Below are 288,358 nucleotides of genomic sequence, written 5' to 3' on the forward strand. Positions count from 1 at the left end.
AGCCCCTAATAACTGCTATTCTGTTTGTTTCCATGAATATTCTACTCTAGATACCTCATATAAATGCAACCATACAATATTTGTCTTCCTGTGTTTATTTCATTTTTCCCTTTCATTGTAAATGACTGCTCTTAGACTTTTATCTCATTGAAGTTTTATCCATGTTATTTGCATCTTCAATTGAATTAAGTACTGGTTTTATGAAAATGCTTTTTGCTTTGTCATGCCAGCAGGTCGATGTGGAAGGCTGACCTTCTCCTGCCCTCCAGTTCTCTCTGAAGTCATCTCCTAAATGCCCTTCGATAGACTTATCCTCTTCAAACTGGGCTTTCCAAAGAAGTGTCCTGTACGACTGGACACAGATTTGAAATCCTTCTCCCTTTCACAGGCAGTATTTTTCTAACCCACACAGCAATGGAAAGGTTTCATCCTGCTGTTACCCCTGCATGTGTCCTGTTGTTTCTGGCTACCAATTAAAGACTGCCCTCTAATACCTGTGGGCTGGGGTTGCCAGATATAATACAGGATGCCCCAATATATTTGAATTTCACATAAACAATGGGTATTACTACATAGTATGTCTCAAACATAGCACAGGACAGACTACACTAAAAATTTGTTCATCTAAAATTCAAACTTACTTGGGAGTCCTGTGTCTTATTTGCTATATTTGGGAGCCCTACTGTGGATACTACCCAGAATACCAAACTCAAATCCAGTCCATAGACTACCATCTTTCACCTTAAAAGTCTAGGAGGAGTATAAACCACACTCTTTCCCCTTTGTCTTTTCTCAGGCCCTCCCTTCAGAAAAATGCACCAGACCATATTAATCTATGATAATTTTACTTACTGTAGGACTAGGGCCAGTGCAGAAAAGAGTTACAATGCAGGCGCATGATTTCCAGACCTTGGCAGCCCTTCACCACATGGGCAGTTCAATATGCATTCCCTGCAGCTGGAGAAGCTCAGTGGACTCACACCAGAGAAATCTATAGGGCAAGAGTGGGGCCTTGCTCAGCTATGGCCTTGAGGTTGGCCTGCATTCCCGGAGTTTGCTGGGAGAGGATGCACAAATGTTTTCTGAGGACCAGATTTAGAACATGCATGTACATGCAAGAAGCTGGCATGGAGCCATTTTCAGTGAAATGATAAATGGTCTGAGGCTTCAATCCTGCAAAGACAGTGGGTGGAGGAAAATTTGCCAGACTAGTGGCCTTTGTTGGCCTTTCTTCCTGGCCTACAAAGTCAGTCCTGGGGCATTTGGGATAAAACTAAGGGGAAGCTCTAGACCTGAGATGCCTGTGTCTGCTTGGAGTCTCTGGGTATACCCAGTGGGTACCCTAACCAGTCTCCCTCTCCACAAAGCCCATGATTGGGCTCTTGTCAAGTTGAGCTGTTTCTAAAGAAATGCCATATTTTGCCCTTGCTGGGTAACTCAGTGGATAAAGCCTCGTCCTGGTGCATGGAGGTCACAGGTTCAATCCCTGGTCAGGGCAACTAAGTGGAACAAGGAGTTGATGCTTCTTTCTCTCTCTCCCTCCCTCCGCTCGTGCCTCTCTCTTCCTCATTTTCTCTCTCAAATCAATAGAAATTTTTTTTAAAAAGAATTAAAAAAGGAAAAAGGGCTATGATTCATCCTCACAGCCATTTCCCTTGATTGATCCTTTTAGACTGAGGCTCCCTGTGCACTTCAGGGGAGACGCTACAAATCCCCTTGTACATCTCCAGACAGGAAAGAAATGGCCCTCTGTGGCTTGCTGAATGATCAGTCAATAAGAAGTTCTTTATTTTCAGAAAGTATAAAAATACATACAAGGGACTAACTCTTGGCTAGAATTAAGAGATAATATAGGTCCTGGCTCGTTGGCTCAGTGGTAAAGCATTGGCCCTGTGTGTGGAAGTCCTGGGTTCGATTTCCAGCCAGGGAACACAGGAGAGGCACCCATCTGCTTCTCCACCCCTCCCCCTCTCCTTCCTATCTCTCTCTTCCCCTCCCGCAGTCAAGGCTCCACTGGAGCAAAGTTGGCCCAGGCACTGAGGATGGCTCCATGGCCTCCGCCTCAGGTGCTAGAATGGCTCCGGTTACAACGGAGCAATGCCCCAGATGGACATCGTCCCCTGGTGGGCATGCTGGGTGGATCCTAGTTGGGTGCGTGTGGCAGTCTGTCTTTCTGCTTCCCCGCTTCTCACTTCAGAAAAATTAAAATTAAAAAAGAAAAAGAGAGATAATATCGTTTAACAAACATCCCTGTGGGCAAGCCCACAGTAGAACAAGTATTGCTCCCAAACCATTAATCTTACTCATCACTCTGCCCCAGACTCTTTTGAATTCGTTTTATTAAATCAGACTCTAAAAATAAGGATTGTACTTCTTCACATTGATAAAATAAAATTCCAAGGCTCTGAAGAAAATATTCTTACGTTAGTCCCAGGGAACTTTTCTCCCCAAGAGTTGATTGGTCACTTTCTGTGGAAGAAAAGACAGGCAGAAGAGAAGTTAGCAACTCTTGCCATAAGAGGCACACAGGCACACCTTACTTCAGACACATCACTGAAGAGACCAATGTTGTCCCATCCAAATCTCGTTTATCTTCCCAGCTATAGAATCTATGGTAACTGGACAAAAAATACTTACTAAAGTGTTTAGGAAAGTTGCTCTATAATAAATATCTAACATTTCTATATACATGCAGATACTTTAAAATCCTGACAGACTAATCCATCCATCAGTTCACAAACACACAACTCAAGGAGAGGCCTGAGGCAGGGCATGGGGCCTCCCTGCTTGAGGGGGCCCAGCCTGAGCTCTGGGGCGTGTTCCAGAAGCACTTTTCTAATCCCACATTGGTCTGGTATGAACTTTGGTTTCTGACTGTCAGAGTCTTCTTTGGGTGAAGTGAGGGGTTGGGAAGGAAATCAGGACAGTAAAGGACATGGACATTCTGGGACCTGAAGCACCACCGGTTCCACTAGGGCTGCGGGCAGGAAATGGTGCTGGCACTGAGGTTCGGGCTCCCTAAGCTGCCAACTCTTATGCTAAACTCAGACATAGTCACTTTTATTTTAAAAGTTCTAGAGGTATAGCCTGGCCTGCGGTGGTGCAGTGGACAGAGCACCGGCCTGGAATGCTGAGGTCAGCGTTTTGAAACCCTGGGCTTGCCTGGTCAAGGCACATACAAGAAGCCACTTACAAGCTGATGTTTCCTGCTCCTCCCCCCGCTTTCTCTTGCTCTCTCCTCTCTCTAAAAAATCAACAAATCTTAAAAAAAAAATTTTGGTTTCATTCCAATGTATAACTAGAAGGTACCTCTTTTAGATTTGCTTTTTTATTTTTAGATTTGAAATCTAGCCATAGGTGCCTTTATCGTCCAAATTTCAGCAGTGGTACAATGCATATGAGTTAAAGCTCACTCCCCAAATGTCTTAAATTCAGTCAGTTCAGATGTGTTTCTGACCAGTTCTGCTCTAGGACTGACTGACCTTTTTATACAGCTGGGCTCGCAACCGGTATGACTTATACTCCAGTCTCCTCTTTTCCTCTTCTCTCTTCTTCTGTACCTCTGGAAGCTGCTCGTAAATCCTTAGAAATGGCACCAGTGGAAAGACAGGAAGCAGTAAGGTCACCAGAACCCAGAGGCACACACTGTCTCCCTACCCACCACCCTAAGCTCTACTCCTTTCAAGGCCTCCTGTCTGGCACACGGACACAGAAAACCCTGGTCTGGGGTGCTTATGATCTGGGAGACAAGTAAATAAAAACACAATAAAATCCTACAAATAGTAGTTACTTCTGGGAAAGGAGTGGGATAATGGGGAAGAGATAAACTGCTTTTTATTCTACATGCAAAACTGTATTTTTCAATATGAGAATAAACATGTATTACTATTTTATATTTTTAAACATAAAGGAGATATATGTATGATAAAAGTACTATAGTCATATCTCCAAAAGGCTATTCAATCTAACAGGAAAAGAAAAAAGGTATTCTGAGTGAAGTATGTCAGGGAAGACCAGAGAGGAGATGAAGCTTGAGGTGGGTCTTGAAAACTAGGAGCATAAAGGGGACGGGAGAAGAGGGGGTTCCGGCGAGCTGGGCTATGGAGGTCTCACAGCAGTGTGAAAGCTTGGGCTCTGTCCCATCAGGGATTGAGTGGCACTGATTTTAAGGAGGAAAGAGAAAGATCAAACATGCATTTGATAAATATGCTCTTGTTGCAAATAATTCTAAATTTCTAATAATAGTTAAATAGTGGAATTTTTTTTACAAACAGTTAATGGAATTATCACAAAGCATAAAAAATGATGTTTTCAAAATTTTTTAGTGTACAGGAAAATGTTCACAATATAAGGTTGAGCATAATAAAGCTGGCTACAAACCTGTATATATTTGTTTGAACAATGATTTGTGGAAAAGTATGTGTTAATACAGGTCCCTGCCAAAGCCCCACTCCTGCCAGAAACAGGAATACAGTGAATTATATTTAGATGCAAGGGTGATGAGTGATAGGTATTTTCTTATTTCTTCTTTTCTCTATATTTTCCAACATTTTCTATAATCTGAAAAAAAAAACCCCAATGAAAATAATGGAGAGGTTCTGTGGAATGGATTAGAGAAGTCAGAGAGTAGAAGTGGGGAAAACAACAGCCCTCTGGGAGCGAGAAGTGGTCCAGAGCATCAAGAAGCCCAGGCTCTAGGATGTGCTGGCGGGCTGCATGTGCAGTGAAGGGTAAGGGACCGACTGCCCAGCTTTCCAGCGACTGGGTGTCTCAATCAAGCACGGGAGTAAAGAATGGGGAGTTCCATTTTGGATTTAGTGAAGAAGATCACTATCTGAGAAAGCAAAAGAGGAAGTCAGGAAAGAGACCAAAGTGGAACAAGCACATACTTTTAAAAGTCATTGTGTAGAGCAGTGGTAGTTAACCTGGTCCCTACTGCCCACTAGTGGGCGTTCCAGCTTTCATGGTGGGTGGTAGTGGAGCAACCAAAGTATAAATAAAAAGATAGATTTAACTATAGTAAGTTGTTTTATAAAGATTTATTCTGCCAAACTTAGCGAAAATACAACATAAAGTACTTGGTAAGTATAATTACTTATTGGTAAGTATAATTATTATATGCTTTAACTTGCTGTAACTCTGCTTTATAAATTTTATAAAGTAAAGTTACTTCCCTACTTTATAAATCACCATTACTGTGGAACCAGTGGGTGGTTAGAAAATTTTACTACTAACAAAGATACAAAAGTGGGTGGTAGGTATAAAAAGGTTGACTACCCCTGGTGTAGATGGTATTATATTGAGTTGTACTCTTAAACCTGTATGGTTTGGCAAACCATGTCATCCCAATAAATTAAATTAAAAATTAAAAAAAAATTTTTTCAAAAAAAAAAAAAAGTCACTGTTCATGAAAAACACAATGAACTATATATCACCTCACACCTGTTAAAATGGCTATTATAAAAAAACAAGCAAACAAGGGATAGTAAATGCTGATGAGGATGTAGAGAAAAGGAAACCCTTGTGCACGGTCAATGGGAGTGGAAATTGGTATAGCACTATGGAACACAGTATGCAGGCCCCTCAAAAAACTAAATATAGAGCTACTATATGATCTAGCAATCCCACTTTCAGGTATTTATCCAAAGGAGATGAAATCACAACCTCAGAGAGATATCTGCACCTCCATATTCATTGCAGCACTATTCACAGTAGTGAAGAAATGGGAAGACCCTAAGTGTCCATCAATGGATGAATGAATAAATAAATATACATATATTTATAAAACTAGATAATGGAATATTATTCAGCCACAAAATAAAAAAAGAAAAATAGAAGAAGGAAAAGAAGAAGGAAGAAGAGGAAGAAAATCCTTCCATTTGCAACAACATAGTCGGACGTTGAGAGCAATATGCCTTTATTCTGGGGGCGAGCCAGAGCTCTTAACCACTTGCTGGCCTGATCTGTACTTCTCTAATTACTCTTATTCTTTTGGCCTTACCGTTTAGACCTCTGAATCATTTCCTTCTTTCCAATAGGCCTGTCTTTCTGGAAAGCCAGGAAACCTAAGCAAGAGAAGAAGGGTTTGCAGTGAACAGTGATTTAGCAACACAGAGCTGTGTGATAGAGCTGCTAGGACTTTGTGGCCCTACCATGGGCTGATGGTGCTAGATGGCCACCAATGGCCACGGCCACAGCCAGGGTTAGACTATGACTGTCACAGCAGCCTGTGTCCTGAAGACACAACACTCTGGCATAGACTATGAATTGCAACACTGCCCAGTTTATAGGGAATGCGATGAAGGCATGAGGTAGTACTTTATAGTTTTCATAGCTCTCATCTCTTATTTTATTGATCTCATACCTATCATAACTGTGAAGAGCACAGACTCTGGAACCAGCCCTCCTGGTTTAGATCCCAGCTTATTAGGTGTGTGATCATGGGCACAATCCTTCATCTCTCTTTGCCTTAGTTTTCTCATCTCTAAAATAGGGATATCAAGACTATCTATCTAAGAGGTGTTGTAAGCATTAAACAAGAATAACATCTAGGTAAAGCCTAGATCTAGGGCTACATAACTATTATTATAATTATTATTACCACTACTATGACTACTACTACTATTATTATTATAATTATTATTACCACTACTATGACTACTACTACTACTATTATTATTATTAATAATAATATCTCTGTGAAGCAGATAAGCCTGGAATCAGCCCTTTCTTTAATGAAAAACAAACCCATTATATTATGTTTGGGACTAACTTGCTCACAGACAAAGAGCTCTTTCATAAAAACATCATTCTCACTGCAGTTTCATTTCTAAGATGCAGCAACAGGATAAGAACAATTGGGCTTATCTGGACCATGCAAGTACTGGCAGCGACTGGGCAGGTTCTGTTACCTAAGGAAGTACAAGTTTCAACAAGTAAAAAGTCACTTTCCATTCACATAACTGGCCTGGCACTGAGCAGTCCTCCCTAGCAAGAGCACCCCTTGACCCCTCCCCCCAGGAACAGGAAAGCAAACAGAGCACCTCGCTTAGGGAGCGGGCGTGCGGGGCCCTGGCGGCCCTGCCACTCTCTCCCGGTGTTGAACAGTGCCTCCCGTTCACTCTGTAACATGTTCTGCAGCTTCCTCTCCTGGACTATTAACTTCAAGCGCTTTATTCGCTCCCCAGAGCGGGAGATGAAGTCAGGTCTGTGAAGCTGAAGTGATTCCTAAGGAAGAGAAAAGCCCATCCTCACATTAATGATGCAGTCTGCTGTCCAAGGGTCTAGAAAAACAGTACTTGACCAACAGACTTAAGGAGCCCATGTGTAAAGGTATGTCTACTCTCTAGAAAATATCTCCAGTTGAAGAATAGCCTAACAACTCTCTGTGTGGGACAGCTCCAGTAGGAAAATCAGAGGGTCAAAGACATGCCTTTGGACTAGGCCAAGAGCTAAGACTCTCCAAATGGGAGAGCTTGGCCCATTGTGCTGTCTTACATTTCCCTTCAAACAAATATTACATCACTAAACAACATTTCCTTTAGGTCTCAAAAACATAAAGAAAAAACTTGGCCCCCTTTGAAACCTGTGTTAAACAGAACAGAAGTGATGGAGGAACAAATATAAGTTCGATGCAAACGTGAGGCCCCCAGAGGACATGCAGGTGTCTACCCACCCAAGGACCACTGTCACAACATCTTCTGATGCATGGTTTAAAATGGTTAACGGAGTAAGGCAGCCTTTAATTAACAAGGAGAGTGAGAATAGATGAACTACAAAGGTGTGAGAAACCAGGGTCACATGACTGAACTTCTGAAAGTCAAGTCACAGATTTAACATCATTGTTGTGCACCCTTCCTTCCCCCTTAAATGTAGGGCTAAAATGAACTCAGTGCCAGCACCTGCAAGGTTGCTCTCACAAAGGGCTTCGGTGGAACTCGGCCCAGGCCTGCTGGTATCCCACGGCTGTCTGTGTGCTGACCCTGCCGGTTCTGCTCCCGGAGTGGTTCCCTCCAGGGCTTGGTATTGGTGACTGGTGCAAACCAGGAGATGCCAGGGCCATGAGGCTTGAGCAGCTTTTCCTTCTTAGGGCCAGACTTCACATTTTCCACAGGAACAAACCATGAGACTCCTGTAGGAAATATTTTTTAAGTGAGAAAAAAAGATGTTTCCTTTTTCTCATCAGAGACATGTGTATAATAGAGGCTCTCAGCAGACTCAGCTGATGCCCAGGAGTCTGCGTACTGTAGGCATAACTCTGCAACTGTAGTGCTGGATACTTCTAAAATTTGGTTTTTTTGTCATGGTGGTGCTGGGGTGGAAATGGGGTCAACATAGACATTTAGAAAAACAATCTGAGCATTTCAAGAAACTTAAGATTCATTAGTTTTTTGCTACAGAACTGGGAATTAGAAACTAACCTTCACAGGAGCTCTGCTTGTTCTTCCTTAACTTTTTGTCCCCAAGATAATTGGTAAGGAGCTTTTTTTCTTCTATTTTTCCTGCTATTTTTTCTTCTGACCAAGAAGTCACATCACTGTCTTCTTCCACTCTAGTCTTGCTAGAACTTGGAGTTGGGAAAGTCACCCCAACATCTCGAGTGTGTTTTTTGACACCATTCACAATCTCCAAGTTACCTGAAGGGAAAGATCACCGATGGCTCTGGTAGCAGTTTTGAGACTTATTTGGCAGGTATATTCAAATCAGTAAATGAAACATTTTAAGGCTTCAAAAATGCAGGCTACTGCCTTTGTGGGTGGGCTGGGGATATATGAGGGAAGGAAAGTAAGGGGGGAGGTGATAGGAAGAGAAGGAGGAGGAGGGGAAAGAGATTTTCTATATCTAAGCCAGTTTAAATGTTAGAGGAAAAGAACTACTAATATAGATTCCATAGGAGGAGAATTTCAGCTCTAATCCCAAGTGAGACAGAGTAAATGACTATAGTCCTACTGGCAGTCACACAAGTAAGGACAAGATTGACAAATGTCAAGACAAGATTTGAGGGGGAAAAAAAATCAAGGTGGGAGTTTTTGTTTTATAAAATCAAAAGACAGAGCCTGACCAGGCGATGGAGCAGTGGATAGAGCATTGGACTAAGATGCAGAAGACCCAGGTTCGAAACCTCGAGGTCACCAGCTTGACACAGGCTCATCTGGCCTGAGCATGGGCTCATATAGCTTGAGTTGGAGGTCGCTACTTGAGCGTGGGATCATAGATATGACCCCATGGTCACTGGATTGAGCTTGAAGTCGCTGGCTTGAGCAAGAGGTCACTCGCTCTGCTGTAGCCCCACGGTCAAGGCACATATGAGAAAGCAATCAATGAACTAAGGTGCCATAATGAACTGATGCTTCACATCTCTCTCCCTTTCTGTCTGTCCCTCTCTCTGTCTCTGTTAAAAAAAAAAAAAAATCAAAAGACAGAGAAAGGCACAATATGAAAGCCTCCTTCCTATTCCTGTTCTCCATTTGCTCAGTACAGAACCCCACTGATTCCAGAAAACCTTTTCGTGCATATTCAAGCAATCTCTTTCTTCCTTTATTTTCTAGACACATGTAGCAGCATGCTAGTCACTGCTCTGTATCTTGCTTTTTCTTTTTAGTTAAATATCTTTGAAATCTTGCCATATTTGTAGAGAGAGACATTTGCCATTCTAAGTAGAATTTCATTAATTAGATGTACAACAATTTCTTTAACCATTTGGCTAACTGTGGATACCTAAATTGAATTTAATGTTCTGCTATGATAATACTTTCATTAACTTTGTGGTATTTCTACACACTTGTCATTTTGCACATATGCGAAGTGCATCTACGGGCTAAAGTCCAAATGTAAAAGTACTGAATGAAAGTAATTTTGATAGAAACTGCCAAACTGCCTGTCATAGGGATTATACTTTCGACTTATACTCCCTCTAGAATGCACGAGAGCACCTATGTCCTTACACTCGCCCATACACTTGACAGCAACCTTAGATTTTTGCTAATCTGATAGGTAAATGATGGCATTTGAGTAGTGTTAATCTTCATTTAGTATGAAGTTCAGTACCTTATGTTTAACAAATACTTGTATTATGGTGAGAAGAAATGTTTAAATTCAAGGAATTTACCTGCTTGCACGCCCTTGTTTAACATATGTGCATTTTGCTTGTCGCAAACGGTAGAGCTTGAGCTCCAGAAATTACTGGTAGAAGATGAAATAGAGTCAGAAGAAATCATGTGGTTTTCCACCTAGAAAAAATAAGAGACCCTGTTACCATTACCTGCAATCAACGGCACAATTACCCACAGGATAAGAAAATGTACATCACCACCAAGAAACCTTTCTTTTTTCGAATTTTATTTAGTGAGAAGAGGCGAGGCAGAGACAGACTCCTGCATGTGCCCCGACCGGGATCCACCCAGCAAGCCCACTAGAAGATGATACTCTGCCCATCTGGGGCCCTTGCTCCTTTGCAACATGAGCCATACTTTTAGCACTTGAGGCGGAGACCATGGAGCCATCCTCAGCGCCCAAGGCCCATTCACTCCAATAGAGCCAGGGCTGCAAGAGGGGAGAGAGAGCCTGACCTGTGGTGGTGCAGTAGATAAAGCATCAACCTGGAACACTGAGGTTGCCAGTTCAAAGCCCTGGGCTTCCCTGGTCAAGGCACATATGGGAGTTGATGCTTCCTGCTCTTCCCCCTTCTCTCTCTAAAAATGAATAAATAAAATCTAAAAAAAAAAAAATTAAAGAGGGAAGAGAGAGAGAGAGAGAGAGAGAAGCAAGAGAGGGAGGAACATATGGGTGCTTCTCCTGTGTACCCTGACTGGGAATTAAACCCGGGACATCCACATGCCTAGCCAATGCTCTACCACTCAGCCAACCGTCCAGGGGCAAGAAGAGCCCTTTCTTATCCAATCCAAATTGTGGAGATGAAGTTTCCAAATTGTGGAGATGAAGTGACAATATGAACATGTTGAACATGCTACTACATAATTTATGATAGGGAGGAGAATGCTGTTGTAGTTGAATAAGGGCCTTAGCTGTTTCCTGAAGGTAAGACAAAACAAATAAACAAACAAAATCAAACTAGGTATATTCCTAGGACTTGAAAACACTGGCCTGGGCCAGATAGATCGGTTGGTTAGAGCATCATCTTGAAGCACAGAGGTTGTCAGTTTTATCCTCAGTCAGGGCACGTACAGCAACAGTTCTATGTTCCTGTCTCTGTCTCTCTCTCCCTTCCTTTCTCTGTACAATCAATAAAATAAACATTAAAAAAAAGAATAAAAAAAAACCTTAAAGAGGATGCTAACCAAAAATTAGCCTGGTTGGTCTTCAGAAAGCAATTCTGACTAGATACCTGCATAAATTTTGATGAGAAAAAGAGGGCTGGGGATAATTAAACAGTGTGATAAGCTGTACAGTGCTTTCTATCAAATCAGGCTCATATACTCACACAAGAATAAACGCCGATGAGCTGAAAGGCCCCCTGAGGAGTCCTGAATGAGTACTGGAAAAAGCATTAAAGAGCCCAAAAGGCCTTTTCCGTTACATCAGAGAAAGGATAGAAATGAAAGGAAAGTTCATGGGTTTAAGTTGATGGTGGAATATTAGTGGGTGACAAATTATCAAACTATAGTTAAACAAATATACATAGTATAAGATAGTATTTCTTAAACTTTATCATAACAATGCCCTGGAGGAAAGGCCCTTACCCAGAACACTGGCTTGGAATCTCATGGAGATATGAGTCTCTGTATTTTGAATAAATTCCAGGTGCTTATCTCCTTAAGCAAGTTTGGCAGAGGTAAACAGAAGCCCAAGTCAGAAAGGAAACTGAAGATATCTGCTCCCCTAAACTAGATAAATTATATTTCAGGGACTTTGGAAAACTTAGCAACAGAATCCTGGAGGAGAGGAGCTATGTTAGATGTCTTGAACAGGAAATGTTTTAATTTTCAAAAAGATAAGCATTGCAAACTGGTGGGTTTGACACTAATGAACTGAGAGATTTAAAAATGAATCACCAACCTGATCATTTGAAGCATCTGCAGTTCAAAAAAAACATGAGCAAATTTCAGACAAGGCGCAGTAAGGCAGGCAGAACAAGCCTTGCCTGCTTAGCCTTATTTTTCTTACGAGACATAGTCACTAATTGGCAGAGCAAAAGAATGTGCAGTAGAGACCTTGAAGACAACAACAAAACTTCTCATGACATCTTGCCTGCATGAGTTCTATGGCTTAAATGATAATATATAGAACCATAACTGCTTGAAACATTCTTCCTCAAATATTATCAGCACAGGTGAGAGGCCTTTGCTGAGTGATGTATCTTGCATTCAACAACTATTTCCTAAGCACTTACTGTGTGCCAGTCACTTGGTGTATTCTGCCTATTCCTTTTTAACATTGTATGTATCAATGTCTCAGAGATAAGGAAAGCAGATTTCCCCTAAAATGCACCTCTGGGAGGGCCTAAATGGCCATCACAATCCCAAATAACAACAGGAATGATGGGCTAAATCAAATAAGGGATAATTGTAAAGTAGGCAGGAGGAACGGAAAAAACTTGGATGCAGTAGACAAAGCTCTGGGTCTGGAGACCTAAGCCAGTCACAGATCCTCCCTTCATGAGCCGTGTCTTCATGAAACAGCCACAACCTCTCTGTGCCACTTTCCCAGTCTAGAAAGTAAACACCTACATTTCTGAAATTATGGAATTGTTAGAAAAACAAGTCAGTTTGATAATAACCAGTAAAAAAATAATATAAATCTGTGAAATTATTACGTTAAAAAAAGTATGAGTACAGAAAGGGTGATGAGAAAGATGTGAATGACCAGAAATACACTACACCTTCTCTAAGGCTATAAAAGAAACAAGCAAACAACAACAACAACAAAAACAATACAAAAAAAGAAAGGAGGAAAAAGCACTTGAGGTACTAAAATAAACTGATTTTCAAGATATATTTTAAGTACAGCCTGACCAAGTAGTGGATGGAGCGTTGGACTGGGACACAGAAGACCCATGTTTGAAACCCCAAGGTCGCTAGCTTGAGCACGGGCTCATCTGGTTTGAGCAAAGCTCACCAGCTTGAGCTCAAGGTCACTGGCTCGAGCAAGGGGTCGCTCGCTCTGCTGTAGCCCCAACCCCTGCTCTTGTCAAGGCACATATGAGAAAGCAATCAATAAACAACTAAGGTGCTGCAATAAAGAATTGATACCTCTCATCTCCCTTCCTGTCTGTCCCTATCTGTCTCTCTCTGTCACACACACACGATATATTGTAAGTACGAAAAGCAAAGTATGCTGCCATTTTTGTGAAATGAGTATTAAATATATTTTTTTTATTAGTATAAAATACCCATGGAAGAAAAGAACCCAATCGGAAAGGAGAGGTAAAACTATTTTTATTTGCTAATGAGATGATTCTCTCTGTAGAAAATATGAAATACATAAAAATGTACTAGAACTAAAAGAAGTTAAGCCAGATTGCAGAATATAAGATCAATTAGATTTAAAAAATCAACTGTTTCCATATCTAATAATAAATCTGTAATAAACTTCCAAGAAACAATTCCATTCATAATATAATCAAGAAGAAAATATTTAGGAATAAACAGAAGTGCAAGCTTTGCATTCTGAAAACTACAAATCATTGATGAGAGAAATTAAAAATCAAAATAAATAGTGAGCCCTGGCCGGATAGCTTGGCTGGTTGGAGCATGGTCCCAAAGCACAGAGGTTGTTGGTTCGATCCCCAGTCAGGGTACATACAGGAGCAAATCTATGTTACTAGATCTGTCTCTGCCTCTCTCTTTCTTCCTCTCTCTCTAATATCAAAAAAATATTTTTAATAAGTACTGAGATATTCCACATATGTAATTTAAAAGTGGGTAAAAGATTGAATAGACATTTCACCAGAGATATGAGGGCTAATTAGCATATAAAAACACATTCAACATTATCAGTCATTAGGAAAATGCAAATTAAAATCACAATGAGGTATCACTTCATACCTACTAGGATAGCTATAACAAAAAAGATGGACACTACTAAGTGTTGACAAAACAGAAACAGAAATCTTCAAATATCATGGATGAATATGTAAAAATGGTAGAGCCACTTTGGAATTTTATTAAAAACTAAAGATAAACTTAACATATTACCCAGCAATTCCATTCAGATAAATGAAAACATATGTCCACACAAATGTTTTCACAAAAATTCACAGCATATTATTTATATTATATAAAAAAAAAAACAAATTAAACAATTCAAATGTCTAACAACCAGTATTTGGATAAATGAGGCATACCCATATAATGGAATACTAATCACCAATAAAAAGGAACTACTGATACATACTACCACATAGATGAACACTGAAAACATGTTAAGTAAAAGAAGCCAGATGAAAAGCACTACATATTAAATGATTGTATTTATATGGAATGGTCAGAAAAGGCAGAGGCAGGTTAGAAATTGAGGTTATAATGAGGATTGATTGCAAACAGGCAAAAGGGACCTTTTCATCAGGTGACAGAAATGTTCAAAAACTGAACTGTGGCAATGACTGCACAACTATGTAAATTTACTAAAAATAACTTAATTGTACACTTGAAACAGATGAACTTTATGTAAATTATACATCACCAAAGCTGTTTTACAATCTCTAATGATATGCAAGAACAAGTAACATTGAGTGACTCTAGAAAGAGCAGGGTGTCTGGGAAACACGAGTGGGGAAGGACACTATCCAATTTTTTTTACACATTTTTAATTTTGTACCATGTGATTGTCCTACCAGTTTAACAAGTGAGACTAAACAAACAAAAGAACTTAGAAGAGTCTGGCAATCAAGATCTACCAGCTCTGGTGAGTTCAACAAGAGAAAAATCGATGTTAGGCTAGAGAAGTGTTCTAGCCACAGAAAGGAACACGGTTAAGTCTGCTCTGTCAACATGCTTTCACCATCTGAAGTACAGCACGCTTAGGTGTTTAAAAGTAGGACACTGACAAACTGAATAGACCCAGGAAAGTTGCCAACTTAGGAAAAAGGAGTAAGACACATGACCTGAGAGAAATGGTTCAAAGAGCAAAGATCAATAAGAAAACAACTCTTAAGGGGAGGAAGTGGGGAGCCAAAAGGTAGATTAGATCCATTTTCTGTGCCTGAAGAGTGCAAAGCTGAGAACAGAGCCGGAAAATCCATATGAGCAGGTTTTGGATCTTTGTAAGTTATACCCTTTGATAAATGGAGTCTTAGACAAATGGAATGAGTTGCCCATGAACAGTGAACAGAAGAGCTGTTGAAGCAGAGGCTGGAGCACATTGTGGTAGATGTAGCAGAGTGCAAATGATGGTCTCCTCCAAGCCTGAGCCTGTGAACCCCCTGCAATTCCAGAATACACACTCAGTGGTGTGCATTACTGGTGTGAAAGAACACATTTACATTTGATTCAATGAGAAGCCTGATGGGTGTGTTTCCATTTCTAGGTTGTCTCTCTGATTAAGTAATTCCTGCCCTAAGAAAGGAATTTAAAAACAGAAAATAGCCCTGGCCGGTTGGCTCAGTGGTAGAGCGTCGGCCTAGCGTGCAGAGGACCCGGGTTCGATTCCCGGCCAGGGCGCACAGGAGAAGCGCCCATTTGCTTCTCCACCCCTCCGCCGTGCTTTCCTCTCTGTCTCTCTCTTCCCCTCCCACAGCCAAGGCTTCATTGGAGCAAAAATGGCCTGGGCGCTGGGGATGGCTCTGTGGCCTCTGCCTCAGGCGCTAGAGTGGCTCTGGTCGCAACATGGCGATGCCCAGGATGGGCAGAGCATCGCCCCCTGGTGGGCGTGCCAGGTGGATCCCGGTCGGGCGCATGTGGGAGTCTGTCTGACTGTCTCTCCCTGTTTCCAGCTTCAGAAAAATGAAAAAAAAAAAAGAAAAAAAAAGAAAAAGAAAAAAATAAAAAACAGAAAATAGTCTAAAAATTAAATTTTCTTTCAACAAAATACACTTAGTTAGCCCTCTAGACTGGTGAAAATAAAAATGACATTCAAAAACAAATGTTTTCATTTATATGGAACCAAAAGAGAACACAAATAGCCTCAGCAATCTTAAAAAAGAAGAATAAAGTGGGAGGTATCACACTTCCTGATATCAAGTTATACTACAAGGCCACTGTACTCAAAACAGCCTGGTACTGGCATAAGAACAGGCATATAGATCAATGGAACAGAACAGAAAACCCAGAACTAAACCCACAGTTCTATGGACAACTGATATTTGACAAAGGAGGTAAGGAAATATAATGGAGTAAAGACAGCCTCTTTAACAAATGGTGTTGGGAAAATTGGACAGCTACCTGCAAAAAAATGAAACTAGATCACCAGCTTACACCACTCACAAAAATAAACTCAAAATGGATAAAAGACTTAAATGTAAGCCGCGAAACCATAAGCATCTTAGAAGAAAACATAGGCAGTAAGCTCTCGGACATCTCTCGGAGCAATATATTTGCTGATTTATCTCCATGGGGAAGTGAAATAAAAGACAGGATAAACATATGGGACTATATCAAACTAAATAGCTTTTGCACAGCTAAAGACAACAAGAACAGAATAAAAAAGACAAACTACACAATGGGAGAACATATTCGACAATACGTCTGATAAGGGGTTAATAACCAAAATTTATAAAGAACTTGTAAAGCTCAACACCAGGAAGACAAACAATCCAATCCAAAAATGGGCAAAAGAGATGAATAGACACTTCTCCAAAGAGGACATACAGATGGCCAATAGGCATATGAAAAAATGCTCAATATCACTAATCATTAGAGAAATGCAAATTAAAACCACAATGAGATATCATCTCACACCAGTCAGAATGGCGCTCATCAACAAAACAACACAGAATAAGTGCTGGCGAGGATGTGGAGAAAAGGGAACCCTCCTGCACTGCTGGTGGGAATGCAGACTGGTGCAGCCACTGTGGAAAACAGTATGGAGATTCCTGAAAAAACTGAAAATCGAACTGCCTTTTCACCCAGCTATCCCACTTTTAGGAATATACTCCAAGGACACCATAGAACAGCTCCAAATGGAGAAATGCACCCCCATGTTAGTGGCAGCATTGTTCACAATAGAGATCTGGAAACAGCCCAAGTGTCCGTCAGAGGACGTGTGGATTAAAAAGCTTTGGTACATATATATTATGGAATACTACTCAGCCATAAGAAATGATGACATCGGATCACTTACAATAACATGGATAGACCTTGATAACATTATACGGAGTGAAATAAGTAAATCAGAAAAAAAACTAAGAACTATATGAAGCCATACATAGAAGGGACATAAAAATGAGACTCAGATACATGAACAAGAATGTGATGGCAACAGGGGTGGAGGGTGGGGGGAGGGGGATGGGGTGAAGAAGGAGAGAGGGGTTGGGGGAGGGGAGGGGCACAAAGAAAACCAGATAGAAGGTGACAGAAGACAATTTAACTTTGGGGGAGGGGTATACAGCACAATCAAATGTCAAAATAATCTAGAGATGTTTTCTCTCAACATATGTACCCTGATTTATCAATGTCACTGCATTAAATTAAAAACAAACAAACAAAAACAAATGTTTTCAAGGATATGGAAAAATTGGAACCCACATACAATGCTGTGAGAATGAAAAATGGTGAGAATACTTCAGTCAGGGGTCCCCAAACTTTTTACACAGAGGGCCAGTTCACTGTCCCTCAGACCGTTGGAGGGCTGCCACATACAGTGTTCCTCACTGACCACCAATGAAAGAGGTGCCCCTTCCGGAAGTGTGGTGGGGGACGGGATAAATGGCCTCAGGGGGCCTCATGCGGCCCGCGGGCCGTAGTTTGGGGATGCCTGCTTCAGATAATAGTCCAGTAGACCCTCAATGGTTAAAATATAGTTACATATGACCCAGCATATATCCAACTCCTAGGCACAAGCACAAAAAACATCCACATAAAAACATGTACATGAATGTTCACAGCAGCTATGTTAATAGTAGCCAAAAAGTGGAAGAAATTCAAATGTCCATTAACTGATGTCTGGATAAATAAAATATGGTATATTCATACAATAGAATAGGATTATTTGGGAATAAAAAGGAATGATTACAAGCTACAGTATAGCCGAACCTTGAAAACGTTAAACAAAAAAAACCTGTCACAAAAGAACCATATTGTATGATTCCACTTAAATGAAATGTCCAGATTAAGAAAATCTATGGAGAAAGTACATAATTAGTGACTGCAGTCGGGGCTGGGGCAAGGGTGGGAGTTTGGACGAAATAAGGAATGATTGCTAACAGTGTTTTGGGGAGTGTTGAAAATGTTTTAAAATTAGATTGGGGTGATGGTGCACAACACCATGCACACACTAAAACTCACTCAACATTTTTCTTTTTGATAGAGACAGAGAGAGGGACAGATAGGGACGGACAGGAAGGGAGAGAGATGAGAAACATCATCAATCCTTCGTTGCAACACTTTAGCTGTTCATCGATTGCTTTCTCATATGTGCCTTGACTGGGGTGGGGAAGGCTACAGCAGAGCAAGTGACTCCTTGCTCAAGTCAGTGACCTTAGGCTCAAGCCAGCAACACCGTGCTCAAGCTAGTGAGCTGTGCTCAAACCTGATGAGTTCGCGCTCCAGCTGGCGACCTTGGAGTTTCGAACCTGGGTCCTCGGCATCCCAGTTCGACGCTCTATCCACTGCGCCACTGCCTGGTCAGGTAAAATTTATTCAACTTTACATGTGAATTTTATAATATGTGAAAAATCTCAAGAAAGCTGTAAAAATGAATTTATTCATGTATCCCAACTGAAATACATGTAGATTATGAAGCCTTATTTAGACAGAAAAACTCCTCATGTTCTACGGCTCTGCATCTTCTCTGTTACTGAATACAAGAACAATAGAAGGTGACCAAGTGTCATTTTAACATAATAAAGAACAGACAGTCCTAACAAAAATGTGGTGCTGGATGTATGTTATGATGAAACACTACACACACACTATGGTTAGAGCCATGTGCAAACAATGAGAATCACACAATCATGCCATGTTGACTTCCAGAGAGTCATAACAATCACAATGCACAGGTCTGCATTGTTTGACAATTTGTGCTGAGAACCCACCATGGGATAGATCATTTTTGCTGAATTCATTTACAGATGGTGTCTGTAAACCACAACAGGTCACTTTCCTTGGTCCATGGGACAGGTTCAAGTATTTCCTCTAATGATAGCATCATTCCTCAGGACCTGGTATTAGCCAGGTGTGGGTCAGCCCACTTAGTTCTCTGCAATGAGGCTTACACATAAAGATTTTTAAGTGGGTAGAGCGTCGGCCTAGCGTGCGGAGGACCCGGGTTCGATTCCCGGCCAGGGCACACAGGAGAAGCGCCCATTTGCTTCTCCACCCCTCCGCCGCGCTTTCCTCTCTGTCTCTCTCTTCCCCTCCCGCAGCCAAGGCTCCATTGGAGCAAAGATGGCCCGGGCGCTGGGCATGGCTCTGTGGCCTCTGCCTCAGGCGCTAGAGTGGCTCTGGTCGCAATATGGCGACGCCCAGGATGGGCAGAGCATCGCCCCCTGGGGGGCAGAGCACCGCCCCTGGTGGGCGTGCCGGGTGGATCCCGGTCGGGCGCATGCGGGAGTCTGTCTGACTGTCTCTCCCTGTTTCCAGCTTCAGAAAAATGAAGAAAAAAAAAAAAAAAAAAAAAAAAAAAACAAAAAAAAAAAAAGATTTTTAAGTGCCTGATCGAGCGGTGGCACAGTGGATAGAGCATCGGACTGGAATGCGGAAGACCCAGGTTCGAGACCCCGAGGTTGCCAGCTTGAGTGCAAGCTCATCTGGTTTGAGCAAAGCTCACCAGCTTGAGCCCAAGGTCAATGGCTCGAGCAAGGGGTGACTCGGTCTGCTGAAGGCCTGTGGTCAAGGCACGTATGAGAAAGCAATCAATGAACAACTAAGGTGTCGCAATGCGCAACGAAAAACTAATGATTAATGCTTCTCATCTCTTCATTCCTGTCAGTCTGTCCCTGTCTATCCTACTCTCTGACTCTCTGCCTCTGTCTCTGTAGAAAAAAAAAAAAAGATTTTTAAGTGACTACAAGTTAACTAACATTATCAGCTACCATGGTTTAAGGCTTAGCTTTGTTGTTGAGTCTTGGAAGGTGCTACATGCTGGCTGGCTGATTCCGTTTTAATTTCTATTATTATGAAAGCACTCACCTGCTGATGCCTTATTCCACACTGGGAAAAGCAAGTTAACTGCCATCATCTCAGAGATGTTTCAGGCTTTTTATAGTACTTTTTATTTTAACTAAAATGTGAGACTCATTCCCACATTTGTTGATCAAACACCATCAGATAGATCCAGGGGGAAAAAAGCTTTTCAATTAAAAATTTACTCTTTTAGGTGGAAATAGAAAAACATATCTAATATAGGGGAAAAGGCCATGTTTTCTTACATGACGATGTGGCTATTCTTCGTGGAGAAAGGACTATTGCTGATCTTCTGGCAGTCAGGGGACCACAGGGAGATATTTTGTTTTCCCCCCAGAGGAAGGGGTTTATGTCCATTCATTTATAACTGCTCAAGGTTAGGACCAGAGATTTATAAAGACTGAGTCAAAATTAGAAATACAGTAGATGGTATCAAAAGACTTTTTTTTTTTCTTGTGAAAAGTTTTTTGTTATGTGCAGATCAAATTGGCAACTGTGGTTTCAATAATAAAATTTACTAACCAGTAAAGGGAGACACAACCACAAAGTTTCATTCAAAATAGCATTTTCACACAGTTTTAATTCCTAGAGACAAAATTAAAGCTTAAAAAAGCAGGAACTCAGTTAACTAATATTCACCAATAGAAAATCAGAACTGGTCGTTTATTTCAGCATGTATAATAGATAGCAATTATGAAAAATCTTCCCCAGAAAATTAAAACTGTGTCTGCATAATAGATTCTTAGAAAATTTATTCTGTTATACGAATGGAATGATTCTGCATGATGCCAAAATTTAACATATGATCATAAGACTGGATAGTTAAAATGTGAACTGAGTTCAAGAAAAGTGGACAGGATAAAAAAGTTTCCTAGATAATGGCAGGGTTGGGGGTAGGGAAAATAATGAAGCAAGTCATTAATTAATAGATATGGGCAAACCAAGTTAATAAGTGACATGAAAAGTTTGTAGGGGGTGGCAGAGCTGGATGACATGGGTCTCAGGGGATTTTCTATCAGGTTGGAAAATTATGGTCTGGAAGTACCTCCTGCTCCCTTTTTCTTCCTCTGCATTCTCTTCAATCTTTCCTCTTGGCTTTAATATTTATGAAGATATGACCATCTCTACATGATGATTCTAAAATCTTTATTTCACTCTGACATATCTATGTATGTTAGATATTTTCAGTTGGATGTTCTGATCTAGCTTCAAGTTTAATAAATAGAATGGCTTCACATTTTGGTCAATTAGTTTTGTCTTTAGAACTCTTTATTTTGATAATTTAGCATACTATTTCAGTTGTTTTGAACTGTTTTGAGTAGAAATTTCAAAAGAACTATGGCTAATAATAAAGTCCAACTGATTACAGTCCAGCTTAAAAGAATATTAGACTTTCCTAGTAAGTTTAGGAATATCATTTTATTTAAAAACTTCTAGTGACAATTAGCTGAACATAAAATAAAATCATACCTCACACACAAAAATAAAGTCCATGTGGAGCAATAATTTAAGTGTGTTGCTCTCTACCCTAAAGAAAGTACTAAAAGAAAAACCGAAGAATATTTTTTATTTATTTTTATTTTTATTTATTTATTTTTTTTGCATTTTTCTGAAGCTGGAAACGGAGAGACAGTCAGACAGACTCCCGCATGCGCCCGACCGGGATCCACCCGGCACGCCCACCAGGGGGCAACGCTCTGCCCACCAGGGGGCGATGCTCTGCCCATCCTGGGCGTCGCCATGTTGCGACCAGAACCACTCTAGCGCCTGAGGCAGAGGCCACAGAGCCATCCCCAGCGCCTGGGCCATCCTTGCTCCAATGGAGCCCTGGCTGCGGGAGGGGAAGAGAGAGACAAAGAGGAAGGCGCGGCAGAGGGGTGGAGAAGCAAATGGGCGCCTCTCCTGTGTGCCCTGGCCGGGAATCGAACCGGGGTCCTCCGCACGCTAGGCCGACGCTCTACCGCTGAGCCAACCGGCCAGGGCCGAAGAATATTTTTTAAATGACCTTGAGTTTGAGAAGATCTTTTTCAGTGTGGAACAAAGAAATAAAAATTTGAGTATATAACAAGACTAAAGGCAAATCTCATTTTATTGTCCTTTGCTTGATTAAAATATGCAAACACTGTTTATTGCAAACTTCGGGTCTGTGGAAATCCTGCATCAAGCAAGCCTATCAGTGCCATTTTTCCAATAGCATTTCCTCAGTTCATCTCTCTGTCATATTTTGGTTATTCTTGCAATATTTCAAACTTTTTCATAGTTACTAAATTTTGTTATGGTGATCTGTGATCAGTAATCTGATGTTACTTTTGTCATTGTTTTTGGACACAATGAACATCACCCATATAAGACAGCACACTTAATAAATGTATTTTGATTGCTCCAATGACCAGTGGTTCACCCATCTCTTTCCCTATCCTTGGGCCTCCTTAGTACCTGATACACAACAATACTGAAATCAGGTTAATTAGCAACCCTACAATGGCCTCTAGAGTTTAAGTGAAAGAGCTGCAGGTCTCTCACTTTAAATCAAAAGCTAGAAATTATTAAGCTCAGTGAGGAAGGCATGCTGAAAGCTGAGATAGGCTGAAAGCTATGTCTCTTGCACTGTAGCACTCCAGCCCGCTGGGAACTACCAGTGTCATTTGGAAGAAACCTACTCAAGACACAAACTTATGTCAAGAGGAAGAGGGGGAGGCCTGCCAAGGGAGGCAAAGAAGACCTCCTGAATCTCCTTCCCCTCAGCTTTTATTGATCAGAAACAGAACAGAGGTAACAGGATTACAAGGGAGGGAGGCCAGGTGATAAGGGGAAAGAATGACTAATGGCCATTTGCTGACAAGGAGAAAGTGATAATTTGGGTCTTCACATTCTTTTTCTCTTGCTAATTAACAAGCACAAAGGAAGGGGCAATCTAGAACCTCTAGGCTAATTTTCTAAAGCCAATTCTCATGCATTCCTTTGTGTCTGCACAAAGGTCACTCACTCACAATTTCTTGGTGTTTGCATCCAAGAGACATTCAATCATGGCTTTTAACTAAAGTTCCCCAATCCAAGTCATAGAGCAGGGGTCCCCAAACTGCAGCCCCCTGAGGCCATTTATCCGGCCCCCAGCGCACTTCCAGAAGGGCACCTCTTTCACTGGTGGTCAGTGAAAGACGCAAAGCGCAGTGTCGCTCACTTACAATACTACTTCTGGTGAAGCTTAATGCATGCGTCAGGGCTCTGGAAGCGCGTCATATCACTTGTTACGGCTAGCAGTGACAAATATGGAACCATCTCATTAGCCAAAAGCAGGCCCATAGTTCCCATTGAAATACTGGTCAGTTTGTTGATTTAAATTTACTTGTTCTTTTTTTTTAATATTGTATTTGTTCCTGTTTTGTTTTTTTACTTTAAAATAAGATATGTGCAGTGCGCATAGGGATTTGTTCATAGTTTTTTTATAGTCTGGCCCTCCAATGGTCTGAGTGAACTGGCCCCCTCTGTAAAAAGTTTGGGGACCCCTGTCATAGAGGGTTCAAGGTTAGATGGGTGATTGCCTACATTGCACCAGTCACATTGTGAATGTAAAAAAAAAAAAAGCTCTCAAAGGAAATGAAAAGTGCTACTCCAATGAACACAGGAATGCTAAGAAAACAAAATAGCCTTACTGCTGAAATGGAGAAAACTTTTCTGGTGAGACCACACCAGCTACAGCATTCCCTTAAGCCAAAACATAATCCAGAGCAATGCTCTAACTCTCTTCAATTCTATAAAGGCTAAGAGAGGTGAGAAAGTTGCAGAAAAAAAAGCTTAAAGCTAGCAGAGTTTGGTTCATGAGAACTAAGGATAAAAGCCATCTCCATGACATAAAACTGCAAAGTGAAACAGCAAGTGCTGATGTACAAGTGGAGGCATCTAGCAGAGATAATTAATGAAGATGGCTATAATAAACAACAGATTTGCAATATTGACAAAAGAACATTATACTGGAAGATACAACCTAAGCCTGACCAGGCAGTGGCGCAGTGGATAGAGCATTGGACTGGGATGCGGAGGACCAAGGTTTGAGACCCCAAGGTCACCACCTTGAGTGCTGGCTCATCTGGTTTGAGCAAAGCTCACTGCTTGGACCCAAGGTCGCTGGCTTGAGCAAGGGGTTACTCGGTCTGCTGTAGCCCCACAGTCAAGGCACATATGAGAAAGCAATCAATGAACAACTAAAGTGCCACAATGAAAAACTGATGATGGATGCTTCTCATCTCTCTCCGTTCCTGTCTATCTGTGACTATCTATCCCTCTCTCTGACTCTCTGTCTCTGTTAAAAAAAAAAAAAAGAAGATACAACCTAAGACTTCCACACCTACGGAGAAGTCAATTGCTGGCTGTAAGGCCAGTAGCCATGGCCACCATCACAGCCACCTGGCCCCTGCAGGTTTGCATTTGATTCGAACAGATTGTAATAAAACAATGGCACCCGGTGGGCAAAAACACACACTGGGCTCCCAAATCCACTCATTTAGTGCTCACAAAGCTCCTGTCTTATCTGAGTTTCCTAGAATCAAAGGTTTCTAGCTCACTAGCCTTATTCACCTCTGTTCCCCATCTCCTCTCTGCACAAACTGTACCAACTGGCTTCTCCTTCAGCATTCTGCCATCTTGGCTGCCTCTCCTCTCCTCTCCTCCACCTGGCTTTTCTCTGCTCTCTCCTCTAATGCTAATCTCAGGAACCAAGAGAGAGCAAGCTCCTGGTCTGCCCCCATTTCATAGTGTAGAAATCAAAACCTTTAATCCAATATACAAATAAGAAAGTCTCTGATACAAAGTCACTTATCTGAGGCATAATGGGATTCTTCATGAGAGTGCACCACCCCACATCATGCAATCAGTCAAGGGTGTGGAGAAAATAAAATCTTAGTCTTAAAACTAAGCCTTAGGCTATAATGACCTGGCCTGCTTACAGCCTGTCCCCGACACCCAATACAAACTATAAGCAAGCAAACATATATATCATATTACAAACTTATTTGACCAACACTGGCTTCAAAGGGCAGGTTGACTCTCTTGTTAGGGGCTAATGCAGCTGCTAGGTTGAAGATAATGCTTATTTACCACCAGAAACCCTAAGGCCTTTAGAAATCATGCTAAATCTACTCTGTCTGTGCTCTATAAACGAAACAAAGCCTGGATGACAGCACCTCTATTTGCAACATGGTTTACTCAATATTTTTTAAGCCCACTGTTGAGAGCTAAGCTCAGAAAAAGAAGATTACTTTTAAAATAATACAGCTCACTGACAAAGAATCTGGTCACTTAAGAGCTCTGATGGAGATGTATAATGACCTTAATGTTGTTTTCATGCCCACTGACACACCATTCTGCAGCCCAGAGAACAAAGAGTAATTTCAACTTTAGTAATAAGTCTTATTACTTAAGAAATATATTTCATAAAGCTATAGGTTCCATAGACAGGGATTCTCTCTGATGGATAAGGGCAAAGTAAATTGAAAACCTTCTGGAAAGGATTCATTATTCTAGATGTCATTGAGAACATCTGTGGTTCATGGAAAGGTCAAACATCAACATTAATAGTAGTTTGGGAGAGGTTGATTCCAAAATTCATGAATGATTTAGGGATTCAAGAAGTCAGTGAAGGAATTAACTACAGGTATGGTGTAAAAAACAAAAGAGAATTAGAATTAGAAGTGGAGCCTGAAGATGTGACTGGTTGCTGCAATCTCATGATCAAACTTGAACCAATGAGGAGCTGCTTCTTGCTGATGAGCAAAGAAAGGTTTCTCAAGATAGAATCTACTCCTGGTGAAGATACTGTGAGGATGAAGATTGTTGGAGTGACAACAAAGAATTTAAAATATTACATCAAATTCATTGATAAAAGCAGCAGCAGGGTTTGAGGATTCACTCCAATTCTGAAAGAAGTTCTACTGTGGGTAAAATGCTACCAAACAGCATTACATGCTACAGAGAAATGTTCAGAAAAGAATCAATGAATGCAGTGAATTTCACTGTTGTCTTATTTTAAGAAATTGCCAGTCATGCCAACCCTCAGCAGCCACTATATCGATCAGTCAGAAGCCATCAACACTGAGGCAAAACCCTCCCCAGTAAAAAGATTGGGACTCACTGAAGGCTCAGCCGATGGTTAGCATTTTTTAGCAATAAAGTATTTTTAAATTAAGTTACGTACATTGTCTTTTCAGATATACTGACTTAGTAGACTACACTTAGAAGTCCCACTTATTAGGTTACAGTATAAAGATACCTTTACATGCACTGGGAAACCAAAGTCATTCTTACGACTTACTTCACTATGATATTTGCTTTATTGCCATGGTCTGGAACTGAACATGCAATATCTCTAAGGTGTGCCTGTATTATAATATTAATACAATATAGTTAATAAGAAAAAGGTCTTCAGAGAAAAATGAATCAAAAGTTAAAAGAAAGTAATTCTCAAAATAAGAAATGTAAATGACAATCCTTAGAACTGAATATTTAAAAAAAAGCTATTTAGCCTGACCAGGCAGTGGAGCAGTGGATAGAGCATCAGACTGGTATGAGGAGGACCCAGGTTTGAAACCCTGAGGTCTCCAGCTTGAGCCTAAGGTCACTGGCTTGAGCAAGGGGTCACTTGCTCTGCTGGAGCCCCCAGTCAAGGCAATATGAGAAAGCAATCGATGAACAACTAAGGTGCCGCAACGAAGAATTGATGCTTCTCATCTCTCTTCCTTCCTGTCTGTCTGTCCCTATCTATCCCTCTGTCTGTCACACAAAAAAAATATGATTTAAAGTAATGAGTTTTCTCACACATCAGATTAGCAAATATTAAAAAGACTGATATTACCCATAGTTGGGAAGGAGTGAAGAAACATGTACCCTCACACTTTCTGGTGTGAACATGTATTTGTAAAAATCCTAGGAGGGCACAATCAGGGATGAGTGGCTACAGATAATTTCTAATTTTAGAGCTCTATGTGGTTTTAAAATTTCTTGTTCAATTTTCTTAATTTATGTTTCCTGGAAAATCATCTAATTTAGATTTTAAAATTATCAGCCTACAGTCATGCACAGTAACCTTTTTCAAAAAAATCACCTCTTTGTCTGTGGTTATACCCTTCCATATCACTAAGGTTGATGTCCTTTTTTCCATGGTCACAATAACCAGAGATTTAATCTATTTTTTTTTAAAGAATCATATCTTGATTATATCGATCAATTTCTGGGACTTATTAATTTATATATTTTCCATTTTATTATTTCTTGCTTTATTTGCTTATTTTGTCTTTTTCCAGACTACAATGCTTATTTAAAATATTTCCTAATGCAACTTGTTCAACTAAAATGTCATTTAGTTATACATTTTCCTCTAAATATAGATTTAGTCACATATCATAAATTTTGGACATGTGCTTTAACTGTCCTTAATGAAATTAAGTCTATGAATTCAATTTTTAGTTCTTCTACAGCCAGAGAATTTAGAATTATGCTTTTAAACTTTTATCTCTTTAGTGAAAAATAGTTGTTAACATCCAATGTTACTGTACTGTGGATGGAGAATAAGAGTTTAGTTGTGCCCTGGCCAGGTATCTCAGTTGGTTACAGCATCGTCCCCAAGAGGAGAGGTTGCTGATTCAATCCCCAGTGAGGGCACACACAGGAACAGATCAATGTTCCTGTCTCTTTCTCTCTCTTCCTCTCCCACTAAAATCAACAAATAATTTTTTTTTTAAAGTTTAGTTATAAGTCACTTTTGAGATTTACCAATATTTTGCCTAAATGTACAATTTTGTAAATACGCCATGGGTATTTGGAACAACTATGGATGTTGTGTTTCAGAAATGAAGTTTTATACAGATATTTTAAATCAAGCTTGTTAATATTGCTATTAAAATCTTCCTTATCTTTTATCTGTATGTCAAAATCTGAGAAAAGCAATTAAAGGGTACCACTATGGTACTGTTATCACATTCTATATTATAATTAGGTCTGGATAAATGAACAAATGAATGTATCCTGGTTGAAACCACAGCAGTAATTTTGGAAGTCTCTAAAAGACTTTCTTTCTAACTTTGGACATTACAAAGTATGGGTATGGTAGATTCTCAAGACAAGTTAATGTTAAAAACAAAACACCCTACCTTCCCATGGTATAAAAACTTGTATTTCTAATCCTTCAACAAAATCAGAAATTATTGGTAGAGAAATGGAAATATAGAAACTTTTATGCATTGTAAGTAGGACCATAGACTAGAAAATTAAGTACACATTCAGCTTATTATCCAAGATTTCCACTTTCTAATATACAGTATATGCCAAAGATAGTCTCACACAGGTCCATTAGGATGGGATGGGAAAAGTGGTGTTTTGTGGTGCTGAGAGTTGACAGTATCCTTGGTGTTCACAATAGGGAAAGTGCACAAACTGGTAGATACAATCAATAGAGTACTACCCAATGATTAGAAATCTGAATTAGATAGACTCATAGCAATATAGATGGATCTTACTTAATACAATGCTTAGTGGAAATAATAGCAATGTACCTTTTATATAAGTTGAAAATACACAATCATATATAAAACACACATTTCTTATGAACCCTTGAAAGCCAAGATATTTACAAAACAAGACTAGCTGCCAATGGGAGGATAGGAATGAGTCTGGGCATGGGGATAAAAGTTTTAAAAGACACCAGAAACACATTTAACTCAATCCTTAGAACCTCGAGTTAAAAAAGAAAATTTTACTTTATCTTGCCATACAAACTGCGTATAATACTTTTCTAATTCTATTATTTCATTCTGTGACTAGAAGAATTTATTGTGAATTCAAATAGGTATTTTAGGCAGAAACTAGAATGTAATGAAAAACTTGAGAATTCTCCCTTTCTAGCTCATAACTAATATTTTGTGTTTGATCAATCTGGTTTACCTCACTTTTTAATTAATGTTAAACAAAAACAATTTTTATGGTTGTTATTAGAAAATACATGCTTTTGGCCTGACCTGTGGTGGCGCAGTGGATAAAGCGTCAACCTGGAAATGCTGAGGTTGCCGGTTCAAAACCCTGGGCTTGCATGGCCAAGGCACATATGGGAGTTGATGCTTCCTGCTCCTTTCCCCCCACCCCTATAATGAATAAAATCTTAAAAACAAAACAAAACAAAACATGCTTTTGATAAAATAATAAAATACATAGAAGATAATAAAAAATTAGAATCCCATAATTTTAAGATGTTATTATTTTGTCATGTATATATATATTTATTATATTTAGAATAATAGAAATATAGCTTTAAATCTTGCTTTTTATCTCTTAACATACATGAAATGTAACCTTTAGTTTCCAAAATATTGCTTTTGACTGTTGCTTCTCTCCACATATATTCATAATGGTAAATACTGATATGAAATCAGCCTGTTTTATAAAAATTATAAGAAACACTGGTAAACATTTGACTTGACATTACCAAAACTCTCATTTTATTTTTTATTCTCTCATGGAGGTCTCCTTGTTTGGTAGTAGGTTCTTGTTGTTCATTTGCCTGGCTGCTAATAACATGGATAATTGAAAGTAATGAGGTAAAAAAATAAAGAATTCATCTCCAGCTTTTTTCCATAAACAAAAACTCCAAAACCTTTTATTTTGTACTGACAGTAGCCAACTCTCCCCCTTCTTCAACCCAGAAACAGAAAAAGAGATGAAGAATACAAGAGAAAACAAAGGAAGGGAGAGCACAGGAGCAAACACAGCAAAAGCATGATAAAGGGAGGAAAGGAGGAGCAACCAGAAAAACAAAAGACACAGTGGAGACAGTAGACACGGGGGTGGCAAGGGGGAGAGCGCAGTGCACAGTGAGCATACAGAGGCAGACTCAGGGAAAAGATAAGGCAGTGAGTGAAAAGCATGGACTGTAGAGACAGGGGAGGGACTGCATACATAGAGCTGAGAGACACACAGAAAAAATCAAAGAAACAGTAGGTGTCATCATAGGAAGGAGGGAGAGATAAGCAGGCAGCTGTAGCTATTTCCTAATACTGACTCTTAAATCCTCATATGTACAAAGGGGTAAAAATGTGTTGGGCACACATGTTCAGGACAAAAAAAGGCATTAACACATCTAAGGAAATCTGGTTAAAGACAAGAATAGGAGTTCAAAAAAGAAACAAAAATGATCAATAAACACACAAAAGAAAATTTAAAAATCCACTGGGTATGATTTTAAAAATGCAAATCAGAATACATACCATACATATTTCTGCCCTATCTGACTGTCAAATTCTAACAAGAATGCTATTGCCAGTTATTGCTCAAGGTATTATTATATATAACTGGGGGAAAAAATATTTGATTCAGCATTTCAGTACAAATTAGCAGTGTGTGTTAAACATTTTTAATGTGTATACTTAGTAACCCAGAAATTCCATGTTTAGAAATGTATCTCAAGGAAACAAGAATATTCATAAAGATGTAACATGACTATTCATCTGAGTGCAGATTATGATAAAAAAATTTCAAAACAATTTAAATATTAGGAATAATAGATAACTGCTTAAATACTATATTTATACAATGAAATCCATAAAGCTATTAAAAAGACTACATAAAACTGTATTTGACATAGAAAGACATCTATGATATATTAAGTGTTGAGGTTCAAAACAATACACATAATATGATTTCATTCTTTTGACTGTTGTCTCCATATATGAGCATGATTGTAAAGACTGATATGAAATCAGCCCACTTTATAAAAATGTAAGGAACACTGGTAAATATTTAATTGAACATTAATAAAGCTCTCATATTCTACTCTTATTGAGGTCTCTTCATAGGGTATTTAGCTACATTAGAACATGGACATAATAAAAATAGATCCAACATAAGCAGTAGGTGCATGAATCACAAAATAAAAACCTGCAAGCTTAATTAAGAAAAAGTTAATCATGACTGTTTCAGGATGGTAAGAATTATGGGTGATTTCTTTATACTTTCTATATTATCTGAATTATTTATATTTAGTTATCTTTTTACCTTATACTCAATGGAAATAAAGAATTATCTTTTTTGACAAAATATTTTGTAATAAAAAGATAGCAAAAAGTAGTAGAAGCACCAACAGAAGCTGTCCTGACAGTTAAGTCATCCACAGACCATGATGAGGAAAGACATAAGCATATTCTAGTTGAGATGAAGCCTACAGAAAAGGAAGAAACCCAATATAAAAGATAGAGAAACAGATAAAATAGATGAATTTTAGAAAATATGATGGCATAAAGATAGGCTTAATGAACCTCTTCTTCAGTAACTGGAAGACACAAACAAAAAGCAAAAAAAGTTGAAAAGAATATTCAGAATCTAGGGAAGAGACTCAACCCATACCACACAATTCGAGAAATACTGTTAGGAGAAACAACTGGGACCAAACTTAAGGGGCCATCACAAAACTCTTCCTACACAGGATCATACAAAAGGGTAAAAGGCAAGTCAATTAAATTTCTGGTATCTCAGAAAAGGCACTGACGTACTAAGTGGCCCAGGAGAAAGATAAATATTCTAATTGAAGACATGTTCCTTGTGGAAAAATAGCACCTTCTGCCCTAGTCAGAATGATATACATTCCCCTTCTGGCCAGGAAGAAGTCAGAAAAAGGTCTGGGAAATAATCCCTTAAATCTAAATATATTAGTTGCATTACTAAGACTTGCTAGAAAAAAAACCCCAAAACCTCAGTCATATCATTGCTCACACAACAATGCTATGAAAGCTGCCACCAGCTGACCCTAAACTAGTACAGTAACAAAATTCCAAGGCCGTTAAAGAACTAGGTATTTTACTTACCTCCACAATTGGTAAAGTGTCCATCAGTTTATGAATTTCAGAAACAATGGCAGATAAAACTGTCACCTAATGTATCTGTCCAGAGTACTAGAATCACCTACTATCTTCCTGCCTTTCCCAATTCTAAGGGGAAAAGAATACAAGCCATATAAAATTAGTCTTCCAGTTCATGTCCAGGAAAGAATATCCAAGCAGTATCTTGAAAACAGGTAATAAGAATATTATAGAGAATTCCTCTCCATTACTTGTGGGCACATAGATGGTTTCCACAACACTGTTCAGAGACAAAAACAGTAATCTGAGAACAAAAAAGGGAATTATGTTAAATGTTGTAAAGCATTAAAGTGAAAGAAAGGAAAAAAATAAAGAAGAGAATTTATCTTCTAAGGCTTACTCATTTTAGTCAATATTTATATTCTTACTTTAAAGAAAATTTAAGAGCCTGGCCAGGCGGTGACACAGTGGATAGAGCATCGGCCTGGGAAACTGAGGACCCAGGTACAAAACCCTGAGGTCACCGGCTTGGGCGCAGGCTCATCCCGCTTGAGTGCGGGCTCACCAGCTTGAGCGTGGGTTCATAGACATGATCCCATGGTTGCTGGCTTGAGGCCAAAGGTCATTAGTTTGAAGTCCCAGGTCGCTGGCTTAAGCCCAAGGTCGCTGGTTTGAGAAAAGGGTCACCGACTTGGTTGTAGCCCCCTGCACAAGGCACATATGAGAAAGCAATCAATGAACAACTAAGGTGGCACAACAAAGAAATGATGCTTCTCATCTGTCTCCCTTCCTGTCTGTCTGTCTATATCTGTCCCTCTCTCTGTCTCTCTGGCTTAACAAAAACCAAACAAATAAATAAATAAATGCTATTCCTATTTCAAAAGGCTTTTAAAAAATGTTTTGAAGTAGTAAAGTAGTATTATAAAATCATCACCATATAGTACAGATCTGCAGAACCCTTCATGGGGAAATTTTTTTAAAAAAGAGTTATGTATCTAACGGAATAGATCCAAGATAAACTAAGATAATAGAGGGAGATTAAAAGGCAGTTAATAAAATGAACACAACTCAAAAAAAATAATGAATATTATATTAAAGCCCAGGGACAACAAAATAAGATTTCAAATCTATAACCTCGTCTTTTACCTCACAAAACCAGAAGCTGAAGAGCAAACATAACCTAAAGCAAGTAGAAAGAAATTATTAGAATGAAAATGAATGAAATCGAGAAGAAAAAAAGAAAGAAATCAAAGAAGCCAAAAGTTGGTTCTTTGAAAAGATTAACAAACATTTGGGGCCTGCCTAGGTTTTACCTTCTCTGAATATATGAAAACCCACTGAATTATACACTTAAGAGACTGAACTATATGGCACGTGAATTTTATCTCAAGAATAAAAAAATTATAGAGATTGACCAACACTGAGGTATACCAATCACTAAACTTAAGGGGAGCAAAATTTGAATTAAGGATTATTATCCAAAAGTTTTATACCCAATCAAGTTGTTCTTTTTTTTTTTTAAAGGTTTTATTTATTTTAGAAGGCAGGGGAGAGAGAGAGAGAAAGGTGGGAGGAGCAGGAAGCATCAACTCCCATTTATGCCTTGACCAGGCAAGCTGAGGGTTTCATTTGAACCGGTGACCTCAGTGTTCCAGGTCGATGCTTTATCCACTGCGCCACCACAGGTCAGGCCTGAACAACTGTTTAAAAATCTAGCCAAACAAAAAAATTATTTAAATTAACAAATTCATAGTTATATGAAAAGACTCATGGTAAATACTGACCCTATATTTAAAAACATAAACTAATATAAAGTAGGGATTTTGCTTGTAATATGGAAGTAAAATGTTATAATTCTTGGAAATAAAGCTAGTCAATGCAGTAGTAATACTACCACAACAAACTGATGTGTATGTGGGTAGGGTGAGGAGAAGTGGGAGAACAGGATAAGTGTAACCAGTTTCTTAATTTTTCATGTGATGGAGTTAATAGATACTGTTTTATACCTGAGGGTAATAGAGAAGAGTGGTTTAAGCTCAGTAATTAATTAGATGACAAGGATACTAAATTATCAGAAAAACAAATCAACTCAAAGAAAATCATATAAAGTCTGACCCATGTCAGCAGATCATGGAGTGCACTCAATTCTTTTTGTACCAATGACAGGACAATGCTGACTCTCTTCAAAATGGACTCACCTACTTTTTAAAAGAGCAGTAGTACTTCATTGGAACCATTGCAACCCTTTTCCTAAAATTCAGTGTGATGGTCCTGGTAATGGCCACACTAGTTCTGCAGAATTACTTTCTGAAGTCTCTGGAGTAGTTTGTATCCACTCAGAGTTATAATGGCAAACAAACAAAAAGCATTAAAATGAACTACTGTCAACCCCTTTAAATATGAACCTTAAATTTTGTGAATATTCTTCCACCTCTTGGGTTGTCCCTTGTGTTTATGAGACTCATAATGGCAATTCATCCTCTTGCTAAGGCTACCATATTTTAATATCAAGGTATTAAAGAGAGATAAGTCCCAGTTAATTGTATTTTTTAGTATTAGCTTGGTTATTATTGAGTCTTCTATTTAAATCTGCTTCTATAAATTATGCTGAAAAGTTTGGCCTTGAAATCTCTATTTTTTAATTAGAGTTATATTTAAAGCTTTTCATGGAAAAAGTAAATGTGAATAGTAAAGAATTTTGGCTCCTTAGTGACCTATGTTAATTCATTAGTACTTTCTAAGTTCATAGATAAAGTTAGGAAAATGAATTATTTACTGCATTATAGGTAGTTACTACAATATATGCCAGTACCAAACTTCTCTAAATGTACTGTAATGTAACACAACCAGTAAAGTTAACCATACACCTGCAAAAGTTAACCATCACATCATAACATATATAAATCAGGAATCAAGTTCATATACCAAATTTCAAGTTGATGTTGACTAATATTTTTATGATAATATATAAAGTGGGTAATTTAGGTACCATTAACATTATTTAATGTGTTTATCATAGGATCTTTTGTATGCTTTAATTGGGTTAATATATCTAAATTTGCTTTTTTCTCTATCTGAAGGCTCTGTTTATAGTACTTTATGACATGGTTTTAAAGTTTAACTATATTAATAAAAGCAAGTTTGGACACTAAAAATAATCATAAGAGCAATAAACAAAAAAGACTGGAGAGAGTAAAAAATCATTAAAAATGGTAAGAAAGCCTGAAGAACCAAAACAATTTTGAAAGGAAGAACAAAATTGGAGGATTCCCACTTCCTGACTTCAAAACGTATTACAGTGGTAAAGTAATATAACAGTGTGGTTCTGGCATAAAGAAAGAAAATAGAGGCCCTGGCCGGTTGGCTCAGTGGTAGAGTGTCAGCCTGGAGTGCAGGAGTCCTGGGTTCGATTCCCAACCAGGGCAAACAGGAGAAGTGCCCATCTGCTTCTCCACCCTTCCCCTTCTCCTTCCTCTCTGTCTCTCTCTTCCTTTCCCACAGCCGAGGCTCCACTGGAGCAGGGTTGGCCCAGGCGCTGAGGATGGCTCTGTGGCCTCTGCCTCAGGCGCTGCGGTGGCTCCAATTGCAACAGAGCAACACCCCAGATGGGCAGAGCATCGCCCCCTGGTGGGCATGCCGGGTGGATCCCGGTTGGGTGCATGCGGTAGTCTGTCTGCTGCCTCCCCGTTTCCAACTTAAGAAAAATGCAAAGATACAAAAAAAAAAAAAAAAAAAAAAGAAAGAAAGAAAGAAAGAAAGAAAGAAAATAGATTAAAGGACTAGAATGGAGACACCAGAAATAAACCCTTGTGCAAATGATCAGATGATAAGTGGTCAAGGGATTTTTGGTCCTTGACAAGGTGCACGACCATGCAATAAGAAAAGCGCAATCTCCTCAACAAATGATGCTGGTAATGCTGGATATCCACAGCAAAAGAATTAAGTTGGAGCCTTACCTTAACCCATATAGAAAAATTAACTTGAAATGGATTAGAAACTTAACCATTAAACCTAAAACCATAAAACTCTTAGAAGAACACATAGGAGAAAGCTTCAAGTATGGTACTTGGTAATAATTTCTTGGATATGACATTAAAGTACAGTCAACATAAACAAAAATAGTCCATTAGGACCCCATCAATACAAATTTAAACAATTAAAAATTAAGAATATATTAAAAATATCTGTGTATCGAAGGACACAATCAACACAACAGAGTAAAAGAGCAACCCACTGAGTAGAAAAGATTTCCAAATCATACATCTGATATGGGGTTAATATTCAGATATATAAAGAACTCTTATGCCTGACCAGGAGGTGGCTAAATGTAGAGCATTGGACAGGGATGTGGAGGCCCCAGGTTCAAAACCCTGAGGTCGCCAGCTTGAGAGCGGGCTGATCCGGCTTGAGCGTGGGATCATAGACATGACCACATGGTCGCTGGCTTGAGCCCAAAGGTCTCTGGCTTGAGCCCATGGTTGCTGGCTTGAGCCCAAGGTCGCTGGCTTGAGAAAGGGGTCACTTGCTCTGCTGTAGCCTCCCCCCCAAGTCAAGGCACATATGAGAAAGAATCAATGAACAACTAAAGTATCGCAACTATGAGTTGATGCTTCTCAACTCTCTCCCTTCCTGTCTGTCCCTATCTGTCCCTCCAACCTATATTGTTTAAAAAAAAAGTTAAGACAATAAACTTTATATATTGTATTTTTTAACACAATAAAAAGGTCATTCCCCTCAGTATGAAACGGGATTTTGTATAATAAACATATCAGAAGAGGAAAAAAGAAAGTTGATCAAATTTAACCAAACATATTTGTTATAACTTTGAAGTTAAGTGAATTGAATTCCCCTCAAAAGAAAACCCTCACACTGAGTGGGGGAAAAAAGTCAAATTCATCTAGATGCTATTTACACTTGAGAAAAGTGACTTAAGAAAAGCTAAAAATAAAAAGATGGGCAAAGACCAACTGTGCAAATATACATTTAAAAATTGCATTGTATGAAACAAAATCAAAGACAAAACATGTTAAAAATGAAAAATGTATCTTACTTTGTATGACTTATGGTGTAATTTACAGTGAATAAAAACTATCATCTATGTTTCTGTGCCCGACATAAATATATACATAAACCTTCAATTATCAAAAAGATTATCAACTTTCAAATACAGATCAAGGAAACCAATATTTGGGAAGAACATAATAAATATAATTAACAAATTATTCCCTACATATCTTTATTATATGCGGCTTAAGTGTCTGTTTGTCGCCGATAGCTTATTGGTTGCTTGCGTAACGTACTAGCCAATGGGGTGAAGTTGCCACGGCATTCAAATAGTCCCACCTTCTGGCATGCCACCTCACAAATTGAGGTTAAAGATTGGAGCAATTATTATGCTGTTAAGAAATCTTAACACCAGAAGGGGTCTTTGCAATGGTACAAGACTAGAGGTTTTCCAATTGAAAAATAATGTCATAATAGCTAAGTCTTTGGCTCCTCTAAAGGTGAAATACATGTCATTCCAAGAATTGATTTCGCTACATCTCAAACAGGGTTGCCGTTTCAATTGAGACGTAGACAATTTCCTGTAAAACTTGCCTTTGCTATGACCATCAATAAGTCTCAGAGCCAAACGCTTAAGCGTGTTGGCATTTTTTTGCCTGAGCCTGCATTTGGACACGGTCAACTTTATGTTGCCTGTTCAAGAGTTCGTGAAAGAACGTAAAAATAATTGATGGTCCTCTGCAAGGCGAGCTTAAAAATGATGGAAAGATCTACACAAGAAATGTTGTGTACAAAGAGATCTTTGAACATGTGAATTAACATTTTATTATTTAAATCATCTTTATTTATTGAGCTAGCAGTGGCTCTTAAGAAATGTACCGCCAGTGGTTTCCTTCATTGCACTCTACTTTAAGCAAGTAGAAGGGGGAAACCCCGTGGGGCAGTAAGCAAAGGGGCGTCCTCGCCGCCTGCCCTGGGTAATTCAGTTTGAATTCGCAGACACCTTTGCACAAATCATTTTAATTACAATTTATAATATCTAGAATAGCAGTCATTTCGTATGACCGCCGGGCTTTCTAGTAATCACATAATTAGAATATCAAACTCTGTATGGAGACTCTACATCCTTTATAACACAACTGGAGTACTTATGCATACATTAAGCCACAAAGGAACTCTGTACATATCCTTAAAACAGAATATAGAACTGAGCATAACTTCTAATCATGACACAGTAAAATTTAAAGCAGCACTCCCATCTTTATAACCACCACCACCAACAATAACAACAAAAATATATCAACTTGCCCTGGCCAGGTGACTAAATGGTTTCACACTAGTCGGCAAACTCATTAGTCAACAGAGCCAAATACCAACAGTACAACGGTTGAAATTTCTTTTTTTTTTTTAATTTTTTTTAAAATTTTTTTTTTTATTCATTTTAGAGAGGAGAGAGAAAGGGAGAGAGAGAGACAGAGAGGGAGACAGAGAGGAGAGAGATAGAGAGAGAGAAGGTGGAGAGGAGCTGGAAGCATCAACTCCCATATGTGCTTTGACCAGGCAAGCCCAGGGTTTCGAACCGGCGACCTCAGCATTTCTAGGTTGATGCTTTATCCACTGTGCCACCACAGGTCAGGCGAAATTTCTTTTGAGAGCCAAATTTTTTAAACTTAAACTATTTAGGTAGGTACATTCCTTATCGAGGTAGTGTCTACATGTGGTATTTTGTGGAAGAGCCACACTCAAGGGGCCAAAGAGCCCCATGTGGCTCGCAAGCTGCAGTTTGCTGACCAGGGGTTTAAAGCGTCCACCTGGTGTGCCAAAGCCGTGGGTTCGTACGTCAGGGCACGTACAAGAAGCAATCAATGAGTGTACAACTAAATAGAAGAATTAAGTGTAATGGCAAATTGATGCTTCTCTCTCCCTCTCTCCCTCCCTCCCCACCTCCGTCTCTTTTCCTCTCCCATCCTCTCAAACCAATGAAAAAATAAAAAAATATATACACCAACTTTAATTTCATTACTTTTCTTGAAGCTATCTAAAATTCAAGATTAGAGGTCAACCCTGATCCCAAATCTAAGAGATTGGATTTCCTGCAGAGATTTGAGGCACCAACACCAGATTACCTAGAGGAGACACAACTATATACCATTAAGAAGGTTGGAGACTGGATTAATTGCTGGAGAATAAGTACGCATTGACAAGACTGTAAAGCTCTTGGGGGCTACAGAAATTGAGGGAGTCTGTAGCCCTTTGGTGGCTATTTCTCCACAAACTCCACCAGGAAAAACTAATGGGTTTTATGAAACTTTCCTTATAGTGCAGACCCAGGAAAGTGGAACAGTAGCCATTGCAGGAAAGACACAAAACTACCTGGGAGGGATGTTACCAATATTGGCAGAATAGTGACAACTTTTGGTTCCTTTCTTAGGAACAAAAATCTTGACAAAAACTGTCAAAACAAAACCTGTTGGCCCTGGCCAGCCTGGCATGTGAATGTTCTGGATCAGTTCCTGGTTAGGGCACACAAGAGAAGCGACCATCTGCTTCTCCACCCTTTCCCCTTCTCTCTCTCTCTCCTCTCCACCAACAGCCATGGCTCGATTGATTTGAGTGCATTGGCCCCAAGTGCTAAGGATGACTCCATGGAGCCTGCGCCTCAGGCACTAAAAATAGCTTGCATGTGAGCATTATCTGAGATGGACAGAGCATTGGCCCCAGAGGGGGTTGCAGGATGAATTCCAGTAGGGGCACATAAGGGAGTCTATCTCCCCTCTTCTAACTTGGAAAAAAGAGGGGGGAGAAATGTACTCATACATTCTAGGACATGGTTGAACTTCTAAAACATTAAGCTAAAGCGAAAGAAGCTTGACACAAAGGTCACATATTGTATAATTCCCTTTATGTAAAATAACCAGAAAGGCAATCTCAAAGAAACAGAAAGTTAGGTAAATTGTTGTCAAGGCTGTTGGGAAGAGGGAATTGAGATTGCTTAATGGGTTTGAGGTTTCCACTGAGGTGATAAAAACGTTGTTGAACTACGTAGTGGTGATGGTTATAAACCATTGTGAATGTACTTAGTGCCACTAAACTGTACACTTTAAAATGGTAAAAATGATAAACTTTATGTCATGTGTATTTTATTATATATACAAAATCCTTCTACCTGGATCCTTTTCTTCCACCTCCTCTAAGGAACAAAAAGCCTTAATCTGCGCCATTCCCAATTCTTTTTCACTTAAAAAAAAAAGTCTTACTGCACTATTTATATATGTTATCACTGTCATTTGATAACTATGAAACCTCAATTATGAGAAATAATATTTATGTTAAACTGTCTGAACGTCTTGTGCCTTCTTTCCTCTAGGATAGCGTTCTCTAAGTTATTTGATCATGTGGTCCTACTGATAAAATATTTTTGAGCATAAATTACCAAAGTAGATATTTATAGGGTGGGGCAAACGTAGGTTTACAGTTGTTCATATAGAAAATAATACATTAATAAATAATAAAAGAATCAACTGTTTTGTGTAAACCTACATTTGCCCCATCCTGTATTTATAAATTATATTACCACTGTAGTCATATTATAAACATATATAAAATATAAATTTTATATTTATATAATATTTTTCTGTCTATACTCCAAAGAGCCATTTGCAAGCATCACTCTTTGTAAAGCACTTCTCTATATACCCTAAATTTTATTCTTGGGTCAAAGTAATTGTCTTCATTTCTTGTCTGCCTTTACAGTACTCCCTAGTAAGGTTGTATTAGCCTTATAGGTGTTGTTATTGAACCTACTGGAAGGACGCTGCTGAGGACTCTGTTACACTGTGGTGCCTTCTTTATGAGGACAGATGAGTAAATTTCTCTTAGGTCTTAGTACCAGAAATATGTAATGCTTTTGAAAATTTAGGTTTTATATTATAGACTCATGATTAATCACAAAATTCTAGCAATACTACAAGGTATATTTTATCTCCCTTTGGCATCAACTTATCTTCCCATCACTCCCAATTCTTTCATTTATTTATTTTCAAAAATCATGTTGTAGCTTACCCCTCTGGCTTCCATAATTCTCTCTCATTCTAATTGTTCATTTACTTTAAAAACATCATATTGTATTTTGTGTATTTAAAAGAAACTCAGATTTTCTTGAATGACAGGGAATAACAAACAAACAAAAAAAACCCAGGCAATACTGTTCAGAATGGAGGTCATTCTAAACTCGAAGCGCCCCTGTGCCAGGGATATATATTGCAGATCCTGCTGCAGTTAGCAGCAAAGCCCTTCAACCAAAGGGTAATCTGTAAATGAGTGTTTATGAAAAGAACGACAACTCACAATAGCACTGTACTACACTTTCTCACTCTTTTCCAGTTGTTAAGTATTATAGTGAGGAAAGGGCAAATGGCTTTTCTTCACATGTGTGCAAAGCTTAACTAAAAGGTCCATGAAAAAGGCAGTCACATTCCATGATGTAATTTGTAGCCATGTACCTGGATGCGTTTCCTTCTGGTGTGTTCAGAAGTTATTAGGGGATAACCAGTACTCAATGCTTTTCTCTTGTTCTTGTTCCGCTTCTCAATATATCTCCTCTGATGGTCGGCGATGCTGCTATATAATTTAATTCGCCTGGGTGACAAACCCACTCTTTCATGGCCAAAAGCCTTGATCAATCGGGCAGTGTCAATGGTGGAAACAGAGCTGCTCCTCTCATGCAACGTTACTTCTTTATCTGTTGGGGTGAGAATATCTGATTCCACTGGAGAAGTGGTGGTAGAAAGGATATTGGTGGCAGTGTCTGTGAGCAGGTCACTATCTTCTGAGAGTCTGGAATCTGAAGAAGTGTTTATATAACAAAAACCTGGCTGTTTTCTCAGAATATACTTATCAAATTTAACCTGTTCAATTTTAATCTGATTGGATCTTCCAGCTTGATGAGTAATATGCTCCTTGCTTTTTTTAAGACCTGCTATGTTTTTATGGCACTTCTCCAAGCTTTTACACTGCTTCTTTTTCTGAAACTTGTTTTTCTGTTGTTGCTGTCTACCACTCCACTCCTTAGCATCTCGTTGCCCGCTCCTGTCATCCTGTGTACTTTCTGAGGGCCCAAGGAAATGTGTGATGGGATTCTGAAGAAGCTTAGCCAAACGATCAAGTCGCTCCACCAAGGACAGTTCTCTCCTGTCACCAAACCCTGGGGTTTTCTGTTGCTTCTGTCGCTCCTGATACTTGTTCCAGAGTTCATTCAAACTTGTACTGTGCTGAGCTGTGGGCTCTGGGGTGACCTTAAAATCTCTTTTTTGACCACTAATTTGTTTGTCACATTTTGCATAATCTCTAGCCTGACTTTTAGTAGGATGTATCACTTCTTTGTTTTCCAAGTTTACATTGATGCTGAGGCTCTCTATTCTGGTATAATCTGTCTTCATTTTTTCCTCATTTTGAGAAGGGTAAGGAAGAGAAGTATATCGTTTGTCTGGATGTTGCTGAAAGAAATCCTTCCAGGAATGTCTCATGAAAACACTTCTGCCTAAGGACTCATGACAAAAATCTTGATCACTTGGTAGGTGGACTGGATGATGAAAGTAAAACTTGGCTGACCTGAACACAGAATGGGTAGTGTTTTCAAATTCTGAATGACATCTGGACTCTGAAAGGGAGAAAAAAATGAAAGGCTTTCAAAACATTTCCATTCCTTTTAGAAATAGTATTCACACTTAATTCTTTACATGCAGAACAAAAAATAACAGTTTATATAAAATTTCAGGAAATTCACTGCCTGAACAAAGGATTTATGTCTTGTGGCTAGTGACCACACTGGCATGGTAAAAACATTTAAGAGACTCATGGTCAGAAAACCTGGATTCTGGGCAGTATTCTGCCACAGACTGGCTATGTGACCTCAAGAAAGGTACATTGGTCCTCTGGATTGTAATAGCAGTTGCTTTGTATTAACTGCTTGCTACGTGTAGGGTATTATGATATGTGCTCTCTATCCCCCCGCCTTTTTATTCAACTCTTTTGATAAAACTGAGAGAAACCCCTCTTTAAGCTAAGAAACCTGAGAATTCATTTCATCATCAGTAATTAAATGTGAGGGATAAAAAAGAAAAACCTTTATGTTTTAGAGCCTCTTAAAATTCCTTTCCATGAACCATCTTTACATTTTTTCCCTCCAATCTTGTTTACCATGGAAAAAGACACCTAACACAAAATTTAACATCCTCCAAATTTGCTTTTTGGCAGCCTCTACTTTATGTCAAAATGGGCATTTTTAGATGTGATAACATCTTACTATCATAAAACTAACTGTAAACAGTAATACAGGATCAATATACATTTGTGGAGTTCCAAGTCATGGGTAGAAACAAAGACATGCAACAAAGTAACATTTATATATGCAACAAAGTAACATTTATAATTATGGAATCCTTTTCACTACTACAGATAATTGGCAAATAGGGCTTTATTAAATACTCTGGGAATCCTGAAAGCAATTTTCCCAGAATATAGTAGACACATGAAATCTGTTTTTATGTCTAAAATATAAAAGACAATCAAACCTCTCAAAGAACAAAAGGCCAAAACCAGATGGCTTTACTGGTGAATTCTAACAAACATTTAAAGAATATAAAACCTTCTCAAACTCTTTCAAAAAGAGAGAAGAGCATGGAATACTTCCAAACTCATTTTACAAGGCCAGCATTACCCTGATATCCAGAGAAAGAATTACAATTAAATTATTAGTCAGTATCCCTGATGAACATAGACGCAAACACATTTCAACAGTATAACAAAAGGATCATATACATGATTGAGTGGAATTTATTCCAGGAATGCAAGGATGGTTCAACATTTGCAGATCAATCAATGTGATACACCATATTAACAAAATGAAGGATAAAAATCATATGATCATCTCAATAGATGCAAAATAAAAAACACATTTGATAAAATTCAACATCCTTTCATTATAAAAACTGTCAACAAAATAGGTACAGAGAAATTGTACCTGAACATAATATAAGCCATATGTCATAGTCAAAGGTAAAACATTTTATACTTTTTTTCTAAGATCAGGAATAAGGCCACTTCTACTCAACATAGTACTGAAAGTCCTATTAGACAAAAAAAAAAAAAAAAAAAAGGCCTCCAAATCAAAACAGAAAAAGCAAAATTGTTATTTGCAATGACATTGTATTATATATTATAGAAGATCTTAAAGACTACCAAAAAAACCTGTTAGAACTAATGGATGAATTCAATAAAGCTGAAGAATATAAAGTCAATATACATAAATCAGTTATGTTTCTATACATTAACAACAAATTAAATTGTCAGAGAAATTAAAAAAATAATTCCATTTACAATCGTATCAAAAAGAATAAAATACGTAGGAATAAATTTAACCAAAGAGTAAAAGATCTGTACACTAAAACTTTAAGACACTGATGAAAGAAGTTGAAGAAGACACAAAGAAATGAAAAGATAGCCTGTGCTCATGGATTGGAAGAATTAATATTGTTAAAATGTCCATACTGCCCTGGCCAGTTGGCTCAGTGGTAGAGTGTCGGCCTGGCATGTGGGAGTCCTGGGTTCAATTCCCCGCCAGGGCACACAGGAGAAGCGCCCATCTGCTTCTCCACCCCTCCCCCTCTCCTTCCTCTCTGTCTCTCTCTTCCCTTCCCGCAGCCAAGGCTCCACTGGAGCAAAGTTTGCCCGGGCGCTGAGGATGGCTCTGTGGCCTCTGCCTCAGGTGCTAGAATGGCTCTGGTTGCAACAGAGCAACACCCCAGATGGGCAGAGCATCGCCCCCTGGTGGGCATGCTGGGTGGATCCTGGTCGGGCGCATGCGGGAGTCTGTCTGCCTCCCCGTTTCCAACTTAAAATACAAAAATAAAATAAAAATGTCCATACTATTAAAAGCAACATCCAAATTCAATGCAATCCCTATCAAAATTCCAATGATATCATTTACAGAATTAGAACACATTCCTAAAATTTGTGTGGAACCACAAAAGACTAAACAATCAAAGCAATCTTGAGAAAGAAGAACAAAGTTTGTCTGAGGCATCATGCTTCCTGATTTCAAACTATATTAGAAAGCTATAGTAATCAAAACTATGGTATTTAGTTAAAAAAAGACAGATCAATGGAACAGAATTGAGAGCCCAGAAATAAACCCATGCATACAGGGTCAATTAATTTATAACAAAGGAGTTCAGAATACACAATGGGGAAAGAATACTTTCTTCAACAAGTGGTTCTGGGAAAACTGAACAGCCATATGCAAAAGAATGAAACTAGACCACTATCTTTCATCATACACAGAAATCAATGCAAAATTGATTAAAGCCTTAAATATATGACCTAATACCAAAAAATCTCCTAGAAGAAAACTGAAAGAGGACAGCAGGTGAAGAACATTCTGGTTAGAGAGACCATGTAGGCAACGCTAATGCCACCTTCTGCCAAACCACCTGCACCAACAACCTTATCAGATTCAACAGTAGAACCACCTCTGCTTTTCAAGGCAAGCTCCTTCTCTGGTGCTGTGGAGCCCAACTTATCTTCCTCTCAAGATTTTGGTTCCTACCCCTATTATATCGCTCTCATATCTTCAGGCTCTTTCTCTTACTGCTTCATTCCATTTATCTTGAAAGCATCATTTAGTACAGGGGTCCCCAAACTATGGCCCGTGGGCCACATGCGGCCCCCTGAAGCCATTTATCCGCCCCCCCCCCGCACTTCTGGAAGGGTACCTCTTTCATTGGTGGTCAGTGAGAGGAGAATAGTTCCCATTGAAATATTGGTTAGTTTGTTGATTTAAATTTACTTGTTCTTTATTTTAAATATTGTATTTGTTCCTGTTTTGTTTTTTTACTTTAAAATAAGATATGTGCAGTGTGCATAGGAATTTGTTCATAGTTTTTTTTATAGTCTGGCCCTCCAATGGTCTGAGGGACAGTGAACTGGCCCCCTGTGTAAAAAGTTTGGGGACCCCTGATTTAGTATATTATATATTTAGAAAACACTCCCATCTTCCCTCAGGGACAGGCCCATTTCTTTGCTCTTCTTTTTTTTTTTTTTTTTTTTACAGAGGCAGAGATAGACAGGGACAGACAGGAACAGAGAGAGATGAGAAGCATCAATCATCAGTTTCTCCTTGCGCGTTGTGACTTCTTAGTTGTTCATTGATTGCTTTCTCACATATGCCTTGACCGCGGGCCTTCAGCAGACCGAGTAACCCCCTGCTGGAGCCAGCGACCTTGGGTCTAAGCTGGTGAGCTCTTTGCTCAAGCCAGATGAGCCCGTGCTCAAGCTGGCGACCTTGGGGTCTCGAACCTGGGTCCTTCCGCATCCCAGTCCGACGCTCTATCCACTGCGCCACCACCTGGTCAGGCTCTTTGCTCTTCTTTAGAGCCAAACTTGTAATATGGGAAATACAATTTTTCCTTTTCTTTACTTCTTTTCCTACTCATATTCACTCTGCCATCAGAGTATAACAATACTACTGAACTAAAACTGCTCTTGCTAAGATGATCAATGGCCTCCATGTGTAGCCAATTCCAGAGGATGTTCCCACTTTGTATTCTCTTTCTAGGTAACTTCATCTTTCCCTGTGGCTTTTAGTACAATCTATAATGTTAACTACTCTAAACTCACATTTCAAACTATGACTTAGCTATGACTTCTTTCTAGGATCTCAGCCATCTTAAATGTTAAATGTCCCTAACTGAACTCTATTCTAGCTTCCTCTAAAACAGTACCTCTCTCAATGTACATCTCCATAAATGGCACATTACTCAAACCCAAACTGACTTCTGGGAGTCATCCTTGAAACTTCATCTTCCACACCCTTTCTGTTCTTGTCATTAATCTTGATCAATCATAAGTCCAATCCATTTCCTCCCACAATTCTATATGTCTCCAAGAGGTCTCCTATCCATTCCTGTCCTCTTCCAATGTATTCTTCTGGAGTGGACAGAGTAATCTTTTTAAAATGCAAATTGAACTTGTCATTTTCTATTAAACAACTTGTAACAGTTTTCTCTTACATTTAGAACAAAATCCGAACTCCTTAGCAAGGCACACAAGTATTATATAACTTTTGGACCTCATCATGTATCACTCTGCTTCCTGATAATCATATTGGCCTCTCCTGCCCACCCCATTGAGTACCATGGGCAAGTGGGAATAACTATTCAGTTTGTGTAGCTTATACAATTTATACAGTAGAGGAAAGAGGAAAACAAGATAGAAAAGATTATTTGGGACCAATGGAACAACAGAACAGAAAGTCCAGAAATATATCCATGCTTATAGAATCAATGGACCTTCAATAAGGGTGCCTTGAATACACAATGAGAAAAGAATAATCTTTTCAAAAAAAATGGTGTTGGAAAATTGGACACACATGTGCAAAAGAATGAAGTGGACTCCTTTATACTATACACAAAAATCAACTCAAGATGGACTATACACCTGAAACTGTAAACCTGTTAGAAGAAAACAAACAAAGGGGAAAGCTTAATGACACTGGTTTTGGTAATGATTTCATAAATATGACACTACAGCATAAGTGACAAAAGCAAAACAACAACAAAAAAGTGGAACTGTATCAAAATAAAAAGCTTCTATAGAGTAAAGGAAACAATCAACAAAGTGAAAGGGCACCCTATAGAAAGAGTGAAAATACTGCAAACCATATATCTGATAATGGGTTAATCTCCAAAATATGCAAGGTATTCCTACAACAATAGTAAAATAATTACTACAACAACAGTAAAATAATTAATACCCAATTTAAAAATGGGCAAAGGGGCCCTGGCCAGTGAGCACAGTTGGTTAGAGTGTCATCCCGAAATGCCAAGGTTTCAGGTTCGATCCCTGGCCAGGGCACGTACAGGAAGCAACCAATAAGTGTACAACTAAGTGAAACAATAAATAATGCTCTCTCTCTGCTTCCTCTCTGCCTCTCTCTCCCCTCCTCTCTCTCTGCTAAAATTGATCAATATATAATTTTTTTAAATGGGCAAAGAACTTGAATAAACTTTTCTAAGAAAGACATGTAAGTGGCCAATAGGTAGATTTAAAAATGATTAACATCACTAATCTTTAGAGAAATACAAATCAAAATCCCAATGAGGCAGCATCTCACATCTGTCAGAATGGCTATTAAAAAAATATGTACACAACAAGTGTTGGGGAGAATAGAACTAATACATATAATTCCAGTAATCCCAGTTATGGGTATTTATCCAAAAGAATTGAAATTAGGATCTCAAAGAGACATTAGCAAGCCTTTGTTCACTGCTGTACTATTCATAACAGCCAAGATGTGAAAACAACCTAAACATCCATTGACAGATGAATGAATAAATAAAATGTGGTATATACATAAGAAGAAGAAAATCCTGTAATTTATGACATAATGAATGAATCTTGAGGAAATTATATTAAATGAAGATGAACAGTCACAAACCCAATATTGCATGGTTACACTTATGTAAGATAACTACTCATATACTCCACCAGCCAACCCTAATGAAGGCATGTGCCTCAGATCCTGCTGCTCTCTTTACCTGTACCCTGCCTTGACTTCTAGTGCACCTCCTCCAAGATCCCTTCTGTTATTTTGTTGAACCACTGGACACCCCAGGACTCTACTTAACGAACATTAAAATTCTTGTTCCTGATCTTTGTTTTTCTATCAGAGTGTCCTTGGTTTATAAAAAGCTCTTTGCATACTAAGAAAATTAGCTTCCTTTTCTCAAGTTTATCAACTTAAAATTGTTTTTTTGCTATTTCCTATTTTAAATTACCTTTGTATATGGTATTTTCTACCAGGCAGAAACTTAAAATTTAATATTAGTCAAATTTATCAAATCTTTGCCTCTGTGACTTCTAGATTTTGTCACCTTACTGTAGAAGAAAACATAGGCAGTAAAATCTCTGATATGTCTTGTAGCAACATTTTTTCTGATATATCACCCTGGGCAAAGAAAACAAAAGAAAAAATAAACAAATGAAACTACATCAAACTAAAAAATTTATGCACAGCAAAGGAAACCATCAACAAAACAAAAAGACAATCCACTGAATGGGAGAACATATTCACCAATACATCTGATAAGGGCTTTATATATTCCAAAATTTACAAGAAACTTATAAAACTCACCACCAAAAAATCATCAATACAAAATGAAGAAATGGGCAAAACACCTGAATAGACACTTATCTAAAGAGGACATACAGATGGCAAATAGACATATGAAAAGATGCTCAACTTCAGAGAGATACAAATCAAAATTACAATGAACTATCATCTCATATCTATCAGAATGGCTATTATAAAAAAAATCAACAAACAAGTGTTGGCAAGGATGTGGAGAAAAGGGAACCCTTGGCACTGTTGGTAGGAATGCAGATTGATGTGGCCACTATGGAAAGCAGTATAGTTTCCTCAAAAAATTACAAATGGATCTGCTTTATGATCCAGCAATTCCACTATGGAAATATATCTAAAGAAAACCAAAAGAATAATTGGAAAGAATATATGCTCCCCTATTGTCATTGCAGAGTTAAAGCCGTGGTACATTTACACAATGGAATACTACTTGGCTGTAAAAAAGAAGACATCTTACTTTTTGTGACAGCATGGATGGAACTGGAGATTATTATGCAAAGTGAAATAAGCCAGTCAGAGAAAGACAAGTATCATATGATTTCACTTCTATGTGGAATCTAATGGACAAAATAAACTAATAAAATAAAAACAGACTCATAGACATGGAGAACAGACTGACAGCTGAGGGGATGGGGGTTGGGAGGTTAGGTGAAAAAGGTGAAGGGATTGAGCAAAAAAAAATTAATAAACAGACAAAAGTGTGGGGATTGAAAGAGGAAAATGGGGTAGGTGGAAGTGAAAGAGGGAAGAGGTAGAACAGATGGTGATGAAGAGACTTGACTTGGAGTGGTGAACACAATGCAGTATACAGATGATGGCACTATAGAACTGTGCACCAGAAAGCTGTATAATTTTATTAACCAATGTCACCCCAATAAAGTCAATAAAATTTTTTTTAAATTAAAAATATAGAAGTAATAAATAATCCCTGCCGTCATCCAGAACTTTCATGATCTCTATTTTTTACTTAGATCTCTGAACAATACCAATTTGGCAACAGCAGTAAGGTAGGGCTATCACTTAAATCTGTACCCTCAACTCCTAGCTAAGTTTGTTCAATAATCCAACTTTTCCAAACAGTTCTAAAATTGCACCTTTACCATAAATTCTCATTATATTCAGGTTTATTTTCATCGATGTATATCACTTAAGTCAGTTGCCCCAGTAACAACCTTTGAACTATTATCAGTATGTAATTCATTTTAACACTCTGTACAGCCAGACCCTTCCCCATCCCTATCATCTTTTTCAGACACTTTCCGGTAAATCTTGTATACTCTTCAAACATTTTATTTTGTAAAAGAATATTCCAATCCAATGAAAAAGTTACAAAAAAACAGTATAATACACTTTCATATATTTCTCTTAGATTTACCAATTGTTAACATTTTGCTACCCTGGCTTTATCTCTGACTTTCACAACCTATAATTATATATATATTGTTAATATTTTATCTGAAACATTAGGAATTAATTTATGGACATCATATCCTTTCATTTCCAGGAACTATAGTGTATGTACCCTAACAAGGAAGATATTCCCCTATATACCCTGTGTAATTATCAAATATATTTAACATTGATAAGATATTAGTGTGTAATCTATGTTTAAATTTCAGCAATTTTTCAAAAACTTTATAGCAATTTTTCTCCCTGGACTAGTAGAGTTTAGGATCATGACTACATTTAGCTGCCATGTCTCTTTGGTCTCCTTTAATCTAGAATAGTTCCACAGCTTTTTGTACTTCATGACACTAACAGTTTTGAAGAGGACACACCAATTATTTGCAGAATGTCCTTCAATTTGAGTCTATCTTTCACTGTGATTAGATTCAAGTTATACATTTTGACAAAAAGTCTGTATGAGTAATGTGTCCCACTAAGTGAATCAAACTGGAAAGTACATAATTTCAACTTGTCCCATTATTGGTAATGTTAACTTTGATAACTTGGTTAAAATGATGTCCAGAGTTCGCCGCTGCAAAGGTTAACTTTCCATTACTTTGTAATTAACAAGAATTGTGGGAAGATATTTTGGGGCTGTATAAATATCCCACTCCCCAATAAATTTTCACTCAATGGCTTTATCACCCACTGATGATTCTTCCTTAACTCTATTGTAATTATGATGATTATAATATGGAGATTTTCTAATTCTACTTCATTACATGTAGTTGGTGCTATACTGTAAAGAAGAGCTTTACCTTTTCTTATTTATGTAATCAATCAATCTTAGCTATTTTATCAATCTGTTTTAAGACACATATGAATACATAAATTTTTAAGAATAAAACTTTTTAGAATAATTTAAATTTACAGAAAAACTGTGAAGACAGTATAGCTTCCCTATACTCCATATCCAGTTTCGCCTATTAACACCTTGTATTAATACAGTATATTTATTACATTTAATAAATCAATAGAATGTGAGGATCAAGTGAACAGATGAATGTAAAAAAGCTTTCACACATGGAAGGCACTATACTGTGACAGTAGTGGGAAAGAAGACCCTGTAGTACATCAGCGCTGGTGTGTGCGAGGTCTATGGGCCTGATGACTGTGCAAGAGACATTTTAAAAAAGGAGAAGGACGCCCTGGCCGGTTGGCTCAGTGGTAGAGCGTAGGCCTGGCGTGCAGAAGTCCCGGGTTCAATTCCCGGGCGGGGCACACAGGAGAAGCGCTCATCTGCTTCTCCACCCCTCCCCCCCTCCTTCCTCTCTGTCTCTCTCTTCCCCTCCCGCAGCTGAGGCTCCATTGGAGCAAAGATGGCTAGGGCGCTGGGGATGGCTCCTTGGCCTCTGCCCCAGGCGCTAGAGCGGCTCTGGTCGCAACAGAGCGACGCCCCGGAGGGGCAGAACATCGCCCCCTGGTGGGCAGAGCGTCGCCCCCTGGTGGGCGTGCCGGGTGGATCCCGGTTGGGCGCATGCGGGAGTCTGTCTGACTGTCTCTCCCCGTTTCCAGCTTCGGAAAAATACAAAAAAAAAAAGAGAAGGAAGAGAAATGGCATTGCTGTTACAGGTTGTGATACAATGGTAGGACTAATGCTCTGCCTCCTAAAGACCTTGATGTAAATGAGGCACCATGTATACCAAATTCCCACCCTTTTGTTTTTCTGTTAAGTAATTAATCCTGGTGAGGACAAATAAAGGTCTTGGGAGAAAATAAATAAAGATACGTTGTTATTATTAACCAAAGTCCATACCTTATCAGATTTCCTTAGTTTATACCTAATGTCCTTTTTCTGTTCCAGGATCCCATCTAGGATACCACGGTATATTAAGACATCATGTTTCCTTCTATGACAGTTCCTCAGACTTCCCTTGCTTTCCATAGCCCTGGCAGTTTTGAGAAGTAATGGTCAGGTATGTTTGTGGAATGTCTGTTTATTAGGGTATGTCTGATGTTTTTTTCTTTTTTTAGCAAAGGGGAGAAAGAAACAGACAGGAAGGGAAAAAGATGAACAGCATCAACAGTAGGCGCAGCACCTTAGTTGCTCATTGATTGCTTCCTCATATGTGCCTTGACGGGATGGGGGGGCTCCAGCTGAGCCAGTAACCCCTTGCTCAAGCCAGCAACCTTGGGTTCAAGCCAACAACCATGAGGTCATGTCTATGATCCTGTGCTCAAGCTGAGAACCCCGCGGCTCAAGCTAGTGAGCCCACACTCAAGTTGGTGATCTTGGAGTTTCAAACCTGGGTCCTCAGCATCCCATGTGGACACTATCCACTGTGCTACTGCCTGGTCAGGCTGATGTTTTTATGATTAGACTGAGGTTACGATTTTTTTTTTTCATTTTTCCGAAGCTGGAAACCGGGAGGCAGTCAGACAGACTCCCGCATGCGCCTGACCGGGATCCACCCGGCATGCCCATCTGGGGCGTCGCTCTGTTGCATCCAGAGCCATCCTAGCGCCTGAGGCAGAGGCCACAGAGCCATCCTCAGCGCCCAGGCCATCTTTGCTCCAATGGAGCCTCGGCTGCGGGAGGGGAAGAGAGAGACAGAGAGGAAGGAGAGGGGGAGGGGTGGAGAAGCAGATGGATGCCTCTCCTGTGTGCCCCAGCCAGGAATCGAACTCGGGACTCCTGCGCACCAGGCCGATGTTCTACCACTGAGCCAACCGGCCAGGGCCTGAGGTTACGATTTTGAGGAAGAAAACTGAAGTGCATTCTCATCACATATTAAGGATACATAACATCAGCATGACTTATCACTGTTGATGTTGACCATGACTACTTCTTTGAGGTCCTGTTTGTCAGGCTTCTCCACTATAAAGTTACTTTTTTCTTTTCCTATACTAAACTTGTTGGAAGGAAGTTATTATGTACAACATATTTTTTCTGAGAGAGGGAGGGAAAGAATAGAGGGAGAGGGAAAGGAGAAAGGGAGAGAGAGAGAGAAAAAGGGAGAGAGAGGGAGGCAGAGGTAGGGAGAAAAGCATCAATCATTGTTCTACTTAGTTGTGCACCCCACTGATTGCTTCTCATATGTGCCCTAACCAAGGTTGAACTGCTGACCTCAGGGTCAAGTTGGAGCCCTCAGGACTGAGCTGGTGACCCTGGGATAGAACTAGCAACCTTGGCCCTCTGGAACAACTCTCAATCCACTGAGCCACCAGCCAGGGTACAAAACCCATTCCTTTTTTTTTTTTTTTTTTTGTATTTTTCTGAAGTTGGAAACAGGGAGGCAGTCAGACAGACTCCCGCATGCGCCTGACCGGGATCCACCTGGCACGCCCACCAGGGGGCAATGCTCTGCCCATCTGGGGCGTTGCTCTGCGGCAATCAGAGCCATTCTAGCATCTGAGGCAGAGGCCACAGAGCCATCCTCAGCACCCGGCAAACTTTGCTCCAATGGAGCCTTGGCTGTGGGAGGGGATGAGAGAGACAGAGAGGAAGGAGAGGGTAAGGGGTGGATAAGCAGATGGGCGCTTCTCCTGTGTGCCCTGGCTGGGAATCAAACCTGGGACTCCTGCACACCAGGCCGACGCTCTACCACTGAGCCAACCGGCCAGGGCAAAACCCATTCTTAAAGAATGGTTAGCTATGCTCCACCTCCTTAAGGACAGAGCATCTACAGTGTGTCTTTAAAATCATGGTGCACTTTTGACCGGTCACAGGAAAGCAACAAAAGACGATAGAAATGTGAAATCTGCACCAAATAAAAGGAAAACCCTCCCAGTTTCTGTAGGATGTGGCAGCATGTGCACATGCGCAGATGATGACATAACACCATGTATACAGCGGAGCAGCCCACAGCCATGCCAGTCGAGATGTGGACGGTACAGAGGAAAGTTCAGTGTGTTCTGTGGCTCGCTAAATTAGAATCCGTGACCAAAGTGCAACGTGAATATCGGCACGTTCATAATGAAGCGCCACCACATAGGAATAACATTACTCGGTGGAATAATCAGTTGAAGGAATCCGGCAGTTTGGTGGAGAAACCCCGTTCTGGTAGGCCATCAGTCAGTGATGAGTCTGTAGAGGCTATGTGGGATAGCTACCTAAGGAGCCCTAAAAAATCTGTACGTGAGCCCACATCGAACTGCACTGAATAGGTGTGAAACTGGGAGAGTTTTCCTTTTATTTGGTGCAGATTTCACATTTCTATCGTCTTTTGTTGCTTTCCCATGACCGGTCAAAAGTGCACCACGACTTTACAGACACACTGTATATATATTTTTTAAAAATTCTGCACAAGCCTGACCTGTGGTGGCACAGTGCATAAAGCGTCAACCTGGAAACACTGAGATTGCCAGTTCAAAACCCTGGGCTTGCCTGGTCAAGGCACATATGGGAGTTGATGCTTCCTGCTCCTCCCCCCTTCTCTCTCTCTCTTTCTCCTCTCTATAATGAATAAATAAAGTTTAAAAAAAAAAAAAAGAATGCTCTAAATAATAAAGGAGTATTTAAAAAAAAATTCTGCACAAAAGAGTTGTCTGTTTGCTCTACTTTATTTATTTAATCATTTATTTATATCAGTATGAATTCATGAATACTTATACTTTGGTTATAATTCAATACTATTATATAGCTCAATTGGTGCAATTTTGGCCACTGGGAGCTCTCTTATCGGTGGCTCTTGTGTCCCTTTGACCTAGTCCCCACCATGTCAGCTTTCCCCCCTTTACTTTTCTAATATTACAAGATGTTCCAGGTACATCATCTGTACTTCCTGCTCTAATCCTAGAAGCAGTCATTGTCCAAGGAGCCTTGGAAATTTGTCTTTTTAGGTTTCATTTCTGCTTTGTTTGTTTGTTTGTTATGCTTTTTCACTCACAGTCGCTTGGCATTTGGTGGAATATTTAGAGGTCTCGGTTTCTTCAGAGGCGCATGCATTTACTTCAACCTGGCACGTGAGTTGGCACTACCAAACTAGTGCTATTTTAAATAAAATTCAGGGCTGCAGGCGTTATAGAACACACATGTAATTTATTGTACCAATAAATTGTACCAGTTCAAAATTCATGACTGTAAACCTATGAGACAGTTGGTTTGCAGTTACAAATTATCAGGACAACTTGCTGATAATTTTTTCTCCCCAAGCTCATTACCAGGTTGAAACAGGCGAGTTTCCTTGATTTCCACTTTTGCATGAATGTGTTTATTTTTTCTTGTATTCTTAAACTTAAGATGGCAGCCTTCTGGAAGGCCAGCTTTAGAATCAAGAGCATCCTATAACATTTTTCAGTACTGGTAGGCCTTAAGTTTTATATTCTGTCATCCAAGTTCATGTATGCATTAAATATAAAGCCTAGATCTATAGAACTCAGCTGAAACCCTTATGTGACAGTCTGCTTTAGTGCTTAATTACCTTTCAGGTTACTGCTTTCACTCTATTTTTGGAACTTAAAGATTTATTATCATGTCAACTTTGTGAAACCAAAAAGATAGTTTTGATATTTTTATCCAGCATCTTAGTTATTTTCTTCAAAAGAGTTTTTCAGGATATATAATTCACCACATAGCTAGGAATAGATATATATAAAAAACAAGAAGTAAAATGGCAGATGTAAATCCAACTAATATCAATAACAACATTAGGGACAATGGAGACATATGCTGCAGCTAGTTCTACAGGGCTACTCTTTCCCCTGAGAAACAAAGCTGCTTGGGTGTGGTCCCCTGGTCTGTTGAGATGAAGGAAGGAGTGCTTGAAATCACTATTGCTAAAGCCAAAAAGCACTCACAACATGTCCCATCCATCACTGTGACCACAGTCCCACCTCCATCACCTCGACAACATCTCAGCAGAGTTCACCCTGGAAATTTCACAGAGCTAAAACTTGTAATCCAGCACCACCTACTGGAAAAAAAACAGAAAAACCTCTTGAAAGTGCAATGCAACTCCCTTTTTAATTCACTTAGTATTTTTGTTTTTTTTTCCTTTCTTTTTTTTATGGGCGTTTTATCTGGTTTTATTATTTTTAGTTTTTGTTCCTTGTTTCTTTGTGGTGTTTCTCTATTTTTTGTTTTATTTTTGTTGTTCTTTGTCTGATTTCTTAACAATACCAGTCTCAAAAACCATCAAGGCATAAAAAAAAATAATACCATGACCACCCAAGAAAGAGACACAGTTCAGAAAGAAAATAAAAAATCTCCAGAAAGCAATCTGAATCACATCAAAACCTTGGAGTTAAATGAAAGAGGATTCAAAATTGAAGTTCTGAAAATAATGAGATGCAAGAAAAATACTGACAAGCAATTTAATATTCAAAAAACAAATTAATAGCCCTGGCCAGCTAGCTCAGCAGTAGAATGTCAGCCCAGCGTGTGGAAGTTCTGGGTTCGATTCTCAGCCAGGGAACAAGGAGAAGCAACCATCTGCTTCTCCACCCTTCCCCCTCTCCTTAATCTCTCTCTCTTCCCCTCTCGCAGCCAAGGTTCCACTGGAGCAAAGTTGCCCTAGGAGCTGAGGACAGCTCCATGGCCTCTGCCTCAGGCACTAGAATGACTCCAACTGCAATGGAGCAATGCCCCAAATGGGCACAGCATCGTCCCCTGGTAGGCATGCCAGGTGGATCCCAATCAGGCACATGCAGGAGTCTCTCTGCCTCCTTACTTCTCGCTTCAGAAAAATACAAAAAAAATACAAAAAAATACAAATTAATAAAACAATACTTCACCAAGGAGACTGAAACTTTAAAAACACAGATGAAATGCGTAAACTAAAAAATGAGCTAGCAAGTTTAGCTAATAAAACAAGCTAGATAGAGGAAAAAATCAGTGACATCAAAGACAGGCAACTAAGGTGACACAGAGAAATAAAGAGACTCAAGAATTAAAAGAAATGAGAGAACTTTACAAAAATTGACTCCATCAGAAAGAGCAACATAAGAATAATGGGTATATCAGAAGAAGGGAGAAGAGAATGGAGAACCTATTCAAACAATTGATCAGAACTCCTCAAGCCTATGGAAAGAGTTATATCCTCAAATCCAAGAAGCAAACAGAACACCGAGTTAGCTCAACACAAACAGGCCTTCTCCAAGACACACTAATAAAACTGTCTAAAATCAATGACAAAAAAAGAATCCTCAAGGCAGCTAAGGAAAAGAACAACATAACATATAAAGAAAGGCCCATCAGGCTATCATCAGATTTCTCAGCAGAAAGTCTACAACCAGAAGAGAGTGGAACCAAACATTCAAAGTACTGAAAGAGAAAACTTACCAATCAAGAATACTAGATCCATCAGTTATCCTTCAAATATGAATGATAAGTAAAAACTTTTCCAGACATACAGAAACTTAGGGAATTTACCACCAGAAATCCCCACTGCAAGAAATACTCAAAGGGGTTATTCTACCAGATACATAGAACAAAACAAAACAAAACTACAAGTAAAAGTTCCAACAAGTTTATAATATAAACAAAGATAATCTGTGACAACAGTAATATAAAAGGGGAGAAGATAAAAATCCAAAGTAGCAAAGAACAATGGCGTGCAGGAGCTCTCATAAGACAAATGACTCAGGATATATGAAAACTTTTCTCTTACTAACCTCATGGTAACCACCCATGAAAAAGCCACTATCGAAACACATAGCTTAAACAAAGAAGAAACAGAGGAAAGAAGTATGGAATGCAACCAAACCAAAAAAAAAACAACTGACAGAAACACTAAAGAGAAGAACCAAAGGAGACACAGAACTACCAGAAAACAAAACCTAAAATGGCTTTAAGAAATCCTCATGCATCAATAATTACCCAAAATGTAAATGGACTGTAGGCACAGAGTAGCAGATTAGGTAAAAAAAAAAAAAAAAAAGCAAAATCCAACCATATGTAGCCTTCAGGAGACTCATCTAAGCTGCAAGGGCAAAAGTAGACCGACTCAAAGTGAAAGGTTGGAAAACAATTCTCCAAGCAAATAATACCCAAAGAAAACCAGGTGTAGGCATATTAATATCTGACAATGCTGATTTCAAAACAAAAAAAGTAACCAGAGACAAAAATGGACATTTCATAATGATAAAGAAAACACTGTATCAAGAAGACATAACACTTCTTAATATATAAGCAAAAAACCAGGGAGTGCCAAAATATATAAGATATCTAAGAGATCTGAAAATAGAAACAGACAAAAACACAATCATAGTTGGAGTTCTCAACACACCACTGCCATTTTTACATAGATCATCCAAACAAAAAATCAATAAAGAAACATCAGCCTTAAGTGACACACTAGACCATATGGATATAATAGATATTTACAGAACGTTTCCTCCCAGAACATCCAACTATACATTGTTTTCCAGTGTGCATGGGAGATTCTCAGGGAGAGATCATATATTGGGCCACAAAGCGACTCTCAACAAATTCAAGATACTGAAATTATACCATGCATATTTTCTGACATAAGGCTTTGGAATTAGAATTCAACTGCAGAAATGATGTAAATAAGCCCACAAAAAGGTGGAAATTGAACAACATCCTTCTAAAAAATGCCTGGTTCAAAGAAGCAGAGACCAAAAGATATATACAAACAGATGAGAATGACAACATGGCATATCAAAACTTCTGGTATGTAGTGAAAGCAGTAATAAGAGGAAAGTTTATATCATTACAGACATATCAAGAAATAAGAAAGATCCTAAGTAAACAACCTAACATTAGATCTGAAAGAACTATTGAATAGAAAAAGAAGAACAAAGGCAACCCAGTCAGCAGAAAGGAAAGATTAAAAATCAGAGTGGAACTAAATGAAATAGAGAATAAAAAAGTATAGAAAAATTAATACAAGAAAAAGCCTGTCCTTTGAAAAGACCAATAAAATTGACAAACCTCTGGCTAGACTTATTAAGAAAAAAAGAGAAAGGACTCATATACACAAAATCCGAAATGAAAGAGAAAGTACCACAGACATCATAGATATACAAAGGATCACACTAGAATACTATGAAAGATTATATGCCACCAAATTCAACAATCTAGAAGAAATGTATAAATTCCTAGAACTACACAATTTTCCTAGACTGAGTCACAAACTGAAAAACCTAAACAGACCCACATAGGCAGGGAGAAAATAGAAATAACTATCAAAAATCTCAACTAAAATAAAAAATTTAGGACCAGATGGCTACACTAGTGAATTCTACCAAACATTCAAAAAAGATTTGGTACCTATCCTTCTCAAAGTCATCCAAAAAATAGAAGAAGTAATACTCCCTAACACATTTTATGAGGACAACAAAACCCTGCTAACCAAACCTGGCAAGGACAACACAAAAAAAAGACCACTACAGGCCAATATCTCTAATGACTACAGATGCAGAAATCCTCAACAAAATACTAACAGATCAAATACAAAAATACATTACAAAAATAATACATCACAATCAAGTAGGATTCATTCCAGGAGCTCAAGGATGGTTCAACATACATAAATCGATTGGTGTAATATACCACATCAACAAAACAAAGGACAAAAATCATATCCTATTAATAGAGAGAAAGCATTTGATAAGATAAAACATCCCTTTATGTTTAAAACACTAAATAAAACGGGTATAGAAGGAAAATATCTCAACATAATAAAGGCCATGTATTACAAACCATCAGCCAACATCATACTTAAAGGTGAAAAACTGAAAGCTTTTACTTTAAAATTGGGAACAAAAGAAGGATGCCCCCTCTCTCCACTCTTATCCAACATCAGGGGTCCCCAAACTAAGGCCCGCGGGCCACGTGCGGCCCCCTGAGGCCATTTATCCGGCCCCCGCCGTACTTCTGGAAGGGGCACCTCTTTCATTGGTGGTCAGTGAGAGGAGCCTAGTTCCCATGGAAATACTGGTCAGTTTGTTGATTTAAATTTACTTGTTCTTTATTTTAAATATTGTATTTGTCCCCGTTTTGCTTTTTTACTTTAAAATAAGATATGTGCAGTGTGCATCGGGATTTGTCCATAGTTTTTTTTATAGTCCAGCCCTCCAACGGTCTGAGGGACAGTGAACTGGCCCCCTGTGTAAAAAGTTTGGGGACCCCTGTCCAACATCATACTGGAAGTCTTATCCACAGCAATCAGGCAAGAGAAAAAAAGAAAAGGCATCCGTATCGGGAAAGAAGATGTAGGGGTATCACTTTTTGCAGATGACATGATGCTGTATATAGAAAACCCCAACGACTCTATCAAAAAACTATTAGAAACAATAAGTACAATAAAGATGCAGGATACAAAATCAGTACACAAAAGTCTACTTCTTTCTAATACACCAACAATGAAACTTCAGAAAGTGAACTGGAAAGCAAAACAAAAAAAACAATTCCTTTTATAATTACAATAACAGAAAAACCTAGGATTAAATATAACAGAAGATGTGAAAAACCTATATTCTAAAACCTACAAAGCATTATTGAAAGAAACTGAAAAAGAAACAATGAAATGGAAAAATGCCAACCAAATGGGAGATGATATTCACTAACAACAGCTCTGATAAGAGCTGAATATCCAAAGTATATAAAATACAGGGGTCCTCAGGTTACAACAGTCTTGACATCCAACATTTCATGTTTACGACGCTCACTTCCATAGAAACTTTAAAAAATTGAGACATGAATGTTTCGGCCTTTATGGGTGCCTTGTAATGCTATAGGCAGATTTTGGAAGAGAAGAAGTCATCAACCTTCCAGACAAGTCTGAAACAATTGTTTAAGAAGGTAGAGAGGCCTGCAACAGATCCTGTACCCTCTACATCAGCTGTTTCTCGAGATATTATAAAACACCTGTAGTACAGGTAGAATCATCCCCAGCGTCTCCTACGTGTTCCTTAGGCAATTCTGATTCACCTGACCCAGTATCTCCAGTACTTTCTGCAAGTTTTCCTTCCTCTCCAGCTTCCTCCTCCCAATAGGTCACTCTCTCACACACTGCAATGCCCCTTCCAGTGTGCATGCCAAGCACAGGAATAAAAGTTAAAAAAAATTTTTACAATCATTTTTTGTCATTTTTTTTCTGTTACTACAGTACAGTGTATTTATGTCCTTTGACTTTTTCTGTGGCCTTAGCTGTGTTTTTATGTTCTAGATCAGGGGTAGTCAACCTTTTTATACCTACCGTCCACTTCTGTATCTCTGTTAGTAGTAAAATTTTCTAACTGCCCACTGGTTCCACAGTAATGGTGAGTTATAAAGTAGGGAAGTAACTTTACTTTAAAAAATTTATAAAGCAGAGTTACAGCAAGTTAAAGCATATAATAATAATTACTTACCAAGTACTTTATGTTGTATTTTCGCTAAGTTTGGCCGAATAAATCTTTATAAAACAACTTACTATAGTTAAATCTATCTTTTTATTTATACTTTGGTTGCTCTGCTACCGCCCACCATGGAAGCTGGAACGCCCACTAGTGGGCAGTAGGGACCAGGTTGACTACCACTGTTCTAGATTATGATTTTACAACTGTGTTAGGAGAGGTAAGTGACTTAGGCTAGGGTGTATTTCAAACTTACACCAAAATTCGGGTTATGTCACTGTCGTAGGAACAGAACTGTGCTGTAACCCACTGTACTCACAAAGCTCAGCAGCAAACAAGCAAGCAATCCAATTAAAAAATAGGGAGAGAATCTGAACAGACACTGATCCCATGAAGACATACAAACAACAAATAGATATATGAAAAGATGCTAATCCTTGCTATTAGAAAAATGCAAATGAAAACTACAAGATACCACCTCACACCTGTTAGATTGGCTGTTATCAACAAGACAGGTAATAACAAGTGTTAGAGAGACTGGAGAAAAAGAAACCCTTTTTCACTGCTGGTGGGAATGTAAACTGATATATCCATATGAAAGGCAGTATGGCAGGTTCTCAAAAAATTAAGAATAAAATTACCAGAGGACCCAACAATCCCTTTACTGAGTATCTACCCAAAAAACTCAAAAACACTGGTATGCAAAGACACATGCACCCCCATGTTCATTGCAACATTATTGACAGTGGCCAAGATATGGAAACAACCAAAGTGTCCCTCAATAGAGGATTGGATAAAGAAGATGTGGTACATATGCACAATGGAATACTACTCAGCCATAAGAAATGATGATATATTGCCATTTGTGACAACATGGATGAATTTGAGAACATTATACTAAGTGAAATAAGTAAATCAGAAAAAGCAAAGAACTGTATGATCTTATACATGGGTGGGATATAAAATTGAAACTCATGGACCTAGATAAGACTGAAGTGGTTACCAGGGGAAGGGGAGCAGAGAAAAGGGGAGTAAAAAGGATAAATACTCGGTGATGAAAAATGACTTGACTTGGGGTGATGGGCACAACAATGCAATCAACAGTTTAAATGTTATAGAGATGTTTACCTGAAACCTATGTATTCTTACTGTCATCCCATTAAGTTTAATTTATAAATTAAAAAATATATATAAAATAAAAATAAAAATCCACAAACATTTAGCTAAATTAACTAAGAAAAAAACTTAGAAAACTTATATCCAAAATGAGATAAAATATTATTACTAGTAAATAAATTTACTGAAATAAAGGGATTATAGAGGAATACTATAATCTAAATAAAAAGAACACATTCATTTTCTAGAAAACCAAATTACTGAAACTGACTCAAGAAATAATATATATTCTGAACAGACCTAAAGCAAGTAAAGAGTCTGAATTAGTAATAAAAAAATTACCTACAAAAGAAAAGTTCAGATCCAAATGGTTTAACCCTGAATTCTACTAAACAGTTAAAGAACATTGACTTTTCCAATCCATTTTATGAGGCCAGTGTTATTCTGATAATACTGCTTACAAAAATTAGGGGATATTTCAAAATGAATATGAAGCTATAACAAAAAGCATTTGATTTTTTTTTTATTAAACAAGAACATCAGTAAAACAAACAACAAATCAAAGAATATTGTTCAATCGTGCAAATGAGATGCAAAACCAACTTTTATTTCACTGGTGAAAATGCACTATACAAAAGGCTAAAAAATTGGAGTATCTGCACATTCCTTGATCCCCTAATTTTTGTAAAATTGTAAAATTTGTATCTTTGTAAAATTGTATTTTTATTTTTGTAAATTGTATTTTTGTAAAATTGTAAAATTTATTTTGTAAAATTATTTTTGTAAAATTTTGTAAAACCCAACAAAGACAATACAAAAAAATCTATAAAGCAACATCTCTTAGAAACATAGACACAAAAATCCTCATAAAGATATTAGCAAATAGCCTGACCAAGTGGCAGTACAGTGAATAGACCGTTAGCATGGGATGTAGAGGACCTATGTTCGAAACCCCGAGGTCGCTGGCTTGAGCATGGGCTCATCCGACTTGAGCACAGGCTCACCAGCTTGAGCTAGCTTGAGTAAGGGGTCACTTGCTCGGTTGGAGCCCCCTGGTCAAGGCACGTATGAGAAAGAAATCAATGAACAACTAAAATACCGCAACAAAGAATTGATGCTTCTCATCTCTCTCCCTTCCTGTCTGTCCCTCTCTGTCTCCTTTGCTAAAAAAAAATAAAATAAAATAAATTAGCAAATAAAATCCAGCAACATACAAAAAAAAATTATACACAGCTTGACCAAGGGAGATTTACCCTATTAACAGCAAGTTTGGTTCAAATTCATAAACTCAATCAATAGAATAAAAAACAAAACTAATTTGATTGTCTCAAAGACACAGAAAAAGCATTTGACAAAATCTAACCCTTTTCTTAATAAAAATACTCAACAAACTAGAAAGTTTCCTCAATCCATGAAAACACAGCTAAAATCATACTCAATTATGAAAGACAGGCTGTCTGCCCCCTAGACAAGAACATACTATTTTACATTGTACTTTAGGTATTACTCAGGGCAATCACGGGTTGCGTGGGGGTGGTGAAAGTGGTGTGTTGTGGGAGGAAACATGGATTGCAAAAGAAGAAGTAAAACTATATTCACAGATATCAAGATCCTGTATCTAGAAAATTCTAAGAATACATTAAAAATCTATTAGTACTGCCTGACCAGGCGGTGGAGCAGTGGATAGAGCGTCAGACTGGGATGTGGAGGATCCAGGTTCGAGACCCTGAGGTTGCCAGCTTGAGTGCGTGCTCATCAGGTTTGAGCAAGGCTCACCAGCTTGAGCCCAAGGTTGCTGGCTTGAGCAAGGGATCACTTGGTCTGCTGTAGCCCCCCATCAAGGCACATATGAGAAATCAATCAATGAACAACTAAGGTGCCGCAACAAAGAATTGATGCTTCTCATCTCTCTCCCTTCCTGTCTGTCTGTCCCTCTCTCTGACTCTATCTCTGCCACAAAAAAAGAAAAAAAAAAATCTATTAGTACTAATAAACAAGTTCAGCATGGTTGTAGGATAAAATATAAATATTGTAAAACTCAATTATATCATTATACACTTGGCAGTTAAACTAAAAACAAAATTAAGAAAACTATATTATTTACAATAAATTCATAAAACAAAATATTTAGCAATAAATATAACAAAAAAGGTGTAAAACTTCTACTCTGAAAACTACAAAAGATCATGGAAAGAAATTAAGGTCTAAATAAATGGAAAACATCCCAATCCCATGTTCATGGATAGGAAGACAACATTGTTAAGAAGGCATTATCCCGCCTAACCTGTGGTGGCACAGTGGATAAAGCATCAACCTGGAACACTGAGGGGCCGGTTAGAAACCCTGGGCTTGCCTGATCAAGGCATATATGGGAGTTGATGCTTCTTGCTCCTCCCCCTTTCTCTCTCTCTCACTTTTTCTCCCCTCTCTAAAATGAATAAAATAAAAATATTTTTAAAAAAAGGCAATATCTTCACACTGATCATATCGATTCAACACAATCCTTATCAGAACCTAGCTGGTTTCTTTGTAGAAATTACCAAGCTGATTCCAAAATTCATATAAAACTGTAAGGGATCCAGCCTGACCTGTGGTGGCACAGTGGATAAAGCGTTGACTTGGAACACTGAGGTCACCGGTTCAAAACCCTGGGCTTGCCTGGTCAAGGCATATATGGGAGTTGATGCTTCCTGCTCCTCCCCCTTTCTCTCTCTCTCTCTCTCTCTCATTCTAACTCTCTCTCCTCTCTAAAATGAATAAATAAATAAAAATTAAAAAAAAATAAAGAAAAACATGTTTAAAACAAACAAACAAAAACTCCCTGGCCAGTTGGCTCAGTGGTAGAGCGTCGGCCTGGCGTGCAGAAGTCCCGGGTTCGATTCCCGGCCAGGGCACACAGGAGAAGCGCCCATCCACTTCTCCACCCCTCCCCCTCTCCTTCCTCTCTGTCTCTCTCTTCCCCTCCCGCAGCGAGGCTCCACTGGAGCAAAGATGGCCCGGGCGCTGGGGATGGCTCCTTGGCCTCTGCCCCAGGTGCTAGAGTGGCTCTGGTCGCAACAGAGCGATGCCCCGGAGGGGCAGAGCATCGCCCCCTGGTGGGCAGAGCGTCGCCCCCTGGTGGGCGTGCCGGGTGGATCCCGGTCGGGCGCATGCGGGAGTCTGTCTGACTGTCTCTCCCCGTTTCCAGCTTCAGAAAAATAAATTAAAAAAAATAATAATAAATAAATAAATAAAAAACTGTAAGGGATCCAGAATAGCCAACATAATAAAAAAGTAAAATAACAATAAGACTAATTGGAGGATTCACACTTGTGAATCTCAAAATTTACTGCTACAGCCTGACTAGGCGGTGGCGCAGTGGATAGAGCGTCAGACTGGGATGCGGAAGACCCAGGTTCGAGATCCCGAGGTTGCCAGCTTGAGTGCGGGCTCATCTGGCTTGAGCAAAAAGCTCACCAGCTTGAGCCCAAGGTCACTGGCTTGAGCAAGGGGTTACTTGGTCTGCTGAAGGCCCACAGTCAAGGCACATATGAGAAAGCAATCAATGAACAACTAAGGTGTGGCAACGAAAAACTGATGATTGATGCTTCTCATCTCTCTCTGTTCTTGTCTGTCCCTATCTATCCCTCTGACTCTCTCTCTGTCTCTGTAAAAAAACAACAACAAAAAAACACAACTTACTGTTACAAAGCAATAGTAAGCAAGGCAGTGTGGCACTGACACAGGATAAGATTAGATCAACAGAATAGAATTCAAAGTCCAGAAATGAATCCATATATCTATGGTCAACTGATTTTCATTAAGAGCGCCAAGCCCATTCAATGAGAAAGGAACAATCTCTTTAAATAAACAGTGCTGGGACAACTGAATATACACATAGGAAAGAATGAAGTTGGACCCTTACCTCACACCACATAAAAAAATTAAATCAAAATGAATCAAAGAGCTAAATGAAAAGCTAAAACTAGAAAACTCTTAGAAAAAAACATGGGGGTAAATCTTCATGACGCTGGGTTGTCAAAGTATTGTTAGATATGACACTGAGAACACAAGCAACAAAAGAAAAAATAAATTAGACTTCAAAGTTAAAACTCTTTGCTCTTTAAAGGAAACACTGTTTTTAAGCATACAAACATTTACATGTATCTATTAAATCAACCTCATTATTTTCAATATATTTACCTATATGATTAAAAAATTATTTTATTTATTGGCCCTAGCTGGGTGGGTCAGTGGGTAGGTGTCATCCAGGCACGCCAAAGTCACAGGTTTAATTCCTGGTCAGGGCATAAGATAAGCAACCAATGAGTGCACAATTAAATGAAACATTAGTCCATTATTTGGTGGGGGGAGGGGGAAGAGAGGAAGGGAGAGACAGAAAGAAAAACACTGATATTGTACCACTTATTATGCACTCACTGATTGATTGTTATGTGTGCCCTGACTGAGGATCAAAATCTCAACCTTGGCATAATGGAATGACACTCCAAGCTATAGAATAAGGCCAGGGTCCCACATAATTTTTTAATTTTGTTTTAAAAACAGATTTCATTTTTATGATCTATTATGACCTAAGTATGTGTATTCAAGCTCCTTACTACTATTCTGCATTGTCCAGTTCTTGAAGGTCTTCTAGGGTTTTTTTTTTGTTTTTTTTTTCTTTTTCCATTTTTCTGAAGCTGGAAACAGGGAGAGACAGTCAGACAGACTCCCGCATGCGCCCGACCGGGATCCACCCGGCACGCCCACCAGGGGGCGACGCTCTGCCCACCAGGGAGCGATGCTCTGCCCATCCTGGGCGTCGCCATATTGCGACCAGAGCCACTCTAGCGCCTGGGGCAGAGGCCACAGAGCCATCCCCAGCGCCCGGGCCATCTTTGCTCCAATGGAGCCTCGGCTGCGGGAGGGGAAGAGAGAGACAGAGAGGAAAGCGCGGCGGAGGGGTGGAGAAGCAAATGGGCGCTTCTCCTGTGTGCCCTGGCCGGGAATCGAACCCGGGTCCTCCGCACGCTAGGCCGACGCTCTACCGCTTCTTCTAGGGTTTTAATGGTAAGGTTTTGCATTTAGGCCCCAATAAGCAAATTCCCCTTTTCCTCTAAGCATATTTTGCCTAACAATATACCATAAAGGTTGTTTTCATATAATTCTATATTTTCATTCTTTAAAAGGCAACATAAACTTCCTCTTGATGATGCTCCCAGTTTTTGTTTTATATATTTATGCTATTTCATATTTAAAGATTTATGTTATGACCTCATTGTGGGTTAAAATTAGTATAAAAACATTATCCCTTGGCCCTGGCCGGTTGGCTCAGTGGTAGAGTGTCGGACTGGCAAGCAGGAGTCCTGGGTTCGATTCCCAGCCAGGGCACACAGGAGAAGTGCCCATCTGCTTCTCCACCCCTCCCCCTCTCCTTCCTCTCTGTCTCTCTCTTCCCCTCCCGCAGCAAAGGCTCCATTGGAGCAAAGTTGGCCCGGGCGCTGAGGATGGCTCCGTGGCCTCGGCCTCAGGCGCTAGAATGGCCCTGGTTGCAACAGAGCAACACCCCAGATGGGCAGAGCATCACCCCCTGGTGGGCATGCCGGGTGGATCCCGGTCAGGCACATGCAGAGTCTGTCTGACTGCCTCCCCGTTTACAACTTCAGAAAAATACAAAAACAAACAAACAAACAAATTACCCCTTAATTTCTGTAACATTTTTGGTGTTTAATTTAATCTCATCTATATTAATATCATGTCTTCTTATTTTTCATGTCTCTAAGTTTTCCTTTTATTTCAACCCTTCTTAATTAATTTTATTTTCAATGTGTTTGATATATAGCATGAAACTTAAGTTTTTGTTTTAACTTAGTATGAGTTTTTAAATAGGTGAATTTATCCCATGTTTATTTATATAGTCATATATTCTCCATTCTCTCATTTTATAGTAGTATTTCTTGTTACAAATTTACTTTGCTTTCGTTTTTCCTCCCTCTATATGCCTGTCGCTCCTACCACTTTTCTAAATATTTTGAGTTTTAGTATATAATTTTAACTTTTAGAGCAGGGGTCTCAAACTCGCAGCCCGCGGCCCGCAGACTAATCCACAAAGTTCAAAATATTTATATTTTTACAGAGACAGAGAGTCAGAGAGAGGGATAGAGACAGACAGACAGGAACTGAGAGAGATGAGAGGCATCAATCATCAGTTTTCCATTGTGACACCTTAGTTGTTCATTGATTGCTTTCTCATATGTGCCCTGACCATGGGCCTTCAGCAGACCGAGTAACCCCTTGCTAGAGCCAGCGACCCTGGGTCCAAGCTGGCGAGCTCTGATCAAACCAAATGAGCACGTGCTCAAGCTGGCAACCTCGGGGTCTCGAACCTGGGTCCTCCGCTCCATCGATTGCGCCACTGCCTGGTCAGGCTAGAGGTAATCTTTTAAATTTTAAGTACTATACTTCCATATGTATTTCTTGATTTATCAATTTTAAAGATGAAATTAGTTCACCTTTATTTACTTTGACTTTCCTTTTCTTTGCCTGACCCCTTGATTTTTTTTTATTTTTCTTTTTTTTGTATTTTTCTGAAGTTGGAAACGGGGAGGCAATCAGACAGACTCCTGCATGTGCCGGACCGGGACCCACCTGGCACACCCACCAGGGGGCGTCGCTCTGCCACAATCAGAGCCACTCCAGCGCCTGAGGCAGAGGCCACAGAGCCATCCCCAGCGCCCAGGCAAATCCCGCTCCATTGGAGCCTCGGCTGCGGGAGGGGAAGAGAGAGACAGAGAGGAAGGAGAGAGGGAGGGGTGGAGAAGCAGATGGGCGCCTCTCCTGTGTGCCCTGGCCGGGAATCGGACCGGGACTCCCGCACGCCAGGCCGACGCTCCACCACTGAGCCAACCGGCCAGGGCCTCGATTTTTTTTATTTTTATTTTTTGCTTTTTCTCCTTGCCTTTTCTGCATAGATGCCTGTATGACTTGTTCTTTTACTTTAAATTTCAGTACTATCTATCATCAACATGTCTGGGTGTTATTACATATAAAATTTTCCTAGGACTTGGTATGTCCTTTTAAATTGCAGCTTGTTTTCCATATACATTGCATTCTTTTTTGGTTATCTTCTTTAAAGACACCAACAAATATTACTTGGATTTTTACTGTCAGTCCTCAAATTATTATTTTTTTCTAATTGCTTTCATCTCCTTTTTCTCTTAATTGGTACAATTTTTTCCTTCAATTTGTTCTCTGATCTCCTATATATTTCTATCTCATTATTATCTCAACTTTTATTTAATACATTTCATGTTTTTTTTCTAATTGGAAATTAAAAATTTAATGGGATGACATTAAATGGGTTTCAGGTAAACATTTGTATAGCTTATGAACTGTTGTTGATTGCATTGTGTGCACATCACCCAAAGTCAAATCCTATTGTCTTCTATTTTCATCTTGTGTATAATTACTTTTTATTTTTTTAATTTTTATTAATTTTAATTTATTGTTTACATAGATTCAAGTGTCCCACTGAATATAACTCCCTCACCCACCACCCCTGTGACCCTTTTTATACCCCTTCCCTCCCTACCCCTAACTCCCTCCTACCTTCCCTCTGGGATTTGCGGTCTTGTTATCTATATTTCTGTGTTATGTATATATAATTTCACTAATCCCTTCATCTTCTCTGATCCCATCCCCTCATCCCCCTTTCCTTTGACTGCTGTCCCTCTGGTCCCTGTGACCCCACCTCTGCCTCTATGCCGTTCCTCATTTCATTTATTAGATTCCACATATAAAAAAACATGGAACGCTTCACAAATTTGTGTGTCGCCCTTGCACAGGAGCCATGCTAATCTCTGTATTGTTCCAATTTTAGTATATGTGCTGCCGAAACGAGCGCTTCTATAATTATTCTGAGTGCAAAACATTTAGGAAAGTTTTTCTTCTGTCTTCTAGATTATGCTTTTAGAGAGATTTCCGTCTTCCCTTTCTTTCTTTTTTTTTTCTTCTTTTCTAAATGAGAGGACAGGAGATAGTGAGACTTCTACATATGCCCTGACTTGGATCCACCTGGCAACTCCCATCTGGAGCTGATGCTCTGCCCATCTGAGGTCACGCTTACAACCAACCTACTTTTAGTGCCTGAGGCGGAGGATCCACGAAGCTATCCTCAGCACCTGGGTCAATGTGTTTGTACCAATCAAGCCAAGGCTGCAGGAGGGGAAGAGAGAGATCGCCAGAAATAAGGGGAAGGGGTGGAGAAGCAGATGGTCACTTCTCCTGTGTGCCCTAACTGGAATAGAACCCAGGACACCCACACGCCAGGCCCACTCCCAACCACTGAGTTAACCAGCCAAGGCCCCATATTTCTTCTCTAAGCTATTTCTCCTATGCTACCCACTGCAGGTTGCAATGTTTTGTTTTTTCATCTTATACATTTTTTTGTGTGTGGTAAAAAACACGTAATATTAAATTTAACATCTTAACCATTTTCAGTGTACAGTTCAGTAACCCTGAGTATATTCATTGTTATGCAACAGATCTCTAGAATGTCTTTATATTGTAACACTGAAACTATACCCACTAAACACTAATTCTCTTCCCCATATCTCTGCAGTCACTTTTCTACTTTGTTTCTATAATTTTAACTGCTTTTGATTCTTCATGGAAGTAGAATACATAGTATTTTTCCTTTAGTGACTGGCTTATCTCACTAGCACAATATCCTTGAGGTTCATCTATGCCAGGGGTCCCCAAACTTTTTACACAGGGGGCCAGTTCACTGTCCCTCAGACCATTGGAGGGCCGGACTATAAAAAAAACTATGAACAAATCCCTATGCACACTGCACATATCTTATTATAAAGTAAAAAACAAAACAGGAACAAATACAATATTTAAAATAAAGAACAAGTAAATTAAAACCAACAAACCAGTATTTCAATGGGAACTATGGGCCTACTTTTGGCTAATGAGATGGTCAATGTGCTCCTCTCACTGACCACCAATGAAAGAGGTGCCCCGTCCGGAAGTGCGGTGGGGGCCGGATAAATGGCCTCAGGGGGCCGCATGCGACCCGCGGGCCGTAGTTTGGGGACCCCTGATCTATGCTATAGCATGTGACAGAATTTCCTTCTATTTTAAAGCTGCATATTCTTTAATGATGTTTTTACCATGTTTTCTTTATCTATTCATCTGTAGATAGACATCTGAGTTGCTTTGGAGGGGGGCAGGGAGTTGTTTTTGTACCTTAATTTGAATAAAGCTGAGATGAACATGGGTATGCAGATACCTCTGAGGTCTAGTTTGATTTTATTTTTTTAAGATATATACCCAGAAGTGTGATTACTGGATTATATGCCAATTCTATTTTTAATTTTTGAGGAACCTCCATACTACTATTTTCCACAATGGCTACACCCTTTTATATTCCGACCACAGTGCAAAAGTGGTTCCAATCTCTCTGTATCCTTGTCAACAATTTATTTTGTTCTTATAGAGAACTCATCCTAATGAGTGTGAAGTGGTACCTCACTGTGGTTTTAATTGGCATTTTTCTGATGATTAGTGATACTGAGTACCTTTTCAGATGCTTATTAGTCATTCATATACTTTGAAGAACTGTCTATTCAAAACCTTTCCTCATTTTTAAATTGGGTTTCTCTATTGTTGTTGAATTATAAAAATTTCATATATAATCTAGACATTAAGCATTCACCATGATTTACAAATATTTTCTCCTGTTGCCTCTTCACTCTACTGACTGCATCCTTTGATTTAGTTTTTAATTTGGTATAGTATAACTTATTTTTTTTTAATTTTTTTGCTTTTGTTGCCTGTGCTTTTGGTGTCATATCTAAGAAATCACTGTCAAATCCAAGGCCATAAAGCTTTTCCCCTGTTTTCTGCTAACAGCTATATAATTTTAGCTTTTATGTTCAAATTCTTTGATTCATCTTGCGTTTTTATATGTGGTAAAACATAAATATCCAACTTTGTTCTTTTGTACATAAATATCCAGTTTTCTTACACCATTTGTAGATGAGAATGTTTTTTTCCCCACTTTGTTGTCTTGGCACCCTTGTAAAAAATTATTATTATTATTTTTAATTCCTTTTAGAGAGGAGAGAGAGAGAGAGAGAGGAGAGAGAGATGGGGGGGGGGGGGGAGCTGGAAGCATCAACTCCCATATTTGTGCCTTGACCAGGCAAGCCCAGGGTTTTGAACCGGCGACCTCAGCATTTCCAGGTCCACGCTTTATCCACTGCGCCACCACAGGTCAGACCAAAAAATTATTTATCTTACACATTCTTGATGTGATCACTGGTAGTTGTGTGTGCTATTTTCAAATTACAGTAAGAATATGAAAGGCCAGTAGTTGCAGCCGTCGTGGCCATGCAAATGCAGGTTCTCACTGAATTTGGGCAGATGGTAAAGAAACAGTAGAGCCAAAAAATGATGGACCATTCCTTTATTAAAGTCTCGCACCGGCCAATAAGCAACACACAGGGAAAACACTTCCCTTTCACTCATTCAGAGCTCCCAAAGCCCTGACACATTCTCTGGTTTCACACCCAGGAGAATCTTCTTCAGTTTCTCCTAGAATCAAAGGCACCCCCAGTCTTAGCAGAACTCGCAAAGACCCTCAGTTCTGGTTCCCCATCTGCACACCTTCTCTCTCTCTGCAAAACATGGTTTCTTTTTCAGCACTCTGCATTCTTTCCTCTCTCACTCTACAAACATGGCTTCTTTCTGCGTCTTCTTCTTCTCTTTCTTCTCTTTTCAAAACTTTCAGGAGCAAAAACCTCTCTCCCAGCAAACATTAGCAAAACAATGGCCTTCCCAAGTAGAAAGGCAATTTGCAATTTCACAGATCACATATATCTGGCACTGCCCAGCCCCCAATGCAAACTATAAGTGAGCAAACAAAAGTCATATTTTACAAACTTATTTAACCAACAGAATAGGTTATAGCTCCTTGACTCCTTTCTTTCTTTATCTGGGTACTGTTCTATCGTCCCCTAAGATGCAAAGTCTGACAGCCAGGTAGTAATGGCCTATGTACTCCATGCTTTTCTTTTGTTAGAAAAAGGGAGTCACGAGTAAACATAAATAGATATGGTCTTGGCTTTTTTATTGCAATTTTTGAAAAGTTTGTACTGAGGTTCTTTCTATCTTTGTTATAGTCTACTTCAGGTTTTTCCATTTTATTAACTGAGACATGATATTTCATTTGTAATACTATCAGTCTTAAGTCCTTATATATAATCTTTTTCTAAGTTACCAATATCTTTCCCCCTAAGTAACAATTATTTTACAAATCAATATATATAGCCACATAGACAAAACAGCATGAAGTAGTTTATGTAAGAAAGCAAAAAAAAATAAAAAAAAGGATCTGTTCAAATTGTGAGGCTATGTTCTCATCAGAATAAAAAGGAAACAGACCCATCACTGCCCCCACCTCCTGTACACACACACACACACACACACACACACACACACACACCCCAATTTCATTACCTTTGATATCTATCTGCAAGGATCCTTTATCTTCTGACCAGGCTTCCTTAGGAAATGGTCTCTGACTATGGGTTGTCTCTTTCTGTTCAACCTCTTCAGTGCCGGGGAGGTTTTCCACCTTTGTGTCCTGTAGCTGAGCTGAGTGCTCTGCAGCAGCAGCATCACTGGAACCTAAGAGAGGGCAATTAACACCCTATTCAGAAAAGGAAGTTGACAAAAACATTTTAAAATACCTTTGCAGCATCTACTGCAGGGGTCCCCAAACTACAGCCTGTGGGCTGCATCTGTTCCCCTGAGGCATTTATCAGCCCCTGCTGCACTTCCAGAAGGGGCACCTCTTTCATTGGTGGTCAGTGAGAGGAGCACTGTATGTGGTGGTGCCGCAAAGTGCAGCATTGCTCACGTACACTACTACTTCCGGTGACACGGGACGCACGTGTCACGGCTCCGGAAGCGCGTCATATCATTTGTTATGGCTAGCAGTGACAAATATGGAACCGGACATTGATCATCTCATTAGCCAAAAGCAGGCCCATAGTTCCCATTGAAATACTGGTAAGTTTGTTGATTTAAATTTACTTGTTCTTTATTTTAAATATTGTATTTGTTCCCGTTTTGTTTTTTTATTTTAAAATAAGATATGTGCAGTGTGCATCGGGATTTGTTCATAGTTTTTTTTATAGTCCTGCCCTCCAACGGTCTGAGAGACAGTGAACTGGCCCCCTGTGTAAAAAAAGTTTGGGGACCCCTGATCTGTGTGAAGGGCATTATTTTTGGTGATAAAGAAAAAATAAAAAGATCAATCAGGAATGTATTTAAAAATTGTTGCTCCAAATAGGAATTTAAAAAACATGTACAAAAATATACATCCTACAGCCCTGGCCGGTTGGCTCAGTGGTAGAGTGTCGGCCTGGCATGCAGGAGTCCCGGGTTTGATTCCCAGCCAGGGCACACAGGAGAAGCGTCCATCTGCTTCTCCACCCCTTACTCTCTCCTTCCTCTCTGTCTCTCCATCTCTCTCTTCCCCTCCCGCAGCCAAGGCTCCATTGGAACAAAGTTTGCCTGGGCGCTGAGGATGGCTCTGTGGGCTCTGCCTCAGGTGCTAGAATGGCTCTGATTGCGGCAGAGCGACGCCCCAGATGGGCAGAGCATCGCCCCCTGGTGGGCATGCCGGGTGGATCCCGGTCGGGTGCATGCAGGAGTCTGTCTGACTGCCTCCCCGTTTCCAACTTTGGAAAAATACAAAAAAATAAAAAATAAAAAAAATATATATATATACATCATACAAAGTAAAAGAATTACACCATAAGAGAGAGATAAAGAAATCTAAGCATTCAAAGGAAGATAAACTAATTCCAGGTAGGAGGATCATGCAAAAGCTCTGGAGCCAAGTTAATCAAGTTTGTTGATAGAGGATAGCTGAGCTGGGATACGCACTGAGATGGAAGACGAGGGCATCTTAGGCAGAGGGGACTATATAAGAAAGGAATGGAGTCAGGAAAGCAACTGAACATCTAAAATTCCAGCAAATATATGGTTTATTTTACTAAAGAATTTATAAATCAAAGAGGTGAAAATTAGCATATGAAAAGTTATCTGGGAATTGATTTTCCTGTTCTGAAAGACTATGCTAAAAGTTAAGCTTTTATTCTTTTTAATTTTTTTGTGACAGAGAGAGAGACAGAGAGAGGGACAGATGAGAAGCATCAATTCTTCGTGTGGCACCTTAGTTGCTCATTGATTGCTTTCTCATATATGCCTTGACTGGGAGGCTATAGCAGACCGATTGACCCCTTGTTCAAGCCAGAGAGACCTTGGGCTCAAGCTAGTGAGCCTTACTCAAACCAGATGAGTCCATGGTCAAGCTGGCAACCTCAGGGTCTCGAACCTGGGTCCTCCACGTCCCAGTCTGACGCTCTATCCACTGCATCACTGCCTGGTCAGGCTTAAGCTTTTATTCTTAAAGGCAAAGAAACTCTGATTAGGAGATTAACATGATCAAAACTGTTTCTGGAACATTCTAAAGTAAAACAAAATTTTGAAGTGTTGACCAGAATACAAAATAACTTTCGAAAAAAAGTAATACACAAAGAGAGTACATTATGGCAGACTGCCAGCTGTCCTCTGAATTATATTTTCCCCAATTTCTCTAAAATAGAACCCTGACTTAGCTAGGCATATACAGAATATTTTTCCAGACTTTGTGGCAGCATTGCTTGGTGTGATTCAGGCTGTCCAATGGGATGAAAGAGGAATAGTACAAGTAACTATTGGTAAGTTTTTTTTAGGAGTTTGCTGTTTTCTTTCCCTTTCTTCCTTTCTGCTGGCTGGAATATGAGCCAGATGGCTACAGCATGAGAAGGGAGGCTAAAGATGTTAGAGCAACAGGAGAGAGCTTTGTTCCTATACTCTAGTACCATGTCAACAAGAAAGAGAACTAATCTCTTTCCTTCTTAAGCAGTTATTTTGTTTCTATCTCTCAGAGCCAAAACTAACCCTAACTTAAACACACTATTGTTAATATAAGCATTTTTAATTAGCATAGTAATTGTTTACTGAAGTAAATTAATTGGAAATAAGCTAAATTCCTGAAGCACAAAGGCTTATATTCAACAATGGTGTTAGAAAGTCACCATCTCATGGCACTGAATTTTTTTTTAAAAGTCCATGTGAATTTCTGTTAATAAAATTAATTTGTGTCCTATATTCACAAAGTTCTCCAGAAATGTATCTAAGAGCTTTAAAAATGTTTTATAAAACATTTAGTTTTATATCTGTCAATGTATAACCAAAATTACAGCTAATATCTTCTTTCATACATAAGTAAGACAAAAGAGGGCTGAAGGCAGCAAGAACAGAATAGAGAACAGTGTTCTGTTTATTCTTATATTAGAAGGCCAGGAGAAAATAATATGTATATAATTGCATTCAGCACCTGTAGCGTCTTTCTGCAAGAATTCTGTTTCTTCAGGTTGGGCACTCTTAGTCACTGTCTTTTTATTGTAGATCTCCTTTTTTTGGTTTTTGTCTGAGATGTTCTCATTTCCAGCTATACAAACTTGAACTTGGGCATCTAAAATAATGACATCATTTGACTCAAAGTGAAGGAACAGATAATAAACACAAACAGCACACTCCCCCCCCCAAAAACAAGCAAAGCCCCAAACCTCTTCATATATACCAGGAAAAAAGCACATCCTAGGCCCTACCATGTAAAAACTGTGACAGTTATGGTGGGTTTATGACATGAATTGAAAAGCTTTCCGCATTTTTCTGTGTTCAACAATGGTTTAAATAAAGTATCACTTTAAATAAAATCTGTTCCTTGTGGTATGATACAACAGTAAATAAAAAATAGTGTTTATCGGGTATCTTTTTCAAAGTAGAAAAGTAGATTTGAACAAGCCTTTCAGTTCTTTTGCCTACTCAAAATTTGTTACTTATAGAGCCAATTTTGATATTTCATATAATCCTAGAGAAGCACTTACATCAGGTACATTTTATATATAGTACTCATATTTTAAATCTTCTTAAACTTGTCCAATACTTTCTTTTTTTGTTTTTCTTGGTCATACTTCCTAAAGATTCATCTTTTTTATTGGTCTTTAAAATCAGCTGTTTACTTTTTTATCATATGAGAAAATGTAAGTACAAACTAATATGTTAGTAAATACATTAAAAAATCACCAAACAACTAAGATGCTATCAGTTAATAATGGTTATATGTTTTTACAATGGGTTGACAAGAAATTCATTTTCTATCTCCAAGTATGAATATTTTTCAACAGAGAAATCAGAAAGGCAAGGGATAACTAAAAAACTAAAAATAATGAACACCAAGATTTCTACCACAGAGCTTAACCCATTTATGCCTCATGTTCCATTATTGGAATGGTAGTGACTTGGGAGTTGTTTATATCCTACTGCTCAAGGTCATCACTGAGGTCTGATGTTTCATACGTCTGTCTCCTGAGGGTACGTATATATTATCACCTGGGGCACAGTTAGTCACTGATGCAGATACTGGCGCGTGCTGGGAGTTTGTCAAAAAGTGATGTAAATTTTCAGAAAATTTGTGAAGTACCAAATTTCGAAAATTTCCACCTCTGGCATAAATGGGTTAAGAAAGAAAACATTACAAATATAATGATTATAATGATTCCATTTATATAGCCTCAATATAATTTTCTTTTCAGTAGCAACCTTTATACTGAATTTAGAGTTTATCAATCTCAAGGATTTTTTTATTTTTTTACTATAATGCATGAATAAATCAACAAAGTACAAGACTGTTTGCATGTCTTTAAACTTTATATAAATGGCATAATACTCTATGTACCTTTAACAACATGCCATTTTCACTCAATATTATGATTTAGGGATTTACTCGTACTAATATACATGGCTTTAATTGACTAGTTCTCCACTGTCCCTTTGAAACACCTGTTTTGTGACACTGAACCTTTAGAACAGTGGTTCTCAAAGTGTGCAACAGGGCACACTGGTGTGCCCTAGAGTTCCAGGTGCGCCGTATTGTATCTCAAAGAAATATGTGCCTGTTGGGGACCAAAAAACCAACAGGGTTTTTAGAGTTTAGATTTTTGGGAGACAGAGGTGTGGGGAATTGGCTGTAAGCTGACAGTCTGCCCAACCCCCTACCTCATTTGCCTGATTAGATTGCAAAAGGCTGTTAAGCTATGGTGCTGGGTTGTTTACACTACCCTTCATGTTCCCCGGAAAGACTGGAGGCAAGTTTCTTCTAGCCTTCGTTTGGTGTAAAGTTAAGATGATATGTATGGTGACGGTTTTCTGCACTCAACACAATTAAGAATAAAAAGAGAGGAATTCTTCAATGTATTGACAAAGAAATGAGAGTTTACCTTTCAAATATATGTCCAAACACTGAAGAAATCGCTAGGACACATCAGGTTCATGTTTCTCATAAACACAAGAATGAAAAAACATAACACATTTGTGCCAGACCTGCCAAATTTACTAAATCTTACTAAGAATGTATCTATATATATATATAAATAGATAACATTTTGGTCTTTTTTTTACCCCTTTATTACAAATTGAAAAAGTATAACTAAAAAAATGTAACATAAAAATGCTTTTTAGTATCAGAATAAATTTAATTTTGTTGTATTTATTTTGTTTAATCACCATAAAAGCACACTTGGTCTTTATATTTTTTCTTTAATATTTGATTGTTATAACATATTTCTCAGAAATTTGTATATAGTGCGCCTACAGTTATTTGTAGGATTTTAAATGCGCCTGACTTCAAAAAGTTTGAGAACCACTGTTTTAGACCAATCTTTAATTTCCTTATTCTTTCTTTCTTTTCCATTCTTTTTATGTTCTATTTTATGAGATTTTCTCACTTTTATATTCCAATCCTTCCACTGAGATTTTTATTTGCTGTATTTTATGAGCTCATTTAGCTATTATACATAGGTAACTATTCAATTTCTTCAGGCCAGCGTTGTCCCCTCTAGCTTTTGTAATCTTTTAAGGTGAAAGGTGCTGAGGCTGAACTTTTCTCACGGTGCAATGACAGCATAGGATTAAGTCAAGAGAAGGGCTTTTCTTTAGGATGCAAAGTTTAAAAGCAGCCCAACAATAATAGTATTAGTAGACCCCATAACAGGTGGGAGGTTATGAAGATCCCTTAGGTAATAAAGCCCAACTTTATTTCAAACACATCATCCTTACCACATGCAGACAAAAGATGAGTTGTGGCTTCTTTATACAGACTTCTGACAGAGTTCCCTTAGTCTACCACTTTGTTCCCCACAATATTCTCCCCTCTTCAACTATTTGTCAGTAGCATCACAGGGTTATCTATGTCTACCAAATTGCCACCATCTGACAGATAAACACATCAGGCAATTTAATCAAGATTTTCTAGGGACTCTAGTCTCTCAAATATACTTGACTGAATATTATCTCATTTCAAAAGTTGCAACATAGTTTATTTTCCATAGTAAAAATAAAGCTTACATGTTTCAAAAGTTTATAGGTTTTAAAAATTCAATAAATACTTTACTTTTTTCTAAATAGCCAATAAAAAAGCTAAGAAAAAAGTTTATATAACAAAGCAGAAAAAGATAGACTGGACAATATTCTCATTTAGGATGAACAGGGGGAAAAAGCCACAAAATATACATAGCAAATCCAGTTACCAATGTTACCTTTGTGAAAGGGCTTTCTCCCCACTGGCAAGGATGCCTTCGTCACCTTCTTCTTACTATAGATCCCTTCTTTATGTTTAATATTAACAGTGAGTGCCAGGTCATCATCTCTTGTGCCTAGCACCTGAGCAGGGAAGTCTGGAGCAATGGCATCATTGGATCCTAAGAAAAATGGAAAAGTAGTACAATTAACACAAATATAGACATGAAGTTGAAGAAAGACAAAATTTTACCTCTTAAATCCCTTTTTTAAAAAAAGGGCACTGTATGAGGATGCTATAGCCCTTTGAGTAGTGAGTTTTTTTCATGCTAGCTGACCCTCAGGAGTTTTTTTCCAAAAAATGAAATTAGTTCCAGTTACACTTTTAACTTAAAATCATGTTTGTTTGATAACCAATTTATGGAAACAAGAAGAACATACATTTGCCTTTTTTAAATGTTGCCTTACAATTTTTAAAATAAAAATTTTTGTATGATCGTACTCTGGATAGTCAGGTCAGGAGGCACGAGGACATAGAGAACGTTCATACTACTCAAAGGGGTAGGTTAATCAGAAGAGATGTCAAACTGAAGGTGTCAGACGTGTGCAATAAATTGCAACAATACCAGGTGGAGAAGGAAATGATGTAGGACATACAATGTAGATTAAAGATTCAGAACGGAGATATAATTTCCAGCTCAGGAAGGTTTTCAAAGGAAGGAGAAAATCTATTGTACCATAGAAAAGTAGGCTTTTTGAAAAACAAAAAGAAACAGGAAGGAATGAAGGCATTTTAGGCAATGGTTCTGTATGACATTAGTAGACAAGCAGGCAGGAAAGCAAAGAGTATATAAGAACAATAGACACATCTGTGGTCAGACTGGATTACAGAATACAGTAAAGAGAGTGGTGGGAAATATTAAAAAATAATTGTTTGGGACAAAAATCAGGAGGTCATGGATTCCCAAGCTAAAGAGTACAAATTTGATTCTACACAAAATTCAACATCAAGTTTTTTAAATAAATAAAAATATAAACAGCTACATTTTAGGGAGATTAATCTAACAATACAGGACACAAAACACTGGAAGGAAATTTTTATGTGATAAAGAAATACAAGATTTAGGCCCTGGCCAGTTGGCTCAGCGGTAGAGCGTTGGCGCGGTGTGTGGAAGTCCCAGCTTCAATTCTCGGCCAGGGCACACAGAAGTGCCCATCTGCTTCTCCACTCTTCCCCCTCTCCTTACTCTTTATCTCTCCCTTCCTCTCTCACAGCCAAGGCTCCACTGGAGCAGAGTTGGCCCCCGCACTGAGGACAGCTCCATGGTCTCCACCTCAGGTGCTAGAATGGCTCCAGCAGCAATGGAGCAACGCTCCAAATGGGTAGAGCATGACCCCCTGGTGGGCACTTCCAACTTTGGAAAAATACAAAAAAAAAAAAGGAAATACAAGATTTGAAACTAATTTTGTTTTTTAAATTTCAATGTTCCTATATCAACTAATAAGAGAAGTTTATGCCACATATAAGCACAAAAAGAACATCTCTGGACATATAAGAGTTTATAGTAACTTTAGAATTATCTTCTACAAAAATGTTTTTTCTTTTTAATCTGGGATTCTGTACTTCATGCATTTGCTGAGCACCTAAAATGTATATGCAATAAAAGCTGGGTAATTACAGCATTATTGGTACAATGCAAATATTATTAAGCCTTGAAAAAATTTTCAAGACAGATTTCTTTTTTTTTTTTTTGTATTTTTCTGAAGTTGGAAACGGGGCCAGACAGTCAGACAGACTCCCGCATGCATCCGACCGGGATCCACCCGGCACGCCAACCAGGGGGCGATGCTCTGCCCCTCCGGGGCGTTGCTCTGTTGCGACCAGAGCCACTCCAGCGCCTGGGGCAGAGGCCAAGGAGCCATCCCCAGCGCCCGGGCCATCTTTGCTCCAATGGAGCCTCGCTGTGGGAAGGGAAGAGAGAGACAGAGAGGAAGGAGAGGGGGAGGGGTGGAGAAGCAGATGGCGCTTCTCTTGTGTGCCCTGGCCGGGAATCGAACCCGGGACTTCTGCACGCCAGGCCGATGCTCTACCACTGAGCCAACCAGCCAGGGCCTCAAGACAGATTTCAAAGATCCTACTAAGCCTTATTGGTCATAGTACTGATTATATTTAAATATTCCTAATTTCTGTGGCATCATTTTCTCTTTATTTGCTCCCTACCTCTCTGGCAAACCCCTGATAGTTTTCATCTACCAAATCTCTCATCATTGAAGTTCTTCAAGGGGTCAGACCTGGGCACTCTTCAAATCCTGGGTGAAATCATAAATTACCAATGTATGAAACACTATATATGCTGATGACCAACAAATAAATATATATATCTTTAACAGGGACCTTTCTTCTGAGTGTCAGGTTCTAAAATTCAGGACAAAGCATTTTTTGAAGAAATTAGAAAAAGTCCCTCAATTACAAAAAATTTAATTTCTATATTATGGTACAATACAAACAACTACACATGAGGGTCACTCTTCTCACATCTACTTCCAGAAAACCAGAGAAAACACAGTCAGCAGCAAACACATGCACACACTTCACTATCAAGAGAGGTGACTACAGCCTGAACACACTTCACTATCAAGAGAGGTGACTACAGCCTGCACACACTTCATTATCAAGAGAGGTGATTACAGCCTGATTAGGCGGTGGTGCAGTGGACAGAGCGTCAGACTGGGATGTGGAAGACCCAGGTTTGAGACCCCAAGGTCACCGGCTCGAGCGTGGGCTCATCTGGCTTGAGCAAAAAGCTCACCAGCTTGGACCCAAGGTCGCTGGCTCAAGCAAGAGGTTACTCGGCTTGCTGAAAGCCCACAGTCAAGACACATATGAGAAAGCAATCAATGAGCAACTAAGGTGTTGCAACAAAAAACTAATGACTGATGCTTCTCATCTCTCTCCATTCCTGTCTTTCTGTCCCTATCTATCCCTCTCTCTGACTCTCTGTCTCTGTAAAGAAAGTAAAAGAGAGAGAGAGAGAGAGAGAGAGGGAGGGAGGTGACTACATCAGATTCAGAGTCAGGTGGGGAACAACAATTAAGTTCCTGCAAGCAGAGGTGGAAAAGCAAGAGAATCAATCTCAGCAGAGCTGAAAGGCAGTAAAAAGTACAGCCACATGAACGTGTGTATGCCAATGAGTGTGCATGTACTTATTTCCCTACATCTTTGCATATCTGTAGGATGTGTAAATGTAGATTTAAGTTTGGGGCAGAAGGAGAGTTAACACTTTTGCTCCAAATCTCTAACAGGAGATAATGGAACCTTCATGCCCACCTGTGTGCTCTCGTAAAACAACAGTGTATGTTTATGATGAGAATAGTGCCACCTTCTTTGTGGTGCCCTTGCACAAATCTTAACATCTGTAAACATTTGTAACTCTGTCACAATTGCAGATTTAATATCTCTATGTGGATGTGGAACAGGAATCTCCTTTTAACATGTCCAAAGCAGATATTTTGACCATCTTCCTCAAATCTGCTTCCTCCTCAGACTTTTCCATCTGAGTAAAAGGCAACCCTATTCATTCAGTTGCTTACTCGAGAACACTAGAAATCATTTTTTCACCTTCAGGTCCCTCACCATATTCTATCACCAAGTCCAAGATGAACAGTTTCCTAAAAAAAGTTGACTGTATCCACTTCTCTCCATCTGTATCACTACCATTCTAATCCTAGATACTATCATCTCTGGTACTGACTACAACAACAGCCTTCTCACTAAATGGTGTCCCCACTTCTACTTCTTGACCCTCCCCACTATGGCTCCCTCCCTTCCCATCTACAAGCCATTATCCAGAATAAATTTTATAAATGTAAATCAAACCACACAGTTGCCTACTAAAATAAAACTCAAATGCTTCAATATGGTTTACAAGACCCTGCATGATTTTGGACCTACTTATATGTAACCATATCTAGCTACCACTCTGCTGTACCAACACTGCCTTTTTCTCATTTGTCAAATGCATCAAATTTCCCTGCTACAGTAGCTTTGGCCATACTGTTTCTTCTGGCTAAACACTCTGCCATCCTAACTCACCTTTATCCTCCAGGTCTCAGCTCAAATGTTTCTTCTTCCTTGGAAAATTCTTCATGAGCTCTTAAACTGGGTCCTCTTATTATTCTGTTAGAACTCTTTATTTTCTTAGTACTCATTAATTGTAATTATGTACTTATTCATAGTCTGTTTGTTTAATCGGTCTCTCCACTTTAACATACACTCCATGATCACAGGGGCCACATTTATGTTCCACACCTCTGTAAATGTAGCACCTAGCATAGTATCTGCCAGGAACATAGTAAGAGCTATCAATACCTTCTGACCAAAGAAACAAATAAACATAAGCTGAAAGCTGTCACCTTAAAATAAAAAAAACCAACCTGGTAATTACAGAAAACAATTTTTTAAGTGAATGTATACTGGGATGACAATGTATAGTTTCACATCTTTTTATTCACTCAAGTAGAGATATAATTTAAATGAAATTTAGAGTTTAAAGACGGCATATAAGTTGAAAACCTTTGCAGAGTCAAAACTGCCCATGAAGATTCCTTAAAAAAGGCAACATGTTGAAACATCCTGTCTGCTCAACAAATCCACCAGAGCCTTCTTTTTTCCTCCTGGCTTGCAAATCACTGTACCTGCATCTGAGCACCTGATGAAGTAAGTACCTGGCTTGGGTTTAGAGGCCATGCTGTACCAAAATGACACTTAAACTCTAGATCTCACTCAATAAAACAGGATAAAGATAAGATGCTTAGACTACAAAAGGCAAATGAGAACAATGAATTTTGAGAATGGAGGTTCCCCACCTTCCATTTCAAACTCCCTCATGGTAATATGCTCAGTGTAGAGTGCACAATACATCCGCACTTTTAAAATTCCTTCTTAAAACTCTTTATTTTGTTTTAATTTCTGTGGATTATTTTTATTAAGAAAATAAAGAATCTGAAGAGACTAATAAAAGGATCCAATTTAGTTTTAGTTCATGAAGGATTTTCCAAGGAAGAACTTTCCTCCTCTTCTGTTAAATGTTAAGTAATTGAACTTGCTTAAGTTAAATGCATGTATCAGACAATGCCAATGTATGCTAATACTATTTATCATAGCTAAAATTATTTCATTGTAATCTATTCATCTGACCTGTGTATGCTATCCTTAAGTTTCTTATTCTAAGTTATTTTGCTAACTTTGTTCATTCCACAGTAATTTTGAAGACAGGTATCTAGTTTTAAAACTTGATCATAGTTCTTTTTGGTAGTTTTTTTCTAATATTTTTATTGTGGTAAAATATATAAAAAATTGGAGAGTAATGGCGGGGTAGGAAGCGATACCAATAAATCTCCCCCAAACCTCAACAAGATCTTCAACCAGAAACAGAAAAACCTATCCTGGGAGCCTCCAGATGTTTTACAATACACCCAAAGGTATGACCGAGCGAAAAATTGGCTAAATATATAACCAAACCCCGAAGGAAATAGGGAGTAAGAAATGCTCCGCCTTCCTCACTAACCTAAACAGGGCGGGTTTCTCTGGGATCCGTGAATATAGAAACTGAGGCGGGCAAAGGGGGTGAATAGATCCAGGCCGCGGCACAAACGGCCGAACCAGGCTGTGGCACAGAGATCCAAGCCGAGGAAAAACTCTTCCTGTGACAACCCGGGCAATAAAGCTAACACTCGCGCCAAACCCAGACAAAGAAAGACAAGCGGGGCAGCCATTTTACCTGATCCCTGGTCGGCGCATAGTGGGCGAGAGATTCCTTCCAAAGCCCGAGGAGGGTGCGCCCGTGTTACTCCACAGAGAGGCAGAGTCAGAGGCCTTTGTGTGGGCCGAAAGCCTCCGGGCTGCCCCAGCACCCGGGGAGAGCCGCACAAGGGGAGGGAGCGAGAGCTAATTCCAACACTGGAACTTTTCAGTGCGGGCGGGAGGTTTCACTCAGAGGGCAAGACTCCGGCCTCACATCCTGGTCTGCACGCACGGAGAGGGGACAAGAGACTCCTCCCAGCACCTCGGGAGTGGGAGTCCGTGTTGTCCCACGGAGGGGCAGAGTCGGGGGCCTTTGTGGGGGCCAAGGGCGGAGTCACAGGCTGCCCCAGCGCCTTGAAAAAGCCGCACACGGGGACGGAGCGAGGGCCAATTCCAACACTGGAACTGTTCAGTGCGGGCGGGGGGTTTCACTCAGAGGGTGAGACTTCCGGTCTAACATCCTGGTCTGCACGCGCAGATAGTGAACGAGAGTTTCCTCCAAGCGTCCCGGGAGTGGTTACCCGCCCGTGTTACTGGACACAGTGGCAGAGCCAGAGGTCTTTGAGTAGGCGGAAGCCCCGGCTGATAATGCTAGCGGCTCTGACTGACTGAGCCTTACCCAGAGCCCTGTGCTGAGTGGGAATAGAGTGGGGAGTTGCCAGCTCTTTGAGCCTCTTACTATCCAGGCAGAGGCAGCAGCAACCCCATAGCTGGATTATCAGGCTACTAATTGAGGAAGGAAAGAAGAGGAGAGAGGCTCCAGGAACACGGACTCTCTCACTGTCGGAGCCTATGAATGCTAATGAGCCTCGACTGCCAACAGACTGAAGCACAATACATGACATCGCCATAGAGACTTATCAACTGCAAACCTCTACCTGAGCATGCCAAAGGGGCAGAACCCGGGGTACAGAGTCACCAACCAGGAAGAGGGAGAGAAAAGAAAAAGCAAGAAGATAACCTCTCAAAATCAGAATAATCCGCAGACTTTATAACCTATCCCATTTTATTATATTTGTTCGTTTGTTTCTCTTATCTTCATCCTTGATTTTTTTTTTCCTCCTCTAATTTGGTCGTTTAACTCTCTACCGGTCTTACTCTCTCCTCTCCTTGAACTACACTACCCATAAGTGTTACATCTCCCATTATCTTTTCTTTCCTCTTCCTTTCTCTCTATGAGGGTTGCACTCCAAAACCCTTAACTCTCTCTCTCTCTCCTCTTTTTTCTTTTTTCTTCTCTTAATGGTTCCCTCTTTTTTTCTCTCTCTCTCTCTCTTTCTTTTCTCCCTCCATATTAGTTTCTTCCTTTCTCCTTTACGTCTCCTCTCATTCAAACCTCAATAACAAACAAATTATTTTATCTGGGACTCAAACTTATAGCATTTTGGGGGGTTTTTACTTCACCTTTTTAACTCACTAGCAGTGCTCCCATCCATGGCTCTCCATTTTATCAAGCTCTTGTTCCACTAAATACAATAGTAATTTTTTAATTTGTCCCCCCATTTTCCTGTTTCCCTCTTACTCCTCTCATCATAACTCTTAGTCAACCAACACCTAAACGCAACTCATTCTATTCTTGATCCAATTTTTTTCATTATTTGCTTTTTGTGGGTCCATACCCTTTTTTTGTTTTTTTTTTTTATTATTTTTTATTATTTTTTTTCTTGCCCCTTTATTACTTTTCCCCAATTCAGGCCCTCCATTACAGGCATTGTTTGTTCTATTAAATACAATATAATTCACAGTTCACCACAAGATTTTCTCAAGAAAGAGGGGAGAGGAGAGGAGAGAAGAAAAGGAGGGGGGGGAATAATTTCCTTTTTTAAAATTTTTATTTTATTTTATTTCTCTTTATTTCATTATTAATTTTTTTAAAAAAAAACACAATTTTTTTCAATTTTTTATTTTTTAAACTTTCTATTTTTTATTAAATCTCATTAATACTATCAACAAAACCACCCTCAGATGCCATTAAGAAAGAGAAAATCGAATATCATGGATACAAAAGAAAGAGGGGTAACACAGCTAGATGAGGAAAAATCTATGGAGAAAAAATTTAATATATTGGAAACCTTGGAGTTAAATGACAGAGAATTCAAGATAGAAATCCTAAAAATACTCAGAGATATACAAGAAAACACAGAAAGGCAATTTAGGGAGCTCAGAAAACAACTCAATGAACAGAAAGAATATATGTCCAAGGAAACTGAAACTATACAAATAAATCAAACAGAGATGAAAAACTCAATTCACGAGCTGAAAAACGAGGTAACAAGCTTGGCTAATAGAACAGGCCAGATAGAAGAGGGGATTAGTGAAATAGAAGACAAGCAACTTGAGGCACAACAGAGAGAGGAAGAAAGAGACTCAAAAATTAAAAAAACTGAGATAGCCCTACAAGAATTATCTGACTCCATTAGAAAGAATAACATAAGAATAGTAGGTATTTCAGAGGGAGAAGAGAGAGAAAATGGAATGGAGAACATACTCAAACAAATAATAGATGAGAACTTCCCAAGCCTGTGGAAAGAACTAAAGCCTCAAATTCATGAAGCAAACAGAACTCCGAGTTTTCTTAACCCCAACAAACTTACTCCAAGGCACATCATAATGAAATTGGCACAAACCAATAGCAAAGAAGAAATTCTCAAGGCAGCAAGGGAAAAGAAGAATACAACATATAAAGGAAGGCCCATTAGATTATCATCAGATTTCTCAGCAGAAACTCTACAAGCTAGAACAGAGTGGACCCCAATATTTAAAGTCCTGACAGAGAAGAATCTTCAGCCACGAATACTATATCCATCAAAGCTATCCTTCAAATATGAAGGAGAAATAAAAACATTCACAGATACAGAAAAGATGAGGGAATTTATCATCAGAAAATCCCCACTCCAGGAATTACTAAAGGGGGTTCTCCAATCAGATACAAAGAACAAAAAAAAATAAAGCCACAAGTAAAAGCTCCAAGAAGAACACAATAAAACCAAATTTAAACTGTGACAACAACAAAAAGAAAGGGGGGAGAGGATGGAGATTAACAGTAGCAAAGGACGATGGAGTGCAAAAGTACTCACAAAATAGTGCGCTACAATGAACAGGGTAGGAACCCTTTTCATTACCTAAAGGTAACCACCATTGAAAAAACCACCACAGAAGCACATGAGATAAAAAAGATAGCAACAGAGGAAAGATGTATGGAATACAACCAAATAAAAACAAAAGATAGAAAAACGAAAGAGAAGGATCAAACAAGACACAAAACTAACAGAAAGCAATCTATAAAATGACAATAGGGAACTCACAAGTGTCAATAATTACACTAAATGTAAACGGATTAAACTCACCAATAAAAAGACACAGAGTAGCAGAATGGATTAAAAAAGAAAATCCAACTGTATGCTGCCTACAGGAAACTCATCTAAGTAACAAGGATAAAAACAAATTCAAAGTGAAAGGCTGGAAAACAATACTCCAAGCAAATAACATCCAAAAAAAAGCAGGTGTAGCAATACTCATATCGGATAATGCTGACTACAAGACAGGAAAAGTACTCAGAGACAAAAATGGCCATTTCATAATGGCTAAGGGGACACTGAATCAAGAAGACATAACAATTCTTAATATATATGCACCAAACCAAGGAGCACCAAAATGTATAAGACAGCTACTTATTGATCTTAAAACAAAAACTGACAAAAACACAATCATACTTGGAGACCTCAATACACCACTGACGGCTCTAGATCGGTCATCAAACAGAGAATCAACAAAGACATAGTGGTCTTAAACAAAACACTAGAGCACCTGGATATGATAGACATCTACAGGACATTTCATCCCAAAGTGACTGAATATACATTTTTCTCCAGTGTACATGGATCATTCTCAAGAATTGACCATATGTTGGGCCACAAAAACAACATCAGCAAATTCAGAAAAATCGAAGATGTACCAAGCATATTTTCTGATCATAAAGCCTTGAAACTAGAATTCAACTGCAAAAAGGAGGAAAAAAATCCCACAAAAATGTGGAAACTAAACAACATACTTTTAAAAAATGAATGGGTCAAAGAAGAAATAAGTGCAGAGATCAAAAGATATATACAGACTAATGAAAATGACAATACGACATATCAGAATCTATGGGATGCAGCAAAAGCAGTGATAAGAGGGAAGTTCATATCACTTCAGGCATATATGAACAAACAATAGAGAGCCCAAGTGAACCACTTAACTTCATACCTTAAGGAACTAGAAAAAGAAGAACAAAGACAACCCAAAACCAGCCGAAGAAAGGAGATAATAAAAATCAGAGCAGAAATAAATGAAATAGAGAACAGAAAAACTATAGAAAAAATTAATAGAACAAAGAGCTGGTTCTTTGAAAAGATCAACAAAATTGACAAACCCTTGGCAAGACTTACCAAGGAAAAAAGAGAAAGAACTCATATAAACAAAATCCAAAATGAAAAAGGAGAAATCACCACGGACACCGTAGATATACAAAGAATTATTGTAGAATACTATGAAAAACTTTATGCCACTAAATTCAACAACCTAGAAGAAATGGATAAATTCCTAGAACAATACAACCTTCCTAGACTGAGTCAAGAAGAAGCAGAAAGCCTAAACAGACCTATTAGTAGAGAAGAAATAGAAAAAACCATTAAAAACCTCCCCAAAAATAAAAGTCCAGGCCCTGATGGCTATACCAGCGAATTTTATCAAACATTCAAAGAAGACTTGGTTCCTATTCTACTCAAAGTCTTCCAAAAAATTGAAGAAGAAGCAATACTTCCAAACACATTTTATGAGGCCAACATAACCCTCATACCAAAACCAGGCAAGGATGGCACAAAAAAAGAAAACTACAGACCAATATCTCTAATGAATACAGATGCTAAAATACTAAACAAAATACTAGCAAATCGAATACAACAACATATTAAAAAAATAATACATCAAGATCAAGTGGGATTCATCCCAGAATCTCAAGGATGGTTCAACATACGTAAAACGGTTAACGTAATACACCATATTAACAAAACAAAGAACAAAAACCACATGATCTTATCAATAGACGCAGAAAAGGCTTTCGATAAAATACAACACAATTTTATGTTTAAGACTCTCAACAAAATGGGTATAGAAGGAAAATATCTCAACATGATAAAGGCCATATATGATAAACCATCAGCTAACATCATATTAAATGGCATAAAACTGAAGGCTTTCCCCCTTAAATCAGGAACAAGACAGGGTTGCCCACTCTCTCCACTCTTATTTAATGTGGTACTATTGGTTCTAGCCAGAGCAATCAGACAAGACAAAGAAATAAAAGGCATCCATATCGGAAAAGAAGAAGTAAAGGTATCACTTTTTGCAGATGATATGATCCTATACATCGAAAACCCCAAAGAATCCACAAAAAGACTACTAGAAACAATAAGCCAATACAGTAAGGTCTCAGGATACAAAATTAACATACAGAAGTCAATAGCCTTTCTATATGCCAACAATGAAACAACTGAGAACGAACTCAAAAGAATAATCCCCTTCACAATTGCAACAAAAAAAAATAAAATACTTAGGAATAAACATAACAAAGAATGTAAAGGACTTATATAATGAAAACCATAAACCATTGTTAAGAGAAATCGAGAAAGATATAATGAGATGGAAGAATATTCCTTGTTCTTGGTTAGGAAGAATAAATATAATCAAGATGGCTATATTACCCAAAGCAATATACAAATTTAATGCAATTCCCATCAAAATTCCAATGACCTTTTTTAAAGAAATAGAGCAAATAATCATCAGATTTATATGGAACTATAAAAAACCCCGAATAGCCAAAGCAATCCTAAAGAAAAAGAATGAAGCTGGGGGCATTACAATACCTGACTTCAAACTCTATTATAGGGCCACGACAATCAAAACAGCATGGTATTGGCAGAAAAATAGACACTCAGACCGATGGAACAGAATAGAAAGTCCAGAAATAAAACCACATATATATAGTCAAATAATTTTTTTTCTTTTTTCTTTATTTTTTTTCTTTTTTTGGAAGCTGGAAACAGGGAGAGACAGTCAGACTCCCGCATGCGCCCGACCGGGACCCACCCGGCACGCCCACCAGAGGCGACGCTCTGCCCACCAGGGGGCGATGCTCTGCCCATCCTGGGCGTCGCCATGTTGCGACCAGAGCCACTCTAGTGCCTGAGGCAGAGGCCACAGAGCCATCCCCAGCGCCCGGGCCATCTTTGCTCCAATGGAGCCTTGGCTGCAGGAGGGGAAGAGAGAGACAGAGAGGAAAGCGTGGCGGAGGGGTGGAGAAGCAAATGGGCGCTTCTCCTGTGTGCCCTGGTCGGGAATCGAACCCGGGTCCTCCGCACGCTAGGCCGATGCTCTACCGCTGAGCCAACCTGCCAGGGCATAGTCAAATAATTTTTGATAAAGGGGCCAAGAACACACAATGGAGAAAAGAAAGCCTCTTCAATAAATGGTGCTGGGAAAACTGGAAAGCCACATGCAAAAGAATGAAACTGGACTACAGTTTGTCCCCCTGTACTAAAATTAACTCAAAATGGATCAAAGATCTAAACATAAGACCTGAAACAATAAAGTACATAGAAGAAGACATAGGTACTAAACTCATGGACCTGGGTTTTAAAGAGCATTTTATGAATTTGACTCCAATGGCAAGAGAAGTGAAGGCAAAAATTAATGAATGGGACTACATCAGACTAAGAAGTTTTTGCTCAGCAAGAGAAACTGATAACAAAATAAACAGAAAGCCAACTAAATGGGAAATGATATTTTCAAACAACAGCTCAGATAAGGGCCTAATATCCAAAATATACAAAGAACTCATAAAACTCAACAACAAACAAACAAACAATCCAATAAAAAAATGGGAAGAGGACATGAACAGACACTTCTCCCAGGAGGAAGTAGAAATGGCCAACAGATATATGAAAAAATGCTCATCTTCTTTAGTTATTAGAGAAATGCAAATCAAAACTGCAATGAGATACCACCTCACACCTGTTAGATTAGCTATTATTAACAAGACAGGTAATAGCAAATGTTGGAGAGGCTGTGGAGAAAAAGGAACCCTCATCCACTGTTGGTGGGAATGTAAAGTAGTACAACCATTATGGAAGAAAGTATGGTGGTTCCTCAAAAAACTGAAAATAGAACTACCTTATGACCCAGCAATCCCTCTACTGGGTATATACCCCCAAAACTCAGAAACATTGTTACGTAAAGACACATGCAGCCCCATGTTCATTGTAGCATTGTTCACAGTGGCCAGGACATGGAAACAACCAAAAAGCCCGTCAATAGATGACTGGATAAAGAAGATGTGGCACATATACACTATGGAAGACTACTCAGCCATAAGAAATGATGCCATCGGGTCATTTACAGCAAAATGGTGGGATCTTGATAACATGATACGAAGTGAAATAAGTAAATCAGAAAAAACCAGGAACTGCATTATTCCATACGTAGGTGGGACATAAAAGTGAAACTAAGAGACACTGATAAGAGTGTGGTGGTTACAGGGGGAGGGGGGAAAGGGAGAGGGAAAGGGGAGGTTCGGGGCACAAAGAAAACTAGATAGAAGGTGACAGAGGACAATCTGACTTTGGGTGATGGGTATGCAACATAATTGAAAGACAAGATAACCTGGACTTGTTGATCTTTGAATATATGTAACCTGATTTATTGATGTCGCCCCATTAAAAAAATAAAATTATAATAAAAAAAAATTGTACCATTTAAACTATTTTTGAGTATACAGTACAGAGCACTAAGCACTATATACACTGTTGTGCAACTATATCCATTAAACAGTAACTCTTTTTTCTTCCTCCCAACCCTTGGTGACTACCACTCTACTCCATCTCTATGAATATATAGGTAGGTACCTCAACCTCATATAAGTAAAATCTTATAATATTTGTCCTTTAGTGACTGACTTATTTCACCTAGCACAATATGTTCAAGATTCATCCACAGTGTAGCATGTGTAAGAATTTCACTCCTTTGTAAGGCAAATAATATTCCATTGTATGTATAGATTATATTTTTATTTACCCATTCATCAGCTGATAAACAATTGGGTTGCTTCCACTTTGTGCTTATTGTAATTAATGCTGCTATGGACACGGGTACACAAATACCTGTTCAAACACCTGATTTCAATGCTTTGGGATATATATTCAGAAGTAGAAATGCTAGATCTTACTATAATTCTGTTTAATTTTCTGAGAAACTACTATATTGTTTTCCATAGTGACTGCACTGTTTTACATTCCTATCTGAAATACACAAGGATTCCAATTTCTCCATATCCCCACCAACCTTTTGTTTTCTGTTTAGTAGTAGCCATTCTAACGGGTATGAAGTGGTATCTCTTATTGTGGTTTTTGACTTGCATTTCCTTCATGATTTGATGTCGAGCATCTTTTCATGTTCTGTTTGGCCATATGTATCTATATATCTTTCCTGAAGAAATGCCTTGCATCCATTTTAAAATTATATTGTGTATTGGTGTTGCTGTTGTAAAGTCAGTTCTTCATATATTCTGGATATTAATTCCTTACCAAATATATAATTTTCAAATTTTTTCTCCAATTCTATATTATGGACAATGGTTTTGTTTTGTTTTCATTTCTGTTATAATTCTGTTATAATTTTTTGATGCACAAAAGATTTAGCTTTTGTAGTCTAATTTCTTTTTTCTTTTGTTGCCTTGATTTAGGTAGCATATTAAGAGTTTCATAAAAATTTTTTTAACTTGTCTGATCACCAAGTCATGAATAAAATAAAACCCCATTAAATTTTTCTATTATAGACAAAAGGCACAAATTGTTTTTTCTTTCCATGATTTTCACTCTAAAATTAACTTTTGGCATTTTTCCCCACACTGTAACTAAATTATCATTTTAGATTAATGTTATGTTATACTGGCTTCAAAGTTCACTACTAGATACTTTTAGCACTACTTCATTTCAATATTTATTGATTACTTTTTGTTAAGAGAGAGGAAGGCAGAAAGAGAAAAAAGAGAATCATCCATTTGTTGTTTCACTTATTTATGCATAAACTAGTTGATTTTTTTTTGAAAGATTTTATTTATTCATTTTAAAGAGAAGAGAGAGAGAATGAGTGAGAAGCAGAAAGCATCAACTTCCATATTTGCCTTGACTGGGCAAGACCAGGGTTTCGAACAGGAGACCTCAGCATTCCAGGTCAACGCTTTATGCACTGCACCACCACAAGTCAAGGACTAGTTGATTCTTCTACGTGCCCTGACTGAGGACTGAACCTGCAACCTTGGCATATCAGACAATGCTCCAACCAACTGAGCTACCTGGTAAGGACTCATTCATTTCTCTTTCTTGAACTCTTCATGTTGATCTACCTCTTCAGCTGGATGAGGCTTCAAGTGAAAATTTTTTGTGTTGTCTTTTTTTAAGTGAGAGGAGGGGAGATAGAGAGACAGACTTCCACATGCAACCTGACCAAGATCTACCTGGCAACCCATCTTGGGCCGATGCTGGGACCAACCAAGCTATCCTCAGCACCCAGGGTAATACTCAAACCAATCATCCCACGGCTGTTAGAGAAGAAGAGACAGAGAAGGGGGAGAGGGAGAGAAGAGAAACAGATGGTGGCTTTTCACTGTGCCATGAGGGGAGATTGAACACAGGACGCTCAGTCAACACTGTATCCACTGAGCCAACTACCCAGAGCCCCAATTGAATTTTTCAAGATAAAATAAAGGTAGAATATATTTTGAAGCTTCTGCATATTTGTGAAAATGTCTTCTCACTGACATACTGGTTAATGAAGATACACTTGGGTTCATATATCCTATGAATTATATAATTATAGAAATACTGATTTTGCTCCATTTGTTATACTTTTGTGTTTTAAATAAATAAATCTGATAGCACACTAAATTTTGTTCCCTTACTATATAATCTTTTTTAAAAAAAACTATATGCTTAGGCCATCTATGACAAACCCACAGCCAACATCATACTCAATGGGCAAAAATTAAAAGCAATTGCCTTAAGATCAGAAACAAGGCAGGAGTGCCCCTTTCACCACTCTTATTCAACATAGTTCTGGAAGTCCCAGCCACAACAATCAGACTAGAAGAAGAAATAAAAGGCATCCAAATTGGAAAAGAAGAAGTAAAACTATCATTATTTGCAGATGATATGATAGTGTATATAGAAAACCCCAAAGTCTCAGTCAAAAAACTACTGGACCTGATAAATGAATTCAGCAAGGTGGCAGGATATAAAATTAATACTCAGAAATCAGAGGCATTTTTATACACCAACAATGAACAGTCAGAAAGAGAAATTAAGGAAACAATTCCCTTCACTATTGCAACCAAAAAAATAAAGTACCTAAGAGTAAATTTAGCCAATGAGATTAAAGACTTGTACTCGGAAAATGATAAAACACTGATAAAAGAAATCAAGGAAGATAAAAACAAGTGGACGCATACACCATGGTCATGGTTAGGAAGAATAAACATTATTAAAATGTCTATATTACCCAAAGCAATTTAAAACTTCAATGCAATACCAATTAAAATACCAGGCCCTGGCTGGTTGGCTCAGTGGTGGAGCATCAGCCTGGCGTGCAGGAGTCCGGAGTTTGATTCCTGGCCAGGGCACACAGGAGAGGCGCCCATCTGCTTCTCCACCCCACCCCCTCTCCTTCCTCTCTGTCTCTCTCTTCCCCTCTCGCAGCTGAGGCTCCATTGGAGCAAAGATGGCCCAGGCGCTGAGGAAGGCTCTATGGCCTCTGCCTCAGGCGCTATAATGGCCCTGGTCGCAACAGAGTGATGCCCCAGATGGACAGAGCATCGCCCCCTGGTGGGCATGCCGGGTGGATCCCAGTCGGGCGCATTCAGGAGTCTGTCTGACTGCCTCCCCGTTTCCAGCTTCAGAAAAATACAAAAAAATAAAAAATAAAAAAAAATACCAATGACATACTTCAGAGATATAGAACACATATTCCAAAAATTTATATGGAACCAAAAAGAACATGAATAGCCTCAGCAATCTTGAAAAGGAAGAATAAAGCGGGAAGTATCACACATCCTGGTATCAAGTTATACTACAAGGCCATTGTCAAAACAGCCTGTTACTGACATAAGAACAGGCATATAGATCAATGGAACAGAACAGAGAACCCAGAAATAAACAGACACCTATATGGACAATTGATATCTGACAAAGGAGGTAAGAGCATACAATGGAGTAAAGACAGCCTCTTCAATAAATGGTGTTGGGAAAATTGGACTTCTACCTGCAAAAAAATGAAACTGGACCACCAACTTACACCATTCACAAAAATAAACTCAAAATGGATAAAAGACTTAAATGTAAGCCGTAAAACCATAAGCATCTTAGAAGAAAACATAGGCAGTAAGTTCTCTGACATCTCTCGGAGCAATATATTTGCCGATTTATCTCCACAAGCAAGTGAAATAGAAGAGTATAAACAAATGGGACTATAGCAAACTAAAAAGCTTTTGCACAGCTAAAGACAGTAAGAACAAAATAAAAAGACAAACTACACAATGGGAGAACATATTCGACAATACGTCTGATAAGGGGTTAATAACCAAAATTTATAAAGAACTTGTAAATCTCAACACCAGGAAGACAAACAATCCAATCCAAAAATGGGAAAAAGAAATGAATAGACATTTCTCCAAAGAGGACATACAGATGGCCAATAGGCATACGAAAAACTGCTCAACATCACTAATCATTAGAGAAATGCAAATTAAAACCACAATAAGATATCACCTCACACCAGTCAGAATGGCGCTCATCAACAAGACAACACAGAATAAGTGCTGGTGAGGATGTGAAGAAAAGGGAACCCTCCTGTACTGCTGGTGGGAATGCAGACTGGTACAGCCACTGTGAAGAGTAGTATGGAGATTCCTCAAAAAATTAAAAATCGAACTGCCTTTTAACCCAGCTATCCCACTTTTAGGAATATACCCTAAGAACACCATAGCACTGTTCCAAAAGGAGAAATGCACCCCCATGTTTATGGCAGCATTTTTCACAATAGCGAAGATCTGGAAACAGCCCAAGTGTCCATCAGTGGACGAGTGGATTAAAAGGCTTTGGTACATATATACTATGGAATTTTACTCAGCCATAAGAAATGATGACATTGGATCATTTATAATAACATGGATGGACCTTGATAACATTATACTTAGTGAAATAAGTAAATCAGAAAAAACTAAGAACTATATGATTTCATACATAGGTACATAGGTGGGACATAAAAATGAGACTCAGAGACATGGACAAGAATGTGATGGTAACTGGGGGGGGGGGTAAGGAGAGGGAGGGGCTGGGGGAGGGGCACAAAGAAAACCAGATAGAAGGTGACATAAGACAATTTGACTTTGGGTGAGGGGTCTGCAACATAATCAAATGTCAAAATAATCTGGAGATGTTTTCTCTGAACATGTGTACCCTGATTTATCAATGTCACCCCATTAAAGTTAATAAATGTTAAAAATAAATAAAAAATAAAAAACTATATGCTTATAGAATTGTTTTCTTTCATTGTAATTCAAAATCTTATTTCTAATATGTATGTCAGTCTCATTCTGATTTTTGCCTTAATAGTGTAACTTTCAATCTATATGCTGTGTTCTCTTTTTCAGGAAAGGGAAGTTTTCCTCAATTAAGGCTTTGATATTATTTCTGTTTATACTTTTCTGCTTTTTTTTTTCAGATCAAATATAATTCTTGGTTTGGTTTCTTGGTTTGGTTTACTTAGCTGTGATTCTTATGTCTCTTCCTCTGTTTCATCATTTTCATTTTGTTTTTCTTTTTCCTCTGTATTTTTGGAGAATTTGTCAAGTTTGTCCTGAAAACCAATGTAACTTCCTTCACATTAATTTTACTCTCTATTGCTTGAAAAATGTATTTTTTAAATCTGTTACCAAATCTTTACATTTTCAAGCAATCTTTTTTCTTCATTTATTCATTCCTGCTCATTTTTTAAAAAAATTGAGATATGATTCACATAACATTAAAAAAAGTGTACAATTCAGTAGTTCTTAGTATAATCACAACCAACATAATAATCTAATTATAGAACATTTTTATCACTCCCAAAAGGAACCTGGTACACAAGTTTTTTCAACTGCCTGTCAGTGGACCTGTCCACCAGAAATGTTGTGTTGGTCCATGAAGAGTTGACCACCCTGATGTATGAAGATTATAGACCCAATGATCTTAGTCGAATTCCCTTACGTTCATTCTTCACCCACTATGGTGGTTGTTTTCCACCTTAGTGGTCTCCGACACAATTATATTTTTACTAGTTCCCAAGTGTAAAAAGCTTGAAAACCACTACTGTACACATTGGCAGCTATTTCCCATTTCCTCCCTACCCACAACTCCTGGCAACCAGTAATCTACTTTCTAATCTTTATGGACTTGCTTATTCTATATATTTCATATAATGCAATTATAAAATACATGACTTTGCTACTAGCTTGAATTATTTCTAGGGTTTTTTTTATGTCTCTTCTTTCTTTTCATATTCAGGATTTTACTGCTAGGTACATATACATATATAACTTATATCTTCTTTTTTTTAGATTTTATTTAATCATTTTTAGAGACAGTGGAGAGAGAGAGAGGAAGAGAGAGAGGAAGAGAGAAGAGGGGAGGAGCAGGAAGCATCAACTCCTATATGTGCCTTGACTGGGCAAGCCTGGGGCTTCTCTCTGGTGACCTCAGCATTCCAGGTTGACGCTTTATCCACTGTGCTACCACAGATCAGTTCTGTTATATCTTCTTGATGATGGGTTGACTCTTTTATCACTATAAAATGATACTGTCTTCAGTAATAATTTTTGTTTTAAAGTCTTTTACTATTTATGAATGTTACTGGGTCTAATAAGTAAATTTCTAGCATCTATTTCTTTCCGATGTTGTTACCTTTGCCATGTCTGTATTTTTTTTTAAAGATATTATGAGTTCAATTGTTTACTTAGTCTCAATTAAGGAGAAATTTATTTAGCCCAAATATTTGCTGATAATAATAATGTATGACTTGCCTTTGGCCCCAAACTCTAATTGGATTCGTTTCATATCTGAAGGTGCACAACACAATAATAGACAATGAATATTAGCCTTTATCTAGAGCAGTGGTCGGCAAATTCATTAATCAACAGAGCCAAATATCAACAGGACAACAATTAAAATTTCTTTTGAGAGCCAAATTTTTAAAACTTAAACTATATATGTAGGTACATTTCTTACTGAGGTAGCGCCTGCATGTGGTATTTTGTGGAAAAGCCACACTGAAGGGGCCAAAGAGCTGCATGTGGCTCGCAAGCCGCAGTTTGCCGACCAAGGATAACTCTACTGATCTAAGAAAGGATTGTTTTCTATTCTCAACTTTCTTACTCTCAGAATAGATGGAGAACATAAAAAATAACAATCTCAAGTATATACAGTTACTAGAGCTCTTCTTATCTTATTAATGCATTCAGTATTTTATTTACAGGAACACTATATTTCTCAGGATATAATGCAGGACCCATCCCTGAGTCATTTTCTCCTCCCACCACTGTCCAATTTTTCTTAAATATCTGCAACTAAAGTTATGGATATGAATGGATAGCAGGAAATTAGGTCTCAAAAAGTACTGGGACACATAATCAGACTTCCGTTAATACACACATTCTGATATCTGAGGTAGGGGCTGAAAGTGATAGGGAGATCAAAGATTTTCCTACCTACAATCAATTAAGGGAACTTATTTTAGCAGAAGCTTTAATTCAATTACCATTAGATATTATTTTTGTCATCTCAAAATTAACAAAATGGAAATCTGCCTAAGATCAGAAACACTTCTCTTTTCTGTGTAATTTCTATACATATAAAGATGTCTATTGACAAATAATGAAAAAAAACAATTTATATTTAAACTAAACCAAGTCATCTTCTGTGGACCACTCAAAATGTTATTATTCCATCAATCAAATCCCCACACAACATCAACTTAGTATCCTTATTTTAAAATCTCCATAGGAAATACATACTGGAAATTCCATAGGGTGCTATTCATTTTCTAAATCTGCAGTTGTCTTAGGGTCATCTCATAAGGGTGCTGTGGGATATTTAAAAATTCTAGGGAAACAAGATATTTGCTATCTGAGTATACTACACAAAACACTAGTTAAAGGTAAAGTTTCAACATGAAATTGTACTACATTTCTTTCAATGCTGTTGTATCTTAACAAACCTGATTTTAGCAGTTTCTGTAATAAAAGTAGGAAATAGGGTGGCTGCGTCCAATTTCATCGCATGGTTTGAGAAGGTGTACAGTGCCCTAACAGCTGCACATATCTCATTAGTAAGTAACTGTGATTATTTATGAACAAAGCAAAGTATTTTCTTTCAGAAAAGAAAAATAAGTTGTTAGATCAAAACAAGTATCTGTGTCCTAATAACTTGCTAGCTACTTGAAAAAATACTTCTTGTAATTAAAACACTAAGAGGTCTGTGAACAGAGAAAACTCAGAAAATTTTGACCTAGACTGAGCCCACTAACTCAAATAACTATCCATACCATTTTCTTCATCAAATATTTATTAAATGTTTAAGCATGCATAATATTGACCAAATAACACAACTATCTGAACCAAAGATTGAGACATGAAAAGCTCCATATTTCACTCAAAGATTAAATAGCACTGTTTTCATATGTCATTCCAGAATTAACTAGACAATCCACAAATAGATTTTCAAAAAATAAAATTTTAAATAATTATAATACCTGAATGTGAGCTCTCTATGGTGGTGTCTGATTTGGAATCCAGAGATGGAGGATTTTGACTTAATTGTGGAACATAGTACATCTTCGTACTGCCAGAAGGCTTATATGGCAACAGAGAAGGCTGAGCTAAGAAGATAAAAGATCAGAACAATTATGTAATAAGAAAACATTTATTAATTCAATGAAAAAATCCTGAGTGCCTTCAATGTGCCAGGCAGTGTTCAAGATTCTTGGAATCTATTATTGAACTACACAAACAAGTACCTCTGCCTCAAGAGGAAGGAATTATAGAGTAGTATACAATTAACATACTAAAAAAGTAAATTATCCAATATTTTAATAAATTATAAGTGATATAAAGAAAAATAAAAAAATGATGAGGGAAACTGGGGCAGGATGCAGGGTTAGTAAAGTTTCAGATTATTTAGGAATACTTCTAATACCACTCCATCAGGCAAAAATAAAACAAAAAACCTACAAAAAACAAAACAAAAATAAAACCAACACACACAGCCAATGAAAACCTGGCTGAAGTTAAAGGGGACAAAAAAATTTGTAGATGAGCAAAGATTTTAACAAAAGAAAAATAAGCTGTAGCCTCCATTTCTACTTGGTCATTGCTACAATCATTATTGTTAGAATATTAATTTATTTTCTCCCTCTACCAGTATATAAAGCTTGATACTGATGGTTAAATTTACCATTTATTTCATAGATTATAGAAAATGAGTAAAAACAATTGGGCAGAATTACAATGGACCCAGAGCAAGAATAGTTATGATATAGAGATGAAACATTCTGAGAAAGATAAGTAGCTTTTTAAAATTCTCATCAAACTTATGTTTAGATGCAACAGTCTTAAGATTGCTTTGTATTGTCTGCCTATGGGGGAAGAAATGGCTACCCAGCAAATAATGGTTGCTTTTCAGAAATAAAAGGGTTAAAGAAAGTTAAATTATAAGTTTCTTCAAAAAATTTAAAAATTGAATCAAATATAAACATATAATAAATTATTCTGAATTTGTTAATTCAGATTAGTGGGTAGACAGTCATATGTTTAACATACAGTTCTTTGTACTTTAATGTTTTCATACCAAAAAAAAATGATAAAGTTTTACTTTTGAACCCATATTAAAAATACTTTATAACATAATATTAATTATTATATTAATACTTTAAAGGAATCTTTTCTCCCATGTACCTATATGTAAAGGTAAAACTATAAATTGTGGCCTCTATATAGATCAATCCATTTGAGGTGAGTAAAAGTGTATAAAATACACTTTCACAGTTGGGTTTCCCCTCTTGTGCTTCTGACACCCCCATGAGAACAACATACTCCAGGGTAGATATTGTTGCATTAGCCTGTTTTTCAGAACAAGGGAAGTGAAATAGAACCAAACCATTTATACTGCCTGGAGACCAACTCCAACTGACACACAATCCAGTGAGTGAGAAAAGCAAATGTTTGTTATAAAACACTGAGATTTTTGAGGTTGTTGTTATATAGTATCACCATGGCAATAGGTAACTGACACATAAAGGTGTTCTTTGTGATCTTATTAAACTACAGTTTGGGAGTTTTATTTCATAATAAAAAGGTATATGAAGTATAACCATCGTAACATATAAATGTACTTATTTAAATTAAATTTGATGCAACTTAAATAATGAACTAAGTAATCTTGATACATTTAGGCATATCCCATCTACATCTACAGATAGAAAAAACTGGTTGTATAAATAGGAAAATTTTAAATAGATTTGTGCAAACTATTAAACACTTTAAAATTAGTAATCTAAAGTTTGCACTCGCATTTGGGGGAAGTATGGGAAGTTAATTGCTAATTTTCTTCTTACTGGTCTGAAAAAGAAAATAACTTTAATTTTGAGTACTACGTAATATAAGCACTATTGAAATATCACTGTTACAATAATGGCACTCTAAATGTAGACCTTACCTTGGAGATGGCTAGCTGCCCACCAAAATCCATCTCTTCTTCACCCTGGAAAACACAGCTAAACTGTTCCTAGCCTGTGGAAAGTAATTTGGGCCACTTTCAGGCCTAGCCCATAAAAAATTTCTGAACACGCTCTTCTATGGTTTTTGCCCCTTCTAGTTCACTGTGATAGTGAATTTATGGTAATGGTGGGTTCCATGTTCCAAAGACGGCAGACACAGCCAACCCGAGTCCTTAGCCATTGTTTTATACTATATTTGTACCATTACCTATATCTGTACCTATTTATTACTGTATGGAACATTTACTTTAAAACAAAATGTCAATTAAAAAAATTTTTTTTAACATTTTATTTATTCATTTTAAAGAAGACAGAGCGAGAGAGAAGGGGGTAGGAACAGAAAGCATCAACTCCCATATGTGCCTTGACCAGGCAAGCCCAGGGTTTCAAACCAGTGACCTCAGTGTTCCAGGTCAGTGCTTTATCCACTGTGCCACCACAGGTCAGGCTCAATTTTGTTTTAATTTTCACCTGCTCACCTAAAATCAGACCTCTATAGTTTTTATGAACTACTTGCATTCTTATTATAAGTATCATGAGATAAAAATAAGTTGACCACAAGCAGCATGAGTTCCACATATGTTAACTCCATTACAAATTAAGATAAAACATAATGTATCATAATTTCTTGATAGCTATATAAATAAAACATGGATATAATCATGTTGCTCCTAATGCTTACAAGTAAAATTAGGTGTTCTGGTGAGAAAGATACAATCACAAATTTCTAAGCTAATTACAAATAAAAGTTGGTAATGTTCCTAAAATACAATCACACCCTCTCACCTCTGTCTGTGTCAAGAGGAACAATCATCTGTTGGCCTAAAGATGATGAAGCAAAACTGACAGGAACTTTGCCCAGCTTTCCGGAACTGGGCTCTGAAATTTCACGTCCATGATCTTCAGCATTAATAAAAATCTCAGATGAAAATGTAGTTTTTTCTGGACCTTCTGTTGTAATCTGAGTGACTGCATCAGATGATTTTCCAAGTAAGGCAGAAATTAGTGGTTTAATCTCCTCTAGTGATCTGAACAAATAAGAGAAAAGACAAAGAGGTCAAATCTGAGACTTATAAAATGGCATATTATTTCCCCCAAAAAGGCTTCAATGCACATCTAAGTAGTTTCAAAGAATATTTGTGTAAACACATCAACCTCAAATGGTTAAGTTATTTCTGCAATAATCGTCCGTCACTTTCTTAGATACTTATTACAGTACAATCATGCATGAGTTTACTTTTGTTTTGTTTTATTTATTTTATTTTAATTTAATTTTATTTTTTTACAGAGACAGAGAGAGTCAGAGAGAGGGATAGACAGAGACTGACAGGAATGGAGAGATGAGAAGCATCAATCATTAGTTTTTCGTTGCGCATTGCGACACCTTAGTTGTTCATTGATTGCTTTCTCATATGTGCCTTGACCGTGGGCCTTCAGCAGACCAAGTAACCCCTTGTTCGAGCCAGTTACCTTGGGTCCAAGCTGGTGAGCTTTTGCTCAAACCAGGTGAGCCCGCGCTCAAGCTGGCGACTTCGGGGTCTCGAACCTGGGTCCTCTGCATCCCAGCCCAATGCTCTATCCACTGCACCACCGCCTGGTCAGGCTCTTTTATTTGTTTTAAAATCTACTTTTAATTTCAATTTAGAATACCATTATGTAATTTAGCTGAGGAAAGAGTACTTTTCTATTCAAGTGAAAATACACTCATTCATTTCTTAAAAATAATTACTAGTGGTCCGCGATAAATTAGAAACTATGCTAAATGCATTGATATACAAAGATAAACAAAAAACAAAGTTTCGCCTGACCTGTGGTGGCACAATGGGTAAAGCGTCGACCTGGAATGCTGAGGTCACTGGTTCAAAAACCCAAACTTGCCTAGCCAAGGCACATATGGGAGTTAATTCTTTCTGCTCCTCCCCCTTTCTCTCTCTCTCCCACTCTCTCCTCTCTCTAAAATGAATAAATAAAAATCTAAAAAAAAAACCCAAAGTTTCCCCTGAATGAATTTAAATGTCAATGGAACCAGAAGTTTTCTTTTTATTAAAAGATTGTATTTGTTGATGAGAGAGAGAGAGAGAGAGAGAGAGAGAGAGAGAGAGAAGAGGAGGTGGGAAAGGAACAGGAATCATCAACTCATAACAGTAGCTTTACATATGTACCTTGACCAGACAAACCCGGAGTTTCAAACAAGCAACCTAAGCATTCCAGGTTGATGCTTTATCCACTGTGCTACCAAAAGCAGACGAACCAGAAGTTTTCAATGTTGTAATTATGTATTAATACTACAGAGAAGTTATATTAAAACAGAGTGGAACAAATAAATAATTGAATGAATAAATATTAAAAAAGACAAATCTTGCTTACAGAAGCATTCCAAATAATATATGTAGATACCACACACTCACCATCCTAGCCCAAGGAGGTAAAACTTAATCCTAATCTCTCTTTCTCCCCTTGAGTATGGATTGAATTTAGTGACTGGATCCCAAAGAATAGAAAATAAAAGGAAGAAATAGTAAGTTTACAATGGAGAAACCAAAACAAACACCATGTTATTTACCCAACTGATAAAGGTTCATATCACCAGTGATGTCATGTGGACATCACATATTCGGTGCTATGATGTAATAATGAGAAGGGTACTTCTCTTCTGTGGTATTTGCCAAAACCCATAATCCGAATCTAGTAAGAAAAACACCAGTAAAACCCATATTGAGACAGTCTGACCAATATTCCTCAAGACAGTCAAAAGCATAAAAGACAGCAATGAAGAATTATCACAGACCAGAGGAGATTAAGGAGAGACATGACAACTAACTAAATTGAAGGTGATTTACTGGACTGGGCCCAAGAACAAAAAAGCTCATTAAGAGAAAAACAGCTGAGCCTGATCAAACGGTGGTACAGTGGATAGAGCACCAGACTAGGACACAGAGGACCCAGGTCGAAACCCCTAGGATGCTGGCTTGAGCATGGGCTCATCTGGATTGAGTACAGGTTCACCAGCTTGAGTGCGAGATTGCTAGCTTGAGCGCAGGATTGCTAGCTTGAGCGTGGGATCATAGACATGACCCCCAGGTTGCTAGCTTAAGCCCAAGGTCTCTGGCTTGAGCAAGGAGTCACTCACTCTGCTGTAGCCCCCCAAGACATATGAGAAAGCAATAAATGAACAACTAAGGTGTCGCAACAAAGAATTGATGCTTATCTCTCTCCCTTCCTGTCTGTCTCCTATCTGTCCCTCTCTCTGACTCTGTCTCTGTCAAAAAAAAAAAAAAGAAAGAAAACCAAGTGAAATCCAAATGAAGTCTGCAGTTTATGTAATAGTAATGTACAAATGTTGGCTTCTTAATTTTAACAAACATATTATGGTAATATAAGATGTTAATAATAGAAAAAACTTGGGGAGGGGTCAGGGAACTCTATTATATTTATATCTTTTCTACAAATCATATATTATATTGGATTAGTATCTAAAATATATCACAAGAATAGAAGAACTTCTGAATTTCTACCCCTGTTCACTAATTGAAAAGGACAATCATAAGAAAAGAAAGTAATAGGACAATCTTACTTATGGATATAGAAACAAAAATTCAAAACAAAATGTGAGAAAGCCAAATGTTGTGGGGTTGTGTGTGTGTGTATATGCACGTTTGAATTCTTACCAAGAAGGTTTACTCCAGGAATGCAAGGTGAGTTACATTCAAAATTCAATCAAGGCCCTGGCCGGTTGGCTCAGTGGTAGAGCGTCGGCCTGGCGTGCAGGAGTCCCGGGTTCGATTCCAGGCCAGGGCACACAGGAGAGGAGCCCATCTGCTTCTCCACCCCTCCCCCTCTCCTTCCTCTCTGTCTCTCTCTCCCCCTCCTGCAGCTGAGGCCTCCATCCCCAGTACTGAGGATGGCTCCATGGCCTCTGCCTCAGGCGCTAGAATGTCTCTGGTTGCAAACAGAGCAACGCCCCAGATAGGCGGAGCATCGCCCCCGGGTGGGCATGCCCGGTGGATCCCAGTCGGGTGCATGTGGGAGTCTGACTGACTCCCCATTTCCAACTTCAGAAAAATAAAAAATAAAGAAAATAAAATAAAAAATCAATCAATGTGATTCACAACCGTCAATAAAATAAGGAGAAAATGCACAGGATCATATTAATATGATCAGATAAAACATTTAATAAAAGTTAGTAATCAGGTGTGATAAAAGCTTACAACAAAGAAAAAGAACAAAAAACTTTAAAGCAACTATCCTAAATACTGTGAAATGTGGAGAATGGTCATTGTGAGATTAGAAACTAAATAAGAATGTCAAGATTAGGAACTAAGGCCTGACCTGTGGTGGTGCAGTGGATAAAGCATCGACCTGGAAATGCTGAGGTCACTGGTTCGAAACCCTGGGCTTGCCTGGTCAAGGCACATATGGGAGTTGATGCTTCCAGCTCCTCCCCCCTTCTCTCTCTCTGTTTCTCTCCCTCTCTCTCTCCTCTCTAAAAATGAATAAATAAAATTAAAAAAAATATATCTATAAAAAAGAAGCATCAATTTAAAAAAAAAAAGATTAGGAACTAAATAAGAATGCCAACTCTTACCAATTCTACTCAACATTTTAGTAAAGGTCTTAAGTTGTATCAGCAGAAAGAAAAGGAAAAAGGTATTAGGATAAGAAAGGCAGACATAATACTGTCACTTTTCATATTTGACATAATTTTGATAGAAAATCCAAAAATATATACAGAGAACTAATTAGAATGTTAAGTTTTTAGAAAAGTTGCCAGATGAGATCAAATTTTTTAAAATCTACATTTTTCAGTATAATTTAAACCTAAAATATATACCATATCCAATGTTATCAAATACCTAATAAGTATAATAAAAAATATAAGCACTCTAAATAATATACAATTAATATAGCACAGAAATTAAAGATGACTTAAAATAGGATCCACATTCAGATAAGATGTTATAAGTAGCAACCCTGGCCAGTTGGCTCAGCAGTAGAGCGTCGGCCCAGTGTGTGGATGTCCCGGGTTCAATTTCCTGTCAGGGGACACAGGAGAAGCACCCAACTGCTTCTTCACCCTTCCCCCTCTCCTTCCTCTCTCTCTCTCTCTTCCCCTCCCGCAGACAAGACTCCATTGGAGCAAAGTTGGCCTAGGTGCTGAGGATGGCTCCATGACCTCTGCCTCAGGTGCTAGAATGGCTCCGGTTGCAATAGAGCAAGGCCCCAGATGGGCAGAGCATCGCCCCCTAGTGGGTATGCTGGGTGGATACCAGTCAGTCACATGTGAGAGTCTGTTTCTCTGCCTTCCCACTTCTCACTTCAGAAAAATACAAAAAAAAAAAAAAAAGTTATAGGTAGCCCCAGGCCATCATTCTTACTATAATAAACAAAGTTAAATAAATTATAAAAATCATACTAAAACAATCAAAGAGCTATGGGAGCAATCAGAGAACAATATCAACTAATGTGCTAGAGAAGGGCATCTTAGAAATTATGGGGAGGGGCTTGGTATAGGTAGACATATTCCCCTGGGAAGAGAAATCACCAGTTTTTGATGACCTCATGGGTTGGCATGCTAGAGTGAAATCTAGTAGAATGCCAAGCTGATTTCCCCCACAAGACAGTTCCTTATTGTTAAAGTGGTATGGAAGGATGGGGGACTGAGCTAGAAAAGTAAAGCACAATTCCATGCATAGTCATGGCACTAAATAATAAACCAAGTCCCACTAGATGGAGAGGCTTGTGATAAACATCAGGTCTACTTCTCAACATCTGCCAGATTTTGAACCTGCATAAGGCAGGAAACTAAATAATTCCTCAAAGTGAGGAATTAAGAGACATACTAGAGCCTCAATAAAAACTCAGACGTGCCACCATCAAAAAGGGTGCTGAGTCAGAAAATACTGAAATCACCTTTAATCTTTTGTTTATGAGACAAATTTCCAATGAGAAAATATAACCACAAAAATTCATAGCTGGTTTCTCCTTATATGATATTTGCCACATTCTATGCTATAAGGACTGAGAGTCCAGAGACCTGAATTGAAACATCTGGAAGATTGAAATGAATACCTCACTATATCTAATTATTGAAAAATCAAGGCTTTAGGTCAGCTTAAAGCAAAAATCCCATCAAATCATTATCAATTATAGGCAGAATGAGTCAAGTAAAGCTCCAACCCAGCTGACCTAGTAAAATTCCAGAGGTTATTGAAGTGATAAGTCACTCTGGTTACCAGAGAAAAGGGCAAATCCTCTCTGTTGTGAAGCAATAGCATTTTCAGTCTCAATAATTTTTTATTTACAATGTTTGGCATACAAGCAAAATTTATAAAATTATAAAGCAGGAAAAAGTAAAAATTGGGAGAAAATAGAAAAATTGATTATCAAGGGATTCAGATAACTGAAGTTAGCACAGAAGGACTTTAAAATGATTAACATATTAAGAGAACAAAAAATGGGGAATAATAGACAAAAATATACAGACTTTCAACAGAAAATTAGAATCTAGTTTAAAAATAAAATACAAATAAAAAAGGAAAACTGATCACCAGCAGACTTCAGAAAATGCCAAAAGACATTTTTTTAGGCCAAAGTAAAATGCTCATAAAAAAGGAAAAAAAACATACCAAACTGAAGTGTTGCACATACATGTACATATGCACATATACATACACAGACCATATTATATATACATATATAGAAATATAATGGAATGAACAGGCAACAATGTCTTGTGGGAATTTATAAATATATAGCACAATCTTTGCAGACACCACTTTAGCCAAGTGATCAAGGTTAACATCAACTAGAAGGTACAGCAATATAATGATCTCCCTGATGAGATATATTAAAAATGCCTAGTCTCAGACTAATCTTAAAACAACATCAAACAGCCAAAATGAGACTTTCTTCAAAATAACTAATTAATTGTCTTCGAAGTCTTACAGTCATGAAAAACAAAGAAAGAAAGACTGAGAAACTGCCACAGATTGGAAGAGACTAAGGAGATATGACAACAAAAAATGCAAGGTGGGATCTTAGATTGGATCTGAAACAGAGAAGGCTTATTTGTGGAAAAAACAAATGAAATAAAAATCTATACTTATAATTTTATATGAAGGATAAGTTCTTAGTTTTGGTAAATGTTTTATGGTTCTGATGTTATGATAACATGTCAACATAAGGGGAAAGAGCATGATGGCAACCTCTAAGATATTCCCCAAAGATCTCTGCCTCCTCGTCGTATTCATACCCTTGTGTAATCCCTAATCTTTCAAGGTGAGCTGGAAATAGTGGCTCATTTCTATCAAACAGATCATGGAAGAAATGATACTTCCAATGTTAGGTTATAACAACAGTGTGGCTTTTGTCTTGGACAGCCTCTCTTGCACTCATACTTGCTTTACTCATTCTAAGGGAAACTTAGCTATCCTACTGGAGTTGCTTTATAGAAGGAAGGATGTCTCTAGTCAACAGCCATGTTAGCAAGCCTGGAAGCATATCTTCTCAGTCAAGCCTTGAGATGAGGCCACAGCTACAGCCAGTATCTTATTTGCAACCTTGTGAGGGACTCAGAGCCAGAAGTACCCAGCTAAGTCATGCCTGGGTTTCAGATCCATAGAAACTTTGGGATAATATTCATTGTTTTAAGCTGCTATATTTCTGGGTAATATGTTACACATCAATAGACAATACAAGTACTCTATTTTTTGCAACTCCTCTTTAAATGGAAATTTATCTAAAACTAAAAATGTTTAAAAATATTTACTACTAGCACATTTCATGCATACAAACACACAAAATTATGCCTTAATAATGGGGATACATCTTGCAAAATGCACCCTTAGGTGATTTTGTTGTTGTGCAAACATCATAGAGTGCACTTACACAAACCTGGGTGGTATAGCCTACTACCCACCTATGCTATATGGTATATATTGCTCCTAGAACACAAGCCTGCACAGTATGCTACTGTATTAAATACTGTAAGAAGCTGTAATAAGATGCTAAGTATTTGTGTCTAAATATATCTAAAGAACAACAAATACAATAAGAAGAATAAAAGACTTAAAATGATACATCTAGGGCACTTATTGTGAATGGAGCCTGTGGGACTGGAATTTGTTCTGGGTGAGTCACTCACTGAGTGGTGAGTGAATATGAAGGCTCAGAATATTACTGTATACTACTGTAGACTTTACACACCCTGTATACTTAAACTACACTAAATTTATTTTTTTTAAACTTTTCTTCAATAATAAAATAAATTTAGTGTAGGAACATGGTATGAAAATATGCAGTTAGGACAACAATTAGAGACAGCAAGGCGCCCTAGGGCGAAAGCCTTGAGTGGGCCTCTCTGACCTCATACTGGGGCCAGTCCAGGGGCCTCTCAGACCTCATTCTGGAAAGTGTGTACTGGAAACAGCAAAACAGCAGGATAAGATTCAGTAACACAGAATATGTTTAGGCTCTCAGAACAGAGATTAGGAGTCAGCATATTCCTTGTACTTTACTTCATGCCCTGAAAACTTCTTTTTTCTGCTTCCTTGAGTTATTTGTGCTGGCTAATAAATATCTGAGTAGGGCTGGGGATGGGGCTTCAGTCCTTCGGTCTGCTGACCAGGGCTGTTGCCTCCCCTCAGCCCCTTGGAGCATGTCATCTGGTCTCCAAGTAGTTCACTATTACACGACACTTTAGCTTACTGTGACTCTGTTATTTTACAAACTTTAGTTTTTAAAATTTTGACCCTTTTGTAATAATACAGCTTAAAAAACACAAACATTGTACAGCTGTACAAAAATATTTTTCTTCAATCCTTATTCTATAACCTTTTTCATTTAAAAATTTTTAAATATTTTTTATTTTTTAAAAGATTTCTGTTAAATACTAAGACAAATGCACACATTAGCTTAGGCCTACACAGGGTAAGAATCATCAATGACACTGCCTTCTAACTCTACATCATGTCCCACCTGAAGGTATTCAGGGTCAATAAGAATAGAGCTGTCATCTCCTATGATAATGTCTCCTTCTAGAATACCCCCTGAAGGACCTGCCTGAGGCTCTTCTTGAGGAGGTATGAATCTCATCTGAAATATGTCTATGATTGTTTGCTTGTTTCTTTTTTCATCATAGATTTGCTTGTAAGAAGATAATGTACCATGAACATTCCTCTCTATTAATGAAAATCTTCCAGTGTTGAGGTCCATGTTTTCAAATTTTGATTTTTAGCAAGAGACAGACAGACAGTCAGACAGACAGGAAGAGAGAGAGAGATGAGAAGCATCCACTTATAGTAGCGACACTTTAGTGGTTCATTAATTGCTTTCTCATATATGCCTTGACTGGGGGGCTCCAGGTGAGCCAGTGACCCCTTGCTCAAGCCAGAGACCTTTGGGCTCAGGTCAGTGATCCTGGGGTCATGTCTATGAGCTCGTGCTCAAGCTGGCAACCGCGGGGTTTCAAACCTGGGTCCTTAGAGTCCCTGGTCAATGCTCTATCCTCTGTACCACCACCTGGTAAGGCCACGTTTTCAAAAAAACTTAAAAGACTATTTATTCAATTTTTAGAAAGGCAAGAAAGGGAGAGAGAAGGGGGGAGGAGCAGGAAGCATCAACTCCCATATGTGCCTTGACCAGGCAGGCCCATAGTTTCAAACCAGCGACCTCAGTGTTCCATTTTCAAAAATTTTAAGGACTTTGTTGATTGAGATCTGCAAAAGCTTTTAGTAAATCCTTCACTGTGAATTTTCTTGGAGGTTCCTTTTCTTTTTCTTCTGCAGTTTCCTTTTCCCTTGCCTCATCTTCACTATGTATTCTTGTTTCAACAACTACTCATTAGTCAATTCCTCAGGAACCACCTCTAGGAATGCCTCAATGTCATCCTCATCCACACCTGCATTTTAGTTGTTTGTCATATCAACCATGACATTATTGATTTTTGTCACCTCATCTTTGACAAATCCTTTGGAGTCACAGACATCATTAGGCAATGGAAATTTTTCAGCTCCATTATATTTTTATGGGACCACTGTCATATATGTGATCTATCACTGACTTAAATGTTATGTGGTGCAAGACTGTATGTACACACAGATAAATATGTATGTGTATATACATTTTGAATTATTTCCAAACTCCGGAATCAGACACACCTAGGTTCAAATGCCAACTCCAACATTTAATGGTTACATGATCTTGGTCAACACATTTAATTTCCTTAAGTATTAGTCTTTTTAAATCTATTAACTGAGGTAATACTATCTAATCTCAGATTATACTGAGTAAAAAATGATACAGGCAACCACTACAATGCCTAGCATTTAGTACATTCTGAACAAGTGGCATTATTATTAGTTTATATTTATAATCATCTATAGTTTTATACTTTTCTTCTCATTCAAGGAACTCAGCACCAATAACTAGGCATTTTATCACTTTGATGAGTTTAAGTGTTGTATATAGACTTATCAATCTTTTAATTTCTAAACATTTTTCCAAAAAAAATTATCAATACTGATTTATACAGCACTCTACTATTTATAATATTTATTAGAGCTTCACCCTGTTTATTTGTTTTGCCCTGATTCAATGCTCAATCACTAACTTTTAGAGCTATAAGGGACTTTTCAGATTTCCAACCCTTTCCTTTCTACCATCATCCACAAATGAGTGCCAAAGGTGTAAAATGACTTGTTAAATAAGAAAGCTGGTAGAAGTCCTAGAATTAGGGTTTAATATTTGGAGAGACAGGATCATGTGGTGAACAAACTCTTGCTTTGATTAAACAGACTGCATTCTCTATCTGCTGCTTACAAATACCATTATATGAGAAAATGTTTGCAAAGTATGTCCATGTCTCAGTTTCCCAGAGGGTAAATACGAATACCACCATCTACCTCATGGGTTATCATGAATATTAAATGAGATAACATATATAAGTCCCTCACTGCCAAGACTACAACATGTAGATGTTGAAAAAACATTTTTTTCCTTTCTCCTTCCCAAGGCCAGTCTCCACTATGACATGCTGCCTTCTCAACTATAAGACAGAAACATTAAATGCACAAAACAGTTCTGTTTAGCTATAACAGAATGTTATAAATCTCTTATAAGAGATTAATGTAAAATTGAATTAAGAATAGTCTTAAAATTAGGCTGAATAACATAAATCTAATGCATTTACCCCTGAACTAGGTTTCCTTTCCTACAATACATTGTGAAGTAGGGCATCACATCAGTGAGTATATTATACTGATATGCACTACTGGTGATGTTAACCTTGATTACTTAGCTAAAGTGATGTCTGCTAGAATTCTCCACTGGAAAGTTACCTTTTTTCGTTGTAAATACTAAATATCTAAAGGAGCATTCATCATGAAATGAAAATGAACAGTGAGGGAGAGAGAGCACACGCAGAAAAGTGAGTGTGCGCACACAGCCCCACTTAAATGCTGGTCTTCAGCATATGTCTAACACAATAACTAAGGAATTGGTAACTTGTACCTCTGCATGATCAAAAATTCTTGAAGTAATTCAATGTCATAAATACATGATGTCAAATCTTGTCAAAAACTCCTTTGAAAGTATAACCACATTACTTTCCAATGTTCCTTACTTTGGTATTTATCCCTTGAAAGACTTCTAGCACATTAAATACAACTTCCCCTAAGAGACTCATACTGCTTTCCCCAAGAAACTTACATTTGCTTAAGTATTTAAGACCCTTTATGACAAATTCCAGGGCTTGCTTGTCATCACAAAGAGACTCACCGATTTGCAGATACTGAAGTCCCTTCTGGATTGGAATATTCTTCCAAATCTGAAAAGTTCACTTGTGTTTGCCTTGAGGTTACTATCTGGCTATTATGAAAAGGTATGGTTTTCAAGTCCTTAGTATTACTATCTGGAAGAGATTGTATAACTTGAAAGTCCGGTGAAGATTTAGGTCCTAGAAAACCTAAAGATTCTTGATCATGTGCTACAGGTTTACTGGTCAGTAATTTGGAGGTTGGTTTCAAAGCTCTTGAAGATATAGTTTGTAGGTCAGAGTTAAACTCACTATTCATTCTTGTTTTAGAAGCAGGATCCAAGGAAAGAAAACTTTTATCTAAGGTTCCACTATCCAACTTGGAAGGAATCTTGGGAGAAAGAGTTATACGGACACAAGAAAGTGCTTTTCTATTTGAAGGTGGAGTAGATGGAGATGTTACTACCATATACTGATTTGGGGGTGACTGGGAGACCACATTATTGAACTTAGTTTCAAGATGTATCATATTAGAAATGTGTGATTTAGACTTTTGCTGATCATTGTTTTCTACAACAAAATCCTGACCTTGAGAAAGAGGGGAATATTGTTTTCCCATGTGGTGATCTATATCTGGGGCTTTGCTTTGTTCAAAGAGCTGACGCTGTTCAAGAAAAATGGAAGAAGGAAGGTCTGAAGCTATATAATCCTGACCTTGAGGAAGGGGGGAGTGGTTTTCGCTCACCTGATGATCTACATGAGGGGTTTTGCTTTGTTCAAAGAGTTTGCGCTTTTCAAGAAAAATGTGACAAGGAAGTTTTGGAGCGATATAATCCTGATGCTGAGGAGGGGGAGAATGGTGTTTTCTTACATAGTGATCTGCATGTTTGGCTCTGCTTTGTTCAATGAGCTCTTGTTGCTCAATAAACATGTGTGAAGGAGGATTTGGAGTTACAGTTAAATTCTTCTCTTTTATTCCTACAGTGGAACTTGGTCTGCCCATGCTGAGGGTATGGTTATCAGAAAAATGAACTTCCTTGAATTTGCTACAATTTGTACTGATATTGGGCTCAGAATCACTGACTTTAAAATCTGATGTTTCTAGGCTTTTCTCTCTTTGGTGAGAATGTTCAACAGATAACTTCTGGCTTTGCCTAGGACTTTGTGTTAAAATAGTCACAGCTTTATCTGGTGAATGATTAATGGTTTTAAATGAGGAAGGGGAAGAGGTTTTCTGTTTTAGATCTCTAGGAGGACTTTGGTCTTCAGTGAAATGAGAATTAAATACCCCCACAGATGCTCCAGTACACTGGCTATCTTCAGTAACACCAACCTTAAGAACAGAGGAATCTGAAAAGCATTTAGAATGTCGGTGAGATGAAAAAGTGAATGAGGTAGTAAACTTTTTCATGGATTCTGGGGGCAGCATTTGTGATGAAGAATGACAATCCATTTCTCCAGGTGGCACATAAGTAGGTTCTACTAATTCGGACAGCCAAGGGTCCATCTTTTCACGAAATGGCATTTGAAAACCCTTGCTAATATTGAAGTCATCAGTTGTCAAGTTTTGTAATGGGGAATGACTCTGTAACTGCAAAGAATTCCAAACTTTGAAATGGGGGTTGCTCTGGTCTAGTGATTTGGAAAGGTTAATATGCCTGGTTCTCCATGATGATGGGCTCCGTCGTCCTCTGATCATTTCTAAGGGCTCAGCTGATCTGAAGAGACAGGGATGGTTATCCAACTGTGGTTGTTGAGCAGTTAGAGTTCTGAAACATCCTTTTTCATGGCTCTCAATAATAATATGACTGCATACACCTTCTGGTTTGCATCCTATTCCTTGTGGACTGTGTAAACCCTAGAAAATATAAAAAAGATCTTACTTGAAACAGTCCAAATAGTTATATAAAAATGAGTTTGTTGATCTTTTACAATAAAACAGGGTAAGAACACAAGAATAACACAGTTAACTATAGAATAAAATGGTTCGGGATAACTAAGACCACGCAGTTAACTTCTTTCAAAAATTTTCCCCCTAGTATTCTCACGTTTTTTCCTTTAGTAACAGCAGTCCCATACCTCAACATTTTCTGTTCAGACAGCCACCAAACTGCAGAAATTTCCAATTTATTTTGAAGTTAGGTGTGACCATATGACTAGATTTAGGCCAAAGGGATATGAACAAAAGGAGTTAGGTACAAATTCTGCTTACTGTCCTTAAAAAATTAAGTTCTTGGCCTGACTTGTGGTGGCACAGTGTATAAAGCGTCAATCTGGAATGCTGAAGTCACTGGTTCAAAACCCTGCCTTCCCTGGTCAAGGAACATATGGGAATTACCTCTTTTTGCTCCTTCCCCTCCCTCCTCTCCTTCTCTCTTTCTCTCTCTCCTCTCTAAAATGAATAAATTTTTCTTTTTAAATCAAGTTGTTGATATCCATGTTCCACCTACTACCACCATCACTACTATCACTGTTACTATTGCCAACTGAAATAGGTGATGTCTAGAACAACTTGGAAGCCATGGAAAAGGATGGCTCAGCTGCTCACTCAGTTGGGGCCTTTGGATAACCTCAAAGAACTTGCTCCTGTTCCTATCCTGGTCTATATCACATAAAAGAAAAGGACCTATCACATAAGATGAAATAAAACTCTACCTTATTTGAACCACTGTATTTATGCTTTCTCTGTTACAAAAGTTTAGCCTATAGCCCAGGGAGTCTCCAAACTACGACCCGCGGGCCGCATGCAGCTCCGAGGCCATTTATCCGGCCCCCACCGCACTTCCGGAAGGGGCAACTCTTTCATTGGTGGTCAGTGAGAGGAGCATAGTTCCTACTAAAATACTGGTCAGTTTGTTGATTTAAATTTACTTGTTCTTTATTTTAAATATTGTATTTGTTCCTGTTTTATATTTTTACTTTAAAATAAGATATGTGCAGTGTGCATAGGAATTTGATCATAGTTTTTTTATAGTCTGGCCCTCCAATGGTCTGAGGGACAGTGAACTGGCCCCCTGTGTAATAAGTTTGGGAACCCCTACTATAGCCTAATACTTTACCACTTAGAGAAAGAATTAGTTCCTCTTCCTGGGGTTTAAGATCAGTGCCTAATGCTACCATAAATATACATTTTCTTTGAGAATTCTGTTTTACCTATAAAGTCATAATTGGATATTCTATTTGAAAATACAGCCACATTTGATTTCATATGAAAATATTTTAAAATATGATGCCACTGCCAACAAAATGGAGATGTGTTTTGCTCTATTTTACCTGCTAAGTGAAACTAAAAGTCTTGGACATAATACATAAAACAAACTTAAGAAGAAGGCAAATAGGCTAAGTACTTTGGAATGGGAGGAATGACATGGTAGTGAGATCCCTGGGTTTTCTTTTTACCTCATATATCCCAGATTTTGGGTCTAAAGAAACCAGGAAACTAGTAGGCATAAACAAAAAGGACATAGACAAAAGCCCTAACAAAAATCTACTCTCATTAGCTAAAAAACCAGTAAAGGTGAAGTCTAGCAAGACAAAAAACATTTAGACAAAAACTGATCATCTCTCAGTCAAACACTACAGAAAAGAAATGTGACCTTGGGAGAGACCAAGATAGCAGCGGAGGAGGCAGATGCACAGACTCCCAGCTCACACCACCAAACTAGATTACAAATTAATTTAGGAACAATCAGTGTGAAAAACCAACTTTGGACAAGAACAGGTCTCAAAAACCAAGGAGCAAATAAGAAGACACACGGAGCCTTGTAGGAGTCAGAGCACAGTAGGAGCTCCCCTGCTTCCAGGAGGGGGGGGGTTTGAGGCTGAAACCCAGAAGAGCTCTCATTCCAAGGAGAAGAACAGAAAATATCGCTCACAGCCACCTGCCTGGGGACCTGGGAATGAGGAGTGCTGAGAGGGCTGGCTTGTCTTCCAAAAGGAAAGTGGGGAGAGAGAAACAGACAGCCAGGGGCAGAGGAATGCATGGGATGACCTGAGAAGCTGACTCATCCAGTGCGGAGGCGGCCATAGCTGGGGGTGAGGTTGATCCCTCCACACAGCACAAGCCTAAAGTGGTTCCGGGTGACCAACCTCCGAAAGCTCTCCTAGCTCTCCAATCAGCAAAACAAGACACAGCTGAAAACAGGAAGTGGGGAAGAAGGGCAGTAACTCAGGTCTCCATGGAGATCTGAGATATACCTCCCCCTACTGAAGCAGAGAAAGCACCCCACCCCCTGGAGAGTAGCTGGCAGATCAAGCCTTCAGAGTCTCTGGTTACACCTACCGCATTCCTGGATACAGTTTCAAATAAGCCCCCTGCTGAAATCAGTAAACAAGATTACCATCAAGTTAAGAAAACTGAGAAGAAAACAAACAAATCAAGACTTCAAAGCAGCTCTACTAGGTAAGGAGATCACAACTGGAAGAAGCCTGTAAGTCATACAGAGAATAATGGGTAGGCAGAGAAATGTAAGTCATATGCTTCAACAAGATAAGTCCTCAGAAAAAGTCCTGGATGAATCGGAAGTAATCAAATTACCAGATGCAGAGTATAAAATAATGATTGTTAGGATGCTTAAGGATCTCAAAGCTACAATAGATGGACTTAATGAACACCTCAATAAAGAAATTGTAAGCATCAAAAATGACATGGAAATAATAAAGAAGAACCAGACAGAAATGACAAACACAATATCAGAAATGAGGACTACATAGAAGGAATTAAAAGCAGGCTGGATGAAGCAGAGCATCAAATCAGTGACTTAGAGGACAAGATAAGTGAAAATATGGAAGCAGGAAAGCAAAAAGAAAAGAGGATCAAAAAGTCCGAGGAAACCCTAAGAGAGCTCTGTGACAACATGAAGAGAAACAATATCTGCATAATAGGGGTTCTGAAGGAGAAGAGAAAGAACAAGGACTAGAGAAGCTCTTTGAAGAAACTACAGGTGAAAATTTCCCTAAATTGAGGCAGAAAAGAGTCGTACAAGTTCAAGAAGCAGAGAGAACCCCATTAAAAAAGAACCCAAAGAGACCCATACCAAGACATCATAACCAAACTACCAAAGCTAAGAGATAAAGAAAGAATATTAAAAGCCTTAAGAGAAAAACAGTCAATCACCTACAAAGGAGCCCCCATAGGATGACATCTGACTTCTCAACAGAAACAGTTGAGGCCAGAAGGGATTGGCAAGAAATATTCAAAATAATGCAGAACAAGAGCCTACAACCAAGACTTCTTTACCCAGCAAGACTATCGTTTAAAATTGAAGGAGAAATAAAAGGCTTCCCAGACAAAAAAAACCTCAAGGAATTCATCACAACCAAACCAATGCTGCAAGAAATGTTAACGGGCCTGCTGTAGACAGAACAAGCGGGGGGGGGGGGGGGGGGGGGGGTGTAAATAAATATATATATAATATATATATTAAAAGAGAAATATAGATTTAAAGAAACAAATGGCAATAAACAACTACATATCAATAATAACCTTAAATGTAAATGGATTAAATACTCCAATCAAAAGACGTAAGGTAGCTGAACGGATAAGAAAACAGGACCCGTACATATGCTGTATACACGTAAATCTGCTGTCTATAGGAGACCCACCTCAAAAGAAAAGTGGCCCCACTCACACCCATACCAGTAAAGTCTAAGTGAGGAGCACAGACTTCTTTCTACCCTTGCAAAACTATAGTGAAGCACCACCAGGCCAAGATGGTATTAGAGGATAGCCAAGCAGAAAGTCCAGGACTTATTTTCACCACAGCTGGCTGGAAATGATGTCAGTGGAGACCACACAGAAAGACTGGACTTTCATTCTCACTCAGCAGTAATGAGGTATCTCTTTCTCTCCCAGCTACCAAATGGAAGAAAATATTTGCAGATCTCACAGCCAATAAAAGACTTGCATGTAACATATACAAAGAACATATCTCAAATTCAACAGTTAAAAAAAAACAACAACAATTAAACCAGAAAAATAGGCAAAAAATCCCATAGAGGATAGAGATGGGAAATAACAGCATAAGCCTGACCAGGTGGCAGCGCAGTGGACAGAGTGTTGGACTAGGACACGTGGGACCCAAGTTCAAAACCCCAAGGTCGCCAGCTTGAGTGCAGGCTCATCCGGTCTAAGCATGGGCTCACCAGCTTGAGCACAGGATCACAGATGCAACCCCATGGTCACTAGCTTGAGCCCAAAGGTCACTGACTTGAAGACCAAGGTCACGGGCTTAAGCCCAAGGTCACTGGCTTGAGCAAGGGATCAACTGCTCTGCTGGAGCCCTGGTCAAGGCACATATGAGAAAGCAATCAGTGAACAACTAAGGTGCCACAATGAAGAACTGATGCTTCTCATCTCTCTTCCTGTCTGTCCGTCCCTATCTGTCCCTCTCTCTAATTCTGTCAAAAAATTATAAAATAACAGCATAAAAAGATGCTCAACATAATAATTCATTATGAAAATGCAAATTAGGCCCTGTCTGGGCATAGAGCAGCATCCCAGCACCCTAGGTCATGAGTTTGAACTCCATTCAGGGCATATACAAGAAGCAACCAATAAGTGCACAATTAAATGGAACTAAGTGGAACAACGAGTTGATATTTCTCTCTCTCCCTCTACCACCCCTCTCTCTCATTTCTCCTCCCCCTTTCTCTCAAATCAATGGAAAAAATACTTTAATGCAAATTATAACCACAATGAGATATCACTGCAAATCTATCAGAATGGCTAAAATAAAAAATGACAATACAAAATGCAGGTGAGGCTGTAGAGTAATGAAATTACTCACACATTACTGGTGGGGATGTAAAAAGGTACAACTATCCTAGAAAATGGTGTGGCAGTTTCTCAAAAAACTAAACATACGTGTACTGTATGACCCAGCAATAGCACTCCTGGGCATTTATCCCACAGAAACAAAGATTTATGTTCTGCAAAAACCTGGACATGTTTATAGCAGCTTTATTTGTAATAGCCAAAAATGAGGAGACAATCAAGATGTCATTCAAGAGGTGAATATTTAAATAAACTGGCACAACCATAACATGGAACACTACACAGCAATAAAAAGAAACAGACTAGCCTGACCAGGCAGTGGCACAGTGGACAGAGCATCGGACTGGGATGTAGAGGACCCAGGTTCGAGACCCCAAGGTTGCCAACTTGAGCGCGGGCTCATCTGGTTTTAGCAAGGCTCACCAGCTTGAGCCCAAGGTCGCCAGCTCGAGCAAAGAGTCACTCAATCTGCTGTAGCCCCCAGTCAAGGCACATATGAGAAATCAGTCAATGAACAACTAAGGAACCAAATGAAGGAAGCTTGACTATCTTCTAATACCATCTCTCCCTTCCTGTCTGTCTGTCCCTATCTCTGACTCTCTCTGTCTCTGCCACACACACACATACACACACACACACACACACACACACACACACACACACACACACACACAAAACAGACTACTGATATACCCAGCAACCTAAATATTGTCCAGAGATTTATACTCATTGAAAAATGTCAATACCAGCCTGGTCAGAGTGTCAGCCTGGGATGCTTAGGACCCAGGTTCAACATCCAGAGGTCACTGGCTTGAGCACAGGCTCATCTGGCTTGAATGTGGGCTCACCAGCTTGAGTGTGGGATCATAGACATGATCCCATGGTCACTGGCCTGCAGCTTAAGATTGTTGACTTGAGCTCAAGGTCGCTGGCTTGAGCAAGGAGTCACTGGCTCAGGTGGAGGCTCCAGGTAAAGGCACATATGAGAAAGCAATCAATGAACAACTAAGGTGCCCCAAAGACAAACTGATACTTCTCATCAATCTCTCTCCCTTCCTGTCTATCTGTCCTTCTATCACAAACAAAAAAAGCCAATACAAATATCAATCGACTTACGACCTATGCAACTTATGACCATATGACTTTACGACCACAATTGCTAGCCACGACTGCTCCGCGTCTGGCAGCCCAAGCGTGATTTCACTTACATGACATTCCTGAAATGACAAAAATTTTAAAATAGAGATGAGATTAATGATCATCAGGGGTTAATAAAAGGGCAGGAGCAAGAGAGAAGTGGATGTAGTTATTAGAGAGCAACATAAAGGACACCTGTGCTGATGTAAATGTTAAGTATTCTGATATATCAGTTCCAATATTCTGGTTGTAATATGCTCTTACAGATTTACAAGACATTACCATTGGTAAAAACTGGGTAAAGAGTGTCTGATTAGGTGGTGGCACAGTGGATAGAGCGTTGACCCCAAGGTTGCTGGATTGAGCCCAAAGGTCGCTGGCTTGAATCCAAGGTTGCTGGTTTGAGCAAGGGGTCACTGGCTTGGCTGGAGCCCCCCCCTGTCAAGGCACATATAAGAAACAAGCAATGAACACCTAAAGTGCTTGTCATTTCTCTCCATTCCTGTCTCTCACTAAAAAAAAACAAAAACTGGGTAAAGAGTAAAACTGATCTTTCCATATTATTTCTTACTACCGCATGTGAATCTACAGTTATTCCGAAATAGAATGCTGAATTTTTTAAAAAGCCTATCAATTAATTAAACATCACTGGACAAAATTAATACTTTAGAGAAGATGTAAGATGGCAGTAGAGTAGGTAGAAGTTACAATCACCTCCTTCCAGGATCAACCAGAATTACAACTTAATTATAGAACAACCTGAATAACCAATTGAAGGCTAGATAAACTTAAGTCTTATATTATAACCAAGGATTTTCAGAAGCTACATCGAGACTAGCAGGAAGGGCAAAGACACAAAAAGGGCTGGACCTGCACCCATATGTGGCAGTTGAGAATCCAGAAAGATATTTATCTCACTGTAAAGGCCCTCCCATAAGGAGCAAGGGGTATCAACAGCACACCAGGTTCCCTAACCCAGAGGACCAGAGCCTGAAAAAGGAGTCCACATAACATCTGGCTGAAAAAATCAGAGGGGATTATGTCTGCCAGGGAGAGACAGGAGTATGCTACAAACTCAGGTGCCCTCTTAAAGGGCCAACACACAAATTTTGTTAACAGCCACTAACCCTGGGCTCCAGTGGAGAGAAGGTGACAGAGCAGACTCAAGTCATACTAGAGAGATTGGGTTGTATGGCTTTAGGGAGAGGGCTGAAGGAACAGTCACCAACGTCCCAGTGCTAAATCCGTCTTCCATACCTCCCATACATGCCACCTTTCCTGGGTTGAGGATTAGACCTACAATCCCAACTCTCTGTGGCCCTGCCCTGTCCTGCTCATGCCCTACAGAAGAGTAAGCTGGCTGCAACCAGTGTGAGCCTGTAGTGCAGATTTTCTTGAAGACTCTTGAGGAGATGCTGACAGATTCAGGGGGTGGCAGAGACACACAGGGGGAGACTTATGTGGCTGTAAGGCAAAGGCCCTTTTTCCCTCAACACCCAACCAGCACCACCACTGTGCAGAGCCCTCCTTCATCATGGCAAACCTTGGCCAGTTTTACCAGGATGATTCCAGTAGGCCTCAGACTCAGCACTGGTACTGACTTTGAATCTGTATCAACCTGGTGAACACCACTTGCTCCTACCGCATGACTCACTGAAAACCTACTTCATAGAACTTGCAAACTGCCAGAGTCTCTTTCAGTGGCTGAGCCTAACAGGCAGCCAGCAGGTGAAGGTAGAGCTCAGGGTGCCTTAGGCCTTTTGCTGACCTGCCCCAGGACTCAGTGCTGGGGGAACTGGCCTTGGTATGCAGCTTGGCACCTCCCACGCACACCCAGGCCCAGCAGAGACAGCTACAAACTATGAATCACTTTATAGCTCCAAACAGGTAGCCCAGGACTGGTAACAGTCAACCTCTGACATTGACCTCACTGGAATCCCTTCCATAAGGCCTGAAAACAAATACCCTGATGGAGGCTACAGGCCACAGCACTGCACAACCAGATTAGCTTTATAAGCAGCACACCTAGAAAGATATCTCAGCAGGCACCAGACCCTGCAGAGGTAAATTTCACATTGTGGAGTCAACCCTGCATAGTAACTCATACACTGTGGTTGAGTTCAAAACTTACAGACAGACAGCTAGAGAATCAACCCCACCCATGGACAGGCCAACAGCAATTGAGACTCAACTATAACAGAGGGCTCACATAATTGACACAAGAAAGATTCCTGAAGCATCTAAATTAGGTAATGGGGGAGACTGCACCACTAAGCCTCACAGGATACCTACTATATAAGGCCACCATAAGAGGAGGAGACATTTTGGATCTACCTAATACACACACACACACACACACACACACACACACACACACACACACAGCCAAAATAAAGAGATAAAGAAACATACCCCAAATGAACGAACAGGAGAAATATGCAGAAAAAGAACTGAATGAAATGAAAGCAGGCAATCTACCAGATACCAAGTTCAAAACAATAGTTATAAGGATGCTCAAGGAACTTAGGGGAAGAATGAATAAGCTAAATGAGGACTTCAACAAAAAGACAATAAGCATTAAAAAGAACATAAACCATAAAAAGTAACAAGTCAGAAATGAAGGGCACAATATCTGAAATGAACAATTCACTAGAAAGATAGCAGATTAGATGAAGCAGAAGATAAAATGAGTGATTTGAAAGACCAGGTGCCAAAAAACACTGAATCAAAACAGAGAAAGAAAAGGAATTAAAAGAATGAAGAAGGTTTAAGCAAGCACTGGGACTTCATCAAGTATAACAACATCTGCATCAGAGGGGTAAGAGAAAAAGTGAAAGAGACAAGAAATTAAGAACCTATTCTAGTGCTGGCCGGTTGGCTCAGTGGTAGAGTGTCAGCCCAGTGTGTGAAAGTCCCAGCTATGATTCTCAGTCAGGGCACACAGGAAAAGCAACCATCAGCTTCTCCACTCCTCCCCCTTCTCTCTTTCTTCTCCTCCCACAGCCATGGCTAGAATGGCTCAAGAAAGTTGGCCCCAGGTGCTAAGGATGGTTCCATGGCCTCACCTTAGGTGCTAGAATAGCTTGGTTTCTGAGAAATGGAGCAAGACCCCAGATGAACAGAGCATCGCTCCATAGAGGGCTGGCCAAGTGGATTCCTGTCCAGGCGCATGTGGGAGTCTGTCTCTCTGCCTCTCTGCCTCGCACTTAAGTAAAAAAAGAAAAAGAACATATTCCAAGAAATAATAATGGAACACTTACCTAACTTGATGAAGCAAAAAAGACACACTAGTTCAGGAAGCACAGGAAGTCCCAAACAAGATGAACCCAAAAAAGCCCACACCAAGACACATCATTAATTACAAATGGAAAGATTAAAGACAAAAAGAGAATCTTAAAAGCAGCAAGAGAAAGACAGCTACCTATAGGGAGCTTTCATAAGACTGTCAGCTAGCTGATTTCCCAAAAGAAACATTTTAGTCCTGAAGGGATTAGCATAGTATTTTCAAATTCATGAAAAGCAAGAAACTGCAACCAGGACTACTTTGCCTAGTGAGGCTATCATTTAAAATTAAAGAAGAAATAAAGAGCTTCCCAAATTAAAAAAAAAGCTAAAGAAGTTCATTACTACCAAACCACTATTACAAGAAATATTGATAATACAGGGTCTTCTTTAACAACAATAAAAAACAACAACATATTATAAAGAATAAAATGGCAATATATACATACCTATCAGTAATCAATTTAAATGTAAATGGCTTAAATGCTCCAATCAAAAGACATAAAGTTGCACCCTGGCCAGCTGACTCAGTGGTAGAGCATCAGCCCAGCTTGTGGATGTCCCAGGTTCAATTCCCGGTCAAGAAACACAGGAGAAGCAACCATCTGCTTCACCACTCTTCCCCCACTCCCTTGTCTCTCTCTCTCTCTCTCTCTCTCTCTCTCTCTTCTCTTCCCACAGCCTTGGCTCCATTGCCACAAGTTAGCCCAGACAATGAGAATGGCACCATGCCTCACCTCAGGCACTAAAATGGCCCCGGTTGCAACAGAGCAATAGCCCCAGATGGGCAGAGTATCGCCCCCTTGTGGGCTTGCCAGGTAGATCCTGATTGGGCACATGTGGGAGTCTGTCTCTCTGCCTCCCCACTTTTCACTTAAGAAAAATACAAAAGGCACAGTGGATAGAACGTCGGACTGGGACACAAAGGACCCAGGTTCAAAACCTGAGGTCGCCGGATCGAGAGCAGGCTCACCAGCTTGAGTGCAGGGTTGCTGGCTTGAGCATGAGATCACAGACATGACCCCATGGTCACTGGCTTGAGCAAGGGGTCACTCTGCTCTGCTGTAGCCCCCGGTCAAGGCACATATGAGAAACCAATCAATGAACAACTAAAGAACCGCAATGAAGAATTGATGCTTCTCATCTCTCTCCCTTCTTTCCTGTCTGTTCTTATCTGTCCCTCTCTGTCACTAAAAATAAAAAGACAGACAGACATAGGGTCGCTAATAAATAAGAAAACAAAACCAATATATATTCTGTCTACAAGAGTCACCTCAGAATAAAAGACACAGGCTAAAAGTTAAGGGATGGAAAAAGATATTTCATGCAAATAAAAAGAAACAGCTGGGAATAGTAATATTTATGACAAAATAGACTTTAAAACAAAGTCTATAGTAGGATGCAAAAAGGATAATATATGATGATTAAAAAAATCAATTCAATAAGAAGATATAATCCTTGTAAACATTTATGTACCCAACATAGGAGCACCTAAATATGTAAAACAAATCTTGATGGACATAAAGAGAATGACTGACAGTAACACAGTCATTGCAGGGGATTTAAACACAAACACCCCATTGACATCAATGGATAGACCTTTCATACAGAAAATCAACAAGGAAACACTGGCCTTAAATGACATATTATATTAGAAAGATTTAATTGATATCTTCAAAGCACTTCACCCCAAGCAGCAAAATATACATTATTTTTAAGTGCAGATTTTCTAGAATAGACCACAGGTTAGGACACAAAACAAGTTCCAATAAATTTAAGAAGCCTGAAATCATATCAAGCATCTTCTCTGACCTTAATCGTAGAAGCTAGAAATCAATCACAGAAAACAAACAAACTGAAAAATACACAAAAAATAGATGCCACATAACATGTTATAAAACAATGAATGGGTTAACAATGAGATAAGGAAAAAATAAAAAGATACCTTGAAACAAATAAAAATGAAAATAACACAACCCAAATCTATGAGACACAACAAAAGCAGCCCTATGACAGTAATTCATAACATTACAGGCCTAACTCAAGAAATAAGCAGCCTGACTTGTGGTGGCACAGTGGATAAAGCGTCAACCTGGAAATGCTGAGGTCGCCAGTTCGAAACCCTGGGCTAGCCTGGTCAAGGCACATATGGGAGTTGATGGTTCCAGCTCCTCCCCCCTTCTCTCTCTCTGTCTCTCCTCTTTCTCTCTCTCTGTCTCTCCCTCTCCTCACTAAAATGAATATATATATATAAAGAGACAAGAAATAAGCAAATAAACAATCTAACTTCATACTTAAAGAAACTTGAAAAAGAATAACAAACAAAACCCAAAGTGAGTAGAGAAAAAATATAATAAAGATCACAGCAAAAAGAAACAAAAATCTTTTAAAAACCCCAAAAGATCAATGAAACCAAGAGCTCGTTCTTTTTTTTTTTTTTTTTTTTGTTGTTGTTGTTGTTGTTGTTATATTAAACTTGTATCCTATAACCTTGTTCATTCAACTTATTAGTTCATAGTTTGGGAGTAAATTCCTTCAGATTTTCTTTTCTTTTTATTGTATTTTTTTTACAGAGACAGAGAGAGAGTCAGAGTGAGGGATAGACAGGGACAGACAGATAGGAACGGAGAGATGAGAAGCATCAATCATTAGTTTTTTGTTGCGCATTGCGACACCTTAGTTGTTCATTGATTGCTTTCTCATATGTGCCTTGACCGTGGGCCTTCAGCAGATCGAATAACCCCTTGCTCGAGCCAGCGACCTTGGATCCAAGCTGGCGAGCTTTTTGCTCAAGCCAGATGAGCCTGCGCTCAAACTGGCAACCTCGGGGTCTCGAACCTGGGTCTTCCGCATCCCAGTCTGACGCTCTATCCACTGCGCCACTGCCTGGTCAGGCCAAGAGCTCATTCTTTGAAAAGATAAGCAACTTTGATAAACCTTTAACCAGACTTATCAAGAAAAAAAGAGGACTGAAATAAATATTTAAAATCAGAAATGAAAGAGAAATAACAACTGACAGAACAGAAATACAAAGGAAATATTATAAACAACTATATGTCAAAAACTGGGCAATTTGGAAGAAATAGATAAATTCCTAGAAACATAAAATCTTCCAAACTGAATCAATAAAAAACAGAAAATCCAATGATATCAAAGCACTAATGAAAAAATTCCCAACAAACAAAAGTGTTAGACTAGATGGCTTCACAGAAGAATTTTATAGAACATTCACGGAAGAACTAAGTCCTATTCTTCTCAAAGTATTCCAAAAAATTCAAGAGATGACTGCAAGCTCATTTATCAGGCCAGAATTATTGTAATTCAAAATCCAGATAAAGATACTATAAAGAAAAAAAAAACCTATAGGCCAATATCCCTAATGAACATAGATGCAAAAATCCTCAAGAAAATATTACCAAGTTGAAATCAACAATACATTAATGAATAGTGAGGTTTTTTCATGCTCACTGACCCCTGGGAGTGAGTTGGGGTTTTTTTCAAAAAATTAAATTAGTTCCAATTACAATGTTAGTAATTTAAAATCATGTTTGTTTGATAACCAATTTACAGAAACAAGAACACACATTTGCCTTTTTTAAATGTTGCCTTACACATTTTTAAAATAAATCGATTGCTTGACCAGGCGGTGGCACAGTGAATAGAGCGTCAGACTGGGATGCAGAGGACTCAGGTTCGAGACCCCCGAGGTCGCCAGCTTGAGCGCAGGCTCATCTGGTTTGAGCAAAAAAAAAAAAGCCAACCAGCTTGAACCCAAGGTCCCTGGCTCCAGCAAGGGGTTACTCAGTCTGCTGAAGGCCCGCGGTCAAGGCACACATGAAAAAGCCATCAATGAACAACTAAGGTGTTGCAATGCGCAATGAAAAAAACAAACAAACTAATGATTAATGCTTCTCATCTCTCTCCGTTCCTGTCTGTCTGTCCCTGTCTATCCCTATATCTGACTCACTCTGTCTCTGTAAATAATAAATAAATAAATTAATTAATTAAAAAAAATAAAATAAAATAAATCGATCATACTCTGGATGGTCAGGAGGCACGAGGACGTACACGAACTTTTGTACTACTCAAAGGGTTAAAAAGATCATACATCATAATCAAGTGGGGTTTATCTGGGATGCAAAGTTAATACAATATAGAATAATATGATACACCACATAAATCAGTTGCATTTTTTATACACTAATAACAAACTATTAGAGGAAATTTTTTTTAAATCCCATTTACAATTGCACTGAAAGGAAATAAAATAACTAGGAATAAATTTTTTTTTTTTTTTTTTTTTTTTCCATTTTTCTGAAGCTGGAAACAGGGAGAGACAGTCAGACAGACTCCCGCATGCGCCCGACCGGGATCCACCCGGCACGCCCACCATGGGGCGGCGCTCTGCCCACCAGGGGGCGATGCTCTGCCCATCCTGGGCGTCGCCATATTGCGACCAGAGCCACTCTAGCGCCTGGGGCAGAGGCCGAGGAGCCATCCCCAGCGCCCGGGCCATCTTTGCTCCAATGGAGCCTTGGCTGCGGGAGGGGAAGAGAGAGACAGAGAGGAAAGCGCGGCGGAGGGGTGGAGAAGCAAATGGGCGCTTCTCCTGTGTGCCCTGGCCGGGAATCGAACCCGGGTCCTCCGCACGCTAGGCCGACGCTCTACCGCTGAGCCAACCGGCCAGGGCCACTAGGAATAAATTTAACTAAGGATATATAAAACCTGTACTCAAGGCCTGACCTGTGGTGGCGCAGTAGATAAAGCGTCGACCTGGAAATGCTGAGGTCGCCAGTTCAAAACCCTAGGGGCTTGCCTGGTCAAGGCACATATGGGAGTTGATGCTTCCAGCTCCTCCCCCCCTTCTCTCTCTCTGTCTCTCCTCTCTCTCTCTCTCTGTCTCTCCCTTTCCTCTCTAAAATGAATTTAAAAAAAACACCTGTACTCAAAAAATTATAAGATACTAAAGAAAGAAACTGAAGAAGATACACATAAATGTAAGTATATGTACCATGCTAATGTACAGGAAAATTTAACATCATTAAAATGTGTATACCACCCAAAGCAATTTATAGATTCAACACAATTCCTATCAAAATACCAATGGCATTTTTCACAGAACAAGAAGAAAGAATCCAAGATTTTATATGGAACCACAAAGGAGGCAAGAAAATACAATGGAGTAAAGACGGTCTACTCAATAAATGTATTGGGAAAACTGAAGAGATACATGCAAAAAAATGAGGCTAGACCACCTTCTTATACCATATACAATAAACTCAGCATGAATTTAAAAACTTAAATGTATGACACAAAACCATAAAACTCCTAGAAGAAAACAGAGGCAGTAAAATCTCTGACATTAATCTTAGTAACATTTTTTTCTGATATACTTTCTAAGGCAAGAGAAACAAAAAATAAACAAATGGCACTACATCAATCTAAAAAGTTTATTATACACAGCAAAGGAAATCATCAACAAAGTAAAAAGATAACCTACTGAATGGAAGAAGCTATCCACCAATTTACACATTCTGTAAGGAGTTTATAACCAAAATTCATAAAGAACTCATACAACTGAGCACTGAAAATAACTCTCCAATTAAAACATGGGCAAAGGACCTGAATAGACAATTCTCCAAAGATGACATAAAGATGGCCAATGGACATATGAAAAGACGTTCAAAGTAATTGTCAGAGAAATGCAAATAAAATGACATTCTGATACCTGTCAGAATGGCTACCATCAATAAATCAACTAAAAAGTGTTGGAGAGGATGTAGAGAAAAGGGAACTCTTGTGCGCTGTTGGTGGAACTGCAGATCGGTGCAGCCACTGTAGAAAACAGTAGGAGTAACTAAAAAATTTTAAAAAGGAACTGCCTTCTGACCCAGCAATTCCACTTCTGAATATATATCCCTAGAAACCCAAGACACCACGACATAAATTTGAAAGAATACCTGCACCCTTATATTTATTGCAACACTAATACAATAACCAAGGTTTGGAAGCAACCCAAGTGCCCATCAATAGATGAGTGGATAAAAAAGTGACAGTACATATGTACAATGACATATCACTTGGTCATAAAAAAGGATGAAATCTTACTTTGCAACAATACGGATGAACAAAGAGGACATTCAAAAGGCTCCCGGGGACTACTTTGCTGTGACTGATCTAGCCGTTATGTCCTATTCAGTATCAATCACCAAAGAGTCCCAGCTCCAGTTTGCTTTCACATTCAAAGGCACCCAATATACTTTTACCCAACTGCCTATGAATTATCATAAGCCCTGCATTACCCACAATCTGTCAGCAAAACCTGGATACCCTTACAGTGTCCTCTTAAACCATATAATGATGATATTCTAATCTGGGGCACCTCAAAGGATGTAGTACGTGAGGCCCTAACACTGCTGGTAACCCACCTACAGCCTCGAAGTTGGGCTTTTCTCTCATATAAAATTCAAGGGCCAGACATAACTGTTAAATGTCTGGGCATTAATTGGTCCTCTAAAGGCCAGGAAATTCTGCTTAACATTGTTTGCTATTCATCCTCCTACCAGCTACAACAAACCCAACATATCTTGGACCTTCATTTTGGAGGCAATACATAACAAAATGTATCCGTCATTCTTAGACCCATTTACGTAGTCACATGCAAATCCTCCACATATTATTGGGGAGAAGTTCAAGAACAAGCCTTCCAGCTGGCACAAAGGTCAACTCATCAAGCTATCCTCCTGGTTTCCCATTCCAGGATGAGACACTGGCCACCATGGACTATGTTTCCTGGGCCCTATAAACTAACCATAGCTCCTCTTAGTTGCCTATGACCTTCTGGACCCGCCACACCCACTTAGAATCTCAATTTCTGAGTGCTTATTGAACTTTGTTAGAAACAGAGATACTCACAGGACAAAGCCTATTCTCCTGCTTATCCACATTTCTATTATATCACATCTCCCAACAGTGGCTTGGCATGGCCACAAATACTTCTTTGCTAAACTGAAAATGGTACCTTCAGCAATGGGCTAAACTTGACATAGCAGATCTTTTCACATTGTACGAGGATGAGGATTCCCTGATCCTCAGCCTCCTGTGCATGGACCTTGAGGAAATATTGACAATAAGCCTATTGCATAAGCTTCTGGACACGCAGGGTAGCCCCTGGGAAGAGCTGATGGAATGAGAAAGGGTGTCTGTGAACTTCACAGATGGCAGTGCTACTGCCACCATACACAGTAGAGCCTGTTAGCAGCAATGCACCATCCTGCCAGCAGCACACTTCTCAAAGACAGCAAGCTGGGGTAGGCACAGCTTGCTGAACTTGTGATAGTAAAGGGTGTGCAGACAAGCCTCTTGTCAATATTTTTACTATCTCATGGGCAGTTGCTAACTGGCTAGCAGTTTGGCCAGGACAATGGGAACAGGACAATTTTCATATTCAAGGCCGTTCGTCTGAAGTGCCCAAGTTTAGAAGGACATTGCCTACGCACCAACCACAATTAAAGTTATCCATGTTTCAGCTACATACAAAAGCTAGCATACCAAAGTCTTACCCAAATCGATGTCACCACCATTCAGAGGTCTCAACCAATTACTTCACCAACAACTCCCACAAAACCATAGATACCCTCCAAACCCCCATCAATTAATCCTTGACTCTACCATTCTGGCCTTTCTTAGTCACCACTTCCATACCCCTTATTCCCTGGCCAAATGATCCCATATCTCTTTGGGTCATGAGGAAATTGCTGCTACACTGGCCTGGACCCATGGAAGGGTGTTCCACTTAAGATAGTCCTTGCAAAACACACTTTTTGAATTGTAATTATGTTCCCGAACCAAACACTGAAAACTGTCCTACCATATTCAGTTTCAAAGACCTCTTTTTTAGCTGCTGGCAGGTTAATTTAATAGGGCCACTCTCTCTACCTATAGATACTACCTGCTTCACTAGTACCCATATAGATACTTCTACCTGCCTGCTGCTTCCTCATCCACCAGTAAATCTCTTTCTTTTGTAAGTATATCCTGCCCCCATTCAGCCCTCCTGATATCAGTGACCTAGATAAAGGGTTTCATTTTACTGCCCATATAACACAGCACTGGATTCTCCAACACAGCACCCAATTGAATTTTCACCTCTTATACAGGCTATACTCCTCGGGCATTACTGAACACTATCACTGGTCTTTTAACATCCTTGCTCCTTAATTTACAGTGCAATGAGTGGACTTCAGTGTTGATAGGGGTACTAACCACTTTAAACTCTAAACCAGGGGTCCCCAAACTATGGCCCGCGGGCCACATGCGGCCCCCTGAGGCCATTTATCCGGCCCCTGCCGCACTTCCAGAAGGGGCACCTCTTTCATTGGTGGTCAGTGACAGGAGCACAGGATCCTGTGCTCCTGGAGTACTGTATGTGGCAGCACCGCAAAGCGCAGCATCACTCACGTACAGCACTACTTCTGGTGACGCGGGACGCATGTGTCATGGCTCTGGAAATGCGTCATATCACTTGTTATGGCTAGCAGTGACAAATATGGAACCAGACATTGACCATCTCATTAGCCAAAAGCAGGACCATAGTTCCCATTGAAATACTGGTCAGTTTGTTGATTTAAATTTACGTGTTCTTTATTTTAAATATTGTATTTGTTCCCATTTTGTTTTTTTTACTTTAAAATAAGATATGTGCAGTGTGCATAGGAATTTGTTCGTAGTTTTTTTTTATAGTCTGGCCCTCCAACGGTCTGAGGGACAGTGAACTGGCCCCCTGTGTAAAAAGTTTGGGGACCCCTGCTCTAAACCATGGTCACTACTCTCCTCACACCAACCGGACTTGCCAGGTCATGCTGCCTATGATTGTTATCATAGAGGAATATGATGCCTTCATCTTACAGGACAATATTATTTATATTATTCTCAACACTACTGAGTTCCCTTACAGATTTTAAAATGTTGATCATTTCATCTTTCAGTATTCATTTACAACCCAATCAGGGACAAGTGGTTAGCTATGACTCCCCTGGCCATAGATATTCCAGACATTAGAAAAAATCAGCCCTACTATATGCTGCTGCTAGACCATACTTACTTGCTGGATATACACATTCCAGCTGAAATTCCAATGTATAGAGGCTTTAATAAGTGGCTCATACCTCCCCACAGAAAGTAGAAATAATTTCATTCATTCCCACAAAAAGAACAGTGTGGAACTCTAAAGAGGGGGAAGAGGCACTAAGATTGGTTGACTCCAGCAACATTAGAAGATGGCATCAAGGCAATACAATGAGCTGCTGACCCACAGTAATCCCATGATAAATCTTCACATGGGAGAGTAATTGGGCAGACACTATAAAATGCATATGCTTGCTACTATTGGACTTTGTGCTTTTTGTGCCATCTGGGTCATGAGACTTCCTGACCCCAGAGAGCCAACACTAAAAAGTTGCTGGAAATACACAGCTCTTACCTATAATTCCACCCAAGATGGGGAGACAGAGTGTTTTGAAAGTCAACCCTAAAGGGCTGTGCCCAAAATGTCCCCAGGTGTGAATACTAGCTGGGTGATTCAAGTCCTCTATCTTAAATGAGACCAAAGGCACAAATGCTTAAAGGCCACCAGCCATTATACTTCAATAATTTCAATTGTAAGTGGCTGATAGGTTTATGCAGTTCACACCCATCTATGGTAATACAGGGCCAAACATTAAATTGTCAGAAGCATGTAATTAAAAATTTTTTAAGCCAAAGCTACACATGTGCTCCCAACCTTTACTATTTACGGATGGTGACCTCTTATGCCTTAAAGAAAAACACTACCCAATCACTTACAAGGTGCACTCCTGAGGACCCCTCAAATTTACTAAGAATTTGTGAAACCAGCATGTGCTTCCAATGGTGCAATAAAACCCCAATTATGGCATCTCAAATCTATGGAACTCTATTAGGCCTTTTGGCCCCTCAATTCCCCTCCTTCATGGCTTCCTAGAGCAACCATCCCCTCTGGGATGGCTCCATCCACCTGCAACAACACTGGTGACAATGCTCCAGCACACACCAGTGCAGGACGCGACAATCTGAGTGATGACAACACCTGAGCCCACAATACCATAGGAAACAACTTCATCCTAATGCTGCCTCCACAGCCTTCCACTATAACAGAGATGACACCCAGGAAAGCGCATCAGCTGATGATGGCAAAAACTCAACAGTACTTGCTGAACTAAACACTGCTTATCTAAATACCCTGCTGACAACCCTTTTCAGTGGCATTTTGCAGAATTAACAATGTGTTTGCTTCAAAGCCACCTTGCTTACTACAGTGCTGGCTGTTTGATTTTAGGTGGTACTATGACTGTTAGGGTCCTCTCCACTGCATCTCTGAACTATAGAAGACCAAGGTATGTGTTGAGTCTCATAACCTTATGGAGGTCCCTTTAAACAGTTCACTTAGTTGCTTGCCCTCACCACGCCTATTAGGTTGGTCCACATCATGCATCCTACTAGGAGTTAGTGAATTTAATTTCTGTTGAGAGGACCCCTTCCCAGTTGCAGGTGCTACCATCACCACAGCACTCCCCCCACACACACCCAGATCATAGCCACAGAGTCACCTGCCTACACCATGCTGAGGAGACCCTTTCAGACTGTCACCACTCAGGGCTCCACAATTATCCCATTCAAGGCCTCCAATAGTCCTAATTTTCTTTTTCTTTTCAAACCCTGTGTCAAGGGCTGACTTTTCGGTAGATCACAGTGAACCTAATATTTTTATACAAATGGGCAGAAACCAGAGCTCATTTTGGGGGCCACTGTAATTGCTGGGCACGTTACCAGACTCAAAAAAATTTTTTTCCCAAGTTAGTGGCCTACCTGGCTGATTTTTTAACACTGTCCCCAAGTGCTCAACAGAAGGCGCCCCATGTAACCCTGCTGCTTGCCCAGACACTCTTTATGGTGCTCAACTTCATTTGCAGTACACTTGCCATCAGTATTTGGCACTTGACAGAAGCCCCCACATGCCTATTTTTTTTTTTTTTTTGTATTTTTCCTAAGTTAGAAGCGGGGGGCAATCAGACTCCTGTATACGCCCAACCAGGATCCACCCAGCATGCCCCCCAGGGTGCGATGCTCAGCCCATCTGGGGCATTGCTCCACTGCAATCAGAGCCATTGTATCACCTGAGGCGGAAGCCATGGAACCATCCTCAGTGCCTGAGCCAACTTTGCTCCAATGGACCCTTGGCTGTAAGAGGGAAGAGAGAGACAGAGAGGGAGGAGAGGGGGAAAGGTAGAGAAGCTGATGGATGCTTCTCCTGTGTGCCCTGGCTGGGAATCGAACCTAGGACTTCCACACGTTGGCCAACGCTCTACAGCTGAGGCGACTGGCCAGGGCCCACATGCCCATTCTAATCCTCCAAATCTGCCTAGGTATCAACACCACAAGAATACTACCTATACCTTGTTTCAAGGAGCACAATCCCCACAGCACTGAGCCTCACAGCCTAAACAACTAAGGAACCCCGAATTACATTAGCTCCCCCAATCAAACAGTGACTGCTGTGCATCTAGTGTCCTGAGTCCCTAATACATTCATGGTTCTCCATTTGTGTACTTCCCTTCCCCTCAACCTCTTTGCTGGGCCCTGTATGTTCATACCAATGTACCTTATTCTCCCTGGGAGTACCTTTATACCAATCATTAAACAAGACTTTCAATCTATCTCTTTTCCGGCCCCTCACATCAAGAGCATGTGGCATTCATCCCCACTATGTTGGAAATAGGTCGCTATAATCCTTCACAGAAAGTGGGTTGCACACCACCGCAGCAGACACATAAGAAAAAATTACTAAGGCAACCAACCAACCTGTTAACCACTAGCTGAATATATTAGGCTGTTACACTGAAGTGCAGCCTAATGCAACAATAACATAATTTTTTAGTACAGGTGGTTTTAGATAAGCATTTAGCTTTAGATTACTACTGGCCAAGGAAAGAGGTACATGTGCTGCAAGAATACATGCTATACATATATTAATAATTCCGAACAAAATAAAACAAATTTATAAAAGATGGCCCAACAGGTAAGTATTCCATAATCTCACCCAAGTTTTTAATCACATACCTACCTTAACCTTATCCATCAGTCTTGATGTATTTTCTTGGCTGTACCCCAACAAATGGGGGATGGTTACGAAAAAAATTTCGAACTATCATTTATCTACTGATGTTCTTGATTGTCATTTTTGCTTTACTCAAATGTTTCAAATGCTAGGTGACCAAAACCCTGCCACTGGCTGTTACTATCTCCACCATCCAAACAGTGCCCATGATTTCCCCTAAAGAATAATGCCTAGACATCACAGGGTCAATTGTGATGAGAAAACAGCTATTTTGAGTTGCTGCCTAGGCATTTTACAGTATGACAACCCTGCCCACACCCAGATTATGGACAGATAAAGATTTGAGTTTATGATTCCCACCAGAAGTTTGTTCCCTCTTTGTTTTTTCCAGGGTCCCTTTTAAAATAACTACTTAGAGTTGAGGCTGTGAAAAGTCAGTGCCTCTACCTCAACCAACTTATAAGCAATAAAGTGCTTGCTACTATGCTCACTATCTCCTGCTCATGACCTGGACAGAAGACTACCCTTCCCTCAGCTCAATGCACCCCCAGACTTCTAGGATTTCTGAGTAATAAACGTTGTGACTCTACTTTCTTTGTAGAGTATATTAAAACTGCACCTTCCATCAAAACAAACCCGGGGATTTTCACTTCCCCAAAGTGGAAGCTCCAATTCTCAGTACTAGTCTACCCCCTGTGAGTGGCTTTTGCGTATTCATTCAAGAGGTCATAATCTGCATATCCTAAATTTAATACACCAGCTACAGGCTGTGCAACACAGCATACTACAAAGTAAAAACTAACTAAATAATAATAAATATATATATATATATATGAGTCAGAGCATAAAACCAGATATAACAGGAATGTTGGAATTTCCAGACAAGGAGTTTAAAATAACTATGATTAATATTCTAAGGGCTATAATGGATAACATGAACACCATTAAAGAACACAAACACAGTGTAAACATAGAAATGAAAACCCTATGAAAGAATGGAAAGAAAATAATAGAAATCAATAATACTGTAACGGAAATGAAGAATGCCTTTGACAGATTCATTAGTAGACTAGACATAGCCAAGGAAAGAATCTTGAACTTAGGAAATCTCAACAGAAACCTCTAAAACTGAAAAGCAAAGAGATGAAGAAAAAAAAACCCCAGACCATAGGTAAGAATTTCCCACAAATTAATGTCAGATATCAAAATACTGATCCAGGAATTTCAAAAAACATCAAGCAAGCTAAATGTGAAACAAACAAACAAAAAAACCCTAGAAAAACTACACCTAGCTGTAACATTTTCAATGTGAAGATAAAAATCCTGAAAAAGTCAGAAGGACAAAAATGCCTTCTCTACAGAGCAAGAATTATATTTGACTTCTCCACAGAAACCATGCAAGTAAAAAGAAGAGAAAATATTATAGTGTTGAAAAGTCCCCACCAACTTAGAATTCTATACCCTATGAAACTGTACTTCAAACTGAAGGAGAAATAAAACTTTCTAATACAAACAAAAATTGAGGGAATCTGTGCCAGTAGACCTGCCATGGAACAAATGTTAACAGAATAACTTTACAGAGAAAAATGCAGGTCAAAAACTCAGATCTACAAAAAAAAAGAAAAAAAGAGCCTTGAAGAAGAAATAAGTAAAGGTAAAAAAATAAATATACAATGAGATACCACCTCACACCTGTCAGAATGGTGCTCATTAACAAAATAACACACAATAAATGCTGGCGAGGGTGTGGAGAAAAGGGAATTCTCCTGCACTGCTGGTGGGAATGCAGACTTGTGCGGCCACTGTGGAAAACAGGATGGAGTTTCCTCAAAAAATTAAAAATAGAATTGCCTTTTGACCCAGCTATTCCATTTTTAGGTATATATCCTTAGAATACCAAATCACTGATTCAAAAGAAGATATGCACCCCCGTGTTTATTGAAGCATTGTTTACAAAAGCCAAGATCTGGAAACAGTCCAAGTATCCATCAGTGGATGAGTGGATTAAAAAGCAGTGGTACATATACACAATGGAATACAACATAGCCATGAAAAAGAAGGAAATCTGCCTGACCAGGCAGTGGCACAGTGGACAGAGCATCGGACTGAGACCTGGAGGACCCAGGTTCGAGGCCCCAAGGTTGCCAGCTAGAGTGCGGGCTCATCTGGTTTGAACAAGGCTCACCAGCTTGAGCCCAAGGTGGCTGGCTCAAGCAAGGGGTCATTTGGTCTGCTGTAGCCCCTCAGTCAAGGCACATATGAGAAAGCAATCAATGAACAACTAAGGTGCTGCAACGAAGAATTGATGCTTCCCATCTCTCTCCCTTCCTGTCTGTCTGTCCCTCTCTCTGACTCCGTCACACACAAAAAAAGAAAAAATAAAAATAAGGAAATCTTACCCTTTTGCGATGGCACTGATGGACCTAGAGATTATTATGCTAAGTGAAATAAGCCAAAGACAAATGTCAAATGATTTCACTTATTTGTGGAATGTAATGAACAAAGTGAACTGAGGAACTGAATAGAGGCAGAGGTGGGGTCACAGGGACGAGAGAGACAGCTGTGAGAGGGAAGGGGGATGAGGGGATGGGATCAGAGAAGATGAAGGGATTAGTGAAATTATAAAAACATAGCACAGAGATATAGATAACAAGACATCAAATCCCAGAGGGAAGGCAGGAGGGGTTAAGAGGAAGGGGGAAGAGGGGTATAAATAGGGACACGGGGGTGAGGGATGAGAGTGTTATATTCAGTGGGACACTTGAATCCATGTAAACACAATAAATTAAAATTAAAAAAATAAAAAGAAATAAATAAAACTTTTTTATTCTGAATTGATCTAACAGAAAAGTTTATTTGAAATCTTACTATGTATGTATATGTATTTTTGTGTACATGTGAATGTAACGTGTGTGTGATCTGTGTAAAATGAATGACAGGAATAATACAAGGGACAGAAGGAAAGATAGGATTTTTTTTTAGAAAGTATTCATATGGGCCTGACCAGGCGATGGCGCAGTGGATAGAGTGTCGGACTGGGATGCGGAAGACCCAGTTCGAGACCCCGAGGTATCAGCTTGAGCACGGGCTCATCTGGTTTGAGCAAAAGCTCACCAGCTTGGACCCAAGGTCGCTGGCTCGAGCAAGGGGTTACTCGGTCTGCTGCAGCCCCACAGTCAAGGCACATATGAGAAAGCAATCAATGAACAACTAAGGTGTCACAACGAAAAACTGATGATTGATGCTTCTCATCTCTCCGTTCCTGTCTGTCTGTCCCTATCTATCCCTCTCTCTGACTCTCTCTCTGTCTCTGTAAAAAAAAAAAAAGAAAGTATTCATATGGCCATGGTTGGTTGGCTCAGTGGATAGTGTTGGCCCGGGGTTCAATACCCAGTCAGGACACACACGAGAAGCGACCATCTGCTTCTCTTCCCCTCCTTCTCCCCCTTCTGTCTCTCTTCCTCTCTCATAGCCAGTGGCTTCATTTGTTTGAGCGAGGGCCACGGGCACTGAGGATGGCTTGACTGGTCTGAGCATCGGCGCCAGACAGGGTTTTCTGGGTGGATTCCAGTGAGGGCACATGAAGGATTCTGTCTATCTCCCCCCTCCTCTCACTTAAAAAAACAAAAGAAACTAAAAAGCAAACAAAAAAAACCCACTTTTCCAAAATTAGTAAGCTAAATAATTATGCTGTATCTCTCGTAAACTATTTTCTCAGAAACTATGAATTAGACCATAAAAAGTCTATGAATATGATAGCTTTATTGACTTTTACAGGATTAATAAGAATAGCTACCAATTACCACTATTAGATAATACACATTCTATTCAGCATTTTATATATTATTTCATGTAAGACATGCTAAAACCCTATTAAGACAGGTAGTATTACACCCTATTACTGTTCATAATAGCAGACTAAATGCCCTATCAACAAGAGAATAGATAAACTATATATTCACACACTGAACACTTACAAAAATAAAAAATAAAACTACGTACATCTACACAGAAGAATCTCAAAAACTTAAGACTACATGAAAAACATTAATTCTCAGAATATATACTATGTTAACTCCATCTATCATAAAGCTGAAAACCATACTGAACAGCAGGAAAATCAATACATGTCAAGATAAGTAGTAAAAGAGTTATGGTTGGGGAAGGAGGACTTCAGTGATACGTATTTGGTAACATTCTATTTCTCAAGCTGAATAGCTGATATCAGAAATTAATTTTACTTATTCCTTAAATACATCTTTTAAATCATCTTTTCTATGCATTAAACAGTACACAATAGCAGAAAAATATGTACTATTAAAAAGATAATGATTGTAGAATTGGGCATCTGAAACCTGCATACTTATGTTAACTTAATGTTACCCCAATAAATTCAATTAAAAAATAAAAACAAAAGACAGTAATTTATACAAAGGCTATTATACCTCTGTGTTCCTAAGCAGAGAATATACATCTGAAAATAGCTGGATTTTATCTGTATTTCAAGATATCACCCTCAAGCCTGGCCTGTGGTGGCGCAGTGGATAGAGCATTGACATAGAATGCTGAGGTTGCTGGTTCAACACCCTAGGCTTGCTCAGTCAAGGCACATACAAAAAACAATCAGTCAATAAACAAAGTGAAGCAACTAATGGTTAATACCTCTTGCTTCAGCCCCCCCCCTTCTCTCTCTCTGCTCTCTGTATAATCAATAAATAAAATTTTAAAAAAATAAAAGGTATCACCCTCAAAAGAATATGAGTGACAACAATATTATTGACAGAACAAATCCACTCTTATTTTCCAAAGGAGGTAAATTATTTTCAACAGAAGAATTTGGAATTAATCAAAACCTACAGAATCTAATACTTAATCTTAACTTTTGAAGAATTAAAACTCCTAACACTTTAAGCCCTTTAAGCCAAAGACAATGACTCAGCTAGAGTCATCGATGCCCAGGCAAGAGATCTAAATCCTACTTTTCCTTTCACATTTTCTCCTTTCATTTCTACATTTCTTTCATACCTTGGACAAGTCAGTTGTTCTCTCATGATCAAATAACTTTGCTTTAATCTCTTCTACTTTTCTCCTGTCATCTTCATTTAATTCTGGAAAGGAGTAGCCACACTCATGAGCCATATTAAATTTCAGGTTCCAGGCTGGACAGAAAGCATAAAAACACCTGAGTTTATACAATGCAAAAGTGATCATTTATCAGTTATTAGTAAGAGCACAGAAGATCATCATATACAGTATATTAAATTTAATGCCTACCACATGCTTAGCAAAACATGTGTGCTCTAAATTATATGACAAACTATGAAAAGTTTTTAAAAGATCATTTCATCGAAAAGTCTGATTTTTAAGAACATTTTACAACCCTGGACAGTTGGCTCAGTGGTAGAGCATCCACCTGGTGCGTGAAAGTCCTGGGTTCGATTCCCAGTCAAGGCACACAGGAGAGGCGACCATCTGCTTCTCCATCCCACCCCCTCCCGCTTCTCACTCTCTCTCCCTCTCCTGTAGCCATGGCTCGACTGATTCGAGTTCATAGGCCCTGGCGCTGAGGATGGCTCCATGAAGCCTCTCTGCCTCAGGTGCTAAAAATAGCTTGCTTGTCGGCAGCCTCAGATGGGCAGAGCATCGGACCCAGACAGGAGTTGACAGTTGGGTCCTAGTCAGGGCGCATGAGGGAGTCTGTCTATCTCCACTACGCTCACTTAAAAACAAAAAACAAAACAAAAAAACACATTTCACAGATTTTTCTCCCAAGAGAAAAATGTGGTATTTGATCATTTTTATCTTAATCTTCTTTCTAATCAGAACAGTCCCTTTGCCTTTTCCCAAGTTGCCAATTCCACAAGAGCTGATATTTAAAAATAAATAAAACTTGGGTGTTCTTTGGAGAATCAACATATGCCTAAGTGATAAAGGAATGGTTTAGGCAGTTAACCTCTAGGAAAGGTTCCCAGGTAGGCCTAGATTGCTTATAAAATGCCCCTCAAAATATATTCCCCACATTGTCCTAAAGATTTTTTATTTTTTAATGGAATTCTATTATTAGAGATTAAAGTGACTGATAAACATTCTTTTAAATTTCTAACGCAAGTTTTAACGTGAAATACCTTGATTAATTTTTTTCCAATCTCTACCTAAGATCTGCTTCAAAAATTTTATTAGCAAAGGATATGAGAAAGTATAAGTAGTTTCATGATTCAGAGTGATTTAGAGTACAGTAAATGGGTTTTTTTCTGACTCCAAAATAAGGAACTATAATGGAAGGATCAGGGAAACATGATAGCTTTAGGAGTTTAGATACTCAAGCTATATCCTTACTCTCCTTCAGACATCAGAACTTACTTTTCCTAAGACCCTAAACTCAAACTAGCACTATTAATACTGTGACTAAGCTACATTATTGGTTAAATGGACTTATTCTCAATTGCCAACAGAAAAATGTAATCATCCTAAGAGGTCTACAAGAAAATAAATTTAGAACGCCACTTAACTTTAAATAATTAAACTAGTGTTTATAAGCTTCACCTGCCTTTATAGCACATTATCAGTTCCTACCTCGTGCACGTACCCGACTTTCCTCTTCCTCTGCATTTCTGAGTATTTGTTTAGCATGGTTCAGTGAGGATTCACATTCCAGAAGGTTTTTCACATGTGCAGCCAGTGAGTCCACACTACTACTACCCCCATCATCACTCTCTGACATACACTCTTCCTCCTTGCTATTTGTCATGCTCATATTCGGTGAAGCATATGGAAATAAGTTTAGAAGAACATCAGAAACTGACTCCAAGGAATTACTGTCCCATGAACAGGAACTTGCATCGCTGCTTGAATCACTTTTTATGATAGTCATCATAGGGATAAGAATTTTATTCCCAAGGGTTCCATTATACCCTTCAGGTTCAGATCTCATAACAGATCCAGCTGCTTTATATCGCCTAAAGGTTTCGCTTAATGCCACTCTAGCTTTGCTTTCTGCTTTCTGTAGAGGACTTCTAACTGTAGTTGAACTAATAAACTCCCAATTTTCAATACCATTCTGGCATTTCAGATTTGTCTGTGTGCTAATGTCCTTCTGTGTGCACTTGTTGCTTGGGTTCTCCTCTGTAAATGGCTGTCTCTGAGGCAAATCTACATTAGATTCACCAGTTGTTGGGGGTTCTTTGAAGCAAACAACCTTCTTAGATTGAATAAATGAAATATCACTAACATCTCTGAAAGGTACAAGGGGAGCAGGGAAATTGCATCGTTTCAGTGCTATATTTTCTGCCTCCATTAAAAGTGTCCGAATTTCTTTAAGAGTTTTAGAATCATTATTCTGGAATTCTTCAGAGCCAACAGCTTCAAAACCTGAAGGTTCTGGCTTATTTATTACAACTCTACCATCAGCTTGAGAATTTAAAGGTGTATTGTCTGAGATAATACTAGAGTTAGAAGAATCTAAATTATCGATTAGACTTTGGATATGGTCTGAAATAAGTTTGTGCTTCTCACTATGTGAATAAGTACCACAGTGAACTGTTGATATCCCAGTAGTTTGCTCAGCTTGCCCAAAACCACTTGAGAACTTCAGGGCATCTTCAGTCAGATGTCTATCTGGCAAATCCTGTTGATAGAATATATCTGGTTTCTCTTTGTGTGAAAAAATACTAGGAGGAGTTGTTGGTAACACAGTTTTCCGGCCAGCTGGCTCAGGAACTGTTGATACTTTTAGTACATCTTCATTTTGATATTTATCTGTCAATTCCTGTGGATATAAAATATTAGGTTTCTCTTTGTGTGAATGGGAAGTAGAAGGAGATACTGGTATCCCAGAATTCACATCAGTTGGTTCAGGGACAGATGAAATGTTCAAATTATCTTCACTATGATGTCTATCTGGCAAGTGCTGTTTAACGAAAATATTGGGCTTTATTGTCTGAGAATAAGAATTACGAAAAACTGTCAGTAACGTAGTCTTCTTGTCATCTGGGCCAATCACAGTTAAATTCTTGGGCTTCTCTCCAGGTGAGTAGGAAATAAAGGGAGCTGTTGGTAACTCAGTCTTCTGGTCATCTGGTAAAATCACAGTGGAAGTCTTGGTTATCTCTTTATGTGAGTAAGAATTAGAAGGTTCTGCTGGTATCTCAGTCTTCTGATCAGCTGGTCTAGAAACCCCTAAAACTTTTAAAGCATCTTGAGCAATATCTTGCTGGTAAGAAATGATGGGCTTCTCTCTATATGAATAGGAACTAGATGGTACTGTAGGTATCCAGGTCTTCCGGTCAGCTGTTCCAGGAACACCTGAAACTTTCAGAGCCTCTTCAGTTACATGACTACCTGGCAACTCCTGTTGGTAAGAAGTAATAGGCTTTTCTCTTTGTGAGTAAGAAGTAGAGGCTACTGTTGGTTTTCTGGTATCCTGGTCACCTAGTCTAGGAACAGTTGAAACTTTCAGAGCCTCTACAGTTAACTGACTGTCTGCCAAGGCCTCTTGGTATAAAATAACAGGCATCTCTTTATTCAAGTAGGAAGCAGAGGTTACTACCGGTATTCCGATATTCTGATCACCTGGTAGAACAGTTGAAACTTTCAGAGGCTCTTCAGTGAGATGACTCTCTGGCAAGGCCTGAGGGTTGAAAATAAAGGGCTTCTCTCTCTGAGAGTAGGAAGTAGAGGATACTGTAGGTAACTCAGTCTTCTGGTCAGCTGGTCCGGGAGAAACTAAAACACTCAGAGCCTCTTCTGTGAAATGTTTATCTGGTAAGGCCTGTTTGTAAAAAATAATGGACTTTCCTTCAAGTGAGTAGGAACGTGGAGATGCTATTGGTAACTCAGTCTTCTGATCACTTGTTTCAGGAACAGCTGAAACTTTCAGAGCCTCTTCAGGGAGACGACTATCTGGCAAGCCCTGTGGGTAGAAAATAATGGGCTTTTCTCTCTGTGAGTAGGAACTAGAAGGTTCTGATGGCAACCCAGTCTTCTGGTCAGCTGGTCTAGGAACAGCTGAAACTTTTAGAGCCTCTTCAGTGAGACGACTATCTGACAAGTCCTGTTGGTAGAAAATACTGGACTTTTCTCTCTGTGAGTAGGAACTAGAAGGTTCTGATGGCAACCCAGTCTTCTGGTCAGCTGGTCCAGGAACAGCTGAAACTTTTAGAGCCTCTTCAAGTATGTGACTGTCTGACAAGGCCTGTGGTGAGAAAATAATATGATTCTCTCTATGTGGATAGGAAGTAGAGGGCACTGTTGGTATCCCAGTGTTCTGATCAGCTGGTCTAGAAATGGTGGAAACTTTCAAAGCCTCTTCAGTGAGATGAGTGTCTGGTAAGGCCTGTGGGTAAAAAATAATGGACTTCCCTCCAAGTGAGTAGGAACGTGGAGATGCTATTGGTAACCCAGGCTTCTGATCACCTGTTTCAGGAACAGCTGAAACTTTTAGAGCCTCTTCAGTGATGCGACTATCTGGCAACTCTTGTTGGTAGAAAATACTGGACTTTTCTCTTTGTGAGTAGGAACTAGAAGGTTCTGACTGTAACCCAGGCTTCTGATCACCTGTTTCAGGAACAGCTGAAACTTTCAGAGCCTCTTCAGTGAAACGACTATCTGGCAAGCCCTGTGGGTAAAAAATACTGGACTTTTCTCTATTCGAGTAGGAACTAGAAGGTTCTGATGGTAACCCAGTCTTCTGGTCAGCTGGTCCAGGAACAGCTGAAACTTTTAGAGCCTCTTCAAGTATGTGACTGTCTGACAAGGCCTGTGGTGAGAAAATAATATGATTCTCTCTATGTGGATAGGAAGTAGAGGGCACTGTTGGTATCCCAGTGTTCTGATCAGCTGGTCTAGAAATGGTGGAAACTTTCAAAGCCTCTTCAGTGAGATGAGTGTCTGGTAAGGCCTGTGGGTAAAAAATAATGGACTTCCCTCCAAGTGAGTAGGAACGTGGAGATGCTATTGGTAACCCAGGCTTCTGATCACCTGTTTCAGGAACAGCTGAAACTTTTAGAGCCTCTTCAGTGAGGCGACTATCTGGCAACTCTTGTTGGTAGAAAATACTGGACTTTTCTCTTTGTGAGTAGGAACTAGAAGGTTCTGACTGTAACCCAGGCTTCTGATCACCTGTTTCAGGAACAGCTGAAACTTTCAGAGCCTCTTCAGTGAGACGACTATCTGGCAAGCCCTGTGGGTAGAAAATACTGGACTTTTCTCTATTTGAGTAGGAACTAGAAGGTTCTGATGGTAACCCAGTCTTCTGGTCAGCTGGTCCAGGAACAGCTGAAACTTTCAGAGCCTCTTCAGTGAGATGAGTGTCTGGTAAGGCCTGTGGGTAAAAAATAATGGACTTCCCTCCAAGTGAGTAGGAACGTGGAGATGCTATTGGTAACCCAGTCTTCTGGTCAGCTGGTCCAGGAACAGCTGAAACTTTTAGAGCCTCTTCAGTGAGGCGACTATCTGGCAACTCTTGTTGGTAGAAAATACTGGACTTTTCTCTTTGTGAGTAGGAACTAGAAAGTTCTGACTGTAACCCAGTCTTCTGGTCAATTGGTCCAGGAACAGCTGAAACTTTCAGAGCCTCTTCAGGTGGATGACTGTCAGGCAAGCCCTGTGGGTAGAAACTAAAGGGGTTCTCTCTGTGTGGATAGAAAGTAGAGGGCACTCTTGGTATCCCAGTATTCACTTCAGCTGGTCTAGGAACAGATGAAACTTGCTGAGGCTGTTCAGTTAAATTATTGTCTGGCAACTGCTGCTGGTAGAAAATATTTGGCTTCTCTCTATGTGAGTCGGAACCAGAGGGAACTGTTAGTATATCCGTCTTTTGGTCATCTGGTCTAGGAACAGGCGAAACTTTCAGAGCCTCTTCAGTGAGATTAGTGTCTGGTAAGACCTGTGGGTAGAAAATAATGGGCTTTTCTCTCTGTGAGTAGGAACTAGAAGGTTCTGATGGCAACCCAGTCTTCTGGTCAGCTGGTCCAGGAACAGCTGAAACTTTTAGAGCCTCTTCAAGTATGTGACTGTCTGACAAGGCCTGTGGTGAGAAAATAATATGATTCTCTCTATGTGGATAGGAAGTAGAGGGCACTGTTGGTATCCCAGTGTTCTGATCAGCTGGTCTAGAAATGGTGGAAACTTTCAAAGCCTCTTCAGTGAGATGAGTGTCTGGTAAGGCCTGTGGGTAAAAAATAATGGACTTCCCTCCAAGTGAGTAGGAACGTGGAGATGCTATTGGTAACCCAGGCTTCTGATCACCTGTTTCAGGAACAGCTGAAACTTTCAGAGCCTCTTCAGTGAGGTGACTATCTGGCAACTCTTGTTGGTAGAAAATACTGGACTTTTCTCTTTGTGAGTAGGAACTAGAAGGTTCTGACTGTAACCCAGGCTTCTGATCACCTGTTTCAGGAACAGCTGAAACTTTCAGAGCCTCTTCAGTGAGGCGACTATCTGGCAAGCCCTGTGGGTAGAAAATACTGGACTTTTCTCTATTTGAGTAGGAACTAGAAGGTTCTGATGGTAACCCAGTCTTCTGGTCAGCTGGTCCAGGAACAGCTGAAACTTTCAGAGCCTCTTCAGTGAGACGACTATCTGGCAAGCCCTGTGGGTAGAAAATACTGGACTTTTCTCTATTTGAGTAGGAACTAGAAGGTTCTGATGGTAACCCAGTCTTCTGGTCAGCTGGTCCAGGAACAGCTGAAACTTTCAGAGCCTCTTCAGTGAGGCGACTATCTGGCAACTCTTGTTGGTAGAAAATACTGGACTTTTCTCTTTGTGAGTAGAAATTAGAAGGTTCTGACTGTAACCCAGTCTTCTGGTCAGCTGGTCCAGGAACAGCTGAAACTTTCAGAGCCTCTTCAGGTGGATGACTGTCAGGCAAGCCCTGTGGGTAGAAACTAAAGGGGTTCTCTCTGTATGGATAGAAAGTAGAGGGCACTCTTGGTATCCCAGTATTCTCTTCAGCTGGTCTAGGAACAGATGAAACTTGCTGAGGCTGTTCAGTTAAATTATTGTCTGGCAACTGCTGCTGGTAGAAAATATTTGGCTTCTCTCTATGTGAGTCAGAACCAGAGGGAACTGTTAGTATATCCGTCTTTTGGTCATCTGGTCTAGGAACAGGCGAAACTTTCAGAGCCTGTTCAGTTAGATGACTATCTGGTAATGACTGCTGGTAGAAAATACTGGGTTTCTCTTCAAATGAATAGGACCCAGAGGATCCTGATGGTATCCCAGTGTTCTGTTCAGCTGGTCCCAGAACAGATGAAACTTTTAGAGCCTCTTCAATTAGATGACTGTCTGGAAACTCTTGCTGGTAAAAAATAATGGGTTTCTCTCTATGTGAGAAGGCACTGGAGGGTACTGATTGTGTCCCAGGATTCTGGCCAGCTGGTCCAGGAATATATGAAATTCTCCGAGCCTGTTCAGTTAGATGACTGTCTGGCAACTCCTGATCATTAAAAAAACTGGTCTTCCCTCTATGTGAGGAGGAAATAGAAGGTGCTATTGGTATCACAGTCTTCTGTTGAGCTGGTCTAGGGACGGCTGGAACTTTCTGAACCTCTTTAGTTAAATGCCTCTCTGGCAACTCCTGTTGATAGATAACATTGGTCTTTTCTTCTTGCAAGTAAGAAGTAGAGGTTACAGTAGGTATCCCACTCTTCTGGTCAGCAAGTCCAAGAGCAGCTGAAACTTTCAGAGCCTGTTCAGTTAGCTGACTTACTGGCAATGTCTGCTGATAAAAAATATGGGGCTTCTCTCCATTAGAGTAAGAAGTAGAGATTATTGTTGGTATCCTAGTCTTCTGGTCAGTGAATTCAGAAACAGCCGAAACTTGCTGGGCCTGTTCAGTTAGATGACTTTCTGGCAACTCTTGCTGGTAGAAAATACTGGGCTTCTCTCTATGTGAGTATGAAGTAGAAGATACTGTTGGTATCCCCTTTTTCTGATCAGTGGATCCAGGAGCAACTGAAACTTTCAGAGCCTGTTCAGTTATATGACTTTCTGGGAATGTCTGCTGATAGAAAATATGAGGCTTCTCTTCATGTGAATATAAAGTAGAGGATCCTAGTGGTATTACAGTTGCTTTTTCAGCTGGTACAGGAACAAATGAAACTTTCACAGGCTGTTCAATTAGATGACTGTCTGGTAGCTGTTGTTGAGAGAAAAAAATATGCTTCTCTCTACGTAAATAGGAACCAGAAGGTTCTGCTGTTTTCTCACTTGTCTGGTCAGCAGGTCCAAAAACAGATGAAAATTTTGTAGCCTCTTCAATTTGATGACTATCTGGCAATACCTGCTGGTAGAAAATACTGTGCTTCTCTCCAAGTAAGTAGGAACTTGGAGAAACTGCAGATATGCTGGTCTTCTGGTCAGGAGGTTGAGGAACAGCCGAAACTCTTAGAGACTCTTCAGTTAGATAACTGTCTTTTAAGAGCTGTGGGTAGAAAATATTGGGCTTCTCTCTTAGTGAGTAGGAACTAGTTGATACTGTTGATATCTCAGTCTTCTGATCAGCTAGTTCAGGAACAGCTAAAACTTCTAGTGTCTCTTCAGTTACACGGCCATCTGCCAATATCTGCTGGTTGAGAGTATCAGCATGTAGACCAATAGTATTCTCCACAGAAGACCTTACAGCCAACTGAGGAAAGTCCTCAGGGGACAAAGGTAAATGAGATCCAATCTCTGAATCGCCAGAAGTGGTAGCGATGCCTTGTTTCAAGTTGGACTGAATAATTTCAGTTATGTCTCCTTTTGAAATTTCTCCTAAAGAAAAATAAATTTGTTATTACTGATAATAATATATATATATATTTTTTCTTTTTCTTTGAAAGGAGGGGAGACAGAGACATATTCCCCCATGCACCCCCAACCAGGATCCACCCGGAAAGCCCACTAAGGGGCAATACTCTGCCCATTTGGGGTGTTGCTCCATTGCTCAGCAACAAAACTCTCAGTGCCCAAGGCGGAGGCCATGGAGCCATCCTCAGTGCTCGATACTTGCTCCAATTAAGCCATGGCTGCAGTAGGAGAAGAGAGAAGGGTGGAGAGAGAGAGAAAGAAGCGAGAGAGGGAGGAGTGGAGAAGCAGATGGGTGCTTCTCCTGTGTGCCCTGACCAGCAGTCGAACCCAGGACATCCACACACCGGGCCAATGCTCTACCACTGAGCCCACAGGCCAGGGCAATAGTATATATATTTTTTAATTAAAAATATCTTTTTTATGCATTAAAAGGAAGCAAGCTTTCCTTCCTTTGGACTAAGTACTCTAGACAGAAATCCTAAGGAAAGAGTCGTCAAAAGACAAATATTTATACTCAAAGATATTTATGTATTACAAACCCACTTAAAGCAGCAGTCTAATGTGTAAATAATTTAAATATTCAACAACAGAAAAATAGATTAAAAACAGAATATTGCCATTCGATGAAATATTATGCAGATCTTCTGGTGATTTTTAAAATTTTTTTAATGTGCTGTGAAAATGCTGTCTACTCTGGGATTTGATCTCACACTACTTAGAAGCTAACACATTAGCCTGTTACTGTTATGCGTGCTGGATATGACACCCCTCAATCAAGACAAACTATTTCATCCCATGGCATAGCAAAGAATCATCAGCTTATTTTCATGGGTTTCCCTTTCTTGCAAGTCCTACAAGAGCAATACAATATGGCCCAGATGTATCCCATGCATGCAGAGGGTTTAACTGACTCTGCTAATAAGTGCACCCATAAAAAGATGTATTTTTAGCCTGACCTGTGGTGGCGCAGTGGATAAAGCGTTGACCTGGAACGCTGAGGTCACCAGTTCGTAACCCTGGGCTTGCCCAGTCAAGGAACATATGGGAGTTGATGCTTCCTGCTCCTCTCCCCTCCTCTCTCCCTTCTCTCTCTCTCTCTTTCTCCCCCTTTCTCTAAAATGAATAAAGATAGCACTAAAAAAAAAAAAAAAAGATGTCTTTTTAACTATATGAAACAGTAAATTTTCTAAAGGTTACACAAAGGAGTTTGTACTTAATTCTATATAGCATAGGGAATTACTGACATGTTCAGAGCTGTATTGCAGATATATAGGTACTATGTGGGGAAAAGAATGCAAAAGTGTAAGCAATACTATCTAAAACTTTCTTCAACAATGGAAATATTCTTATTTGTAATTCTAAATAAAAATAGTTCTAAATGGCAATGGAAAATAAATAACTACAATGAAAATGGCAAGATTTGACAAGTAATGTGTTCTTCCATTTGTTCATTAAAAAAAAAGACTTTAGTATGGGCCAGCAACTGTTCTAGTGTAGAAAATAGGAGAAATAAATAAACAAACATGGCTCACAATTTAATTCTGCCTCACAGAGCTTATATTCTAATAGAAAAAAATAGACAATAAGTAAATTGGTAAAACATGGTAATAAAATGATTGCTATACACAGCAAATATTACCTATGTACTTTACAGAAAGAAGTAAAATTTCAAAAATAACTATGTAACACTGCTGCTCAATGTAAAGATCTTGTTAGGTTCTGATTTTCTATTTCTGGGGTTGGATCTCAAATTCTGCATTTCAAATAAGCTCCCAGGTAATGCCCAATGCTACTGGTTCTTAGACTACATTTTGAGTAATAAACATAACCTTCCCTAGAGTTGTAGTGAGTAAATGACAAAAAACAGGCACTTTGGCCTTCTAATTCTAATTGAAAATTCTGAACTCTTTTCACTACAACTGACTTCTATTCTAAACCAACCAGTGAGCTTCAAAAGTTACTGAAAATAGAATAAAATGAGGACTGAATTCTAAACTAAAAAAGTAGAAATATCAAGTATTAACTCTTTAAAAAACTAAAAGAAAAGGATAGAATGTACTGCATAGTAACTTTAGAAGGACAGGAATTATGAAATCTTTTGTGAGAAAAAAAGGATCAAAAATTAATAAGTCAAAACAGATTAACAAACTGAATAAAACAATGGGTCAAAGAAGAAACAAAAGAGAAATAAAAGATACCCTAAGACAAATGAAAATGAAAATATAATACAGCAAACTTTATGGGATGTGATAAAAGTAGTTCTAACAGAAAGTTTATAGGACAAATGTCTACAAAGAAAAACCTCAAATAACCTAACTTTATACCTCAGTGAATTAGAAAAGAATCAACAAAACCCAAAGTTAACAGAAAGAAGGCGATAACAAAGACCAGAGAAAAAATAAATGCTAAAGACTGAAAAGGTCAAAGAGACTAAGATGATTCTTTTAGAAGGTAAACGAAATGGACAAACCTTTGGTTAGACTCACCAAGAAAAAAAGGTCTCAAAATCAGAAATAAAAAAGGTAAGATGACCCAAGATGGTGGCAGAGTAGGTGGAAGCTACACTTACCTCCTCCCAGGACCAAACTGGAGTTACAACTAAATTATAGAACAACCTGAATAACCAAATGAAGAATAGCTGAAGTATTATTATTAATAAGCATTCACAAAAGAAGCCACATTGAGACTGGTAGAAAGGGCAGAGACATGAAAAGGACAGTCTCAGCTCCCTTGGGTAGCAGCTGAGATTCCAGAGGGATATTTCAGTGGCAAAGATTCCTGCTCAGGAGTATGGGGTTGAGACTCCATGCTAAGCTTTCCAGCCTTGAGCATCAGAGCTGAGAAAAGGCACCCACATAACATTTGGCTGTGAAAATCAGAGGATTCTGTCTGCCAGGAAGAGACTATAGTCTGCTAGAGACACAGGCACCCCCTGAAAGAGCCAACACACAAAAGCTCACTTGCAGCCACTCACCCTGCACTCTAGCAAGAAAGGACAGAGAGGACTAGAGTTGTATGAGAAGAGAGTAGGGTTGGTAGCTCTGGGAAAGAGCTGAGGGACAGTCACGAGAATCCCTGTGCTGAGTCTCTCTCCCACACTGCAGACATCATCTTTCTTGGGAGAAGCACTTCCCTTCATACAGCCTGAAAAAATGCAACAGAGCCCCACTTTCTGGACTCCTTGTCGCTCCAACTGCCAAGCTCATTGAGCTAAGGAGTCAGCTGCCTGTGCTGGGGTGTAGAGGTCTGGGCAGACTCAACAAATTAATAGCAGCCTAAAAAGATACACTAGATGACCTGGATGTAATTGATATCAACAGAGCATTTTATCCCAAAGCAGCAGAATATACATTCTTTTCAAGTGCACATGGAACATTTCCTAGGATAGACCACATGTAGTGCACACAAAACAAGTCTCAATAAATTTTAAAAACTTGAAATTATATTGAGTATCTTCTCTGACCATCATAGTAGGAAATTTGAAATCAATTACAAGAAAAAAACCTGAAAAACATTCAAACACACGGATGCTAAATAATATATTAGTAAACAATGAATGGGTTAAAAATGAGACCAAGAAAGAAAGCAAAAGATTCTTTAAACACATGATAATGAGATTACAACAACCTAAAATCTATGGGACACACAGAAAGCAGTCCTAAAAGGTACTATAAGTCTGTCTCAAGAAACAAGAAAAATCTCAAATAAACAATCTAACTTGACACTTAAAGGAACATGAAAAAGAACAAATGAAACCTCAAGTGAGTAGAAGAAGAAAAATAACAAAGACCAAAGAAGAAATAAACAAAATAGAGTCTAAAAAAAAAATACAAACATATTTGTGAAACCAAGAGCCTGTTCTTTGAGAAGGTAAAATTGACAAACCTTTAACCACAGTATCAAAAAGGGGGGGGGGGGGGGGAGGTGAGAACCCAAATAAATAAAATGAGAAATGAAAAAGGAGAAATAACAACTTAACATCACAGAAATACAAGTTTGTAAGAAAAAATTACGAATAACTGTATGCCAACAAATTAGACAATCTGGAAGAAATGGATAAATTTCTAGAAACATACAATCTTCCAAACTGAATCAGGAAGAACCAGAGAATTTGAATAGGCAATTACAACTAGAGAAATTGAAGCAGTATAATAAAAAAACTCCCAAAAAACAAAAGTACTGGACCGGACGGCTTCACGGGTGAATTTTACCAAACACTAAAAAAAGAACTAACACCTAGCCTTCTCAAACTATTCCAAACTCCCAAGCTCATTTACAAAGCCAGTATTATCCTAATTCCAAAAACAGATCAAGATACTACAAAGAAAAAAAATATAGGCCAATATCACTGATGCACACAGATGCTAAAATCCTCAACAAAATATTAGCAAACTGTATCCAGCAATACATTACAAAGATCTTATACAATGATCAAATAAAGTTAATACAAGGATGCAAGGGTGGTATAATATCTGCAAACCAATAAATGTCATACACATTATCACTTCTCAACCCTTTGGCTAAGATGAAGTGTAAACGTGATACATCAAATTAACAAAATAAAGGATAAAGACTACGTGACCCCCCAATAAATTCAATTAAAAAGTAAAAGTAGTGGGCCCTTATCAGTTGGCTCAGTGGATAGAGCATAAGCCTGGCATGAGGATGTCCCAGGTTCGATCCCCAGTCAGGCACACATGAGAAGCAACCATCTTCTCTTCTCCTCCCTTTCTCCCTTCTCTCTCTCTTTCTTTTCCATAGCCAGTGGCTTGACTGATTCAAGCATTGGCCTTGGGTGCTGAGGATTGCTCCATTGACTAGAGCATGTGCCCTAGACAGGGGTTGCCAAGTGGATCCCGGTCAGGGCGCATGTTGGAGTCTGTCTCTCTTCTCTCCCCTCCTCTTACTTAAAAATAGATAGATAGATAGATAGATAGATAGATAGATAGATAGATAGATAGATAGATAGATAGATAGATAGATGTATTTTAAAACCACATGATCATATCAACAGATGAAGAAAAAGCATTCAGTAAAATCCAGCACCCATTTATAATAAAAAAACTCTATAAACAGTGGCAATAAAGGGAACATACCTCAATGTATAAAGACCACATAAGACAAAACCACAACCAACATCCTAAGCAAAGGGTAAGAACTATAAGTGTTTCCCTGAAGATCAGGAACAAGACAGGATGTCCGTTTTCACCCTTTTCAACATAGTACTGGAAGTCCTAGCCACAGCAATCAGACAAGAAATAAAAGGTATCCAAATTGAAAAAGAGGAAGTAAAACTGGCAATATTTACAGATGATATCATATTGTACACGGAGAACCATAAAGATTTCATCAAACTACTAGAACTGTTGAATGAATTCAGTAAAGTAGCAGGACACAAAATAAATATCCAGAAATCAGTTGCATTTTTATATATCAACAATAAACTATCAGAAAGAAAAAATAAAGAAACAATCCTATTTGCAATTACCTAGAAATAAATTTAACCAAGGAGGTAAAAAACTGTATTTGGAAAATTGTAAGACACTGATGAAACGAAACATGATAAAAGTGAAAATAAATACCATATTTATGAAAAAATAAATAAAGAATTAAAATGTCCATACTGCCTAAAGCACAATTCCTATCAAAATGCCAATGACATATTTCACAGAACTAGAATATTCCAAAAAAATATATGGAACCACAAAAGACCCTGAATAGCCAAAACAATCTTGAGAAATAAGAACAAAGTAGAGGAATCATGCTGCCTGATATTAGACTATAGTACAAGGCCATAGTTATCAAAACCATATAGTACTGGCATAAAAATAGACATATAGATCAATGGAACAGAATAGAAAGTCCAGAAATAAACCCACACCTGTATGATTAATTAATATATGACAAAGAAGGCAAGAACATACAATGGGGTACAGATGGTCTATTCAATAAATAGTGTTGGGAAAATTAGATAGATGCTGCAGGGAAAACAGCTGTGGTTCGGCTTGCTCACTTGTTTTCTGGCTATAAGCACTCTGTATGTATGATTAGTACGTGAGCATGTGGCAGAAGGCCACGTGTAAGTGTAGCCTGTATAATATAAGGCTATAGGGATGGCTGTCTTGATCCCTTGCCTGCCACCATGAGAGGCAGTTTTCCTGTTTGCTCACCCTCTACTGCTACAAGCAGTTTTCCCCAGCCTGTCTGCTCACCCACAGTTGCAAGAATCCAATAAATGAGAATGGTCCAATGTCTTTTGGCTCCACAGTTCTTCTGTGGTCTGCCCAAATCCAATGTGAGCCTACCTGGCCTCCATCACCAGAATTACACATGCAAAACAAGTAAACTAGACCATGTTCTCACCATACACAAGAATAAACTCAACATGGATTAACCCGTTGAGTAGTGAGTTTTTTTCATGCTCAATGATCCCTGGGAGTGAGTTTTTTTTTTCCAAAATATGTAATTAGTTCCAGTTACAGTTGTATTAACTTAAAATCATGTTTGTTTGATAACCAATTTATGGAAACAAGAAGAGCATACGTTTGCCTTCTTTTAATGTTGCCTTACATTTGTATGATCGTACTCTGGATGGTCAGGAGGCATAAGGACATACATGAACGTTTGTACTACTCAAAGGGTTAAAGGCCTAAATGTTAGACATGAAACCATAAAAATCTTAGAAGAAAACACAGGCAGTGAAATTTCAAACATTGGGCCATTCTTGTAGCAATATTTTTTCTAATATATCTCCTAGGGCAAGAGAAACAAACAAAAATAAATTGGACTACCTCAGACTAAAAAGTTTTTGCACACCAAAGGAAACCATTAACAAAATGAACAGACAATCCACTAAATAGGAAAACATAGCCTAATACTTCTAAAATAAAGGGCCTGACATTAATTGAATCAGATGGTGGAGCAATTTATGCCTCAAGGCACTGATGAAAAACCATACAGCAATCAGCTAACTAGCATTAGTTGAGGCTAACACCTGATACCAATAGTGGAATACAAACAAGAAGCTTAACAAAAAGAGATAGTAAAAGAGAACTAAGCTAAAACCACATGCATGGGAGCAAGGGACAGAGAGGAAGCCAAGTTCAGGGAGGCTGTACAAGTGCCAAAAGCTAATGATTTCTGGTAAAGAAATTCAAAAACTGCATATTGCAGGAGAATCAGACTTCACTGAACTAGTCCAACTGCCAAGGCCAGGCAGGTCCACACTGGATTCGGGTGGACAGTAGAAAGACTGCAGACCCGGAAAGTGTTGGGCCATTACTGTTTAATAAAGTTTCACAAAGGTGGATGAGCAAAGAGGCAGGGGCAAATCACTTCCCATGGCAGCAAATGAACAGCAAAATGGCCCCTCACAGTGGCAGGCAGGCAATCCACAATCCACCATTCGCAATCTGCTCTGAGCGCAAGCACCTGTAGCCTTACACAGACTATCCACAGGTGGCGCTGCCACGTGCTCACACACAACTCAAGCAAAGTGCTTGCAACCAGTAAACTAACAAGCAAGCCTAACAGCTGTTTTCCCTACATTCCGCCCCTTTAGGGTTGCTCACCTCACAATCTACATGACAGGTATCTTCCAAGATTGTTCCTGTGTGAGGAGATACATTACAGAAACAAAGAGACTACAGCAACAGCACAAGTTATACAATAATTACAAAGATGCCTTCCACAATGTCTCCCTGAGCACTCTGTCCAGAGACTTAACTGGAGGCCCACCTTTAGCCCCCTACTGCATAGTAAGTGGGAGGGCCTATATCAGGGGTCCCCAAACTTTTTACACAGGGGGCCAGTTCACTGTCCCTCAGACCATTGGAGGGCCGGACTATAAAAAAAACTATGAACAAATCCCTATGCACACTGCTCATATCTTATTTTAAAGTAAAAAAAAACAAAACGGGAACAAATACAATATTTAAAATAAAGAACAAGTAAATTTAAATCAACAAACTGACCAGTAGTCCAATGGACATATGCTCCTCTCAATGACCACCAATGAAAGAGATGCCCCTTCCAGAAGTGCGGCGGGGGCTGGATAAATGGCCTCAGGGGGCCACATCCCGCGGGCTGTAGTTTGGGGACCCCTGACCTATATAGTCCAGGGCTATGTCCATTGAAAAAGTGTCCTTGGTGCATATCTGCAACTGGGTGAGAGCAGCTTCCCAGTGCAGGAGAGCCTCCACAGGTGCCATAGCCCAGCTGTCTGTGCAAATCATCAAGGTAAATGTCCATTACAGGCAACTAGCCACACAGCTCTTTATTAACAGACCTCAGTGCGTTTCCACAGCACTCTGTCCATTGCCACAAGCCCCATCCAAACCCCTCAGAGGTCCAAGCTCACAGGGCCTGGTGGAGTCAAACACATTTGAGGCCTATGACACCTATTCAAACTGGGATAATGGGTCTGGGGGGGGGGGGGGGAGATCCTCCTCTCCCTCAGCTGTCTCCAACAAGTAATTCTGCAACCATGCAACCGAATGCCAGCTACTTTCTTGGCAGCTGCTACGGTCACCCATTTCCCCCACTTTTTCAGCAGCTGGAACCTCTGTTCTGGCTCAAGCTGCCACCAAAGCTTTAACAGCACTTTATTAGACCTCCTTTATTAGTCATCCAATTTCTATCTGCTCCAGCCACAATCAAATCTAACCACATCTGTGTTCAGGTAGCCTTTACAGGCCCATTTCTCTTGTTAGTCAGGGGCAGAAGGGGGCAGCACAGGCAGCAGTCCTCAAAGCTTAATGATTCTGTGCTGCCTCCAGCTCCTCCACATCTGCTACCATCTATGTAACTGTGTTGATGGGCTGCCCTACATAGGGGCTCAGGATAGCCACCAGTGACCCAAAAAGGGCTGATGAGGCACTACAAAAAATAAGGTCACTCATCCCTGCTGTAAACACTTCTTCATCATGCCCACAGTACCTGGCATTGAAAGCAGCATTCTTGGCCTGACCTATAGTGGCACAATGGATAAAGCATCAACCTGGAATGCTCAGGTTGCTGGTTCAAAACCCTGCAGGGGCTTGCCTGGTCAAAGCACATATGGTCAAAGTTGATGCTTCTTGCTCCTTCCTCATTCTCTCTCTCTCCCCCCCCCTCCCCCCCCCCTAAAATGAATAAAATCTTTAAAAATAAGAAGAAGAAAAAAGAAAGCAGCATTCTTCATATCTAGTTCATGAAGGACCTGGGGCAGCTCACTATAGGACTGCCACCTACTCACTGTCCCCAGCAAGTCTTCAGCATTGTGCCAGACTGTACAAATGGCAGCCATCACCCATTCTAATAGGGTATGGTTTCCTGGGTTGTCTTAGCAGTTTTAAAGATACTGCCTCAGGGAGGAGTGAGTAATAATGGTGGCTCTTGAGAGCATGATGACATCCACCCCTGTCCCACAACTGCAATAACCAGGCTCCCAGGGACTCGGTGGGTTTCTGCCTGAATTGTGCCCCCACCTCCATCAGCTCTGCCTGGGTGTAGGGCCAGACCACAGAGTGCTCCACTACCTGCATAGGGGGTTGTGCCTGCCCGAGAGAGTCTTGGCTGCTGGGTTTTTATCTTCTGGGTGACTGCCAGCCAGGCTCTGAGTCGGCGGATGGCAGTTTCAGCCCAAACCTCCTCCTTGGAAGAGGAAACACCTGTTCTTGCTAACTCAGAGCCACTCCACCGGCACAGATGCTGCCCTTTCTTTGGCACCTGCTTTGGCTCCTGCAGCTGCTGGCTTTTGGCCTGAAGCTAAAGCCAAAGCTCCTGAGCCCGCAGTTGTTTCTCCAACAACTGTTGCCACCAACGTTCAGCTTCCAGGGCAAATTGCAACTTGCAAATCTCTAATTCCTTCTCCAGAAACCGTTCCAGTCCCAGGCGCCATTGGTGCTCAGCCTGCATCTCACATTGCAGCTCTCAAGAGCAGCTGGCCTCCTTCTTCAGCACTCATTTCAGTTCCCACCATCACTGGTTCTCAGCCTGTAGCCTGACCTGCAGTTCTCAGAACTGCAGCTCTTTCGCCAGTGACCATTCCAGCTCATGCCATTGCTGGCGCTTGGTCTGCAGCTCATCCTGGAGCTTTTTACCATGGACAGCTTCTTGCACAACTCTTGGTTGCTTCTCACAAGGCCATAAAAAACACCCAGTCCACGGCCCTCCAAAGGACAGCCATGGGGAACCATACGCTGGAGAACAATGACCACTCCTCTACTCCATGCTTCAAGTGTTTTGGTGGCTTCATAACAATCTTCTCCGAATTCTGCCCACTACACCAGATGTAATGTCAGTGGCCAAGGCCTGGCAGGTCCACACTGAATTCGGACTGATGGTAGAAAAACTGTGAAGCCAGAAAGTGTTGGGCCATTACAGTTTAATAAAGTCTCACAACAGCAGACAAGCAAACAGGCAGAGGAAAACTGCTTCTCACAGCAGGAAGCAAAAAGCAAAATGGCCCTTCACAGTGATAGGCAGGCAAGTCACAATCCATCATCCGCAATCCGCCCTGAGCAGAAGCACCTGTAGCCTTACATAGACTATCCACACATGGCGTTGCCACGTGCTCATTAGTGAATCAAGCAAAATTACCGACTGGTAAATCAGCAAGCAAGCCTAACAAAGCTGTTTTCCCCACACCAACCCAACCCCTAAATAACCAGATAAGCAAAACAACATTTCCAGCTTAGGGAAGGGATCAGTATCCAATGCTGCAACAATATTCTATCTCAAATTCACAGTTTATAAAAAAAAATAAAATAAATTGTGAGACAGAAAATTAAAAGTGTGACCCATTTATATGGGTGTGGGGGGTAGCAGAAACTGCAATTAAGGACTTATCAAACACATCAAAGAAATAATGACTAAAAACTCCCCAAATTTGAAGTTAAACTAATCTACACACTAATCTACATTTCTGAGTGGCTTCATAAACTCAATATAGAATAAACACACAGATCCACATCAACATATCATAAGCAAAATGTTGAAAGATGAAAAGAATAGCTTGAAAGCAGCAAGATAACAAATCGCATATATGTTAGGGCCACTAAGATCAATAGTTGATCTCTCATTAGAAACAATAAAGACCAGTAAATAATGGGAATATATTCAAGGGGATGAAAGAAAAGACTGTCAACAAAGATATCTAAACTCAGCAAAACTATCTTTGAAAGAGATGAAATAAAAACATTCCCAGATGCACAAAAACAGAATTTCTTGATAGTAAGACATCTTACAAGAAATACTAAATGAAGTTCTTCAGCTTGAAAGCAAGTGACACCATAGTAATTTGAAGTTGCACAACAAAACAAACAGCACTAAAAAAGATAATTATATAGGTAATTACAAAAAGACAGCATACTTGCATGTTTCCGTTCCTTCTCTCAACAAATTTTAAAAGCAATTTTACATAAAGCATTATGTATATAATTGTATACTGAGGCTATACATATAGAAATTAACATACTGGATAACATCAAAAGGAGGCAGGATAGAGCAAAGCTAGAATGGAGTAAAGAAACAACACTGTATGGTAACAAATCCACAGAAATTAAGAGAGTAAGAAATGGTAAATTGGGGCCCTGGCCAAATGGCTCAGTGAATAGATCATTGGCCAGGCATGTAGACATCCTGGATTCAATCCCTGGTCAGGGTATAAATGAGATGTGACCATCTGCTACTCTCCCCCTTCTATCTCTCTTCTCCTCCCGCAGCCAGTGGCTAAACTGGTTCAAGTGTCAGCCCTGAACACTGAAAATAGCTAGGTTTGTCTGAGGGCAACAGCCTCAGGCGCTAAAAATAACTTGGTTGATTCAAGCATCAGCCCCAGACAGGGGTTGCCGGGTGGATCCCGGTCCAGCGACACACAGGAGTCTGTCTCTATCTCTCCTCTTCTCACTTAAAAATAAAGAAATAAGTAAGTATGAAGAAATGGTAAATTGGAAGATTAATATAACAAGCTCTATAAATAAATACCTGCTCTCCTTACTTCTCTCAGCTCCTTTAAAATACTTAAAATTATATAAATAATTTTAACAATGAACAATGTATTACTGTTTATAATACATATAGGTGCAATATATAATATATGACAAAAATAGCAAAAAAAAAAAAAAAGAGGGAATAGAGCTATATAAGGAGTAACACCTCTGTATCACATTAAAATAAAGTTAGAATAAATTAAGAGTACATTCTGATAAATCTGTAAGCTCTAGAGTAACCACTAAGGATATAACTTGATTACAAATAACTGGAATTTGCCTGACCAGAAAGTGGCACAGTGGTAGAGCATCAGCCTGGCACATTGATGTCCCAAGTTCAATTCCTGGTCAGGGCACACATAAAAAAAGGACCCATCTGCTTCTCCACCTCCCCCCCTTTCTCTCTCTCTCTTCCCTCCTGCAGGCATGACTCAATTAGAGCGAATTGGCCCCAGGTGTTAAAGATGGCTCCATGGCCTCTGCCTCAAACGTTAGGGAGAGTAGGTTGCTGAGAAACAGAGCAACGCCCCAGATGAGCAGAGCATCGCCCCCTAGTGGGCTTGCCGGATGGATCCCAGTTGGGGTACATGCAGGGGTCTGTTTCTCTGCCTCCCCTCTTCTCACTGAATAGAAAGAAAAAGACAAGAAACTCCAAGGTTTCTGGCTTGACCACAGGCTCATATGGCTTGAGCATGGACTCACCAGCTTGAGCATGGGATCATAAACATGACCCCATGGCGGTCTCTGGCACAGCTGGAGCTCCCCCCCAATCAAGGCACATACAAGAAAGCAATCAATGAACATCTAAAGTGCTACAATTATGTGTTGATGCTTCTCATCTCTCTCCTTTCCTATCTTTCTCCTCTCTCTAAAAAAGCAAAACAAAACTGGAATTTCATTAAATTACTTAAAATGTCACACTAAAAAATATTCACTTAATGCAATAAAAAGCATTAAAGTAGAAACAGAAGAGAAAAAAGAACATGAGCCACGGATAACAAATGTAAATCCAATCTTATTAATGACATTAAATGTGAATGGATTAAACAATCACATCAAAAGGCAAAGGTTATCAGTCAGCATAAAAAAAGACCCAACTATAAGCTATTTACAAAAGATGTACTTTAGATTAAAAAATATAAATAGGCTGAAAGTAAAGGAATAAAAAAAGATACTTTATACAAACAGCAAACATAGAGCTAGAACAAGTATACTGACCTAAGACAAAATAAAACTTTAAGACAAAAAACATTACTGGAATTAAAGGCCAATTTATAACCACAAAAAAAGTCAATTCATCAGAAATATAATATCATAAGTTATAATATGTATACATAAATGCACTTAATATTATCTCAAAATGTATCACAGAAAAGGAGAAACAGACAAACAGTAACAGCTAGAGACTTCAATACCTTACTTTCAAAAATGGAAAAACAAGTAGGCAGATCAATAAGGATACAGAAGACTGGAACACTATACATCGACTACAACAGAAGATGTATAGAACACACCACCTAACAACAGCAGAATGCACATTTTTCTCAAGTTCAAACTGTACATTCTACAGGATAAACTTTATGCTAGGACATAAAACAAGCCTCAATAATATTTAAAAATTGAAATCACACAAAGTATATGTTCTCCCAAAAAAATAAAATCAAATGAGATCCCAACAAATAGACATCCCTAATTATATGAAATTAAACAACACACTCCCAGATAACCTAAAGGTTAACAACAACAAAATATTACAATGGAAATTATGCCATATTTTGGATGAATTAAAAAAAAACCACAACAAACCAAAACTTATGGCATGCAGGTAAAGGAGTGCTTAGACAGTTATCGATGTAACCACTTATATTAAAAAGAAAGCTCTCGCCTGACCAGGTGGTGGCACAGTGGATGGAGCGTCGGACTGGGATGAGGAGGACCCAGGTTCGAGACCCCCGAGGTCGCTGGCTTGAGCGCGGGCTCATCTGGTTTGAGCAAAATTCCACCAGCTTGAGCCCAAGGTCACTGGCTCCAGCAAGGGGCTACTCGGTCTGCTGAAGGCCCGCGGACAAGGCACATATGAGAAAGCAATCAATGAACAACTAAGGTGTTGCAACGCGCAATGAAAAATTAATGATTGATGCTTCTCATCTCTCCGTTCCTGTCTGTCTGTCCCTGTCTATCCCTCTCTCTGACTCACTCTCTGTCTCTGTAAAAAAAAAAGCTCTCAAATCAATAACCTCTTTCATCTTAAGAAACAGTAACAAAGCACAAACTAAAACTGAAGCAAGTGAAAGCATGGAAATAATAAAGACTAACGTGGAAATAAGTGAAATAGAGATTTAAAACGTAGAGGGAAAATTTAGAAAAAGTGGAAAAACCAAAGTTTATTTCTTTAAAAAGACCAACAAAAATTGACAAAACCTAGTTAGACTCACAGAGAGAGAAAAAGAAAGAGAGAGAACTCTCCAATTACTAAATCAGTAATGAAAGAGGGGGCATTACTACCAACCTTATAAAATAAAAAGGATTATATGGTAATACCATGAACAGCTGTATGCTGACAAATTAAATAACCAATCTGGAATAGACAAAGTCCATGAAAGACATAAATTATGAAAATGATTCATAAAAAATTCAAAATCTCAATAGACTTACAGCAGATAAATAAATGAATTTAGTAAAACTAATACCAATCCTTTACAAACTCTCCCAAAACCTAGAAGAGAGAATATTTCTTAACTCTACTTAAGACATTAGTATTACCATGGGCCTAAAAGCCAAAAATAAAAACAAGAAATCTGAACACCAATATCTATTATGACTATAAACCAAAAATTCCTCAAAAAAAAATCTAGCAAAAGGAATCTAGCAACATACAAAAAGGATTATACACCATAGCCAAGTGGTTTATATAGCCAAGAATGCATGGTTGGTTCCACTTATGAAAATTAATGATGTAGCATATGATTAGAATAAAGTACAAAAACAATCAGGTCATCATAAAAGATACAGAAAAATATTTGACAAAATCTTACACCCTTACATGATAAATATATCCTAAAAACTACAAATAAGAGGGAACTTCCTTAACCTGATAAAGAGTATCTATAAAAATCCCATGGCTAACCAAACTTAATGTTAAAAGACTTGATACCTTCCCACGAAGACCAAGACAACACAAAGATGTCTGCTCTTTTCCACTTCTATGCAACACTGTACTGGAAGTTCTATTTAGGGCAACTGGGGAAATGAAATATACAAAAGGTATCCATATTGTAAAGAAAAAAGTAAGACTATCTCTAGGTGCAAATGATGTGGTCTTGTATAGAAAAATTATAAGCAATCTATACAAAATTATTAGAATATGTAGTTAAGCAAGGTTGCACCTATGAGATTAACATACAAAAGTCAACTGTATTTCTATAAACTGGCAATGAATATTCCAAAAGTGAAATTAAAAAAACAACTCATCCTGGCCAGGTAGCTCAGTTGGTAGAGTGTCACCCCGACACAACAACGCTGTGGGTTCAATACCTAATCAGGGTACATATAAGAATAAACTAATGAATGTATAAATAAATAGAACAACAAATCAATGTTTCTCACTCACTTTCTTTCTCCCATCTTCTCTCTAAAATCAATACATTAAAAAAAAAGTTATGGCCTGACCTGTGGTGGCGCAGTGGATAAAGCGTCGACCTGGAAATGCTGAGGTCGCCGGTTCGAAACCTGGGCTTGCCTGGTCAAGGCACATATGGGAGTTGATGCTTCCAGCTCCTCCCCCCTGTCTCTCTCCTCTCTCTCTCTCTCTCTCTCTCTGTCTCTCTCCCTCTCTAAAATGAATAAATAAAAAAATAAAAAAAATTAAAAAAAAAAAAGTTATTCATTTTACAATAACACCAAAAAAGATTAAAATATTTAGAATTAACAAAGTGCAAGACTTGTAAACTGAAACCTACAAAATTGTTAAAAGTCATTCCATGTTTACAGATCAAACTATTTAATACTATTAAGATGGCAATAATCCCAAAACTAATCTACAGTTTCAATGCAATCTGACACCTGCTACAACATGTCCTTGAAAACATTATTCTACACCAAATAAGCCAGTTATGAAAGACAAATACTGTAGGATTCCATTTATATGAGGTTATCTAGAGTAGTCAAATTCATAGAGACAAAAAGTAGAATAGTAGTTGATGGGGGTAGGGGAGTATAGAAGTTACATTTAATAGGTATAGAGTTTCAGTTTTAAAAGATGAAAAACAGATGTCAATGATATTTAAACAACAACCTGAATGTATTTAATACTGAACTGCACCTGACCAGGTGGTGACGCAGTGAATAGAGCATTGGCCTAGGACACTGAGGATCCAGGTTGGAAACCCTGAGGTTGCTGGCTTGAGCACGTTGTCACCAGCTTCAGTGTGGGACCATAGACGTGACCCTATGGTCGCTGGCTTGAAACCCAAGGTCACTGGCCTGAGCAACGGGTCACTGGTTCAACTGGAGCCCCCCACCCAGGTCAAGGCACGTATGAGAAAGCAATCAATGAACAACTAAAGTGCTGCAACTACAAACTGATGCTTCTCATCTCTTTCCCTTCCTATCTCACTCTCCCTTTGCCTCCCTCTCTCAAATACAAACAAACAAACAAACAAACAACAATAAAAAACAAGAAAAGATGATCAATGCCATTAGCCATTAGGGAAATATAAATCACACCCACAGGATACCACTTCATATCCACCAGAATGGCTACTATAAAAAGAGAAAATAACAAGTGTTGTTGAAGATGTGAAGAAATTAGAACCCTTATAATGCTGGTGTGAATACAATGTGGTATACACTCTTCGGAAAACAGTTTAGCAGTTCTTCAAATTTTAAACATACTTACGATAAATCAGGAATTCCACTCCTAAGTATATACCAAGAACAAAAGAAATATACATATACACAAAAAAATGTACATGAATGTCCATGGCAGCATTACTCCTACCGCCAGAAAGTGGAACTGATCCAAATGTCTACCTGATGAATGGATAACTAAAATGTGACATATCCACACAATGGACCATAATTTGGCAATAAAAGGGAATGGGCACTGATGTATGCTATAACGTGAATAAATCTTAAAAACATACTCAGTGGCCTGACCAGATGGTGGCACAGTGGATAGAGTGTCAAACTGGGATGTGGAAGACCCAGGTTCGAGACCCCGAGGTCGCCAGCTTGAGCACGGGCTCATCTGGCTTGAGCAAAAAGCTCACCAGCTTGAGCCCAAGGTCGCTGGCTCAAACAAGGGATTACTCGGTGTGCTGAAGGCCCGTGGTCAAGGCATGTATGAGAAAGCAATCAATGAACAACTAAGGTGTTGCAACGAAAAACTGATGACTGATACTTCTCATCTCTCTCCGTTCCTGTCTGTCCCTATCTTTCCTTATCTCTGACTCTCTCTCTCTCTGTTCCTGTAAAAAAAAAAAAACAAAAAAAAAAAAAAAAAAACATACTCAGTGAAAGAAGCCAGTCACAAAATATCACATATTGTATGATTTCATTTATCCAAAACTGTCCAGAATAAGCAAATTTACACACAAAGTGGATTAACGTTGCTTAGGGCTTCCAGAGGTATAGAATGGGGAGTGACTGCTAACAGGAAATATAAAAGGTTCTAATATTAAAGTGTAGTGATGTTTGTACAACTCAGTGAATTGAAAAATTTATTGTAAATGAGTGAATTGTATGGTATGAGTTACAGCTAAGTAAGACTATTTTTTTTATAATAATAATTTTATTTTTTTAATGGAGCGACATCAATAAATCAGGATACATATATTCAAAGATAACAACTCCAGGTTATCTTGTTCAATTATGTTGCATCACCCAAAGTCAGATTGTCCTCCGTCATCTTCTATCTAGTTTTCTTTGTGCCCCTCCCCCTCCCACTTTCCCTCTCCCTTTCCCCCCTCCCCCCGTAACCACCACACTCTTATCAATGTCTCTTAGTTTCACTTTTATGGCCCACCTACGTATGGAATAATGCAGTTCCTGTTTTTTTCTGATTTACTTATTACACTTCATATAATGTTATCAAGATCCGACCATTTTGCTGTAAATGATCCGATGTCATCATTTCTTATGGCTGAGTAGTATTCCATAGTGTATATGTGCCACATCTTCTTTATCCAGTCATCTATTGACGGGCTTTTTGGTTGTTTCCATGCCCTAGCTACTGTGAACAATGCTGCAATGAACATGGGGCTGCATGTGTCTTTACGTATCAATGTTTCTGAGTTTTGGGGGTATATACCCAGTAGAGGGATTGCTGGGTCATAAGGTAGTTCTATTTTCAGTTTTTTGAGGAACCACCATACTTTCTTCCATAATGGTTGTACTACTTTACATTCCCACCAACAGTGGATGAGGGTTCCTTTTTCTCCACAGCCTCTCCAACATTTGCTATTACCTGTCTTGTTAATAATAGCTAATCTAACAGGTGTGAGGTGGTATCTCATTGCAGTTTTGATTTGCATTTCTCTAATAACTAAAGAAGATGAGCATCTTTTCATATATCTGTTGGCCATTTCTACTTCCTCCTGGGAGAAGTGTCTGTTCATGTCCTCTTCCCATTTTTTTATTGGATTGTTTGTTTGTTTGTTGTTGAGTTTTATGAGTTCTTTGTATATTTTGGATATTAGGCCCTTATCTGAGCTGTTGTTTGAAAATATCATTTCCCATTTAGTTGGCTTTCTGTTTATTTTGTTATCTGTTTCTCTTGCTGAGCAAAAACTTCTTAGTCGGATGTAGTCCCATTCATTAATTTTTGCCTTCACTTCTCTTGCCATTGGAGTCAAATTCATAAAATGCTCTTTAAAACCCAGGTCCATGAGTTTAGTACCTATGTCTTCTTCTTTGTACTTTATTGTTTCAAGTCTTATGTTTAGATCTTTGATCCATTTTGAGTTAATTTTAGTACAGGGGGACAAACTGTAGTCCAGTTTCATTCTTTTGCATGTGGCTTTCCAGTTTTCCCAGCACCATTTATTGAAGAGGCTTTCTTTTCTCCATTGTGTGTTCTTGGCACCTTTATCAAAAATTATTTGACTATATATATGTGGTTTTATTTCTGGACTCTCTATTCTGTTCCATTGGTCTGAGTGTCTATTTTTCTGCCAATACCATGCTGTTTTGATTGTCGTGGCCCTATAATAGAGTTTGAAGTCAGGTATTGTAATGCCCCCAGCTTCATTCTTTTTCTTTAGGATTGCTTTGGCTATTCGGGGTTTTTTATAGTTCCATATAAATCTGATGATTTTTTGCTCTATTTCTTTAAAAAACGTCATTGGAATTTTGATGGGAATTGCATTAAATTTGTATATTGCTTTGGGTAATATGGCCATCTTGATTATATTTATTCTTCCTAACCAAGAACAAGGAATATTCTTCCATCTCATTATATCTTTCTCGATTTCTCTTAACAATGGTTTATAGTTTTCATTATATAAGTCCTTTACATTCTTTGTTAAGTTTATTCCTAAGTATTTTATTTTTTTTGTTGCAATTGTGAAGGGGAGTATTCTTTTGAGTTCGTTCTCAGTTGTTTCATTGTTGGCATATAGAAAGGCTATTGACTTCTGTATGTTAATTTTGTATCCTGAGACCTTACTGTATTGGCTTATTGTTTCTAGTAGTCTTTTTGTGGATTCTTTGGGGTTTTCGATGTATAGGATCATATCATCTGCAAAAAGTGATACCTTTACTTCTTCTTTTCCGATATGGATGCCTTTTATTTCTTTGTCTTGTCTGATTGCTCTGGCTAGAACCTCTAGTACCACATTAAATAACAGTGGAGAGAGTGGACAACCCTGTCTTGTTCCTGATTTAAGGGGGAAAGCCTTCAGTTTAGTGCCATTTAATATGATGTTACCTCATGGTTTATCATATATGGCCTTTATCATGTTGAGATATTTTCTTTCTATACCCATTTTGTTGAGAGTCTTAAACATAAAATTGTGTTGTATTTTATCGAAAGCCTTTTCTGCGTCTATTGATAAGATCATGTGGTTTTTGTTCTTTGTTTTGTTGATATGGTGTATTACATTAACCGTTTTACGTATGTTGAACCATCCTTGAGATTCTGGGATGAATCTCACTTGATCATGATGTATTATTTTTTTAATATGTTGTTGTATTCGATTTGCCAGTCTTTTGTTTAGTATTTTAGCATCTGTATTCATTAGAGATATTGGTCTGTAGTTTTCTTTTTTTGTGCCATCCTTGCCTGGTTTTGGTATGAGGGTTATGTTGGCCTCATAAAATGTGTTTGGAAGTATTGCTTCTTCTTGAATTTTTTGGAAGACTTTCAGTAGAACAGGAACCAAGTCTTCTTTGAATGTTTGATAAAATTCGCTGGTATAGCCGTCAGGGCCTGGACTTTTATTTTTGGGGAGGTTTTTAATGGTTTTTTCTATTTCTTCTCTACTGATAGGTCTGTTTAGGCTTTCTGCTTCTTCTTGACTCAGTCTAGGAAGGTTGTATTGTTCTAGGAATTTATCCATTTCTTCTAGATTGTTGAATTTAGTGGCATAAAGTTTTTCATAGTATTCTACAATAATTCTTTGTATATCTACAGTGTCCGTGGTGATTTCTCCTCTTTCATTTTGGATTTTGTTTATATGAGTTCTTTCTCTTTTTTCCTTGGTAAGTCTTGCCAAGGGTTTGTCAATTTTGTTGATCTTTTCAAAGAACCAGCTCTATGTTCTATTAATTTTTTCTATAGTTTTTCTGTTCTCTATTTCATTTATTTCTGCTCTGATTTTTATTATCTCCTTTCTTCGGCTGGTTTTGGGTTGTCTTTGTTCTTCTTTTTCTAGTTCCTTAAGGTGTGAAGTTAAGTGGTTCACTTGGGCTCTCTCTTGTTTGTTCATATATGCCTGAAGTGATATGAACTTCCCTCTTATCACTGCTTTTGCTGCATCCCATAGATTCTGATATGTCGTATTGTCATTTTCATTAGTCTGTATATATCTTTTGATCTCTGCACTTATTTCTTCTTTGACCCATTCATTTTTTTTTTTTTTTTTTCATTTTTCTGAAGCTGGAAACAGGGAGAGACAGTCAGACAGACTCCCGCATGCGCCCGACCGGGATCCACCCGGCACGCCCACCATGGGGCGGCGCTCTGCCCACCAGGAGGCGATGCTCTGCCCATCCTGGGCGTCGCCATATTGCGACCAGAGCCACTCTAGCGCCTGGGGCAGAGGCCAAGGAGCCATCCCCAGCGCCCGGGCCATCTTTGCTCCAATGGAGCCTTGGCTGCGGGAGGGGAAGAGAGAGACAGAGAGGAAAGCGCGGCGGAGGGGTGGAGAAGCAAATGGGCGCTTCTCCTGTGTGCCCTGGCCGGGAATCGAACCCGGGTACTCCGCACGCTATGACCCATTCATTTTTTAAAAGTATGTTGTTTAGTTTCCACATTTTTGTGGGATTTTTTTCCTCTTTTTTGCAGTTGAATTCTAGTTTCAAGGCTTTATGATCAGAAAATATGCTTGGTACAACTTCGATTTTTCTAAATTTGCTGATGTTGTTTTTGTGGCCCAACATATGCTCAATTCTTGAGAATGATCCATGTACACTGGAGAAAAATGTATACTCAGTCACTTTGGGATGAAATGTCCTGTAGATGTCTATCATATCCAGGTGCTCTAGTGTTTTGTTTAAGGCCACTATATCTTTGTTGATTCTCTGTTTGGATGACCGATCTAGAGCCATCAGCGGTGTATTGAGGTCTCCAAGTATGCTTGTATTTTTGTCAGTTTTTGTTTTAAGGTCAATAAGTAGCTGTCTTATATATTTTGGTGCTCCTTGGTTTGGTGCATATATATTAAAAATTGTTATGTCTTCTTGATTCAGTGTCCCCTTAGCCATTATGAAATGGCCATTTCTGTCTCTGAGTACTTTTGTTGTCTTGTAGTCAGCATTATCAGATATGAGTATTGCTACGCCTGCTTTTTTTTGGATGTTATTTGCTTGGAGTATTGTTTTCCAGCCTTTCACTTTGAATTTTTTATCCTTGTTACTTAGATGAGTTTCCTGTAGGCAGCATACAGTTGGATTTTCTTTTTTAATCCATTCTGCTACTCTGTGTCTTTTTATTGGTGAGTTTAATCCGTTTACATTTAGTGTAATTATTGACACTTGTGAGTTCCCTATTGCCATTTTATACATTGCTTTCTGTTAGTTTTGTGTCTTGTTTGATCCTTCTCTTTCTTTTTTCTATCTTTTGTTTTTATTTGGTTGTATTCCATACATCTTTCCTCTGTTGCTATCTTTTTTATCTCATGTGCTTCTGTGGTGGTTTTTTCAAAGGTGGTTACCTTTAAGTAATGAAAAGGGTTCCTACCCTGTTCATTGTAGCGCACTATTTTGTGAATACTTTTGCACTCCATCATCCTTTGCTACTGTTAATCTCCATCCTCTCCCCCCTTTCTTTTTGTTGTTGTCACAGTTTAAATTTGGTTTTATTGTGTTCTTCTTGGAGCTTTTACTTGTGGCTTTGTTTTTTTTTTTTTGTTCTTTGTGTCTGATTGGAGAACCCCCTTTAGTAATTCCTGGAGTGGGGATTTTCTGATGATAAATTCCCTCATCTTTTCTGTATCTGTGAATGTTTTTATTTCTCCTTCATATTTGAAGGATAGCTTTCATGGGTATAGTATTCGTGGCTGAAAGTTCCTCTCTTTCAGGGCTTTAAATATTGGGGTCCACTCTCTTCTAGCTCGTAAAGTTTCTGCTGAGAAATCTGATGATAATCTAATGGGCCTTCCTTTATATGTTATATTCTTCTTTTCCCTGGCTGCCTTGAGAATTTTTTCTTTGCCGTTGGTTTGTGCCAATTTCATTATGATGTGCCTTGGAGTAGGTTTGTTGGGGTTAAGAAAACTCGGAGTTCTATTTGCTTCATGAATTTGAGGCTTTAGTTCTTTCCACAGGCTTGGGAAGTTCTCATCTATTATTTGTTTGAGTATGTTCTCCATTCCATTTTCTCTCTCTTCTACCTCTGATATACCTATTATTCTTATGTTATTCTTTCTGATGGAGTCAGATAATTCTTGTAGGGCTATCTCATTTTATTTAATTTTTGAATCTCTTTCTTCTTCTCTTTGTTGTGCCTCGAGTTGCTTGTCTTCTATTTCACTAATTCTCTCTTCTATCTGGCCTGTTCTATTAGCTAAGCTTGTTACCTCGTTTTTCAGCTCGTGAATTGAGTTTTTCATCTCTGTTTGATTTATTTGTATAGTTTCAATTTCCTTGGACATATATTCTTTCTGTTCATTGAGTTGTTTTCTGAGCTCCCTAAATTGCCTTTCTGTGTTTTCTTGTATATCTCTGAGTATTTTTAGGATTTCTATCTTGAATTCTCTGTCATTTAGCTCCAAGATTTCCAATATATTAAATTTTTTCTCCCTAGATTTATCCTCATCTATCTGTGTTACCTCTTTTTCTTTTGTATCCATGATATTCGATTTTCTCTTCCTTAATGGCATCTGAGGGTGGTTTTGTTGATAGTATTAATGAGATTTAATAAAGAATATAAAGTTAAAAAATAAAAAATCGAAAAAAGTTTTTTTTTTTTAATTAATAATGAAATAAAGAAAAATAAAATAAAATAAAAATTAAAAAAAAAAAGGAAATTATTCCCCCCCGTCCTTTTTTCCTCTCCTCTCCTTTCCCCTCTTTCTTGAGAAAATCTTGTGGTGAACTGTGAATTATATTGTATTTAATAGAACAAACAATGCCTGTAATGGAGGGCCTGAATTGGGAAGAAGTAATAAAGGGGCAAAAATAAATAAATAAATAAATAAAATAAAATTTTAAAAAGGGGGGGTATGGAACCACAAAAAGGAAACAATGAAAAAATTTGGATCCAGAATAAAATGATTTGCGTTTAGGTGTTGGTTGACTAAGAGTTATGATGAGAGGAATAAGAGAGAAACAGGAAAATGGGGGGACAAATTAAAAAATTACTATTGTATTTAGTGGATCAAGAGCTTGATAAAATGGAGAGCGAAGGATGGGAGCACTGCTAGTGAGTTAAAAAGGTGAAGTAAAAACCCCCCAAAATGCCACAAACATAAGTTTGAGTTCCAGATAAGATAATTTGTTCTTTATTGAGGTTTGAATGAGAGGAGACGTAAAGGAGAAAGGAAGAAACTAATATGGAGGGAGAAAAGAAAGAGAGAGAGAGAGAAAAAAAGAGGGAACCATTAAGAGAAGAAAAAAGAAAAAAGAGGAGAGAGAGAGAGAGAGAGTTAAGGGTTTTGGAGTGCAACCCTCATAGAGAGAAAGGAAGAGGAAAGAAAAGATAATGGGAGATGTAACACTTATGGGTAGTGTAGTTCAAGGAGAGGAGAGAGTAAGACCGGTAGAGAGTTAAACGACCAAATTAGAGGAGGAAAAAAAAAAAATCAAGGATGAAGATAAGAGAAACAAACGAACAAATATAATAAAATGGGATAGGTTATAAAGTCTGCGGATTATTCTGATTTTGAGAGGTTATCTTCTTGCTTTTTCTTTTCTCTCCCTCTTCCTGGTCGGTGACTCTGTACCCTGGGTTCTGGCCCTTTGGCACGCTCAGGTAGAGGTTTGCAGTTGATAAGTCTCTATGGCGATGTCATGTATTGTGCTTCAGTCTCGTTGGCAGTCGAGGCTCATTAGCATTCATAGGCTCCGACAGTGAGAGAGTCCGTGTTCCTGGACCCTCTCTCCTAGTCTTTCCTTCCTCAATTAGTAAGTAGCCTGATAATCCAGCTATGGGGTTGCTGCTGCCTCTGCCTGGATAGTAAGAGGCTCAAAGAGCTGGCCACTCCCCACTCTATTCCCACTCAGCACAGGGCTCTGGGTAAGGCTCAGTCAGTCAGAGCTGCTAGCATAATCAGCTGGGGCTTCCGCCCACTCAAAGACCTCTTGCTCTGCCACTCTGTCCGGTAACACAGGCGGGCACCCACTCCCGGGGCGCTTGGAGGAAACTCTCGCTCACTATCTGCGCGCGCAGACCAGGATGTCAGGCCGGAAGTCTCGCCCTCTGAGTGAAACCCCCGCCCGCACTGAGAAGTTCCAGCGTTGGAATTGGCTCTCGCTCCGTCCCCATGTGCGGCTTTTTCAAGGTGCTGGGGCGGCCTGAGATTCTGCTTTCGGCCCACACAAAGGCCCCTGATTCTGCCCCTCTGTGGGATAATACGGGCGCCCACTCCTGAGGTGCTGGGAGGAGTCTCTTGCCCACTTTCCGTGCGCGCAGACCAGGATGTCAGGCCGGAAGTCTCACCCTCTGAGTGAAACCCCTCCCACATGGACAAGTTCCAGTGTTGGAATTAGTTCTCGCTCCCTTCCCATGCGTGGCTCCCTCAGGGCGCTGGGGCGGCCCGAGATTCCACTTTTTGGCCCACACAAAGGCCCCTGACTCTGCCCCTCTGTGGGATAACACGGGCAGGCACTGCCGAGGCACTTGGAGGAATCTCTCGCTGACTATCTGTACGCGCAGACCAGGATATCAGACCAGCGGCCTCACCCTCTGAGTGAAACCCCCTCCTGCACGGAAAAGTTCCAGAGTTCGAATTAGTTCTCGCTCCCGCCCCATGCGCGGCGCCCGGATATTCCACTTTCGGCTCACACAAATGCCTCTGACTCTGCCTCTCTGTGGGACAACACCGGCGCACACTCCCGGGGCTTTGGAAGGAATTTCTCACCCACTATCTGCGCACGCCGACCAGGAGATCGGGTAAAATGGCTGCCCCGCTTGTCTTTCTTTGTCTGGGTTTGGCGCGAGTGTTAGCTGTATTGCCCAGGTTGTCACAGGAACAGTTTTTCCTCGGCTTGGATCTCCGTGCCACAGCCTGGTTTGTCCGTTTGTGCCGCGGCCTGGATCTATTCACCCCCTTTGCCCGCCTTAGTTTCTATATTCTCAGTTTCCAGTGAAAGCCGCCCTGTTTAGGTTAGTGTGGAAGGCGGAGCATTTCTTACTCCCTATTTCCTTCGGGGTTTGGTTATATATTTAGCCAATTTTTCACTCGATCATACCTTCAGGTGTATTGCAAAACATCTGGAGGCTCCAAGGATAGGTTTTTCTGTTTCTGGTTGAAGATCTTGTTGAGTTTTGGGGGAGATTTATCGGTATTGCTTCCTACCCCGCCATTACTCTGACGTCATCTCCCAGTAAGACTATTTTTGTAAAAGCTAATGGTTCAAATTTTCATTCTAAATATAATCATTTGCCTTCCAAAACTCCAGCTTAATTGCTTTTGTTATACATGAACACCTTTTTAAAAAGAAAGTTTTCTTATCCAACATGTAAAAGATGAGAAATCACTCCCATATCGCAAGAAAAGAGCTGACCAAAATGAAAATCAACAACTCTTCTTAGACCCTCCAGAGAATGAGTTTACAGGGTAAACTACCATCCTGAAAACTGTAGAGACAAGCAAACACACAGAATCAGAGCTATGGGGAGCAGAAGTCTCTGGAACCAGGAACTGGTAGGAAAAAATAAACTGTAATTGCAAATTGCTACAGGCTAAGCATGGACTTACTTTAGAGATTAAAAACTCCTGTCACCAGCCTTGGGTAGGGGCCCACATTTTCACCAGTTTTACTTCCAGTAGACCTACAAGACTCTCAGGATGATGGTGTGACAAAAATGCCCTAATATTTATGGCAGTGGGAGGGGAAAAGTAATCATTTTAAAAGCCAAAAAGCCTTCTGGTCTCTATTAACAACAGGCTGACCTCAAGGGAAACTAAATTACCAAAACCTAACTAACTTGATTTTATCAAAGATTAAACAACCTGGGAGAAGGGAAATATGCAACTTCAGTCCTCTCTAGCCTTCCTATTTCACCGTAGGAAGGGGAAAATGCTGAGAAGCACTTGCAAACTGAGACCTAATGCTGAGACCTAATCACAGGGCTATTAGAATGCAACCTCTCCCCTCCACATATTATTACACTACTTCAATAGGGCTCCTGTATAAATAGGAGATTAAAGATAAAAGAATACAAGCAAGACTCAGACCCTGATTAAGGAGTCTTAAGGGAAACAAACAAAAAAACACACAGGAGAAAAAACAAAGGCACCAGAGAAAATTTTAGTGTCTGACATCATAGTTACAGCTCACAGTAGTACAGCCTAACTTCTACCCAAAGAAACTTAAAACCAAAAGCCTATCTGCCTCAGCATTTTTATTTAATACATCATGTCTACTGCTCAACAAAAATTTACAAGGCATGTTAAAAGGCAAAAAACAGTATGAAGAGATAAAGCAAACAAAAGTACCTGACTCAGATATGGCAGAGATTTTGGAATTATCAGACCAGGTATTTAAATTAACTATGATTAAATATGCTGCGAGTTCTAATGGAAAACGAGGAAAAAGTGGACAACATGCAAGAACAGATGAGTAATATAAGCAAAGAGATAAAAACTCTAAGAATCAAAAGGAAATGACAGAAATCAACAACACTATAAAAGAAATGAATGGTGTCTTTGATGGGCTCATCAGTGGGCTGCACATGCTGAGGAATGAATCAGTAAGCTTTAAGGTGGGTCAATAGAAATGTACCAAACTGAAATGCATAAAGAAAAAAAAGCCAGAACAGAACAGAATACCCAAACATTTGAGGATAGTTTCAAAGGATATAAGCAAGGGAGAGGAAGGTGAACTGTGACCTTAGAATTCTTTACCAAGGGGTGCTATAACTTATAAAAGAAAGCCACAAAAAGACATTTTCAGATAAAATGCCCTTCTCAAATCATCTGGCAGTCATTTCATCTTTAAGATGAGATCAGGTGTAAGCTGGGACCCTCAGATAGTTCTGACATCAAAAATTATCTCTGATAGCCTGACCAGGTGGTAGCACAGTGGATAGATTGTTGTACGCAGAAGATCCAGGTTCAAAACCCTGAGGTTGCAGCTTGAGTGTGGGGTCGCTTGGCTTGAGCCCAAGGTCGCTGGCTTGAGCAAAGGGCCCCTCACTCTGCTGGAGCCCCCCCCCCCCACCAGGTCAAGGCACATATGAGAAAGCAATCACTGAACTAAAGTTCCTCAACAAAGAATTGATTCTTCTCATCTCTCTCACTTCCTGTCTGTCTGTCCCTATCTGTCCCTCTGTCTGACTCTATGTAAAAAAAAAAAAAATCACCTCTGATAAAATTGGTATATTTGAGGCCACTCATTTCACATATGAGTATCACTGAAATCCCTGGTCCAGACTAAATGCAAGTATTACCAGTCTCCTGTTGCCACATTCTATTCCTGCTGTTCTCTTACCTTGGTTCCTACCACTATTTATTCCTTCCCACCCTTCTTTCTTCTGTGCTATCTGAAATCAATCTGCTATTTAATAAACAACCTTTCTCAAAATTTTCAGAGGCCAGTCTCTAATTTTTGGCCTAAAAAAAAATACTTTATTTTTCTCTCGATATTATTGACTATGCAGCCCTCTCCCATATACCATGACATAGGAAACAAGGAGAGATGGAAGTTGGCATTTAACTATCTCTCAGTGATTCCCTTACTATTATTTTCTATCTTCCTCAAATAAAAAACATCCAAATACCAGTTTCCATCTATCATGTTCTTGCAACTACCAGTTGCCCCCATTCATTTTTTGAGGACTTCAAGGTCTGATACAGATTTATCCTAAACCCCAAATCGCACAAAATCAGAAAATACTTAAACACAGTTAATAATCCAGTAAACTAGCCTCAAAATCTTAATTGACTTTATCCCAGTGATCTTTATTCAACTTCTACTATCCAATCCCCCCAGGGCCAAGCTATAGATCTTACCATCCTTCATACTTACTCACACTTAAATGTACTAATTCACTCTGACCAGAATTTCCCATTCTTCTGGCTCTCTCAGTAAGTCATACACCTCATGCATTCAACTTCTTAAATAAACCTCTGTTTCTTCATTTCCTCTCAGACTAACAACTCTCCTGACTTCTCTTTCCCTCTGCAGGCTGAAACCAATAGCTGAACAACTCATTTCTCACTGATCCCCTTCCACTGCTATTCGTCCAACATACTCAAATCCCTCAACCAAGGATCAATCCTGAAATTTATCTTCTCCATTCTTGCGTTTTAGTAAAGTGAGAGATGCTACACAGGCTGACAAAATTATAAAATCATTTCTAACCTCAGCTGACTTCTCAGAACTACCTGCCAATCTGGTTGTCCTTAGTCAACTTCATCTCCTACTCATTTCAACATAAATTCTGAACCTTCACCAAGCCACTCTTCTCTAAGTCCCTAACACTTCCGCCAGTCCCCACCTCCCAGAGCAGATAATCTTGCTTTCTACCTCAAAACTGAGTTCTCAATTTTCTCTCTACAAACTTAATTGTATCCACTCTTGTCCTCAATCTTTTCCCTTCAGCACAGAAAGGGATATAGTAACAAACTCACTCTATTTCAGACTTCTCCATGTAATTCAGTTCTAAACAATGTCATGAAGAATGCAATGAAAAATCAAATGATTCATCTAATAAAAGAGACCTGGGAATTTATAAATATACTTAATCCAAAGTTAACATTATAGCAGGAGTTAAAAAATAAAAAATTAGCCATAGCAGATATTTTTAACAAGATAGCCATACACACACTTAACATCTCCTTTTCTACGCACCTGATAAATGTTTGGGAGTCCTTGGCACAATCTCAGGAGAAACCCTTAACATTCTGAGATCTGAAGAGTGATACTCCAACTCTCTGGCTGGCTCATGAGGAACAAATGGAGGCAACACAGATGAAAAAGACTGATTAATGTCCATATTAGAATGACCTACCTATAAAAAGAGATAAAAAAATTAAAAATATAAAATTAATCTTAAAATTCATTGGCTAAAATACACACCTCATTTTCAGAAAGTAAATACTAAGCAGTTATACCAATTCCTTAAGGTTATATTCTCAATCCTCCCAAATTCATATACAGGTCATATCTTGTTTGGTCAATTCCAAGAAGGCTCTATAAATTACTCTGAGGGTATGGAAGGCTTAGAGAGGAGGCCTAGATGTATTTTATAACTCATAGTTTTCTTCTTGTAATAGCTGAAAAAAGACATTCCTAAAGTTTTTTCAGATCCCAACAAGTCCTTGCTAAAAAGGGAATTAGTAACCATTATTGGTGATGCTAGTACATAAATATATACAATTTTTCACCAAATTAAAACAAATAAAACTTGGAATGTGGTCAGAGTTATTATCAATGTATCAGTATAAACTGAATATATCTTCATTTAAAAAAATAATTTATCTATATGAAAATATTGATGTAGGTTATAAAAGCAGTACTATAAAAAAATTTCAAAAACACTAAGTTTAAAATTGATCAGATTTTGATTTTCATTATTATTGTAACTGATTTCAAAATTTTCAGTCTTGCCAAAATAATACAAAATCTTGGTGATGGTTTCACTGAAGAATAGTCAAACAGGGAGGCAGTTTATGGCATAGTGCTTCTCAAGTACATAGATAAGGTTAGTTTCAAATACTAGCTCCCCTACTTGCTAATCAAATTCCTTAACTCACTGTCAATTATAAAAATAGGGATGATAATAATCCCCAACAATCCGACCTGATTGGACTGACAAAAGAACTAAACAAATTAATGTATATAAAGTAAAACTTAGCATAGTATTGGAGCACAAAGTTATCACTTTCATCCCTACTGTTATTAGATTGAAAATTAGAATTTTCAATTAAAGCATGCCTACTTTACGAAAAAATAAAACTAGCTTAATAGTTCTCTATATTAGCAAATTATAAATAAATGAAAAGTTCATCACAACATCTTTTTTCATTTCCTCTTACCAAGTGTCTGAAACTGAAGGTCTAAGTATAGTTGCAACCCAAACTAATAGTTTTCCAATAACATACTAATCTTATACTTGAAAAAACAGGAAAAGTAAAGTTACATTAAGTATACCACATAAATTATCTAACTCTATTTAATGACTAACAGGATATAAGTATATACTATAAAGAAGTGAGACCCAGAGCCAACAGCATCAGATGAAAGAGGATGGGCAGTGGGACTAGAGCAACATTCAAGTCAAAGAATCCAAAGATCCAGAAAAATAAAACCTTGTATAAAAGAAACGTTGAAACAGAATTTTTATAACACCCTACAGTTATAATATCCTAGTACACACACATACACAATAATAATTATATAATAGAGAAAAAGGAAATGGAATAATATATAAGTATATTACTCATGAGGGAAGCAGGCTATAAGTGCCATTTGGAGACACTGACTAGTTTGGACATTAAGCACCTCAGTATTCCTTTCTGGGGAAACAAAGGTTCTTATAATTTTCAAGATATCTCTGAAGTCAAATCTTTCAGCAGCATCTAAAAAGAAACACTTGAGCCTGACCAGGCGGTGGCATAGTGGATAGAGCGTTGGACTGGGATGCGGAGGACCCAGGTTCGAGACCCCAAGGTCACCGGCTTGAGCGTGGGCTCATTTGGTTTGAGCAAGGCTCAACTGCTTGAGCCCAAGGTCACTGGCTTGAGCAAGGGGTTACTCGGTCTGCTATAGCCCCCCAGTCAAGGCACATATGAGAAAGCAATCAATGAACAACTAAGGTCCCGCAACGAAGAATTGATGCTTCTCATCTCTCTCCTTTTCTGTTTGTCCCTCTCTCTGTCACAAATAATAATTAACTAATTAATAGAAACACTTGAATATTTCCAGGGCCTATTGCAAGGCTTATACATTGAAGGCCCAAGAGGGGGAAAAGCACACATCAATGTCTTCATGAATAAATCTAATCTTTTTAACACTGCCTCAAAGCAGGGGTCCCCAAACTACGGCCCGCGGGCCACATGCGGCCCCCTGAGGCCATTTATCCGGCCCCTGCGGCACTTCTGGAAGGGTACCTCTTTCATTGGTGGTCAGTGAGAGGAGCATAGTTCCCACTGAAATATTGGTTAGTTTGTTGATTTAAATTTACTTGTTCTTTATTTTAAATATTGTATTTGTTCCCATTTTGTTTTTTTACTTTAAAATAAGATATGTGCAGTGTGCACAGGAATTTGTTCATAGTTTTTTTTATAGTCCGGCCCTCCAACGGTCTGAGAGACAGTGAACTGGCCCCCTGTGTAAAAAGTTTGGGGACCCCTGCCTCAAAGGTTCTTGCTGGCACAACCTGGAAGAGTTAGGATGCCTCAAAATGAAAGGCCTGAGAGTATGAAAGGATGACTCTATCCAAGAGACCACAGAAATCACTAACTTTTAGAGCAGGGGTCTCAAACTTGCGGCCCGCCGAACAATTTTGTGCGGCCCGCAGACTAATCCACAAAGTTCAAAATATTTTGGATAAAATTAAGTAAGCCTAGGGGCCTACTTGTATTTTTCATTTCTCTAGCATCCTAGCTAGATATTAGCTTAGTTAACAGCAGTTGTGATGCGAACTACAGTTTCTGGTCGTTTTGTGACACTGAGTAAACTGCATGTACGATTGTGCTTGTTGTACTGATTTTTTTTTGTTTTCAACTGCAGTGAGAAAAGTGTTGCGTAACAGTTGCCTTTTGTAGACCTAGTGCTGCCCGCTGAAGGGCTGTGATCTTGCTCTGCGGCCCACATGCTGAGTTGTTTGAGACCCCTGTTTTAGAGTCTACAAAATACAAACATTTCTTTCATATCAATCTCTAACAAATTAACAAAGCAAATCCTGCATATCAGGTAAAGACTAGATTACAAGTCACAAATTGGTATTAGAGGACATAAATGGGCACTTTTATCCCCATTTTTCAACTAAAATATTTTTTTCCCAGCCCCATAAGAAATGTCAAATGGAAAAAAACTTACACACTCTTCAAAACTGCTCTCTTCTTTGGATGGTAGTTGTAAAGCAGACTGCCAGGACAGGGAGCTGTCACAAATCTCTAGATCATCAAGAAAATTTTCTAAGCCTACTAGCTCAATGCACTCATCAGTCCAGTCACCTTGGTCACATATCTGGGAAACATTAAAAAGTAAAGTAAGAGCAAATAACATTGCCATTTACTGAAACAATACCGGAAAAGACCTGCTCGCTCCCAACTACCATTTTACTGCATCTCACCTCTCTTTGACGTTCAGTGGATCCTTTAGTGCATGCAACAGCACTGTCATCCAAGCTACAGCATTCGGTATCATCACCCAGAGTACATACGTCAGATTCGGCCTTACAGATGTCAGATCCAGCCTTCCCCTGCAGGCCCTCTACAAAATAGGAGTCATTTTGCATAAATGTATGTATCATAAAACCGGATTTGGCTCCCACAGCCCGAGGAATTTCACCTAAGCCTATACCAGCTTTCAGCAACGTCTCCTGGCCAAATGCAATTACTGATGCATCACGATCATCGGTAAAGCACCTTACGACTTTGCATCATATGCCATCAAGGTTACTGAAAAGCTGCTTCCTACAGCTGCAGATGGACCTCCAATAACATGACTAGAATTTACAATCTTACCCAAAATATAGTTGGAGGAATGTGTAACTTCTTCAAAGGTTTGCTGTTTTAAATCTTGCAAAAATAAAGAATCTGCTGTTGACACTTCCAGTGGGTAAATGATGTTTGAAGATCCTGCCTTCTCTGCAAGGTCAAGAGCGGGAATATACTTTACCTTCCCAATGGAAAGAAATGGTTCATTATCTACATTACACTGAAATAAAGCTGACTGTGTTTTACAAAGACCAACAACCTGGCTATGAGAGTTTTTACTTAAAGAAGTAAATGACTTAACCTCTGGAATAAACAAAAGTGACTTAATGAACATTTTTCCTGAGGAACACTGGAAAGTGATTTTATATCAGGTTGCCAGTATCATCATCACCTTTTTTTCTGCAACAATGGTTTTGAAGCTGCTGTTCAAATACCCCTGGAGTAGATTGATAGTGTTAATGACTAAGTTTACCAGAGAAAGTTTTCACCATTATCATTTAATAGAAAAAGATTTGAGTTTTTTGGTTCAATTTCTTGGCTGTCATTTGTTAAAGACTTACTGATGTCAGTTTGGATTTCATTTACTTTCTTAGAAGCAATAATTATATCAAAGGCTACATTTTCAGTAGCATCAACACTTTCCCCACCAAAAGCAGCACCTGACTTTTGGTTTCTTTCCTCTTGAAAATACAGTTTTTCAGTTTTTCTGGTTTTCTGTCTCATCCAACTTAGATGTAATAATCTGAAGAGGACCACGAGAAGTCTCTACCATAGATATATCAGGTCCCCCGGAGAACATATGTGTTTCTGAAACTTTTACAGAATTATCAGGAACTACACCATTCACAATATGCTGTATTTCTAAAGATCTGGGACACAACTCCGAAAACACTAACGTAATGCTATTCTCCTTTAATTCAAAACACTGAGGTAATTCTTTCCCTAGACCTTCTTCACTTTCTTCATATCCTCCAAAAAAACCATCTTTTGTTTCACCTCATTCTCAGCTGGAGCCCTTACATAAACACTCAAAATAATGATTATCAGACATCAAGGGAACCTTTTTTTCCCTCCTTTTGAACAAGCAATGCAAGAAAAGAACATGATATTTTATTATTAAAATGAGGAGCAACTTCATGTGAAAAGGAAATATGATCCTTACTGATTAGACATGTTTCTGGACAGTGTTTCTCTCTGTTTGCTTCACGGCATACATGAAAAAGGAGCACTAAAATTGTCATGTCCCTCAGGAATTTTATTTTTATCAATTGTGTCTGATGTATCTGAGCAAGAATCACAATCATTACTGTTTAAATATTTTTCTGACTGCTGTAAAGCTTCCTGTTTCCAATACTGAACATATGAACAAGAAGCATCAAGACTGTCACTTTCTTTAGGAATTACATATTCATCACTTATATCAGATAAACTTTATCTTTATCAGCTAAATTGGTTTCTGGCTCCTGTGTAACTTCTTGTGTCTTCCATGACATATATGAACAAAGTGTATCATAACTATCAGGGTCTTTGGGGATTTTCAGTTTATGAATTGTATCAAATGATAACAGTCTCTTCTTTGATTCCTTGTTCAGGATGTACAAGAGCCCTGAGACTCTACAGCTGTACTCCCTATAAATATGTGCTGAGATACACTAAAGCCACTGTTACCTAAGTCTGAAGTTCCTTCTGAGGCTGCCTGGAATAACGCTTCACTAACTTCTGAAGGTCGAGAAAACCATCCAGTGTCTTCAGACTTAGCAGGAATTCCCCTGAAAATGTACAGTTAAAAATAAAAATGTTACACATTTAAAGCCTTTACTTCTTTAAATACCAACATGAAAAAATATAAAACTGATGTGTCACTGATATCAAGGTTATCTGAAAAGTGTGTTGAAGAACAGTTTTAATTTCAAATTCCTTTAAGTTGGCTAATGATTGAACAAGGCATATATTCATAAACAGAAGATAAACTACCATCCTATTGCCCTGATATAAAACAATAGTGCCAAAATATATGAGTACTTGATATTGTCAAAAAATTTCTTTAAATAAAAAATTCAAACTTTACTATTTAAAATGTTGAAATTATCACCTACCATAATTTAACATTCATTTAACCTGCATTGGTTCTTTTACTAGTCACCACTTAAGTGATCTACTCTCCCTCCCCCCCAAAAAAATTACAACAGTAATCTAATCATCTTTGGTTGACTATTGTATTATATATATATAAAAGTGATTTTAAAGTAATACATAGCAAAGAGGCAGAGGTTTTTATTCAGCAAACATCTATAGTTTTTAATTGTTTTTTTTTTAACAGAGAAAGTCAGAGAGAGGGATAGATAGGGACAGATAGATAGGAACGAAGAGAGATGACAAGCATCAATCATCAGTTTTTTGTTGCGACACCTTAGTTATTCATTGATTGCTTTCTCATATGTGCCTTGACCGTGGGCCTTCAACAGACGGAGTAACCCCTTGCTTGATTGAGCCAGTGACCTTGGGCTTAAGCTGGTGAGACTTGCTCAAACCAGATGAGCCCGCGCTCAAGCTGGCGTTCGGGGTCTTGAACCTGGGTCCTCCGCATCCCAGTCCGACTCTCTATCCACTGCGCCACCACCTGGTAAGGCTAGTTTTTAATTTAAGATGTCTTTTTTTTTCTTTTAGTTCTAAAAAAAGAAAACTTATATTTTTAGCAAATTCCAAATGTTTTAGAGAATTCCAGACCTGTCTCCTATTATGACTATTCTAAAGGGCATAAATTTCAAATAATTTTTAATTTGGACATGTTACAAAAAAATCTTGTTCATATTCATATAAGGTGAGAAAAGATAACTAAGCTCATTCAAGAATAGCTGACCAAAATGAGAGTACCAAACAAGTTAGTGACCATGAAATAAATTCTTTATTTTCTTTTTCTTTTTTATTTTTTTGACAAAGACAGAGAGAGAGAGAATCAGAGAGAGGGACAGATAGGGACAGACAGAAAGACAGGAAGGGAGAGAGATGAGAAGCATCAATTCTTTGTTGCCACCTTAGTTGCTCAATGATTGCTTTCTCATATGTGCCTTGTACAGGGGGCTACAGCAGAGTGAGTGACCTCTAGCTCAAGCCAGCAACCATGGAATCATGTCTATGATTCCATGCTCAAGCCAGCAACCCCGTGTTCAAGCCTGTGACCTCCGGGTTTTGAATTTAGGTCCTTCATGTCCCAGTCCGACGCTCTATCCATTGCACCACTGCCTAATCAGGCTGACATAAATTCTTTTTACAAAATGGGGGTGGGTGATGGGAAGAAAAAGAGGAGATTAAAAAAAAATCCAGTGTGCCTTCCAAATTAAAATATGTCTGAAATGCTAGACCAGGGGTAGTCAACCTTTTTTATACCTACCTCCCATTTTTGTATCTCTGTTAGTAGTAAAATTTTCTAACCACCCACTGGTTCCACAATAATGGTGAGTTATAAAGTAGGGAAGTAACTTTACTTTATAAAATTTATAAAGCAGAGTTACAGCAAGTTAAAGCATATAATAATAATTACTTATCAAGTACTTTATGTGGTATTTTCGCTAACTTTGGCAGAATAAATCTTTATAAAACAACTTACTATAGTTAAATCTATCTTTTTATTTATACTTTGGTTGCTCTGCTACCACCCACCATGAAAGCTAGAACACCCACTAGTAGGCGGTAGGGACCAGGTTGACTACCACTGTGCTAGACTATATTCAAAATTATTTTTAAATAAACTACAATAACCTGGCTCATTTTTACACATACATATGTTACTACATCTAAATGATATGCATCATGTCTTAACTTGAGGCTTACCTTCAGAGTGTGAGATGAGACTATCTAACCCCTACCCCAAAGTCTCAACTTAGGCTGAAATCATAAATATTAGTAACAAGAGCAAAAAAAGAAAGAGTAGAAATGTAGGATGCAAATAAAAAAATAAATAATCCTACCTCAGAGGTGTAAAATGTAGTTCACTTTGGTGAAACAAAGAATCAGACCCAAGCTCTTGGTCTTGTGTCAAACATGTCAGCAAAGGCAAATCAGGAGAAGCAAAGCTGTCTTGTATGACTGTAAAGTTTCAAATATGAAAATGTTGGAAATACTAGAAATTAACTGTTTAGTTTACTCACATAATACTTTAAAGAACCTAAATATGCTGCGATCTGCAAGTTTCTATAGGCGTTGACATGATAAAAGCAGCAGCAGCAAATACCTGACAAGGTACAGGCACTAAACATACAATATTTCATTTAATCTTCATGACAACGTTAAAGAATGGGTATTATATATATCATATAGGTAAGGAAACTTAAGAAATATTAAGTAACTTGGTCCACAAATAGCCTCAGTGCCAGAGTGAGTTCTAAACCTAAACATTAACTTTTTAGCAAGTGCTCTTAATCCTTATGAGTGTTTCTTTCCATATTTCTTTTCTTAGCAAGAGATGGGGGGAGAGAAAGGGAGAGAGATGGAAGCATAAACTTGTAGTTGCAGCACTTCAGTTGTTCACCGATTGCTTTTCATACATGCCTTGACTGGGGGGCTCCAGCTGAGCCAGTGACCCCTTGCTCAAGTCAGTGACCTTGGGCTCAAGCCAGCACCCCTGGGCTTCAAGCCACAAACCATGGGAACATGTTGATGATCCCACGCTCAAGCTGGCAACCCTGTGCTCAACCTGGTGAACCAGTGCTCAAGCAAGCAACCTCAGGGTTTTGAACCTGGGACCTTAGTGTCCCAGGCTGACACTCTACCCACTGCGCCACCACTGGTCAAGTTCTTTCTATCTTATATCAAAGTATGTTGCATAGGATCCTGGGCATCCCTAAGATATTCTCAAGTGGTGCCTAGGGTCAAAATCATATTCAAAATAATATTATATCATTTGCCTTATTCACTCTTATTATCTCACAAAGGTATATAGTAGAATTTTCCAAGTGACATGTATAACGATATTGAATGTAGAAGCAGATATAAAAAAACTACCTGTTTTCTATTAAGTCAGAGAGTTCTTAAGTAAAACAATGATACTCTTCTAAATATTTTTGTTTCAGAGTATAGTTATTTTTCTTAAAAACTGTAATTTAGTTAAATGCAAGTCATATTTTAATGAGTTACTCTTTTAAATTGGTGAGTTTTAATTTCTAATATAAGAATATCAATAGGCCACATTAAACAAAAGGTCTTTAGAGTCCTCAGTAATTTTAAAGTATGTAAAGTACTCCTGTGACCAAAATGTTTGATAACTACTGATTTAAAGGAAAAAAAATCCTTGTGAATTCCTGAATGCCTACTTAAATAATTCTTACTAAAACACCCTTGAATATATACAAAAAAGGTAAAAGAAAAAAACACCTCCTAATTCCATACAGCATTTATACAACCACAAAACAAAAAATTAAATATTAATAGAAACAAATCTAAACAACTAACAGCATCCTATTTAATATTAACTGGATTGATGATATCTTGCTAAAACAAAATGATTCTTTCAATATGCAATAGCAATATTATTGCTACAGTTTGCTTTTTTGATTTCAGAATGCCTATAATACGGTACACCTTCCCTATAATAACTATCACTCTCTTGCTTTAATCTTTGGTCTGTCTGCTTCCCATTTAGATTGAAAACTCCATGTCTGCTTTATTCCTACTTGTATCTTCAGTGCCCAACAAAATACCTGCTACATTTAGTAGCCATTCCAATAGAATTATTTTTTACTGATTTATGTAATTAATTAAAAATGAGAAACCATTACCACCATGATTCATTCCTCTTTGGCACTGGCTTAGAGACTTAGTCTTAAACCTTCAGAATCATCATTTCATAATCTTCATAAGTCCTTCACCCTTCTAAAAATTTTGAGAATTTTTATGAATTTATTTGAGTCAAACTGATAACCTGTGCCAGGGAGCAAGATCTCATATGCTCCTCATTGAGATTTTTTTTTTTTTTTTCATTTTTCCGAAGCTGGAAACAGTGAGGCAGTCAGACTCCCGCATGTGCCTGACTGGAATCCACCCGGCATGCCCACCAGGGGGCAATGCTCTGCCCCTCTGGGGCGTTGCTCTGTTGCATCCAGAGCCATTCTAGCACCTGAGGCAGAGGCCACAGAGTCATCCTCAGCGCCCGGGCCATCCTTGCTCCAATGGAGCCTTGGCTGCGGGAGGGGAAGAGAGAGACAGAGAGGAAGGAGAGGGGGAAGGGTAGAGAAGCAAATGGGCGCTTCTCCTGTGTGCCCTGGCCAGGAATCGAACCTGGGACTCCTACACACCAGGCCGACGCTCTACCACTGAGCCAACCGGCCAGGGCCATCATTGAGTTTTTTTTTTCCTTTTAATTTTTTATTTTATTTTATTTATTCATTTTAGAGAGGAGAGAGAGAGGGAGAGACAGAGAGACAGAGAGAGGAGAGAGAGAGACAGGGGAGAGGAGCTGGAAGCATCAACTCCCATATGTCCCTTGACCAGGCAAGCCCAGGGTTTTGAACCGGCGACCTCAGCATTTCCAGGTCGATGCTTTACACACTGCGCCACCACAGGTCAGGCTTTTTTTAAAAAATTTTCTGAAGCTGGAAACGGGGAAAGACAGTCAAGACAGACTCCCGCATGCGCCCGACTGGGATCCACCCAGCATGCCCACCAGGGGGCGACGCTCTGCCCACCAGGGGGCGATGCTCTGCCCCTCTGGGGCATCACTCTGTCACGACCAGAGCCACTCCAGTGCCTGGGGCAGAGGCCAAGGAGCCATCCCCAGCGCCCGGGCCATCTTTGCTCCAATGGAGCCTCGCTGCGGGAGGGGGAGAGAGAGACAGAGAAGAAGGAGAGGGGGAGGGGTAGAGAAGCAGATGGGCGCTTCTCCTGTGTGCCCTGGCCAGGAATCAAACCCGGGACTTCTGCATGCCAGGCCGACGCTCTACCACTGAGCCAACCGGTCAGGGCCTCTCATTGAGATTTTTAACAAAGACCTCACATTTCTCTTATCTGGACACTGCTGACAGTTTAAATCATTCTCAAGATATCATTGTTACAGCACCATTTTCATTAAGACATATGCTTTTGCTGAGACTAATATACCTGACAATGACTATAATATCCATGCCTAACAAAAGAGCAATGATGATATTTCCTTAGTTATCAGATCCAGGGATCTGCTCTAATAATTTAAAATGTTCTACTTTATCTAGAGTAAATGAAAAGCTAGAGTTATAAAACTTTGCTAGAAAAAAATCTTAGAAGCTAGACACATAATCTCTTACCAGTGCTGAAATTCTTTTGAGAGCATTTTGCTGTTACATAAGCTCACTTTTGTTCTTGTTGTTACATAGCCTTTCCACTATTAAATGGCTCCAGTAGCAAGTTTTTTTGGATTTTTTTCATTCTTAAGTGAGAAGTGGGGAGGCAGAGAGACACACTCCCACATGAGCCCTGACTGGGATCCACCTAAGAAGCCCCCTACTAACTAGGGCAATGCCCTGCTCATCTGGGACCATTGCTCTGTCCCTCAGAAACCCAGCTCTGAGGCGAGGCCATGGAACTATCCTCAGCGCTCAGGACCAACTTGCTGTATGAGCCATGGCTGTGGAAGGAGAAAAAAGAGAGAGAGAGAGAAGAGAGAGGGGGAGGGGTTGAAAAGCAGATGGTTGCTTCTCCTGTGTGCCCTGACCAAGCATTGAACCTAGGACATCCCTACGCCGGGACAATGCTCTACCACTGAGCCAACCAGCCAGGGCCATTTTTTTTCTTTTTAATATGGAATGCTTCACAAATTTGCATGTGTTCCTTGAGCAGTGACCATGCTAATCTTCCCTGTATTGTTCTAATTTTAGTATATATGCTGCCAAAGTGAGCAGAGAAAGTTCTTTCTCATGTCAAGTTTAAAGCAGCCTCTCTATAAGTTATGTATTCTTCTTTTAACCTCTAGACTAGGAATTAGAAAACATTTTTTATAAAAGACTAGAGGCTCTGGCCGGCTGGCTCAACAGTCCTGTGTTTGGAAGTCACAAGTTAGATTACTAGTCAGGGCACACATGAAAAGCAATCTTCTGCTTCTCCATCTCTCCCCTTCCCCTTCCCTCCCCCCCCCTCTCTGTTCTCTCTTCTCCTCCCACAGCCATGGCTCAAATGGTTAGAGCAAGTTGGCCCAGGGTGCTGAGGATGGCTCCATGGCCTTGCCTCAGGTGCTAAAATAGGTTGGTTGCCGAGCAACAGAGTAGTAGCCCCAGATGGGCAGAGCACTGTCCTATAGGGGGTCTGCCAGATGGACCCAGGTCAGGGTGCATGCAGGAGTCTGTCTGTATGCCTCCCTCTCATTTAGTAAAAAAAAAAAAAAACAGACCAGATAGTAAATATTTTAGGTTTTGTTGGTCATATATGGTTATGTGTTACATATACATTTTTTGTTGTTGTTTTTACAATCCTTTAAAAATGCAAAAACCATTCTTAACTGGTAAAAAATCAGGCTGTGGCCTGTGGCCTATAGTTTGCACACTCCTCCTATAGAGGATTAAAGTACTCATACATGATACTGCTATTTTCTATTTACTGGATTGTCTTCTCAAAAGAGAAGATCATTTTATATGTGTATATATATATATATATCTCTCTCTCTAGCATCAAACACACAATACACACTTAGATTATCTGTTACTGAATGAATGAAAATAAATATTTGAACGAAGAAAAATAAGTTGTTTCCTTTTTAGCATAAGAGCCCTCCAAACACCTGATTATAGCAAAGTCTTCTCTTTCATCTACTATCATAGTCATCTCCTCCCATGAAAGAATGCTAATGTCAACATCTTTCTTAAATTGGGAAAATAAAATTGAACTTGAATGATGATCCACACCACAGAATACACTGGCACTATATTTTTATTTGGATAGCATTTGTTTATATCTGAAAAGAACTACTATTCATGCTCCTCTAAAAATACTCTCAACAACTTCACGGTTGAACCTACTACTCTGACAAAAACTAATTCTAAAGAATGCAGTGGTTTTATTTTTTTCAGATTTTGAAAAAAAAATCTGAAGAAAGGAAGAACAAAGTAACTATTTGCCTGAATTATGAGTTAGGCATGAAAATTTTTAAACTGCCATATTGGTTTAACATTTTTATACAGCCACAATGATCTAAAATAGCAACAGTACAACTTATTCTATCTCCTACCTGATGTTTTGAGTTTCTTAAAGCTTTTTTTTTTTTTTTTTTTTTTTTTTTTTGTATTTTTCTGAAGTTGGAAACGGGGAGGCAGTCAGACAGACTCCTGCATGCACCCGACCGGGATCCACCTGACACGCCCACCAGGGGGCGATGCTCTGCCCATCTGGGGCGTTGCTCTGTTGCAACCAGGGCCATTCTAGCACCTGAGGCAGAGGCCACGGAGCCATCCTCAGTGCCCGGGCCAACTTTGCTCCAATGGAGCCTTGGCTGCGGGAGGGGAAGAGAGAGACAGAGAGGAAGGAGAGGGGGAGGGGTGGAGAAGTAGATGGGCGCCTCTCCTGTGTGCTCTGGCCAGGAATCGAACCCAGGATTCCTGCACGCCAGGCCGACGCTCTACCACTGAGCCAACCGGCCAGGGCCTTAAAGTTTATCTTTTTAAAGAGCTAATAAATCAGTTCCATTTACAGCAAAGGAAAACAGTATGAGCTATATAAGAAAAGTCATTTAATCTCTTTATCTCAATTTCTGGGTCTGAAAACTGAAAATAACACATGCCTTAACCAATTCTAAGAATCTAATTAGATAAGCATGAATATTTGTTTTTGTTTGTATTTTAAGGATTATGGAGTCTCCATTGCTAAGTAGTCAAAGAATAGTATTGTATACAGTTTACCCAAGAAAAACTTCCACAAATTCAGAACTAAGGAAGCACATCCACTAGAGGGAAAGTTATTAAATGTCTGCCTTCTGTGAGCCATAGAGTATAATAAAATGAGGTGACATTGCACAGTCAACACAACTACACCAGCTGATCTGTGTGGAAAACCAGAAATAAGCTCTTTGTATAGCTCTACGGAGGTCCTCAACTTAAGAAGGGATTTAAATGCAGGAATTGTAGTCCCCCCAAAATAAGTATTTTATAAATGTGAGGTATTACTATTAAAAAATAAAGAGAGAAAGAGAGAGAGAGAGGCATTACCTAGCAATGGAGAACAAAAGAGATCTCTGTTGGGCTCCTTTACTTGATTTTCTGACTGGGTCAATATACCTTCCTCCACAGAGGGGAAGTTTGTCACTTCTGTCCCTTCCTTTCTCACATTAAACCTGGTCTGTGTTGTATCCGAGGTGTGGGAAGAGTCGATTTCTTGAGGAAGAAAATGCCAAGATTCTGTTCTCTAAAACAATAATTTTGAAGGAAAATATGCTAAGTTGTTAACTGAATTAATATACATATTAACATCAGAATAAAACATCCACTCACATAGCTTCCTATGTGATAACATTCTCATCAAAGTTTATAAAAAGTAAAGCTTTTCTTTGTTTTTCACATTAACTATATTTTAGACATCCTTCCTATTAATACCCATCTCTTAACAATTCAAATCTGCCAGTGATTCTTGACCAGTTAGTTCTCATCATTAAAACAATAAATCTGGTTCTACATAATGAAATCTTACAATTTAACTATAATAAAACTGAAGAAAACTTCCAAACCTAAAGCTACAATAGTCTCTGCATGTGATCACTTTACTGAATTTTTATTAGTTTAAACAGTTTCTATTAGACTCTTCATTCAATAACATTATTTTATCATCCATGAATAATGGTGCATTTGACTCTTTTAAATGTTTACCCTTATATTAGTAACATGATTCAAAGCAATGCTTCTAAAAATATCTATAGAAAGAACCAGTTTTTCCTACTTGTAATTCATCACAGAAAGATATCTTATTAAAATACTTAAAAAACTAGTAAGTAAATAAACTACTAAAAAAATAAAAATTACTAGAAAACTAAAATTCAAAAGATAGATTAGCCCAAAATACAAAATATAAGCCCAAATGTTTCATTTCTAGTTCTGAAAAACATAAAATCACTCTGTCAAAATAGTATAAAAGTTTCTAAACACTTCAATTCTTGTACTTACCTCTTGAGAAAGCAGTAACAAGAAATTCATGAACTACCACAAATCCACAGAACATACTAAGCAGTAATATTAAAGTTGAATTAAATACTAATGATAACCAATTTATAAGGCATTTTCCTTCTAAATTTGGTATTGGTTAATAAGAATATTATTTCTATCATACTATGAAAGTATTCTTTTATTTTCATCCTGAATCTGCTAGGAATGAGCACTGAAATTTATCAAACTATTGTACATTATAGCATATTTTTCCCAATTAAACCTGATAAAGCATAGCAATAACCTTCTTCATACTGCAACATCTTCATATTTATTTGGTAGTGGTAGATCAGACTTTAAACCATATTTGCTAGCAGTCTTTAACATGTTCTGTCATATATAGTCATACTAAGATTATTCAGTATCTTTTTAATTTATTTAAACAAAAAAGGAAAGAAACGGAGAGATAGAGAGAGGGAAGGAGGAAGGGGAGGAGGAAGGGAAGGAGAAAGGGAAGGAGGGAGGATGAATCCACCCATTTCTCCCAACCCCTTACCCCACCGGCCCTGGAATCATCAAATTTGCTCTGTCTTCTGTTGTTTTAGATTCCACATATAAGAGAGAGCAGAAGTACTTGTCTTTCGTATCTTGGGAGGAAAAGATTTCATCTTTTCATCAATGAGTATGTTAGTTGTGGGTTTGTCAAATACTGTATTTCAGATACATGATTTGGGCCTTTATTCTGTTGAGGTATATTCCTTCTGTACCCGCTTAGTTCATTTTTATTGTAAATGGATGTTGAATAGTGTCAAATGCTTTTTCAGCATCTACCAAGTTCATCTTTATCCTTCGTTTTGTTAATGTGGCTTATTACATTGACTGATCAATCAGTGGTGAAATATCATGTATTCCTGGAATAAATCCCATTTGATCATGGCATATTATTTAATTTGGCTTGCTAATATTTTGTTGAAGATTTTTGCATCTCTGTTCACCAGGGATATTGCCTATAATTTTCCTGTGGCATCTTTGTCAGGTTTTGTTATCAGGGTACTGCTGGCCTCATAAAATGGGAGAAGAGTTTCCTCCTTTTCTATTTTTTAGAAGAGTTTGAGAAGTAATATTAAGAAGGTTTGGTAGGCCTGACAAGGGGTGACACAGAGGATAGACCTTTGGCCTGGGATGCAGAGGACCCAGGTTCAGAACCCTGAAGTCACCGGCTTGAGTGCAGGCTCGTTGGACTTGAGCGCAGGTTCACCAGTTGGAGCCCAAAGGTTGCTGGCTTGAAGCCCAAGGTCGCTGGCTTGAGCAAGGGGTCACCTGCTCTGCTGTAGCATCCTAGTCAAGGCACATATGGGAAAGAAATCAATGAACAACTAAGGTACCGCAATGAAGAATTGATGCTTCTCATTTTTCTCCCTTCCTTCCTGTCTATCTCTGTCTGTCCCTCTCTCTCTCTCACACACACACACAAAAAAAGTTTGGTAGAATTCACCAGTGAAGCTATCAGGTCCTGGATTTCTGATTTAAATCTCTTTACTAGTAATCAGTCTGTTCTGATTTTCTGTTTCATCTCGAGTCATTGTTGATAGGCTGTATGTTTCTAAAAACTATACAATTCTTCTAGGTTATCCAATTTGTTAGCATATAATTGTTTATAGCAGTCTCTTATGACCCTTTATATTTCTGTGGTATCAGTCCTAACACCTCTTTCATTTCTTTTTTTCAGTTAAATCTGATAAAGTATAACAATAAATTTCTTTATATTGCAACATCTTCATATTTCTTTTTTTTATTTTTTATTTATTCATTTTAGAGAGGAGAGAGAGAGTCACAGAGAAAGAGAGAGAGGAGAGAGAGACAGGGGGGAGGAGCTGGAAGCATCAACTCCCATATGTGCCTTGACCAGGTAAGCCCAGGGTTTTGAACCGGCGACCTCAGCATTTCCAGGTTGACGCTTTATCCACTGCGCCACCACAGGTCAGGCCATCTTCTTATTTCTTACTTGGTAGTGGTGGATCAGACTCTTAATCTAGTTGCTAGCAGTCTTTAACATTTTCACTCATACATAGTCATAATAAGATTATAATTAATCAGCCTGACCTATGGTAGCACAGTGGATAGAGCATTGATCTAGGATGCTGAGGTTGCAGGTTCAAAACCACTAGGTCACAGGCTTGAGCACAGGCTCAACAGCTTGAGTACGGGGCTGCCAGCTTGAGCATGAGATCATAGACATGATCCCCAGTCACTGACTTTTGGCTTAAGTAAGAGGTCACTGGCTTGGCTGGAGTCCCCCTAGTTAAGGCACGTATGAGAAGCCACTAATGAACAACTAATGTGCCACAACTATGAGTTGATGCTTCTTATCTCTTTCCCTTCCCATCTGTCTCTCTCTTGCTTAAAAAAAAAAGATTATAACTAATCACTACTTTAGAAGACCTTGCTTTGTTTTCTAACCTTGTTCCATATTTCTTTTATACAGGAAGATTCAATCTTCCTTAAAAATATAAAGGACTTCATCGGTGAATCCATTCAGTCCAGAAACCTCCGTGTGTGTGTGTGTGTGTGTGTGTGTGTGTGTGTGTGTGTGTGTGTGTATGAGAGAGAGAGAGAGAGAGAGACAAAGAGAGAGAGACAAAGAGAGAGAGACAGACAGAGAGAGAGAAAGAGGGACGCATAGGCACAGAGAGTAAAGAAGAGAGATGAGAAACATCAAGTCTTCGTTGCGGCACTTTAGTTGTTCATTGATTGCTTTCTCATATGTGCCTTGACTGGGGGGCAAAGCAGAGTGAGTGACCCCTTGCTCAAGCCAGTGACCTTGGGCTCAAGATAGCAACCTTTGGGCTCAAGGCAACAAACATGGGGTCATGTCCACGATCCCACGCTCAAACCAGTGACACTGTGTTTAAGCCAAATGAGCCCGTGCTCAAGCCAGCGACCTTGGGGTTTTGAACCTGGGGCCTCTGTGTCCTAGTCCCATGCTCTATCCACTGTACCACTACCTGATCAGGCCAGAAACCTTTTTGATGGCTGGTAATATTAAAACTTTCTCCATTTCCTACCTACTGGTACTAGCACACTTCTATAAACTTTAATAGGTTTGTATTAAGTTTATCTTGGGGTTTTTTTCTTGACTGGATTTACCATAAATATAGCTATTTTTAATCTTAATTGGAACAATTTTACTACATTTTCTTAGTTATTTGTCTTCTCTTTACCATGTTTCTTCTACTTGTAATTTTTCTTTATCTAAAATGTTTGTTGTCCTAGCCAGTGGTGCAATAGATTGAGCGTGGTTCCAGTAGTTCCAGAGCATTGAGGCTGCTGTTTCAAACTAGGGGTCGCAGCTCTATCCCTAGGGTGCCAGCTCAAACCCAAGGTTGCCAGTTGGAGCCTCAGTAAGGGCACATATGAGAAACAATCAATAGGTGCACAACTAGGTGGAACAACAAGTTGATGCCTCTCCTCTCTCTCTCTTTCCTTGTATCCCTCTCAAAATAAATAAAATAAATTTTTGCTTAAATAATGAATTCATTTCATTTTACATTTATTTATTACTTATTTGTTTATTTATTTAAAGATGGAAAGATGCTATTATATTGATGGGTAATGTACATATTTAGATATATAATGTATTTTCATTATTTTGTAGTCTATTATTGGAGTCTTCTTCCTTGACCAACACAAATGTTTAAGAGAATATAGAATTTTTTCATTCCCAAAGTACCCAGAATCCATACAAATAAGATGTATTACAATTAGAAATTTTTTCACATTTTCAAGCAAAACTTGTCTTTGAAGAGTTCTTTTGAGTATTTAAAATATGATAACCAAAAGCTCTTTCAGTAAGTTTTTAAAAAAAGATAAACAGGCGTTGGCCGGTTAGCTCAGTCAGTTACAGCATCGCCTCAAAACACCAAGGTTGTAGGCTCCATTCCCAGTCAGGACAAATACGGGAAGTGGCCAGTGAATGCACAACTATGTGGCACAACAAATGAATGTTTCTCTCTCTCTCTTTCTCTCTCCCCCTTCCTTTCTCTTTCTCCCTAAAAATCAATCAACACAATTTTTATAAACATGAGAAATGAATGAAGAGAAATATTTAAAAATATTAAGACTACTCATCTATGCCTTGTGGGATTATGAAACAATAAACCTTACTTTCCAAAATATCTCAATCCCTTCTTTGCTAGATAAATTAGTTAAATCTATAGCACTGAATTGCTATTAGGAACAGGTTTTTAAAATATTTTTAATACTTGAAAATAAACATGAGAATGATTAAAATTTTTCCTTTTGAAAGCACTCCATTCTACAGGGGATAATAGTAAGCCAATAAAGAGTTTTAATGCAGGGGAGGGAGTTCCAGTCATTTTGTAACTCTCACTACAACAAAATCTCTCATACCTGGCTCATCTCTCAGTCCCATTGACCATAGTTTGAGCCTGGTCCCAGTTTATTACTCAGTACCAGTAAGAGATGTATCTATTTATTCTTCTGTCCATCCTGTGTCCTCCATAGAGCACTTATTCTATTCTAGGTCCTCAATTGCAATCATTTTCTAACCTCATGGAGACAACTACCCTATCACATTTACACTTTTTCATAATTTCTTTGTTAATTGAATTTCCCTCTTTACCACTCTGAGAGTTCGTAGTCATCCTTATAATCACTACCTTGAAAACATTAAAAGCTTGGTTTTGGTTGAATCTTCTCCTTATCTGAATCCAAGCAGGAGTTCATTGCTGAAGCAAGCACATACCCAGACAGCTTTTCCTTTAAATTGATGACATTAAACCAAAACAGCACTCAGCATTGCCTGGAAATCCTACTATATTTTCCTGGCGAGTTAACTTACTAAAAAGACTACTTATTCCTTCTCAAAACTACTGAACTTCTTCCTCATTTTCAACTGATGAATTAATCTCTTAGTGCAATAAGTGAACAGCAGAAGATGAAACTTCCTTATCTTCCTACCACCAAATCTATAGCTTCAGTGTGTACCTAGATTTCCATCTTCTGCCTTAACAGAACAGTCTATCTACCAAAGGCATTCCCATTTCACTCCAATTTTTTTTGGTGATTTCCTTCCTATATGTGATTTTCCCACTGTCCCTCTCTATGAATCATTCCTCTCCCCATGCAAACATACTTGTATAATTTCCCAACATAAAATAATTTTTAGTAGATAGAGCGTCAGCCCGACATATGGATGTTCTGGGTTTGATTCCTGGTCAGGGCACAGAGGAGAAGCAAGCAACCATCTGCTTCTCCCTCACACCTCCTTCTCTCCCATTTCCCCTCCCGCAATCAGTGGCTTGATTGGTTCAAGTGTGATCCCAGGCACTGAGGATACCTCTGTTGGAACACATCTGCCTCAGTCACTAAAAATAGCTCGGTACTCGAGCATTGACCCATGATAGGGTTGCCGGGTGGATCCTGGTTGGGGTGCATGCAGGAGTCTGCCTTACTATCTCCCCTCCTCTCACCTAAATAATAATAATAATAATAATAATAATAATAATAATAATAATAATTTAAAATCTGTTCAATATCCCTTTTCTTTCTGCAGAGGAAGAGAGAAGGGGAAGGGAAGCATTTACTGTTCCATTTAGTCGTGCACTTTTTTAGTTGCTTCCTATGTGTGCCTTGACCAGGAATCAAACCTGCAACCTTGTTATTTCAGGACAATGCTCTTAACCAAGCTAATAGGCCAGGAGCAGAAATTTTTTAAGTAAGTCTAACAAAATGTTGCTAAGTTTGGTACACTGATGCAACAAAACACTGATGAAGTAAATAAAGACCTAAATAAAACTGAAAGAACCACTGTATGGATTACAGCACTCAATATTAAGATCGATTCTCTCTGTAAATTAATGTATAGACTTAAGGCAATGTTAATCAAAATTCCAGCAGGCTTTTAAAGTAAAAATGGACAGGCTGACTCTAAAATTTATATAAAAATTCAAAGAATCTAGCATAAACAAAATCATTTTTAAAAGAATAGTGGGAAAACTACCACTACCTGATTTCAAGACAGTGCAGTAATCAAAAGTGTGGTATTGGGATGAGGAAAGATAAATAAATTAATGAAATAGAGTCCAGAAATAGACCCACACATATATGGTCAAACATGGGGGAGTGTTACTGATGTCTAGTGGGAGGAGATCAATGATGCTGCTCAACATCTTACAATATGCAGCACAGCCCATACAATAAAAAATTATCTGGCCTAAAATGTCAAAAGTGGCAAAGTTGAGAAAACCTGTTCTAATAAAAAAATATAGAAGAAAATCTTTGTGACCTAGATTTAGGCCAAAATTTCTCAGATAGGAAGAAACATGAATAGAAAAAAAGCACACATAAAAGATGCACAGTATTATTAGTCATTAGGAAAGCATATTAAAACCACAATGAGATACTATAATATACCTAGAATGGCTAAAGCTTAAAAAACTGGCATTACCAAGAGCTCCGAAGAATGCAAAGCAACTAGAACACTCATATATTAAGGAATGTATATGGTAGTCACTTTAGAAAAAGTTCAGCACTTTCTTATAACATTATTAGATAATCACCCTTAAATATTTTCCCTCCAACAAATATATATGAACTTTTTTCCTATCTGCTCATAATTTTTCTATTTCCTCTAAGCTTATGACTATGTTCTAAATCAGTGGTTCTCAACATGTAATCTGAGGCTCCCTGGGGGTCACTGACATCCTTTCAGTGGTTCTATGTGAGCCACCCATTTCTAATTATATTTCTATGTAAAGCCAGATTTTCTTTACATACATCAACCAAAACAATATACCCAAGAGACCAAATGCAGAAGCAGATACGAAAATCTAGTTGTGATGGTTAATTTTATATGTTAACTTGACTGGAACACAGGGTGCCCAGATAAACATTATAGTGGGTGTGTATGGATGAGACTAACATTTGATCCATAGACTGAGTAAAGCAGGTTACCATTCCCAAAATAGGCAGGACTCATCCGATCTATTAAAGGCCTAACAGAACAAAAAGCTGAGTAAGAGAGAATTCCTTCACCCAAACTAAGGACCTTTGAGCTAAGACACTGATCTTCCCCTGCCTTTGGACTTGGACTCAGAACTGAACGTAAACCATCAGTTGGCCTGGTCTTCAGGCCTCTACATTCAGACTGTAACTTTACTACCAGCTCTCCTGAGTCACCAGGTCACGGATATTGGGAATTCTCAACCTCCATAATCACATAAGCCAATATATACATATACATATACATATACATATACATATACATATACATATACACATACACATACACATACACATACACATACACATACACAGGGTGGGGCAAAAGTAAGTTTACAGTTATGAGCACACAAAACAGAGTTTATTCTTATATTATTATTTATTAATTACTACATTATTTTACATATGAACAACTATAAACCTACTTTTGCTCTACCGTGTGTGTGTGCGCACGCATGCACTCATATGGCATATATATATCCTACTGGTTCTATTTTTCTAATAAACCAACTTCTATTAACCCTGACATTAAAGAGCTATGCAAAAATGTAAAACAATGCCACTTTTCCAACTAATTTTAGTTTGTTTTGGGAAATAGTCATTTATCATATTAAAAGATTATTTATCTATATAAATAAAAATGTAAATGTTTATTTGTTCAAAATCTTAAATCTCCAAAAGTTCTTCACCGATTGCTTTGAAATTTTGACACAATGTTGCATTTGAATATGCGTGTTTTTATATACCTATGAATATGCGCGTGTTTTTATATGCCTACTATTATATAGATGTCACACCTGTGACAGGTAAAACATGCTTTTATTTTAAAAACAGCGCCACCTGTTGGACATAAAAGCAACACACGCTATACTAAATATTTTACGATTACATGTTGCGTGTTCTCGAGTTGGCAAACCAGACAATCTCTGTATCTGCACAGACAATGGAACAACAAAAAATATTGTATACCCACAAGCATTGCAAAATTAAACATATTAGAAATGTGAGCTTTCTCTTTTCTTTCTTTTCCATTTAACCAGACTGAGCCACAGCAACACGTGGCTGGGTACAGCTATTATTAATATATAATTAATGGGTTTGGTATTTTAAACATTTAAAATAAATACTTTTAAATGTTTTCATTTCTAGTAAGCTAAATATCGATATAGATAACCCATATAAACAAAACTCTTTCAAATACTTTTGAAGAATGTAAAAGGAGTCTACTTAGACCCCCCCCCAAAAAAAGTGCATTGCTATTCTATATAATTAAGGTTACCAAAGATCTACTAGAGAAATGAAATTTAAGTAATTAACCTCTTTCCATTCTTCACAGCCATTCTTCCATTTCTCATGCTGCTTACCAAAAGAAAGATACTTTACCAGTTACAAAAGACATACCCGATCATCCTCAGAACCCCACTGAGCTGTATTTTCCAAAGAGACCACATCAGAATCAGAAATCTTTGTTCTACCATCATCTTGATATGATGACTGTTGCCATACATGGCTGGTCAACGGAACAGCCTGAAAAGCAAAAGTAGATTTAAATATAGTAACAAAATATAACATTTAGATTATATTACTCAATTTATAGTTATCTTCAGTTAGAAATGAGGAAACAGGGAACTATGGTTACCCTGTTAGGACTCAATATACTTTGCAACCAACAACAGCAGTTCCTTACCTTCCTATAACTCCAGAGATAAAAGAAGCAAGCAGAAATAAGTAAATTATTTATTTTAAAATCTTCAGGTTTGAGACTTTTAACATATTAACTCTAATATTAAGGATTAAAATAAAAGTCAGACTCATTTTATGAAATTAAGTTGAAACAGGGTTCTCCCACTTGCAGAAGGCTGCAATTAAAGCTGTTACTGCTGCCCAAGCCTGAAACAATGCAAATGAAAATGATCAGAGGCAAATATAAAAAAGGACATTGAAATAATAAAAAAGAATCAGTCAGAAATGACACATACAATATCAAAAATTAAGACCACAATGGAAGGAATTAAAAGCAGGATGGATGAGGCTGAGGATCCAATCAGCAAGTTAGAGGACAAGATAAATGAAGGCACGGAAGCAGAGCAGAAAAATGAAAAAAGACTCAAAAAGTCTGAGGAAACTCTGAGAGAGCTCTGTGACAACATGAAGAGAAATAACATCTACAGCATAGTGGTTCCTGAAGAAGAAGAGAAAGAACAAGGGATAGAGACTTTGTTCAATCATATCATAGCTGAAAACTTCCCTCAATTAAGGAAGGAAAAACTCTCACAAGTTCAAGAAGCACAGAGAACTCCATTAAAGAGAACCCAAAAAAACCTACATCAAGACACATCATAATTAAAATACTAAAGCTAAGTGATAAAGAGAAAATATTAAAAGCTGCTAGAGAAAAAAAGGCCATCACTTACAAAGGAGCCCCCATGAGGATGATATCTGACTTCTCAACAGAAACACTTGAGGCCAGAAGGGAATGGCAAGAAATATTCAAAGCAATGCAGAACAAGAGCCTACAGCCAAGACTACTTTATCCAACAAAGCTATCATTTAAAAATTGAAGGAGAAATAAAAAGCTTCACAGACCAAAATAAAAACCTCAAAGAATTCACTACAACCAAACCAATGCTCCAAGAAATGCTAAGTGGCCTGTTGTAAACAGATCAAAGGGGAAAAAGAATATAGCAAAAGAGGAATACAGCTTAAAGAATAAAATGGCAATAAACAACTACATATCAATAATAACCTTAAATGTAAATGGATTAAATGATCCAATCAAGACATAGGGTAGCTGCCTGGATAAGAAAACAGGACCCGTACATATGCTGTCTACAAGAGACATTCCTAAAAACAAAAGATGCATATAGACTGAAGGTAAAAGGATGGAAAAAAATATTTCATGCAAATGGAAATGAAAAAAAAGCTGGGGTAGCAATACTTATATCAGACAAAATGGACTTTAAAACAAAGGCTATACTAAGAGATAAAAAAAGGCCACTACATAATGATAAATGGAACAATCCACCAGGAAGATATAACCATTATAAATATCTATGCATCTAATATAGCAGCACCTAAATATATAAAGCAGACTTTGATGGATAAAAAGGGCGAGATCAACAGCAATTGATAGTAGGGGAATTCAATACCCCACTAACATCACTAGATAGATCCTCAAGAAAGAAAATTAACAAAGAAACAGCAGACCTAAAGGACACACTAGATCAGGGGTCTCAAACTCTGGCCCGCGGGCCACAAGTTTGAGACCCCTGCACTAGATCAACTCGATTTAATAGATATCTTTAGATCCTTTCACCCTAAAGCAGCAGAATATACATTCTTTTCAAGTGCTCATGGTTCATTCTCTAGGATAGACCACATGTCAGGGCACAAAAGCAGTCTCAACAAATTTAAGAAGACTGAAATCATATCAAGCATTTTCTCTGATCACAATGGCATGAAACTAGAAATCAACCACAAGAGAAAAACTGAAAAATACTCAAACACTTGGAAACTAAATAGCATGTTATTAAATAACAAATGGGTTAACAATGCGATCAAAGAAGAAATAGCCTAACCGGGTGGTGGCGCAGTGGACAGAGCATCGGACTGGGATGCGAAGGATCCAGGTTTGAGACCCCAAAGTTGCCAGCTTGAGTGCGGGCTCATGGCTCAAGACCCCGAGGTCGCCAACTTGAGCACAGGCTCATCTGGTTTGAGAAAAGCTCACCAGCTTGGACCCAAGGTCGCTGGCTCGAGCAAGGGGTTACTCGGTCTATTGCACCCCCACGGTCAGGGCACATATGAGAAGGCAATCAATGAACAACTAAGGGGTCGCAACGAAAAACTAATAATTGATGCTTCTCATCTTTCTCCGTTCCTGTCTGTCTGTCCCTATCTGACTCTCTCTCGGTAAAAAAAAAAAAAAGAAGAAATAAAAAAAATTCCTAGAAACGAATGATAGTGAGCATACATCTACTCAAAATTTATGGGACACAGCAAAAGCAGTCCTGAGAGGGATGTTCATAACATTACAGGCATACCTTAAGAAGGTAGAAAAAGCTCAAATAAACAACTTGACCCTGCATCTAAAACAGGGGTCAGGAACTTTTTTGGCTGAGAGAGCCATGAACACCACATATTTTTTTCTTTCTTTTTTTTTTTTTTTTTTTTTTACAGAGACAGAGAGAGTCTATCTCAGAGAGATGATAGATAGGGACAGACAGGAACGGAGAGAGATGAGAAGCATCAATCATTAGTTTTTTGTTGCGACACCTTAGTTGTTCATTGATTGCTTACTCATATGTGCCTTGACCATGGGGCTACAGCAGAACAAATAACCCCTTGCTCGAGCCAGTGACCTTGGGTCCAAGCTGGTAAGCCTTGCTCAAACCAGATGAGCCTGCGCTCAAGCTGGCGACCTCCGGGTCTCAAACCTGGGTCTTCCACATCCCAGTCTGACGCTCTATCCACTGCGCCACCGCCTGGTCAGGGGAACACCACATATTTTAAAATGTAATTCCGTGAGAGCCATACAACAACCCATGTATGTTACACATTATCCAATAAAAATTTGGTGTTGTCCCGGAGGACACCTGTGATTGGCTCCAGCTACCTGCAACCATGAACATGAGCGGTAGGAAATGAACAGATTGTAATACATGAGAATGTTTTATATTTTTAACGTTATTGGTTTTTTATTAAAGATTTGTCTGGGAGCCAGATGCAGCCATCAAAAGAGCCACATCTGGCTCGCAAGCCATAGGTTCCTGACCCCTGAACTAAAAGAACTAGAAAAAGAACAGCAAGTAGAGCCCAGAGGTAGTAGAAGGAAGGAAATAATAAAGATCAGAGCAGAAATAAAACATAGAGCAGGGGTCCCCAAACTTTTTACACAGGGGGCCAGTTCACTGTCCCTTAGACCGCTGGAGGGCCGACTATAAAAAAAACTATGAACAAATCCCTATGCACACTGCACATCTTATTTTAAAGTAAAACAACAAAACGGGAACAAATACAATATTTAAAAAAAGAACAAGTAAATTTAAATCAACAAACTGACCAGTATTTCAATGGGAACTATGGGCCTGCTTTTGGCTAATGAGATGGTCAATGTGCTCCTCTCACTGACCACCAATGAAAGAGGTGCCCCTTCCGGAAGTGCGGCGGGGCCAGATAAATGGTCTCAAGGGGCTGCATGCAGCCCGCAGGCCGTAGTTTGGGGACCCCTGACATAGAGGCTAAAGAAACAATACAGAGGATCAATGAAACCAGGAGCTGGTTCTTTGAAAAGGTAAACAAGATCGATGAACCTTTAACTAGACTTACCAAGAAAAAGAGAAAACTCAAATAAATAAAATTAGAAAAGAGAGTGGAGAATAACAATTGACACAACAGAAATACAAAGTATTGTAAGAAAATACTATGAAGAACTGTATGCCAAAAAATTAGACAACCTAGATGAAATGGACTAATTCCTTGAAACATATGATCTTTCAAAAATTAATCTGGAAGAATCAGAAAACCTAAACAGACCAATTACAACAAATGAGATTGAAACAGTTATCAAAAAACTCCCAAAAAAGAAAAGTCCTGGACCTGATGGCTCACAAGTGAATTCTACCAAATATTCAAAGAAGAACTAACTCCTATCTTTCTCAAGATATTTCAAAAAATTCAAGAGGAAGGAAGACTTCCAAGCTCCTTTTATGAGGCAAGCAAAATTCTGATTCCAAAACCAGGCAAAGACAACACAAAGAAAGAAAATTATAGGCCAATATCCCTGATGAATTTAGATCAGTGGTTCTCAACCTTTCTAATGCCGTGACCCCGCAATACAGTTCCTCATGTTGCGGTGACCCCAAACCAAAAAATAATTTTGGTGGCTACTTCATAACTGTAATTTTGCTACAGTTATGATTCGGAATGTAAATACCTGATATGCATTATGTATTCTCATTGCTTTAGGCGACCCCTGTGTTTTGGTCTTTCGACCCCCACTGGGGTCACGACCCACAGGTTGAGAACCGCTGATTTAGATGCTAAAATCCTCAACAAAATATTAGCAAACCGCCTGACCTGTGGTGGCGCAGTGGATAAAGCGTCGACCTGGAAATGCTGAGGTCGCCGGTTCGAAACCCTGGGCTTGCCTGGTCAAGGCAAATATGGGAGTTGATGCTTCCAGCTCCTCCCCCCTTCTCTCTCTCTGTCTCTCTCTCCTCTCTGCCTCTCCTCTCTAAAATGAATAAATAAAATTTAAAAAAAAAGAATCACACACACTTGCAAAATAAAACTTTATAAAAAAAAAATACATTAGCAAACCAGATCCAGCAATATATGAAAAAAATCATACACCAGGATCAAGTGGGATTTATTCTAGGGAGGCAAGGCTGGTACAATATTTGCAAATCAATCAATGTGATTCATCACATAAACAAAAGGAAGGAGAAAAACCACATGATAATTTCAATAGATGCAGAAAAAAGCATTTGATAAAATCCAGCACCCATTTATGATCAAAACTCTCAGCAAAGTGGGACTAAAGGGAACATACCTCAACCTGATAAAGGCCATCTATGACAAACCCACAGCCAACATCATACTCAATGGGCAAAAATTAAAAGCAATCCCCTAAGATCAGGAACAAGGCAGGGGTGTACCCTTTCACCACTCTTATTCAACATAGTTCTGGAAGTCCTAGCCACAGCAATCAGACAAGAAGAAGAAATAAAAGGCATTCAAATTGGAAAAGAAGAAGTAAAACTATCATTATTTGCAGATGATATGATAGTGTATATAGAAAACCCTAAAGTCTCAGTCAAAAAACTACTGGACCTGATAATGAATTCAGCAAGGTGGCAGGATATAAAATTAATACTCAGAAATCACACACATTTTTATACACCAACAATGAACAGTCAGAAAGAGAAATTAAGGAAACAATCCCCTTCACTATTGCAACCAAAAAAATAAATTACCTAGCAGTAAATTTAACCAAGGACATTAAAGACTTGTACTCGGAAAATTATAAAACATTGATAAAAGAAATCAAGGAAGATACAAACAAGTGGAAGCATATACCATGCTCATGGTTAGGTAGAATAAACATCATTAAAATGTCTATATTACCCAAAGCAATTTATAAATTCAATGCAATACCAATTAAAATACCAATGACATACTTCAAAGATAAAGAACACATATCCCAAAAATTTATATGGAACCAAAAAAGAACACGAATAGCCTCAGCAATCTTGAAAAGGAAGAATAAAGTGGGAGGTATCACACTTCTGGATATCAAGTTATACTACAAGGCCACTGTACTCAAAACAGCCTGGTACTGACATAAGAACAGGCATATAGATCAATGGAACAGAACAGAGAGCCCAGAAATAAACCCACACATTTATGGACAACTGGTATTTGACAAAGGAGGTAAGAGCTTACAATGGGGTAAAGACAGCCTCTTTAACAAATGGTGTTGGGAAAATTGGACATCTACCTACAAAAAAAAGAAACTAGATCACCAACTTACACCATTCACAAAAATAAACTCAAAATGGATAAAAGACTTAAATGTAAGCCGTGAAACCATAAGCATCTTAGAAGAAAACATAGGCAGTAAGCTCTCTGATATTTCTCGCAGCAATATATTTGCCTATTTACCTCCACGAGCAAGTGAAATAAAAGACAGGATAAACAAATGGGACTATATCAAACTAAAAAGCTTTTGCACAGCTAAAGACAATAAGAACAGAATAAAAAGACAAACTAAACAACAGGAGAATTTATTCCACAATACTTCTAATAAGGGGTTAATAACCAAAATTTATAAAGAACTTGTAAAACTCAACACCAGGAAGACAAAGAATCCATTTGGGCAAAAGAAATGAATAGACATTTCTCCAAAGAGGACATACAGACGGCCAATAGGCTTATGAAAAAATGCTCAACATCACTAATCATTAGAGAAATGTGAATTAAAACCAAAATGAGCCTGACCAGGTGGTGGCACAGTGGATAGAGCATCGGACTGGGATGCGGAGGACACAGGTTCGAGATCCCGAGGTCACCAGCTTGAGCGTAGGCTCATCTGGTTTGAGCAAAAGCTCACCAGCTTGGACCCAGGGTCACTGACTTGAGCAAAGGGTTACTCGGTCTGTTGAAGGCCTGCGGGCGGGGCACATATGAGAGGTGATCAATAAACATCTAAGGCAGCAGTTCTCAACCTGTGGGTCATGACCCCAGTGGGGGTCGAAAGACCAAAACACAGGGGTCGCCTAAAGCAATGAGAATACATAATGCATATCAGATATTTACATTTCGAATCATAACTGTAGCAAAATTACAGTTATGAAGTAGCCACCAAAATTATTTTTTGGTTTGGGGTCACCGCAACATGAGGAACTGTATTGCGGGGCGGGGTCACGGCATTAGAAAGGTTAAGAACCACTGATCTAAGGTATCACAAAGAAAAACTGATTATTGAGACTTCTCATCTCTCTCTGTTCTTGTTGGTCTGTCCCTATCTATCCCTCTCTCTGACTCTCTCTCTGTCTCTGCAAATAAATAAATAAATAAATAAATAAATAAATAACTAAAATAAAAATAAAACCACAATGAGATATCACCTCACACCAGTCAGAATGGCGCTCATCAATAAAACAACACGGAATAAGTGCTGGCGAGGATGTGGAGAAAAGGGAACCCTCCTGCACTGCTGGTGGGAATGCAGACTGGTGCAGCCACTATGGAAAACAGTATGGAGATTCCTCAAAAAATTAAAAATTGAACTGCCTTTTGACCCAGCTATCCCAATTTTAGGAATATACCCCAAGAACACCATGGCACTGTTCCAAAAGAAGAAATGCACCCCTGTTTATGGCTATATTTTTCACAATAGCGAATATCTGGAAACAGCCCAAGTGTCCGTCAGTGGACAATTGGATTAAAAAGCTTTGGTACATATATACTATGGAATACTATTCAGCCATAAGAAATGATGACATTGGATCATTTACAACAACATGGATGGACCTTGATAACATTATACTGAGTGAAATAAGTAAATCAGAAAAAACTAAGAACTATATGATTCCATATATATAGGTGGGACATAAAAATGAGACTTAGAGACATGGACAAGAGGGTAGTGGTTATGAGGGAGAGGGGGAGGAGAAGAGGGAGGGGAGGGGCACAAAGAAAACCATACAGAAGGTGATGGAGGACAATTTGACTTTGGGTGAGGGGTACGCAACATAATCAAATGTCAAAATAACCTAGAGATGTTTTCTCTGAACATATGTACCCTGATTTATCAATGTCATCCCAATAAAGTTAATAATAATAATAATAATAATAATAATAATAAATGGGTCAGAAATAAAAAAAAAAACAGGCAGCTATGAGTCAAAAAAAGATGAATGCTGCCCTGGCCAGTTGGCTCAGTGGTAGAGCATCGGCCTGGCGTGCAGGAGTCCTGGGTTCGATTCCCGGCCAGGGCACACAGGAGAAGCGCCCATGTGCTTCTCCACCCCTCCCCCTCTCCTTCCTCTCTGTCTCTCTCTTCCCCTCCCGCAGCCAAGGCTCTATTGGAGCAAAGATGGCCCGGGCACTGAGGGTGGCTCTGTGGCCTCTGCCTCAGGTGCTAGAATGGCTCTGGTTGCAACAGAGCAATGCCCCACATGGGTAGAGCATCGCCCCCTGATGGGCATGCCGGGTGGATCCGGTCGGGCGCATGCGGGAGTCTGTCTACCTCATCGTTTCCAACTTAAGAAAAATACAAAAAAAAAAAAAAAAAAAAAGATGAATGCTAACAAAATATTAATAATAATAAATATGAAAGTGTCTCTGATGAACACCCAAGTTCAAAGGATATTTTTTCAGCCTGACCTGCAGTGGTGCAGTGGATAAAGCTTCAACCTGGAACGCTGAGGTCAAAGGTTTGAAACCCTGGATTTGCCCAGTCAAAGCACATATAGGAAGCTATTACTATAAGCTGATGCTTCGGCTTCTCTCCCTGCCCCCCCACCTCTATCTAAAAATCAATAAATCAAAAATATTAAAATATTTTTTCCAGAATGAAAGCACTGTTACCAGCCTGACCAGGTTGCAGCGCAGTGGACAGAGCGTCAAACTGGGATGCTGAGGACCCAGGTTCGAAACCCCAATGTCGCTGACTTAAGCACGGGCTCACAGCTTAGGCACAGGCTCACCGGCTTGAGCATGGGATCACAGACATAACACCATGGTCACTGGCTTGAGCCCAAAGGTCACCAGCTTGAATTCAACATCACTAGCTTGAGCAAGGGGTCACTTGCTCTGCTGGAGCTCCCCAGTCAAGGCACATATGAGAAAACAATCAATGAGCCACTAAGATGCCACAACACAGAATTGATGCTTCTCATCTCTCTCCCTTCCAGCCTGTCTGTCCCGGTCTCTTTCTCTAATAAAAACAAAACATTTTTCAAACCACTTACAATAAGGTGTTTTTGGTCACAGAAAGGTCAGTTTAACTGAAAATTATTCAAAAATAAAGAGATTCCAGCCCTGGCCAGCTGGCTCAGCAGTAGAGTGTTGGCCTGGCGTGTGGAAGTTCTAGGTTCAATTCCCAGTCAGGGCACACAGGAGAAACAACCATCTGCCTCTCCACCCCTCCCCCACCCATTCTCACTCTTCCCTCTCTCTCTCTCTCTCTCTTCTCCTCCTCCAGCCATGGCTCAAATGGTTCAAGCAAGTTGGCCCCAGGTGCTGAGGATGGCTCCATGGCCTCTCCTCAGGTGCTAAAATAGCGTGGTTGTGGAGCAATGGAGCAGTGACCCCAGATAGGCAGAGTATTGACTGGTAGGGGACTTGCTGGGTAAATCCAAGTCAGAGTGTGTGCCGAAGTCTGCCTCTCTGCATCTCTGCCTCTCACTTAATTTAAAAAAAGAGAGAGAGAGATTCCTAAGAGCCAACACCTGGACAGGCCAATGGCAATTTTTAAGGAAGGGAGGGAAGAAGAGAGGGAGGGAGGAAGGGAGGAAGAAAGGGAGGAAGGAGGGAGGAAGGAAGGGAAGCAAGGAGGGAGGGAGGGAGGGAGGGGCGGGGAAGGAAAAAGGAAAAAGGAAGAAAAGAGAGGAAGAAAAGAGGGGGAGGGGAGGGGAGGGGAGGGGAGGGGAGGGGAGGGGAGGGGAGGGGAGGAAGCTCTTTTGCAAATTTATTTTGGCTATCTGAAATCCCTAAATATATAACACTATAGCCAATGTTTTGACATAGCTAGTCTTCTTTGAGCCCTCCAGGAAAGAAGAATGACGAAATGAAAGTTCAAAATGGCTATTCACTACAGATAAATAATGTTGGGTGTGGAGTATGAGGGGTCCTGCCTTTGAAAATGGCTGATTCACAACAGCTTGGAGAGGGTTCAATTTATTAGAATACTTGTAGAAAACTAATGATACAAGATGAAGAAACTAGTATTTTGATAATTAACTCAATGTGTGAGAAAAAGAATACCCCCCACTTTATAAACTAAAAGATCTATTTCCCAGAATTCCTGACTTTTATTACCTACCTGACTGTTTAGCCTTTATCAAAGAAACAATTTCTAATATGTATGTTTGGCTTTCCCACAGTTGCCTCTGAACAGTACTGTAACCCAAATACTTAAAGGAGGATCCTTTTTTTGAGGGAGGGAGGGGAGGAGAGAGAGAATGTCACCAACTCGTTGCTCCAATTAGTTGTACCATTGATTGTTTGGGAGTTGAGCCAGTACCCTTGGGATCAAGCCAGCACCCTTAGGAAGGGGATGTCAAGTCAGTGACTCTGAGATTGAGCAAGTGACCACAGCACTCCAGGATGATGCTGTATCCACTGCACTGCTGTCCAAGGCTTGATGGAGGAGTCTTAAAATAAATGCTTCAAAACTAAGCACATGTCATCAACAATCCTCTATCTGAGATTAAATGCCTTTTGATATAAAGTTGTTGTTGTTGTTTTTTGTATTTTTCTGAAGCTGGAAACGGAGACAGACAGACTCCCGCATGCGCCCGACCGGGATCCACCCGGCACGCCCACCAGGGGGCGATGCTCTGCCCATCCGGGGTGTCGCTCTGTCGCGACCAGAGCCACTCTAGCGCCTGAGGCAGAGGCCAAGGAGCCATCCCCAGCACCCGGGCTATCTTTTTGCTCCAATGGAGCCTCGGCTGCAGAAGGGGAAGAGAGAGACAGAGAGGAAGGAGAAGGGCAGGAGTGGAGAAGCAGGTGGGCGCCTCTCCTGTGTGCCCTGGCCGGGAATCGAACCCGGGACTTACGCACGCCAGGCCGACGCTCTACCACTGATCCAACCGGCTAGGGCCTGATATAAAGTTTTAAAGAGTCCTTCTCTGAATCAGTTTTTAATATTAAAAGTTAATGGAGCCCTGGCCGGTTGGCTCAGCGGTAGAGCGTCGGCCTAGCGTGCGGAGGACCCGGGTTCGATTTCCGGCCAGGGCACACAGGAGAAGCGCCCATTTGCTTCTCCACCCCTCCGCCGCGCTTTCCCTCTCTGTCTCTCTCTTCCCCTCCCGCAGCCAAGGCTCCATTGGAGCAAAGATGGCCCGGGCGCTGGGGATGGCTCTGTGGCCTCTGCCCCAGGCGCTAGAGTGGCTCTGGTCGCAACATGGCGACGCCCAGGATGGGCAGAGCGTCGCCCCTGGTGGGCGTGCCGGGTGGATCCCGGTCGGGCGCATGCGGGAGTCTGTCTGACTGTCTCTCCCTGTTTCCAGCTTCAGAAAAATGAAAAAAAAAAAAAAAAAAAAAAAAAAACAACAAAAAAAAAGGTAATGGATTTCCAACTATACGCTGTCAAGAAGAGGAACAGTTTAGATATAAGGATACAGGTAGGCTGAAAGTGAAAGGATGGAAATAGATATTTTATGTAAATGGTAACCAAAAGAGGGCAAGAATATCTGTGCTAGTATCAGACAAAAAAGATTTTATATCAGCAACTGTAACAAGAGACAGATAAGGACATTATATAATGACAAAAGAGTCAATTAACCAAGACGATATAACAAGTATTCATGCAACAAACCTCAGAGCTCCTAAATTAATAAAGCAAAGTCTAAAATTGGAGGGAGAAATTCATAGCAACAACAATAAGTAGAACAATCAGACAGAAGAACAATAAGATGGAGGAATTGAACAACACTCTAGACTATTGCACCTAACAGAAATATACAGAACACTCCTCCCAACAGCTTCAGAAAATACATTTCTCAAGTACACATGAAACATCCTTTAGGATAGAACACATTAGGCCTCAAAACAAGTCTTAACAAATACAAGAAGGTTGAAATAATACAGTCTCTTTTCCAATCACAATGAAATGAAACTCAGTATCAAAGCACAAAAAAAACCCTGGAAATTGAAATTAATATACTCTTAGAAAAACAATGACTGGAACAAGAAGTCGCAGGAAAATTAGAAAATACTTTGACACAATAAAAATAAAAACGAAATATCAAAACTTACGGGATGCAACAAAAGCAGAGGTAAGAGGAAGTTTATAGCTAACTGTATGGGTATACATCTTTTGTTAAAGCAAGATCACAAATTCACAACTTATACTATACATCTAGAAGAGGAACAAACTAAACCTAAAGCAGGCAGAAGAAAAAATAATAATATAGAACACAAATAAACAAATGAGTAGGAAAATATTAAACTAAAAGATGTTTTTAAAAAATAACAAAATTGACAATGCCTTAGCTAGAATAAGAAAAACATATTTAAATAAAATCAGAAATGAAAGAGACTTATTACAACCAAAACCACAAAAATAAGGGTAAGATAAATACTATATGAACAATGATACACCAACAAATTGGAAAGCCAAAAAGAAATGCATAAATTCCTAGAAACACACCACTTACCAAGACTGAATCATGAAAAAAAAGAAAATCTGAATAAACCTATAACCAGAGAGATTAAATCAGTAACAAAAAAATAAATAAAAACCTCTCAATAGAGAAAATCCAAGGACCAGTTGGCTTTACAACAGAATTCTACCAAACATTTAAAGATGGCTCCATGGGTCCCACTCCAAGAGTGGGACAAAAAAAAGAATAAGAGAGAACACTTTCTAACTCATTCTGAGGCCACATCACCCTGATACAGATAACCAGATAGAGATACAAGAAAAAACAAAAAAAAACTCTAGAGCAATTTCCTTCCTAATGAACACTGATGCAAAAGTCCTCAAGAAAATACTAGCACACAGAATCCACAGCACATTATAAAGATTATACATCATGAGCAAGTGGGATTTAACCCTGGAATGCAAGAATGGTTCAACATATAAAAATAATTATGAAAGAATATTGTTAAAATGTCAATACTACCAAAAGCCATCTATAGATTCAATACATTCCCTATCAAAATTCCAATGACTTTTTTACAAAAAAAATCCTAAGAACAAAGCAAAAAAAAATCACACTTCCTGGTTTCAAATAGTATTATAAAGCCCTAGTAATCAAAACACTATGGTAGTGACATAAAAACAAATAGACCAATGGAGCAGAATGAAGCTCAAGCTTATATGTGGTCAACTAATATTTGGCAAGAGAACCAAGAATACCAAATAGAGATTTAAATGACAGTCTCTTCAATAAATGAAACTAGGGAAAAGAAATATTCATCTGTATAAGAATAAAACTTGACCTTACATTTACACCACTCAAAAAATTTAACTCAAAAAAAAAAAAATTAACTCAAAGTGAATGTAAGACCTGATGCCATGAGACTCCTAGAAAAAAACAACAGAATAAAGCTCTATGGCCCTGGCCAGTTGGCTCAGCAGTAGAGCATTGGCCCAGCATGTGGAAGTCCCAGGTTCGATTCCCAATCAGGCACACAGAAGTGCCCATCTGCTTCTCTACTCTTCTTCCCCTATATTCCCCTCCCCTCCTGTAGCCATGGCTCCAATGGTTCAAGCAAGTTGGCCCTGGGGCTGAGGGTGGCTCCATGCCCTCGCCTCAGGTGCTAAAATAGCTCAGTTGCCAAGCAACAAAGCAGCACCCACAATGGGCAGAGCATTGCCCAGAAGGGGACTTGTCAGGTGGATCCCAGTTGGAGCACATGTGAGAGCCTGTCTGTCTGCCTCTCTGCCTCTCATTTAATTTAAAAAAAAACAACTCCTTGACATGGGTCTTAGTAATGATTATTTGGAAATCACACCTAAAGCACAAGCAACAAAATTAAAAATAAACAAATGGACCACATAAAACTAAAAAGCTTCTACATAGCAGGAGAAACCATCAACAATGTGAAAAACCTACAAAATGGGAAAAAAATTTACAAATCATATCCAATAAAAACTTAATATCCAAGATTTATAAAGAATTCCTACAACTCAATAGCAAAATAAATAATCTAATTTAAAAATGGGCAAAGGACCTCAATAGACATTTTTCCAAAGAAGATAAAACATTGGCCAAAGTACATTAAAAAACATTTAACATCACTAGTCATTAGAAAAAAATCTAATTTAAAAGCACACTGAGATATCACCTCATGCCTATTAGAATGGCGATCATCTAAAAAACAAGAGATAGTCTGACCAGGCGGTAGCACAGTGCATGGAGTTTCAGACTGGGAAGCAGAGAACCCAGGTTCAAAACCTCAAGGTCCCTGGCTTGAGCACAGGCTCATCTGGGTTTGAGCACAGCTCACCAGCTTGAACCCAAGGGCACTGGTTTGAGCAAGGGGTAACTCGGTCTACTATAGCCTCCCGGTCAAGGCACATATGAGAAAGCAATCAATGAACAACTAAGGTGCTGTAACAACTGACACTTCTCATCTCTCTACCTTCCTGTCTGTCTGTCCCTATCTGTCCCTCTTTCTGTGTCTGTCACAAAAAACAACAACAACAACAAAAAACCCAAGAGATAATAAATGATGGTGTGAATATGGAAAAAAGGGAAGCTTGGAAACTTTATGCATCGCTGGCAGAACTGTAAATTGGTTCAGCCACTATGGAAAACAGTATGAAAGCTCCTCAAAAAGTTAAAATAAAACTACTATATGATCCAGCAGTTCCACTTCTGGAAATATATCCAAAGAAAACATACTAACTCAAAATGTGTCTGCACCCCCATATTCATAACAGCATTAATTATATCAGCCCAAAATTGAAACAACATAAGTTCCCATTAAAGTATTCATATATACATATAGTATAATATAATTCATCAAAAAAATTTTAATCCTACCATTTGTGACATGAATGGACCCTGAAGGCATAATGCTAAGTAAAATAAATCAGACAGCAAAACAAATGCTATATTATCTCATTTATATGTGGAATCTAAAACAATCACAGAAAAAAAAATCAAATTTGTGGTTACTAGAGACAGAGGCTGGGGGATGAGAAATTGGCAAAATGGTGGAAAGATATAAACTACAAACTACCAGGTTATAAGACAGATAAGTACTAAGGAAGTAAAGTATAACATGATGATTATAGTTAAAACTGCTGTATGGCTACATTCTATTGGATTTCAAAATATCTTTGCAAAACTAGGTTTTAGAAGATCCTCTAATTCAAAAAGAATTTCAGTACTGTGTGAAAATCAGCACAGAACAGGAATTGGGGATATCATGTTGGATTACAAGGTATGAGAAGATGTACAATATCTGACAGGCACATAAATTCCATTAGTAACTCTTTGTGGCTATTTAAAAAGAATTAAAAATTCTTTTCTTCAAAAAAGAAACTGCTGCCTGACTAGGCGGTGGCGCAGTGGATAGAGCACTGGACTGGGATGCAGAGGACCCAGGTTCGAGACCTCGAGGTCACCAGATTGAGCACGGGCTCATCTAGTTTGAGCAAAAAGCCTATCAGCTTGAACCCAAGGTTGGTGGCTCCAGCAAGGGGTTACTAGGTCTGCTGAAGGCCCGCGGTCAAGGCACATATGAGAAAGCAATCAATGAACAACTAAGGTGTTGCAATGCGCAATGAAAAACTAATAATTGATGCTTCTCATCTCTCTCCGTTCCTGTCTGTCTGTCCCTGTCTATCCCTCTCTTTCTCTGAAAAAAAAAAGAAAAGAAAAGAAAAGAAAAGAAACTGCTGTACGATTTATACAGTAGAAAAGCTATTGGAGAAAATCCTAAGAATTCTCACCACAAAAGGAATTTTTTTTCTTTTCTTTTTATTGTATCTATAGAAGATGATAGATGTTAACTAAAGCTATAATAGTAATCATTTCACAATATATTAGAAAAGTTGTTGGAGAAAATCCTAAGAATTCTCATCACAAAAGGAAATTTTTTTCTTTTTTTATTGTATCCATAGATGATAGATGTTAACTAAACCTATAGTAGTAATCATTTCACAATATGTGTAAATCAAACATCATGCTGTATACCTAATACAGTGATATGTCAATTATTTCTCAAAACTAGAGGAAGGGGCTTTAAAAAAACAATGCAATACCTCACATTAACAGAATGAAGAAAACCACATGATCATCTCAATTGATACAGAAAAAGCATTAGACAATATTCAACACCCTTTCATGATAAAAACACTCAACAAACTCAGAATAGAAAAAAACTGCATTAACATAATAAAGGCCATTTATGAATACCCACAACTAACATCAAACTCAATAATGAAAAACTGAAAGCTCTTCCTCACAGTGGTCCGCAAACCCAGGCTGGCGAGCCACAGGCTCGCTCAACTCCTGCATGAATCGTGGGCACCCACCTCCTCGCACTGCGTATCCTGCGCCACCGCACGTGGTATTTTGTGGTAGAGCCACACTCAAGGGGCCAAAGAGCTGCGTGTGGGTCACGAGCCATGGTTTGCCAACCACTGCCCCAGGGAAAGAAGCAGAAGGTATTTTGTGGTTCCCAACCTCTCTGGGCCTTGTTTTCCCCACCTGAAAAATGAAGAATGTGAAGGCTGAGGCTGTGATTACCTTAGAAAGGAGAGGGGAAAGGGGAGGGGAAAGAGTGGGAGAAGGGGAAAGGGAAGAAGGGAAGGGGGAGAGGATAAGGAGGAAGGGGGAGGGGAAATAGGGAGAAGGGGGAGGGGAAAGGGGAGCCACATGCTCACTCAGTGACCAACCTACACCTCCCACCCCTGGCGCACCTGCACGCCCGCATGTGGTATTTTGTGGAAGAGCGACACTCAAGGAGCCAAAGAGCTGCATGTGGCTTGCAAGCCAAAGTTTGCTGACCACTGTCTATGAGAAGAAACAAGACAAGAGGCTCTGGCCAGCTAGCTCAGAGGTAGAGTGTCCAGTGTGTGGATGTCCTGGGTTCAATTCTCAGTCAGGTCACACAGAAGCAATCATCTACTTCTCCACCGCTCCCTGTGTCCCTTCTCTCTCTCTCTTTCTCTCTCCCCCTCCCACATCCATGGTTCAATTGGTTCAAGCACATCAGCCTGGGCACTGAGGATGGCTCCATGGAGCCCCCTCCTCAGGCACTAAAAAAAATTAGCTCAGTTGCAAGCATGGCCCAGGATGGGCAGAGCACTGGCCCTAGCTGGGGCTGCCAGGTGGATCCTGGTCAGGGCACTTGTGAGAGTCTGTCTATCTCCCCTCCTTTTCACTTGGCAAAGAAGAAAGAAAAGAAACAAGACAAAGATGCTTGCTCTTGCCACTTCTATTCAACATAGTACTGGAAGTGCCAGCCAGAGCAATTAGGCAAGAAAAATAAATAAAAAGCATCCAAATTGAAATAGGGAGAAGTAAAATGATCTCTGTTTTCAGATGACATGACCTTATTTGTAAAAAAATCTTAAAATCTGTAAACTGAACTACAAAACACTGCTGCAAGAATTTTTTTAAATGCAAATAAATGGAAAGGCATTCATGTTTATGAATTGGAAGGCTTAATATTGTTAAGATGTCACCTGACCAGGCAGTGGCACAGTGGACAGAGCGTCAAACTGGGACACAGAGGACCCAGGTTCGAAGCCCCAAGGTTGCCGGCTTGAATGCGGGCTCATATGGCTTGAGTGCAGGCTCACCAGCTTGAGCGTGAGATCATAAACATAACCCCATGGTCACTGTCTTGAAGTCCAAAGGTCGCTGGCTTGAAGCCCAAGTTTGCTGGCTTTAGCAAGAGGTCAATCACTCTGCTGTAGCCCCGGTCAAGGCACATATGAGAAAGCAGTCATTGAACAACTAAGGAATTGCAACAAAGAATTGATGCTTCTCATCTCTCTCCCTGCCTCCCTCTCTGTCCCTATCTGTCCCTTTCTCTGTCTCTCTCCGTCTTAAAAATATATATGTTGTTAAAATGTCTGTACTTTCTACCACACTCCTTATCAGATTCCAGTGGCATTTATTTATTGTAGGGGGAAAAAAACCCTAAAATTCATATGAAATCTCAAAGGACCAAAAAGAGCCAAGACAATTTTGAAAAAGAATAGTCAAGGGACTCACACTACCTTATTTTTAAACATATTAAAAAGCTACAGTAACCATAACAGTGTGGTCCTGGCACAAAGACAGACAAATAGAACAGCAATTTTCATCCTTATTCATCTCATGGCACACATAAATTACTGAAACTCTATGGCTCAACAAAAACTATTTTGCTGATCCAACAAAAAAAGGTATAATTTGATTCATTCACACTGGATGGCTAATGTCGTGTTGGTTGTTGTCATGTTTTTAAAATCTCAGGGAAAATAGGTCAGTGTCCCTGACTAAATAGTCAGGTGTTGCATGTTTTAAAAATTCTTGCTGCACACCAGTTGAAAATCACTGAAACAGAGTATGATCTATAGGTCCTGGCCGGTTTGCTCAGTGGATAGAGCGCCGGCCCAGCATGCAAATGTCCAGAGTTCAATCTCCAATTAGGGCACACATAAGAAATGACCGTTTGGTTCTCTTCCCTTCTCTTTCCCGCTTCTCTCTCTCTCTTCCTCTCTCCCAGCCAATGGCTTGATTGGTTCGAGCATTGGCCCTGGGCTCTGAGGATAGTTCGGCTGGTCTAAGCATCAGCGTCAGGCACTAAGGATAGCTCAGTTGATTTGAGCATCAGCCCCAGATGGGGTTGCTGGGTGGATTCCCATTGGGGTGCATGTCAGAGTCTGTCTATCTCCCCTCCTCTCACTTAAAAAATATATGTATAATTTATAGTCAATTAATATATATATTTGACAAAAGAGGCAAAAATATACAGTAGGGAGAAGATAGTCTACTCAATATATAGCATTGGGAAAACTGGACAAGTATATGCAAAAACAAAGATACTCGACCACCTTCTTACATCATACAAAGAATAAACTCAAAATAAGTTAAAGACACAAAAAATAAGTTATAGACTCAAAACCATAAAAATTCTAGAAGAAAACATAAGCAGTAAAATCTTGAACATTTTTATTAGTGGTAACATCCTCCTGGGCAAGTAAAACAATAGAAAATATAAACAGCCTGACCAGGTGGTGGTACAGTGGATAGAACGCTGGACAGGGACTCAGAGGACCCAGGTTCAAAACCCTGAGGTCACCAGCTTGAAAGCGGGCTCATTTGGTTTGAGCAAGGCTTACCAGCTTGAGCCCAAGGTCACTGGCTTTAGCAAGGGATCACTTGGTCTGCTGTAGCCCCCAGTCAAGGCATATATGAGAAAGCTATCAGTGAACAACTAAGGTGTCACAATGAAGAACTGATACTTCTCATCTCTCTCCCTTCTGGTCTGTCTGTCCCTATCTGTCCCTCTCTCTGTTTCTCTCTGTCTTTTTCACAAAAAATAGAAAATATAAATATCAACAAATGGGAGGAACTACATCACACTAAAAAGATTTTGCACAGCAAAGGAAACAATTAACAAAACAAAAAGACATTTTACTGAGTGAAAGAGGATATTTGCCAATGATACATCCAATAAGAGGTTAGTATCAAGATTTATAAAAAATTCAAATAACTAAATACTAAAAAACCAAACAATCCAATTAAAAAATGGGCAAAAGACCTGAATAGACACTTCCCCTAAAAGGACATACAGATGGTCAATAGACATATTAAAAGATGTTCAATGTCACTAATTGTCAGAGAAATGCAAATTAAAACCACAATGAGCTATCATCTCACACCTGTCAAAATGGCTATCATCAATAAATTAACAAGTGTTGGCCAAGATGTGGAGAAACGGGAATCCTTGGCACTACTGGTAAGAATGTAGACTGGTTCAGCCACTGTGGAAAGCAGTATGGAGCTGCCACAAAAAATTAAAAATGGAACTGTGTTATAACCCTGCAATTTCACTTCTGGGAATTTATTCCAAAAAACCAAAACACTAATTGGAAAGAATACATGCACCCTATGTTAAATGCAGCATTAAGTACAAGAGCCAAAATGTGGAAGCAGTCTAAGTGTCCATCAGTAGATGACTGGAGAAAAAAACTGTGATACATTTACACTATGAAATCCTATTTGGCAACAAAACAGAAGGAAATTTTACCCTTTGCAACAGCATGAATGAAGCTGGAGAGTATTATGCTAAATGAAATAAGTCAGCTAAAAAAAGGCAAGTACCACATGATTTCACTCATGTGGAATCTAATGAACAAAATGAACTAACAAGCAAAATAGAGACAGACTCACAGAGAACAGGCTCAGTTTTTGGTGGGGGAGAGGGTCTGGTTGAAGAGTGTGGAAGGATTGAGCAAAAAGGGAAGAAAAAGAAAATAACGCATGGATACAGGCAACAGTGCGGTGACTGGTGGTGGGGGTGGAAAGAGGAGAGGGAGAGGTGGAGGAGGATATAAAGAGAATAAATGGTGATGGATATGCATATAATGGACTATTATTCAGCCACAAAAAGGAAGGATGCATACTATACACATGGATGTTTCCTGAAAATGTTATGCCGGAAAGAAGCCAGTTACAAAAGATCACATAACATATGATTCCATTTATATTAAGTGCCCAGAATAGGCAAATCTATTGAGAAAGCAGATTAAATGGTTACTTGGAGGAATGAAAGATAGAGGGCTGATAGCTTAAGTGTACAGGGTTTCTTTCTGAGGTGATGAAAATATTCTAAAATTGACTGTGGTGATGGTTGTACATATCTATGAATATATTGAAAATCACTGAATTCTGCAGTTTATATTAAGGGTAAATTCTATGGCAGGGGTCAGGAACCTTTTTGGCTGAGAGAGCCATGAACACCACATATTTTAAAATGTAATTCCGTGAGAGCCATACAATATGTTTAACACTAAATACAAGTAAATGTGTACGTACATTTTACGTAAGACCAACACTTTTAAAGTACAATAAGTCTCTGAATTCTTTTTAATAACGTTGTTATGCTGTTGCTAACCAATGAAGAATAAAGTACTTCTTAGCATTAATGAGACTTCTGGTGCTGCATGGTTTTGCTGATGGCTTTGTAGTCTGGTTGATACATGGTGAGGTTAAGCTTCAGGCAGGCGTTGAGACTTCCATCCTTTAAACGTGATCGTAGGTTAACGTTCTTTAGATGTGAGAAAGACTGCTCACATGCATACATACGTAGAGCCAAACATTATCAGTACAGCAGCAGTACTCACATGCTGCAGTGTGTGGTATGTGACTGGAAGCGCGTTCCAAGTTTTGTAATTCAGCTGGTCTGCGGGTTGAAGTTTCCTCATTTCTCCCCACTTGTGTTTGCTCGCCAATTCTGCTTGCTATTGTGCAAGTCTTTCCAAATCTTCATTCAGTGACTTGAACTTATTCACCCACATGTCTGAGGCCTTCAGTTCAGCAGCTTGTAGCTCAAAATCTGACGGAGAGCCTGACCAGGCGGTGGCGCAGTGGATAGAGCGTCGGACTGGGATGCAGAAGACCCAGGTTCGAGACCCCGAGGTCACCAGCTTGAGTGCAGGCTCATCTGGTTTGAGCAAAAGCCCACCAGCTTGAACCCAAGGTCGCTGGCTCCAGCAAGGGGTTACTCAGTCTGCTGAAGGCCCGCGGTCAAGGCACATATGAGAAAGCAATCAATGAACAACTAAGGTGTTGCAACACGCAATGAAAAACTAATGATTGATGCTTCTTATCTCTCTCCGTTCCTGTCTGTCCGTCCCTGTCTATCTCTCTCTCTGACTCACTCTCTGTCTCTGTAAAAAATAAATAAAAATCTCTGACGGAGAGACTGGGGATGTAACTCAGGTCGGCACTGTCCACTGCACACTCATGTGGATGGGTGATAAACTAAAAAAGACGAGTTTGCTCACGAAAATTCTCCAAAGCGCACTTTGAATGACTGCAGATTAGATGTGAAGCCCACTAGCTGCTGGAGATCAAGATGTTGAGCAGGGTCACTTGCTGTGCATGCATCTTTAAACTCTCCCAGTTTTTCAAAGTGTAGTCAACGACCGACCTGTTTCAATGTTGGCAATGAAGAGTTCCAGCTTGTTTTCAAATGCAAACACTGCTTATTGAAGGGATAAGACTATATTTCCAACGTTTTGCAGTTTCACATTGAGCTGGTTCAGATGTTCAGTCATGTCCACAAGATAGTAGAACTTCAGGAGCCACTCAGTGTTAGCTAACTCAGGATGCTCGACGTTTTTCATTTCAAGAAAAGTCCAGATTTCGCTCAGACAAACCACGAAACAGCTGAGCACCTTCCCTCTTGACAACCAACACACATTGCTGTGCAGAAGCAGACCAGGATAATTATTCCCAACTTCATCCAGCAGTGTTTTAAACTAGAAATCATTTAAAGCTCGGGCAACAATAAAGTTGACCACCTGAATGACCAGTGGCATCACCTCACCAAGCTGCTCGCCACACATCTGAGCACAAAGTGCCTCCTGATGTAGGATGCAGTGGAAACTTAGGATGGCTCTCTTTTCATGTTCACGAAGAAGCACTACGAATCCTCTATTTTCCCCCACCATGCACGGAGCACCATCAGTACACACCAAAATAAGTGTATCCATCGGTAGATTTTTTTCTTTAGCGAACTCAATGAAAGACTTGAATAAATCCTCCCTTCTTGTTGTCTCTTTCATAGGCAAAACAGCAAGACTTTCCTCACGTAGCGTGTCACCAACAGCATACCTTGCAATCACGCTGAACTGGGATAAATGGCTTACGTCTGTTGACTCATCCAAAACAAGAGAAAAGAATGGTGCTGCATTTATGTCCTTCACTTGTGTTGCCTCAATCTGATTTGCCAGCATGATGGTACGATCGTGAACAGTTCTTGCCGACAGAGACATGTCTTTTATTCATTTGATTATCTTGTCTTCATTTGAAAAGTTGTCAAAAACTTCACTGGCAACATCAAGCATGAATGTTTTGGCATACTCCCCATCTGTGAATGGCTTTCCATTTCTCACAATTGCTAAAGCACCAGCAAACCTAGCTGAATTCCAGTCACCTTGTTGGGTCCAAACATGGTGTTGCTGCTGACTAGCGTGCACTCTGCACAGCAGCTCTTGACATGCTTTCTTCTTATTGTCCCCCACTGGATATTTCGATGCAAATGTAGTATGGCGTGTGTCGAAGTGCCACTTTATATTTGACCATTTCATTGATGCAATTTTATCATTGCATATTAGACAAACTGCAGAACATGCTCTCTCCACAAAGGCGAATTCCTCTGTCCATTTCTGCTGAAAAGTACAATACTCATCTTTTTTCTTTTAGCCATCTTCTTCATCAAAAAGGTTTCTGCAATTAGCTAGCTGACTACTTGATTAAAAGGAGGAAAGTTTACTTCCTGACCTCACAACAACCCGTGTACCTTATGTATCCAATAAAAATTTGGTGTTGTCCTAGAGGACAGCTGTGATTGGCTCCAGCCACCCGCAACCATGAACATGAGTGGTAGGAAATGAATGGATTATAATACATGAGAATGTTTTATATTTTTAACGTTATTATTTTTTTATTAAAGATTTGTCTTCGAGCCAGATGCAGCCATCAAAAGAGCCACATCTGGCTCGTGAACCATAGGTTCTCGACCCCTGTTCTATGGTATATGACTGTGTCAATAAAGTTATTAAAAATGTTTTTAAATAAGCCAATTAAGCATTCAGTACATTTTTTAAAAACCAAATTAAATCTAGGGAAATGGTAAAAGATGAAAACTGAATTATGTGATAAAAAATATAATTTTTTCTTTTTGTTTTAGTGAGATAAATGGCGGCAGAGGGACGGACTCCGCATGCACCCGGACCAGGATCCACCCAGCAAGCTCACTAGTGGGCAATGCTCTGCCCATCTAGGGCATTGCTCTGTTGCAGCCAGAGACATTCTAGCACCTATGGAGCTGTCCTCAGCACCAGGGCTAACGTTGCTCCAATTAGAGCCTTGGCTGCAGGAGGGGAAGAGAGAGATAGAAACTAGAGGGGTAAGCGTGGAGAAGCAGTTGGGCGCTTCTCCTATGTGCCCTAACCAGGAATCAAACCTGGGACTTCCACGCACCAGGCCAACGCTCTACTGCCAAGCTAACCGGCCAGGGCTGGAGCCATTTTTTTAACGCCTGAAGTGAGGTCATGGAGCCATCCTCAGCGCCCCAGGCCAACTTGCTCGAGCAAATAGAACCATGGCTGCAGGGAAAGGAATAGAGAGAGGGAGACAGAAGGAAAAGTGTGGAGAAGCAGATGGTTGCTTCTCCTGTGTGCCCTGACTGGGAATCAAATCCAGGACTTCCACATGCTGGGCCAATGCTGTACCACTGAGCCAACCGACCAAGAGAAAATAAATAAAATTAAACTTATATCTGCAAGCTGGTTCCTTGAATGAAAAAAATAAATGAATCCCTAGCTAGTCAGTTCAAGAGAAAAACAAATAATGACACAAAAACAAGAATGAGAAATGGAAATAACCACAGGTACAATTGAAAAAATAAATACAATATAGCACTCTTTTATAATTAACTAAAAAAACCTCGCTGAAATGATTTTCTAAAAAAATCATATAAATTACCAAAATTAACCTAAGAAGAGTGAGACTCAATATAAACTATAACTCTAAAAGGAACCCAGACTCAAAGTACTGATTATTTTTCAAACATGCAAGAAATATTCATGTTACTTAAACTGTTCCAGGGCATAGGAAAATAGAATTCTTTCCAACATTTTGTATGAAAAAGGCTTAATATTGATGCCAAATTTGACAAAGACAGGTCAAGAAAACATTTTTTTTTACTTAAAACAATTATCATTTAACAAAAAAAGAAACTATAATCTGCCTGATTAGGTGGTGGCACAGTGGATAAAGCAACAGACTGGGATGCAGAGGACCCAGGTTCAAAACAACGAGGTTGCTGGCTTGAGTGAGGGCTCACCAGCTTAAACGCCAGGTCCCTCGCTTGAGCGTGGGATCCTGGACTTGATCCCATGGTCTGGCTGGAGCCCAAAGGTCACTCACTGGCTTGAAGCCCAAGGTCACTGGCTTCAGCAAGGGGTCATTGGCTTGGCTATAGCCTCTTGGTCAAGGCACATATGAGAAAACAATCAGTGAACAACTAAGGTGCTGCAACTATGAGCTAATGCTTCTCAGCTCTCTCCCATTCTGTCTGTCCCTATCTGTCCCTCTCTCTCACTTAAAAGAAAAAAAAAAAGAAACTATCATCTATAAAATATCTGCAAGTAAAATCCCTAAGAATACACTATAACTAAGAGTTTTTTATCCTAGGAGCACATGAAAAGATTAAGAATAAAGTATGTATACTCAAATAAATTTGGAGATGGGGAACAGGAAGGTGAAGGGGTTCAGGCCTGTGTTCTCTCTTTCTATGAAATGATAACCTGTTATGGGAGGAGGATCTGAACATTGTATGAGGGTTAGAGGATAAGAGTGAAGCTAAGGGAAGAAACATAAAAAGATTTCCAAACACTGCTGATGACCCACTCAATTAAAAGTTTGAGATCAGGCCCTGGCCAGTTGGCTCAGTGGTAGAGCAACAGCCTGGCGTGCAGAAGTCCCGGGTTCGATTCCCGGCCAGGGCACACAGGAGAAGCACCGATCTGCTTCTCCACCCCTCCCCCTCTCCTTCCTCTCTGTCTCTCTCTTCCCCTCCAGCAGCCGAGGCTCCATTGAAGCAAAGTTGGCCCGGGCGCTGAGGATGGCTCTATGGCCTCTGCCTCAGGCGCTAGAATGGCTCTGGTTGCAACAAAGCAACGCCCCAGATAGGCAGAGCATCGCCCCCTGGTGGGCATGCCAGGTGGATCTCAGTCAGGCGCATGCAGGAGTCTGTCTGACTGCCTCCCCATTTCCAGCTTCAGAAAAATACTAAAAAAAAAAAAAAAAAAAAAGTTTGAGATCAAGAATGTCTATGATACCATCTCAGAGAATTGAATTATTTTCCCTAGCACAGCTCAGAAATTAGGTTTGAAATGGTTCATTTGGAATGGTCTGCAAGACTAGCATAAGACCAACACAGCACATAAGACCAAACAGCACATAAGACCAACACAGCAAAGGCTCTTATTACTCACTTCCCTGAACTCTTAAAAAGATTTTGTTATAGGCCCTGGCTCAGTTGTAGAGCACCAGCCCAGCATGTGGATGTCCTGGGATCAATTCCCAGCCAGCGAACAAAGGAGAAGCGCCCATCTGCTTCTCCACCCCTCCCCCTCTCCTTCCTCTCTGTCTCTCTTCTCCTCCCGCAGCCAAGGCTCCATTGGAGCAAAGTTGGCCCAGGAGCTAAGGATGGCTCCATGGCCCTCGCCTCAGGGGCTAGTATGGCTCAGGTTGCAATGGAGCAATGCCCAGATGGGCAGAACATTGCCCCTAATGTGCATGCAGCATAGATCCCGGTCAGGTGAATGCGGGAATTTCTCTCTGCCTCCCAGCTTCTCACTTCAGAAAAATACAAAAAAAAAAAAGACATGGTTGTAAAGCTGGTTACATTTCACTTTGAATTTAAAAAGTTGCATGCTTTAGTTCAGTTTCACTAACAGGAGTACAAACTTAATCACTACCTTACACATCATTACTACATCTTTACTACATAGTAAGAGACACGAGTTAATCAAATACTACAATTTTGTCATTTAACTTGAAAATGAACTGAAAGAAACTGTTTACTAGCATTTGCTCTCATCCTTTGAAGACACTGCATTAAATACTACATAAGAAATAATCTTCAAAATACAACAAATTCATCTTCAAAAATTTTATATATAGTTCATAAATATGTATCAAGAAACATTAAAGTTTCTCCTTTAAATATTTTCCAAATTATGCCATTATTTTAATATATCAGTGAACTAAACAAAAATGATCATCTTAATCAGGGGTCCCCAAACTTTTTACACAGGGGGCCAGTTCACTGTCCCTCAGACCATTGAAGGGCCAGACTATAAAAAAAAAAAAACTATGACCAAATCCCTATGAACACTGCACATACCTTGTTTTAAAGTAAAAAAAAACAAAACAGGAACAAATACAATATTTAAAATAAAGAACAAGATAGAAGGTGACAGAGGACAATCTGACTTTGGGTGGTGGGTATGCAACATAATTGAACGACAAGATAACCTGGACTTGTTATCTTTGAATATATGTATCCTGATTTATTGATGTCACCCCATTAAAAAAATAAAATTATTAAAAAATAAAATAAAATAAAATAAAGAACAAGTAAATTTAAATCAACAAACTGACCAGTATTTCAATGGGAACTATGCTCCTCTCACTGACCACCAATGAAAGAGGTGCCCCTTCCAGAAGTGCGGCGGGGGCCAGATAAATGGCCTCAGGGGGCCGCATGCAGCCCGTGGGCCGTAGTTTGGGGACCCCTGATCTTAATACTCTTCATATTATCTTAAAACTACTTTTAATGTGACACAATCAATACCTTCATAGTGTCTGAGGTAAATAAGAGACTATCTGATTTCTCTTTTAAAAAAATTAACTGTGGGATCTAAGAAGTAAGATTTTTTTATTATATATATGTAATCACTGTTAATCAGGATAATAATTTTCTACATTGGCTATAATAAAAGTTAAAGTGGTTTAACTAAAACATTCTCCCTTAGGCTTGAAGATACAAATTTACAGAATAAAAAAGTTGGGAGACCTTGTCCATAAGTGTGGCTTTAATTATGGTCTATATGTATGCAAACAACTTACAACTTTATTTTTTTATTTAGTGATTTTAGAGAGAAAGAGTAAGGGAAAGAAACATCAATTTGTTGTTCCACTTATTTATACATTCATTGGTTGATTCTTTTATGTGGCCTGACCGGGGCTTGAACCTGCAATGTTAGCTTATGGGGATGATGCTCCAACCAACTGAACTACCCTGCTAGGGCTGACAACTTACACAACTTTAAATCTTCAGCCCAAACCTTACCCTGCTAGGGCTGACAACTTACACAACTTTAAATCTCCAGCCCAAACCTCTCCTCTGATCTCCAAAACATAACTCATAATCTTAACACCCATCTCAGCCAATCCCATCACCAACCCCCATAGCTACTACCCACACCATAAACCTGGCCATATCTCAATTATTTGGCACAACCATTCACCCCATAACCTAACACCTGGATACCTTCGTGACCCATATGCCCCATCTAATCCATTATTAGTGTAATAATAATATAAAATTAGTGTATAAGTATGGTGATTTTTACCTCTTAAGTATCTCTAAGTCAGTCCATCTTCTATATCTACCAACAATTATCTATTTCAAAATATCATCATCTTTTGTCTGGCAATACAGCATTGCTTCCTAATTAGCATCCCAGATCTATCTATTTCTGCTACTCCCCACCCCACCTTGCTGTCAAAGCTGTTTTCCACTCTGCTACAGTTATTTAAAAAACGAACATCATACACTGCCCTCCCCTCCCCCTCCCTCTCCCCACCGTTGTTTAAAACATTTTCAGTGACTTCCCAAAGTTCCAGGGATAAATCCTCCAAATCTTCCACATAGCACACAAGCCTTGAAGTCTGTGATCAACCCACATTGGCCTTTGGTTCCTTGAAAATGCCACTCTCTCAATAAACAACCATATCCTTTCCATCTGCCTTTCCCTGAACCAGAAGGCTCTTTCCCTTCCCTTTCCTAGCTAACCTTAATCTGTCTTCAGATCTCAGCTCTATCATAACTTACTAGGGATACTTTCCCAAGCTTCACTGATAAGATCATATTCCCTCACTATATGTTTTCAAAGCATATTAGTACACACCAGTTTTACTTTTATTGATGGTACCACTTACATTTTGTCTGCCTCCCTCTCTAGATTAAATGCTAAAGAGGCAGAGATAAAAAATGTTTGGGCCCTGGCCAGTTGGCTCAGTGGTAGAGGTCGGCCTGGTGTGCAGAAGGCCCAGGTTCGATTCCCGGCCAGGGCACACAGGAGAAGCGCCCACCTGCTTCTCCACCCCCCCCCCCTCCTTCCTCTCTGTCTCTCTCTTCCCCTCCCGCAGCGAGGATCCATTGGAGCAAAGATGGCCCAGGCGCTGGGGATGGCTCCTTGGCCTCTGCCCCAGGCGCTAGAGTGGCTCTGGTCGCAACAGAGCAACGCGCCCCGGAGGGGCAGAGCATTGCCCCCTGGTGGGCGTGCCGGGTGGATCCCAGTCGGGCGCATGGGGGAGTCTGTCTGACTGTCTCTCCCCATTTCCAGCTTCAGAAAAATACAAAAAAAAAAAAAATGTTTGGGTTCACTAAGTTTCCTTAGCATCTACCACAATGCATGGCCCATGGTGAATGCTCAATAATATAACTCAGTTTATTAAAGACCCACTTGAGTATTTACCAGGCAAAACAACTGTTATTCTTCAATGATCAAGTCACTGACCAACAGAAGTTTCTGTGATGATGGAACTATATTCCATATCTGCATTGTCCAAGAGGGTAGCCACTAGTCAAGTGTGGCTACTGAGCACTTGAAAAGTGATTAGCACAAGAGGTACTGAATTTTTTATTTTATTTACTTTTAGCTAATTAAGATGTAAAGAGCCACATGCAACTAGTAACTACTGGATTGAACAGCACAGGTCTATAGTGTTTTCTCTTTGTCTTTTCAATTGTACTTCTGTTGTTTCACTCTGCAGTTTACATGTTGTCTAAGAGCAGTTCTGGACAAACCCTAGGCGGCTTGCCTGACCAGGTGGTGGCGCAGTGGATACAGAGTCAGGACTGGGATGCAGAGGACCAGGTTCGAGACCCGAGGTCACCAGATTGAGCGCAGGCTCATCTGGTTTGAGCAAAGCTCACCAGCTTGGACCCAAGGTCGCTGGCTTGAGCAAGGGGTTACTTGGTCTGCTGTAGCCACACGGTCAAGGCACATAAGAGAAAGCAATCAATGAACTAAAGTGCCACACGAAAAGCTGATGATTGATGCTTCTCATCTCTCTGCGTTCCTGTCTATCCCTCAGACTCTCTCTCTGTGTCTCTTAAAAAAAGAAAAACAAAACCCTAGGCTGCCTTTTTTTTTTTTTTTTTTTTTTTAGAGACAGAGTCAGAGAGAGGGATAGACAAGGGACAGACAGGAAAGGAGAGATTAGAAGCATCAATCATTAGTTTTTTGTTGCGCATTGCGACACCTTAGTTGTTCATTGATTGCTTTCTCATGTGTGCCTTGACTGGGGGCCTTCAGCAGACCTAGTAACCCCTTGCTCGAGCCAGCGACCTTGGGTCCAAGCTGGTGAGCTTTTGCTCAAACCAGATGAGCCCGCGCTCAAGCTGGCGACCTCGGGGTCTCGAACCTGGGTCCTCCCACCCCAGTCCGACGCTCTATCCACTGCGCCACCACCTGGTCAGGCCCTAAGCTGCTTTTTGTCTCCACAATATATGCTGCACAAAATAAAACTTAATAAATGATCTCTTGGCCCTGGCCGGTTGGCTCAGCAGTAGAGCATCGGCCTAGCGTGTGGAGGACCCGGGTTCGATTCCCGGCCAGGGCACACAGGAGAAGCGCCCATTTGCTTCTCCAACCCTCCGCCGCGCTTTCCTCTCTGTCTCTCTCTTCCCCTCCCGCAGCCAAGGCTCCATTGGAGCAAAGATGGCCCGGGCGCTGGGGATGGCTCTGTGGCCTCTGCCTCAGGCGCTAGAGTGGCTCTGGTCGCAACATGGCGACGCCCAGGATGGGCAGAGCATCGCCCCCTGGTGGGCAGAGCATTGCCCCATGGTGGGTGTGCCGGGTGGATCCCGGTCGGGCGCATGCGGGACGTGGCTTCCTCGTCCTCCTCGTCATCGGTACTCTCCGGAGCCCGGCTCTCGTAGTTCAAGTCCTCATCCAGTTCACGCCCCTCCTCTTCCTCCACATCCTTCCCCATCACCCCCGAGTCCTCCGAGTTCTCCGCCTCCTCCGCCCCCTCCACCCCCTCCTCATCGTCGTCCTCCTCCTCGAGTTCACTCGGCCATGGTAAATCTTCAGGCTCCATGTTGGTGTCTAGCTCACGGAGGAGGGGAGAGAGGATAAGGGGGAGAGAGGGGAGGGGCAAAGAGGCGACTGGCGGTTGCGGCCGCGCGCAGGCGCAAAGACCGCTGCCGCCTCGAGCCCCGCGAGGGCGGGCGGGAAGGCCCCAGTCTGTCTGACTGTCTCTCCCCGTTTCCAGCTTCAGAAAAATGCAAAAAGAAAAAAAAAAAAAAAAATGATCTCTTGGTATCTGAATTGTATAGCAAACCTATTTTTCTCCCTAAAAGGCAATCAAATGCAATTATTTTCAAAATGATCTTCAGGAGCCAACCATAAAAAGCGCTCTTTCTCCATTGTATATATATTACCTCGCCTTTTACACTTTTCCAGACTGGAACTGAGCCTAGATTTCTAAGCCTCTCCTATTGGCTGGGGAACCATCTATTGCTACAAACGAGGGTCCAGACAGAGAAGCACAATCCCAAGGAGCCTCTGGAGACTAACCACTCCCGCAGTATACATAATCTACACTACGATACTCCCTTAGGGGAGTCCTGCACTCAGGCAAACTAATCTATTAGTCTTTCCAACAAGCCAGTCCCTGGGCAACCACCCTCTCCTCCACTCCAACCCCGCCCTTTTCCCCTTTTTCTTCAGGGGATAAGCCCCACCTACTCCCAAAAGCTTTTCTTAACTACACGATCTAGGAATACTGGCTCCAGAGAACATCTGGTGTATTTCAAAAGGCCCGGGACTCATCGAGGGGGGAGAAACAAGACAGGTCTCTACTAGGAAGAACAGGAGATTGGAGTAGTCAGCTAAAACGTGGGCAAGAGGCTAGCCCTCACGAGCCTTCAAAAGCGCTTATTACGTGCCAGGCACGGTGAAAGGCAGCGCGGTGACAGAGCCGGCAGAGCGTTCAGGGTCGACCCGTCACCCTGCCCCGACGGCGGCCCACAGCTCTTCCCCGCCAGGCCCACCTTCTCCGGGCCCGTCCGCTCGCCCTCAGAGTAGCGGTGCTTCGGCAGCGACAACATCCCGCCGGGGTGCGCCTGCAGCCAGGCCGTGGCTTCCTCGTCCTCCTCGTCATCGGTACTCTCCCGAGCCCGGCTCTCGTAGTTCAAGTCCTCATCCAGTTCACGCCCCTCCTCTTCCTCCACATCCTTCCCCATCACCCCCGAGTCCTCCGAGTCCTCCGAGTTCTCCGCCTCCTCCGCCCCCTCCACCCCCTCCTCATCGTCGTCCTCCTCCTTGAGCTCACTCGGCCATGGTAGATCTTCAGGCTCCATGTTGGTGTCTCGCTCACGGAGGAGGGGAGAGACGTTAAGGGGGAGAGAGGGGAGGGGCAAAGAGGCGACTGGCGGTTGCGGCCGCGCGCAGGCGCAAAGACCGCTGCCGCCTCGAGCCCCGCGCCCCGCCGCGCGGATGGGGCGGGACAAGGAGTGAGCGCGCGCGTTTCTAAGGACGCTCCGCGAGGGCGGGCGGGAAGGCCCCAGGAGGGGGGCGGGGTGAAGGGCGACTCCGCCCCCTGGTCCCCGTCACCGGCCGGAATCTTGCTTACGGTACTGTAAGCTCACAATAAACCTGGACTGGGCTCTTCTCAGGGGAGGAGAGAATTTAGTCCTCCGCTGGTCTGGCCCCAAATAGTTTTGCGCCTGCACGGAGGGGAACTCAGACCAGGACAAGGCTTATGACAGTCAACTTTGCAAATTATAAAATTGTAAAGGTTGAGTGCCCAAAGTGTGGCAGGCTGAATGATGGGCACTTGAACCTAACAAGGGCGGTACAGGGGTGTGGAAGAAAAGGAAGCAGCATATTAAACCTGACCTACAGGGCAGGCTTAGAAGCTCCAAGACCTAAAGTAACTGCATAGTTTGGTCTGAAATGAAAACGTTCTACATAAAAGAAGTTCATGGGGGCTACTCAAGTCCTAGGGCCGGTATCTTCCCTGAGGAAGGTCAATCTTTATCTTATGTGAGCCTGTCTGTTGTCTTTTTGCATCTAGGATAGCATACTCTGGAATGTCAGGATAATTTCCTTTTTTCCAGAGCCTTCAATGCACAACCACAGAACCAGACGAGATCGCAAATCCCCTCATTGTTATTATGATAATTAACTGTTAACTATCCTATACCTGCCTATATAAAAGTAGTATGTATCTATGTTTTACTTTTTATCCAATTCCAGATTTCCCTGCTTTGCATTCTCCCATTTCCCTAGTCCATTACCAGTGGATTTCATGCAACCCACTTATGTCTTCCCCTTTGATTCTAATGCATAAAATAAGAGGTGAAACTGTCATTTTCTGGAGCATTTTCTCAAGCTGCTAAAACAGGTTCATAGATATAGGAAGTGTCTGATGGTTGCCAGAGAGGAGTGGGGTTGAGGGAGAGGGTGAAAAAGATGAAGGGATTAAGAAATTCATATTGGAGCCTGACCTGTGGTTGTGCAATGGATAAACCATTGACCTGGAACACTGAGGTCACAGGTTCAAAACTCTGGACTTGCTTAGTCAAGGCACATATAGGAGTTGATGCTTCCTGTTCCTCCCCCCTTCTTTCTCTCTCTCTCTCTCCCCTCTCTAAAATGATCAAAGTCTTTTTAAAAAATCGTTTGCATTTAAAAACAATTTAGAAAAAAAAAAGAAAAAGAAGTACATATTGGAGGCCCTGGCTAGTTGGTTAGCTCAGTCAGCTAAGAGCATCCTCCGGAAGCAACAAGGTTGCAGATTCGATACACACAGGCAGCAACCAAAAAATGCACAACTGAGTGAAACAACAAATGCTTCCCTTCCTTCTCCCCACTTTCTCCCTTCCTCTTCCTGGCTGGATAGTTCGGTGGTTTGGAATGTCCTCCCAGAGTGTGGAGGTTGCCAGTTCAATTTCCTGATCAGGGCACAAACAAGAGCAGCTCAGTGTTCCTGTCTTTCTCTCCCTGCCTCTGTCTCAAAAAAAAAAAAAAAAAAAAAAAAAAAAAAGATATACAAGGGGTCCTCGAGTTACGACACCCTTGACGCTCGACACACGACGTTTTGACTTTACGAGGTTCACTCCTCCCATAAAAACTTCAAAAAATTGAGACATGAGTGTTTCAGCTTACACCCTTAGTGTCATACTTATGTACTATGTGGGTGAACTAGTTTGGTTGCACGTAGCAGAAGACTATGCAGTAATGCAGTGTATGAGTGAGGGAGTTGCCGTCCCCCAGTATGCTTACTTACGCCATTTTGGACTGTTAAAAGCACAATTGTTCCATTTGTTTTAGGCTACGGTACTAGGGTGTGTTTCGACTTACACCAAACTCGGGCTAAGTCACTGTCATAGGAATGGAACTGTGTGGTAACCTGAGGACCCCCCTGTACACATTGGAAATTATAAATTCGTCACAAGGATATAAAGTACAGCATAAGGAATGTAGTCAATAATATTGTAATATCTACATTTGGTGCCAGGTGATGCAATGCAGCAGGTCCAGCTCTGGAAAATTGATCTGGTATTGTTACAAGATCCCAGAGAAACCACAAGGAGGATCAGATGGAGCAGACATAGCCTTTATTACTTATATACAGGGGCAGCACCAATGATGGCAGGTCGGTGAAAGTTCCATGCCCACTGGGTGGAGTTGTGGTTTAAATAGATAAACCCTGGGTGTATTCTAGGCTCCTGCTATCCAATTCCATAGAACTTTGCTTTTTTTTCTCCACTGTGTTCCATGGGCTATTAGTTTCCTTTCCCCCAATATTAACTGGAGTCTCACTGTGTTGTCTTGGCCTGATGATCAACTCCAAATATTCGATAATTCTTCAAGAACCTTTTGCTTCGGGCACACTATCAGGTACCAATTTCTGTTCCAATTGCTGTTCTTCAGTAATAATAGGAATGACTCTGGTCAACTTAATTTAAAAAAAATTTGTTGGGAAACTGGATAAATGGTGATGGAAAGAGACTAGACTTTAGATGGTGAGCGCACAAGGCAATGCGCAGATGATGCAGAATTGTACACTTGAAACCTATATAATTTTATGATCAATATAATTCCAATAAATTAAATTAAGAAAGAAATTTAGCCTGATCAGATGGTGGTGCAGTGGATAAGGCATCAGACTGGGATGCGGAGGACCCAAGGTTTAAGCGTTGCCAGCTTGAGGGCGGGCTCACCAGCTTGACTGCAGGGTTGCTGGCTTGAGCCCAAAGGTTGCTGGCTTGAAGCCCAAGGTCACTGGCTTAAGCCCAAGGTCACTGGCTTGAACAAGGGGGCAATCAGTCTGCTTTAGCCCCCTGGTCAAGGCACATATGAGAAAGCAATCAATGAACAACTAAGGAGCTACAACAAAGAATTGATACTTCTCATCTCTCTCCCTTCTGGTCTGTCTGTCCCTATCTGTCCCTCTCTCTGTCTCTGTCTCTCTCTCTCTCAGTCTCTGTCAAAAAAAAAAAAAGAAAGAAAGAAATTTATTGGAAAAATATAGTCTAGCTCCATAGTATGTCAATCAGAACTACCCAGTCAACTCACAGAATTGTGAAAGGTAATAAATTGGTGTTGGTTTAAAGCCATTATATTTTGAGATGGTTTGTTATATAGCATCAGCTAATCAAAATATCTACCTTATATAGAATAGTAGATGAATTATACAAGGAAAATGAAGATATATAGCTCTAAGTAGGTATTTAATTACATATGTGTAATTACTACATATACCTGTGCATTATGTGAGGAAAAATAAGGTGGTTCCTAGAGTTCTCATTTCTGCAACTGGGTACAAGTTACACCACATTACTGTCATACTATATAATGTCTAGTTCACATTCTCTTTCAGCCTGCATCTATCTCAGCCAGCATCTTAGCTTCTCTTCTATTAACTTTTCTTACCAGATAAGTCATTCTTAATAAGTATTTCAGAGGATCACTTGTGTTCCAGGCACATTGTTCTCTCACTCTATTTTTTAGCAGGGTTCCTATTTGATAATAATATTTCCCTTTGATGATCCCCCAAACAGACACCTCCTTTTGTCCTGTTAATCCAGGTGCATAAGGAGCATAAAATGTTTAGGTGACAGTTTCAACTTTCAGTTCAATGGAACCCGTGTTTTGTCCAAAGGTGGAAACATCAACTCCTTGAGTACTAAGACCAATAGAACCAAAAATTGAAGGAACAAGGAGTAAACATTTTACAGGCTGGTCATAGATGTAATATTGAAAAGTAACTCTACCACTTTCAACCCTTTGATTCTCAGTACTATGTATTCTGAGTGTAGGAGAAAGAGGATTGTTTACTAGTTACTAGTTCAGAGATGTATAGCATCCAGACTTCCTCCATTGTCTGCCAGCTGGTTCAGTAACTGAATTTTTTTGTTTGTTTTGTCTGCTTTTTGTTGTTATTGTTGTTGTTGTTTCTATTGTAACTGGCGACCTAACCATTCTATAAGCTCAGCTGTTGCTGGGTGATGAGGTACCTGGTAAGACCACTAATTTCTGGCACACTCTCCCTCCCAGGAGCATGCCCATGCCCTCCCCTTTCCCCTGTTCTTATCCCTCTTCTTCCTCTACACGTGTGCATCTGCTAAACTCTAAGAAGGGACCCCAAGAGACTTGCAAACAGGGAGCAATAAGCACTGACAGCTGACCCTGAGCTAATCTCCTGAACCTGTCTGCAAGTTCCCCTTTTTCTCTGACTTTCCAGTGAGCCAAAGCAGCCCTGCCTAGGCTCTCTCCTGTTGCTTCTTCTATCCTAAGTCCCTCCTTGTTTCACTGTCCCAGCTTTAACCTTTTGAGTAGTATACACGTTCCTGTATGTCCTTATGCCTCTTGTCTGTCCAGAGTACAATCGTACAAAAAATTTTATTTTAAAAATGTATATGACAACATTAAAAAAAGGCAAATGTATGTTCTTGTTTCCATAAATTGGTTTATCAAACAAACATGATTTTAAGTTAATAAAACTGTAACTGTAACTAATTTCATTCTTTAAAAAAACTCACTTCCGGAGGTCAGCAAGCATGAAGAAAACTCACTACACAAAAGGTTAATAAATGTCTCTCAAAATAAAAGAATAAAATAAAAATTAAAAGGCCACTAATTTCTGTACCTGAGTAGGGAATCAACTATGTGATCTTGGACCCTCTATAACTTGGATTAAGGAACTTTAGTTAAAAAGCTCTGAGTGTGACCCTGGCCAGTTTGCTCAGTGGTAGAGTGTTGGCCTGGCGTTTGGAAGTCCTGGGTTCAATTCTAGGTCAGAGCACACAGGAGAAGAGCCCATCTGCTTCTCCACCACCTGCCCCCTCTCACTTCTCTCTCTCTCTCCCTCTTCTCCTCCCTTCCTGCAGCCATGGCTCAATTAGAGTGAGTTGGCCCCAGGCTCCAAGGATGGCTCCATGGCCTCCACCTCAGGTGCTAAGAAATGGCTCCAGTTGCAACAGAGCAAGGGTCCAGATGGGCAGAGCATTGCCCCCTAGTGGGCTTGCTGGGTGGATCCCCAGTAGGGGTCTATGCAGGAGTATGTCTCCCCTCCTCTCACCAAAATAAAATAAAATTTAAAAAAAGAAAAAGCCCTGAGTGTGAATGGTGATTGTAATGTATTCCCCTGCTGCAAACACAGGGAAATAGGTTTTTTGGATGCAAACACCAAAAAACTGTGAGTGAGTGAGTGAGTGAGTGACCTTTGTGCAAACACACAGGAATGCATGTGAACAAACAGGCTTTAGGAAATTAGCCTAGAGATTTATAGATTGCCCTTCCCTTTGTGCTTGTTAATTACCAAAAGAAAAAGACTATACTGAACAAAACTAGCCCTTTCTCTATATCAACAAGAAGTACATTAGTAAGTACTTCCTTTGTAAGTTCTGTCCTCCCTCAAAAAGTGTCCTCCTACATGTCCTCCTTTTTGATATTGGAAGACTAATCTGTAAATGTCCATATTCAATTAATGCAGTCAATCCATTGCATGTGATGTGATGTATTTGTATCTAAATGATTACTTTTTTCTTATAATTATTATTAAAAATTAATAGGCATGTAAGCATAATTACAATATAAAATATTATAAATGTTTTTATTATGCATTTATCATATTATAGTGTATTGTTGCAATGAATAAAATGTTTCTTTTATTTACGATATTGTTTTCTTCAATTTATTTTTGTCCTCCTATCGCTTCTCGGCCTTTTGGCTAAGATCAAGTGTAGTATCTTTTCTTATCAGTTTAATATTTTTGTCCTCCTTTTCATTGTCAAAAGTTGGTCACCTTAACATTAGTCATTCTTTCCCCTTATCACCTAATCTCCCTCCCCTACAAATCCTGTTACCTTTGTTTTGCTTCTGATCAATAAAAGCTCTGGGAGAAGGAGACTCAGGCAGTTAGTCTCTCTTGACTGCCTTTTCCTCTTCTCTTGACAAAAGTTTGTGTCTTGAGAAGTTTTTCCACATGACACTGGTAGTTCCCAGTGGGCTGGAGGACTACATTGCCAGAAACAATATAGTGCAGAATTCCATGACCAGGAATAAGGTATCAAGTAATTTTTTTTTTTTTTCATTTTTCTGAAGCTGGAAACAGGGAGAGACAGTCAGACAGACTCCCGCATGCGCCCGACCGGGATCCACCCGACACGCCCACCAGGGGCGGTGCTCTGCCCACCAGGGGGCGATGCTCTGCCCATCCTGGGCGTCGCCATATTGCAACCAGAGCCACTCTAGCGCCTGAGGCAGAGGCCACAGAGCCATGCCCAGCGCCCGGGCCATCTTTGCTCCAATGGAGCCTTGGCTGCGGGAGGGGAAGAGAGAGACAGAGAGGAAAGCGCGGCGGAGGGGTGGAGAAGCAAATGGGCGCTTCTCCTATGTGCCCTGGCCGGGAATCGAACCCGGGTCCTCCGCACGCTAGGCCGACGCTCTACCGCTGAGCCAACCGGCCAGGGCGGTATCAAGTAATTTTAAACATCATACTGTAGCAGAAACATTATGAGTAAGAAAGACAAATCCATATTTAAAATAAATGGCAGTGCTGGCCAGGTGGATAAAGCATCATCTGGCATGCCAGAAGTTAGGGTTTGACCCCTGGTCAGGGCACACACAAGAAGCAATCAATGCATACACAACTAAATGGAACAACTAAATGAAACAAGTTAATGCTTCTGTCTCTTTCTCTCTTAAATCACTGGAAAAAATTTTTTTAAAGAATAAATGTCTGCCTGGCCAGTGGTCACACAGTAGATAGAGCATTGACCTGGGATGCTTAAATCCCAGTTCTAAACCCCAAGGTCACCAGCTTGAGCATGGGCTCATATGGCTTAAGCGCAGGCTCCCAGCTTAAATGTGAGGTTGCTGGCTTGAGCAATCGAAATGATCCCATGATCACTGGCTTGAGCCCAAGGCTTGAAGCCCAAGCTCGTGGGCTTGAGCAAGGAGTCACTGGCTCGGCTGGAGCCCCTGGATCAAGGCACAAATGAGAAGTAATCAATGAACAGCTAAAAGTGACGCAACTACAAGTTGATGTCTTTCATTTCTCTCCCTTTCTGTCTCTCCCCACCACTCTCATAAAAATAAACAAATAAATGTCTAGTCTAGTATGGGCACTACACTGGCAGGGATGTAATAAAATCAATTTGCCACCAGGTGGCTGGCTGGTCTCTTCAGGTTATGTTACCATATTAGATACTCACCATAGTTGTTTTCCCCAGCTTTACTGAGATATAATTGACATATATTATGTTAAGTTTAACATATAGGCCCTGGCCGGTTGGCTCAGTGGTAGAGCGTCGGCCTGGCGTGCAGAAGTCCTGGGTTCGATTCCCGGCCAGGGCACACAGGAGAAGCGCCCATCTGCTTCTCCACCCCTCCCCCTCTCCTTTCTCTCTGTCTCTCTCTTCCCCTCCCGCAGCCGAGGCTCCATTGGAGCAAAGATGGCCCGGGCGCTGGGGATGGCTCCTTGGCCTCTGCCCCAGGTTCTAGAGTGGCTCTGGTCCCAACAGAGCAACTCCCCGGATGGGCAGAGCGTCGCCCCCTGGTGGGCAGAGCGTCGCCCCCTGGTGGGCGTGCCGGGTGGATCCCGGTCGGGCGCATGCAGGAGTCTGTCTGACTGTCTCTCCCCGTTTCTAGCTTCAGAAAAATACAAAAAAAAAAAAAAAGTTTAACATATATGACATGATGATTTGATGCACATAAATATATCATAAAATGATTACCACAATACGTTCAGTTATCTATCACCTCACATACTTAAACATACACACACACAAATACACAAAAATAAATATACATTTTCTTCATCCACCAATCCATCAGTGGACACAGGTAATTTCCATGCTGTAATGAACATGGGGGTTCACTGAAGAATTACCTCTTCATGACAGTGATTTCATAGTTATATATCCAGAAGTTGGATTATTGGATCATATGGCAATTCTATTTTTAATATTTGGAGAAAACTCCATACTATTTTTCATAGTACCTTTAGCAATTTACATCCCCACCAACAGTGTCCAGGATTTCTCTACATCCTCACCATCACTTGTTATCTGACCATTGGCTTTTGTTGCTGGAATACTGGGCACTCAGCAGTGGTGAAAGCCAGGTTGGCCTTGATGATGAGGGCTCATAGCACTGAACTCATGCATAGCCTCCATCTCTGTTGCCATAGCCACTTAGTTTATGAATTCGTTGCTCAGTCCTGGTATAGAGGCAGACTGAAATACAGAGTCGATTATCTTGTCAGATCAATTATTAAGAGGCTCATCTTATAGTAAGCATTCACACAGCACACAAATGTCCTCACATTCTGAGACCATACTTCTTTCCTAGACCTCCTTGTTCCTGACTTTCCAATACTCCTCTTCTCAAATCTCTGGTCTGTGTCTTGTCAGATAATTAATCACTGCTTAAAAGTGATGTGCATTCATACTTCTCTTTCCAGGCAAAGAGAAAACAGAATTGCCAATATAAGCTCTGTTTACTGGTCCTTAAGGGCCACCCTGAGTGGACTGTAATGCTGCTGTGTTCATACCTAACTACTGAAAGTATATTGTCTGGTGCTAGCTATAAACTAAGCTCAGTATTTTCCTCTTCATTCAACTGGTAACAAGCGACTCCCCAAGAGGTCAAAGGTGTAAATTAAGGTATAGTGAAATGGAAGTAGGTAAATTACTTTGAAATACATTTTTTTTAAATAAACTGATGGATATATAAAGGAATGGACAAATAATGTGCAATAAAGCAAAAATGTTAATTGTAGAATCTAGGTGGTGAGTATATGGATGTCACTGCACAAGTCTTTCAATTTTTGTAGGTTTGAAAATTTTTATAAAATGTTGAAAAAATAGCCAGATCTATGGTGGCACAGTGGATGGAGCCTCAACCTGGAATGCTGAGGTTGCCAGTTCCAGGCACTGGGCTTGCCTGGTCAAGGCACATATGAGAAGCAACTATGAGTTGATACTTCCAGCTCCCCCACTTCTCTCTCTCTCTCTCATCTATCTATCTATCTATCTATTCTCTCTGAAATCAATAAATAAAATCTTTTTTTAATGTTGAAAAAATAGGTTCATTGGGAATAGTAACCCCTGTTCATTCAACTGAATTGGGCTTCCCAGAGCTGTTAGAGCCCAATTTTGTACATCCTACTTCTGCCTGATGATGAAGGGTTGTCAGGAATATCCTACATCAGGACATGTTGGATCAGATAACACTTCAGCTTGTGATGATAATCCAGGTCATGGTCATTTGGTGTATATGGTCAGGTATTTAATTTCTATTAGCTTTAAGCAAGCTACAGTTTCAAAGGGAAAATACTAGTGATTTTCACAGTTGGATATTGTTTTGCTCCAAAATCCTAAGAGGCTACACTGTGATTCCTTTATCTAGACTTTTCACAAGCTTTATACAGCATTTCAATCTGCCAAAAATACTTCAGCACCATTTGATTCTTTGAATCATAAGGCCTAGATACCAGAACAGCTTAGATAAACTAAAGTTTTCTTATTCTGGACTTGACTCAAATCAAGTAACCCTCTCAGGTTACTTAGTCAGTGGGCTGGCACACAGATGACTCAATAAACGTGGCATATGTTGCCTTAAAAATTCGAATGATTTGCTGTATATTTTACATTTTTCTTAAAAATTAGAATGCAAGGTGTTTGCTTTTTTTATTTTGCAAGTTACTTTTTTTGTGTGTGACAGAGAGAGAGACAGAGAGAGTGACAGATAGGGACAGACAGACAGGAAGGGAGAGAGATGAGAAGCATCAATTCTTTGTTGCGGCACCTTAGTTGTTCAGTTCATTGATTGCTTTCTTATATGTACCTTGACCAGGGGCTACAGCAGACCAACTGACCCCTTGCTCAAGCTGGTGAGCCTTGCTCAAACCAGATGAGCCTGCACTCAAGCTGGTGAACTCAGGGTTTCGAACGTGGGTCCTATGCAACCCAGCCCAACACTCTATCTACTGCATCCCCGCCTGGTCAGGCTTGCTAGTTACTTTTTATTTTGAAGGTGACATCTCAACATTCCCAGGCCACTGAATTCCCAGACACACTTCCTTGAGGTAACACATTAGAATTTTTGTAAGATTTCCCAGCCACTCTCTAGAATGCATAAATCTTATCAGGGAATTGAGGAGACATGCCACTTACTGTTCGCTAGTCTTATAAAAATGAATGTCATTAATGTATTGGATTGAAGCAATATCCAGTAGGATTTTGAGATAGTCGTGACCATAAAGACCAAATTATGGCCCAAGGCTGAACTGAAGTAGCTCTGAGCTAAGAAAATAACAAGCAATTGCCTCTATTTTATTGGAAGACAGAAAAAAAGAAATTTCAAGATCAGGAGCAGCCTATCAGGTGCCAGGGAATTTGCTGATTTTTTTATCTGAATAAGCTTATAGTAATCCAATAAAATTATCCAAGACATACTTCAACCAGGTGAGTAAAATGGAGAGGTGATAAGAATCACCACTTATATATTTTGTATTTGATAGTATCTAGTCACCAAAATTTCCCCAATGAATTGTCTTTAGTTTATAATTTTTGTAGGGAAGGGAAATCTCCAGTAACTTCCATTTGGTCCTTTCCACCATAATAGACATAATTTCATGGGTCAGAGAGCACTGTATACTTTCCTACCAGTAGCTAAATATGTCTACTCCAACTATAAACTACAAGAAAAAGAATAATAAGAAGAAAAATAAACATAGGATGGATTTGAAGACCCACTGGGCCACTAGTGAGAAGAATGGTAGCCACCTAGCTCTCATAAGCCTGACTCTGACTGATGGATCACAGTGGAATTCAGGTCCCTTCAGAATTAACTATGGCTAAGACCCAATAACTGATCTTTCTTGAGAGGTCTAGGTATTTCTCTTTCTCCAGGCTCAGTTATCATGGTAAATAATCATGAGTCCCGGGGAAGACTAGGAAAAAGAATTACTGGCCCTGGCCAGTTGGCTCAGTGGTAGAGTGTCGGCCTGGAGTGCAGAGGTCCCGGGTTCGATTCCCGGCCAGGGCACACAGGAGAAGCGCCCATCTGCTTCTCCACCCTTCCCCCTCTCCTTCCTCTCTGTCTCTCTCTTCCCCTCCCGCAGCCGAGGCTCCATTGGAGCAAAGATGGCCCGGGCGCTGGGGATGGCTCCTTGGCCTCTGCCCCAGGCGCTAGAGTGGCTCTGGTCGCGGCAGAGCGACGCCCCGGAGGGGCAGAGCATCGCCCCCTGGTGGGCATGCCGGGTGGATCCCGGTCGGGCGCATGCGGGAGTCTGTCTGACTGTCTCTCCCATTTCTAGCTTCAGAAAAATACAAAAAAAAAAAAAGAAAAAGAATTACTGTATGTATCTAATCTATCACAGGGGCCTTTCCCAAGGCTTGAGCATGAGATCATCAACATGATCCCATGGTTGCTGGCTTGAAGCCCAAGGTTACTGGCTTGAACCCAAGGTTGCTGGCTTAAGAAAAGTGTTACTGGCTCAACTGGAGCCCTGGGTCAAGACACATATGAGAAGCAATCAATGAGAAACTAAAGTCACACAACTACGAGTTGATGCTTCTCATCTCTCTCCCTTCCTGTCCCCACCCCCCCACCGTCTGTGTCTGTCTGTCTCTCTCGTTCTCTCTCTCAAAGAAAATAGAGAGAGGGCTCTCCTCACCAGTGTATTTTTCTTTTTCTTCCTTTTTTTTTTTTTTTTAGTGAGAGAGACAGAGAGAGGGACAGACAGACAGGAAGGGAGAGAGATGAGAAGCATCAATTCTTTGCTGCAGCACCTTAGTTGTTCACTGATTGTTTTCACAATCAATGATAGAGGCGGAGAGGGGTTCCATCCAAGCAACTGACCCCTTGCTCAAGCCAGGGACCTTGGGCTCAAGCCAGCGAGCTTGGGCTTCAAGCCAGCAACCTTTGAGCTCAAGCCAGCAACCATGAGGTCATGTCTATGATCCCACTCAAGCCAGTGACCTTGGGGTTTTGAACCTGGGTACTCTGCATTCCAGGCTGATGCTCTATCCACTGCACCACTTCCTGGTCAGGCATCAGTGTATTTTTCTGTACCATAATGAAAGGAATGTTCTTTTAGCTTTCTTGAGTGATTTGATTAAGAAAGGGGTGAGTGAGTGATAAATCCCTACAAAATTCCAAAATAACAAAATCTTTTAATTTCTTTGTCATACCAAAGTGTTTCTGGTATGTCAACTTCATGTAGCATAAACTACACCAGGTCTCAATCGACCAATCAAGGAGTTAGAATCTCTAAAATTAAATAAATTTAGAACAATGTAAATTGTTCCCAAATCTTTTGAACTCTTTGTTCGCATATATTATCCATATCTTATTGAAATAAATTAGCAAAATCTTGCAATTCTTTTACTAGGATTTGACTTGGTTGTTGGTCTCCTGGGACATGGGACTATATGACTCCACTTATATATGTGGATGTAATGAGAGGAGATAGAAGGAGTATTTTGGGGGACTGAAATATAAACAGGGTATTCTAATAATCTGGATATCTTGGGGACAGAGGTGCTGGGCCCAGCCCCCAACCACACCTGCCTGGTTGGCAAAGGGCTATGCCTGATTCTCACTTGTCCCATCCATGTTCTCTGGAAGAGGCTGGAAGCTAGTTTCTTATTGGTTTAAAGTTAGATTTGAATGATATGGTGGGGGTTGTCTTTGAGTTGTCTTGGAAACAACTGAATTGCTAATGGACCACGTTTTTTTCCCTGAATAAGAACGGATGTGCTTCTGGGAGCCACCATTGCATCGGCACAGGAGCAGTAGAGACTGTTCGCTGTGCGGTCCTCCCGAACCCATCTGTATGTATATATCTTTAAGTCTCTGTCTATCATTTATTTAATTTTATACCTTCTCCCGTTCGAGACCCCGTAATAAACTCGTCGTGGCTAGACCGTGACAGGGTATAAATAGAATTGGCATTCACTTATAAAGAAACTAACACAGGTGAAGTCATAGAAAAGGCTTCAACTAGGGCAGGAATAGGCACACCAGACAAAGGCAGGGAGAGGGCTTCTGCTACCAAGAGAAATTCAGTGGGTTTGAAGTATTTAGTCAGATCCTCCCATTTACCTATTCCATTCTCATGGTACTACTCTTTCCCAATTGATGCCTTAACTTTTACTTAAAAGATTAGACAAGACTATGAGTTCAACCTGTGTTAATCCAACAATACACTCAGCCATATGGGACTGTATGAACAGATTATTGTAGGGTAGTCATAGGAATTCCCTGTCTCTAACCATGCCTTGAGGCAAGAATTTAAAACCTCAAAACTTTGGTTTTCTTTAAGCACAGTTAGAAATAGCCAGCCCAATCCACAGCCTTTATATTCCTATGCCCTTCACATGGTCTATCACAGCAGCCACTTTGATTATTACGGCACTGTCTTTAACATACTCCAGGTAACCACCACATATGAGAGTTGGAGTAATTGTTCACCACTGTGTACCATAAACCATGCCAGCAATCTATTCTATGATGTCACAGCTTTCCACTGCAACCAGGCCAGATAATCCCACCTTCCCATTCCACTGAGGTAATATGGGATCATAGTTGGTATTATTTGTTTTAGCCAACATAATCTACTCTAGCATGTTTGCATTTTTTATAGAATATTGTCTTAAGAATTTCCTGACCACGCGGTGGTGCAGTGGATGGAGTGTCGGACTGGGATGCGGAGGACCCAGGTTCAAGATCCCGAGGTCGCCAGCTTGAGCGCAGGCTCATCTGGTTTGAGCACAGCTCACCAGCTTGGACCCAAGGTCGCTGGCTTGAGCAAGGGGTTACTCAGTCTGCTGAAGGCCTACAGTCAAGGCACATATGAGAAAGCAATCAATGAACAACTAAGGTGTCGCAACAAAAAACTGATGATTGATGCTTGTCATCTCTCTTTGTTCCCGTCTGTCTGTCCCTATCTGTCCCTGTCTCTGACTCTCTCTCTGTCTCTGTAAAAAAAAAAAAAAAAAAAAAAAATTAAATAAGAATTTCCAAGAAATTTTGGGCGATTAATGCAGCCAGGAGAAACACCCAACCTCATTCACTATGGACAACCCCAAAGGAAACTCCACTGCTACCACTATCTTTTATAGATATGTCTGAGGATGGGAATAAACAGTAGGAAGGAACTCCGACACAGCTTTCCCTAAAGAAATCAAAGCGTCATGTATGACCACTTCTCACATGGCTTACTTATACCATCTGATCCAGCACAAGTGTATTTACTTGGATGAACTAACCAGAGTCTGGGATTTTGTTTTAGCTTTCCATCCTCATTTCTATGGGAAAGCATGCTAGAAGAGGACACAATAGATATTATATGACTCAATATTTATTCCTGCAATAATCAGAACCACTTCTTGCCCAATAAATATACATACTCCCAAGAGTCTATCCCATGGAAACAAAGGTATTCACATTTGAGGACCAATGTGATGGTGTCTATCACAGATGCTATTGTAGCAGCAAAAATCCATAAACAAAATGAAGGCCCAACACTAAGACCATTGTTGAGTTAATCACAGTCCATGCACATCTCTGACTGCTATTATAAAAAAGAAAGAAATAGAGTTCTATAAGGTGATTTGGAGAAATTTTCTCTGGTTGTTAATGACTGAGAAAAGCAAGATGAAAGAAAATGTATGTATGATCTTGCTTTTGTTTTTAAAAAATTGTTAAAACCATGTACATATTATGTATATGTGTATATGATTATATAATATAAACATAATAAAAACTAGAGGGAAAGACATGTTAGGTTTAGAACTTGGTCATCTTAGGTGATAGGGAGTGATATATGTCTGAGAGAAGGGAGGACTATAGTAAGGAGGAAAGAAGAAAAGCAAGAAGACTACATTTGAAAATTACATGATGGATTCTACAATGGTGGCAACAGCAGCATCAGCATAGGTTTTTAATCTCTACAAATCTCTGCATAACAAGAGCAGAACAATTAGATAACAAAACCAATGCATGTGGAAAATGGTCACAAGGTTTGCCAGATTTAACAAATAAACATACAGGACCCCAGTTAAATATGAATTTCAGAAAAACATGAATAATTTTTTTAGTATAACTATATATGAAATATTGCATCGGAATAGAAGGGCTCGACCTAAATGGGAAAGAACAGTGCCAGAAACCTCAGAAAGCAAACACCGTATTTTTGAGCACTACACAAAAACAACAGAAGAGGGAGCTCTAAGAAATTAGAAAAGCTTTCCTGAACTCCATCTTAATTCTAAGTCCTAAAAAATTAATTTCATATAAAACTAAGGAACTGAATATTATCAAGTCAAATCCCAAACAAAATTATTATGAGAAAAAATATTTATATATATAAAAAGTTTGCTTATTGGCCCTAGCTGGATAGCTTGGTTGGTTAGAACATCATCCCACAGGGCAGATAGGTGTTACTTGTTTGATCCTTGGTCAGGGCACATACAGGAACAGATTGATGTTCCTGTCTCTCCCTTTCTCTCTTTATTTCTAAAATCAATAAACATTTTTTAAAAATGTTTTATTGCCTGACCAGGCGGTGGCACAGTGGATAGAGCATCGGACTGGGATGCGGAGGACCCAGGTTCGAAATCCCAAGGTTTCATGTGTTGCCAGCTTGAGGGCGGGCTTGCCAGGTTGATCGCGGGGTCGCTGGCTTGAACGTGGGATCATAGATATGACCCCATGGTCGCTGACTTGCGCTCAAAGGTCGTAGGCTTGAGCAAAAGGTCACTCTCTCTGCTATAGCCCCACTGGCCAAGGCACATATGAGAAAGCAATCAATGAACAACTAAGGTGCCGCAACAAAGAATTGATGCTTCTCATCTCTCTCCCTTCCTGTCTGTCTGTCCCTCCCTCTGTCTCTCTCTCTCAGTCTCTGTCACACAAAAAGAATTTGAATTTGTTTATTAATTTTAGAGAGAGAGTAAGGAGAGAGAAATATCAATTTGTTGTTCCACTTATTTATGCATTCATTGGTTGATTCTTATATGTGCCCTGACCTAATATGTGCCTATTGAACCTTCAACCTTGGCATGTCAGGATGATGTACTAACCAACTGAGCTACCTGGCCAGGACATTATAAGAAATAATAGAATAAGAAGAACAATATCACAAAAGACATGCAAGCATGCCAAAAAGATGTGTCCATAAAGCAGATAATTGTAACTTACTATTTCAAAATGAATATCCTTTTAAAAGTGATACACAGGGAAAATAACATAAAATAGAATTGGAAAAACTCAGAAATGAGGCAACATTAACTCAATAAAGAACAAGAATCAAAAGGAAGAAATAATTTCATAAATAAAGGCTAAACTAGAAAGAGTACAAGAGCAAGTAAAAGCAACAGATAATATCTGGAGAGAAATAGAAAGTGAAAAAGAGGAAAGTTTTTTAAATCAAAAAGAAAAGAGGAAAAGATAAAGGAGATCAAACACACAGGTAATAGGAATTCCTAAAGGAGAAAACTCAATTAGGGGCATGGAATAAATGCTAAATTCCATAAATTAAAAAATGAAACAAAATAAAAAACATCAAAAATTTTTCCTAAAAATGAAAAAAGATTTGAAACTGCATTGAAAGAGCATATCATATAACAGAGCTTATTGTCTTAGAATAACCAATATCACACATACTCTATTAAAACCATTGTACTTTAAAGAAAGAGAAAATTTCTCTGTATATCTAGAATAGGGGTCTCCAAACTACGGTCCGTGGGCCGCATGCAGCCCCCTGAGGCCATTTATCCGGCCCCCACCACACTTCCGGAAGGGGCACTTCTTTGGTGGTCAGTGAGAGGTGCACATTGACCATCTCATTAGCCAAAAGCAGGCCCATAGTTCCCATTGAAATACTGGTCAGTTTGTTGATTTAAATGTACTTGTTCTTTATTTTAAATATTGTATTTGTTCCCGTTTTGTTTTTTTACTTTAAAATAAGATATGTGCAGTGTGCATAGAAATTTGTTCATAGTTTTTTTTTTATAGTCCGGCCCTCCAACAGTCTGAGGGACAGTGAACTGGCCCCCTGTGTAAAAGTTTGGGGACCCCTGATCTAAAAGAAAGAGCATGTGAATTTTAAGGGAAAAATTAGATTGTCATCAAAATTTTGACAACAATGCTTTATGCCAGAAAAAAATAAAAAATGAATAAGACACCCAACGAAAGAAAGTACGAAACAAAGCTTTTATACCTCTCAAAATTAACTTTCCGATATAAAGTACATGAACAAACTTTTACCAGCAGAAATTGGTCACTTTCAGAAGATGATGGGGAACAAAGCCACAGAATATTATTCTCACAAGCCCTTCCTGGAAAATGTATCAGAGAAAAAGCTTCAGGCCACCAAATAATAGAGAGACATTGATATAGAGATGGGTGTTGGATATTCAACATATAAAACTGAGTAAATGAGACTAAGGAATAGAATATTATATGTAATGGATATGTACTCTGACAATGTAAATGTGGTACAACTATCTTCTTTATTTTTACTTTTTAAAAATGCCTTTATTTAGATATAATTCACAGGCCAGATAGTTCACCCATTCAAAGTGTACAATTTAATGCCTTTATGGAACATTTACAGAGTTGTGCATCCATCACTGCAATCAAATTTAGAAGGCAGTCAAAATAGGGAAGAGGGGCCCTGGCCGGTTGGCTCAGCAGTAGAGCGTCGGCCTGGCGTGCGGGGGACCCGGGTTTGATTCCCGGCCGGGGCACATAGGAGAAGCGCCCATTTGCTTCTCCACCCCGCCCCCCTCCTTCCTCTCTGTCTCTCTCTTCCCCTTCTGCAGCCAAGGCTCCATTGGAGCAAAGATGTCCCGGGTGCTGGGGATGGCTCCTTGGCCTCTGCCCTAGGTGCTAGAGTGGCTCTGGTCGCGGCAGAGCAAAGCCCCCGGAGGGGCAGAGCATTGCCCCCTGGTGGGCAGAGCGTTGCCCCTGGTGGGCGTGCGGGAGTCTGTCTGACTGTCTCTCCCCGTTTCCAGCTTCAGAAAAATACAAAAAAAAAAAAAAAATAGGGAAGAGGTTAAGTTCCATAGTCTTTCATTGGAATTATAAATATTAATATGAACTTATGTATTATCTGTCCACAGGAATATCCTGAAGACAATGAGCAACTATTTAGCAATGAGCATCCCTTAGCACCCATACTTTTGTGGTCTTGAAATATCATTTCTTTTTTTATTTTTTATTGAATGAGAGGAGGGGAGGCAGAGAGACAGATTCCTGCATTCTCCCCAATTGGGATCCACCTGGCAAGCCCGCTAGGGGGCGATGCTCTGCCCATCTGGGTGTTGCTCTGTCACTCAACAACCAAGCTCTTAGTGATTGAGGCAGAGGCCAGGGAGCCATCCTCAGTACCCAGGGCGAACTTACTCCAATCGAGCCAAGGTTGCAAGAGGGGAAGAGAGAGAGAGTGAGAGAAGCAAGGGGGGGGGTAGAGAAACGGATGGGTGCTTCTGTGTGCCCTGACCGGGAATCGAACCTGGGACATCCACACGCCGAGCCAATGCTCTAACACTGAGCCAACCAGCCAGGGCTGAAATATCATTTCTAACTAAAAGAAATCAGGACTCCTGAAGAAATGGTTGATCCCAAGTGTGGAGCAAAAAAATGTACAGGATAAACCTGGAGCATCTTGTAATACTAGATTGCAAGGCAGCTACTAAAGACTGCTAAGATTATGTCAAAAGGACTCAGGAACCAACATGAGGAGGCCACCACTGGCCATAGGACTTTTTGAACTTCAGTAATGATAATAATTAAAATGATGTGAAACTCATAAAATATATCTAAATTTAAAAGTTCAAAATGATACATTTAAAATAGGAATTGGTCACCTTCATAGAATGATAGGGAACCAGTTTATTATCTTGAAACTGGTAGGTAAAAGGAATAAATATAATATTATCCTTCTTTTCTATATGAACTTTACTACCATATAACACACCAGTGAATGAGGGAAAGTGTGTTTTTATAAAAGTATTACAACTAAAAAATGAAACAGAAATGATAGTATCAGAATATTAACATTTGGCAACCCCCCTAGTGAATGATAGATATAGGTCTGCATCTGTTAAGATAACAAAAAATGACAACCAGACAACGTGTGTCTCCTGTAGTCTCGCCATATAATACTTATACTTTTTCCAGAGAGATCAAAGCTATATCTAATCTATCAGAGGACAGAAGAATACACTCACCACCATCGAGAATATTCAAATAACAAAAGCCAAGTTGTAGGAGATTTTACAGGTCAAAAGTCCTGTAAGGAAGAGAAGGGATAGAGGAGGAACCTACAGATTAAAAGATACTTTTAAGTGGGAAAGAGTAAACTATAGTGTCTAGGAATAAACATTTGGGTGATAAAAGCATTTTTTAAAATGTAAGAAAGTGGTCCCTATAAAAGTCAGGACTGTGGTTACCTATGGAGGATGGGCTATAGGTACATGGAAGGGTTTCGGGACTGGCTGGCAGAGTTCTATTCTCTTTCCTGGATGGTGCTAACCTTAAAAAATTCAATAAGCCATATGTTCTATTTGTGTGATATTCTGCAACGGTGTTTTATTTTATAATAAAAAATATATTTTAAAAAGCTTCCAATACCCAGTTGCACTCTAGACCAATTAAATCAACTTCTCTGGAGGTGAGATCCAGGCATCAGTATTCTTGAAATCTCTCTAGTGATTCCAAAGTGCAGCCAAGTTTGAAAATCAGTGTGTAAGAGTAATGTCATTTCCTCATGCTCAGTATCAGGCACTTGGATTCTGTCTTCATTTAACCACCAATACAGCTATGTGACCTGGAGCAAGGAGTGTAACCTCTCTGGACCACAGTGGCCAATATGTTACATGATGAAACAGTTTACTTATCCAAAATTGGGATTGCACAGGTTGGTTTTTAAAGTCCCTATGAATTCTACCTGATAATCTGAAAAAAAAAGAAAAGAAATTGTATTAGAATGATTTAATTGTATAAAAATTTTAACAGTTGTATATATGATCTGAGCATATTTATGCATCCATATAACATACATTCATGTGTGTCTGTATGTCACTTGATCTTAGCCAAAAGGTGGAGAACCACTGTGTGTATATATGTCAGTCTTTCATGAAAAAGAATTCACCATATATGGTTTAATGAAGGGATTAATGAAAGACTTTATATACAGAGGTGTGGGCAGGATTACTATACTCACAGACTCACAATAGTGAAAAGCTATCTCACCTCCCCCTCCCCAAGCCCAAAGAGCAAGAGGAAGAAATGTGTTACTGGAGTTCTGGGGGAGCCTCCCAACCAGAGCTGTAGTTGTAAAAGGACACAGCCACACACTAGATCCATTCATCTGTATGGCTGTATAGGTAACTATACCACAATGCATGCATCCATTCTACTTTGATAGATATTTGAGTTATTTCTAGGTTTTTGTCCTCATAAATAATGTTGCCAAAATATTCTTGGACCTGCTTCTTGATGAACATATACACACATTTCTGTTGAGTATATATATAGGAATGGGATTGCTGGATCATAGAATATATGACTCTCGAGCATGGACTGCCAAACTGTTTTTTCAAAGTGTGTGTACTAATATATACTAATATACATTCTCACTGATAGTATATAAGAATTCCTCTTGCTACGTAGTCTCGTCAACACTTGCAGGAAAAGAAAGACAAAGTGGGAGGACATACACAATCAGGTGTAAACATTTATTATAAAACTATAGTAACTGAGACAGTGTGGTCTGGGTGAAAAGATAGATAAATAAACCAATGGAGAAGAATAGAGACTCCAGAAACAGTGCCACACAGATATGAATACTGAATAACACACAAAGGTAGCACTGCAGAGCAATAGAAAAATGATAGTCTTTTTAGTAGGTGGTATTGAGTCAACTGAATTTACCTACCACCAAAAAGAAACTTGACTCCACCTCCCACCACACCCAAGAATCATTTCCAGGTGGATTGCAGATCTAAATGGGAAAGGTAAAACAATAAAGATTTAGAAGAGAGCATGGGAGAATATCTTCATGACCGTGGCGTAATGAAAAAATTTCTTGAACAGGCCCTGGCAGGGTAGCTCAGCTGGTTAGAGCATCATCCCAGTAAGCCAAGATTGTGGGTTCAATCCCCGGTCAGAGCACACAAGAATCACCCACAGTGAATGCATTAATATGTGGAACAATAAATTGATGACTGACTCTATGTTTCTATCTCTAAAATCAATAAGTAATAAAAAATAAAAAACAATTTTTGAAAAGGATACACAAAGCACTTAGCTAAGAAAAGTTAATAAATTGGATTTCATTAAGATTAGGGACTGTCATTCACTAAAGGACACCATTTAAAAAATACAGTAAGAATGAAGTAAAAAGTATACAAGCCACATACTGGCAAAGATATTTTTAACATGTTGTCTTAGTTCAGACTGCAATAACAAAAATTCCATAGACTGGGGGGCTCAAAAAATAAACATTTATTTCTTACAGTTCTGGAGAGTAGGAAACCCTTAGTGTGAGAGTCCACTTCCTGGTTCATATATGTCCATCTTCTTTCTATGTCCTCACATAGCAGAAAGATAAAGAGAGCTCTGTGAAGTATCTTTAAAAAATTATTTTTTATTTAATGATTAGAGAGAGAGAGAAGAAAGATGAGAAAGAGAGAAACATTGATTTGTTGTTCAGCTTATTTATGCATACATTGGTTGATTCTTGTATGTGCCCACCAGGGATTGAACACGCAACCTTGGTGTATCAGAACAATGCTCTATCCAACTGGGCTACCTGGCCAGGGCTGAAGTCTCTTTTTTAAGGGCATTAATCCCATTCAATACCTTGTCACCTCCTGGAGTTCCTGCCTCCTAATAATATCACATTGAGGGTTAGGATTTTAACATATGAATTTGGGGATGACACAAACATTCAGCTCATAACACACATGTTACTGACAAAGGGCAATTACTCAGATTATAGAAAAAACTCTAAGAATGAAAAATATAGTAACCCAAAGGAAAAATTATTAAGAGACTCAAAAAGGCATGCCACAAAAGGAAATATCCAAATCATCAATAAACATATTAAGGACACAACCACATTCAAATACAAGATCTTACCTCACACCCACCAGAATGGCTAAAATGAAAATTAATGACAATATACTGTTAGAGAGAATAGCAATGAGAACTCTCACACATACAAATTGATACACTCCCTTTGGAAATGAAAATAATTTGAAAGTTGAAAATATACTATGATTCAGCAATTATACTCCTACTCCTATACTCCAGAAATATATACATATGTGCTCCAAAAGACATGAAGAAGAATATTCATGAACAATATTTTTCTTAATAGACAACAATAGAAACAACCCAAATGTCCATTAATAAGATCAACCAATAAATTAGGGTATACTCATGCAATTAAATAATATTGGGCAATGAATATGAACCAATGCTACAACATGAATCTCATACTTACAATGTTGAGTGAAAGAAGCCATACACAAAATAATACATATTGCAGGATTCCATGCATATAAAATGCAAACACAGGTAGTAATAATCTGTGGTGCTAGATATCAGGATAGTGGTTAAAATTGGGGAAGAGAAAAACGGTAGTTATTGAGAGGTACACAGAGGGGGTTCTGGGATGCTGGTATTGTTTATTGAGCTCGGAGGTGCTTTCTAGGTTGGTTGGTTGATTTAATTTATTTTTTGTATTTTTCTTAAGTGAGAAGCAAGGAGGCAGAGAGACAGACTCCTGCATGTGCTGACTGGGATACACCTCACTAGCAATCAAAGCCCTTTAGTGCCTGAGGTGAGGCCATGGAGCCATCCTCAGTGCCTGGGGTCACCTTTCTCCAATGGAGCCATGGCTGCGGGAGCAAAGAGAGATAGAAAGACGGGAGAGGGGGAAGGGTGGAGAAGCCGATGGTCTCTTCTCCTGTGTGCCCTGACCGGGATCAATCTAACCTGAAACATCCACACACAGGGCTGATGCTCTACTGGGGGTGTGTGTGTGTGTGTGTGTGTGTGTGTGTGTGTGTGTGTGTGTGTGTATTTTTTTTTTTTTTCTTAAGTTGGAAACGGGGAGGCAGTCAGACAGACTCCCGCATGTGCCCAACCGGGATCCACCCGGCATGCCCACCAGGGGGCGATGCTCCGCCCATCTGGGGCATTGCTCTCTTGCAACCAGAGCCATTCTAGCGCCTGAGGCAGAAGCCACAGAGCCATCCTCAGCGTCCAGGCCAACTTTGCTCCAATGGAGCCTTGGCTGCGGGAGGGGAAGAGAGAGACAGAGAGAAAGTAGAGGGGGAGGGGTGGAGAAGCAGATGGGCGCTTCTCCTGAGTGCCCTGGCTGGGAATCAAACCCAGGACTCCTGCACGCCAGGCCAACGCTCTACCACTGAGCCAACCGGCCAGGGCCCATTTTGATGGTTTATCAAGCTATACAATTTCTAAAATTTTATATGTATGTATACCTCAATTATAATTTTATTAATGAAAAATATATACAACAATGTTTATCATTGCATTGTTCATAAAATAATTGGATTCATCCATTATAATAATTAGTTAAATAAATTGGGTTACATCTTGTCATTTAAAATAATATCTATGGAAAACTTTGAGAACATTTTGCTAAGTGGAAAAAAGCCTTTTACAAAATAGTATATTTACTACAAGTTTTTTAAATGTATGGTATATGCATGTGTTTTTGGTTTGTGTGTGCATGTATTCAAATAAATTAACTAAAATGAATTCACTCCAAACTATTAATAAAGGTTGTCTCTGAGTGGTGCTTTTACAGGTTTTGTTTTTTGCCTTTCTGAATTCTTTGATTTTACTACAATAAACATGTTCTACTTATGTTTAAAAAGTGCTTTTTTTTCCAAAGAAAATCTATTCAGGGCTTCACTGGCATTCCATTAAATATTCTTTTATATGTTCCTTGATTCTATCAAAGTAATCTTTTATTCTCCCCATGGTATCTGAATTAGACATAATGGACAAATCAATCTGCTAAGTAAAGCATTAAACTAAAAATCTGAAATGGCTTCAGCTCGAGTTTTCCTGCTGTGTGATCTTGTTTCTCCCTCTGATCTCTCCAAACCTAATATTTCCTTCCCAGTGCCCTGCTGAAACTTCGATTTAAAATCATTCTGTTTCTCTGCATATTTTCTCAGTGGTTTTATTTTTTCTGCCTACAACAGGGGTCCCCAAACTACAGCCCGTGGGCCGCATGCGGCCCCCTGAGGCCATTTATCCAGCCCCCACCACACTTCCAGAAGGGGCACCTCTTTCATTGGTGGTCTGTGAGAGGAACAGAGGATGCATCCACATCCTGGGCTCCTGGAGTACTGTATGTGGCGGCACTGCACAGCGCAGCGTCGCTCACGTACAGTACTACTTCCGGTGACTTGGGATGCACACGTCACGGCTCCGGAAGCACGTCATATCACTTGTTACGGCTAGCAGTGACAATTATGGAACTGGACATTGACCATCTCACTAGCCAAAAGCAGGCCCATAGTTCCCATTGAAATACTGGTCAGTTTGTTGATTTAAATGTACTTGTTCTTTATTTTAAATATTGTATTTGTTCCTGTTTTGTTTTTTTACTTTAAAATAAGATATGTGCAGTGTGCATAGGGATTTGTTCATAGTTTTTTTTATAGTCCGGCCCTCCAACGGTCTAAGGGACAGTGAACTGCCCCCTGTGTAAAAAGTTTGGGGACCCCTGGTCTACAAGATACACAACCACAAAATCTCCAGACATAAACCAGAGTAAGCGGTTTGTTTGAATTTTATTTTTTTCCATAAAAGAGAGAGAGAGGAGGAAAGAGAGAGAGAGAAACATCAACTTGTTCTACTTAGTTGTTTCATTTAGTTGAGGACCCAGGTTTGAAACCCCGAGGTCGCCAGCTTGAGCGCAGGCTCATCTGGTTTGAGCAAGGCTCACCAGCTTGAGCCCAAGGTCACTGGCTTGAGCAAGGGGTCAGTCAGTCTGCTGAAGCCCCTCGGTCAAGGCACATATGAGAAAGCAATCAATGAACAACTAAGGTGCTGCAACAAAGAATTGATGCTTCTCATCTCTCTCCCTTTCTGTCTGTTTGTCCCTATCTGTCCCTCTCTCTGTCTCTGTCACACACACACACACACACACACACACACACACACAAAGTGTTTTGCTATTTCGATCCATCTCAAACTGGTTTTAGAGGTAGATGAACTGTAAGAAATTAGCTAAAAATAAATAAATATTTACCCATAACTTCCCTGAGTCTTAAGTGCACAGGCTGGGTAAGAACTAAGTGAGATAATGAAGGGGTTGATCTACAGTGAAAATCAATGGATTGAGATCTCAGTGTTGTTAAGAATTGCTGGAATGAGTTACTGACAATCACACTGGGAGGACACAAAGTGGTAGTCAAAGAAAGGGATCCCAATCAAGATATGGGAGGTGTGCCTGACCATTGATGGTGCAGTGGATAAAGTGTTGATCTGGGATGCTAAGGTCCGAGGTTTGAGACACTAAGGTCACCAGCTTGAGCACAGGCTAGCCAGATTGAGCATGGGGTTACCACCTTGAGTGCAGAATCAGTAACACAATCCCAAGGTCACTGGCTTGATTGAGCAAGGGGTCACTGGCTCAGCCTAAGCCCCACCCCCCACCCCCTAAAGGCTCATACAAGAAGCAATCAATGAACAATCAAAGTGATGCAACTACCATTTGATGCTTCTCATCTCACTCCCTTCCTTTCTCTTTCAATTAAAAAAGATGGGAGGTATGTGGAAACCAATGGTCACAGATCTTCAGACACTTGACCTTTGAACTGTCATTGGGTACTAACTTCTTGTGACAAAGAAAGTTTTCCAAACTTTTGGTTTTATTTATTTTTTTTATTAAAGATTTCCTTTTTTTTAATTTTTTTATTCATTTTAGAGAGGAGAGAGAAAGGGAGAGAGAGAGAGAGGGAGGAGAGAGAGACAGAGAGAGAAGGTGGAGAGGAGCTGGAAGCATCAACTCCCATATGTGCCTTGACCAGGCAAACCCAGTGTTTCGAACCAGTGACCTCAGCATTTCCAGGTCGACGCTTTATCCACTGCGCCACCACAGGTCAGGCTCAACTTTTGGTTTTATTGATTTATCTTCATTTGTTCCCAGTATGCTGATGACCAAGGCAAACTTTTTTTGAGATGTGTTGCTCAAAGAAAAATGTCTTCCAAGAAAGGGTTCATAGGGGATCTGCAGGTCTTCCTGGCTAATCTTTCCAAGAGGGAAAAATTTGGATGCAAGCCTATTAGTCATGCAGTTGCTTTTCTCCTATAGCACCATGCAACTTCCCACTTCCCACACATCAGCTCTGTAGTAGTGCTGGCACTGAAAATGTTTACAACCATTATGGTTTTATGGGCGCCTCTTATTGGGTCCCTTGGACAATTCAGGAGAAAGTGCCTGGGAAAATTAGAGCTCTTATTAAGGATTGGCCTGCTGGGATAATGTTTGCAGGCACACTTTCCATGATTAAATCTGAAGCACACCATGGAAAGGAGATATTTCTTTTCTTGCCCATTTGAAAGTGGCTTTTCTGTCAGTAAATTATCTGTCCCAACAGATCACCTTTTTTTTTTTTTTTTTGTATTTTTCCAAAGTTGGAAACAGGGAGACAGTCAGACAGACTCCCGCATGTGCCCGACCGGAATCCACCCGGCATGCCCACCAGGGGGCGATGCTCTGCCCAGAGTGACGCTCTGTCGCATCCAGACCCATTCTAGCGCCTGAGGCAGAGGCCACAGAGCCATCCTCAGTGCCCGGGCAAACTTTGCTCCAGTGGAGCCTTGGCTGTGGGAGGGGAAGAGAGAGACAGAGAAGAAGGAGAGGGGGAGGAGTGGAGAAGCAGATGGGCGCCTCTCCTGTGTGCCCTGATTGGGAATCAAATCCGGGACTCCTGCACGCCAGGCCGACGTTCTACCACTGAGCCAACCAGCCAGGACCCAACAGATCAACTTTGAGTTCAGTAAATCTGCATCACAAGGAGTGTTTTTTGAAAATTACTCAGCTTGAGAGAACATAAAAATGAAGTTATGGTATTAATTGTAATCATGCTAATGAAGTTTGCATTTTTTCAGCAATCACGGGCATAGCACACAGCCCCTAGAAATAAGATTTCTCTCCAAGGCCCTGGCCGGTTGCCTCAGTGGTAGAGCGTTGGCCTGGCGTTCAGGAGTCCCAGGTTCGATTCCCTGCCAGGGCACACAGGAGAAGCGCCCATCTGCTTCTCCACCCCTCCCCCTCTCCTTCCTCTCTGTCTCTCTCTTCCCCTCCCGCAGCCGAGGCTCCATTGGAGCAAAGTTGGCCCGGGTGCTGAGGATGGCTCTATGGCTTCTGCCTCAGGTGCTAGAATGGCTCTGGTTGCAACAGAGCAACGCCCCAGATGGGCAGAGCATTGCCCCCTGGTGGGCATGCCAGGTGGATCCCGGTCGGGCACATGTGGGAGTCTGTCTGACTGCCTCCCCATTTCCAACTTCAGAAAAATACAAAAAAATAAAAATAAAAATAAATAAAATAAATTAAAAAAAGAGATTTCTCTCCAAAATCTACTCCTACCACTGAAAAATCACTTTCCTTCCTTTAGTTCTGAGACCTACATGGTTTGGATTTACTTGTGCCATTACTTCTTTGAAAGACATGACTTATTTTTATAAAAATGAGTTCATGTTCCTTATTTTATTTTATTTTTAACTGATAGGAGGAGAGATAAAGAGACAAACTCCCACATGTGCCCCGACTGGGATAAACCAAGCAATCCCAGTCCGGGGCCAATGCTCGAATCAACCAAGCTATCCTCAGCATCGAGGGGCCGACACTCAAACCAGTTGAGCCACTGGCTGAAGAGAGGAAGAGAGAGAGAAGGGAGAGAGGAAGGGGAAGAGAAGTAGATGGTTACTTCTCCTGTGTGCCCAGACCAGGGATTGAATCCAGGGTATCTGCACACCGGGCTGACACTCTATCCACTGAGCAAAACAGCCAGGGCCTAATGTTCCTTATTTTTAATACAAATGATATATAAAAGAAACAAATGACCTAACATTGCATACATTTGGTGAACATCATTCTATATACATTTCTACACATATGTGGAGGTTTTTAATAATAGTTTTATGAGATGTAATTCACAGGCATTAGAATTCATCCTCTTAAAATATACAAATTCAGTCATTCTTAGAATTTTCAGAGAATTGTGTAATGATTACCACTATCAAATTTGAGAATATTTTCATCACCCCAAAAAGAAACCCAATACTTATTAGCAGTCACTTCCCATATCTCCACATCCCCAGCTCCTGGCAGTCATTCATTTACTTTCTGTCTCTATGGATTTGCCTATTCTGGACATCTCATATAAATGAAATCATACCATATGTGCTCTTTTATGACTTGCTTCTTTTCACTGCGCTATCATAAATTGATGGGTCATATGGTAACTCTATGCTCAATTTCTTAAAATTGTGGTTAAATATATATAACATTTATCATTTTGTTTATGTTTAAGTGTACAGTTGAAAGTTAACCTTGTACCACTTCATATAAAATATAAAAAACTTATGGTGATATAAGTTCATTTATTACCCCCTTACCACTGATCTATATGATATAAGTACAACCAACCCCAAGATAACCCAAATGGTGGAATTATCAACCCCCAAGATGACCCAGCAATTCAACCCAAGAAAAAGATAAAAGCCTGACCAGGTGTTGGCATGGTAAATACAGCACCGATCTGAGACACTGAGGTCCCAGGTTCAAAACCCCAAGATCACTGACTTGAGCATGGACTCACCAGCTTGAGTGAGGGATCATAGATATGACCCCATGGTTACTGGCTTGAGCCCAAAGGCTGCTGGCTTAAAGCCTAAGGTTGCTAGCTTGAGGCTAAGGTCACTCACTTGAGCAAAGGGTCACTGGCTCAGCTGGATCCCGCCAGTCAAGGCATGTATGAGAAGCAATCAATGAACAACTAAAGTGCCACAACTATGAGTTGATGCTTCTCACCGCTCTCTCTTCTTATCTCTCTCCCTTCCTGTCTGGCTGTCTCTGTCTGTCCCTCTTTCCCGCTCGCTCTCTCTCTTGGAAAAAAAAAAGTCAACAAACTACAGGCCATGATTCAAATTGGTCCAGACACATTTTTTTGTAAATAAATTTACTGGAACACATCTATTTATTTACGTATTATCTGTGGCTGCTTTTGCACTACAACTGTAGAGTTGAGTAGGTAAGACAGATACAATCTGCCCTTCAAAGCCAAAAATAATAAGTATCTGGTTCTTTTCAGAAAATGGTCTGTATGATATTGATATTGTGGAATTTCTTAAGGCTTTTGTTGTTTAGTATATGATAAATTTTTATAAATATTACATTATACTAAAAAAGAATATAGTCTCTGTTTAGTGTAGAGTTCAATATATAATATTTAGCAGTTGGATATTATTAATGGTAGTCAGATTTTCGGTATCTTGGCTTATTTTTTGTTTGCTGATCTATCAATTTGTAGTTTAAATCTTCAATAATAATTGATAATCTATTTCAGCATCTGTCAGTTGTCATTTTATATATTTTGAGGCTATGTTATTGTATATACATGGTGGCTATATAACCTTGTTCATGGTGGCTATATAACCTTGTTCTGAGGTTCATTTTCCCAGCATATAACTATCCTCATTGTCTATTATCATTATTATTATTATATTTTGGTCTAGGAAGCTATTTCATCAGATAGAAAGATTGCTACCCAACTTTCCTTTTGTTTATATATTTTTCTAGTCCTTAATTTTAAATGTATTATTTTACTTTGCTTTCAGAGTGTCTCATGTACATAGCATACTGTTGGATCTTGTTTTATTTTTTGTATCTTAATTGTTTCTATTTTATTTTTTCCCTTCTTTCTCCTAGTGAGAGGAGAGGAGACAGAGAGACAGACTCCCACATGCTTCCTGACCGGATTCACCTGGCAACCCGCTCTGGGGCCGATTCTCTGCCCTTCTGGGGCCATGCTCGCAACTGAGCTATTTTTAGCGTATGAGACAGAGGCTCCCTGGAGGAGGGTGGGGGGGCTGATGCGCTCAAACCAATAGAGCCATGGTTGCAAGAGAGGAAGAGAGAAAGAAGGGGCAGGGGTGAAGAAGCAGATGGTCACTTTTTCTTGTGCCCTGACAGGGAATCAAACTGGGACATTCACACACCAGGCCAACACTCTCCCACTTAGACAACAAGCCAGAGCAGAGAGTTTCTAACTTTTAATTGATAAATTTTACTAATCTATATTTATTGAACTGTCTAGGACTTACTTCATATTTTATATGAACTATAGTTCACTTTGTTTCTTGTTTCTCCATTTCTGTTTTCCAATGGCTAGGCAAAATTGAATGCTTTTTAGTTTTGCTATGTTATTTGTTTGACACTTAAGTTTGTTTACTTCTATTAATGTATTTAATTTATCGACATATTACCCTAAAAAAAGCAATAACTTTAACATACCCTCATAACCACGACAAATTTGATATTGTCTAGAAAATTTGTTCCAGCTTGTTCTAGTTATACTTTTTCTCTTTTTTCCCTTTGGTCATTAAGGTTTTAGACAAAAATAACAATTGCTAAGTTGTTTAATTGCCCTTACATGTCCCATTATCTGGCAGCACCCTCTTCCTCTTGGTTTACTTCTCTTCTTTTTTTTTTATTATTATTTTCTTTTGAGAGAGAGAGAGGAAGGAAGAGAGGAGAGAAGCATCAACTTGTAGTTGTGTCACTTTAGTTGTTCATTGATTGCTTCTTTGGCAGGGGGCTCCAGCCCAGCTAGTGACCCCTTCTTCAAGCCAGCAACCTTGAGCTCAAGCCAGCGACCTTGGAATCATGTTGATGATCCCGCACTCAAGCTAGTGACTCCATGCCAAAGCTGGCAAGCCTGAGCTCAAGCCGGTGACCTCAGGGTTTAGAACCTGGGATCTTAATGTCCCAGGTCGACGTTCTATCCACTGTGCCACCACAAGTCAGGCTACTTCTCTTCTTATTTGAACACTTCCTCTAAGAGCATTTCTATTTTTTTATTTATTTTTATTTTTTTACTTTCCTGAAGTTGGAAACGGGAGGCAGTCAGACAGACTCCCACATGCGCCCGACCGGGATCCACCCGGCATGCCCACCAGGGGGCGATGCTCTGCCCATCTGGGGTGTTGCTCTGTTACAACCAGAGCCATTCTAGCACCTGAGGCAGAGGCCATGGAGCCATCCTCAGCGCCTGGGCCACCTTTGCTCCAATGGAGCCTTGGCTGCGGGAGGGGAAGAGAGAGACAGAGAGGAAAGAGAGGGGGAGGAGTGGAGAAGCAGATGGGCGCTTCTCCTGTGTGCTCTGGCTGGGAATCGAACCCAGGACAACGCTCTATCACTGAGCCAACCGGCCAGGGCTCTAAGAGCATTTCTAAAGTATTATGTGGTAAACTTCTAAGGCCTTTTATGCCTGAAAATATCTTTAGTATAGTCAGACATTAACAGATGCATAAAAAGTTATAGAAATGAAGTTATTTTTCTTCAATACTCAAAAACAGGGGTCCCCAAACTTTTTACACAGGGGGCCAGTTCACTGTCCCTCAGACCGTTGGAGGGCCGCCACATACAGTGCTCTTCTCACTGACCACCAATGAAAAAGGTGCTCCTTCCCGAAGTGAGGCGGGGGGCAGGGGACGGATAAATGGCCTCAGGGGGCTGCAGGCCATAGTTTGGGGATGTCTGCTCTAAAATTATTACTCTATTGACTTTTTGGATCCACTTTTCTGTAAAAAAAAAAGTCAAAAAAATAATGTGAATATTGTTCTTGGGCCCTGGCTGGTTGGCTCAGTAGATAGAGCATGAGCCTGGCATATAGATGTCCCTAGTTCAATTCACAGTCAGCGCACACATGAGAAGCAACTCTCTGCTTTTCTTACCCTCCCTCTCCTTCTTCTCTCTCTTCTCCTCCCACAGCCAGTGGCTCAATTGGATCAAGTGTCGGTCTCAGACACTGAGGATAGCTCAATTGATTCAAGCATTGGTCTCAGATGGGGGTTGGCAGGTGGATCTCGGTCTGGGAACATCTGAGAGTCTATCTCCCCTCCTCTCACTTAAAAGATATATATATCTTTTAAGATATATATATATATATATTATATATAATATATATATATTTTATATATATATATTACTCTGGAGATTCTTTGTCTTCTATGTTTCTGGAATATTTTAGAATTTTCTCTTTCCTTTTTTTTTTTTTTTTTTTTTTTTTTTTGTATTTTTCTGAAGCTGGAAACGGGGAGAAACAGTCAGACAGACTCCCGCATGCGCCCGACCAGGATCCACCCGGCATGCCCACCAGGGGGCGACGCTCTGCCCCTCTGGGGCGTCGCTCTGTTGCGCCCAGAGCCACTCTAGCGCCTGGGGCAGAGGCCAAGGAGCCATCCCCAGCGCCCGGGCCATCCCCGCTCCAATGGAGCCTTGCTGCGGGAGGGGAAGAGAGAGACAGAGAGGAAGGAGAGGGGGAGGGGTGGAGAAGCAGATGGGCGCTTCTCCTATGTGCCCTGGCCAGGAATCGAACCCGGGACTTCTGCACACCAGGCCGACGCTCTACCACTGAGCCAACCGGCCAGGGCCTCTCTTTCTTTTTGATGTTCTTAAATTTCACTATAAAGTATATAAATGTGATTTTTTTCTTACCTACCCAGTTTAACATATAGACTTTTCAATTCTGAGATCTTTATTTTTTGTTTGTTTTGTTTTGCTTTTTGTATTTTTCTGAAGTGAGAAGTGGGGAGACAGAGAGACAGACTCTTGCATGCGCCCAACCGGAATCCAAGAGGCAAGCCCACTAGGGGACGATGCTCTGCTCATCTGGGGCATTGCTCCATTGAAATTGGAGCCATTCTAGCTCCTGAGGTGGAGGCCATGGAGCCATTCTCAGCGCCCAGACCAACTTTGCTCCAATAGAGCCTTGGCTGTGGGAGGGGAAGAGAGAGATAGAGAGAAAAGAGAGGGGGAAGGGTAGAAAAGCAGATGGGCGCTTTTCCTGGGTGCCCTAGCTGAGGGCCAACGCTCTACCACTGAGTCAATTGGCCAGGGCCTAATTCTGAGATCTTTATAATCATTATTATACCAAACATAACTTTCCATTGATTTTATTATTCTCTTATTCTAAGACTCCTGCTGTCTGGATGTTACCATTTCTACTTCTATTATTTATATCCTTTAGCTTGCATTTTATTTTGGTTTTTTATTCTTGTGCTATTTATTAACTATTATATTATTTTCCCATAATAACAACTGTAAACCTACTTTTGCCCCACACTATGTATATAATTATTTGTTATTAAGTAAATTTGTAAGACATCAATCATTTTCTCATGAAATAATCCTACGATCATATGCATTTGCATTTTTTTTGCATTTTAAAATTAGTTTTACCAAACACAACTAAAATATGGGGAACTTCTTCCTGGCCAAAAATACACTTAAGACTATCAACTGGGAATATGCTTAGCTACAAATAATAGAAATGTGATTCATAATCAATAGGAGTTATTTTTCCCATATTAAAAAAGAGGACCATGGCACAATGGATAGAGAGTCTGCCTGGGACACAGAGGATCCAGGTTCAAAACCCCAATTTGCCAGCTTGATCGCGGGCTCATCCTGCTTGAGTGTGGGCTTATTAGCTTGAGCATGTGGTCACTGGCTTGAGTGTGGGATCATAGACATGACCCCATGGTCACTGGCTTGAGCACAAAAGTTGCTGGCTTGCCCTGGCCGGTTTGCTCAGTGGTAGAGCATCGGCCTGGTGTGCAGAAGTCCCGGGTTCGATTCCCGGCCAGGGCACATAGGAGAAGCGCCCATCTGCTTCTCCACCCCTCCCCCTCTCCTTCCTCTCTGTCTCTCTCTTTTCTTCCCGCAGCCGAGGCTCCATTGGAGCAAAGTTTGCCCAGGCTCTGAGGATTGCACTGTGGCCTCTGCCTTAGGCGCTGGAGTGGCTCTGGTCACAACAGAGCAACGCCCCGGATGGGCAGAGCATCGCCCCCTGGTGGGCGTGCCGGGTGGATCCCAGTCGAGCGCATGTGGGAGTCTGTCTGACTGCCTCCCAGTTTCCAGCTTCAGAAAAATACAAAAAAAAAAAAAAAAAGTTGCTGGCTTGAGCCCAAGGTTGCTGGCTTACACAAGGGGACACTCACTCTGCAGGAGCCTCCCAGTCAAGGCACGTATGAGGAAGCAATCAATGAACAACTAAGGTGCCACAACAAAGAATCAATGCTTCTCATCTCTCTCCCTTCCTGTCTGTCCCTGTCTATTCCATTCTCTTTCTCTCTGTCTTCTGTCTCTTGTTTCTGTCTCTCTCACTATAAAAAAAAAAAAAGAGGACCAAGGGATGTTGAGTCCAACATGTCATGATTCTGGCCTTTCCTTCATATTGGAAGATGCCACTGCAGCTTCAGATATCTTGTCTTCCAAGGCAGAAATGAGGGTGAAGAGGTTGGTGCTGGCTATGTTGGCCTCTTTTATCAAGATAAGCAAACTTTCTCATTCTGGTACCCAACAAAATTCTGCTGACTTATCAGCCAGAACTAGGTCACATGGCCTCCTTTAACTAGAAGAGATTTGTAGAATAAGTGAGTTTTTTTATTGAATTTATTGGGGTGACATTGGTTAATAAAATTATATAGGTTTCAGGTGTATAGTTCTATAATACATCACCTGTATATTGTATGTGTGTTCACCACCCCACGTCAAATTTCCATCACCATTTATCCGTCATTTACTCTCTTCTACTTCACTCTACCCCTCTTTTCCTCTTGTAAACTCTATACTGTTGGGGTTTTTTTTTTTTATTAATCCCTTCACTTTTTTTACCCAGACCCTAAACCCAACCTCTCTGACAGTTGTCAGTCTGTTCTCTGTATCTATGAGAGATAGATTCTCTGTATTCTATTTAATTTGTTAGCTTATTTTGTCCATTAGATTGCATGTATAAGTGAAAACATATGATGTTAGCTTGTATGGTGTATGTTACTTTTCTTTTTTTTCTGAAGTGAGAAGCAGTGAGGGAGAGAGACAGACTCCCATCAGACTCCCATATGTACCCCACTGGGATCAACCCGGCATGCCCACCAGGGGGCGATGCTCTACCCATCTGGGCTGTTGCTTCGTGGCAACTGGAGCCATTCTAGTGCCTGAGGCAGAGGCCATGGAGCTATCCTCAGCGCCCGGGCCATCTTTGCTCCAATGGAGCCTTGGCTGCAGGAGTGGAAAAGAGAGATAGAGAGAAAGTAGAGGGAAGCAAATGGGCGCTTCTCCTGTGTACCCTGGCCGAGTATCAAACCTGGGACCTCCACACGCTGGGCCGATGCTGTACCGCTGAGCTAGCCAGCCAGGGCCTATGTTACATTTTGATATAATCTTCTGACTCACTCATTTTATTCTTTGGATGAATCCATCTTGCTACATATCCCATCTATTATTTCAACTGTTATGTTTTTTTATACTTAATACATATTTTCTTTTCTTTTTTGTTTTTATTAAGTGAGAGGCTGTGAGGCAGAGAGACAGACTCTCGCATATGTCTCAACAAGAATCCATCCAACAAGCCCCCTACTGGGTGATGCTCTATCTGGGGCCACTGCACTGTTGCTCAGCAACTGAGCTATTTTAGCGCCTGTGGAAAGGCCATGAAGCCATCCTCAGTGCCTGGGGACAACTTTCTCGAGCCATGGCTGCAGGAGGGGAAGAAAAAGAGAGAAAGCGAGAGAGAAAAAGAGAGAAGGGAAAGGGGGGGTAGAGAAGCAGATGGTGGCTTCTCCTGTGTGCCCTGACTGGGAATCAAACCTGGGACTTCCACATGCTGGGCTGATGATGCTCTACTGCTGAGCAAACTGGCCAGGGCCATACCTAATATTTTCATCTAATTCTTTTAATAACTTATTTATTTATTTATTTATTTATTTATTTATTTATTTATTGACAGAGAGAGAGAGTCAGAGAGAGGGATAGATAGGGACAGAGAGGAAGGAAGAGAGATGAGAATCATCACTTTTTTGTTGTGGCATTTTAGTTGTTCATTGATTGCTTTCTCATATGTGCCCTGACCGTAGGGCTACAGAAGACCGAATAACCCCTTGTTCAAGCCAGTGACCTTGGGTCCAAGCTGGTGAGCTTTGCTCAAACCAGATGAACCCATGCTCAAGATGGCGACCCCAGGGTCTCAAACCTGAGTTCTCTGCATCCCAGTCCAACGCTCTAACCACTGATCCACCACCTGGTCAGGCAATAACTTATTCTTTTTATTCATATTATTCATTCAATAATCTTTCTTATTTTTCTAATTCGTTCCTCATCTCTTCTCCCTCTTTCTCTGAGAATAATAATTTTGTCATTGAACTTTTTAAACTTTTTAAATTCTGTTAGTGAAAAAAGAATCACAAAAGCCTCAAGAAAAATAATATGATCTTTTATCCCAAGCCAAATTGTCATTAAAGTAATAGGGAACAGATATACAGATAGATTTGAACATAAAAAAAATCTGAGAATTCCTATGAGTTGAAATGGAGGATTCTATTAGAGAATAAACTTAGGCAAATCAAGGGATGATTGAAAAAACTGCAACAAAAGAACTGGCAGAAAACATTGGATTTATATTACTACATACTAAGATAGAACACATGCAGTGACTATGTGGAAGAACACATTATAAATGATCCAGAAATTATATAATGACAAAAATTCAGATGGGAAGAAGGAAAAAAGGTAGGATAAGTTATAAAGACACTATAGTATATATGTGTTTTTCATCTCTAATAGCTTGGGCTACAAAGCTACCAAATCAAGTGATAGAAGTATATTTAACAGTACAACGTTTAAAAAATTAAGAATATAAATTAAAATTAGGTGGGAACAAAGGGAGTAGAGGAAAGGAGAAGGAATTGTAAATATATTAATTTAACTATTGCTCATAGTATAAGGAATCTATATACTCCTCTATCTTAAAAAACAGAAGACTAGAAGACAAGATGGCGATGGAGTAGAGGGACGTACCAACTCCCACCTCCCAGAACCAAAGTGGATTACAAACTAATTTTAAGAACTATCATCTGGAAAACTAACTTTGGACTAAACTAAGAGGACTCTTCAACCAAGGAACACTGAAGAAGCCACACCGAGACTGGTAGGAAAAGCAAAAACACGGAGAGGGCTGCCCAGCTTCCGGGAGCGAATGGCAGCCGGGAGAGACTCGCGTGCCAGGAAGTGAGTTTAGCAGAGAGGGGAGGGTCCTGAGCCCCAGGAACAAAGCCCCAGCCTGCAACCCCAGAACCTAGAAGAGGTGTACAGACAGTATTTAGCTGGAAACAAGACAGGATACTGTTTGTGAGAAAGAGACTAATTTCTCAGACCCAGGATTCTTCTTAAAGGGACCGCGCAGAACACCTCTCTCACAACCACTCACCTGGGGCTCCGGGGGTCAAGCAGAGAGGAGAGGACCGGAGTAACAGGAAGAGCGTGTAATCTAGGAGGCAAAGGGAGAAACATTTTGGGAGACAGCCACCCTAACCCCTGGGACAAGTCACTCCCCAAATCTGAAGTGAATATTTCCCCTGGAAACAGCAATACCAGCAAAGGGAAGCAGGACACCAGCCAAACAAGCTCTCTTGCGGCAGTCAGAGCAGAGTTGCTTAGAAGGAGGGAGCTTTCAGGACTACAGTAGTGAGTCTTAGGGTCTGAGCTGCAGCGGCCCCACCCACATGGCTGAGGGCTCACCTGAGGGCAGGTGGCAGTGGGATGCAGAAGTGCAGTTCTGTCGGCAAGGGCGGAAGCCGGCTGGCCACTACTGAGGCTCAGGTGTGAGCTCAGTCTTGCCCAGCTGGGGAAGAGGGGATGTGCAAAAGTGGTCAAGCCCAGCTGCGGGCTGCCTGTAATCGAGCCTGCAGGGGAAGGGCGGGAACCCCAAAAGGGGTGGAGACCGCCCTTGCGCAAGGGCGCAGGAGCACAGCCTTGCCCCGCCCACGGAATCGAGGCTTGTAGCCTGACTTGGGAGCCGGCTCCTCCCATGGGGGTGGGGGAGGAGAACAGGCAGAGTCCCGCTACTGAGCTTGGGCACGCAGTCCTGCGCCAAGGCTTGCAGCTGTCCCATGAGTGGGCTCCTCCTGCAAGGGTGAGGTGGAAGCCTGGAAACAGGCAGAGACCCACAGCTGAGCAAAGGTGCTCACCACTGCCCTCAGGGCCGAGCATAACGCCACCCACAGGGGTGGGGCAAAGGCCAAGGCCACCAAGGTTTGTACACCTGAGCACGTGATCAAAGCCACTCCCGTGAAGGAGAGGCTGAAACCACAGCAACAGCCCCAGTGGGCAGGCACCGGCAACGCCCATACCCAAACGCCCTAGGCAGCAACAGCAGAGGGTGTGGTGGGCCTGCAGACAGACCATAGCTAGGGAACACTGGCCCCACCCAGTGGACTCCAGTGGCCAAGACCTTCTTTTACACAGAGAAGATGAGAAGGCAGAGAAATCCAACACAAATAAATCAAGAGAAATCCCCAGGAAAGGACCTAAAGAATCAGATATAACCAAATTACCAGATGCAGAGTTTAAAATAACAATTGTTAGGATGCTCAAAGATATTAGAACAACAATAGATGGTCATTACAAACACCTAAATAAAGAGATAGCAAATATAAAAAGGACATTGAAATAATAAAAAAGAATCAGTCAGGTTGGAGACCTCAAGATGGCAGCGGAGTAGGCAGATGCACAGACTCCCAGCTCACACCATCAAACTGGATTATAAACTAATTTATGAACAATCAGCGTGAAAAACCAAATCTGGACTACAAGAACAGCTTTCAAAAATAAAGGAGCAAAGAAGAAGCCACACAAACCTGGTAGAGAGCGCCTGAATCTCCCTGCTTACAGGAACAGGGGGGAGGGGGAGGTGAGGCTGGGCTCTCACTTCAAGGAAAAGAGCAGTAAATACTGCTCACAGCCACTTGCCTGGCGACCAGGGAATGAGGTGTGTTGAAAGGGCACGCTTGTCTTCCAAAAAGAAAGGAGAAAGAGAGAGACGGATGGTGACGGGGAGAGGAATATAGATGATGACATAAAAAGCTGACTCATTCACTGCTGGAGGTAGCCATAACTGGGGGAGGGACTGATCCTTCCACAAAGCAAAATACAAAAGTACTTCCAGGTCACAGAGATACAGACATCTCTCCAGCTCCAATCAGCACAACAAGTCACAGCTGAAAACAAGAAGTGGGGAGGAGGGGCAGTAACTCAGGTCTCCATGGAGATCTGAGATACACCTCCCCCTACTGAAGCTGAGAAAGCAACCCACCCCCAGAGAGATTAACTGGCAGAAGAGGACTTCAGAGCCTCAGGTCACACCCACCACATTCCTGGATACAGTTTCAAATAAGCCCCCTGCTGAGATCAGCAAACAAGACAATCACCTGATAAGAAAACAAAAAATCAAGACTTCAAAGCTACCCGAATCCTAAAGTGGATTACAAATAATAGCTGATGCCAGCCCAAGAAGACTTAGAAACAACACAAGTAAAAACTAGAGGCAGACAACACCAAGCCTAGACTCAACCAGCTCTACAAAGAAAACACCCAGACACCCAGGCACAATGAGAAGACAAAGAAGTTCAATCCAAATGAAACCACAAGAGAGACCTTCAGGAGATGAACTGAGTGATATGGAAATAATCAAACTTCCGGATGCGGAGTTTAAAATAATGATTGTAAGGATGCTTAGGGATCTTAGAACAACAATGGATGGTCATCACGAAACCTAAATAAAGAAATAGCAAGTATAAAAAAGGATATTGAAATATTAAAAAAGAATCAGTCAGAGATGACAAATACAATATCAGAAATGAAGACCACAATGGAAGGAATTAAAAACAGGATGGATGGAGCTGAGGATCGAATCAGCGAGTGGGAGGACAACTGGAATAAAGCCATGAAAGCTGAGAAGAAAAAAGAAAAGAGACTCAAAAAGTCTGAGGAAACTCTTAGAGAGCTCTGTGACAACATAAAGAGAAATAACATCCGCATAATAGGGGTTCCTGAAGAAGAAGAGAAAGAACAAGGAATACAGAATCATATCATAGCTGAAAACTTCCCTAAATTAATGAAGGAAAAACTCTCACAAATTCAAAAAGCACAGAGAACTCCACTAAAAAGAAACCCAAAGAAACCTACACCAAGACACATCATAATTAAAATACTAAGTGATAAAGAGAAAATATTAAAAGCTGTAAGAGAAAAAAAGGCTATCATCTACAAAGGAGACCCCATAAGGATGACATCAGACTTCTCAACAGAAACACTTGAAGCCAGAAGGGAATGGCAAGAAATATTCAAAGTAATGCAGAACAAGAACCTACAACCGGCCCTGGCCGGTTGGCTCAGCAGTGGAGCGTTGGCCTGGCATGCGGGGGACCCGGGTTCGATGGCCAGCCAGGGCACACAGGAGAGGCACTCATTTGCTTCTCCACTCCCCCCTCCTTCCTCTCTGTCTCTCTCTTCCCCTCCCACAGCCAGGGCTCCATTGGAGCAGGGATGGCCCGGGCGCTGGGGATGGCTCCTTGGCCTCTGCCCCAGGTGCTAGAGTGGCTCTGGTCGCGGCAGAGCGACGCCCCGGAGGGGCAGAGCATTGCCCCCTGGTGGGTAGAGCATCGCCCCTGGTGGTTGTGCTGGGTGGATCCCGATCGGGCGCATGCGGGAGTCTGTCTGACTGTCTCTCCTCGTTTCAAGCATCGGGGGAATACAAAAAAAATAAAAAATAAAAAAAAAACCTACAACCAAGACTACTTTATCCAGCAAGGCTATCATTTAATATTGAAGGAGAGGCCCTGGCCGGTTGGCTCAGCGGTAGAGCGTCGGCCTGGCGTGCGGGGGACCCAGGTTCGATTCCCGGCCAGGGCACATAGGAGAGGTGCCCATTTGCTTCTCCACCCCCCCTCCTTCCTCTCTGTCTCTCTCTTCCCCTCCCGCAGCCAAGGCTCCATTGGAGCAAATATGGCCCGGGCGCTGGGGATGGCTCCTTGGCCTCTGCCCCAGGCGCTAGAGTGGCTCTGGTTGCGGCAAAGCGACGCCCCAAAGGGGCAAAGCATCGCCCCCTGGTGGGCAGAGCGTTGCCCCTGGTGGGCATGCTGGGTGGATCCCGGTCAGGCGCATGCGGGAGTCTGTCTGACTGTTTCTCCCGTTTCCAGCTTCAGAAAAATACAAAAATACAAAAATAAATAAATAAAATTGAAGGAGAAATAAAAAGTTTCCCAGACAAAAAAAACCTCAAGGAATTCATTACAACCAAACCAATGCTGCAGGAAATGTTAAGGGGCATGGTGTAAACAGATCTAAGTGGGAAAAGAATATAGCAAAAGAGGAATACAGCTTTTAAGAATAAAATGGCAATAAACAATTACATGTCAATAATAACCTTAAATGTATTATAAATGGATTAAATGATCCAAACAAAAGACATAGGGTAGCTGCATGGATAAGAAAACAGGACCTGTACATATGCTGTCTACGAGAGACACACCTTAAAACAAAAGATGCACACAGGTTGAAGATAAAAGGATGGAAAAAACATTTCATGCAAATGGAAATGGAAAAAAAAAGCTGGGGTAGCAATACTTATATCAGACAAAACGAACTTTAAAACAAAGAATATATTAATAGTAAGAAATAAAGAAGGCCACTACATAATGATAAAGGGAGTAATCCAACAGGAAGATATAACTATTATAAATATCTATGCACCTAATATAGGAGCACCTAAGTATATAAAGCAGACTTTGATGGATATAAAGAGTGAGATCAACAGCAACACTATAATAGTAGGGGATTCTAATACCCCACTAACATCACTAGATAGATCCTCAAGAAAAAAAATTAACAAAGAAACAGCACACTTAAAGGACACCCTAGATCAACTCGATTTAACAGATATCTACAGAACCTTTCACCCTAAAGCAGCAGAATATACATTCTTTTCAAGTACTCATGGTACATTCTCTAGGATAGACCACATGTTAGGGCACAAAAGTGGTCTCAACAAATTTAAGAAGATTGAAATCATATCAAACACTTTCTCTGATCACAATGGCATGAAACTAGAAATCAACCACAACAGAAAAGCTTAAAAATTCTCAAACACATGAAAACTAAAAAGCATGTTGTTAAATAACAAATGGATCAAGAATGAGATCAAAGAAGAAATTTAAAAATGCCGATAAATGAATGATAATGAGCATACAACAACTCAAAATTTATGGGACACAGCAAAAGCAGTACTGAGAGGGAAGTTCATAGCAACACAGGCACACTTTTTAAGACGCTAGAAAAAGCTCAAAAAAACAACTTAACCCTGCATCTAAAAGAACTAGAAAAAGAACAGCAAGTAAAGCTTAAATGTAGTAGAAGGAAGGAAATAATAAAGATCAGAGCAGAAATAAATGACATAGAGACTAAAGAATCAATACAGAGGATCAGTGAAACTAGGAGCTGGTTTTTTGAAAAGGTAAACAAGATTGATGAACCTTTAACTAGACTCATCAAGAAAAAGAGAGAGGCCCTGGCCAGTTGGCTCAGTGGTAGAGCGTCGGCCTGGTGTGCAGAAGTCCCAGGTTCGATTCCCGGCCAGGGGGGCATACAGGAGAGGCGCCCATTTGCTTCTCCACCCCTCCTCCTCTCCTTCCTCTCTGTCTCTCTCTTCCCCTCCTGCAGCGAGGTTCCATTGGAGCAAAGATGGCCCGGGCACTGGGGATGGCTCTGTGGCCTCTGCCTCAGGCACTAGAATGGCTCTGGACGAAACAGAGCGACGCCCCGGAGGGGCAAAGCATCGCTCCCTGGTGGGCATGCTGGGTGGATCTCGGTCGGGCACATGCGGGAGTCTGTCTGACTGCCTCCCCGTTTCCAGCTTCGGAAAAATGAAAAAAAAAAAAAAAAGAAAGAAAGAAAAAGAGAGAGAGGACTCAAATAAATAAAATTATTAATGAGAGGGGAGAAATAACAACTGACACAACAGAAATACAAAGGATTGTAGAAAAATACTATGAAGAACTGTATGCCAAAAAACTAGACAACCTAGATGAAATGGACTAATTCCTTGAAACATACAATCTTCCAAAAATCAGTCTGGAAGAATCAGAAAACCTAAGCAGACCGATTACACCAAATAAGATCAAAACAGTTATCAAAAAACTCCCAACAAAGAAAAGTCCTGGGCCTGATGGCTTCACAAGTGAATTCTACCAAATATTCAAAGAAGAACTAACTCCTATCCTTCTCAAGCTATTTCAAAAAATTCAAGAAGAAGGAAGAATTCCAAGCTCCTTTTATGAGGCGAGCATAATTCTGATTCCAAAACCAGGCAAAGACAATACAAAGAAAGAAAATTATAGGCCAATATCCCTGATGAATATAGATGCTAAAATCCTCAACAAAATATTAGCAAACCAGATCCAGCAATATATGAAAAAATCATACACCAGGATCAAGTGGGATTTATTCTGGGGAGGCAAGGCTGGTATAATATTCTCAAATCAATCAATGTGATTCATCACATAAATGAAAGGAAGGAGAAAAACCACATGATAATTTCAATAGATGCAGAAAAAGCATTTGATAAAATCCAGCACCCATTCATGATCAAAACTCTCAGCAAAGTGGGAATACAGGGAACATACCTCAACATGATAAAAGCTATCTATGACAAACCCACAGCCAACATCATACTCAGTGGGAAAAATTAAAAGCAATCCCCTTAAGATCAGGAACAAGGCAGGGGTGCCCCCTTTCACCACTCTTATTCAACATAGTCCTGGAAGTCCTAGCCACAGCAATCAGACAAGAAGAAGAAATAAAAGTCATTCAAGTTGGAAAAGAAGAAGTAAAGCTATCATTATTTGCAGATGATGTGATATTGTATATACAAAATCCTAAAGTCTCAGTCAAAAAACTACTGGACCTGATAAGTGAATTCAGCAAGGTGGCAGGATATAAAATTAATACTCAGAAATCAGAGGCATTTTTATACACCAACAATGAACAGTCAGAAAGAGAAATTAAGGAAAAAATCCCCTTCACTATTACAACCAAAAAAATAAAGTACCTAGGAGTACAGTTAACCAAGGAGACTAAAGACTTGTACTCGGAAAATTATAAAACATAGATAAAAGAAATCAGGGAAGATACAAACAAGTGGAAGCATATACCATGCTCATGGTTAGGAAGAATAAATATCATTAAAATGTCTATATTACCCAAAGTAATTTATAAATTCAATGCAATACCAATTAAAATACCAATGACATACTTTAAAGATATAGATCACATATTCCAAAAATTTATATGGAACCAAAAAAGAACACGAATAGCCTCAGCAATCTTAAAAAAGAAGAATAAAGGGGATGGTATCACATTTCCTGATATCAAGCTATATTACAAGGCCATTGTACTCAAAACAGCCTGGTACTGGCATAAGAACAGGCACATAGATCAATGGAACAGAACAGAGAACCCAGAAATAAACCCACACCTTTATGAACTGATATTTGACAAAGGAGGTAAGGAAATACAATGGAGTAAAGACAGCCTCTTCAACAAATGGTTTTGGGAAAATTGGACAGCAACCTGCAAAAAAATGAAACTAGACCACCAAATTACACCATTCACAAAAATAAACTCAAAATGGATAAAAGACTTAAATGTAAGGCGTGAAACCATAAGCATCTTAGAAGAAAACATAGGCAGTAAGCTCTTCGACATCTCTCGCAGTGATATATTTGCTGATTTATCTCCACGGGCAAGGGAAATAAAAGACAGGATAAACAAATGGGACTATATCAAACTAAAAAGCTTTTGCACAGCCAAAGACAATAAGAACAGAATAAAAAGAGAAACTACAAAATGGGAGAACATATTTGACAGTATGTCTGATAAGGGATTAATAACCAAAATTTATAAAGAACTTGTAAATCTCAACACCAGAAAGACAAACAATCCAATCAAAAAATGAGCAAAAGAAATGAATAAACACTTCTCCAAAGAGGATAAACACATGGCCAATAGGCATATGAAAAAATGCTCAACATCATTAGTCATTAGAGAAATGCAAATTAAAACCACAATGAGATATCACCTCACACCGGTTAGAATGGTGCTCATCAACAAAACATCACAGAATAAGTGCTGGCGAGGATGTGGAGAAAAGGGAACACTCCTGCATTGCTGGTGGGAATGCAGACTGGTGCAGCCTCTGTGGAAAACAGTATGGAGATTCCTCAAAAAATTGAAAATCAAACTGCCTTTTGACCCAGCCATCCCACTTTTAGGAATATACCCCAAGGACACCATAGAACGGATCCAGAAGGAGAAATGCACCCCCATGTTTATAGCAGCATTGTTCACAGTAGCGAAGATCTGGAAACAGCCCAAGTGTCCTTCAGAGGACGAGTGGATTAAAAAGCTTTGGTACATATATACTATGGAATACTACTCAGCCATAAGAAATGATGACATTGGCCTGACCTGTGGTGGCGCAGTGGATAAAGCGTCGACCTGGAAATGCTGAGGTCGCCGGTTCAAAACCCTGGGCTTGCCTGGTCAAGGCACATATGGGAGTTGATGCTTCCAGCTCCTCCCCCCCTTCTCTCTCTCTGTTTCTCTCTCTCCCCCTCTCTCTCCTCTCTAAAAATGAATAAATAAAAAAAAAAGAAAAAAGAAAAAAAAGAAATGATGACATCGGATCATTTACAATAACATGGATGGACCTTGATAACATTATACAGAATGAAATAAGTAAATCAGAAAAAAACTAAGAACTATATGAACCCATGCATAGATGTGACATAAAAACGAGACTCAGAGACATGGACAAGAATATGATGGTAACAGAGAGTGGGGTGGAGGTGTGGGGAAGGGGCGAGGAAGGAGAGGGAGGGAGTGGGGAGAGGGTAGGGGCAGAAAGAAAACCAGATAGAAGTTGACAGAGGAAGATTTGACTTTGAGTGAGGGGTATGCAGCATAATCAAAGGTCAAAATAATCTGGAGATGTTTTCTCGGAACATATGTACCCTGATTTATCAATGTCACTGCATTAAAATTAATAAAAATAAGATTAAAAAAACAAACAAACAAACAAAAAGAATCAGTTAGAAATGACAAATACAATATCAGAAATTAAGAACACAATGGAAAGAATTAAAAGCAGGATGGATGAAGCTGAGAAGCGAATCAGCGAGTTAGAGGCCACAATAAATAGAGGCACAGAAGCAGAGCAGAAAAAAGAAAAGAGACTAAAAAAGTCTGAGGAAACTCTAAGAGAGCTCTGTGACAACATGAAGAAAAATAACATCCACATCATAGGAGTTCCTGAAGAAGAAGAGACCCGCAGCTGAGCGGGTCAAAGGGATAGAGACTTTGTTCAAGCAAATCATAGCTGAAAATTTCCCTCAATTAAGGAAGGAAAACATCTCACATGTTCAGGAAGCACAGAGAACTTCATTAAAGAGAAACCCAAAGAAATCAACACCAAGACACATCATAATTAAAATACCAAAGCTAAGTGATAAAGAGAAAATATTAAAAGCTGCTAGAGAAAAAAAGACTATCACCTACAAAGGAGCCCCCATAAGGATGACTTCTGACTTCTCAACAGAAACACTTGAGGCCAGAAGGGAATGGCAAGAAATATTCAAAGTAATGCAGAACAAGAACCTACAACCAAGACTACTTTATCCAGCAAGGCTATCATTTAAAATTGAAGGAGAAATAAAAAGTTTTCCAGACAAAAAAAAAAAAACTCAAGGAATTCACTACAACCAAACCAAAGCTACAAAAAATGCTAAGGGGCCTGTTGTAAACAGATCAAAGGAGAAAAAGAATATAGCAAAAGAGGAATACAATTTTAAAAAATAAAATGGCAATAAACAATTACATATCAATAATAACCTTAAATGAAAATGAATTAATGATCCGATCAAAAGACATAGGGTAGCTGCGTGGATAAGAAAACAGGACCCATACATATGCTGTCTACAAGAGACACATCTTAAAACAAAAGATGCACATAAACTAAAGAAAAAAGGATGGAAAAAAAATATTTCATGCAAATGGAAATGAAAAAAAAGCCAGGGTAGCAATACTTATATCAGACAAAATGGACTTTAAAACAAAGACTATAGTAAGAGATGAAGAAGGTCACTACATAATGATAGAGGGAGCAATCCAACAGGAAGATATAACCGTTATAAATATCTACGCACCTAATATAGGAGCACCTAAATATATAAAGCAGATTTTGATGGATTTAAAAGGCGAGATCAACAGCAATACTATAATAGTAGGGGATTTCAATACCCACTAACATCACTAGATAGATTCTCAAAAAAGAAAATTAACAAAGAAACAGCAGACTTAAAGGACACACTAGATCAACTCGATTTAATAGATATCTTCAGAACCTTTCACCCTAAAGCAGCAGAATATACATTTTTTCAAGTGCTCATGGAACATTCTCTAGAATAGACCACATGTTAGGGCACAAAAGCGGTCTCAACAAATTTAAGAAGATTGAAATCATATCGAACACTTTCTCTGATCACAATGGCATGAAACTAGAAATCAACCACAAGAGAAAAACTGAAAAATACTCAAACACTTGGAAACTAAATAGCACGTTATTAAATAACTAATGGGTAAACAATGAAATCAAAGAAGAAATTTAAAAATTCCTAGAAATGAATGATAATGAGCATACATCTACTCAAAATTTATGGGACACAGCAAAAGCAGACCTGAGAGGGAAGTTCATAGCATTACAGGCATACCTCAAGAAGCTAGAAAAAGCTCAAATAAACAACTTAACCCTACATCTAAAAGAACTAGAAAAAGAACAGCAAGTAAAGCCTAAATGTAGTAGAAGTTAGGAAATAATAAAGATCAGAGCAGAAATAAGTGACGTAGAGGCTAAAGAAACAATACAGAGGATCAATGAAACCAGGAGCTGGTTCTTTGAAAAGGTAAACAAGATCGATGAACCTTTAACCAGACTCACCAAGAAAAAAAGAGAGAGGACTCAAATAAATAAAATTAGAAACGAGAGTGGAGAAATAACAACTAACACAACAGAAATACCAAATATTGTAAGCAAATACTATGAAGAACTGTACGCCAAAAACTAGACAACCTAGATAAAATGGACTAATTCCTTGAAACATATGATCTTCCAAAAATTAATCTGGAAGAATCAGAAAACCTAAACAGACTGATTACAACAAATGAGATTGAAACAGTTATCAAAAAACTCCCAACAAAGAAAAGTCCTGGGCCTGATGGCTTCACAAGTGAATTCTACCAAATATTCAAAGAAGAACTAACTCCTATCCTTTTCAAGCTATTTCAAAAAATTCAAGAGGAAGAAAGACTTCCAAGCTCCTTTTATGAGGTGAGCATAATTCTGATTCCAAAACCAGGCAAAGACAACATAAAGAAAGAAAATGATAGGCCAATATCCCTGATGGATTTATTTTTTTATTTTTTTTCCTTTTTTCCCTGTATTTTTCCGAAGCTGGAAACGGGAGAGACAGCCAGACAGACTCCCTCATGTGCCCGACCGGGATCCACCGGCACGCCCACCAGGGGCGATGTTCTGCCCACCGGGGGCGATGCTCTGCCCACCAGGGGGTGATGCTCTGCCCCTCTGGGGCATCGCTCTGCCGCAACCAGAGCCACTCCAGCGCCCGGGGCAGAGGCCAAGGAGCCATCCCCAACGCCCAGGCCATCCCTGCTCCAATGGAGCCTTGGCTGCGGGAGGGGAAGAGAGAGACAGAGAGGAAGGGGGGTGTGGAGAAGCAAATGGGCGCCTCTCCTATGTGTCCTGGCCGGGAATCGAACCCAGGTCCCCTGCACGCCAGGCCGACGCTCTACCGCTGAGCCAACCGGCCAGGGCCTCCCTGATGAATTTAGATGCTAAAATCCTCAACAAAATATTAGCAAACCAGATCCAGCAATATATGAAAAAAATCATACACCAGGATCAAGTGGGATTTATTCTAGGGAGGCAAGGCTGGTACAATATTCTCAAATCAATCAATGTGATTCATCACATAAATGAAAGGAAGGAGAAAAACCACATGATAATTTCAATAGATGCAGAAAAAGCATTTGATAAAATCCAGCACCCATTCATGATCAAAACTCTCAGCAAAGTGGGAATACAGGGAACATACCTCAACATGATAAAGGCCATCTATGACAAACCCACAGCCAACATCATACTCAATGGGAAAAATTAAAAGCAATCCCCTTAAGATCAGGAACAAGGCAGGGGTGCCCCCTTTCACCACTCTTATTCAACATAGTCCTGGAAGTCCTAGCCACAGCAATCAGACAAGAAAAAGAAGTAAAAGGCATCCAAATTGGAAAAGAAGAAGTTAAACTATCATTATTTGCAGATGATATGATATTGTATATAGAAAACCCTAATGTCACAGTCAAAAAACTACTAGACCTGATAAATGAATTCAGCAAGGTGGCAGGATATAAAATTAATACTCAGAAATCAGAGGCATTTTTATACACTAACAATGAACAGT

General features: G+C 39.8%; 1 protein-coding gene, 2 non-coding genes and 1 pseudogene across 5 annotated transcripts; 1 reads left to right on the plus strand and 3 right to left on the minus strand.

Moving 5' to 3' along the window:
• Positions 1 to 2,321: 2,321 nt before the first annotated feature.
• ALMS1 (ALMS1 centrosome and basal body associated protein) lies at positions 2,322 to 238,498 on the minus strand. Of its 3 annotated transcripts, XM_066377979.1 has the most exons (25): positions 238,177 to 238,498; positions 206,299 to 206,424; positions 196,948 to 197,143; positions 190,756 to 190,873; positions 188,456 to 188,556; positions 186,815 to 186,937; positions 186,421 to 186,560; positions 186,165 to 186,314; positions 182,973 to 183,132; positions 146,113 to 153,288; positions 144,565 to 144,698; positions 116,236 to 118,070; positions 105,247 to 105,488; positions 102,439 to 102,564; positions 80,783 to 80,944; positions 77,521 to 77,658; positions 74,586 to 74,756; positions 41,578 to 42,734; positions 10,109 to 10,229; positions 8,421 to 8,636; positions 7,902 to 8,131; positions 7,044 to 7,227; positions 6,002 to 6,065; positions 3,483 to 3,582; positions 2,322 to 2,469 (listed from the first exon to the last, which is right to left on the minus strand). In XM_066377979.1, exons 1-25 carry the CDS (start codon positions 238,483 to 238,485, stop codon positions 2,425 to 2,427), a joined length of 13,524 nt encoding a protein of 4,507 aa, XP_066234076.1. In that variant the 5' UTR covers positions 238,486 to 238,498; the 3' UTR covers positions 2,322 to 2,424. The 3 variants fall into 3 exon arrangements, with proteins under 3 accessions (XP_066234076.1, XP_066234077.1, XP_066234078.1); XM_066377980.1 differs by lacking the exon at positions 186,815 to 186,937; XM_066377981.1 differs by lacking the exon at positions 186,421 to 186,560 and having other exon boundaries at positions 186,165 to 186,241.
• LOC136401953 (U6 spliceosomal RNA) lies at positions 70,859 to 70,962 on the minus strand. Its single transcript, XR_010750875.1, has one exon. It is a non-coding gene; the product is annotated as a U6 spliceosomal RNA (small nuclear RNA).
• Positions 194,549 to 194,655, minus strand: LOC136401978 (U6 spliceosomal RNA). Its single transcript, XR_010750896.1, has one exon. It is a non-coding gene; the product is annotated as a U6 spliceosomal RNA (small nuclear RNA).
• A 5,846-nt stretch (positions 238,499 to 244,344) lies between the features above and the next one.
• On the plus strand, positions 244,345 to 244,444 carry LOC136401774 (U2 spliceosomal RNA; annotated as a pseudogene).
• The last annotated feature ends 43,914 nt before the right edge of the window (positions 244,445 to 288,358 follow it).

This window comes from Saccopteryx leptura, chromosome 3, assembly GCF_036850995.1.
Source record: "Saccopteryx leptura isolate mSacLep1 chromosome 3, mSacLep1_pri_phased_curated, whole genome shotgun sequence".
Lineage (NCBI taxonomy): Eukaryota > Metazoa > Chordata > Mammalia > Chiroptera > Emballonuridae > Saccopteryx > Saccopteryx leptura.

Bases quoted from the DNA above. Each gene is read 5' to 3' on its own strand.
- ALMS1 (XM_066377979.1), bottom strand. From the start codon at position 238,485: ATGGAGCCTGAAGATCTACCATGGCCGAGTGAGCTCAAGGAGGAGGAC. The intron at 105,489-116,235 runs GTGAGTCTCTTT...TTATTTGTTCAG, and splicing joins ACTTCAGTATCTGCAAATCG to ATCACTAGAGGAGATTAAAC. The intron at 80,945-102,438 runs GTATTATAATTA...CATTTTTCTTAG, and splicing joins CATAGAGAGCTCACATTCAG to GATCCAATGATGCCATTGCT.